Source organism: Labeo rohita, chromosome 2 (assembly GCF_022985175.1).
Source record: "Labeo rohita strain BAU-BD-2019 chromosome 2, IGBB_LRoh.1.0, whole genome shotgun sequence".
Taxonomy (NCBI): Eukaryota; Metazoa; Chordata; class Actinopteri; order Cypriniformes; family Cyprinidae; genus Labeo; species Labeo rohita.
In genome coordinates this window covers 37,800,353-38,033,955 of record NC_066870.1, presented here as the reverse complement: position 1 = coordinate 38,033,955, position 233,603 = coordinate 37,800,353, and the positions used below count along the sequence as shown (strand labels likewise).

Genomic DNA, 233,603 nt, shown 5'->3' with positions numbered 1-233,603 from the left:
TAAAATTATAAAATAAAATGAAAATGTGAAATATCACTGACATCCCGTTTTTAAATAAATAAATAAATAAATATAAACAAAATTAGAAAGTAGAAAACAGCTGAACATTTCAGATATGGGATACTTTTATAGAATATGTGTAAAAATCACCTTTCAAAAAACAAATATAAAAACAAATATATATATATACATATATATATATATATATATAAATAGACTAATGGAATTTTCCATAAACTGTAAGAAACTAGAAAATATGTGTAAAATATAAAGAAAAAAATTAAAATTTCAAATATCACTGATTCCTCTTTCAAAAAAATAAAAATGTATAAATAAATAAATATAAATAAAATATTTAGGTATTTATCAATTTCCTTTGATTAGACCAATTTATATATTTATTATAATTTCTAGTCTTATTTTTAAGCTGATAGAAAAAAAGTTATAATACAATTTAAATAAGCTCTTATTTTGATAATTAAATCATGTAAATCATGTTCGTATCATACAGTAATAAAATTTTTTTTTTTTCAGAAATTGCTAGTGTATCACACAATTAATTCGAAAAAATGGCAAGTTACACTTTAAGCAAACGTGAAATGTTTAACTAGAAAGCCTGAAATAATATTTTCTTTAAAAACCTACTTTTGAAAAAAAAAAAAAAATCCATTTAGAATTCTTGACAAGGGAAATATCTCACTATTTCAGTACATAACCTAAAAGTCATTCTATGTAAGTGCTGAATGCAGAAATGTAAATGTGAGATGCAGAAGAAACACTTTGGATTGATACATTTGGGCCCATTCCTACTCTAACTGCATTTCCAGTGTCTCAGCATCGTTATAATTTCATGACAGGGCTTTTTAACGCAGATACTGCATTTGCTGCAGCTTTTGTGGGTGTGACGTCATCGCAGCGCTTCCCCTTTCATCCAGATGGGGGCATCATGACACTCAAGCATTATTACTATGACATTAGACTGAATATTCTGTCTAATAAATAAATGTCTTTTGTCATTTACATGCATACATAATAGCATGTGATCAAGCAGGTAAACATGATCAAGTGTATGTAGAGACAACAGATCATTTATTCTTGAAATTGTTTTTGCATACATTATGTTTGTGAGGATGATTATAGAACTGAGACAAAGAAAACCTTGCTTTCTACATTTCTAAAAATCATAATAGCTATTTTCTACATACAATGATATATATATATATATATATATATATAAGTTATAATAGTTACAACAATATGTTATATAATTACATTACTTCTATAAAATATATTTTAATAAAAATATAATTATAATACTTTTTAAAAAAAAGTATATCTACATATTATATTTTTATTTATATTTATACTGTTTATTTACAAATCATATGTATACACACTATATAAAAATATAAATATACATATAAATTTATTACAATAAAATATATTATATATTAAACATATTTACAATTTTTTTCATATTTTTATATTATAAAAAAATATGTTTAATATATATTTTATTGTAACAAATTAATATATATATATATATATATATATATACATATATATATAAATTAAAATAATTTACAATATATAAGATATATAAAAAATAAAATACTGAAAGAATATTTTTAGGCCTTTTTTTGTTTTATTCATCATTACTGAACAATTTATATATTTTTTTAAAACTTTAATTTTATAGATATTGCAAGAACAATTTAGTCTGTTTCACTAGTATCACAGTTATAGAAAAAAAATATTGATAATTTAACAGAAAATAATTTAGAATAAAAAAAGCTGTTTTAAAATATTATGTATTTTTAAATTTTATGATATAAAAAATTAAAAAAAATATTGAAAGTAAGAATATTTTAGGCAGTTTTTTCACGAAATGCATTAAACCAGGATATTGACTAATTAATTTCCTTTAGATCAGTGAATAATTTATATATTTTATATATTTTAGAGAACTTTCATTTTATAGATATTGCAAGAACAATTTCTAATCTTTTTCTCTAGTATCGGAGTTAATAGGGTAAAAAAATTGAAAAATTAATAGAAAAATAATTTACAATAACAAATTCAAGTAGTTTTAAAAAATATTGATAATTAAGAACCATTTGCATTTTCACACATGTACACTTGGGACCGGATGTTGTGCGCGTGCGATGACAGGATACTGACAGTGCTCGCGATTTGTTTACTCATTCCGCGGGTGCGCGCCTCAGTTCAAGATGGCTACTGGAGACAATAGCGGTCGGGTTCCGTGTTTAAATTTCTCCGGACCCGGACCTTTGGGTAACAGCCAACCGAGCAACAGTCCTTACGCCTTGGCTGCGAGTCACGGAGGATCCGTTGGAGGCGGCGGGGGCTCTCAGGGGGTAACAAGACGCTCAAATCCTCAACCGGGGCCTGCGGGCTTGGAAAACCCCGGTGTTGCCTTGGGACCTCCGCCGAATCTGATGAACTCTCTCCCGGCTGCTGCGGCGGTGGCGGGGCCGCTGGGCGGGGCGATGGCTCCGGCCGCCTCGAATATGACAGGAAACCCGTCTAACGCCGCGATGACACCGGCGGCCGCCACACACTCGTCTTTGTCCGCCGCCCCGGCCGCAGCAGCCGTGCTCGTGTACCGGGAGCCCGTTTACAACTGGCAAGCGACGAAGAGTACAGTGAAAGAGAGATTTGCCTTCTTGTTCAACAATGAAGTACTGAGTGATGTTCACTTTCTAGTGGGTAAAGGAATGGGAGTCCAGCGGATACCTGCGCACAGGTGATTCACTACACACTGATGACATTATGGCAGTAAATTGTTAAAATGACTCTTCTGTCATCGTTTACTCGATGTCGTCTTAAAACCTGTATGACTTGCTTTATCCGTGGAACGCAACAGGAGATGTTTCGCGGGATGTTCGTGCGCCCGTTTCCGTATAATGGAAGCAGATGGGGACTGGAGCTGTCAAGTTCCAAAATTGACAAAAAGCATCATAACAGTAGTCCGTATACCTCATGCGCTATTTTAACAAGTATTCCGAAGTTATAGATAACTTTCGAGACACAGGAGAGCCAATAACATTCACGTTTTTACGATAAAAACCGACCATTAAAATCTGTATTGTAAAAATTCATTCCTGTGTTTGTATACATATTTATGAATTTATATTTGCAACTTTTTATCTTAGAAATTCTGAGAAAAAGTCATAGTTGAGAGACACGCACTCAGAATTCAGACTTTATTACCTTTTTTTATTTTTCATTTGGCAATTCCTTTTTTTTTTTTTGTCAAAAAAAACAAACATTTTTTTAGTAATTGAGGAAAAAGTAAATTGCAAGATATAATCTCAGAAATAAGTTTTTTTTACATGTATTTTTAGTTTATTTCTGCTCATTTCTGGCCTTTCAAATAAAAATGTAATTGCGACTTTATCTCAAAATTCCAACCTTTTCTTGCGATTTTGAATTAGCATCTTGTAATTTTGCCATGGAATAAAACATTTTTATGACAATTGAGGAAAAAGTTCAGTAATTAGATTTTTTTTTATCGCAATTTTTTTTTCATCTCGCAGTTCAAGTTTTTTTTTTTTTTGCCATGAAAAAAAAAAAATAATAAAAAAGTAATTATGATTTTTTTAAGCATATTTTAAGCCAGTTTCTGGCTTAAAATATAACTGCTACTTTATCTCACAATTTCAAATTCTTCTTGCAATTTTGTTATGGAATAAAACATTTTTTAAAAGGAAATTATGATTTTTTTTTTTTCATAGCACATTTTTTTAGCAACTGAGAAAAAACTTCAGTATTCAGACTTTTTTCTCGCAATTTTTTCTCGGAATAAAACATTTTTCAAAAAAGGTAATTATGATTTTTTTTAATAGCATATTTTTATGACAATTGAGGGAAAAGTTCAGTAATTAGATTTTTTTTTATCACAATTTTTTTTCATCTCGCAATTCAGCTTTTTTTTTTTGCCATGAAATAAAAAAATGTAAAAAAAAAAACAAAAAAAAAAAACAAGTAATTATGATTTTTTTTTAGCATATTTTTTAGTAATTGAAGAAAAAGCTAATTGCAAGATATAAACTGATTTTTTTTTTTTACATTTATTTTTAGTTTATTTCTGCCAATTTCTGGGCTTTAAATAAAAATATGATATTATGCTACTTTATCTCACAAAATATGCTACTTTATCTCACAATTCCAAATTCTTCTTGCAATTTTGCCATGGAATAAAACATTTTTTAAAAGGAAATTATGATTTTTTTCATAGCACATTTTTTTTTAGCAACTGAGAAAAAACTTCAGTATTCAGACTTTTTTCTCACAATTTTTTTCATCTCGCAATTCAGTTTTTTTTTGTTTGTTTGTTTTATTTTGTTTTGTTTTTTTTGTTTTTGCCATGGATTAAGAATTGTTTTTTTTAAAAGGTAATTATAATTTTTTGCATACTTTTTTAGTAATTGAGGAACAAGCAAATTATGAACAGATATAAACTGATTTTTTACATTTATTTATTTTTTTTTTGTTTATTTCTGCCAATTTCTAGGCTTTAAATAAAAATGTAATTGCAACTTTTTATCTCACGATTCCAACTTTTTCTTGCAATTGTGAGTTAACATTTAAAAATTGGAATATTTTGCAATTTCGACTTTTTTTTTTTTCAGAATTGAAAGGGAAAAAAAGATGTATTAACTTTATTCTTAAATAAATATATTCATAATAGGAATCAGTTTTGATTCCCATAAAATGTCCAAAGGCAAAACTGTTACAAGTACTACCATGCTGTAAACATATTTTGGTTTTGGCAGGTATGTGCTTATTTGTCATTAAAATTATATTTTTATTAGAAACATATATTTATAATATTTTAAATGCATTATTTATTCTAACAATAATTATTATGTTAATTATTTGTAATATTAATATTACCATTGCAGGTTTGTTCTGGCCGTAGGCAGTGCAGTATTCGATGCCATGTTTAATGGAGGCATGGCCACCACATCCACAGAGATCGAGCTTCCTGATGTCGAACCTGCTGCCTTCCTCGCATTGCTCAAGTATGAATGTTTTTCTCAATATGCATGTGTATATATGTTCCAGAATGTCTAAATAATGACCTTTTCTCCAGGTTCCTGTATTCTGATGAGGTTCAAATCGGACCTGAGACAGTGATGACAACTCTCTACACCGCTAAGAAATACGCCGTTCCGGCTCTGGAGGCTCATTGTGTGGAGTTTCTGAAGAAGAACCTGCGCGCAGACAACGCGTTCATGCTGCTCACACAGGTAGAGCTCATTCACACTATAATGTTAGCACAGACTCCTGTGGATCTGACAGGCTGATGTGTTTTGTTCGAAGGCGAGACTCTTCGATGAGCCGCAGCTGGCCAGCCTGTGCCTGGAGAACATCGACAAAAACACAGGAGACGCTTTGGCTGCTGAGGGATTCACAGATATTGATCTGGGTACTGTATCACGGAAACACATCCACGGTATAATGCATTACAGGCCTGCTGCTCAAACTCTGACGGCACTGAATCAGAAGGGATAGTTCACCCAAAAATGAGAATTCTGTCAACATTTATGAACACAAAAGAAGACATTTTGAAGAATGTTGGTGACCAAAAAGTTGGCGGTAGCCATTGGCTTATGTAGTACAGAAAAAAATACTGTGGAAGTCAGTGGGTACCAGAAACTATTTGGTTACCAACATTCTTCAGAGTATCTTCTTTTGTGTTCAACAGAACAAAGAAGCTCATAAAAGTTTGGAACAACCTTAAGGTGATTAATGTAACAAATGCATTGCTCATTGTTAGTTAATACATTAGCTAATGAGACCTTAAGTTTTTAGTAGTGTTTTTTTTAATAGTGTTTTTTTAGTTTTTTAGTGTTTAATAACCACTTGAAACATTTGAATTTTTTTTTTTTACTTGAATTTTTTTTGTATTTGAAATTCACAGGGGATAAAAAAGGTATTTATGTATTTATATTTGCAACTTTTTTATCTCAGAAATTTCTTTTTAAATTAATTCTGAGACAAAAAGTCAGTTGCGAGATATGAATTCAGACATTTTTCTCACGATTTATTTTCATCTCAATTTAGGTTTTATTTGCTGTAGAATAAAAAAATTAGCATACTTTTTTTAGTAATTGAGGAAGATATAATCTCAGAATTACGTTTTTTACATGTGTTTTTTGTTTATTTCTGCTCATTTCTGTGCTTTAAAATAAAAAAATTAAATTGCACCTTTTTCCTCACAATTAACTTTTTCTTGCAATTTTTAATTTGCATCATGCAATTTTGCCATGGAATAAAACATTTTTCAAAAAATTTAATTATAATTTTTTAATGATATTTTTTAAGCAATTAAGGAAAAAGTTCAGTATTCAGACTTTTTTCTCACATTTTTGTCATCTTGCAATTCATCTTGTGTTTCTTTGTTTGTCATGAAATAAAAAAATGTCTAGTAATTGAGAAAAAAGTGAATTGCAAGATATAATCTCAGAACTAAGATTTTTTTTACATTTATTTAACATTTATGAACCTTAAAGTTGTTCTAAACCTATATGACTTTTTTCTTTTGTTAAGCACAGAAGAAAATATTTTAAAGAATGTTAGTGACCAAACAGTTGGCGCTGACAAGCCATTGACTTGTGTAGTACAGGAAAAATACTGTGGGAGTCAATGGGTACCAGAAACTATTTGGTCACCAACATTCTTCAGAATGTCTTCTTTTGTGTTCAATAAAACAAAGAAGCTCATAAAAGTTTGGAACAACCTTAGGGTGATTCATTTTCATTTTTTTTTAGGTGAACTATATGTCTTTAGAATATTATATCTCATAAACACGCCAATAATTTAAGTAGTGTTTTATTTTACTTCATCATGATTTGTATTGCTTGTAAGATACAATTTTTTTAACATTAGTTTAACTAACAATGAACAATACTTTGACAGAATTTATTAATCTTAGTTCATTTCCGCATTTACTAATACATCATTAAATCAAAAATTGTATATTATATTATTATTTAATGGACTTGACCTAACATGAACTAACAATGAACAGCTTTGTTTATTTGTTAAATATTGTAACAAATGCATTGCTCATGTTAGTTAATACATTAGCTAATGAGACCTTCATGTAAAGTTTTTACAAGTTTGTTTTTTTTAAAGTTAATGTTTAATAACTACTTGAAACATTTGAAAACCTTTACTTGATCTTAATTGATAAATAAAGTCCAAGTGCCATTGATTTAAAATAATATATACTACAATTCAAAACTTTGTGCAATCTGTACAATTTATTTTTTTTAAAGAGATTAATATTTTTCTTCAGCAAGTACACATTAAATTGATCAAAAAAGACATTTATAATGTTACAAAAGATTTCTATTTTAAATAAATGCTGTGCTTTTGAACTTTCTATTCATCTGCGAATCCTGAGAAATAAAATGTCACAGTTTCCACAAAAATATTGGGCGACACAACTGTTTCCAACATTGATAATTATTAGAAATGTTTGTTGAGCAGCAAATCAGCATATTAGAATGATTTCTGAAGGGTCATGTGACACTGAAGACTGGAGTAATGATGCTGAAAATTTTACTCGATATTTACATAGAAAACAGTTATTTTATATTGTAATAATATTTCACAATTTTACTGTATTTTTGCTCAAATAAATGCAGCTTTGCTGAGCATAAGAGACTGAAAAATATTAAAAAACTAAATCTTACTGACCCCAAAGTTTACAGTTTATGATGTAGTTTTGTTCTCATGCAAACCCTAGTTGGTTCCTCACATCCTCACTGTCATCTGTCTCTCTCTTGCCTCTGTCAGACACGCTGGTTGCGGTGTTGGAGAGAGATACTCTGGGTGTGCGCGAGGTGCATTTGTTCGGAGCGGCGGTTCGTTGGGCAGAAGCTGAAGCTCATCGACAGCAGCTCCAGCCAACACCGGAGAACAAGAGACGAGTGCTGGGAAAAGCCCTCAATCTCATCCGCTTCCCTCTCATGACCATAGAGGAGTTCGCTGCAGGTCTCTATACATGCTGCACTTACGACATTAACCCTGAAAAGCTTATGGCATATGAAGTAAAAGCTAATTTTTAAAATGGGAGCATTTATTGAATCATTAGACAAAATATAATATTGAGACACGAGGCTTTCATGGCATAGATTGAGCGTGAAACAAGTTGAACAGCAAAATTTTTATCATGTTGATACAGTAGCTTTTACAGTAGCTTTACAATCATCTGAGCACACGTGCTGTGTGTTTCACTCAGGTCCTGCTCAGTCGGCCATTCTGACAGACAGAGAGGTGGTGAGTCTGTTCTTGCACTTCACAGTGAATCCTAAACCACGTGTGGAGTTCATCGACCGGCCGCGCTGCTGTCTGCGAGGGAAAGAGTGCAGCATCACACGCTTCGGGCAGGTGGAGAGCCGCTGGGGTTACAGCGGGACCAGCGACCGCATCCGGTAAGAAAGACACCCGTGTGTTTCGTTTACACTTCTATTGCCCATGTGAAGTGAACTAACTGTGTGACTGTCCTCTCTGCAGGTTCTCTGTAAATCGCAGGATATTTATTGTGGGGTTTGGGCTTTATGGATCCATCCACGGACCTACAGACTATCAGGTCAACATACAGGTACGACTGTCCAACACAACATGAACATTTAAGCAATGCAAGTTTATTTTAAGGAACAAACTTGTTGATTCCCTGATATAAGCTTATATACTTACAGTTGAGATCAAAAGTTTACATCCCTCTTTCAGAATCTGCAAAATGTTAATTATTTTATCAAAACAAGAGGGATCGTACAAAATGCATATTGTTGTTTATTTAGTACTGACCTGAAGAAGATATTTCACATAAAAGATGTTTACATATAGTCCACAAGAGAAAATAATAGCTGAATTTGTAAAAAGTTCACATACACTTGATTCTTAATGCTGTGTTGTTACCTGAATGATCCACAGCTGTGTGTTTTTGTTTAGTGAGAGTTGTCCATGAGTCCCTTGTTTGTCCTGAACAGTTAAACTGCTGCTGTTCTTTTTGACTCATATGCAACTATTCCAGAAGGAAAAAATTATGCATTAAGAGCCAGGGGGTGAAAACTTTTGAACAGGAGGAGGATGTGTACATTTTTCTCATTTTGCCTAAAAAGCTTTTTTTTTTTTTATTTAGTACTGCCCTTCATAAGCTACAGAAGATACTTATGTTTCTCCACAAGACAAAATAAGTTAAATTTACCCTGATCTTCAAATTCCAAAAGTTTTCACCCCCCAGCTCTTAATGCATCGTTTTTGCAAATTGGTGTTAAATGCATGTTTTTACTCCATTGCTTCACATATTCTGACTCTGGATCTCTTTCAGATCATTCACACAGACAGTAACACAGTTCTGGGTCAGAACGACACCGGCTTCAGCTGTGACGGATCGGCCAGCACATTCAGAGTCATGTTCAAGGAACCGGTGGAAGTTCTTCCCAACGTCAATTACACAGCCTGTGCTACATTAAAGGTAACGTCATTTAATTGTTAATGTAAAGCTGCTTAAACTACTAGTGACCTTACCCACACCAAGAGGCTTATTCTGTTTAAGTTTTTTTTTATTGATTTTTATTTAAAGTTAAATGAATAACTTAAAAATGTTTTTCCAAAGACTTCTCTTCTGCTCACCAAGGCTGCATTTATTTGATTAAAATTACAGGAAAATGAGTAAAAATGTGAAATGTTATTTCAATTTTAAATTACTGATTTCTATGTGAATATCTGTTAAAATGCAATTTATTCCTGTGATCAAAGCTGAATTTTTAGCATCATTACTCCAGTCTTCAGTGTCACATGATCCTTCAGAAATCATTCTAATATCTAATATACTACTGCATTAAATTTATTGCAAAAAATTACATGCATCAATTTGATTTTACAAACCACATTCCTATAGGTTTTGAAATCTGATTAAAGACCAAATGTTCAGTTTTCATCACTTTACACAGCTGCTCTTTTGCCATTGTGTTGATGCTTAATTCACCACTATAGCGCTTCAGATTTCATCAAAACGAGTCCTAAAGGACAGATTTTATAACATCTCTCTTTCTCTCTGTCCGGTTTCAGGGTCCAGACTCGCACTACGGCACTAAAGGAATGAGAAAAGTCACGCACGAGTCGTCCGGCTCCGGCACCAAAACCTGCTTCACCTTTTGCTACGCCGCGGGAAACAACAACGGCACGTCTGTCGAGGACGGCCAGATCCCAGAGGTCATCTTCTACACGTAGTCACCGCCGGCGCCTCAGGGGTTTCCGTCGGCACATGATATTGCACTTGACCGTAACGCTGTAAAGAATTCAAAGAACTGACGGTAAAGACGGACGCGTGAAGCTCTCGCCGCTGTTACAGGACGAACGGACGACTGTCTTCAGGGGTCTCTGTCAATAATAACCCATAGTAATGATTGCGATTAGACTTTGAGGGCTCATATATTTACACTGACTGTTAACAGCGAGTGAATTACTCACCCACGACTGACTGACATGTAACATGCAAATGTATCTTTATTTTTGTGCATCTGATTTGCATCAGTCGATCCGGGTTGCAATTAAAACTCTTGCCAAACCTGCACCTCACAGTGTTTAAGAGCTTTACATTTAAAGGAACAGTTCATTACAAATCAAGATTTGGAGAAATGCAGCATTCCGTCACTTGCTCACCAATGGATGTGAATGGGTGCTGTCAAAATTTTATCACAGCTTTTGTCTTCTCAAGATGTTAAGTGATGGACTGGAGTCGTGTGAGTTACTTTTGATGGTTTTTATCAGCTGTTTCGACTCTCGTTCTGACGGCACCCATTCACATGCATTGGTGAGCGTCTGATGCAATGACCCATGTCTTCAAATCTGATGAAGAAACATTCATTCTAATCTTTGATGGCCTGAAGAAGCACATTTTTAGCAAACGTTTATTTTTGAGTGAACTGTTCCTTTAATTCTATATAAATAAAGCAAATTTTGATGTGTATGCAACTAATGATTTGCGCATATGCTGCCGTACAAAAGCAAGAAGCAGTAATTACATATTCTGCCAGTGAGTTTAGACTAAAATTGTGATTTAGATTGTTATATATTTAAAAAAAAATGATATGAAATCAAGTAAGTCACATAGTTTTGATGTTGGTGTAGTTACTGCGTTGAGCTTTTGTACAGCCGTGTGATTGTAGACCAGAGGAAGGCGTTCTGGGAACATGGTCTGTTATTTTCTCTTCTGTGCCAAGGTTTCCTTCGATGTTCCTCATACATTGAGCACTTAATTTAACTAGAGGGTGAGAATCATTCAGGAACACAGTATTTATTTACAGGATGAACCTCAGCACTCGTGCATGACTGTTCGGATCAAACACGATCGTGTTTCTGGATTGTAGATGGTCAGTTATGTTGGGTCTTTGTATGACTACTCATGTACAATAAAAGTTGAATCACTCTTTTGACTATTTTTGGGACGTCAGACTGAATTCAGTGCTCACAAACATGATTAGAATGGTGACACTTTACAATAAGGCATTCATATATTAACTAACATGAATGAGCAATGAACATTTTTTACTGTATTTATAATAATCTTACTTTTCTATAGTGCCTTTAAAGCACTTTACATAAAACATCGAAGTACAGCATATAAAAATTATAAAATAGGTGAAATAAAAAAACTTGCTTTCAAAACACTTAAAAATAAAATATGAAAATTTATTAAACATTTATAAAAACGTATTAATCTTTGTTAATGTTAATGAAAATACAGAAATTCATTGTTCATGTTAACTAATGTTAACAAGCACAATGTTTGATTTTAAAACTACATTAGATGTAGAAATTAACATGGATTAACATTAATAAATGTGGAGGTATTGTTCATTCTTATATTTGTGTTAACTAAAGTTGTTAACTAATTAATCTTACTGTAAAGTGTTACCATTGAAATGTTAAATGTTTAAATTATTTTTAAATATTAAAAACTTTTAATTTTATTTTTTTGTTTCTAAAAAATAGTCTAAAAATGTTTTAACAATTTTAGTTAAGTTTTTTAAGTGAAAAATGATATTCAATGAGCAAAAAAAAAAAAAATGTAATGTATAATTTGGATCAATATGCATTGATAATGTAAAAACACACACGTTTTTTGTGAACTAATGTGAACTAACATGAACAATGAATGACTATACTACTTTCATAAACATTACCAAAGATTAATAAATTCATTTTTTTTTTTTTGCAAAATATTGTTTTTGAAGACCAAAATAAATTTGACAATTTTTTGAATTTGCATGATTTTGTCATTGATTTTTTTCTAATAAAAATGAATGAATAATAAATGAATAAATGAATAAAAATAAAAAAAAATAAATGTTATAATATATATTGTATTATATACATATTTTGTTGTATTTGTGAATTTTGTAAAAAAAACACAATTTATGATGATTTATTATGATAAAGTATTTTTCCAAGTATTTCAAGACATTTTTATAAAACTTCTAATTATGGACAGAATTACTGAGCTCAAAAACTACATGAAATATTTAGACTTAAAGTTACACTGCAGGACCATTTAATAGGATAAGGAAAGGGTGAAAAAAAAAAAAATGCACATATTTTATATACATGCACGCATATATTGAAATTAAGTTTGTTTATATGTGCACAGTGTATATTTATTATGTATACAGTAGTCAACATTTGAAGTGGATCAAAAAAGGTTGGCCTAAGACAAGAATGGGTATTGTTTCAGTTTTAGGACAACTTTGAAAAGTTTTGATCCACTTCACACGCTGACTATTGTATATTAATACACACACGCATTTATACATTTAACAAAAATGTGTTATATTTGTATTTTAAATACTTTTATATTACTACATGAATATAAATTTATGCACCTAAACACATTTATACATATGCACGTATATGTATAAAATTAGTATGCATGTGTACACACTCATATATATACACAAATATAGACAACACCGATATTTAAAACTTATTTTGGATGTAAACAATTGTCGTTAAATCATTTGACAGCACTAAAATAAATGTACGTGTCTGTCCATCCGTCCTGGATACATTCAGAATCTGCACTGAGCAGCAATGAAACAGCACACACAAGCACTCGAGCAATTTTCCATTTTTATTTTCTTTATTAGATTTACATAATCCACTTGAATTTCCTGTCTGAATGTAATAAACGTGGTGTTTGTGCCCTGTACAGTCCAGTCCCTCTGCTGAACTCTGAGGGAAGGAAGTGAGTGCAGGAGGGAAGGAATGAGAAACAGGAATGAGTGTAAAGAGTCGAGGTCAGGCTACAGAGGAGAGACGTGTCATTGGGCCATTTATAACTTGTCAAGGAAGTTGTCAAGTGCTGGGATGCCCTCCTTCAGACCCTTGCGTTTACGCGTCTCGGCCACGACCTGGAAGGGTTTGGATGCGCCGTCCTTGGGGTCGCCCTGCAGGATCTGCCAGTGGTCGAACACGCACTGAGGGAAGGCCTGACCGCCGGTGTTGGAGCGCAGGTCAGCTGTGAAACCTAAAGAAAGAGATGAGAGATATTAAGAGATGGAACACAAACATGACTGCATGAACATGGGGGGGGAATTAAAAAGACCCCAAACACTTACTATAAGAGTATACCACTATTAAAATGACACTATGTATTTATTTAAAAAAAAAAAAAAAAAAAATTACCATCACTACTAATAAAATTACTCTACCACTATTAAAATTATACTACTAATATAAAACAAAACTACCAATATTAAAAGGCACTAATATTAACATATACAACATACCAAGAAAATACTACCAAAGTTAAAACATACCAATTTTACTACAAAAGTTACAAATAAAGAAATAAAAAGTTAATGGTACTTCTATTACTACTAATAAAATTATACGACTATAAATACTACATTAATATAAACAAAAACTACCAATATTGAAATTAATATTAGGATATAGCATGCAAAGAAAATTTTACCAAAGTTAAAATGCAGCAATTATTACAAAAACATACTAATTTAAATAAATAAAAACCATTTATTTAGAATAAATAAATTTAAATAAGTTTAATCATTTGTCCCATGAACCACCAGAGAGTAATTTATGCTGACTCAACGAGTCAAGAATCACTCAAATTGATTCATACGATGAACTGATTTGGATCTTTTGACAGATGAACTTAAAAAGAAGTTGCTCACAAATCATTTCTATACTGCTTGCGCCGTACGTTTGTTTTGACACAATAGAAAGACATGTTAGCGCTTTTATCTTTTGTATGTAGTTTCATTCAGTCTTTCAGTCCCGTTTTCTCAGCACTTTCAATTCAGACTGCAAACTCAGCCTGAATCAGTCAGAGTCATTCTCAACTTCAATGTGCAACTACTGGCTGTTTAACCACAAAAGTTGACTCTGGTTTGCTCAGATGAGCCGTATCATCAATTTGATGGCACCACCACAATTGGATGGAAACAAAACTTAAATTAACCTAATTAATGAATTGAATCAGTCGCATTATAACTGACTCATTTACACAACATTTAGACTCATTTTCGGGTTTGTTACTAAAGCAGTTTTGAAATAATGGTTCTGAATAATGCACTATATAAATAAATCTGACTTGAGTTGACAAGAGTCATTAAAGAATAGATTTGTCTTAAGAAAATGGTCTTTCAGAACATAATTTTAAGCTAAAATGAACTTTTAGCACAAAGTGCTGTTGTTTGACTAAGTGTCATTAAGTGTAATGAAAACAGAATCGTTTCTCACCGAAAGACTCGTTGACAGGCAGATAGGCCTTAACGACGAACATTGGCGTTCCCATGACCTGAGACTCCTCAAAGACGTGGCCTCGTTTCCTGTTCAACACACCGTAGATGCCGCCGACCACCTGCTCTGGGCACTGAAAGCGGAAAAGACGCGGATGAGAATCGCTTGAATATAAAAGCTGTTTTTTTTTTTAAACAGTAAAGTTGATGAAGAATGCAATGTCTCACCTGAATCTCCACCAGGTAGACGGGCTCCATGAGTCTGGGCTCGGCTGTGAGCTGACAGGCGTACAGAACCCTGCGGGCTGTGGGAATGATCTGGCCACCACCACGATGGATGGCATCCGTGTGGAGAGTCACGTCGTGGATGTCGAAACGGACGGCGCGCATGTTCTCCTCGCACAACACTCCCTGAACACAGAAACCAAATCATGAGTCCAATTTATTCTCAATCACAAAACCTCAATATTTAAATTCATTAAAAAAAATAAATAAATTGAGAAAAAAAAAAGTTAACAAGTTATGTTATTTTTATACTAAAAGTATAATATTGTATACATGTAGAATACTAATCAGCAAAAAATGTTCATAAAAACAATAAAATGTATTAATACTAAATTGGTTAGCATTTTTTTGTACTGCATTTTATTTTTGAATAAAAAATAAAAGCAAAAACTAAATTATTGATATTATTGTATTTTAATAGAAATGCCCAGTATTAAAATAGTGAAACTTAAAATGCATAATATAAATTAAATAAATATTAGTAAATAAAAGTGTTAAGTATGCATATTGTTTTAAACAAAAAAAAAAAAAAAAAAAAATATATATATATATATATATATATATATATATATATATATATATATATATATATATATATATATATATATATATATATATATATATATATATATATATATATATATATATATATATCAATCAGCAAAAAATTATGCTTAAAAAAAAAAAAAAGTCAAAGTCAAATGTATTGTATTTTTGCATTTTTTAAAAAAAAAAAAAAAAAAAAAAAGTTACTGAATTTGTATTATTGGAGTTATTTTAATATAAATTTTAAGTATTAAAATAGTAAAACTTAAATGCATAATACATTACTAATATTAATAAATAAAACTAATCGTTATTGGTTTGTATTATTGCATTTCATTTTTAGTAAATAAAAAAAAAAAAAAAAAAAAAATCTTTAAATAATTCAAAATGAATGCACAGGTCTAACTGCCCTTCAAAGCAATATCATAGATGTGAACTTGTTGATGTCTGTGGAGGTCTCAGATATCAATGGTAAGGGTTCTCGATCACTTCTTCAGAGTGGTGCATGATTTCTCCTCATCGACCAACCAGGACATCAACAGTGCAGCTAGTTAACCAAACCCGATTTAATCCCGAACATCTCACCTCTTTAGTTGCCCACTGGAATCCAGCCACAACACTGTCCTTGATCTCATTCAGGTACTGCACTCCCTTGGTGACGTCCACCAGAACGTTGGGTCCGGTTCCGTCGGGTCCGAAGCACCAGATCTTACGGGCCTCTGTGACCTCCCACTCGTATTTGTCGGCCAGGTAACGGGCACGGGCCTTGAGCTCCTGACGGGATGACACCTCGCCTTTGTCGATGTCCTCGGCGAGACCGTCGGGGAACGGCCTGGCCTTCATGTACAGACGGTTGTGCTTGTTGGGGGACTTGGACAAACACATCTGGTCTGATTCTGCGCTGACAGTCTCCCTGTAGGACACAACGGGGTCTGATTTCTGTTGGAGAAACAGACACACACGTTACATAATGAAGCATTTAAAAAAAAAAAAAAAAAAAAAAAAAAAAAAAAAAAAAAAAACTTTACATTTTAAAGTATATGCAACTAAGTTTTGGACACCGACATATACATTGCATTTCCAGGAATTAGGAATTTTATTAACAATTTAATAAACAAGGGAACCAAACAACAGTGAAACATTTTATTCCGTCACGATTTAAACCGGTGAACAACTGAATTAAAAAGCAAGGGTGGGAATAAGAGCGATTTAACACGTGCAAACAATCAAAGTGAACAAATAAAAGTGAGTGAACAAATACAAATGAGTGAGGAGCAAATTTAAAAAGAAAACAAAAAAAAAGAAAAAAAAAAGAAAAACAATTAAAACGAATGAGCGAGCAAAAACAAGCAAAATGATTAAAAAAAAAAAAACCTGAAACAAACAAATCAAATGGATCACAATGAGCAAACGAACAAAAAAATGAGCAAGAAACAAGTAAAAACGAGAATAAACTCATGATCAAATGGATCACAGGCAAAAAAAAAAAAAAAAAAAAAAAAAAAAAAAAAAAAGTGAGGAACAAGTTAAAACAAGCAAACAGATAAAAAGGAGCAAAGTAAAAAAAGTGAACATTAAAATGAGCAAGCGAACAAAAACAAGCGAGCAAACAAAAGAGCGAACAAACAAATTAAGCAAGCAAACAAATTAGAACGAGGGGATAAAAATGAGCGAACAAAAAAAATAAAATAAAAAAGGTGAACAAAAAAAAAAAAAAAAAAAAATGAGCTCAAACTAATTAAAATGATCAAGCAAACAAACTGAACCAACAAATGAGATCAAATGGTTCACAAACAAACGGATAAAAATAACAAAAACAAAAATTGATGCAAACAAATTAAAATGAGTGAGTGAATAAGAGAGTGCACAAAACAAGTGGACGAAAATAAGCTCAAACTAAAAATGAGCAAGCAAACGTTTAAAATAAAATGAGCAAACTAACAAATTTAAACGAACAAGCAAACAAAATTAGAACGAGTGGATTAAAAAAATAAATAAATAAAAACAAGCTCAAATTAAAATGAGCAAGTAATCAAAAAAATAAAATAAAATGAACAAACGAGCGATCAAACGGATAACGCGCAAGTGAAACCGATTAAAAACAAACGAGCAAACAAGTGAACATTAAAACGAGCAAGTAAATGGATGAAATTGTTGATGTCTGTGAAGGCCTCAGATGTTTGTGGTAGGGGTTCTCGATCACTACTTCAGAGTGGTGCATGATTTTTCCTCATCGACCAGCCAGGACATCAACAAGATAGCTAGCTAGTTAACCAATCCCGATTTAATAAGAATCAATTGCTAATGATGCACAAACCTTCAGTGGAATGCAGGCATGGTCCTCCTCCAGATCTTTAAGGCAGATTTCCAGGTGAAGTTCTCCAGCGCCGGCGATGATGTGCTCTCCAGACTCCTCGATGATGCACTGCACCATAGGGTCGGACTTGGCCAGACGCTTGAGTCCTTCCACCAGTTTGGGCAGGTCGGCGGGGTTCTTGGCCTCAACGGCCACTCTGACAACAGGGCTGACGCTGAACTTCATCACACGCATGTTGTGGGCCTGCTCGAAGGTTGTGATGGTCCCTGTCTTCACCAAAAACTGGTCCACACCAACCAGACCCACGATGTTACCACATGGCACGTCTTCGATGGGCTCGACGTAACGACCCATCATCAAAATGGTCCTGGAATAAAGCGTTACGAGTTAGAAAAGCAATTTAGAGTTTTGTGACCTGGTTTAAATTGTTATCCATTTGATTTTTGGCTAAATTAAAAACTTTGGTGCATCACTTAGGGCTCTACACTTTAGAAGCAGTCAAAATTTCAGGAGCACCTTCTAAGTAAAATTAGTTTTTACCTTTCTAAGTATAATAATATACCAATCAAATGAAATCAGCTGAAATTAAAAGCTGTAGTGTGCAAACCTCTGAATTGGTTTCAGGTAAAGATCCTCCTTCTTTCCGGGGGTGAAGTTTGGTCCCATGATACGCACTTTCAGCCCAGTGGACACAACACCAGAGAACACACGGCCGAAAGCGTAGAAACGACCCTTATCGGTGGTTGGCACCATTTTTGAGATGTACATCATGAGGGGAGCCTTAGGGTCGCAGTTCTTAATTCCTGTGCATAAGACGAACTAAATCAGACACTTCAAACACAACAAACAGCAAAGTAAAAAGTGCAAAAATGACTGTCGTACCCATAGCAGCTTCATCATCTCCAGGTCCTTCGTAAAGCAGCTCGCAACGGTATTTCTGGGCCGTGACGGGAGAGGGCAGGTGGATGGTGATCATCTGAAGCAGAGCCTCTCCGGCGGGCAGCCAGCGACGCATCACGGCCTTCAGCAGCGGCTTGCCTTCCTTATCCTTGTCTTCGACGTCCAGCTTGATGTCCAGCTTGTCGATCAGCTTGGCGGTTTCCTCCTTCCTGAAGTTCATGATGGCATCGAACACCTGGACATCGACAAAGTGAGATATGAGCACCAATGGAACAAAATGAGATCTGGGTTAGTGTGAGGCGAACAGGTTTGTACCTTGAAGATGGGGTCCAGGATGAGCTGGGCGAAGGTGCGGGGAAGTTTCTTTCCATCAGGGCTGCTGGCAGACTTGCTGAATTTACCGGTGGCTGGGTCAAAATACCTGGAAGAGCGGCAGAGAATGAGCAACATGAAATTCAGCTTACATTATGCACTACCACTTAAATCATAATTGTCAATTGTTCCCTTGAAATCTCGATTATTAATTACAAACATCAATTTACATTTAATGATATTTGAATAGGTTTAGACCATTGTTTGAAAAACTGCATGCCACCTTTTTTATAATATAGTTTCTAGATTAATTGTGCAGCCCTAATTAGAATGATTTCTGAAGGATCATGTGACACCAAAAGAGTAATGATGCTAAAAATTCAGCTTTCGGCCACACAAATAAATTACATTTTAACAAATATTAACATAAAACAGCTATTTAAAATTGTAATAATATTTCAGAATTTTTACTGAATGTTTGGATTAAATCAACACAATCTTGTAAGCGTGAGAGACTTTAAACTTATTTTAGACATTTTTTTTTAATGGTAGTGTACGTGTTTAAGTATTCCAGATGATGTTTAATTAAAACTGCTAAGACGCTACAAAAAAACAGATCTGATTTTATGGTCTAAAAATGTTAGCACAGACATTTTAATCAGCTTGAAACTCACCTGTCACCCCAGAGTTTCTTCATCATGTCTTCCACCTTCTTACAGCGTTCAGCTGGGCTCAGCTGACCTTCACCTTTAGCAGCAAACTTGGCCACGTACATCTCAGCGAACTGCTTCAGAGTGAAGGCCCAGCCGTGAAGACCGGATCCAAAACCCACGGTACCGACCACTGGATCGATCTGAGAAAACACAAAGACATGTTGAGCACAAATAGTTCAGCTGAAGAAAGAGATATCATGAGACTACTTGGATAAGTGAACGGGAGTGTGCTCTCACCATGATGTTGCCCATGGGTCCACCCTCATCCTCGCCGTAGGTGGAGATGATGACGTTGACGTTCTCCACGATGCGCTGGAAGGTTTGGTAGAGCTCCTCAGGGTCAAGCTGCAGCTCCAGCAGGGCCCGGTCCATCTTGTTCATCATCAGCACGGGCTTAATGCGCTCGGCGATGGCCTGTCTCAGCACCGTCTCTGTCTGCACGCACACACCTGAGCAAAAAAAACACAAAATGCAGTTTAAATCATGTTAGGGTTTTTATTGAGATAAATAAGAACTTTCAAAGCTTTGTCTTGCATTGCAGTGCAAATGTCTAGAGATTCTTAAGTCAAGATGCATTTACTTAAAAACAAAACCACATTAATATAAACCTTGTTTTGTGAAAGACTAATTTATAAGAATAGTGCTTAAAATTAAAGTTTACCAGAGACACAGTCCACCACAACCAAAGCTCCATCGGTGACACGCAGAGCAGCCGTGACCTCAGAGGAGAAATCCACGTGGCCGGGAGAGTCGATCAGGTTGATAAGGAAACCGGATCCATCCTTACACTGCTTAATGAAGGCCAGGTCATTATCGGACAGCTCGTAGTACATGGAGATGGCACTGTGAAGGAGGCACAACAGAAGGAAATCAACAACTAACACTTTATAATGGCTTGGCTTTTGTTTTGTTCTAGTAAGCGTGTCACAGATGATTGGTTGTTTGAGACATATGAACTCAGAGTTTGAGTTATGTTAATTAAACTAATCCTCACAGGTTTGTTTTCCTATGGGCATTATATACACAAGAATATACATAGTAAATGATTGCTAAACATTACTTGTTCTTTGAATGGACAAAGTACACTACCTACATATAAAGTTCTAAATGGTATGTCTAAAATGGTATTTCCTTTAATTATAGTAAACATGGAAGTGCAAATTTGCCCTTCTAGGTTTCCCACACGATTTAAATTAGATTAAACCAAGCATTCATATTTTACACAAAATATAGTTGCATTTTTGCATTGTAATATGACAATGCATAGTTGACAACTAACAAAAAGGAATTATGACTCAATGCCATAAAACACTGAAAGATCAGTTAAACAGCCTTTGCCTTCATTCATATCACAAACACTCCCTTCTGAACACCATTTATAGTAAGGCATAAAGTTTTTTTATCTTCTATATGATAGATAATATTGATGATATTACCAGATTTAGTTATTTATGATGACGTTTATGTATATTTAATTGCATTTTTTTGCATGCTTGCAATTTTAATGCTCCTAGACATTTGCTGGCATCTTACGTGGATTTGATGGTGATGCAGCGCTCTTGCTCGTCTTTGCGTGTGTCAGTGAAGCGGGTCTCTCCGGCGCGGGCGGAAGCGATGATTCCAGCCTTGGACACCAGAGAGTCGGTCAGCGTAGATTTTCCGTGGTCCACGTGCGCAATCACGGACATGTTACGGATGTTGGACTTCTTGTCCATGATGGCACGGATCTGGTCGACTGTGAAGTTCACCTGGAGGAGACAAATTTGACATTCATCACATTCATTTAAAAAAAAAAAGCAACACAATAGTTACTTTCCCTGGTAATTAGTTACTTTTATAATGATGTAACTCTGTTACTAACTCAGTTACTATTTGTGAGAAGTAACTAGTAACTATAACTAATTACTTTTCAAAGTAACATTCCCAACACTGCCCACAACAACATTAAAATAGTGTAGATTAGTGTACAATGTTTTGTATTTATTTTATAGTTATATTAAATTAGATTTTTTTTAAAGTAATGCAATAGTTACTTTGCCTGGTAATTAGTTACTTTTATAATGATGTAACTCAGTTACTAACTCAGTTACTATTTGTAAGAAGTAACTAGTAACTATAACTAATTACTTTTTTAAAGGTAGGTGCCCAACACTGGTAATAACTTGGATTAAATAAAGATTTCTAGAAGAGATTATAACAGTCCTTCACATAAGGCAGAGCATCAGCACTTTTATAAATTATTTATGCTTCAGTCTGGCCATACATAAGAGTGAAAATAGTGATATTTAGACATATGTATACATGTCAAGAAGTACAATGTAAATGTAACACGTGCTTATTGAGATTGTATATAACTGGCTGTAATGCGGTAGCGACTTTTTACATTATTCCGCCTCGAAGGCCCGAATAAATGCACCTTCTTAAAAATTAATCGTTTTCACGGCCTACCGGAAGCCATTGCGCAAACAATAGACGGCCATGTGCGTGATGTGGCCACGCTGATAAACCGCACATGCGGGACAGAGAGCGACACGTGACTGCTATGTGCCGGTGCGGCCGGTCCGAACACACCCGACACCTGCCATTAAACCAACCGGCAAAGTGAATAAACCCGCACACAGACAGTCACAAACACACGGAAAACACAACAAATAGTACTGAAATTAAAATAGCAGGATATGGAGTTAGAAAACAGCTAACGGGGAGCTGTATATTAGATTTTCCTTCACCACGCGATTCTTTCCACAATACGTGGCACAGTTAGCTAACATGCTAACAAGGCCCTGTCTGACAAGAGCCGGAAAAACAATCTGAACGACTCAAAATTAGACATTAAGGCTTTGGTTTGAGTTACACTCCCTGAGTATTTAATGAACTACTTATAATCTAGTCAAAAACAACGATAGGCCATGTTTAAAGCGTTTTAAAAACGAGTCATGCCGCAAAACAGCCGCTGCCATTTTGTTTTGTGTGAAAGCGCTAGCCGGCCTTTTCCCGCACGCATTTTGCCGAAAAATCCGTTAAACGCAAAAATACTGTTTCTGAAAATACAATCTGCTTGGTAAACGACTGTATCGAATCAAATCATGCATTTGATACGTACCATTTTGACAGATGGTTCAAGATTCACTCAGCACTGATATTAGAACAGAGCGCGCTGCCTTCCGCTGGTGGGGACAGGCAGGGGAGAAGGACGCGTCACGCCGCAGCGCGGTTTTATATTCAGGCGAGGCTTTCAGCTGAGCGTCATGACGCACAAACGCGACGCTGTTTTTTTTCTTGGGTTGAAAAATACAGCTCCACCTGGCGTCACACATGAGCAAAAGATTCAGTGATAGATGAAATACAGCATTCACCCGTCAAGACTGGAATACGAAGGAAAAATCTACATTTGATAAATAAAGGAATAAATAAATAAATAGTCACATTTATGCACCCATAAGTGTTTAAATAGGATGTTAGCTATAAAACTTCATAAAAAAGTTTGTCAAGACAAACTTTAAGTTGGCTTGAGAAAGCCGGAACAGAAAGTTTTAAAAAGTTTGAAAAGTTTATAAAGTGTAAAAAGTTTAAAAAGTTTTAAGTTTGATGGTTTTCGGTCTCAAATAGTTTGAATTCTAAAGTAGTTTTAAAAGGTTAACGTTTGGATGTTTAAAGGCAATACAGTCTGTCAGAGATAGATAGAATGTTGTTAGCATGTTATTAACATGATTAACATGTGACTAGCATGATGTTATAATGATTAGCAAGGTACTAGCATGTTGTTAGCATGCTTATAGGATTATTAGCAAGTTACTAGCATTTTACTAGCATGTTGCTATCATAATTAGCAAGCTACTACCATGTTGTTAACACGATTAGCAAGTTACTAGCATGTTTCTAGCATGATTAACAAATTGCTAGCATGTTTCTAACAAGATTAGCAAGTTAGTAGCATGTTGCTAGCATGATTAGCAAATTACTAGCATGTTACTAGCATGATTAGCAAGTTACTAGCATGTTGCTAGCATGATTAGCAAGTTACTAGCATGTTACTAGCATGATTAGCAAGTTACTAGCATGTTGTTAGCATGCTTATAGGATTATTAACAAGGTACTAGCATTTTACTAGCATGGTGCTAACATAATTAGCAAGCTACTACCATGTTGTTAGCATGATTAGCAAGTTATTAACATGATTGCTAGCATGTTTCTAGCATGGTTAACAAATTGCTAGCATGTTTCTAACAAGACTAGCAAGTTAGTAGCATGTTGCTAGCATGATTAACATGTTGTTAGCATGTTATTAGTACGATTAGCAAGTTACTAGCATGTTACTAGCATGATTAGCAAGTTACTAGCATGTTGCTAGCATGTTTCTAGCATGACTAGCAAGTTACTAGCATGTTGTTAGCATGATTAGCAAGTTACTAGCATATTTCTAGCATGATTAGCAAGTTGCTAGCATGTTGCTTGCATGATTAGCACGTTACTAGCATGATCCTGGTTGCTAGGCATAGATAGATAGTAATGGTTAGATGATAGATAGAAGAGTTTGAATGAGTTTGAATGGATTAGAAATACAGTACATAGAAGGGAAGTTTGATTGAGTCTCAAAGGATTCTGGGAGTTTTGACAGTTGGAATTTGAATAGTGTTGCTCATTTGAACATTCCGTCAATGTAAGTCTATGGGATTTTTCCCAATTTTAATCGTCATTTTTAGGAAAATCGTAAGTCCAATCAGTTACAAAAGATATAGCAACTAACTTCAGATCAGTCTGAAGATCTGCGCTGAGTTTGGAGTTTGTAGAGTTAAAGCTCTAGGACAAGTTAGTGTCGACAGATTTAGTCTCAGTAGAAAATAGCATATCAGTAAGTTGGCTTTCTCAAGCCAGAAAAGACAAACTTTGAAGATGGCTTGAGAAAGCCAGACCAGAAAGTTTCAAAAATGTTTTACAAGTTTTAGGAAGTTTTAATAGATTTTAACGGTTTTAAAAGTTTGACATTTTCAGTCTAAAATAGATTGAAGTTTAACGTAGTATTGAAGATTAAAGCTTTTTGAAGGCAAAGGCAATACAGTCTGTCAGATAGATAGTTACTAGCATGTTTCTAGCATGATTAGCATGTTACTAGGATGTATCTAGCATGATTGGCCTTTTTGCTATCTTATTATTAGCATGTCTTAACATGATTAGCATGTTGTTAACGTTTCTAACATGATTAACATGTTGCTAGCATGTCTTTAGCATGATTAGCAAGTTACTAGCATGGTGCTAGCATGTTTCTAACATGATTAGCATGTTACTAGGATGTATCTAGCATGATTGGCCTTTTTGCTATCTTATTATTAGCATGTCTTAACATGATTAGCATGTTGTTAACATTTCTAACATGATTAACATGTTGCTAGCATGGTGCTAGCATGTTTCTAACATGATTAACATGTTGCTAGCATGTCTTTAGCATGATTAGCAAGTTACTAGCATGGTGCTAGCATGTTTCTAACATGATTAATAAGTTGCTAGCTACTAACAAGTTACTAACTTGTTATTAGCATGCTTTAACATGATTAACATGGTTATCATGCATGTTGTCAGCATGTTTCCACCATGATTTGCATGTTGTTAACATGTTTCTGGCATTATAAGCATGTTGCTAGCACGTTTCTGGCATGATTCGCATGTTTCTAGCATGTTTCTAGCAGGATTAGCAAGTTATTAGCATGTTTCTAACGTGATTATCATGTTACTAGCATGTTGTTAGCATGTTTCCACCATGATTAGCATGTTAACATGTTTCTAGCATGATTAACATGTTGTTAACATGTTTCTAACATGATTAACATGTTGCTGGCATGTCTTTAGTATGATTAGCAAGTTACTAGCATGTTGCTAGCATTTCTCTAACATGATTAACAAGTTGCTAGAATGTTTCGAGCACATTTTAACATAATTAGCATGTTGTTAACATGTTTCCACAATGATTAGCATGTTGTTAACATGTTTCTAGTATGATAAGCATGTTACTAGAACGTTTCTGGCATGATTAGCATGTTGTTAGCATGTTTCTAGCAGGATTAGCATGTTGCTAGCACGTTTCTGGCATGATTAGCATGTTGTTAGCATGTTTCTAGCAGGATTAGCAAGTTATTAACATGTTTCTAACGTGATTATCATGTCACTAGCATGTTGTTAACATGTTTCCACCATGATTAGCATGTTGTTAACATGTTTCTAGCATGATTAGCATGTTGCTAGCACGTTTCTGGCATGATTAGCATGTTGCTAGCATGTTTCTAGCAGGATAAGCAAGTTATTAGCATGTTTCTAACTTGATTATCATGTCACTAACATGTTGTGAGCATGTTTCCACCATGATTAACATGTTGTTAACATGTTTCTAGCACGATTCTGGCATGATTAGCATGTTGCTAGCATGTTTCTAGTAGGATTAACAAGTTACTAACATGATGCTAGCATAGATAGATCATAGATAGATCCATGCACATATAAATGTTTAAATTGGACATTAGTTATACAATATTTAAGTATCTAATTAAATGGTCACATCCATGATAATAGAATAAATAAATAAACAAACAAATCCATGCACATCAAATGCTTAAACAGAATATTATTTATTAAACTGCAATAAATAAATAAAAACAAATAAACGAAATACGGTATTTCTTTAACATTTTTGTTTATACAATTTTTTGTATGATCTTTGTGTTGCTCTAATTTTCTTAATATCTATTATTTGCATAACAATTACATAATACAATATTATGAAGACTATTTATTTTCAAAAAACCTTTAGAATTAAATTCTAAGGATCAGATGTTATGTAAATTTATTTCGAAATCGGAGAGTGTGCATTAATCAACATTCAGATCAATGTAAATGTACCCAAGGTAGACTGAGGGCGAATTTCAAAATGCAATTTTAATTCGTGGAAATTGCATATATTGTTTTAATAATATGAAAAAAATGTTTTGTCTGTCTGCATCCAATGCGTATATGAAGCGGAACCTATTTCTCTCGCGAATCTCACCCGAGCCGCATTAAAGAAAACGCAACGCAACTCTTTGCCACAATTCACGAAACGTTTGCGTCAGTTTAATTCCGTAGCGTTCAGTCGCTGTTCCATGTTTACGCTTTCAGCGTACTGCCCACTGTTCTCCCGGGAGCTTTTTATCGTAAGGGTCCAGGCTGGGTGTTGGTGAGTTTGAGGATTATTATCAGTTTTGTTTTAAACTGGTTTGTTTTGCTTTGGGTTCGAGTGAATGTTACGCTCAGGTAGTATAAACTACAGCGAGTGACTTACGGTAATAAATAATGTTTTTGTGTTAGTGTATTGTGTCGGTATCATGGTGCAGTCAGTGATGTTGTCAGATGGTAATACCAGGGTACCGTGATATATAGCATGGTATTGAATGAGGACCAAATGTGCTATACTATACAGTGGTATTACCATGTTACACGTCTAAAAACACGGTAATACAGTTGTGCTTTATGTTAGTGTGACCTGCCTTAATTTCATTCTCTAAACTGATTAACAGAAACAGCCCTCATGATCTGCTTCCTTTTGAATGAATTGGTTGTCATGCTATAAAATCCCAACAAAAGCGCTGAAGCTGAAGCTCTGTGATGTTTCTTTTTTTTTTTTTTTTTTTTTTTTTTTTTTTTTTTTTACAGATTTTTTTGCAGTCATGGCCAAACGCAGAATAACACAGGAGACCTTTGATGCAGTGGTCAGAGAAAACATTGAGGAGTTTGATATGGAGGAAAGTGAAGCTTTGAAGGAGGCCATTGAGCAGTTTGAATCTCAAGGTAAAAAAACAAAAAACCCCACTGTTTTACTGGAACTGACATGCTTTGACAACATTTTAATGCAAAATAATTTAGTTTACTTATCTTCTTACTTATTTTGATTATTTCGTGCATCCTGAGTAAATATAGTATGTGGGTCAAGACAGAAAAGGCTTTAAGCATAAAAACAATAAGTAATACTGCTTTAAGTTGTTATTGTTCTTACAAAAAAATTAAAAAGTTTTCTGTTTGATGTAATTGTATTTTTGTTTTTCTTTGTCTGAGCACAAAATAAATATAAATTTTCCCCTTATTTTTAAAATTTGCCACTATCCTAGGTTTTGCCCATTTGTAAGAATTTTTTACTCATTTAAAACACAATAAAATTTAACATGCTCCCTTATTCTATTATATATTTTAATATGTACAAGTCAGAATAAGCATGTTGTTTGAATTTTTACATAAATATTGTGTTACACTGAATGACAATTTAACATTATTTCAACCAAACGTGGACATTTTACTCTCCAAAAACTTATTTTAATCCTTAAAAGTAGACACTTTACTTACATTTAATATGCTTTCTATTTACATAAAATCTTTTTTGTAAATTTCTTTTGATGTGGACATCTTAATGTTTTTGACCCATGTATGTATGTATGTATGTATATAATATAATAATATAATAATAATAATAATACGATTTTTTTATTTTAAGATTTTCTCATTTTTATTTTTATTTTTTTTTTTTTTTTATCAGTTAGATTCAGCCTTAGTGAGCATAAGACACTTCTATTAAAACATTCAAAAATATTTAAAAATAATTAAATATGAATTGTTCTAAACCTTTGAGCAGTAATAAATAAATAGTCACATGCACACGTTCAAATATAAAAAAAATTGTCCTATTTAAGGAACATTGATTGTATAATATTTAGATAAATAACAGAATGAATAAAGTTATGTTAATGCTCATATAAATGTTTAAATAGGACATTAATTTTCTAATAATAATAATACAATTTTTTTATTTTAAGATTTTTGTTTTTTTTTCAATTTTTTATAATATTACTGTTTTTACCATTTTTTTTTATCAATTAGATGCAGCCTTAGTGAGCATTAAACATTAAAAAATATTAATTAAATATGAGTTATTCTAAACTTTTGAGCAGTAAAAAAATATATAAATAAATAGTCATATTCATGCACGTCTGCTTAAATATTATAAAACTAATGTCATATTTAAGTAAGTAAATAAATGAAGTTATATCAATGCTCATATACATGCTTAAATGCGACATTAATTGTATAATATTTAAGTAAATAACAGAAAAAATGAAGAAAGAAAAAAATAATGACATCCATGCACATACATTTTCATATTTTTTAAATAATATAATTTTTTCTTTTACAGTATTACTGTTGTTACTATATTTTTGATCACATAAATGCAGCTTTAAAGACTTATTTTAATAAACCTTCAAACATTTGACCTTTTTGACTGCAGTGCAATATGTTGAACTCAAAAATAAAAAAGTTTAAACATTTACCTGGTTATTTTATAATTATTATTCACTTTAAAAGCAAGCAACAGTTTGATTAATTACCTAGTTTGATTATGTTGAGTTTAGAAATATATATGAAAAACTTTCTATTACATCCTACTTTTAATGAGCTCATATAAAATGTGTTTTGTACACTACACATCAGGACCTTTTAAGTGAGTTACCAAAAGATTAAAGGTCATGTAAAATGGTAATATGTTCAACAAATGGGAACATTTGCATTTATAATAAAAGTACATGTATATGGTGATACGATAATAAAGTGATTTGGTTTTCCTCACAGGTGTGGATCTCAGCAACATTGTTAAAGCAGTGCCCAAAGTTTCTTCTGAGGAAAACACAGAGGATCAAACCCATGAGGTTCTTCAGGTATATCTTCACACAAAATGTTTAGTTGCAGATCTAACCTCACTTCAGTTGCATGCTTATTATTTAACATGTTATTATCTGTGACACATTTCCAGGCTTTAGAGTCTCTCAAATCTGCAGTGGCGTCGTCCGCATCAGTTCTGGATGATCTGAGAGTTTTCACCCAGCAGTGCTCTCTCGGTTTCGCACAGCGATACCTGGCGGCTCAAAAGGATGCGTATCCCACGATCCTCGCCTGTTGCCAGAGGGCCACTGAAGAGAAGGAAGCCCTTTCTGTCGCTCTCGCCGCCTTCTCTGCACTAACAGATGGCCAGCCGGATCTCCTAGACGTGGAAGGTCGAGAGTTTTTGATTGGCGCTTTAACTGCACACCAGACAGATGCCGCTCTCACCTGCCTGTGTATCCGCGTCGTGCGACACTGCTGTCTGAAACACGAGAACAACCGGCAGGATTTGGTGAAGGCAGGCATCCTGCCGTTGCTCACCGCGAGCATCACACGCCACATCGAACATCCCGAGATCGTGAGGGAGGCCTGTGTCGCGCTGAGGGTCATGACCTTTGACGATGACGTGCGTGTGCCCTTTGGACACGCACATGAACACGCTAAGATGATCGTGTTAGAGCAAAACGGACTGAAAGTCATTGTTGAAGCTGCTAAAGGTAAGCTGAGTTTCTATTAGACATGCAACAATTTTAATATAATATATTTATATAAAATATTATAATTTCTGCATATGTTACACAGCCATGCATGTAAAAAAAAAAACCCTGATATTATCTAATATTATTCAAAATTGCTGATTTTTATCTAAGATGAAGCTAAAAAATAAGAAACTAAGATGAGTTAAAAATATCAGTGATAATAAAATATAATTTTTTTTTGCGAAATGCATTTATTTTTTTCAAATTTGTTTGCTTAAATGCACTTATCAAAATAACAAATCCTCAAATATCAAAATATTCAGTTTTGGGCTTTTTTTTTTTTAAATAATAATATTTCATGATAGTACTGTTTTTACTATATTTTGGATCAAATAAATGCAGCCTTGGTCAGCATAAAAAACATTAAATAAATAAATAAATAAAAAAAAACTGTTTTTGTATATCTATATACAAAATATATATACAACTACAAAAATACAACTATATTTAAAGATGATTTAAAATGGTAATATTACATTAAGAATTAATGTAAACATTACAATACATTTTACACTGTTACATTGTTTTGTAGATTTAATAGTATATAGTGATATGATAATAAAGTGATTGGATTTTTTTATTTTTGCATATGCTACACAGGCATGCATTTTGAAAAAAAAACCCATAATATTATCTAATAATATCTAAAATTACCTAAAATGATCTGAGGTCTAATATTATTTAAGATGAAGCTTAAAAAAAAAAGAAACTAAGATGAGTTAAAAATATCAATAAAAACTTCCCACAGTTTTGTCACAAAATAAGAATGAGATTTGTTTGCTTAAATGCATTTACAAAAATAACAAAAAGCCTCAAAATATTAAAAATAATAATATTTCATGATGGTACTGCATTTACTATATTTTGGATTAAATAAATGCAGCATAAAAAAAAAACATTTAAAAAATGTAATTAACATCTTAATTATTTCAAACTGTGACTAGTAAAAATAAACAAACAAATAAATAAATAAATAAATAATAAAGGAGTAAAAAAAACTAGAAAACTTATTAAGTAAACTATAAAAATATTTAAAGATTTTTTAAAATGGTAATATTACATTTAGAATGAATGTAAACATTAGAATATATTTTACACTATTATATTGTTCTGAAGATTTATTTGTATATGGTCATATGATAATAAAGTGAATTGAGATGAGAATATATATATATATATATATATAATTTTTTTTTTTTTTTTTTTTTTCTATTAGTGGCTGTAAATACAAAAATACAACAAAATGCATCATTCTTTGTGAGAAAGTGTGACATGCTCCAGCAAAACAGAAACTATTTTTGGAATCAGCAGCACAAAATTAGTAAAAAATGCATGCATGCTTATAGATATATTATTTTATAAATAAGCAGAGATGTTGATGATGTGTTGTTTTCAGCTCATCCTGCGAACACGTCAGTGCTCAGTGAACTCTGTGCCACTCTGTCCCGTCTGGCTGTGAGAAATGAGTTTTGTCAGGACATCGTAGACCTCGGGGGACTGAAGTTCATGATCACACTCCTGGCTGACGGGCTGGATTGTCAGGTGAGCTGCTGGACCAATGAGAGTTTCAGCATTGTTTCCTATGAGCACAAACAAATGTCTCCTTGTTGTGATTCATCTGTCCTCCAGGAGCTCGTGAAGCAGGTGCTCAGCGCTTTGAAGGCCATTGCAGGAAACGATGATGTCAAAGATGCCACTGTGAATGCTGGAGGGGCGGAGCTTATCGTCATGGCGATGAACCGTCACATGGCCAATGCACAGGTGTGTCCAAAAGTGCAATAGAATGCCAATTATTATCTAATTACTTTCCAAAAGTTGTACATTTAGTAAGTTAAAGTGTATTTTTGAATAATAGATTTTATAATATGTGACCCTGGACCACAAAACCAGTCTTAAGTAGCTTGGGTATATTTGTAGCAATAGCCAAAAATACATTGTTTGGGTCAAAATGATTTTTTTTTATTTTTTTTTTTTTTATTTTATTTATTTTTTTTTTTTTTTTTTTTTTTTAAATAATAAACATTTTTTTATGATTGTATATAAACATTTTAGAATTATATTTTTACATTTAAATACATTAAATTAAATTAATTATCACATTGTCACATGATCCTTTAAAAAACATTCTAATATGCTGATTTGCTGCTCAACAAACATTTCTGATTATTATCAATGTTAAAAACAGTTGTGCTGCACAATATTTTTGTGCAAACTGTGATGCATTTTATTTTGCAGGATTCACAGATTAATAGAAAGTTCAAAAGCAGCATTTATTTAAAACGAAAATCTTTTGTAACATTATAAATGTCTTTACTGACACTTATGAGTGATTGAATGCATCCTTATCCTTAATAAATAAATAAATATATTAATTTATTTAAAAAAAAACTGACCCCAAACCTTTGAACAGTAGAGTATTTTTATACGTAAAATTATGAGAAAACAATGTGGTGCCATATTATGTGCTGTTGTACAGCTAATCTATTTTCTTGACTGTTTATTGTTGAGCATTTAACATAGTTTAGAGAAAAAATGTTATTTACATGAAATAAATGGGCATAATTAATGGTCTAATGATTTTTGTTTCATGTTGCACTGATGAAGTTCCTCTCTATGACTGTGTTTTGTAGTTAATTCAGCTCAAAACCACTCCATCTGGTTTCTCATGGTCTTTGGCTCTTTTTTTTTTCCCCACTGTGGGTTCAGGTGTGTGAGCAGGGATGTGCGGCACTCTGCGTTCTCGCTCTACGCAAACCCAACAACTGCAAAGTCATCATGGAGTGTGGTGGAGCGCTGGCGGCCCTGCAGGCCATGAAGACTCATCCGGCTGAAGTTAATGTGCAGGTAAAACCGCCTGTGTGCTGACTCATGATTTTATCCAAAGTGACTAACATTGCATCATGACAGCTCTAATATTTGAGCCACAGGAACAGGACTTTTTTTCTGACATAGTAACAGAAAAGTAAACGTTTTTACCGTTTCAGTTGCAGAATACTTTATACCTTCTAAAACTCTATAAAGACAACTAATGTTCTCTTTATTATAAGCGTGCACTGCAGTTTTGTCATTGCCGCTTTAAATGTGCAAGCTCTTTAAAGTAGGATGGATTCTGTCAGTGTTTTTATTGTTGGGAAAAAAATTCTGAAAGTGATTCCAGTGATATCGTTCATCTTTGCCGTAAAATTATTTGTTTTTCTTTTATGATAAAAAATTATAAGAATAATGAGTAAAGATCATGTTCCATGAAGAAATTTTTTTATATTTCCTACTGTAAATATAAAAACTTAATTTTTGATTAGTAATATGCATTGCTAAAAACGATTTTCTCAGTATTTTGAAATTTTTTTTTTTTTTGCACCCTCAGATTCGGCCAAATAATGTCCTATCCTAACAAACCATACATCAATGGAAAGCTTATTTATTCATGCTTTATATATGCTTTCAGATAATGCACACATGTCAGTTTAAAAAAATTGAGACTTTGTGGTTTTGCAACAAGTGTAAATTAGTGTAAATAGACTTTAACCATTAATTTGCTTTAGAAAATGTGAAAATCTACTTTTTAAAATGTCTTTTTCATTAAAAAGTACTGTATATAAATATGTTATTTGTTCTTTTAATTTTTATTTGATTTATTTTGCATCTTAGTGAATACTTTGTAGCAAGGTTATTGTAGTTAATTAAATTATAGTTTAAAATTATTTAAAATGACATTTGTTACTTGAAATAAACTTTAAATAATAAGTAAAATTGCTTTTAACAATAATTCACAAAATGTAATAAATAAAGAAATAAATAAATACTTGTTTTATTTCAGCTAATTGGCAGTGCAAGATTTCTAAATTTCATTTAGTTTAACTTTGTGTATTTAAAAAAACCTAAAACTATTAGAATAAATTAAATAAAAAATAGAGATATTTTTAAAAAAATAAATCATAAAAATAACAAAAACACATAAAAATGATAAAATAAAAAATAGTAGAAATTTCTATAGACATTAAAAAAAAATAGTAAAAAAAATGTAAAAAAAAAAAAATAGTAAAAAAAATAAAAAAAAAAAAAAAAATATATATATATATATATATATATATTTATTTAATGGATTTAATTTCACTTTATACATTTTATTGTTGTAACAATAATTATAGTGACTTTTTAGCAGAAAATATTGCTCTGATAACTTTTTTTTAAATACATTTTATAAAAAAATAAAGCTTAAAGTATAGACATTTAAAAAAAAAAAAAAAAAAAAACAAAAACCTATCAAATTAAAATGGAAACAGAACACAGACTCATTGTGATTTGAGTAAAACCTATTTTTGTCTTTAGAGTTGCTGTTTTGATAGTCGTTCTATTTCATTTTATTATATATTATTACATAATTATAATTGTGTTTTTAGCTTGTTCAGAAATACAAGCCCTATTCAAGCGCTATTGTCCTGTTTAATTTTCCCAATACTTGTGTTCTTGCTTTCCAAAAACAAATTCTGCTATACAGAATGTTCTTCGTATGATGTCTTTCCTGTTGTTTCTGGAAGCCAAACCAAGCATCTATTTGTATTGAAATTCCACTAGTGTCTACAGTGTCCTGTTTCCCGCTGTTTCAGAAACAGTCCTGCATGCTGTTGAGGAACATGGTGGCGCGCACACGTGACTTCAGCCAGTCTATCTTGGAAATGGGAGCCGAGGCGCTGATCTCGCAGGCTCTGACGGCTCACAGGGACTGCGGCGACGTGGGTCGAGCCGCTCTCAGAGACCTCGGCTGCCAGGTGGAACTACGCGAACTCTGGACGGGCAAGAAAGGAAGCCTGAGTCACTGATGAACTGTTGCACTCAATTCAATCATATAACAGCATGTCCTAACTGTGGAGCTCATACTAAATGTATGTGATCAAACATCTTCCGGTAGAATCAGTCAGAAGTGCATCTGATGTTCACATGCATAGGATGCATTACAGGTTACAGTGTAGATATGTTGTTTTTGTTAGGTTAAACATTTTATTCCTGCTATTTATAGTTCGTACAAGGTTTTTTACCCACGAATGACCACTGTGCTTGGTCTGGATTCATTGCGAGAATCAAGTGTACTTAATTCAGAAGTGCATTGCTGGATTGTCACACTGTGGCCGCTTTACCCTTAATATGTTTAATATAAAGACCATCATCCTGCTTGATATGTGCATTTACTGCAGTGCGTTTTATGCTTATTTTTCACATTCCAAAATGTTTTGAATTATGCCGAACGCCCTTTCATGTACAAGGTGAGCCAAAGTAAGTCACAAGTATTTCTCAATCGTATGTGTTGCAATATTAGCTGAAGCTCTGATTAAACCTGCTCTGTACTGGAACTGATAGCGTTTGTGATTAAATCAAACAGCTGTAGACTCACATTCACGTGTTTATATTTCTGTACAAAAATGCAGCATGGTGAATTTGCTTTAAATACTGTAGTTATTACACTTATAGTTGCAACTGTAAAATTAGAATAAATTATTATTCCAAATCCAATAGTGTAAAAAAATCTTTTTTTTATTTTATTTTGCTTTTTAGGGAATACTTTATAACAGCATTATTATACTCAAAATATAATTAAATAAAATTTAACAAATAAAATAAAATCTTATTTCAGCTAGATGCTAAAACCATTTCTAATTTTCATTTAGTTTAACCTGATTTACTAAACTGACTAAAACTAAAACTGATATAAAAATTTATATTTAATTTATTTTATTTATTTCATTATATTATACATTTTATTATAGTAACAATAATTATAGTAACATTTTAGCAGAAAATATTATTGCTTTTATTTTAAAGTTTTATAGGCGTTTTTCTAAAAAATAAATACAAATGACAAACTGCTAAGAAAATTACTAAAACATACTGTAAAAACAATATAAAACCTGTTGTACTAAACTGACTAAAACAAAGTGAAATATAAAAAATAGAAATTTATATAGACATATTTGAAAATTAGTAAAAAATATATATATTTAATGGATTTCATTTATTTCATTATTTTATACTTTTTGTAGTAACAATAATTATAGTGACATTTTAACAGAAAATATTGTTGCAGACATTTTTCATATAAATAAATAAAAATGACAAAAACTGCTAACAAAATTAATAACATACTGTAAAAACAATATAAAACCTGTTGTACTAAACTGACTAAAACTAATATTGATAAAAATTATTAATTTTTTTTTTTGTTGATTTAATTTAATTATCATAAATTTTATTGTAGTAATAATTAGTAATATATTTTAGCAAAAAATTTAATGGTACAGTAATGTATTAGACGGTAGTACCACGGTACTGTATGATTAAACTTTAAATTATTATTATTACTTTTTATTATTTTACAGTAGAATATACAAAACTTAAACTTATTATATTGTAAACGTTTTAGTTTAGTTTATTAGTTTTATAATTTATGATGTATTTTCATTTAGTTTAACTTGATGTAATAACTAAAACAAAAAAAAAAGTAGACATTTTTCTAAAAATAAATTAAAATTACTAAAACATACAGTAAAACAGTAAATATAAAAGTAAAAAAATAATAAAAATGATGCAACATTTAGAAATATGACAATGGCATGAAACCTTATGGTCCTAAACGCTTCTGTTGTTTTTGTTGTTGTTTGTTTTTAAATATTGTAAAACAATGATATTTTATGTCCTATGTTTACAGTACCTATACTGTATATCTAAGTTCAGTGTCAAAAGTCTTTTGTTTTGAATAGAAGTTTCTGCAAACGAAAAGTGTTTCAACAGTGTTTTAAATAAAAAATATCATCATTATTATGATCTGAATTACATGACACACCCTTGTTATTACCATCGCATCACGTCCAAAGCCGTAATGCTCGTGTCCACACCATAATACTTTGCACGTGAACATAAAATACACGGCTTTCTCGCTATTTCTGGCTTATTCTGACTAAAACTCCAAACCCCACCCTTTCTACAGTTCACTCCCTTCGCCGCCCCTCGAACGAGCCTATCGACGTCAAGCGCGATCCAGCTCTGGACTGCAACTCCCACAATGCACCGGGACTCGCCCTTCAACGCTCGCGTGCTAGTCTGACAGCCCAGCAGACTCGTGAAATGTGCAAGTAAAGCAGCTCAAAGTCACAGCAGCAGCCGTGAAAGTGAATTAAAATGCGTTTAACCGGCTTTCCTGCAAAACGGACGTCCGCAGCCGCGCGTGGAGTTTGACGCGAGCGGGTTTTCTGCGTTAAATGGTGACTGGCTGTTTATGTGAGTGGATGGTGACTGGAGTTCATCACTTCATCATATGTTTGTTTATGAGGTTAGCGATCGAACAGCGTGGGAATGTGTGAGCAGATCGTCATCAGATTCTGGTAAAGTCGGTGTTTTTCTCGTGATTTCGCTCGGAGAGCCACAACAGGTGCTGTCACACAGTCAGGTAAGCGACAGCTCCATTGAAATGTCATGATAACAGTTGTTTTGCTAACAGGCTAAAGGCTAAAGCACTTTGAGACTGATATTGACAAGTGTGTCAATGAGTTCAGCTCTGGATCCGAGTAAATATTTAATAACGATTTCGTTTGACGTCATTTAGCTAAACAAAACAGTGTAAACAATCATGGTGTGTTTCAGAAAAAAAAAAAAAAAACATTTGTGATATGTTGGTGTTTTATATCTGATAGATTTACATCATCAGTCATAATCCATGAATCTGTTGTTTTTAATAAATAAGATGTGATGTTCTTTTGACAGGTGCTTTTATTTGGTGACACTATAACGATTATGATGTTTTATAAATAAGTGTTTAGGTTGGTGTTGATGCTTGTTTTATTTTTGATATCTTTGCTTGGATAAATACAATGCTGTTTTGATTTTGCAGCAAGGAAAAATAAGTGATGTATAAGATAATGTAAATAGAATACATCAAATATGCATTATATAAAAGTTATATATATATAAACAAGAAAAAGTGGGGTCTTGGGGTCTGGAAAAGTTTAGAGAAAAACTAATAAATAAGAATAAAATTAATATTAAATATATTATTAATTAAAATATATGTATATTGATAATAAAATATGTCTATTGATTATATAAATGTTTTTAATAATATAAATATTAAATAATAACATATAATATTTATAAGAAAGCAGAAAAGGTGAAGTAAAAATAATATTAACTAAGTAGATATTAATAATTTATAAATAAAATGTATTGATGTGATATGTAATGATTAATGAATAATATGTAAATATTATTTATATATATAAATTAATGAATAACAATAGGTTAAAATAATGAAAAAAATATATAAATAAAAAATAGACAAAAATAATGTGTCTACCAGTACAGTACTATATTAAGTTTAAAACAAATAATATAATATATATATATATATATATATATATATATATATAAATTAAAAAAAAAAAAAATGAAACTAAGTAGATATTAATCATTTATAAAAATATGTAGTAATGATATGATATGATTAATTCATAAAAATGTAAAAATCTTTTAAAAAACAGACTGCATCTACAGTACAGTACTATAGTGAGTAAAATAAAAATATAAATAAACTAAGTAATAAAATAAACTAGATAGTAGAAAGTAGAAACTAGAAAGTAGATATTAATAATTTAATATTCTATATGAACATTTTATTTTTAATTAAATGAATGAATAAAAATAGATTAAAATAATAAAAAATATATAATTAAATAATGCATCTACCAGTACAGTACTATATTAAGTCAAAACAAAACAAAACAATAATAATTATGTAATAGAAATGAAATACTGTTTACGTAATGTCTTACACATTTATATATAATTTTGGTCCTTATGCATGGAAATATACAGCTGTCTTTTAAATTTTAGGATTTGCACAAAGATGCTTATATTTGGGGGTTGCATCTAAACGATTAAAAGCTCCTGTTCTCTGTCACATTTATAGTCTGTCTTAGCATGTAAACAGCAGTTTTGTATGCAATTTGTTATGCATGCAGTTCCCCATAAGCTCTTGCTTGTGTTTATACTTTCATCGTTTGTTTGCTGTTGTTATTTTTGTTGCTTGTTTGGTATTTCCTCCTTGCAAATCACAAAAGGCTTTCAGTGGATCTGTCATTGGATCCACAGGGAACATAAAAGACTGAGAAAGAGCGAGGCAGACAGGGCAGGAGGAGTGATTTGGAAATCGTCCCATGCTTCAACCCAATGGGGAACAAATCCTGCTCTCAGTCGCCTTGGTGATTTAATCATGAAAAACACCTTTTCACACTTGAATCCGTTTAAATCCGTGTCATTTTTAACCCTAGGTTATCTTGTTGTAGGTTTCACACTGTTGAAGTACAAAGCTGTAAATGAAACAAAAACTTTCTGTATTTCTAGACTTTGCTACATATGAACATTGTGAAACATTGATTAGAATCAACATTAGTTTCCTGAAGATGAAAATGCCACTTTGGCTAACAGCTTCATGCATTGTGAAATGTTGCTTAACTCTGGGCATAAAAGCTGTTAAAAGCCTAATTGTGAATTGCTAAATGAAGGTTAGCAAGTCATTCTGGTCTCTCAGCACTAAAGACTCAGGATTACCGTCAGCGAATGCGTCACACGCGACATGCCGTGCAGCGTTTTAAGGTTGCGCGTCTGCAGGGGTCTGACAGCTCTGAAGTGTCCGTATGTGCTGAATGTGTGTCAGTGTGAAGGACCTTTCACCCACACTGCCTCTTGTTCCACTTCACCTCCACCGCTGAGAATAGAGCTCAGGTTTGACTGACCTCCTGCTAGTTCAGAGTACTTTGAGAAGCTGAGACTGAGACAGCTCACACGAAAATGAAAATTTTGTTATCATTTTCTCACCTTCATGTTGTTCCAAACCTGTGTGAGGTTTTTCCTCCCGTTGAACACAAATGAAGATGTTGGTAACCAAAGATTTGACCTCTGTAGTTTGAACTGTTACTGAAAATTTTATTTTTGTATTTACCATTTTCAGTTTAATTTTATTTAAAAATATATCTCCATAGTTCTTATTACTTTTATTTCAGTTTTAGTTTTAATTTAGCACAAGTTAAACTAAAACTTTACAACAAGGTCTCATTTGTCAACATTAGTTAATGAATGAACTATTTTGAACTTACAAAAAAATGGTACAATAAGTCAAAAGATTTTTTTACGTTTTTTAAACAAGTCTCTTTTGCTCACCAAGCCTGCATTTATTTGATCCAAAGTATAGCAAGGTTAACCTCTGAAATATTTTTATTATTTAAAATAACTGTTTTCTATTTGAATATATTTTAAAATGTAATTTATTTCTGTGATCAAAGCTGAATTTTCAGCATCATTACTCCAGTCTTCAGTGTCACATGATCCTTCAGAAATCATTCTTATATGCTGATTTGCTGCTCAACAAAAAATGTTATATTATAATTATTGTCAGTAAAACAGTTGAGTACATTTTTTTTCAGGATTCTTTGATGAATAGAAAGCTCTAATTTTCAGCATTTATCTGAAATAAAAGGATTTTGTAACGTTATACACTATAACATTCAAAAGCTTGGAGTCAGTATAATTTTTATTTTTATTTTTTGGAAAGAAATCAATACTTTTATTTTGCAGGGATGCTTTAAATTGATCAAAAGTGATGATAAAGACATTTATAATGTTACAAAAGATTCTATTTCAGATAAATGCTGTTCTTCTGAACTTTTTATTCATCAAATAAACCTGAAAAAAAGCTGTTTTCAACATAATAATAATAAATGTTTTTAAGCAGCAAATCAGAATATTAGAATGATTTCTGAAGGATCATGTGACTGGAGTAATGATGCTAAAAATTCAGCTTTGAAATCACAGGAATAAATTACATTTTAAAATATATTTGAATAAAAAACAGTTGTTTTAAATAGTAAAAATATTTTAAAATTTTACTGGTTTTGGATCAAATAAATGCAGGCTTGGTGAGCAGAACATTAAAAATCTTAAAAAACTTTTGAGTGATATTTTTACAGCATTTATTAACCTTTGTTAATGTTACCTTCATGTTCATCTTAGTTTACAGTGCATTAAACAACGTTAATACAACTTTAACCTTGACCTTAAAAATGTATTAGTAAAGGATGAGATTAAATTCTGTAGAAGTAGTGTTCATTGTTAGTTCATGTTAACTAATATATTTAACGAATGTTAACAAATTAAATCTTATGTAAAGTGTTACCGTAAATATTAATATTTTGAATTTGCTTTTATTTTTATATTTTCGGATTTCATTTAAATTTTAGTTTTAGTACTTTTGTTTTATTTCATTTTATACAGTATTGCAAAGAGAAACCCTTGAGGTCCAGACTGGGTTTTCAGTTTCGCCTGACACCGGCTTATTTTCCCGCAACGCTTTGTTGTCATTGTGAGTGCCCCATTGATTTTTGCTCACTTCTTTAATGACTGTCCTGTTACAGAGTGTCACCGAATCATTAGCGGTTCTAAATCATGTTTGGATTATATTTAGAAAACTAAATAAAGTTGTACGCTATATTGAGCAGTGTTGCTCAGGCCTTGTTCATATCACAGGCCGTCAAGACCTTGAATAATTCAGCATTTGTGCTATTCTTAGAGGTACATCTGTGTGACCCTTTCAGATGTTATTTGATCCGCCCGTGGATTCACAGATCAGCTCCTCTGACCTGCTTTTGCAAGTCAACTGGATTTTATTCGCGGGTGATTTTCATTTCATCACAACTGTTAGATTAATTCCGTATTTGCCATTGATGGTGATGAAAATCCCATGTATATGATTAATATGACAAATAATCATCCAGACAGGGGGAGAAGCCTAGTGAATCTAACAGAAACATTTTACTTAAAAAGCTAGATTTGCTTTTTCGTTGGTAACACTTTACAATACAACTTCATTTGTTAACAGTAGTTACATTAGTTAACATGAACTAACAATGAACAATACTTTTTACATTAGTTACTTATGGCCTTATGATTACCACGGTGATTTCAGCTTGAAGACATTATCAAAAATATATTGCTATTGTTCAGTAGAATTTACATAGCCAACTACTACTACTAAAACTAAACAAATTATTATTATTATTTTTTAGGGTATAATCACACGTTTCTTCCATATTTTAATTTTAATAGGAAATCCCCTTTGTTTGCCAAAAAATAAAGTTTTCTTCTTTTTTAATAATTAAAAGATAAATGAAATTAATGTTTTATATCTTCATTTGATAAACAAAAAAATTTAAATACACAACGCAGAATTTCTGAGGGAAAAAAAAAAACATTTCATAAGGCTATTTTAAGAATAAATGTGAATAAATTAAGTATGCATTTAAAAACTTAGACATGTTAAAATTATCATCAAAAGAATTTGATAATAAAACGTATGATGAGAAAAAATAAAACATTTTATAGGGCCCAAACTTGTCATTTTTGTGAAACTTTTAATAAATAGATGTGAAATTGTATAAGTTTCATGATTTTAATTAATTAGACATGCTTTTTGATTAATACAATTTAATTTAACCATTAAAAAAGAGACGAGAACAGTTAAAATGAGAAAAAAAACAGAATCCAGAAAATTTAAATGGAAAAACAGAATTTGGAAAAAAATAATCATTTATTGGTCTGTAAACTAACATGAATTAATAAATTATATAAAAATATTTTGTTATAGATCACTAAAATTGATACTAATACTAAAACCATTAAAAAGTTAATAAAAATAATAATATAAAATATTGTAAAAATCTTATTTTATTTCAGCTTAATTACTCTTTTTAATTTAGCTTAACTTGATGTACTAAAATAACAAACTAAAACTAAAATAAAATATAAAGTAATATATACCAGTTAAAAAAAACTATAAAACTGATAAACAAAACAAAACTAAAAATTTTAGTCAAATGAAAATGCAAAATACAAAAATGAAAACAAATTTAAAATATTAAATCAAATTTAGCAGTATCTCAGTTATACTAAAATAACAGTGATCGTAAAAAACTGATCGTAAAAATGTATAATATATATATATAATATATAATATATATACACACACACACACACAGACTTTTTTTTTGTTTTTTAAGTTAGAAAAAATTTTTAATTGTTCTTGACACATTTTGTGAGGTCAATCTCTGTGCTAGAAGACGTCTTTACAGATTTAAAAATAACTCTCTGACTAACTCTCTGTTTGGCAGCGTTATATGATATAGTGTTGATTTATAATATTTCTCTCATGTCATTCCAGGTTTGGTTGTGAGCGTGTGCGTGTTTGCGTGCGCGCTGGCGTGTATGAATGGATCAGGTTGGGATGGGGAACGCAGAACGCCAGGGGGCGCTGACAAAGGGCGAAGTGCTGCCTCGCCCTGCCTCCAGCCAATCAGAGGTAAGAATACTCACTTCTGACCCCGCCCACAGCGGAGAACAGCCAATAAGATTGCACTGTTCACACTGTTACTTTTTCAAGAAAATCCTGTCATCATTTACTCATGTCGTTCTAAAGCCGTATGAGTTTATTTATGAGCATAAACATCTTTGTGTTTATCTGGGCATGACTTGAGGGCAAGTGAATAATAACGGAACTGCATTGTTGTTGTGTTTCTGTCTAAATAATTGCACAGTTAACATATCAATGATTGCGTTGTTAAAGAATGCAGATGTAAAAACCGGTTTGGGAGGTTAGGCTGGTCTTCATTCATGCGGCAGGAAGAACAGAGGACTAGTGTTTTGGGAAATCTCACAATGTTTACAGTCTACAGGAAGTCCAGCTACAAATGCATTAGTCATAGATGACATTAAGATGACATGCAGGAAAGCAATCTGAAAGCCGTTCACCATTTTATCAGTGCAAAATGTGAAATGAACCTTGTGACCTTTTTACAGGTTCAGTCATGGGTTTAGGTTTTTACTCAGTGAGCTTGGGATCAAATGTCTACTGGAAGAAAGTTCATTCCCTCATCTGATGGTTTAAACTTTAAATAAACCTAATATTTTCTATAATCAAATCTCTTCATATAATGCAGTAATGCAGTGCCAGTGTGCTTTGATATTTTTATTATTAAATTTTTTTTTATTATTTATTTTTTATTATTTTCATTACTATTATTTTGCATTTTAATTTTAGTTAAAGTTTTGATTGTTTTATTGTTTTTGTCATTTTTATTAGTTTTTTTAATGTCTGAATATATTTTATTATTCGTTTTTATTTTAGTTTTTTTAAATAAAACAAATGCTGTCATATATATATATATAAACATTTTTTCCAGTTAGCATTTATTTTATTTCAAGAAATTAAATTTTTTTTTTTTTTTTACTTATTTTGGTTAACTATAATAATCCTGGCAGCCAGTGTGCATATAACTATACATCACCTATGACATAAATATTTTAATGCAAATTTGTGTCCTTAATATTTGTTTTATGTAGTGATTATTTTATAACAACAATTTGACACTTGAGAGCATTGTAATGTGACTAAATTCACTGTGCATGTTGTGTATATTCGCACTACAACCTCTTGAATCTTACTGCATACTTGATTACTAAGTGTGATGTGTTGAAATAGAATATTGTCATTCTATTTTTAATTTAATCTATGATTTTAAAGCGTGGGAGGTTTTCAAGCTCAAAATAATGTCAGATTCTTATAAATAGAATAAGAGGCAGTTCTATTTCAGTGAGTTATTATAAATATTATCATGGTCATCATTTAGCATTTTGCATGATGTTTTTTGTTTTGTTTTTATTTCCATGTGGGATGCTGACTAGTCCGTTTACAGTAAAACCCATCAGTCATTTTAGTGTTTTATGAGAATTCACATGCTGTTAGTGCCTGTATTAGGTCTGCACAATTATTGAAAAATTGACAAAAACAAAAAACAAAAACTGAAGTCACAATATGCCTTGTGATTAATTAAATCACAAAGGCTGGAATAGTGAAATATTATAATAGTAATATTTCTTATTTTGTTTTTATTTTAAAAATGTTAGATTTTTAATTAGAAATATATTATTGTTACTTATTAATAATAATAATATTAATAATTATTATTATTTATAGTAATAATAATAATAATAATAATAATAATAATTATTATTATTATTATTTAAGACATATTGATGTATAATCACAAAACTTTGGCCAAATTGTGCAACCCTACAAACAAACACAGCAAACCTGAAAAATGATTGTTTAATAATTTTTAGATTTTTATTTAGTTTTTACATTAGTATTTATTTATTTATTTATGTTAAAATCGCAAATAATCACAAATATTTGTTTCCCCTAATTGTGCGGTCTGTAGCTTCTGTCAGGATTATATTAGATGTTGTTTTAAGATCCTTCATGTTTTGATTAACATGGAAAATTCATTTGCAACTGAGCGATTAATGTGGTTTCTTAGTAAGCTAATCAAAACAGAAGACTAGTCAGCAGTTTTCAGTCTTTTGGCATGCTAAGACTTGATGAATTAAACTCAACCCAGTGTTCCTGCTTTACTCGTGTTCGGACAATCGTTCAGGTCACGGGTTGTGTGTGGAAACAGATTAAAAGTGTGAATATAAACCTGTTCTGTTTTATAAAGATTAAAGGGAAGGCCGGAGTCTTTCCTATAAACCTCAGTATGTGCTCATGCCTGGACATGTTACACAGCCTCAATGATTAACACTGGGTGTGTTTGTTATCTATTAGAAGACACAGACTGAGGTATTTACGTATTTATTTTTATGTTGCAATCTTCATGAATCAGAACTAATGTGTGTCTCTGTGTGTCTGTGCAGGGTTTTAAACAGGGTCGCTCAGTCTTGAACTCTCTGCTCTCGGGGGCGTTTGCAGGAGCCGTGGCCAAAACAGCCGTCGCCCCGCTGGACCGAACTAAGATTATCTTTCAAGGCAAGAAGACAAACTCTTATTAACCTTCCTTGAGTGGCTGACTAAACATTTACAGATGCACTAAAGTATGTAAACACTTAGTCCTATAGATGTCTGAATGTCACTGCATTAGCTGTGAATTATCAACGCAAGTGTCATTCTTAGTGTCAAGCGTGAGTCAAGCGTCAAGCGTCTTCTCACCTGTGTGAATAGATTTCATACGTGCACTGAACATCCAGGGCAAACATGTTGCCTTTCAGTGAAAATCACCATTTTGAATCCAAAACAGGTCATTTGGGCCGCAAAATAGGTCATTGTGTTTTGAGCTATATTTTTTTTAGCTCAATGATATAAATAATTTTTAAATAAAAAACATTATTATTTTTATTGTTATGTATTTTATTTTACAGTGCAACAGTATTATAACTATAGTAATATATTTATTTGTAATAAAAACAAGGGTATATTATTACTATAATATTATTTTTCTTTTTTTTATTTAGTTTTTACAAAACTTAATGATATAAAATAACATTCAAATAAAAAAACAATATATTATTATTATTATTATTATTATTATTATTAAACTCTATTTAAAAAAACATATAAGGGCCTATCGTCACACTAAAATTAACTCTAAATCTACATTTTAAAGCTAATATCCTAAACACCAGCAATTTGAGAAAGTGACGCCTTTCGGTGCAACTTTACAAATGATTTGTTTGGTTGTTTTTAAAGTAATAAACCTTGTCGTTGCACAATAAATGTTTCACAGGAATCTCTATTTGTGATTTATTTTTATTTATTACTGAAAATTTGCTGTTATTCTTTATCAGCTGTAATAACTCAAAATATCTTCTCATTTTAGTGTCATCAAATAGATTCTCTGCTAAGGTGAGTATTGCATTTTCATTCTTTGCATGTGGATAAACATACCAACATTTTGCATATTATTTTAAATGTTTTATTTTTCTAGGCAAATAACTTCATTTGACATACTCTATGATGTTTGTGATTTCCAGGAGGCGTACAGGTTAATTTACCGCACGTATCTTAAGGATGGCTTCTTCAGTCTGTGGAGAGGAAACTCGGCCACGATGGTGCGCGTCATTCCGTACGCTGCCATCCAGTTCTGCGCACATGAACAATACAAGGGGATTCTGGGACAATATTATGGCTTCCAGGGCAAGTGAGTGTGATTTTTTTTTCTTTGATTTTTTATTTTTTGTTTTTTTTTTTTTTTTTTTATTCTCCGGTGCTTCATCTCTGCACATTTACATGAATATTTACATTTGTTCATTCAGCCAAAGCAACTATGAAATAAAAAGGCAAATAAGAAATGAAATCACATCTTATGGCTTCAGTAACATGAGAAGAGCCGTGATGCCAAGTTTCAGGATTGTTTAGAAATATGCGAGCAAGTAGAGATGAGGTGCGGCACTGAGAATGAATGTGCTGATGTTTTGCAGAGCTCTGCCGCCTGTGCCGCGCCTGCTGGCAGGATCACTGGCGGGAACCACGGCTGCCATGATCACGTACCCGCTGGACATGGTCCGTGCACGCATGGCCGTCACACCCAAAGAGATGTAAGACCCTTCATCATTTCACCGATCACAACTGGCTGATAGGTTTCCTCGGCTTCATCTGCTGGAATGACATTAGTAATGTCTAACTAAAATAATTTCAGGATTCTAGAACTTTTAAATCTCAATACTTGAAACCAAGTTCAAGTTGCTTTTTTGGCATGACTTTTGCGTTACAGTATTTCAAGAGCATTTTAGAAGTGTAAAATACAGAATATAATTACACCAACAAGGTAATAAAGGAGACAGTAAATGAGAGAAAATAAATAAATACATACAATAAAATAAAAAGTAGATAAAAAAAAGTTTGTCAATACAAACTTTAAGTTGGCTTGAGAAAGCTGGACCAGAAAGTTTGAAAAGTTTAAAAGGTTTAAGAATAGTTTGGATAGTTTTCAGTGTGAAATGGTTTGAGGTTTAAAGTAATTTTAAAATGTTAAAGTTTGAATGCAGTCTGTCAGACAGATAGACAGATAGATAATTAACATGTTAGTATGATTCTTAGCAACATTAACCTTAGCAAGTTACTAGCATGTTGTTAGCACGTTTTTAACATGATTAACAAGTAGTTAGCATATTGCTAGTCTGTTTTAGCATGCTACTAGCATGTTGCTAGCATGATTAGCAGGTTGCTAGTATGTTTTTAGCATGATTAGCAAGTTGCTAGCATGTTTTTAGCATGATTAGCAGGTTGCTAGTATGTTTTTAGCATGATTAGCAAGTTGCTAGCATGTTTTTAGCATGATTAGCAAGTTGTTAGCATGTTTCTAGCATGATTAGCATGTTACTAGCATGTTGCTAACATGATTAGCAAGTTGTTAGCATATTTTAACATAATTGGCCAGTTGTTAGCATGTTGCTAGCATGTTTCTAGCATGATTAGCAAGTTACTACCACACTGCTAGCATAATTCTAGCAAGATTATCATGTTACTAGCATGTTGTTAGCATGTTTCTAGCATGATTAGCAAGTTATTAGCGGGTTGCGAACATGATTGTAGCACGGTTAGCAAATTACTAGCATGTTTGTAGCATAATTAGCATGTTACTAGCATGTTGTTAGCATGATTAGCAAGTTGCTAGCATGTTTTAGCATGATTAGCAGGTTGCTAGCATGTTTCTAGCAAGATTAGCAAGTTGTTGGCATGTTTCTAGCATGATTAGCATGTTGTTAGCATGATTAGCAAGTTATTAGCGGGTTGCTAGCATGATTGTAGCACGATTAGAAAATTACTAGCATGTTTGTAGCATAATTAGTATGTTACTAGCATGTTGTTACTATGATTAGCAAGTTGCTAGCATGTTTTTAGCATGATTAGCAAGTTGCTAGCATGTTTTAGCATAATTAGCAAGTTGTTAGCATGTTGCTAGCATGTTTCTAGCATGATTAGCAAGTTACTAGCACACTACTAGCATAATTCTAGCATGATTAGCATGTTACTAGCACGTTGTTAGCATGTTTCTAGCATGATTAGCATGTTACTAGCACGTTGTTAGCATGTTTCTAGCATGATTAGCATGTTACTAGCACGTTGTTAGCATGTTTCTAGCATGATTAGCAAATTACTAGCATGTTTGTAGCATAATTAGCATGTTACTAGCATGTTGTTAGCATGATTACCAAGTTACTAACATGTTGCTAGCATTATTCTAACATGATTAGCATGTTATTAGCATGTTAGTATGTTTCTAGGATGATTAGCAAGTTATTAGCAGGTTGCTAGCATGATTGTAGCATGATTAGCATATCACTAGCATGTTGTTGGCAAGATTCCAGCATGATTAGCAATTTACTAGCATGTATCTAGCATGATTAGCTAGCTAGACAGCAAGTGATTATTAAAGGAGTGAATTTAATTAAGGAAACATCTTGACGTGTAGTTGTTTTAGTTTTAATGCTTGTTCTGTCATACTCAAGTCATCTTGAGGTGTCTGTGGAAGTTTGCTGAGGTTCCCCTGTTGAGAACAGCTGTGATGTTGTCGTTGTGTGATGTGGTTGTTGGTCAGGTACAGTAACATCCTGCACGTGTTCGTCCGTATCTCTCGTGAGGAGGGGCTGAAGACGCTCTACAGAGGATTCACTCCCACCATCCTGGGGGTCGTGCCGTACGCCGGACTCAGCTTCTTCACCTACGAGACGCTCAAGAAACTCCACGCAGGTAAAGCCAGACTCTGTGCGAATCAAATTTTTCATTTTTTAGTTCATGTTAGGTCCTTTAAATAGCATTAACTGACACAGTTTTTGTTTTTAATAATGGATTAAAAATGTTGAAATTAACATTTAAAGCATTTATTAAAGCATTTATTAATCAACATTTATTAATAAATTATTAGAATCAAAACCTGTATCTGATATTTTTTTAAATAAGGACTTAACGTGAACTTAAAATGATAAATGAATAAAATTAAATAATTAATTTTAGGCTCAGGTCCATTAAATAATATTAACAGAAGCAACTTTTTGATTTTAATAATTTATTATAAATTAAGAAAAATGTTGAAATTGACATTAAGTAAGATTAATAAATGTTTTAAAAGTATTTACCATTTTTAGTTCATTTTAGGTCCATTAAATAATTTACCAGATGCAACTTTTGATTTGAATAATGTTCACAAATTACACCTTGTTTTAAAGTGTTGCCAAAAAAAAAAAAAAAATTATATATATTATTATTATTATTATTATTGTGCATTATCATGCATATTGTCATGTTTTATTACATTTTATATATTTATACAATTTTTTAAATATATTATATAAAATATTAAAATATAATTTTTATATTATATATTTCATATATTTTATATTTAAGTATAATTTTAAAATAATTGTAATTTTATTTAAATATATTATTTTTTATTTGAATTAAACGTTATTGTTGATGTATATATATTTTTTGAATATCTAAATTGTTTTATGTAATTGGCCATTTTTTATTGATTATTATTTCTATAACTATTATTATTATTACTATTATGCATTATCATTATCATGTTTTATTACATTTTATATATTTATATATATTTTTTTAGATATTTTATATATTAAGATATTTTAATATTATTTTTATAATGTGTATTATATTTTATATTTAAATATTATTTTTAAATATTATTTTAATATATATATATATATTTTATTTAAATCAAACGTGGTTATTATTAATGTATATTACATTTTATTTAATTGGCCATTTTTTATTTATATTGTTTCTAAACCGGTTAATTATTAATTATTATTATTATTATTATTATTATTATTATAATGCATTATCATGCATATTGTCATGTTTTATTACATTTTATGTTTATAATTTTTTTCAGATAGTTTATATATAAAAATATTATTTTTATATTATGTGTTATATATTTTTATATTATTTTTAAATATTATATTTAAATATTATTTTAATATATATTTTTTTATTTAAATCGTGGTTATTATTAATGTATATTACATTTTATTATCTAAATTGTTTTATTTAATTGGCCATTTTTCATTTATATTGTTTCTAAACCTGTTAATTATTATTATTATTATTATTATTATTATGCATTATCATGCATATTGTCATGTTTTATTACATTTTATATATTTATAATTTTTTTCAGATAGTTTATATATAAAAATATTATTTTATATATTTTTATATTATTTTTAAATATTATATTTAAATCATATTTTAATATATTAAATATTATTACTTTTTAATTTAAATTAAATTTTATTATTATAGTAATTTTATTTTTTTATTAATAATTTTAATATCTAAATAGTTTTATTTAATTGGCCATTTCATAATGTTATTTTCGTAACTGCCAGTAACTCGTCTGTCCTTTGGTTGTTTCAGAGCACACGGGTCGCTCTCAGCCGTACTCGTACGAGCGTCTGGCGTTCGGCGCGTGCGCTGGTCTGATGGTCAGTCGGCCTCTTACCCGCTGGACGTGGTGCGCAGACGCATGCAGACGGCGGGCGTCACCGGACACACCTACGGCACAATCTCCGGCACCATGCGTGAGATCGTGGCGGAGGAGGGTGTGATCCGCGGCCTCTACAAGGGCCTGAGCATGAACTGGGTCAAAGGGCCCATCGCCGTCGGCATCAGCTTCATGACCTTCGACCTCACGCAGATCCTGCTTCGCAAATTTCAGCAGTTAGGCTACAATGCGCGGTAGCAGACGGCGGCGCCCTCTACAGGAACAGGAAGTTGCAAGAAAAAGGGAACAAATGTTTCTTTTTTTAATCTGAGCAAATGCTGCCAATGAGAAGGATGGGAAATGCCTGGCGTCATGTGACTAGTTTGTTCTTTTTTTTTTTTTAATGCAAAAGCATATGTGCACTGCAAAAATGATTTTTTTACTTGCCATTTTTTTTTTTTCTATTACAAATATCTAAAAAATTTTAAATGAAGATGCATTTACTTGAGAAGCAACATGATTTAAGATATTAAGTCTTGTTTTCTGAAAAATTAATTAAAACAAGAAAATAATATCTGCCAGTCAGCACTAAAAAAAAATAATTTTTATAAAAAAAAACAAAAACAGATTTTTCCTACTCCACTGGCTCAAATTTGTTCTTGTTTTAAGCCTAAAACAGCTAATTTTGCATCATTTTGCTTTTTAAGTAAATGTATGTTGATGAAAGTAGGTTTAGATATTTGCACTGGAAAGCGACAGAAAATACAGGTTAAGAAGCTCATTTTTGCAGTGTGTTTAGTGTGAGTGTGTGTTTGGTACAGAGACACGCTGAATGTACGTCCTTCCGTCTCCTGCCGTCACAGACAGAACGTCCTGTAAGTGCAATACTGCGTAATGCATTTCTGGAAACACTATTTTCCTCAGCGTCCCGATTTAGTCTGTGTTTTCACACACGTCAGGGGCCTTGATGACAATGCACACATGCGTTTTGAGTTTACAGCACAAGTGTGTGTGTGTTTGTGAACAGCAGAGGGCGTTTATCTCAATATCATGTTCATATCAGGGTGAATCTCATGCAAATGGTCAATACATGCAGGTCAAATTTCACTGTAAAATCAAAAGTGAAAAATTTTAATCATGATCGGAAAAAAATTATAATTATACACTACCAGTCAAAAGTTTTTGAACAGTAAGATTTTTAATGTATTTAAAGAAGTCTCTTCTGCTCACTAAGCCTCCATTTATTTAATCCAAAGTACAGCAAAAACAGTAAAATTTTGAAATATTTTTACTATTTAAAATAACTGTTTTCTATTTGAGTATCTATTAAAATCTAATTTATTTCTGTGATCAAAGCTGAATTTTCAGTATCATTACTCCAGTCTTCAGTGTCACATGATCCTTCAGAAATCATTCTAATATGCTGATTTGTTGCTTTTTTTGAAAGAAATGATAGAAATTAATACTTTTAATTTATTTTAAGTTGATCAAAAATGATGATAAAGACATTTATAATGTTACAAAAGATTTCTATTTAAGATAAATGCTGTTCTTCTGAACATTCTGTTCTTTAAAGAAACCTGTAAAAAATCTGCTGAAGTGTTTTCGACATAATAATAACAATAAATGTTTTTTGAGTAGCAAATCAGAATATTAGAATGATTTCTGAAGGATCATGTGACTGAAGTAATGATGGTAAAAAATTCAGTTTTGAAAACAGGAATAAATTAAATTTTAAAATACATTCAAATGGAAAACAGTTATTTTAAATAGTAAAATATTTCAAAATTGTACTGTTGTACTGTGAATCAAATAAATGCAGGCTTGATGAGCAGAAGAGACTTTAAAAAACGTTAAAAATCCTACTGTTCAAAAACTTTTGACAGGTAGTATATTTCTAGAATATTTTCTGTTTTATTTTACATAAAGAGCATGTAGCCTGATTAATGACCATTGTCATTATATATATATATAACTAGAAATTATTATATAAGTAATTATTATTTGAAATTCTTATTTTGAATTCTATTTTCTAATTAAATAATAATAATAATAATAATAATTCTTGTAACAGTTAAACATTACATGGACATTAATTATACATATACATATATGTAGTACACTTTTGCATAATTTTCCCTTAAATGATGTTTTTATGGTTTAATTTTTGCTCAATATAGGAAAAAAAAAAGAATCCTTTTTATCTATTTTGGGCTTTAATATGAGTTGTTTCATTCTGAGATTCACCTTTTTTATCTGTTACCATTAATCCAGGACAGGACAGTGACGTGATCAGTGCGCGAGCCACACGTGAAGCGTGTTTTTCTGTCTGTGACGTGTTTGTGTGTGTGTTTTGCGTGTTGCACTACATGTATGAATCTGCGGCTCCCAAGTGCCTGGAGAGAAACACCAAACATATGAACTGCAACATCATCATTTCAGTCTCATTGTTACTGACTGGTGTAACTAATCAGTGTTCAAATAGTAGTTCAGATATTGAACAAATAACATGTCTATGTTTGGTCTTTATTAATTTGTGTGTTTATTAATTTACTGACATGAGAGATTTTAAAACCCTTCATTACTCACAGTGACAGTATTAAACTGTTCATTACTGAGCTGAACTATTCATACAGTGACTCCATCAAGTGTTCGTTCACTTCAAGTGTGTCTGAATCTGACCTGTTTTATCCTAAACTGAACAAACTGGTTTGTGCATCCTTCTTTACAATAAATGCCATGTATTTTGGTATTTTCTCATCTCATGTAGTGACATTCAGACATTTTGAATGTGTTTTAAGACTTCTTGGGGCTGTTGTATTTACTCATAATCATCATCTCAGTCTTTTCTGAACAAACTAAAATCCCTACTAACCTGACAATCGCACAAAGCACAATGGTTATTATTCAAATGTCTTTTAAAATGGCATTAAATGCATTTTAAATGTTAAACAACATCGCAGAGGCCTAATGAAACACGGAGATTCGTTTGAATCGACTCAAAGATTCGATGTCTCGAGTCACAGATCTGCTTGTTCATTCGTGTCTCAAGTTCACATGAAAGCAGAATTCTTGTGTATTTTGATGTGTCGGAGCAGAATCGCTGATGGGATTCATTGCGGAGTTCATTACAAAGTGATTCGCGTCTTAGTGAATCGTAACGGAATCGAACAAATCTCTCACTGAAATGACTCGTTTGGAAGCATCTGGATTCAAGACTGTTTGTCAGCTGAAAAGATTTGTGCCAAATGAATGTATATTAAACTAATGACATTATAATGAAGCCTTTTCCGTCATTTATTCACACAGATGGCAGAATGAAGCAGCAGATGAAGCTCTTTGTCTTTTGTCTCTGCTGTTTATTGAGACTGATTTAAGAAGAAATTCCTTGCATGAAATCTGGAAATACTATCTAAGGTTTTAAAAAGTCATTTTCTAAAACAAATAGCTGATTAAGAGCAGGAAAAAATGTATAATAGCATCAAATAGTGCAATGCAAAGAGTAACAACAATATCAAATATCAAACTATTGTTTCACACAACAAACTGTGAATGAACTGTATGGAAATCATGTTTATATGAAATGCTTTTTTATAGATATTAATAACATTAATTTTTAGTTTAAAAGACAGAATTTCAAGCCAGCACACAAAGGAGAAGAAAGCATGTGTATTATTGGCTTTTGATTCAAAGCCTGACACAGACTTGTGACAACTTGCCCCAATCTCCTCTATATAACATCATGTACTGCATATACTGAACTTCTCAATTTGTTTTATAACAAAGCACTTTACATAAAGTATTTATACTTTAATAATTATAAAAATATAATATATAATAATTTAAAAAAAATAATTCTAGTATCAAAAGGTAAAAATGAATACAAATAATAACTAAGAATATTATTATTTATTTAAATTAATTTATTATAAATTTAATATTTCAGTTTACTGAGGCTATTTGAAGGTTTAAATACAGTCCATCTTCATTATTATTAATCAGGACTATTTTAAACAATTTGGACATTAGATGTCAATCATAAAACTAATTAACAAATCTGAACACAAAATCATAAACGTATGTATGAATGAGAGATTTAGGAAAACCTACAGCTTTTACAACAGCGTTTATTCTCTTATTTTCCACTAGGTGGCGCTACAGACCATCTGATCCTGAATCATCCGGGTTTTAATTCTAGAAACCCCTGAACTTGACCTATCAACCCCTCTGTCTTAATACAATGCTGTTTTATTTATAGTTTATTTTTTAAATTAATTATAATGTTTAATCTAAATCATTTTAGAAACTTTTCATAATAATAATAATAATAATAAATTTTAACATAGTAAATTAACACTGAACAAATAAAATAATTTAATAATATAAATAATATAAAAATTATTATTATTATTATTATTATTATTAATGCAGTATTTAATAATAATAATAATAATAATAATATAATTTAAAAGTAATATTTTTTTAAAAATAATATAAAATTCTTATTATCATTTCTTTTTTATGTATCACTGACCTAAACTCTCACACAGATGAACAAAAGCACACGCACGCAGGACTGATTCTGCTACTGGTGCTGATGCTGTGGGCGGGGTCACCGGGCGTTGCCATAGGTCCCTGGCTCCGTGCCAATGTATTTGCATGTATTCAAATTGCTCATGAATAATTTACAGCACAGCAGCCTCCACTGCGGACAACTGATGCTGCTGCTTTCATTCGTTCCACATCCGTCACCTGTCCACCCTTTAAAACCACTGCAAAGGCGACTTATGAGCATTACAGAAGACCCCAACCTGCCATTATAATACAATAAATACTTTTTTTTAATACTGTGATCAGGATAGATAATTATTACTGGTATTTATTTCTTTTATTTAACTTGCAATAAAAAAGAAAAACAATAAATGGTAATAAATGTAGAATTTACATATGAAGGACTAGGTGTTTATTGCATGTACTGTATCTGGGCGCACTGTATTTCACAGGAAATGATATAACAGCTGTGCAACCAGCTGACTGGAGGATGTCAGAAAGGGGCGTGTCCACAATGCAAGGTAAATCATCTTTATTTTGTATTTAAAGGGCCAGTGGCTCAGAACGTCCCACAGGAACAGATTGATCACACAAATAATACAAAACACACGCACAAAAACGTTTGGGCAATATTAAAATATGATTGCATATTTTTTCATTTTAATATTAAGGCATATAATCTGTTCTAATATTCAGGTGTATGTTTGATATTTGCGAAAACAACAAAAATATATTTTTTATATATATAAAAAAAGAAGCTATTAAGGAGCATTATGAAATAAAACAAAGTGATTTTTATTACTTTAATTCTGTTACAATTATCTATTTACCAAAGCATGTTTTGAGGATTTTGTTGGTTTTATATTTATTTATTTTGGTGAGATGCGTACAGAAGCCGCAGAGGTCATGCGGTATGATCGGCTTCTTGTTTGGTCGAAGTTGAACTCGACTTCTCAGAATGTTCTTAAAAGATGTTTTCTCGTTTTTTCTTGGTCTGGAGGTAACAAAAGTCATTTTAGTGTCAGACTCTTGTAAAAAAAAGCTTTACGTTAGTAACATTTGCGCTGTTTTCTCGCGGATATTGAATGATTGACAGATGCGGATTTAAAAGTTTGCAGCTGACTAGAGAAATGGTGAGTGACTTCCAGTTTTTTTTTAATGAGAATATTAATTAAACACCTTCAGAAAATCATTTTATGTTTTTATTTTGTTTTTTTAATGATATCTACTTGGGTATTCCAGTTTCCTAGTCGTTTTTTATTATTATTACATGCCACGTGTATGTGTTACAAACTACAAACTACAACAGATATTTTTATTTAAAATCAGTAAGAGTAAAATCCTTATATCAGATATATATTCAATACGAAATAAGTGTCTGGTTAGATTTAACACAAAAAAGAAGCAAAACAAAAATTACCACAGTATATGAATTTTGTTTATTAGACATAAAGGGCAGATAAAATATTGTCCTGTTTAAAAGTGCTTTTTTATTTTATATATAAGCTGGTCAGCTGCTTTCTATCAAGTAATAGTCATTAACATTACTATGTATGATCCTAGACCACAAAACCAGTCATAAGGGTCATTTTATGAAATTAAATAAGCTTTACATTGATGTATGGTTTGTTAGGATAAGACAATATTTTGCTGAGATACAACTGTTTGCAAAATCTGGAATCTGAGGGTGCAAAAAAATCGAAATATTGAGGAAATCACCTTTAAAGTTATCCAAATTAAGTTTTGATATATTTACGGTAGGAAATTTACAAAATATCTTCATGAAACATGATCTTTACTTAATATCCTAATGATTTTTGGTATAAAAGAAGCTTGATAATTTTGACCCATACAATGTATTGTTGGATATTGTTGCAAATATACATGTGGTACAAGGTCACATATGTTTTTGTGTGTCAATATAGTAACAAGGATGCATTAATTTGATCCAAAGTAACACTAAATGCATTTATAATGTTACAAAAGAGTTCTATTTCAAATAAATACTGTTCTTTTGAACTTTCTATTCATCAAAGAATCCTGAAAAATAAAATGCATCACAGTTTCCACTAAAATTTAGAGTTGGATAACTGTTTTTAACACTGATAATGATTAGAAATGTTTCTTGAGTAGCATTTTGATCTGTACAATGTCTTGTTGGCTATTGCTACAAATATACCCATGCTACTTATGACTAGTTTTTTATTACAAACTACAAACTACTACAGCTATTTTTATTCAAAGTCAGTAAGAGTAAAATCAATATATCAGATATATATTCAGTACGAAATAAGCGCCTGGTTGGATTTAACACAAAAAAGAAGCAAAATATTGTACCACAATATATTAATTTTGTTTTCCAGACATAAAGGGCAGGTAAAATATTATCCTGTGTAAAGGTGCTTTTTATTTGTATTTTATAAATAAGTTGGTCAGCTTCTTTCTATCAGTATCTTAACTTTAATCAGCACCCATCACAACATTAATATTACTATATATGATCCTAGACCACAAAACCAGTCATAAAATTGAGAGATATATATATATGCTGAATAAATAAGCTTTTCATTGATGTATGGTTTGTTAGGATAGGACATTATTTGTCTGACATACAACTGTTGGAAAATCTGGAATCTGAGGATGCAAAAAAATCAAAATATAGAGAAAATTACCTTTAAAGTTGTCCAAATTAAGTTCTTAATAATGCATATTAATAATTAAAAATTAAGTTTTGACATATTTACAGTAGGAAATTTACAAAATATTTTCATGGAACATGATCTTCACTTAATTTCCTAAAGATTTTGGCATGAAAGAAAAATCAATAATTTTGACCCATACAATGTATTTTTGGCTATTGCTACAAATAAACCCCAGCAACTTAAGACTGGTTTTAGGGTCACACATTTCAGTGTATATTCATGTCTTGGCTGTTAATGAATGAACAATTAACAAAGGTCTGGGCTCTAAAATGTAAACTCTTTTGGCTGTCAGCCAGGTGTAGAAATGAATTCACCAAACTATCAACTGGTCTTTAGTGTTAATTCATTTTAGGTACATAATTTTTGTCAGAAAAAGTGCTTTACTGTCTGTGCAAGATGAGACATCTATCCAACATTTACATGTGATGAAAGGCCAGATTAAACCCACAGACCAGTTCAGTCCAGTTTAGACCATCACTCTCCAACCTACAGAAACCCATAATGTATTTAAACTCTGACCGTTATTGCATTGTCATTTATTATAAAGCAAGATGCACAAACACACTTTACAGACTAATTCCCAAAACCTTCTTATATAATAGCATAAAATGTAATATCAAATACTCACACCTGACAAAGTCACATATCTCATATAGATGCTTTATTGAAGATCATCACACATTCAGTATCACTCAAGTACACAGTGATGAATTACAGCTTTACTTATATGCAATTGTTCAGTGCAGTATTATTGAATCGGGTGAATTAAGAGATTCTGAGGGTCATTACATTAGTGAATCCAACCTACAGCCCCAAGTGTTATTAAAATATTCATTTACAGATTTTATAATTCATCCAGAGAGCTTGAGGTGTGTGTGAAATAGAGCTGTAATGCGCATATGCTAAAATGCAACGCTAAGCATGTTTAAATAAAATAACAGCATGAGCATTTCTAGATTCACTTAGCTGGTTTAATGTGCTTTTGCAGGTGACGCTACAACAGCAAATCTCCACAGTGTTTTAGTTTTCTACACTGAACGTCAGTAAAAAATGAACACGATCATAAAAATCAAAGGTAGGACCAGTGAGCCACAAAAAAAACATCTTTCTAATGGTGTTTGTTTTTTCGACCTGTCTGCAGGTGAAGTTATAACGCTGAATTCATCCTGCAACTGATTCTGGCTTCCTGTTCAGCAATAAAGGAAGTGGCATCAGTGAATCTTCAGGGCGACAGAGGATCTCATCAGCAGGTCAGATCCATCCCAGTTTGTCTTTCACGACTTCACTGTGGAAAAGAGCATGAAAACAACATCAGTCCACTATTCTGTATGTATAATTGTATTAAGATTAAGATTCAGATTAAATGACAGATAAAAAACATTACATATTATACACTCTTACAAAAAAATACCACAGTATTTTTAAAAAAGCATGAAATATTATTCACACCCTTGCAAAAAATCATGTTATTTATAGGTAAAATATTTTTCATCATCTGATAGCACCACTTAAAAGTTACTACAGTGACTAAATCTCATTGTAAAAAATACAATTTTAGTTGCATAAAGTGGAGAACAAAATGTCGTTGTGTGATTTTCTAGTTCAGCTGTGAAAATAATTTTAAAACCTTACTTAATTTTTGTATGGTTTTATTTTTTAATTGTTGTGGGTTCCATATACTATTATTATAATTAATATTTATGATGTAATTTAATACAATGGATTAAAAATAACACTATGAAAATAGTAAATTGTAACAAATAGCAAACAGATCAAAATATTAGAACAAAATTACGACTTTACACACTTGAAAAACATTACAAAAATAAAACAAAATAAATATGAGATATATAAAATTTTATTTTAAAATATTTTCAATATTTTGTAATAATAATTTCACAAACTGTGAATATACTGTATACAGTTTATGTATGTTTAATGTTTTTTTTTTTGTGCTTTTGCATTTTAGGCTCATTTTGAGTACAAGTTAGGTGCTTTCTGCAAGTGCAATTGTCTAGTTGATTATTATTATTTTGTTTTTCATATCAGGGTGTAATTATACCCCCATGGTATAGATTAGATGTTTGGAAATGGGACATCAAAAACGTGACTTTTCACCTTAAATCAGACGCTCATGAGTAACAGATAAAACAGCAGTTATAGTTTTTATAATATTAACCATGCCCAAACAAAGATTTAATGTCTCATGAAACTCCTTTCACTGTAAAAAGTAAATACAGGTATTTGTTTGCTATTTTGACAATATTAAAAATGTTTTAAATGTTTGGAACAAATAGAGAGAAATTAAATTTTTGGGTGAACTGTTCCTTTAAGGTAATAAGTTGATGTTTGTAGTTTTGATCACGTGATGCTTATGAAAGCGAGACATTCGGAGGGGTGTGTGTCTAGTTTTATTGTCCCGTGGGTCATGTTATTTGGGTCCCAGGAGATTTCTTTGCCCCGGAACCAGAGGTCACGTTAGGAACCCAGACAGAGTGTGTGTGTGTGTGTGTATGTGAATGGCCAGACAGACTGTGCAGTGACCTGAGCCTATAGACAGACACAGACGTCGTTGTCCAGGGTGATAGGAGCTGTGTGTGTGTGTGTGTGTGTGTTTAGACCCAGACATCATTATTTTTGGGAGATCAGGGTCAACAGCTCCACCTCATCTCAACGGAAACACACACAGATCATAAACGGCATCAAACACAGCATATTTAGCATCAATGCATTCAGTACAAGGATTTCTGAACAGCAAAGAATCTTTTTCCAATCAAACTGGCATTTGATGTCATATGCATGTTTCACAGATTTGTCTAGTTGGTTAACTTTAAAAAAGAAGTTCACTTCCAGAACAAAAATGTATAGATAATTTACACACCTCTTTATCATCCAAGATGATGTTTGTCTTTCTTTAGTTGTAAAGAAATTGTTTTTGGATGGAAACATTTCAGGATTTCTCTCCATGTAGTGGACTTATATGATGCCCCTGAGTTTAAATGCAGCTCTAAATGATCCCAGCTGAGGAAGATGGGTCTTATCTAGCGAAACGATTGGTTATTTTCGAAAACAAATTGACGATTTATATACTTTTTAACCTCAAATGCTCATCTTGTCTCATCTCTGCGATGCACATGCGTAGTTCCTGTAATCCGGGTCAGTACAGTTAGGGTATGTCGAAAAACTCCCGTCTCGTTTTCTTCTTTAATGTCAAAATCATCCTACATTGCTGTTTTTACCTTTTATTTTGTAAAGGGCTTTTGATGATCTTTGAATGTTCACTTTGTAAACACTGGGTCGGTACTTCTTCAGCGATGTAGGACAATTTTAAAATTGGGGAAGAAAACGAGATGGGAGTTTTTTGACATACCCTAACTGTATTGACCTTATTGAACCGGAAAAAAACTGTTTTTTCAAGACGAGCGTTTGAGGTTAAAAAAATATAAATTGTAAATTTGTTATGAAAATGTCCGATCATTTTGCTAGATAAGACCTTTCTTCCTCGGCTGGGATCGTTTAGAGCCTTTGAAGCTGCATTTAAACTACATTTTGGAAGTTCAAATTCGCGTGCACTATGTGGAGAAAAATCCTGAAGTGTTTTCCTCAAAAAACAGTTCCTTTACGACTGAAGAAAGAAATAAACGTCTTGGATGACAAGGAGTAAATCTGTAAATTTTTGTTCTGAAAGTGAACTTCTCCTTTAAATCTGTTCTGTGTAGCCTTTAAAGTTGAAAGATGAATATTGTGTTTTTGTAACTATATAGTAACTTATTATTTTTGCCATAGTAACTTACTCCCATGAACCAAATGTAAGTTTTGGTAAATAAACAGTTTGATTACATGACTGCTCACTGACTGACTGATGGAGCAGATGTGTGTTAATGTCTGTAGACAAACTACAGCAGACTAAATATGCAGACTAGTGAGGGGGTGTATGTGTGTGTGTGTTGGGGGTGGACGGGTGTCTCGTTAGCACTTTCAGACTGTCTGGTGTGTGTGTGTGTGTGTGTGTGAGAGAGACTGAGGGGGTTATAAGTGTGTCTGAGAGCAGATCTGTATTAGAAACACTTAAACAGCAATGGCAGGTGCATCTGTGTGTGTGTGTGGATGTTTGTCCAGGACTGACTGTCAAACTGTGTCTGAGATCTCAAATATGAGACAAAACTCATGAGACTTAAGTTCTGTTTGACTGAAGTATCAACTTTGTCTTAGATGTTCCTTTAGAAGAAAAAATAGACAAGTACACTGCAGAAAATGCTTTTCTTACGTTTCCAGTCAAAATATCTAAAAATTCTTGAATTAAGAAGAACTGAAGTAAAAATTGTCTTGTTTTCAGAAAAAAGAAAATTAATAAGTAAGTTTTTGCTTAGAACAAGCTAAATAATCTGCTAATGAGGTAAAGAAAATGCTCCCCAAAAATGTAAAAATTAAAAATCTTATTTCAAGCAGAAAACAAGATTATTTAGCTTACACCATTGGTAGATAATTTAGCTTGTTTCAAGCAAAAACTCACTTAATTTTGTCTTCTTTTACTGAAGGCAATCATCTTATTTCAGTTCTTCTAGATTTAAGAACTTTTTTGATATTTTGGCTGGAAACAAGACAAACAAATCTAGGTAAGAAAAACATTTTTTGCAGTGTAAATCCAATAGAGTTGTGAAATAATGTGTGTAAAAGCTTTTTTTGGCTAATTTCACCACATTTTGAGACATTTGAGATCTAAAACTCAAGAAAAGACATTTGAGGAATTTACTGCATTTACTGTTTTAAGTCATATTTACACTACTATTCAAAAGTTTGTGGTTTGTAAGATTTTTTTAAAAAATGTTTTTGTTAAATAAGTCTCTTCTGCTCATCTAGGCTGCATTTATTTAATCAAAAATACAGTAAAATTGTGAAATATTATTAGAATTTAAAATAGCCGTTTTCTGTGTGAATATATTGTAAAATGTAATTTATTTCTGTAACCAACGCTGTATTTTCAGCATCATTACTGCAGTCTTCAGTGTCACATGATTCTTCAGAAATCATTCTAATATGCTGATTTGCTGCGCAAGAAACATTTATGATTATCAACAATGTTGAAAACAGCTGTGCTGTCCAATATTTTTGTGAAAACTGACACATTATTTTTCAGGATTCACAGGTGGATAGAACATTCGAAAGCATTTATTTAAAATAGAAACCTTTTGTAAGATTATAAATATCTTTACAGCCACTTTTGATCAATTTAATGCGTCCTTGATGAATAAATGTATCCATTTCTTTCAAAAAAGTGTATTCTTCAGTGACACTTCTGATTATTAGCAATGTTGAAAACTGATACATTTTATTTTTCAGGATTCTTTGCTAAACGGAAAATTCAAACGGACAGCATTTATTTGAAATGGAATCTTTTGCAACATTTTAAATCTCTTTGTCACTTTTGTATCCTTTAATGCATCCTTGTTACCGTAGCAACGCATAAACACGTTGTGCATTGTGTACTTGTGTGATTTGTTTTGAGTCTGTCTAAAAAGAGTTAGAGTTTCTACCCAAGTTTACAGTTCCTAACCCTATCTTACGTTCACAACCCGCTGTATGATTCTGTTAAACGTTAACCCTGTGATCTCTGGGCGGTCTGGTTTGTGACGACATTATCACAGGCTCCAACAGAAACTAAAAGAACTCTAGGCCTCTTTTCTTCTTTTTCTTCCCCGTATCTGACTGCCAAAGCCCTGCGCTGCCGACGGAACTTTAACTCCGAGAAAGAGGTGGAGTAACGAGAGAATGACAGATTAAAAAGGAAAACATCTAGTGGGATTTTACATGCGGGACCGTCAGGGGCCCGTTTTCATTCTCCAGCGCCGGGATATTGTGTCTGGCCAACAAAGACGTCGCCCCTCATTAAAAATACATGTCATCGGATCACACCTCCACTGAATCAAGAGATTGTGAGCTGCATTAAGAGGCCGTGACTGCGCGCTGAATGGGAGCCGCGGCGCGACTACGGCAATAGAGCGCAGCCCGACCCGCCCCAGCCTATGGGAACCGCATCCCCGCGGCGAGCCGGGGTCAGAGGTCACCGCCTGTCTGTTAAAGCCCTGAATCCTTTATTCTGCATCCACTGCACAAACCAACTCTCAGCGGAGAAGGAGAGAGACAGAAACTACAGAGAACTCAGCATATTCCTGAATATACAGTTTAAAAGATTACAAATCAACATTTGTTTATCAGGGTCTGAAAAATCTATTAAGACATTTTTAACTAAAATATGAGTCTATAATAACGCTTCCTCCAGTGGAAAAGTCCATCTGTTGTTCTCTGACATCAAAATCCACCCTGTTTTGGCTTGTAAACGGTGCTTGATCTGTGCAGATTTCTCTCCTGATTCAGACCAGGCCACTTTTTTCACTGGAGGAAGCTTTATTATGGATTATGGACTTGTATTTTAGTTAAAAATGTCTTGATGATGGATTTGTTTCAGCTTTTGTCTTCTCAAGATGTTAACTGATGGACATTTTTAATCAAATAAATGCAGGAAAGCACTGAAGACTGGAGTAATGATCCTGAAAATTCAGCTTTGATCACAGAAATAAATTACATTTTAACAGATATTCACATAGACAACAGCTATTTTAAATTATAATACTATTTCACATTTTTTACTGTATTTTTGATTAAATAAATGCAGCACTGGTGAGACTTCTTTCAATAACTTAAAAAAATCATACAACCCCAAACTGGACTGGTATGGATTACTTGTGGAGTTTTTATCAGCTGTTTGGACTCTCATTCTGACGGCACCCATTCACTTGCATTGGTCAGTAAGTGATGCAGTGCGGTTCTGCTCTGACCCCTGGATTTCTGTATTTTTAATCAAATGCAGGAAAGCAGCATATTAAGATGATTTCTGAAGGCTCATGTGACACTGAAGACTGGAGTAATGATGCTGAAAATACAGCTTTGATCACAGACATAAATTACATTTTAACAGATATTCAAATAGACAGCAGCTATTTTAAATTAAAATAATATTTCACATTTTTTACTGTATTTTTGATTAAATAAATGCAGCACTGGTAAGCAGAAGAGACTTGTTTAAAAAAAACATACAACCCCAAACTGGACTGTATGGATTACTTGATTTTATCAGCTGTTTGGACTCTCATTCTGACGCCACCCATTCACACCCATTGGTGAGCAAGTGATGCAATGCTACATTTCTCCAAATCTGATGAAGAAACAAACTTATCTACATCTTCGATAGCCTGAGGATGGGCACATTTTTAGCACATTTTAATTTTTGCCTGAACTGTTCCTTTTAAACACAGCTTCTCAGTGCCGGTCTGTGTGGCTATTTCGGTATCAGACTCTTCAGTGCATGTGTGATTCGGGTCAAACTATTTCTGCTGACCAGTCGGCAGCTCTGGGAGCGTCCGGTTCTGCTCTGACCACCGGAGCCTCCGGAGACGTGCGGAATGAGGCCGAGCGCTGAGCTCGCGGCAGCTGTCTCTCGTCTGCGGCGTTAATAGGAGCGCGCTGTGAACTGCACTACAGTTTTAATAGACCATTTTCAAGTAGCTTTTCATTATCTTTTTTTAAACCATGAAATGAGACCCAGAGGGCAAATACTGATGGTACGGCACACACACATACACACATACACACACACACTCCTAAATCAGTCACTTCCTCTAATGTCGTCGCTTGTACTGTTTCAGTCTGTTAAAAAACACTGAACATATGAAAAACCTTGAATGCAGTGGCTGAATATAGGCTTTTTTGAAAGAAATGGATACATTTATTCATTAAGGATGCAGTGAAGTGATTAAAAGTGTCAGTAAAGACATGAATAAGGTTACAAAATATTTATTTTTCAAATAAATGCTTCTGAACTTTCTATACATTTGTGAAAAATAAAATGTGTGACAGTTTTCACAAAAAATATTGGACAGCACAGCTGTTTTTAACATTGTTGATAATCAGAAATGTTTCTTGAGCAGCAAATCAGCATATTAGAATGATTTCTGAAGGATCATGTGACACTGAAGACTGGAGTAATGATGCTGAAAATTCAGCTTTGATCACAGAAATAAATTAAATTTTAACAGATATTTACACAGAGAACAGCTATTTTAAATTATAGAATATTTCAGATTTTTTACTGTATTTTTAATCAAATAAATGCAGGAAAGCAGCATATTAGAATAATTTCTAAAGGATCATGTGACACTGAAGACTGGAGTAATGATGCTGAAAATTCAGATTTGCACACAGAAATGAATTACATTTTAACAGATATTCACATAGACAACAGCTATTTTAAATGATAATATTATTTCCCATTTTTACTGTGTTTTTTATTAAATAAATGCAGCACTGGTGAGCAGAAGAGACGTCTTTAAAAAAAACTAAAAAACCCTACAACCTCAAACTTCTAAATACAACAGCGTATACTATTAAGTCAGACAGCTGTATTACATTATTACTCAAAATTACATTAAAAATGCAAAATAAACACATTAGAACAGTACTACAGTGTGAATATGTATTGTCATTTACTGCATACTTTACATGCTCTGCTTAAGAAACTGCGGGCAGTATGCAATACATACTGTAAGTATGCAGTACACAAGTATTCATTTTCTAAATGCAAGTATCCTGCATGTCCTCCCACTGCTGAAATCAGGACCCCTGGGTTTGTTCTTATAGCTGTCTGATCCATATGCCTGACGGTAAAAGCAGGTGGCCCAAACACGTTGGTCATCTGCTTCCAAATATAATATAGTGATGAGAAAGCAGAAACTGACCCTCATTCAGGCCAACAGCTCAGCGAAATCTATTTGTATGACTTATTCTGCACACCTTTAAAGTTTAATAAGACTTCATGAGCTAAAATCCAACCACATCAGTTCATGGTTATCATATATTGCCTTATATATTGTTTATCATGAATGTTTATTGGCATTTTACAAGCATGTTAATATCTAAGTCAGATGATAGTCTAAGAAGCATAAATATGCACACAAATATGGAGTAAAACAGTCTATATTTAAATGTTTATTTCTATTGTATAATTTTTAGTATATATATCTATATCTATATATATCTATATCTATCTATCTATATATATATATATATATATATATATATATATAATCATGAAAATGTTTTATGCATAAATATAAACAGTAAATATATATGCATGCATAAGCATACATACTATGTATACATATATTTTTTTAAAATATAAAAAAATTAATATTTGTTATATCATTTATATATATATCGTTTAAAGACGTTAAGATATCCACATCAAAAGAAAAGAAATGTACAAAAGTGATTTTATGTCCATAGAAAGCACATTAAATATAAGTAAAGTGTCAGACAACATGCTTATAAAATAAAATTCAAACAACATGCTTATTCGGTCTTGTACATATCAATGTATATAAAAAAATAAGGGAACATATTAAGTTTTATTGTTTTTTAAATCGAATGTTGAATTTTTGTTGTAAATATACCTGACAAAATAGTTACGCTGAAGGACATGAATGTCTTCTGTAAATTAGGGAAAAATATATGATATTTATTTTTTGCTCAGAAAAACAAAAATGCAATTAAATTAAACAAAAAAAATGTGTAATTTTTTTTAAAAAAACATCAACAATTTAAATCAGTATTACACTTATTGTTTTAAAATGTGTATATATACATTTATTATTACGTTATTATTATTATATATATTATTATTTATTATTACATTTTGTTATTATTATTATTATTTATTATTATTATTATATAACATTTCATATATAATTATTATTTTTCCAAAGATATTAAATAAACTAACTAAATTTAGAATCCACATTTCTGTCTTTGTATGCAACCTAGGGTGGATTTTTGTCCCCCTGTGTTTACCACAATGCATTCTGGGATTCTCCATGCAGGATACATGCATGAAAGTATCTTAGAAAGCAGTGTAATCCTGCTCTCCATCATTCAAAACAGCGTATTTTCTTGCAAATGAGTCCTTAAAAGGCTGCCTACATAGGCAGCTCGCTATGTTTTGGCACGGAGCCCCAGAGAGACAGACAGATGGACGTTATGATGGACAGGAGGGGGAAAGTCGGGCCCTGCGGGCCGTCAGGAGCCCCAGCTGAGGGACATTCTGTTGACACGGCGAAAAGGTTTTAAGCAGCGGGCGGGAGGACGTCTGAGCTGACGGAGAGAAAAGAGGAGGTGAAGTTTGACGAGGAGGAGGAGACGAGCACAAAAGCGGCATTACTGAGTTCAGAGACCATTAAAACCCTCCGTTAAACTACAGCATTTAACATCGTCGTTTTATTGCTGCTGTTGTTTTATCCGAATAGATGCTGTTTGCAAATCGTAACGTTAGATTGCTTTAGTCACGCCAATAAAGCCGAACTGGATAGAATTGAGTTTATAGAGAGAGACGAGCAGAAAGTAATGCTTAAAGAATTAATGACAACATCCAGCGCATTTATAGTTAATGACACGCTCTCGTTTAATTGCACATTCCCTCCGGCTCTCTCTTACACTTTAATGTGTCCTTACATACTTTATCCTGAGAAAAAGATCTTAAGGATCTACTCAGATTTGACAAGATACCAAACGTCTGCTCTCAAAAGCTGCTTCTACATTGATTTTATAGCTGTATACGCTTGCTGTATTGACTCATCTGTGTCTGTTTTTATTTCAGAAGAAACATCGCTGATAAAACAAACTCTCTTCAGCTTTAAATGAGCAACTTTTGAGCAATAAAACTTTACTCAGAAACAACACCATGAAAAAGACCTGCATCTGTGATCAACATTTATTGCTGTGATAATGTTTAAATCTCATTTAGAGAGTTCTTTCACTGAGCTCTGGATGTTTTGAGTGAAACTATCATGTTTGAATGAACTGAAATTAAAAAAAGCTATTAGTATAATTAAAACAGGACAAAATGTCAACTTGATTGAATCACATTTCACTCCTAAAATCAAAAGGAAAAAAAAAATATTTTGCATAAAGACACCAAAGCCTATTTTAGGACCATTAGGACTTTATTTTCATGACAATTAAGCACATGTGCATTACTGTAATGCACCTGGACATTATAATTTTAAGTTATTCTCATTGATTCTCATTAGAAGCACATTACTGTAATACAGTCATTTTTAATCATTTACAGTAATATTTATAGTAAAAATGACTTTTTATTTAAATTAGAATAAAAGCAGTAAAAAACATGATGTAAACCTTGTACAGTTTAAATAATGTAATTATTTTTACAATTATTGATATTAATAACCACAATACTGTACTGTTATTACAGTAGAATAAAATTAGTGTGAAAAATTATGTAAATATTAATGTTAATCAGTCATGTAAATATTGTACCGTTAAAATTTTAACTATATTATTATTATAATTATTATTAATAAAAATAATAATATGATAGTAGAATGAAACTAAGAATAGCATTATGTAAACATTAATATAAATTAAAATGTAAATATTGTACAGGTAAAATAATGTTATTTTTACTATTATTAGTATTTATTTATTTATTTATTTATTTTTTTGCTAAAAAAAAATATGGTATTCTCATTACAAAGAAACTAGTATGAAAAATAATTATTTAAATTAATAATGTAAATATTGTGAAACTAGATTGAAAAATATTATTATTATTAATATGCAAATATGAATGTAAATTATGTAAATATTGTACAGTTAAAATAATGCCATTATTGTTACTATATTATTATTATTAAAAAGAATATGGTAGTCTCATTACAATAGAATGAAACTAGTATGAAAAAAATATTATGTAAACTTTAATGTAAATTTATAATGTAAATATCGTAGAGTTTAAATATTTATCATTATTTTTACTATTATTATTACAGTAGAGTGAAACTAGTTTGAAAAAATATTAATATGAAAATATTAATGTAAATTAATCATGCAAATATTGTACATTTAAAATTGTCATTATTTGTACAACATCATTATTATTATTAATAATTATAAAAAAGAATATGGTAATCTCATTACAGTAGAATGAAACTACTATTATTATTACAGTAGAGTGAAACTAGAATGAAAAATATTATTATTAATATACAAATATGAATGCAAATTAATTATGTAAATATTGTACAGTTTAAACTCTATCATTATTTTTACTATTTATTATTATTATTATTATTAAAAATATGGTAGTCTCATTACAATAGAATGAAACGAGTATGAAAAATATTATTTAAATAATAATCTAAATTAATAATGTAAATATTGTACAGTTTAAATAATATTGTCATTATTTTTTACTATTGTTGTTGCAGTAGAGTGAAACTAATATATATAAATATATTAAAAATATGTATATATTAATGTAAATTAATAATGTAAGTAGTTTAAATATTTGTTTATTTATTCTATTATTATCCATAATCCCATTAGAGTAGAATGAATTAGGTAAACCTTAAAGTATGAAACTATTATGTAAAACTATATTAATATTTTTTATATAATTTTTTCATCCTTAACGAGAATTTGAGAGGAAACTGTGCTTATTTGTCATAAAAACAACATTACGCTACCAAAAAAAACCTTAAAAAAAATAATCATTTTATTTTTGCCAAATTTAATTTATTTGATTTGATTTGATATGACCTGTACCTGTTCAAAACATAATTTCACGAGAAATGACATGAAAGCTCCGAGCGATTAAAGATGCCGGAACGTAACGAGTCTTCCCAGAATTCTCGGAGTGTTACCACGGCAACGCCACACTGATAAACGTCACATGAGTGACGCTTCCTTATAAGAGCGCGTTACTTCAGACACAAAAGAGAGAGAGAGACTCTAAATGAACACCAGACGTGTTTGCACTGTCGTCCAAACCGCACTTCAAACCAGAATCACATAAAGGAAGCTTGAACTTGAGCAAACACACACTCTCGCTGCTTAATAATCAGCCCGTCTCATTTGCACGCGGCCCCAGACGGGCCGAGCCGAGGGCCTTGACCTTGACCTCTAGGGTCCTTCTTCACCTGCTGCGCTGGCATTCAGACGACCGCCGGCCGTACGCTCTCCCCGCGTTCCCACGGTTCCTGACGAGCCCCACAAAGAGCGTTCGGCTTAATATTTACGTTCAGATCCGTCTAGACGCGCATTGTCTGCCGGCGAACGTCCGTCGGAGATTAATAATCACGACATAAGCGAACTCGCTGAACTTCTCCGGCGGATACTGGAGTGTAATGTCGGCAATTAAGCGCGGCGTGAGATCTGAGCCTGAAATAGTTGTTTAATTTCAGGAAGGCTGTGAGGGGATTGTGTGTCCTGCTGCTCAGCTTTAGTCAGGATGAGCTCCGTTCATCTGCATCAGGAGATGCTTATATTACAGTCTGATAGAATTTAGTCAAAAAACCCACTGAATGCACATCAACATTACATTTTCTTTCTTTCTAAGTCATGCATCACTGTTCATTTTACTCTTTGAGCACTGGTGCATTGATTATATGTGCTGTTCAGGTGACGTGCTGTTTCTTTACTAACCGATCAGACTTATGATTTGTGAGTTACGCTAAAATTGATAGCATGAGCTATATGTATATATAATGCCTAACAGATTTATATATAGCAGGTATTCATTAGGGGTGTAAACCAATATGTTTCATGCAATCTGACATCGATTCTTTCATATATCATAAATGCTTGCTGATATTTCAAAATATGACACAACATTATTATGATTTGATTAAATTCAGGGGCCTCAGATATATTGATATTAATAGATCAATATTTTAATGCCTATTTTGCCTATAACTCACAAATGTAACTTAAAATGTAACTTGATATTTTGGTTAAATTATTACAAAAATATAACATAAACATTAAATCAAATAGTTTGAAGATAAGGAATACTGTATGCCAATAAGTACATCCCCAAAAATGTTTAAAAATATAGAAAAATAAATAATGAAAAAATAATATAAATTGATTAAAAAAAATTATATATATAACTTTATATTATTATATATTTAAATATATTAAATATATTTAAAAAACAATATTTATTTATTTATTTAAATATACACTACTGTTCAAAAGTTTGGGTTTTTAATGTTTTAAGAAATCTTAAAAATTTATAAAAACTCAATTCTTTTTTAATGTTATCATGTTTTTGTGTTTTATTGTTAGTTAGCTGTATTTTATTTTGTTTTTACTTATTTTTACTTAATCAAAATAGTCCAACTGCAGTTTGATTGAGATTAATTGGAATTCACATTGAAAAAACATGATTTTTGAAAATTGTTAAAAACTATTTATATAGGATAAGATGTGATGCGTGATGTATTTTATATATAAATTTCTGATATTCATGATTTCTAATACACACTACCGTTTTTTTTTTGTTGTTTTAAGAAGTCTCTTTTCTTCACCAAGGCTGTATTTATTTGACTAAAAATACAGTAAAAACAGTAATTTTGTGAAATATTATTGTAATTTAAAATAGCTGTTTTCTACGTGAATATCTGTTAAAATGTAATTTATTTCTGTGATCAAAGCTGTATTTTCAGCATCATTATTTCAGTGTTCAGTGTCACATGATCTTTCAGAAATCATTCTAATATGCTGATTTGCTGCTCAAAAAAAAAAACAAACAAAAAAAAAAAAACCGTTTTGATTATTATCAGTGCTGAAAATAGTTGTGCTGCCCAATATTTATTTTTGTGGAAAATGTGACACATTTTATTTTTCAGGATTCACAGATGAATAGAACGTAAAAAAAATACTATATAATATAGAAAATAATATATTATAATATTTTATTATAGTTAATATACCTGTATAATATTTAAATTATATAGAAAAATAAAAAATAAAAGTATATATTTATTTATTTATTTAATTTATTTTTACACATTGCATCAACACATCATCAGTCATTTTTAAATGTTTTTTGAATGTTTTTGTAAGATCAAGGCTGCATTTTTTTTTATCAGAAACAAAGTGAAAACTGTAAAATATTATTAGAATTTCTCTAGAATGTTTCTATGCAAATATCTGTTAAAATGTAATTTATTTCTGTGATGCACAGCTGAATTTTCAGCATCATTACTCCAGTCTTCAGTGTCACATGATCCTTCAGAAATCATTCTAATATGCTGATTTACTGCCAAAACAAAAAACATTTATGATTATCGTTAATGTTGAAAACAGCTCTGCTGCCCAATTCAGGATTCACAAATGAATAGAACATTCAAAAGAACAGCAATTATTTAAAATAGAAATATTTTACATGTCTTTACTGTCACTTCTAATCAATTTGCATCCTTGATGAACAAAAACCTTCCCACCTTGAATCCATTATTCAACATCCATAAGTTCAAATTTCTTCTTATTACTCTTATTTCAGACACATTCACATCTCTAACTGTGAGTCAGGGTTGTTAATTCCCGTTCAGCACATAAAGGGTAAAATCAGCATCTCTCATCTGACTTCCTGTTCCTGCTCTCATCTGATTGGCTGTCGTCACGCTCTGCCCTCCCATCGTACGCATGAGAATACAGTGACATCACTACTATTTAGTGTGTTTGTGGATGTGCGTCACCTTCGACAAACGCTTTCCCCGGCCGTTGAAGCGTGATGCGCTGAATTTACGGCGTGTGTTTCGCGTGAGGCGGGGCTTGGCGAGTCGTTTGCATGTCTGACTGTCACTGCATCTGTTCTGATTGAACGGCATATGTGCGGCCAGCGAGGAGTATGCAAATGGACACATGCACCGATCCAGACACTATTCTGTCCTGGCGACCCCCACATTAGCGCACACACACACACGGATGCTTTTAATGGGTCTCATTCAAACCCAGACAGACGCCCTCCTCCCCAAAACACCCCAGACATGAACCCCAAACCCTCATGTTCAAGTGCAAACCCCCCAAATCACACAATCACCGGCAGGATGCACAAGCGCCATTATTGTGCCACACACACATGCATGCACCAATACAAATCATGCATCAACTATTAGTATTGCATATTAATGTTAATGATGTTTAAACCTCTAAAACTGTTTTAAACCTCTAAACACTGTTTTTACTTGGCTACTGCAGCTCATACAGTCGTATTTTAGTAACAGGGACATTGAAGTTTAGTTTTGGTCTTGCTGATGTATAAAGTGGATGTTGCTTTGAGTTTCATCTCTATCCTCAAACCCGCAGGAGGACGTCAAAGTCTGCGTGTTTCCACAAGGGGAACAAAACAGACGGATTCTGTCCTACATCTCTGACAGCTTCGCTTCATCTAAAAATAAACGTGAAGCGGCGGAATTAGAAACTAATTTAAAACTGTCTTAGACCCAGTTCATTTCAAGTCACTGCTCGGATGGCGAGTGCATTTATTTAAATCATTTGAAATGAATGTGAGAGGACACCTACATCGATATCTCTAAAGTTGTTTCTCGTGGACAGAAATGAGATTAGATGGAAAGTGAATGGACACTTTGGCTGAAGCCTCCTGCTTCAGAAGATCTTAAAAATACCTCAAACTGTGCTGCGAAAATATGAAATAAACGGCCTCAATCAAAATAAACTAGGGCTGCATGATTTGGAAAAAATCTAATTGCATTTTTTTTTTTTTTTTTTTTTTTTTTTTTTTTTAAAGCTCCAAGTTTGATGTGCTCGTTTTTAGAACTGCATAATTTGGCAAAAAGTCCTGTGATTATAAATCATTACTATAATAAACATAAACATGTTTAAAAATAAATAAGTAAAAAATAATAAAAAGAAACTGTCTTATTTTTTTTACTATAAAATGAAAAAAAAAAAATATAATATTAATAGTATAGTTAGTAGTTTAATATTATAGATGCATTATTTCTTATTTTAATATTTTTATTTAGTAATAATAGTTAATTTGCAAAAACAAATCATAATTTCAAAAAATTGTTTTTTCATTGTGCATTCCAATTAATCTCAATCAAACTTATTTAGATGAAGTAAAAATAACTAAATATACAGCTAACTAACACAATAAAACAAAATAAAAACTTGATAACATAAACTTGATTTTTTAAAAAAAGGTTTTTACAAATTTACAAAATTTTTATTTTATAGTAGAAAAATAAATTGTTTTAATGAGAATAATATTTATTTTCTGATTATTTATGATAATTTTTTATCATTGGTATAATTATTGTTACTACTACTAAAAAACTAAAAAATATTACTGCAGTATAAAGAAAAATATAACAATAGTAATGATAATAATTATTACTACGGCTACAAAATAAAAATATTGAAAAAATTACTGTTGTAATTTACTGTAAAATAAAAATGTAGTAATTAAGAAAATAAATCTAGTAAGTCTATAAATCTAGTATTAAAAAATATATATAATTTTATTTTACAGTACAGCTGTAAAATTGCTCTTAAATCAGAAACACATATATTTATTTAAAATTAAAAAAAAATATATATTTAGTAAATCGCCATATTTGCCATTTGATACTCATTATTTCTGTTTTATTTTGATTAAGCATGTGTCCCAAATGATCTGAGCTGCTTTTTACATTAATTTCATATCTCTATATTTCTCTCCATGTTAGCTCTGTACTACTATACTGTATGACAACCACTAACCCATTTGGGCCTGTTTTTCTTTATTTAGGAGAAACACCTTTACACCATTTTGTGTCCTAAGCTGTAAAAAGAAACACCTCTGAGTGATAACGTCCTCCTCTAAGTGTTTTTGCTTTTAAATCATCATAACAGCCACCCTAAATGATTTCTAAAGCTCAGTAATATTGGGATTCTGGTCCGTGCACCACGCCGCATTCAACTGCACGCACTCGCAGAGCAAACATACTAATTATGCTCCGTCCGCCTATTAGCTGGTTGTGTTTCGGTCTCTCTCTCTCCCATTGGTCTTTACAGTGAGGGATTTGAATACGAGGGGCCTCCCGTCTCACTTTCCATATGGCGGCGAGAGCGGCACCGTCTCAAGCGCGCTGACAGCTCAAAAATGCCTCTTTGAATGGATTGTTTCTCCCGTCGAGAGATTTGCATGCTCGTTCACGAGCGATTAGCTGCGTTCCCCTCCCCCTCCAGCTAAATCAAGGATATGCAAATGCAATTAGACAGAGTTTGTGAGCAGCTAACGGCCGCACAGATGGCAAACGGAGAAAGGCGCCACCATGTTTTGGAGGGAAACGGCCAGTCGCAGAAGTAGATGCCCTTCAAGTCTCGTTTTTGGAGGGAAACAGACATGTTCTCGTCTTTTTGGAGGGAATCGGCCAATCGGCAGAAGTGGCTGCCCTTCTAGTCATCTTTTTGGAGGGAAACAGCCATTTTGCAATGTTTTTGGAGGGAAACGGCCAGTTGGCAGAAATGGCTGCCATTTTCTCTTCTTTTTGGAGGGAAATATCCTGTTAGCGGAAGTGGCCAGTCAATGTTTAAGTCAGTAATCTGTAGTTCTAAACTTGAAAAAAAAAAAAAGAAATACAGTGAATCTGTGATGCTTTCTGTTTGTTTTAGTGACCCAACATGTCAACCTCTGACTTAACCAATCACATGAGTTTGCAGTTATTTTTGGAGGGAAATGACTGGTCGCAAAAAAAAAAAGGTGGCCACCCTTTTAGTTATCTTTTTTGGAGGGAAACAGTCATTTTGCCATCTTTTTGGAGTAAAACGGCTGGTTGACAGAGATGGCTGCAATTTTCTCTTCTTTTTGGAGGGAAATATCTGCGGAAGTGGTCAATCATTGTTTAAGTCAGTAATTAAGTCAGTAGTTTTTGACTTCTTGAAAAAAATACGTAATATAGTGGATTTTTGATGCTTTCTGTTTGTTTTAACTTATGACTCACATTAGTTTGCCACCAATTTTTGGAGGGAAATGGCCGGTCGCAAAAGCAGCCACCCTTTTAGTTATCTTTTTGGAGGGAAACCGTCATTTTGCCATCTTTTGGAGGGAAACACCCAGTTGGCAAAAATGGCTGCCATTTTCTCTTCTTTTTGGAGGGAAATGTCCTGTTAGCGGAAGTGGCCAGTCAATGTTTAAGTCAGTAATCTGTGGTTCTAAACTTGAAAAAAAAAAAAGAAATACAGTGAATCTGTGATGCTTTCTGTTTGTTTTAGTGACCCAACATGTCAACCTCTGACTTAACCAATCACATGAGTTTGCAGTCATTTTTGGAGGGAAACGACCGGTTGCAAAAAAAAAAAGTGGCCACATCTTTTTTGGAGGGAAATATCCTGTCAGCAGAAGTGGCCAGTCAGTGTTTAAGTCGGTAATCGGTAGTTTTTGTCTTGAAAAAATAAGAAATATAGTGACTTCTGACTTAACCAATCACATGAGTTTGCAGTCATTTTTGGAGGGAAACGACCGGTCGCAAAAAAAAAAGGTGGCCACCCTTTTAGTCATCTTTTTGGAGGGAAACAGCCAGTTGGCGGAAATGGCTGCCATTTTCTCTTCTTTTTGGAAGGAAATATCCTGTCAGCGGAAATGGCCATTCAGTGTTTAAGTCGGTAATCGGTAGTTTTTGTCTTGAAAAAATACGAAATATAGTGAATCTTTGATGCTTTCTGTTTGTTTTAGTGACCCAACATGTCAACCTCTGACTTAACCAATCACATGAGTTTGGTGCCATTTTTTGGAGGGAAACAGCCTGCTGCAAAAGCAGTCACCTTTTTAGATATCTTTTTGGGGGGAAACAGACATTTTCTCGTCTTTTTGGATGGAAATATCCTGTTAGCGGAAGTGGCCAGTCAATGTTTAAGTCAGTAATCTGTGGTTCTAAACTTGAAAAAAAAAATGAAATACAGTGAATCTGTGATGCTTTCTGTTTGTTTTAGTGACCCAACATGTCAACCTCTGACTTAACCAATCACATGAGTTTGCAGTCATTTTTGGAGGGAAACGACCGGTCGCAAAAAAAAAAAAAGGTGGCCACCCTTTTAGTTATCTTTTTGGAGGAAAACAGTCATTTTCTCATCTTTTTGGAGGGAAACCGTCATTTTGCCATCTTTTTGGAGGGAAACGGCCGGTCGTCAGAAGTGGCTGTCATTTCCTCTTCATTTTGGAGGAAAATATCCCATTAGCGGAAGTGGCCAGTCAGTGTTTCAGTCAGTAATCGGTAGTGTTTGACTTTAAAAAATACAAAATATAGTGACTTCTGACTGAACCAATCACGTGAGTTTGCCGCCATTTTTTGGAGGGAAATGGCCGGTCGCGAAAGCAGCTACCAGAGACATTTTCTTTTTTTTTTTTTTAAATAAGCAACCACTGATTGGCTACCCAGAACTGCTTAGCGATCACGCAGAACAGCCCAGCAATCGCTCAGAACACTCTAGCATCCACCTAGCAACTACCCAGAATGGTCTAGCAACGGCTTCACAAGCACCTGCATCATGGCAGTGAATTCTGCAAGCAACATAAAATAGTTTTGAGTTCCAGAGACTGACAGTGTGTTGTATTGAGGTTAATTCATTCCTAATGTGTTAACTGGAGCTGCACAAAGAGCAACTGAAACTCAAGCGTGTAGTAGAACACAGTGCCGGGTCGCTCACCTCCGCTGCGTCTCCTCCTGATCTCCCAGCATGCTTTTTCTTCCTCATATAATTTTCTCTGGCCATTCTGAGCTTTAGAGGTCCGGTGTCCTCAAAGCCCACAGCAGCCCATCATTTCCGTCATTCCCGGCCTCCACATGCTCCTGCTGGAGAGTCACGTTCATCTCTCCATTTCTCTAGATGCTCCTTCAGCGCTCCTCACACTGCCTTCCCTGTGCACAGAGACGAGTGTGAGACGTCAGACTGAAAAATCTCATATGTAGCGTTAAAAAAAAGTGTAGGAAAAGAAGAAGAAGAAGAATGTCGAACACACAACAAAATGACTAAAAATACTAAAAATAAAACACTAAAATAAATATTAAAAAACAAAAAATTACAAAAAATAATTAGTCAAATTAATGAAACTATGTAGATATCTTAAAAAATAATAATGACAAAAACACAATTAAATAACTAAAATTAATCTAAATGTAGACATTTACAAAATAATAAAAATGACAATGAAATTGCTAAAAAACAATCAATGAAATTGTTGGAAATAAATAAATATGAACAATAAAGACATTTAAAAAATGCTAAAAATGAAAACAAGATTACTAAAAAATAATAAATAAAATTAATGAAAAAGACAAAAATGGCAAAATTACAAAATAATTAATTACAACTATATAGACAAAACTAATAAAAATGACAAAATCACACCAAAAATACTAGGAACAGTAAATAAACAATTAATAAAAATGATATAAATCTCTTTTGAAATCTAATAAAAATGACAAAAACACAATTACTAAAATTAATAAATAAAAATTCATGCAAACTATGTCAACATATTTTAAAAACTAAAGAATGACAAAAACACAACAAAATGATTAAAAATAAGCAATAAAAATGTATGAAAGCTATACAGCCATATTTAGAAAAAAAATGACAAAAACAACAAAATTACTAAAACCAATAAAATAATAAAAATGAATGAAAACTATAGGAATTAAAAAATGAATAAAAATGACAAACACAACAAAATGATCACTAAAATAACTATATAGACATATTTAAAAATAAATAAATAAATACATACATGCATTCATAAATGAACAAAAACATAAAAATACATTAATTTTTCAAGTATATTCATGTAAAGCTGCTTTGAAAAATTCTGTGCTGTATGTGCTACCGAAATAAAAGTGAAGAAATATAAAAGTGAGCTTTTTAATGACGTCGTCATTTTACATTTATATTGCATTCAAGGTATATATTTTCATTCTTGCATTCATAAATTGGTGGGTACATGAATTTGTGTAGAAAGACGTTTGTTACGCATCTCTGTATGTGTTTGCTGAATCTCAGACGTGTTTTCTGTGAACTTAAACACACATAGAGTTGAGGAGCGTAAGAGCTTTTTATTTGTTTCCTGCTGGTTGGCACTTATAATTTGTAACCATAGTAACGACCCCCTTCTCCGCCATATTCTCGCCGTGGAGAAGGAAAGAGAGAAGCTGAATGTGATTGGTGTGAATATTTGGGGTGAGTTTGTGCTGATGCTGATCATCTGAATACATCAGATCAGCTGCTTTGATGCAGGTGGCCGGAGAGCAGAATAAAAGCGCTTCGCAGCTCATTTCACTAGTTTATCCGTGTCCATCGATAGAGTCGACATGAAACTGCAGCCGCAAGTGCATTTCACTTCCATATTATCAAGTATTTCTGAGAAAACAATATATTCAGTGAGCACTAGAAACACTGCATGTATTTCTGAAGATGCTTTTTATGACTGACATTCACCCTCCAGAGCATCACATCTGGCTTTTATATAAAATATGGAGCATTAACCGAAATTCATTTATTGGCAGGTTTTAGAGTAACAGTGGCTACGCAAAAATCTGACTATTAATTAACATTATATCCAGCCTTGGTGTCATCAGATGAAAAATAAACCCCATTTCAGGTTTGGAGTAAGCTAATCAATGAAGACAGACTTTTTTTTTTTAACTTTACAACAACATGCATTAATGAATCGTTCACAATTAGACCAGGAATCATATCTGAGATTAAATGCATCTTAACATGTCTTAGAAACAGTTTTAAGGTTAATTAACTAAAACTACAACCATTAAAGAAAAAATAAATCCTTACTTCAAATAATAAAAAAAAAGCATGTTAACGGAAATAAAATAAAATAAAAAAATATAAAAATTAATTTTATGTAAAAAAAAGTTTTATATTTAAAAAATATACATATTTTATTCAGTTTAACTTAATGTACTAAAATAAATAAAAATAAATAAACTAAAACAAATAAGCAAAAAACGAATAACTATAGACATATTTAAAAATAGTAAAAATGACAAACACACAACAAAATTACTAATAAATAATAAATAAAAAATACTTTAAAAAAATACAAAAATATGTAGACATTTAAAATACAAAAACTGATAAAAATGACTATGCAAAGATGGCTCAAACTAATAAATAATAATAAAAAGGCTATATACACAATCTTTAAAAAAATAAAAACTAGTGTGATAAATAAAAACAGGAAATTACTAAATAAATAAATAAATAGTTTATATATATATATATATATATACACACATACAAAATATACACACATACAAAAACAACAATTACTGAAACTAATAAAATAAAAAGTAGACATTTAAAAAATCTACTAAAAATGACGATATGCAAAGATGACTAAAACTAAGTAATAAAATACAAAGCTATATACACACACTTTAAAAAAAATCTAATATAAATGACATATTATATATATATATATATAAGTAATAAAAATGACAAAAACAACAAAATTACTAAAGCTAATAAATAAAACAAACATTTAAAATAAATAAATAAAACAAACATTTTAAACAAACACTAATAAAATGACAATATGCAAAGATAAATAATAATAAAAAATAATAATAAATAATAAAATGATAAAATAAAAAGCTGTATACACACTTTAAAAAATTAAATCTAATATAAAATGACAAAAGTAAAAATAACAAAAACAACAAAATTACTAGAACTAATAAATGAAAAATAGATATAAAAACAAAAACGAATAAAAGTGACTATGCAAAGATGACTAAAACAAAAAAAAATTGTTTTAAAAACTATTAAAAATATATATATATATATATATATATATATATATATATATATATATATATATATACACTTTTAAAAAACTAATAAAAATGCCAAAAATGCAACAACAAAATTACTAACATAATCGATAAAAAAGCTATAAAGGTTAATTTTAAAAATAAAAACTAATAAAAATGAGAAAACTAATTAAGAAATATATATATATATATATATATATATATATATATATATATATATATATATATATATATATATATATATATATAAAATTAGAATATATATATAACATTAAAAATAATAAAAATTTAAAATTAAGTTGAGAAAAGAAAATATAAAAATAAAATCTATTTCAAAATATTAACAAAATCTATAATAGTATATTGCTTAAAAATGCAGAAAGACTTCATTAACAATACAAGTTATGATTCCTTTTACCATTGTAGATTTTTTTATATATGGACATTTGTCCATTTTTTATATGAATGTGTCAAGAAACAGCCAAAATCCCAGCAAGGACAGCATCAATGTCAGCCGGGGGATTTCTCTTCCCTAAACGTCTCTGAAGGCCCCCAGAAAACCAACATTTATTTATACCGAAGCTTTGTTTGTGCAGCAGCGCCGGCTCCATGGGAAATCACCTGCGCCGGGAGTCCTTTAAGAGCCGACCGGCCCTTCGGCGTGAGTTCTCAAAAGCTCCAGTGAAGAGCTGCTCAAAGAGCCGGAGCCCGACTCGGCCCTTCACTACATTAACACCCTACACATCCCCTCACAATACACGCGCCAGCGCCGGCGAGCACTGAACTAATTACAGGGAGAACCCAGTCCCATTTCCATCTGAATCATGGGGAACACAGGAGGAGAGACGCGCTGGTTCCTATTTACTGAAAGGACAGCCTTGTGTCTTTGAGTTTCTCCTACATAAAGAAGGGTAAACAAGGCCCGGGCGAGCTAATTGAGTGGAACGGCATCCCTGCGGATCCTACGGGGGGGAAACCATCAATAGAGCCAGAGAGAGAGACACAGAGGCTTGAGCATCACATCATTGGACTAAAAACGCATAGCCATAGCAAAAATGAATATACTAATATTGTATATTATTGCATAGTTCATGCATTTTATTATCTCTTTTGTTTCTCTTTGTCAGTGAGATGGTTTCTAGTGTTTCTACCGAGGAAAAAAACTCAAAAACTGTCTTAAAGTCTGCAATCAAAAGTCAAATATGACTTAATATGAGCTCAAACATTATTCACTGAATGATCTGAGCTGCTCTGCATTCACTTTAAACATTATAAAACCATTATTTTGTTTCATAAAGTTGCCAAAGCAACATTTATCATTTTCATTTAGTTTAACTTGAAATTACCAAAACAAATAAATAAAAATTTACTTTTTAGACCGATTTAAAAAATAAATGATAATAATAATAATAATAATAATAATAAACCATATAGACACTTAAAAAAAACTAATAAAAATTACTAATGAGAATTAAATGAGAAATGTTGGCAATTATCTGAAATAAAATAATGTTTTATAACATTTAAAATGAATATAGAGCAGTTCAGTTCATGTAATGAGAAATGTTGGAGTTCATAATAAAATCTATTAAAGACTTTTAATTGCAGACTTTGTGAATTTTTAATAGCTCTAAACTCTTAGTGGATGACAACTATTAATTCATTTTTATATGAATTTTAGAAGAAATATCTGAGATAAAGTTGCTACTTCAATAAAACAATTGGGAACCTCAAAGTCTTCAGAGCTATTAAAAAGCAACATCTGAGAATAAATTCTGCTGTCTCTTTTGCTCAATGCTGCTTTTATTTGATCAAAAATACAGTAAAAATGTGAAAAAATATTACAATTTAAAATAATTCTTTTCTACGTGAATATCTGCTAAAATGTAATTTAGCTCTGTGAATAAAACTGAATTTTCAGCATCAATACTTCAATGCTGCTTTTATTTGATTAAAAAAAAGTAACAATGTGAAATATTATTACAATTTAAAATAACTATTTTCCATGCGAATATCTGTTCAAATGTAATTTATTTCTGTGATAAAAGCTGAATTTTCAGCATCATTACTGCAATGCTGCTTGCTTTTATTTGAAAAAAAAAAAAAAAAAAACAGTAAAAATGTGAAATAATATTACAATTTAAAATAACTGTTTTTATGTGAATATCTATTAAAATGTAATTTATTTCTGTGATCAGACCTGAATTTTTAGCATCATTACTATAGTCTTCAGTGTCACATGATGCTTCAGAAATCATTCTAATATGCTGATTTGCTGCTCAACAAACATTTATGATTATTATCAGTGTTGAAAACAGTTGTGCTGCACGATATTTTTTGTGAAATCTGTGATACATTTTATTTTACAGGACTTTTTGATGAACAAAGTTCGCATTTATTTGTAACATTTTTGTAACATTGTAAATGTCTTTACTCTCACTTTTAATCAATTTAACACATCTTTGGTAAATAAAAGTATCAATTACTATATAAAAAAAGACATTTCGAATTTTTCATAATCATATCATAATGTGTTTTTACAGTTCTTAAATGATTAACTTTTAAATGAATTAAAATTGAGTATTTTAAAATTAAATATCCACCCTGGTCATCAACAAATGCTTGTGTCACTTTCGTGTCTCCACAATTTTATGCAAAACTGACGTCACTTTTTAATCAGCGTGATGCTGCTCTTCTCCAGAATTATTCCTGGAGCCAGTAATGATATTCCAAACATTTTCCCACATTCAAAAGTGGGACGAATTCAAATTCAAGGTTCTAAAACGCTCCTCATTCACGCACACACACACACAGCTGGCCCCCTATTATTTGGACATAGATCACAGATCTTATTGAATGTCTCGCAGTGAGACATTCCATCTAAGTTGCTATGTGTTGGTCTAACAGTCTAACAGCCGTCCTGTCTGTCTGCGTCCATCCGTCTGTGTGTCTATAGAGTCTCACTCCTTCTGAGACACAAGGCCAAGTTTAACCGGACAGATGGATGATGGGAAAGAATTAATAAACCTTCGCTGCCTAATGAGCTTTGAAGTAGAACAAAGCATTTTAATGAATATGAGTATGTATGTGTATGAATAAATTCAATTTTAAATAATTTTAATATATTATAATTTATTAAAATATTAATTCAAAAATAAAATTAAAAAGTTAAAAAATGTTTTTTAAATATTAAAATAAATATTGCATATTAATAAAAATTATATATATAATATATATGAATATTATAATGAAAATTAAGTATATTAAATTAATTAAAAATGCATTGTTCTACTTCAGAGTATAATATTATAGGCGTTTATTTCTATTTCTACCTGTTCCGGTTTGGTAGTGTAAACTAGTGTAGGTTGATTCAGTCTTATTACATATTAAATATTTTAATATACTTGAACAGATCCTGTGTTTTAAGCAATAACCCACAGGAGGCCATACATTAGTGATTTTAACACGATTTTACTCCTTATAATCACTGCAGTGCAAATTTTAGTGGCTTATTGCTTTTATAAAATGATAATGTAGCCGTAAATGATAAATAAATGATAATAAAACAACACCAAGTGTATTTTTGGTGATGCAAAACATTTTGCAATGCCAGTAAATATCTCACAGACAAGCCAAATGAAATGCATGAGCCGCAGCTCCGTCTGTCTCTCTCTCTGTCTCGTCAGACAGCTCGTTAATTTGCACAACTTCGATATGTTCTTTTTCTTTCTCTGTACGTATATATTAGCGGTGTGACATGACCCTGGCGGGCCGAGGGGCTGTTTTGTGTCTGGCTGGCCGTGGGAAAAAGAAGCCCACTCTTTTCACAGCTGCACAGCACCAATGGAGGCCCCGGCTCCCCCCGAATCCCAAACCCCCGCCTTCGTCGGCCTTCATAAATACATCTCATTATTCAAGCTCTAGTTTGCATAGAAATGTTAAAGAGGGCTGCTTTCCTGGACACTCCATCCGTAACAAACAACAGCCACCTCAAGCATGCTCGCTTTATTCTGCGTACAAGCAAAACGCTGTTTTCACGTTAGCTGGTTGTGCATTCAGAAAGAGCTGTTTATGAAAGTGCATTTTGATAATTATGAGATTTTGTTGTTGTTTGGCTCTAAAATAACACTGATTTTAGTTTAGCTGGTTGTGCATTTAGAAAGAGTCATTTATGAAAGTGCATTTTAATAATTATGAGTCTTTGTTGTTGTTTGGCTCTAAAATAACACTTTTCTGTTTAGTTGTTGTGCATTTACTTCTTCAAACTCATTCTGAATTTTAATGGTTACTGGACTTTTGTTGTTATTTAACACTAAAATTGCAGCGGTTTATGCATGTGGAAAGAGTCATTTGTGAACATGAATTTGACAAATTCTGGTTGTGCATTTGGAATTATGTAATTGTACATTTATGGGAGCGCATTTTAATGATGATGAGTTTTTGTTGTTATTTAACACCACTGTTTTTAGTTTAGCTGGTTGTGCATTCAAAGAGTTGTTTATGGAAGTGCATTTTAATAATTATGAGTTTTCGTTGTTGTTTGTCTCTCAAATAACACCTGTTTAGTTGTGCATTCTAAAGGAGTTGTTTGAGGAAGTGAATTTTAATCATTATGGACTTTTGTTGTTATTTAACACTAAAATAGCAGAGGTTTATGCATTTGGAATGAGTCATTTGTGAACATGAATTTGGAAAATTATGAGCTTTTTGTGTTTTTTTTTTTTTACACTAAAATAGCACTGTTTTTGGTTTAGTTGGTTGTGCATTTATGGGAGTGCATTTTAATAATGATGAGTTTTGTTGTTATTAGTTATTATTATTAGTTTTGTTGTTTTTAGTTTAGCTGGTTGTGCATTCAGAATGAGTTATTTATGAAAGTGCATTTTAAATAATTATGGATTTTTGTTTGTTAATTAATACTAAAAGAACACTGTTTTTGGTTTAGCTGGTTGTGCATACAGAAAGAGTCGTCTTTGGAAGTGCATTTTAACAATTATAGGTTTTCGTTGTTGTTTAGCTCTAAAATGACACTGTTTTCTGTTTAGTTGTGCATTCAGAAAGAGTTGTTTGAGGAAGTGAATTTGAACAATTATGGACTTTTGTTGTTTTAACACTAAAATAATACTGTTTTTAGGTTAGCAGTTTATGCATTTGGAAAAAGTCATTTATGGACTTGAATTGTAACAAATGAATTTTTGTGTGATGTTTTTTTATACTAAAACAGCACTGTTTTGGTTTAGTTGGTTGTGCATTCAGAAAATGTCATTAGGAAACATTTAAGTGCATTTTAATAATTATGAGTTTTGCTGTTGTTTAGCATTAAAATAACACTTTCTTCAGTTTAGCAGTTTGTGCATTCAAAATGAGATGTTTGAGGAATTTAATAATTAATAATTATGGGTTTTTGTTGTTATTTAACACAAATAAGTGTTTTTACGGTTAGCAGTTTGTGCATTTGGAAAGAGTCATTTGTGGATGTGCATTTTAATCATTTTAAGCATTCGTTGTTGTTCTTTAACACTCAAATAACACTGTTTTTGGTTTAGCTGGTTGTGCATTCAGAAAGTGTCATCTGTGGAAGTAAACTTTAAGAATTAATGACTTTTTAGTTTTTTGTTTTTTTTTAACACTAGAATAACACTTCAGTTTAGCTGTGTGCATTTAGAAAAAATCATTGGTGCTTGTGAATTTTAAGAACTTGGGGTATTTGTTGTTGTTTAGCACGGTTTTTGTGCATCCAGAAAGAGTCATTTGTGGGTGTGAACTTTAATAATAATCGCTTTTGTTGTTTTTTAACACTAAAATAAGCATCACTGCAAAGACATGACAAAAATAGCTCACTCTGGTCAATGACAGAACTGGGCCTCTCAAATCTTCAAACACAACCTCCTGCATGTTTACTGCATAACATTGAGCTTGTCGTTTAAAGCATTACGGTATGCTTAGGTTAGGTTATAATGCAAGAATGCTTAGGTTATAAATGTCAATAATCTATATTTTACTTACTGATGCATGATTAAAATATCTTCACATTTCAGAATCTTTAAGTGTCTTTGTAGTATATATTATGTATTCTCCCTTAATGATGTTTGTTTAGTCTGTTGTGTGGCTCATATACAGTCATTATTTGATAAAGAATGAAGAACAAATATGATAAACTAAACATTTTTGTAAGTAACCTTTACTCTGAGTTTATTCTGCTGTTTTGATGCTTTTCTTTATTTCATCTCAATGATGAAATAAACCATAAATCTGGCAGCATGCATTCATTAATAGCACAAACCTAGTTTCTACTGTCTGCAGATCCAGAGAGATAAAAACCAAACCCGCTATAGATCAACACACACACACACACAATGCATTAACATCCTAATTCTATTTTAGAAATGTACTGTGAATAAAACTAAATCAAATTAGGCAAATTGCACCATAAAATTGTCTTTATGAAACACATATTAAAATATATGATGCTCGTGCAATATTTACAGTAGCCCGTCGCTGTGCTTTGAGCTTTGTGAAACAGATTCAGTAGCAGATTAAACTAAAGATGTTTTACCTGTTTGGACGGAAGCAGAGTTCAACATCGAGGAGACTCTTCTGACACATCCTGAAACGAGATAGAGGAACATTAGAATCATCATATTGTGCATCACTAACAATCAACATTGTGATTTTTCGATGCTTTTTTAAACGTTAAATTAATAATAATTCTTGAATAAAGCTTCCTCTATAAAGAGGAACTGAACCCTTGATGCATATGCATATTAGGCTACTATATTAAAATATGCTTGCAATACATCATGTTTCAACAACAAACAACAATATTAGTACTGTAATGTCTGTCATGCTTCCTAACTGAATTTGTAAGTCATTTCACTGACAGTCTCTTGATATAAAGCTGATTATTGTCACGGAAGAAGAAAAGAAACATGAGGTCTCAAGCATGCTAATTCAAGTGCAATTTGCATTTCACCTCCAAAAATGCCTTACAGTAGCTATAAATCTGCAATGAGCTGTCAAAAACAAACGCCGTAAGCACTGACAGCCTGAGATGAGCTGGATGTATATTTAACATGCATTCATGCGGCTCTGAGCCTTTAGCATGTATTATGCTAAAGCTACACTATGGCGTAAAGAGCGACTGCTAGTCCAGTGTCATCATAATACACAGTACATATGGTACAGTATATGCAGTACCTGCATAGGTTATGTGGTGTATATTATTGTACACTCTCAATTTTGTTCAGATAATGTGCGTATCTGTGTATATTATGGGATGCTCTCTTGGATTTATAAAACACAAGCATTCACAAGAATTAATTTATGTGCTATAGCTAACAAGGAACGTTCTGGCAAAGGTTCTGTCCAATTTATGAACAAACATTCTACCAATAATAGAATAAAATTAATAGAATGTTCATTCTGAGCTCTCTGGTCTTTAATAATGTTCTTAAAACAGCACAAAAACATTAGACTTCATTCATGGAATGTTTTATTTTAGTTTGAATGTTTAAACGTTTTTTTAAATGTAACAACTTGTTTCAGAACATTCAGAGATTATTAGAAAGCAACATAATGTTTGGAAAATCATAAAATGCAATGCAACATTTCCTCAATATTTAAAAAACTGGATGTTTTGAATGTTCATAGATCAATGCATTTTCATAACTTATGGCAAAATGTTCTTAGAACTGTCAGTTTTTGTTAGCTGGGATTCAAGAACAAACAGATCTGTCCATTAGAAAAGACTCTCATTGCCAGTATTTCTACAAAACTGTGTATATGATTCCCAAGTATTCCTTGTCCATGAATGCTATAAAACATTAGACCATCTTACTTTGGAAATTCAAAACATTAACACAAAAACAGTATTCACGGAACGTTTTATTTTAGTTTGAACATTTAAATGTGTTTTAAATGTTTCTTTCAAAACGGAAGCAACAATTCCATGTTTGCCAATCATAAAATGCAACATTCCCTTAACATTTAAAAAACTGACGTTTTGAATTTTAGAGATCACTGCATTTTCATAACTTAATGGAAATGTTAGCAAAACACCAATGTTCAAGAACATTTAATATGTGACCCTGGACCACAAAACCAGTCATTTTTTGATTTCATTTTTTTTTAATTGAGTTTTATACATTATAAAGAAGCTTTCCATTGATGTATGGTTTGTTATGATATAGGACAATATTTGGCAGAGATATTTGATAATCTGAAATCTGATGGTGCAAAAAATAAAATATTGAGAAAATCACCTTTAAAGTTGTTCAAATAAAGTACTTAGCTTTGCATATTACTAATCAAAAATTAAGTTTTGATATATTTACAGTGTGAAGTTTACATAATATCTTCATGGAATGTGATCTTTACTTAATATCCTAATGATTTTTGGCATAAATGAAAAATCCATCATTTTGACCCATACAGTGTATTGTTGGCTATTGCTACAGATGTACTTGTGCTAATGGTTTTGTGGTCCAGGGTCACATATGGATACTAACGAACATTTGAATGATTTTATGGACTCTTAGAAAAACAAAAGATGTCTCTGGAGCAGTACATTTTTCAAAAGGTACACTTTTGTACCTTTTAGGTACTAATATGTGCATTTAAAGTACCAGTATGTGCCCTTTAGGTACAAATAACAGCTTTTCTACATTTGTTTAGTCAGAGTGTGAAAGATATCAGTCTTGCATTTCCATATTATTATTCTGATCCATGCAGAACAAACTGATCTGTCCCATTGCCAGTGTTTGTACAAAAACGTGTATGTCCAAATATTCCTTGTCCATGAATGCTATTAAACATTAGGCCATCTGACTTTGCATTACTTTCAAAACGTTAGCACAAAAACGTGTTCAGAACGTTGGCATAACGTTCTTGCAACATATTTTTGTCAGTAATATGGATAACTGAAGTACACTTTGAATGATATCAGTTAAGCTGGCTCATGCATTTCTGTATTCTGATCCAAAATAAACCGATCTGTGCATTATATCCCAGTATAAACGTGAATATTCATAGAAACGTGGCAGATTCTCAAATCTGACATTGGTCTGTTTTACTTTGGATTACTTTCTGCGTGTTCCGCTATTAACACCGCGTGAAACGAGCCCGAATCGCGCTGCTCTCGTGACGCGGAGCCGCGGACCAACCCACCGGCGCTCCGTTAACCGCGGCGCGACAACAACCGCACAAAAGACCGACACCGAGATTCGCATCAGGCTCGAGCCAGAGCAAAATACAACACACACGGGCAACACCGTCAAAGGCCCTCGGAGGAACAGTCGTGCACCTGAAACAAGCACGCGTGATGAGGAGTGATGCATGCATGCGTGCGTTCTTTGCGTACACACGCTCCCCGAACGCAATATGCGTCATTAGCGGATTCCACACACATTTCTGTTGTAATTCAGTTTTAGGCATGCATTCTGTCCGTGCACTTCCATAAAAGCATCTGTGACGCGCTGGGTCCGCGTTCGAGCCCGGTTTTCTGTCTCTCCGCGTCTCCGGCTCTGCGGTTCATGAAGTCAGTGGGATTAGTTTCTACATTCGGTTCTCTAGCTTTATGATATTTCATAAACTCATACAGCTAGATAACCAAAGAGAAAAACTAGCCCGTGCGTGTTAAAGGGGCCGCGGCGCTCCGGATGGAGTCTGTGTTTGCGGTCACATGTGCCAGCGACAATATTGAGAATGAAGCGCTGATGCACGACTGTTTCACCACGATTCACAACTCAGTTAGGACTCAAGAAACAAACGGTGAGCTTTTAGACATCGGCTTCATTCAATCTCATTTCTATTCATCAACATAAGGCAATTTAATAAAATCTCCTTCTCTCTCTCTCTTTCATTCACACACATACACACACACACAGCAACTCAAATTAACTCAGTAGGTTTGTGTTGTGACCAAAAACAGACCATTTACAAGAACTGATCAACATATTTTCATATTCACTCTAAATACTCTGTTAAAACCTAACATAGTTTGTAAATGCATGCATTTGCACCTGCATGGATGCTTTTAGAGATCAAAATGAGCTATTTAAACTAGACATACCTCACTTTCTGATGCTCAGGTCATTTGTTTCACTCCACATGCTTTTAAAAATCCAAAGTGTATTGTTTAAGGCTTCGGTTGGTGTTTTAATGATGCCAGATAGGCCTGAACATCTGACTAAAAATGAAACACACATGCTTCCATCTTCAGAGCAGCATCTAATGGAGCAGAAGCAACTGACCTCATTACAAATGAAAAGCCCAGCCCACATCCTGTGACTCCGCCTCTTCTTTCTCACAAATCTACATAGGCTATTATTTCATTAAATGGGGACACAACATAGACCTCCATTGTTTTTATATAATGTTCATTATAAATGCTGTAGTCCAATGCTGAAAGAAAAGCTTTGGCATTTTTAGAATAATACACACACACACACACACATACCCACACACACACATACCCAACTGCAGTTTGATTGAGATTAATTGGAATGTACAATAGAAAAAACATGATTGAAAATTGTTAAAAATTGAGTTATTTGTTTTGCAAAGAAACTCTTCATATATATATATATATATATATATATATATATATATATATATATATATATATATATATATATATATATATATATATAATAGAAATTATTTTTAAATTATTTTAAACTATTTTAATGATATATTATAGCATTTTAATATATGCATAATTATATATAAAATTTAATAATGACATACAAACAAACACATGCAACATATAATATAATATATAATAAACTGAATTAAAATATTGTATAACAACATATGCACAATTTAATTGTGAATTTAATGATTGAATCTATGTTTATTTATTGGGAAAAATTATAAATAAAAAATGGATTCAATCTTTATATGTGTGCATTAAAATCACATTATTTTAAACATCCTACTCTACACACCTACTCTTACAGATGCTGTTTTTCTCATTTTACGCTGTTATTCATTTACCGTGTTTCATATTTCCATAGAGGCCCAGAGTCACTCCATGAATAGCATTCGTTACCATGACAATAAAATTACTACAATGAATGTGCTTTTCAAATGACAATGACCGCGAGACTGTGAATTTGCAGCGTGCGCTGAATATAGATATAATTCATCCAGACAAACTCTAAAATAACAGCGGACATCAGCCTCAGAAATAACAGTTGATTTGAATGGATGATGCTGAGTAATCGGATTCATTTCTGATTTTACACACGAGCCTTTGATTCCCTGTATGTCAGAGTCAATTATCGGCATTATTTGGGCCTTCATAATTTGCTAAAGTAGGTTTTATGATCCTGACTTGTGTTTAGAGGCTTTCAAGTACGACAGTCCTCATAATGCGCTAGGCCTATATTTAGGTGAAATGTTTAGACCACGTCATCAAAGATGCACACACACACACACACACACACACACACACACACACACAGGAAACATAATGGAATCGTCCACATGTCTATTGGTTTACATGGTGGAATGTTCCATTCTCTGCATATACAGTGTCATTAACACACACACACACACACCTATACAACAGCTCTAGATCTAAAATTGGTCTGGAATAATAGCGAGTCACCAATTTGCATCATTTATGATTCTACAAAACGGCCTGCCATGCCGTTGTTCATGTTTAAACAATCTGAGCATCAGAACAGAGTCATTTTAATCGATGGAGAGAAAAAAGAAAGTGTTTATGAGGAGTTACTGCGAGCGGATGATTTAACGAGCTCAATAAAACACAAACACACCTCATTTGTCCTTTCATCGCCACATTCTTAGAATTTTACATTTATGGGCTACTTAATTTCTAATTGTTTTAATACATTTGGAAGAGCATCTCTCTACACTTTTCTCTTTCTTATTTATCTATGTCTGTTTAATGTTTTGTCAGAGCGAAATTACAAAAATAACCTGCAGTTTAATATCATAAAAATACACTGACTCCAAATAAACAGACTATAACATTTGGAACTAAATTAAATAAATATCTACACCTCTAATAAGCTGCAAATGTGATTCGTTTTTGCTGCGGTTTGTATAAAAGAAAGAACATTTTAGATTATTTTTCTAAATCTTTCCTCTTTTCCTTTTACATTGTAAAATTCTCTTTTTGTTTCTTTTCTTTTTTTGCCTGATTTCCCGTTTACTTTTCTCTTTTTTGTCTTTTTCTCGTTTTTATTCTTCCCTTTATGCTTTCATTTATCGTCAGAAAAATATTTTGCGTTTAGTTTCGATTTTACAGAATGATTTACGTGTAGATTTAAAGGAACTTTTTTCTTAAAAAAGAAGACTTTTATGATGTTCTAGTGCAGTTTTTAATGCCTTACACAGTTTTATATGTGCAAACCGAAAAGCGTCTTTTAAACGTTCGATCAGGACAGTAAAACACTGTTTAATATTGTTTTTAATAAGTAGCAGGCATCAAACAACTTGTTTCCTTTTAAATATAAGTTATAAAACACCTACTGTCAATAGTGTATGTTCGAATAAATTAATTGTTTCTTGCATTTTAGCTAGAAAAGGTGCTTTTGTATTTACTAGGATAATCTAATATTAATTCAGAAGTGCTAAAGCGAAATATTGTATAAAAGCAATGTGGATCGAACAGAAATTCGTGTTAAAATACAGATGTAAATGCATCTATAGAGCTTCAGTCTGAAAGCACCTGCATTCTCACGAGCTGATGCTACAGGTATTAAAAAAAATATAAAAAATGATCGAAACATACGCTATTACCAAGACACGTGAAGTCATTGTGAGTTTACTGACGAAAAAGAAAAAAAGAGAATTGCACCTCCTAAACGACACGTTTATTAATGTGCGTGTATGTGTGTTTATATTAACCTAAACTTCTTTTGTGTTCATATTTTACATTTTACGAGCATCCTTTTGTGCTAAAGGTGTCTGTGATCTTCTATATTTTCAGCGTGCATTAAATTATCTGCGCCAAACAATACAAATAAAGCTGCTGTGGAACTAAGACGTTCATAAATAAAAATGTTTTGATGCAAAAAATGGCTTCCTCAGAAATAAATAAATTGGCCTGAATAAATAATGCATCATGAGACATCAAAGGCTTTTCTTATGATCCTGATGATCTTGACAGTGAATATATGCAGAGAGAATTGAAGGCCTCATCAGCACCTGTTGATCTAAAACTGCACGAAACACACCAGCAATCACATCAAATAGAGATATACATTTACAAAAAATTGCTTTATAAATGTATAGAAAAAATATATAAAAAAGATTGCATAAATATCTATTTCTATTGAATATATCTGTGGAAAACAAAATACATTTAGTATTAAAAATTAAGTTACGGCAATTAAAAATATGCCAAATCAAAAAACAACAATTGTTTATTGAATATTTTAAAATAAAAATAAATTGTAATTTGTGTAATATATTTTTTTATTTCATAAACAACCTGAAATAAATTATTAAAATAAAATTCGACTAATTAAAAGCACATCTTACTAAATATATCTTTTCTTTTCATCAAGAACCGCAAGAAAACGCGACTGTCATTATTCATCAGTCCATTGTTCCCCACAAATAATCCTCGCCAGAGAACCGTGTGAAAAAAACACCACAAACAAGTGACCGAGAAAAATGAGGCCTGAAGAAAGAAGTCAACATCAAGTTCAACAACGAGCTGTTCCTCATTATCATGACAATATAGTCTGGGAGCAGCGAGGGGCCACAGACACACGAGAGTCTGGCGACATTTTCCCATGAAGAGCCCGAACTCGCATCTGAACACACACAGGAGCATCAGGCCTCAGACACACATTCCTTCTCTACACCGCTCTCCAATGTTAAATTAAACGCGTTATTTGTTGGAATGAGTATATTTATACACAAATTATGAATGTGATATATTGCATGGCACATTTGTTTCAGTGCGATGAGCAGAAAACATTGCAGAATAGCACTTTGTGCTTTCGAAGAAATCATTAATGCAACAACAGAAAACTGAGAATGCAATTGCATATCTTTAGCTAAAATAGTTTACGGAGTTAACTTTAAATGCACAACGAATTGCATTAAAAATCAGAAAGTTCAAAAGTGTTTCAATCTATCCAACACTTGCAAAACGAATAAATGCACGTTCAATTAAACTCTTTAAGCGTCTAACTCTGGTTAAAATCTGTGCTGATTTAATGTGCAATGCAAAGCACTGCGAATGCACATGCAGGCTTGAGGTAAATGCTCACCGTGTCCTCATGTCTTCAGCTCCAAATGAAAGTGAAGGATGAAAGTTAAAGCAGAAGCAGCTCTGAGGCTCTGCAGCATCACATGCACAGCTAAACGCTCCTCCATTGTGGCTCGTTTGCTTTTGTTCCAGCTCTGCGTGCGCAAGCCTCTTTCCTTTCATTCATTTACATCCTTTAGCGTTTTTGTTCGTCAGCAAACAAGCGCCGAGCGGAGAGCCGAAAGAATGATGGACTGAGAGCGAGAGAATGAGATAGAGAACAGAAGGGGAGGGGCTGATACAGAGAGAGAGGGAGAGAGAGAGAGGGAGGCACAAAGCGAGCATCCATTACTAGCGAAAAGGACCATTGCAGCAAACTGTGTGTTGCCAGGGAAAACTGCGCGTTTTATTCATGCAACTCACTAATTTTGATAATTCAGTGAGTTGGTGCATCACATGGTGAAATTGTCTTTACTAGCTTTCAAATGACTTCATGAGCAAAAAAAAAAAGTGCATTCTCTTGCATTTGATCATTATATGCATTAAACCCCGTGCATTGACTGATGCAAAAGCTCAGTCTTAATTGCATGCAAAAATGACACATGGAGTCACACATGCTTCACGTGTGCAACAGGACACACATGTCTGGAGCAGATGCATGACTCGCCATGTTGAATAACCCAACAGCGCAAACGCGAGCTCCGGTTGGTCGGTGTCGGTGTGGCGTGTGCGATTCACGCTGAGCGCGGCGCATTCAAACCGGTGAAGGCGTGAAGAGAGAGTGATTATGCATATCATGGATAAATGACAGAAAATAAGCCTAATTGCAGCAGTTATGCATTATAGGCTGTATAAATTAATTAATCGAAATAAGCATTAAAAATAGCATAAAAGTGGTGTTTGAATAATTCTTTGTATTTTTAAAAGTTTCTTTCCTAAACGATTTGATTGCAATCAATTTATTTGGAATTTTAACTGTGCAAATTACCCGCAATTTTAGATTAGTTTCAGTAATTTGAGAGGAAAGCAACAGAGCCCCGAGTTAAAACTGAATTTAAAAAATTGCATTATATTTAAGTTACATAATTTAACTTCGCTTATACAATAAATATAGTCAAAGCAATGCATTTGCTTTTTTAACAGTTCAGTTAAACTGATGAATCAAATATAGACACACTACATTTGTATCGTATTATATTATATATATAATATTATATTCAACTTGATGATACCATGTTAGCTCACATTGCAACATTATGCGTTATAAAACATCTATAGAAACAATTCACCCATCATAAAACGACAACAGAAACAAACAAGTACATCACGTCGTTCATTGAATTGATATTGTGAATTCAGAATCATTCTTCTTGCAGAAATTCATGAATGGTGACATCAATCATCAGAAATATAATAGCAGTTTTTAACTGTACAATGACACTGATTTCACATTTTTATCGTGCCTGAATCTGGTCTCGTATCAAATCATCATAATGCGACATGAAGTCGTGAAGGCCTCAGAAATTGATCACATTTATTGCACAGAATAAGGTCGTTCTGCAGAGAGAGGAAACGCGATGACGTCATTCTGTCCTGTATCTAATTAACAAACATCAGCGCTCACCTCAGCTTTGTGTTGCGTATTTTTTAATACATCTGTTTATGACATTTTTCGGTTAAAGTAATTGCGTTTAGCATTGTCTGTTAGATTTGTAGGCTATACAACATTTATAGTTAATAAATGAGAGAAAAATGGGAAGCTGCACACATATATAAATATTACAATATCATTATATAGAATTATAGTTATTATTTAAACACTTTTGGGTAAACAAAATCTAAAAATGCTTCATTCTCCTTTAAAATATTTAATCTTCTTTTTTTTTTTGTGAAGAATTAGTGTTAATAATCGAATGTTTTACAAGCTCGTCATTTCATGAAGATATAAATAAAGAAATCTTTTTTATATAAGTCTGTTAATTCTGCAGATTAAAATGTAAAGTCATTAACATTCAAACGTTTTAATTAATTCTGAGCTCTTGATTATGTGAATGATTAGAAATTCTGCTTCAGGAGTTTACAAAACACGAACAGCTAAAATTGCTCATTTACAAAATATACAAAAATTGGAATAAAAACGAAGTTTTCATTTTTACCACCCTTTAAGATATAAAAAAATGTTTATAATTCAACAAACGTTAATTTAGAATTCCGTTCGATTATTATGAATGACATCATAATATAAAGATTCGTCCTGTGAATATTTCAGATTGACAAATCAACAAACAAATACATACAGGATCGAATTAAAAAGGTCGGTCGTCAAGACGAACTCTTTTCCATCATAATTATTTATGAACGTGAATGACCCTTCACCTTCACCCAGAGACCTTCTATAAAGAAATTCAGGAACTACCTGTTCTCTCCTAAACCAAAACACACTCATTTAAAACAAAAAAGAAAAATACTTAGCATGCAAGAAATACAAAATTAGGTGTTGCATCAAGATGTGTGTGTGTGTGTGTGATCACAGAGAAATAATATTCAGACTTACTTTCATGCAATTACTGTGAACCTTCCTAAATGTCATTTTTATAATGTGTGTGTTAAGCTTTTTCTAGTACTGATTACAAATGACTTGAGGTATATGTTAATCTACTGTCTTTATAACATTTTTTTAGGTGAAGCCACAGTGCTGAGTAAATTGCCTTTTCATAGTTTAAATGGAAAACTAAACATGACATCTTTTAGTATTAAATTCATTTTCTAGGATTATTTATATTATATTTGGTATTTATTATATTTATAGGAGAATATAATAATTTTAAAAGACATCTGTGTTTCTCAGGCGGTGTGCCTTTTATTATCAAATTAATATAAACCATTTTTTGTTATTTTTTGTTACTTTTTTATTTTTTTATTTCTGTGTTTTGTATTTCATGGGTATATTAATAATATTCCCAGTAATTCATGACATATACTATGCATTCTATAGACTATTATTTGTTGGTAATTTAAGAAAGAACATCAAAAGTGTTCTTACTTTCATTAGTATTTGGCCGATAAAATATTTTAATGATTTTAATCCAGAAGCATCAGTGATTGTGATATTTATTTGTATTTTAAATAGTTAGTTTCATGCAATAATTTTATTAGCACAAACACAGCACAAACTGTAAAAATAAACATGTCAGTCATCTAAATGTGGATTTTTATTTCTAAAGAACCATGTTTTTTTAACTGCACTAACTTTGTTTACCTCCCACCTTCATGCATTAATCTCACTGAAATATTAGAATGCAAATAACACAACACCTGCAACCTATTTGAGCCATTTCCTAAAATGTTTTAACATGCCGAACGCTAAACAGGCATTTATGCAGGAGCTGCTCACCTGTGCTCACTTCACACCTGTATCTGCACCTGAAAGCTCACGACTAATGAATCAACAAACAGTTCATCTAAATACAGGTATGAAACAAACCCAGCATGCAACTCACACTATTAAATCTAATAGGCTAATATAAGATATTTCACACACTAATGTAAAAATAGTAGCTAATCACAATATCTTGTACCATCGCAGTGCACCTGAATGGAGTTTTACGAAGTGTTTTTATTCTGTTCATGAAGTGTGTGACTGCCACTCCAATATAAAGATTCTCTGTGTTTGCATTCAGACGTCATTTGATGGAAACCGAATTATTTCACCTTTAACTTTTGCTTTCTTGCCTATAGAAACAGTGGGAAAGAATATTATGCATCACAGACTAAACATACTCAGATTTTATTTAAAACAAATCCCCAAAACATCCTGAATGTCATGAGAACATAATGCAGAGTCCATGAAATTCGGTTTGAAAGGAGCAAAATAATCAGCAGAAAAGGCCATTTAAACCTGTTTCTAAGAAACACTGTAAACGTTTTTTTTTTTAAGTTGTAGAAAACCAGTTTCAGTTTTTCTACGACTTACTGCTGTAACTTGTCTTTTCTCTGATTATTCATGAAAAATACTAACAATTTCAAAGTGAAAACTGCTTCAAAATAAATCCCACACCACATTTTTTTCCAATGTCAAGGACTCTAAATATCCCAACAAACACAAACCCCATTAAATACATTTAAACAGCTCACAGTAGCTTGTATTTTCACATAGTGAATGCAAGAGGTGTTTTATGATGTTCTTCACAGCTCATCATCATTTAACGGCTGTGATTGGATGAGAGATGCTGTCACATGATCAAACGCTGAACTCTCATTGCACACAGATGTTTACAGTCACACTGAATTAAACACATTTAGAATTATTTGTCATAAAATGACAAAGACTTCCAAAAAAAAAAAAAAAAAAGTTTAACATGGAAAAGATGCGTGCAGTGTGTAAATGCACTTGTAAAATTATCCAGTTAACTTCTCATGCAGCAATGAGATTAAAAGGAGTCTCTTGCTTCTTAAATGCTTAAAAAGCTTAAAAGTAACCTCACATGCTTCTTAAGAACGGCTCAAAGTGTGCTCAGATTTGCCAACATTTGCAATCAAACGTCAGAGATCTCAAAATGAACACATACATTTTAGGAAGAAATTTAGAAGCAATATCTGAGCCAAAGTTGATAGTTGAATTAAACATAAGTGAAACATACTTTAAATGGTTAAATTCTTCAACTGGGTTATCATAGTTAACCAAAACTAGAGATTAAAACCTTTAAAAATGTTTTTGTTGCTTGAAATAAATGTTTACTAAAATAAAATATTTTAAAAAAACTTAGTTGCCATTTCTCATTTTAATTTATACATTTATTTATATATTTAAAACATGATTTATTTATTTGCTTGATTGACTTTTTTGATAATTTAAAACTTGATGTATTAAAAAAACAAACTAAAACTGAAATAAAATGAGTACAAACTATATAGACATATTTACAAAAACAGCAACAAAATTACAAAAAGAAAACGGAAAAAAATAAAAACTGGCTCAAAATGTAAATAACTATAAACTACGCTGTTAAACAATGCTGTTCTTTACAATCACACAAATCCTTAGTTAAACACCTCAAGGCTTAACTTTTACAGTGCTTCAGATTCATTCTCATTTTTCTCAAACAAACAAAAAAACAAACAAACCAAGACATTCATATCTTTTCCAGCTCTTACTAATAATCCGCACAATAATTTCCCTTAATTTTTGAGAAGAGCATCCTTACTTGTTGTGATTGTCGGAGCGCTTACAGGTCGTGTGTGTCTGGACTGAAGCAGATGTGATTGTCTTGAGTCCTTGAGAACGTCTCGGCGTTTTTCTCACAGCTCTGCTCTTTTAATTGAAGCAGGCGGGGGAATATGTTAATGAGGGCTGACACTCACTTCTGCATGATAATAGCAGGGGCCAAACTCACGTCTGGGATCCCAGACGATTCCGACGGTCAAGTTCAAGCTCAAGTCTGAGGCTTCGCAACCAACTTGTGGCCCGTTTCAATTCAGCGGCACAAAACTACAGCAGGTTCTTCAGCTCCTCTCAATAGAGCAGAGACGGCTTTAGCACACTTTAATGAGTTCACCACAAACATCTGAAAACAAACCATTCAAAGACAAAAATTTGCATGCACAAATGTGCAATTTCAGAGCATGTTTTGATTGAAATACTTTAGATTTTACAAATGCTGAACTGCAATATATAGAACTAGAATTATCATTATGTTTACATGCATTAATCTAAACTTTGCTGCATAGTCCGTCATAAAAAATACACAAAGTATGATGATTTCAGTGTATATGAGAAAATCTTGAAATTCTGCCATTAAATGAACAGCAAAATAAACATTTTACAAATGTAGAAATTGTATTTATGGTATTTATCATTTTACACATTTATGCAGCAATTATAGGGAGTTTTATTTGCTTCATTTTATTTGCTTAAATTATTAAGTATTTTACATGAACTGAAACATTTTTATCAAAATGAAGAAACTTGTCATCAGAGAAAAGGTCCAGCTTTTTCCTCTGCTACAGATCACATTTGTAAATCTCTATATAATACTACATAATATTTCATTAATGTCATTTTTGTCATTTGCAAATGCATGAGCAGACATTTCCCAGACACCCTGTGTGGTGTGTGTGTGTGTGTGTGTGTGAACAGTCTATACAGACAGACTTCAGACATGAACAAAGACTGCAGACACACACACACACGTTTACATTTGCATAGATTTCTATTGTTTTTATATACAGCTAAATATAAATACTGTAATCTAGCCCACACACACACACACAATTACGCAGTTATCAAAATTAGGAAATTGCAAAAACTTTTATTATTTTTACATACAAATAATTATAAATAAAACAGAACACTTTCTGCATTTTTACAATTAAAAAAATATTTACTTTTTTTTTACTATTTCTTTATTTATTAATTTTTTTTTACATATTTAAAAATGTATTTATTTATTTATTTTAGGGCTGTCAAATGATTAATCATGATTAATCACAGTTATTCGCATACAAAATGAGTTTGCCTAATATATGTGTGTGTACTGTAATTATTATGTATATATAAATACACACAAATGAATGTATATATGAAATATTTTTATTAATATATAATAGAAATTATAAAAATTATAATAAATACATATACTTGTAAATATTTCTTAAATATATACACAAATGTGTTTGGATTTATATATACATATAATTACACACAGTACACACACATATATAAGGCAAACTCAAACTTTTATTTTGTATGCGATTAATCGCGATTAATTGTTTGACATCCCTTTTTTTTTTTTTTATTTTATTTTATTTTATTTTAATTTATTTTATTTTATTTTTGCAAAAACACATCTCCAAACTGAGGCTTTGGGAGATTTTGTTAGGTTTAGTTCATTTCTACATACAAATCTGTTACCAGAACACACACACACACACACATACATGTACAGTCATTTTTTTTTATTCCAAAAAGTAGTTTTCCTCCTACATTTTATGGTTAAATGTGACTAAGACATGTTTCCATCTTCCATAACATGAATTTTTATATATTTTATTAAGGCTGTGTGTAAGTTTGTGTGTGTGTGTGTGTTTTTATCTGTTTTTGCAAATAAACTCTTCAGATATACAGTACATTTATCAGTGTTTCTAAAATATGTTTTATGTTCTTTATCTAAAACATAATTTATTTCTTTCCTTTGATTTTGGGATGAGATATGCCATGTTTTGACTGATTTTGTGAGAACAATTCAAATTCATGAAAAGTAATGTTTGGCAAACTTTATATTCTCATATATCATGTTTTTTAATGAAGTTACTCTAATGGAATACATGTTGTATGGATATAAAATATACCAATATTCAGATGTGATGATTCTACTCTATAGGCCCAGACTATCAAACACTAAAAATACTCTCACACACAATCTACAGTGATTTTTCACAGTGAATCCATCAGTTTCTCTCAAAAATGACTCGAAATCATGTCAGTAGACATACAGTGAGAGTCACTGTAAAAAATAATGGCTACATATGTTTTGCCATTACATACAGAAATTAATTTAATTTTAAAACTATACAAGATTCAACTCAATTTTCAGCTCAGCAGCAACTGAACTTAAGTTTTTAAGTTGAAGCAGGTGGAGATATATAGAGAACCACAGTTTGAGATCTTTTACGAAAATCTATGTGAGTGATTCAGCTGAGAATCAGACAAGTTTGCTCTTCATTTTCATGTTTCTTTCCTCTGGGCGTCTTTCTCTCCTTCAGCTCATTCAAATTGCATTTTAAAGCAGAGGTCAAGTTGAAGACACTCACTCTTCAGCTTTCTCATGCATTTAAGAGTCTCGCTGTTGAATAATTGTGGCTCGAGGAAAGATTCTGCTCATTTGCGGCATGAATTGTTATCACTGAACACGTCGTATCGGCGGCTCTTGAGTCGATCTTAATTTTGCACAAATACTTCACGTGTCCGGCATCCTCGCGGCAAGCTGAGAGATCGTTTTCACAGCGTTCCCATAGTTTTCTCACCAAATTAAACATATATTCAGAGCGGGGTCGCGAGGTCACGGAGCCAGACACCATTCGGCGGCGGGACAATGGTGAGGGAAGTTGTGTGAACATGCCAATTACAGCCTGGGGAGACGAGCGCCGGCCGCTCAATATGACCAGAACCGTTTCCCACGATCACAGCAGACGACACACACGGCGCCCATTCACTTCCATTGTTTTAGAGCAGACGAGTCATTCCTGCCAACACACGGACCCCAGTGTACACTCAGAACATGTTTAAGATTTATGTAGTTGAAGTGCATATAAAACATCCATGTGTTTGGATTTCACAGTTTTAACCTAAACAAACTAATACACTTAATGTGATGCATATTGTCAGTCATGCATACATGAATCAGCTCAGATTACTGTAATACTACTAATAAGATGAATGTGTTTATAACCAAGTTTATATATTTTTAATCTGTTTTTTAAAATATATAATTACAGTCCAAGTTGTTTGACGATCTTGAATCTTAACAATTTTATTATTTTAATTTTTATATATTTTACATGAAATATTGCTATGTTCCTCATACTTTTTAAATGTAATTTATTTCACAATGATTAAAAATGAATGAATGAACAGACAGACAGACAGACAGACAGATAGATGGATAGATAGATATATAAATGACTTGCTAAAACAAATACAATTATTTTTTTTAATTAAATTTTGAATTGATTTTGGTATTACTTTACCCGCTTTTTTATTTTCTTTATTTCTCTTTAACTTTATTTATTGATTTTTTCTTTATATATTTTATTTTATATGTATTCATTTGTGTATTATGATTATTATGATGATGATGATGATGATTATTATTATTATTATTATTATTCAGGGTTTATACTGATTCTAAGCAATCTGAATAAATGAATTTATCATAAAGAAAGAAAGAAAGAAAGAAAGAAAGAAAGAGAAAAAAAGAAAGAAAGAAGCAAATAAATAAATAAATAAATAAATAAATGACTTTATAAAACAAATACAATTAGTGTTTAATTAAATTTAGTCCTGAACTGATTTTGGTATTACTTTAAACCCTTTGCTTATTATTTTCTTTATTTCTCTTTAATTGTATTTTTTATTTATTTGATATTTAATTTTATATGTATTTATTTATGTGTATTATTATTATTATTATTATTATTATTATTATTCAGGGTTTATACTGATTCTAAGCAATCTGAATGAATGCATTTATCATAGATAGATAGATAGGAATAAATGACTTGCTAAAACAAATACAATTATTTTTTATTTTATTTTGGTATTACGTTGTTTATTTTCTTTATTTCTCTTTAACTTTACTTTTTTATATTTTATTTTATTTATGCGTATTATTATTATTATTATTATTATTATTATTATTATTATTATTATTTATACAGATTCTAAGCAATCTGAATAAATGCATTTATCGTAAATAAATAAATAAATAAATGATGTTCTAAAACTAATACAATTAATATTTAATTAAATTTAGTCCTGAATTGATTTTGGTATTACTTTTGCCCCTTTGTTTATTATTTTCTTCATTTCTCTTTAATTGTATATTTTATCTATTTAATATTTTATTTTTATGTATTTATTAATGTGTATTATTGTAATTATACTATTTATTATTCAGGGTTTATACTAATTCTAAGCATTTATCATAAATAAATGGTAATTTGTATTACTGCAGTTTCATATGTGTATAAATAACAAATATGAATCACATTAAGTTTGTTAAAACTGTAAATGAATAGAAATTTATATGCAATTTTAATACATACATTATGTATATGAATCCCTGCTGAATCATAACTGATATTTTAAGGCGTTTAACAAGCGAAGTGTGCCGTGACAGTTGAGCCGGTCAGAATGACCCACACCGGTGTAATTAGTGAAATAACGGCAGGACTAGTGACCCAGCAAAAGCTCTTCAGAAGAGAAAATCACACACTAATCACAGGTCAGTTGACCTATTGATCCGAGGGGTCAGAGGTCAAGCCTGTTGATGGACTCATTCCACGAGTGTGAGGATCAGATCCGTCTCTCTCTCACAGTGCATTAAAAATGAATCACTTTCTACAGAATGTCTGAAGCTGTGACTGATTTCTGTCTAGTGAGTTTTACTTTCTTTTGGACTTACAGTAAAGTAAACTTCAACTATAATTTGGGTTATTTGTAGAAAATTATTACAGCTTAAGGGGAAACACTGCAGGCAAAAACGCAGTTTTTTCACGCACCTGTCAAGATTTGGGGCTTTTTGGTTTTTCATAAGCTGTTTTTTAATGGAAAGAAAACACCCAAAAGCTACTGTCAATTACAATCCATATTTTTAAAGAGTTTTTTTCTCCTACACTGAGCCATAAATTTCAACTTCAGTAGCACTTACACACACCAAACTTTACATTTTTATTCCTGTATATATCCTGAAGGTTTTTAGAGAGTGATTTGTTCATGTATAATTTGCTTGATTTTATACAACATTTTATTCCCCCCAAAAACTGTAAAAACATATAGTTTTCTGTCTGTCGGCAAAATGAGCTCTAAAAAACATTAGACTCTAATATGTCAAAAAAAGAAGAGTTTTGAAACTGACTTCATCCAGTGTTTACATTTTTGTACAAGAAATGTATGCAAATTAGCGCATATTTCATTAAATAATGCCTCATTTGCATATTTAAACACTTGCAATACAAAAAATGTTTGCAATTATCAATGTTATCAATCAACTGGGTAAGTAAAGCGATAACTATTAGTTATTTTTTTTTTACCCTATTCACCTGCAGTGTCTCACCTTGGTCAGTAATGTTTTTGAGTCTCTTCTGCTCACCAAAGCTGCATGTATTTGATCAAAAATAGAGTAAAAATTTTAAAATATTATTAGATTTTAAAACACCCATTTTCTATCTGATATATGCTAAAATGTAATTTATTTTTGTGATCAAATCTGAATTTTCAGCATTATTACTACAGTCTCCAGTGTCACATGATCTAGAAATCATTTGAATATGCTGATTTACTACTCAAGAAAAAAAAAACCCAATTGAAAACAGTTGTGCCGCCCTGTATTTTTGTGGAAAATGTGACACGTTTTATATTTCAGGATTCACAGATGAATGGACAGTTCAGAAGAACAGCATTTATTTGAAATAGAAATATTTTATAACATTATAAATGTCCCTGCTGTCACTTTTGAGCAATGTAATGCATCCTTGATGAAGAAAAAATATGAATTTTTTAAAAAACGATTTTACTGACCCTAAACTTGACCTTTAATCTATCCACTTAAATTTGACTGCGTTTGTCAAGACCGCTAGAGAAGCTTTGAACATTTTCTGAATGTGCATCTGTAGGTTTTTTTACCTGATTTATTATCCAGCAGATGAAAATCATCAGATGACTTTAGTAACCATTTCAGAGCTCAGTGACAATCCATTGGGGATGAGAGAGAGAGAGAGAGAGAGAGAGAGAGAGAGACTATAAGTTCATGTGTGACGGCATTAATTACAGGCCTCCATTCAGCCTGACTGAAGTCATGTGTGTTGCCATAGAGACTCACTTGTCTGTGAGTGTGTATGTCTGAATGTATGTGCGTATAAGTGGGCAGATGGGTGTGTGTGTGTGTGTGTGTGTGTGTGTGCGTTCGGGTTAGTCTCGAAGGAGGTGGTCCAGACAGACGGCCCATCCGCCATTCCTTCATTTGGCTGGGAACCGGTTGTGACTGATCAGATAAAGACTTTCTGAAGCAATTATGCAAGTGCTGATGTATGTAAAAACTTGCTCTTGATCTGGAACTGAGATACTTTCTAGTGTCTGTATTTCCACAGATATATATTTCTTTCTTGTTTGCATGTAATCTACGAACATATCAGTTTAAAATGTTTCTCATATGTTGAGTGTCGGACTGAATGAACAGCATGTTCAGATGCAGATGATGATCTGCTGCAGGGTCAAAGGTTCTTACATTGATGCTCTTGCGCCCTCATGTGGCGAGAGAGTGAATTACACTGGAAAGGCTGCATGGCTTTTTATTGAACAATGACTTGTGTAATTGTAGACAGTGGTGGCCAAAATTATTAGCTCAAAAGTTTGGAATCAGTAAGACTTGTAATGTTTTTTAAAGAAGTCTCTCATGCTCATAAAGGCTGAATTTATTTGATAAAAAAAAAAAGTAAAAATAGAAATATTGCTAAATGTTATTACAATGTAAAAAAATGTTTTTTATTTTAATATACTTTAAAATGTAATTTATTCCTGTGTTGCAAAGCTGAATTTTCATCAGCTGTTACTGCAGTCTTAAGTGTCACATGATCCTTCAGAAATTATAATATGCTGATTTATTATTAGAATTATTAATGTTGGAAACAGTTGTGCCGCCAAATATTGTTTTGGAACCTGTGATTCTTTTTTTCCAGGATTCTCTGAATACCAAGTTAAAAAGAACAGCATTTATTCAAAATATAAATATTTTCTAACAATGTAAATCTATGCTATCACTTTTTAATTTAACACATCTTTGGTGAATAAAAGCATTAATTACTTTCAAAAAAAGAAAGAATAAAAATGTATTGACCCCAAACTTTTGAACAGTAGTTTATATTGTTAGAAAACATTTCTATTTTAAATCTTTTTAACCTTTTATTAATCAAAGAATCCTGAAAAAAGTATCACAGGTTCCAAAAAAATATTAAACAGCACAGATAATAAATCAGCATATTAGAATGATTTTTGAAGGATCATGTGACTTTGAAAACTGGAGTAATGATTCTGAAAATTTATAAATAAAATTTTAATGTATAATAATATTGAAAATATTGTTTTACATCATAATAATATTTCAGAATATTATTATTTTTTTCTGTATTTTTGATCGAATGAACACAGCCGTAAGCATCTTTAAAAACATTAAAAATCTTACTGATTCCAAACTTTTGAGCAGCAGTGTATATCTGAATGTATAAGAGATCGGCCTTTCTTAAAAGACTGCATCATTTCATATTGTGACAAATTAATTTTAAAACACAAAATGATGCACTGCAGCACATGGATTGACATGTATATCAAAATACAATTTATAAGGGACAGAACCAATTTAATTTAATCATTTTTAAACATATATAGTAATTATTTTATTGCAAATTCTTATTTTCAATATTTGTTTTACAACTATATTTTTTATTAACATTACTTGCAGTTTTGTCCCTGCCAGTTTATGCTTTATTCGCAATTTTGAAAGCAAGGAACGCTGCCCAGTTACAGCACATAGTCACAATACAAGCATACAAGACACTTTCTTTAATAACTGATGTTATTTTTTTACTGAATATTCTTGGCTTTTGCATCTGGTAGTGTATGGTGTTATAAAATATCACAGAATCACACATATTAAAATGTTGCATTATGGGATTATTCATTTAAAATTCTGTACCTGGATGTCAAGAAACTAGTGTTTATTTTTTGTTTTTAAATGCTTTAAAATTTTACTGAACATTCAATTTATTGTTTTATTTTTTTATTTTTTTAAGTGCTTTATTGGCATGATTTTTTACTTGCAATTTTGCAAAAGCATTATATACAAAACAAGTAATGACAAGAAAATTAACTTTAGAATATAACAATAATAAACTATAAAATAATACTAAGTGTTGCTAAGAAATGAATAAAATATATAGACATTTCTAATAATATTAATATGACAATATTATAATATTAGAAATTAAATAAGTAACACTTTAATTTAATTAAACATTACTTAAAATGTATATATTCACAATTTTTGTTTATTGACATTACTTGCATTTAACTTTTTAAATTTATTTATTAATTTATTTATTGCCATTTTTGTTGTTTATATTTATCTTATGTTAATTTGTAGACAACATTGGTGGCACTTTGAAATATAAAACTATTTAAAAAAATATATATTTATTACTAATTTTATTACCATAACTTGCAGGTTTTTCCTGCAATTCCTAATTGTATTTGCAGTCTTGAAACCAATGAACGGTGACCAATCACAGCATCTAAAATCACACAATTTAAGCATACAAGTCACTACCTTCCCAATATTGGTCAAAAGCATGTTGGATTGATGAGGTGATCCTGTAGATGGCGCTAAAACTCCACTGACGTTGAACTGTTGTAAGTGACTGACTGCATTTCATCAAACCACAACCATAAACATAAATGCATTTACTATAATAATGCCTATTTTAAATTCTTGTTTGCTCTTGCTCTTGTTTTCTGTACTTGACACTGTGCATTGTAAATACAGCTCTTATGATAAAGTGTTTGCACTGTACATTATTTTAAGTCTTTTCAGCTAAACAACCTAAATTAAATGAAATTTGCAAACACTCTGTAGTGATTTATGTGGCGTTCAGAGATGGAAAATTATATACAATATAAAAAACATTCAAATCAGACGTCAATAATTGTCAAAACAATTAAAATATTCAATTAATACAATTATTTTTTGTTTAAAATTGTTCATTTATTTATTTAAAATGATGATTTTTTTTTCTTTTTTTGACAATTTTTGTTATTTATATTTATGTCTTTACATTACTGTGTATCCGACTTATTTTGCAACGCTAAAATAAGCTATTTTCTGTACACGTCCGAGACTTTTGGTTTAGCCACTGTACGTAAACAACTATCTTAAAAGAATAACAAAGTAGCCTACAGTAATTTGTGCTACAAACCAGTTTGTGTATGGTTATGGTAATGCATTAAAACAATAAACAGTCCCACCAGTTTGCAACAAAGCGGCGTAACATACTATTTTTACACACGTAAAATAACTGGAAGCATCGACACCGGAAGTCTCGCACATTCAAGTTGCAACTGGTCGCGCCTGCCTGTAGAAGGCGCTATTGCTCCACTGATGCTGAACTGCAACGACTGAGTGACAGAACAGAAATATTTAAACACGGTTTTACCTGTAGATGTCAGGATTGTGACACACCACCGCATCTAAATCTGCATCTTCCCGCAGTTTAGTTAATGCCGGTGTTTACGGTTTCCAGGTGTGTGCGCTTGAGTTTAATCCAGGATTAAATCTGGTTAATCCTTCAGTGTGTGTCATTTACAGCAGTGTGAGATTGTTTGCAGCAGTAAAGCTCCGGTTATAGTTTTAATGAGCAGTGCCTTTTATATCCGATATGAAACTGTATCCTTATGAATTATGCATGTGTGTAAATTGCAGGTGTCTGTTTATGGAATTAAAGTTTCATGAGTTGTTTTCTCTAAATAGCTATAAGGCTGTTTAGGTGTAACTTTCATAATTATGTCATTATGAGAAACCATTTGTGGACAGAGAATATATCAGCAGTGTTTTTTGCTTCTGCAGTGCTGTTTAATTGAAGTCTGTGACTTCTGAGGTCATATAGAACTGAAAACACCTCATTATCTTTTAAACCATTCCTGCTGCGTGTTTATGTGAGTTTGCAACATAAAAACACCTGAATGTCACTGCATTAGATTGCAGTTGCAATTGCAATATGAATCATAAACAAAGTTTACAAGCAAAACATTGAAATGCTAAAACAGCAGAGGCAGCTGAATGTGTCTGTCTGTCTTTTTCTCCATGTCTTTTTCTGTGTGGTGAATATTTGCAGTGTTTCCTGGGTAATCTTGTAATTTGCAGTTGAATTGTGAACGGTTTGCTCTGAATGAGAGCAAATGTGTGTGAAACAGTCGACTGTTCAAATACACTCGACGGGCTTCGAGTTTGTGTAAACCAAGTCGGAGCGTCTCATTTGACATACATAGAAAAAAAGTTGATTAAAATGGAGTTAAGACTACTTAAGACAATCTGCCAAGAACCAGTAGAAGTGTACATTCAAAGAGAAATACTAATGCAGCATTTAAATGAAAACTAAAAATTAAAATGAGCTGAAAATGTGCTCATCTTAAGGCCATCCAAAATGTAGATGAGTTTGTTTCTTCATCAAATTTCATATAATAATAATTATAATAATAACAACAAATTAATAATAATCATAATTAATAATTAAACAAAGGGATTTTGTTGACAATTATTTAATTATTATTATTTATTGCCATTATTTGAACATATTTTCCAACTATTAATATTTATATTAATTTAAACATTTTTTAAATTTTTTAAACCAAAAATTAAAATTAGCTGAGCACGTGCTCACCCTAAGGCCATCCAAGATGTAGATGAGTTTGTTACTTCATCAAATTTAATATAACAATAATAATAACAAATTAATAATAATAATAATAATAATTCATATTTAAACAAAGGTCATTTGTTGACAATTATTTAATTATTATAATTTATTGCCATTTTTGAACATATTTTGCAACTATTAATCTTTATATTAATTTAAACATTTATTAAATTTAATTTTTGAAACCAAAAATTAATTATAGCTTATTATTATTATTATTATTTTTTTTTTTTAGAATATTTTGTACCCTGGATGTCAAGAAACTCCACCTGGAGTTTTATTTATTTATTTATTTTATTATTTATTTTTTAAATATATATGCTTTTACTAATCACGGTTAAATATTGAATTAAATTTTTAATAATAATAATAATAATAATAATAATAGTAATAATAATAACAACAACAATAATAATAATAATTAGTAATTAAACTAAGGTATTTTGTTGACAGTTATTTATTTATTATTTTACTGCCATTATTTGAACATATTTTGCAACTGTTAATATTCATATTAATTTAAACATTTACTAATACATTTTTGAAACATTACATTGTTAGTTCATTTTAGATCAAGTCCATTAAATAATATTACAACTTTTGATTTTAATAATGTATTAATAAATGATAAAATTAGGTCAGGTTTTACTGTATTGTCCCAGTTAGGGAAACTGGACTCAGAACACAGCATTAAGACGAGACCCTGCAAATTAGGTAAAAAAAAATGTAACTAATAGTTATCACCTTACTTACCCAGTTGATTGATTACATTGATAATTGCAAAAAATGTTTGTATTACAGGTTTTTTTTTTAAATGTTAGGTTAAAATATGCAAATGAGGCATTATTTAATAAAATATGCACTAATTTGCATACATTTATAGTGTAAAAATCTAAATACTGAATGAAGTCCGTTTCAAAATCCTATTTTTTGACATGAGAGTCAAAAGTGAAACGTCTAAATCTCATTTTTGTCACTCCATAATTAAGAAAATACTTAGAACAGACAGAAAACAATATATTTTCACAATTTTGGGAGGATTAAAATGTTGTATATAATCAAGCAAATTATATATATAAACAAATCCCTCTGTAAAAAACATTCAGGATATACAAAGGAATAAAAATGTAAAGTTTGGTGTGTCTAACTGCTACTGAAGTGGAGATTTATGGCTCAGTGTTTAAAAAAAAGTATTGTAATTGAAATCTATTTGACACAAATAAATGAAGTGCTATAAAAGAAACACTTAACAGTGTCTTTTGGATGTTTTCTTTCCACTAGTCTGAAAAAACACTATGAAAAACCTGTCAAACTTGTTCTAGACTAAAACGTGAGTCTGAGCTGTTTCCACTGAAAGAAACTTCCATTGACTGATCTTAAAATATATCAGTGCCTTTGTTTTGTCTCAAGATGCACAACAGTGATGTTTTTTCTAATGCATGTTTATAAAAGTTACTTAAATGTGCTAATTGAACTAAGGCTTAATCCTGGCTTAGTCCAAGCCCTCTCTGTGAAACCAGGCCTACATTTAATGCATTTAACTAATGTTAAACCTTATTGTAAAGTGTTTGCATGAAATGCATTTACTGTCTGCTTCAGATGCGTTTCTGGTCTGCTGGTTTGTGTATATCTGGCCTTCACGTCCCTCGCAGACGTGTGTTTTCTCCTTGTTTGTTTAGTGAGCGCTGAATACGCTCTGATTACTTCCTCCACACCGAGAATCTGCTCTGTAATCTAACACTATTGTTCCGTGACTGTTTGCGCTCATATGAGGAGACGGATCGGAGCGCGAGAGGGCAGATGAATCAAACATTTTTGTTGATATCTGAAAAGGATTGAATATGAATGTTTTTCAAATGCAAATGAGACCTTTATGAGCAAACACAATAGCCCCGCGAAGGATGCGAACGCTCTGTTAAGAGCAAAATAATGACACGTACAGTATGACATTCATGGAGATAAAAACTTAATAGCTGTTTCAGGAGACACAGTGCTCTCGGATGATTCTCCTAACCATTTACAGAGAAACAAAAACACAAATGAGGCACTAAAACAGATATCATTTCTTAAAGAATTGTTTGAGATCTCTGACTTTGAGATCTGAAATGCTTTTTTTTTCTCTTATTTGGGCAAAGACCTTCATTTAAAAATCTAGGAGAAAGAACTGAGATATTTAAAAGATTTTTCTTATGGGAAATGTTTAGAATGGCACGCTTGCTCAGCCGCCAACCCATAAAAACATTGTCAGGTGTGCGTTTTTTCATCCAACGGTGTTTGTTAGCAGCAATATTGTGCTCAGAACAAGTAATCAAACTGCATTTTAATCAGTCTGCAGCTAAAAAACATCATCCTGCTGAATCAAATGCCAAATGTTAATGAGATTTTAATTTGAGTGTCATTTGCAGGGAAACGGCTGGTGGAAATCTAATGGCTTTGAGAAAGGAAGCCAGAGCGGAAACACGGCTGTTTGGAGGGACAAAAGCAGCGAGGTGAACAAAATGCCCATCGTGATCCCAAAAGAAAGCTGCATTTGCTCACAAATTGGCGCTTTGTTATGTATGTTCTCATTTTTATTGACTAGTGGTGTTTATAAAGTTACTTTGTAACTCAAAAATGTTAAATACATTTTTTTTGAAAATTGGATTAATATTAAAATAAAACCAAATAGATGCAAATACTACGCCATCATTTTTTGTTTCTCACCAATTTATGTTTGACTGAATAATATGCATCATATTAAGTTTATTAGTTTGTTTGTTAAACCTGTGTGCTTTAAACAGTTAAACTTAATAAGTTTACATACACTTTGCAGAATCTGCAAAATGTAAATTTTTTACCAAAATAAAAGGGATCATACAAAATGCATGTTATTTTTTATTTAATGCTGACCTGAATAAGATATTTCACATCAAAGATGTTGATATAATAGTTGAATTTATAAAAATGACCCTGTTCAAAAGTTTACATACGCTTGATTTTTAATACTGTTGTTATCTGAATAATCCACAACTGTGTTTTTTTTGATAGTGATAGTCCCTTGTTTGTCCTGAACAGTTAAACTGCTGCTGTCCTTCTGAAAAATCCTTCAGGTCCCACAATTTCTTTGGTTTTCCAGCATTTTTATGTATTTGAACCCTTTCCAGCAATGATTGTATGATTTTGAGATCCAACTTTTCACACTGAGGGACTCATATGCAACTATTACAGAAGGTTCAAACGGTCACTCATGCTCCAGAAGGAAAAACTATGCATTAGTTTTATTTATGGGGGGTGAAAACTTTTGGAATTTGAAGATCAGGGTAAATTTCACTTATTTTGTGTTCTTGGGAACATGCAAGCATCTTCTGTAGCTTCTGAAGGTCAGTACTAAATGAAAAAAAAATATGACATTTAGGCAAAATAAGAAAAATGTACACATCTTCATTCTGTTCAAAAGTTTTCACCCCCCGGCTCTTAATGAATGGATTTTCCTTCTGAAGCATCAGTGAGTGTTTGAACCTTCTGTAATAGTTGCATATGAGTCCCTCAGTAGTTCTCAGTGTGAAAAGATGGATCTCAAAATCATACAGTCATTGTTGGAAAGGGTTCAAATACACAAAAATGCTGAAAAACCAAAGAATTTGTGGGACCTTAAGGATTTTTGTGAAGAACAGCAGACAGTTTAACTGCTCAGGCCAAACAAGGCACTCATGAACAACTATCACTAAACAAAAAAACACAGCTGTGGATCATTCAGGAACAACACAGTATTAAGAATCAAGTGTATGTAAACGCTTGACTTATTTTTTCTTGTGGACTATATGTAAATGCCTTTTATGTTAAATATCTAATTCATGTCAGTACTAAATAAAAAATAACATGCATTTTGTATGATCCCTCTTATTTTGGTAGAATAATTAACATTTTGCTGATTCTGCAAGGTGTATGTAAACTTTTGACTTCAACTGTATATATAGATCTTAAATTTAGCCCTAAATATTTTTTTTTATCAGTGGGAAATCTGCTAGTTAAAGGAATAGTTCACTAAAAAAAAGAACATTTGGTAAAAATGTCCTCACCCTCAAGCCATCCAAGATGTGGATGAGTTTGTTCTTCATCAGATTTGGAGAAATGTGTCATTGCAACACTTGCCCACCAATGGATGTGAATGGGTGCCGTCAGAATGAGTATCCAAACAGCTGATTAAAACATCACAATAATCCACAAGAAACATCTTGAGAAGACAAAAACTGAAACAAATCCATCATTAAGATTAACTTCAAACCATTGCTTCCAGCTAAAATATGAGTCCATAATCCATAGCTGTTTTGGATTGTAAACGGTGCTTGATCTGTGCATATTTCTCTCCTAATTCAGACCAGATCACCGAAAAAATAAAAAGCAATATTATAGATAGATTTTCTCAATTTATTGAAGCTAAAAAACCTTTTTTGTATTATTGTGATGTTTTTAATCAGCTTTTTGGAGTCTCATTCTGACGGCACCCATTCACTGCAGAGGATTCATTGGTGAGCAAGTGATGGAATGCAACATTTTCTTGGTAAATTTTCAGCCGATTCTCTTTTTTGGGTGAGCTACAACTTTAAGCACCCTCCCTAACTAAGAGAAAACCCCTCACATGCTCAATTAGACTCTGAAGTGCTGAGCTGTTTAGTATTCCGGTCATGAACCGTCCTGATGGGGGTCGCTTTCAATTCAAGCTGTGTGTGTGTGATGAAACCTCCCTCACTGGCAGCTGGGCCCCTCGGTCACATGACCTCTCTTCATCTCTCTGGCAATTACCATCATCATCAGCAGCGTAGTTAAATAGAAATCAGCCCTGGGCCGCAGATATCAGGAGAGCGAGTGTGCTCACGCTGAAATAAACCCACATCTGTTCATTTCAAGTCTTATTCAGCTTAAAATCCACAATGCATGCATTTTTTAAAGTACAAGGCAAGAAAGAGTAGCTTGATCTGTGTGTGAATATGCAATGATGTGTGTATGTGCTCAGCTGTACAAAATTGTTCCAAGAAGTGAAGAATTCTGACAAAACCTCCCATTGGGGATGTGCTCAAGGGTAAAAAGGAATCAGAAATGACGTTTTTAAAGAGTTTTTGCTTAGGTTTATGTTAGTTTGTGGTAATGATTATATGTTCTGTTGGTTTTAAATACTTCAAAAGAAGCATATAAATCTATAGCTGTTGACAAGCACCTTAATAAACATAAAAAAAAAAAAATCTGTGGAAGTTTGAGATAAAATTTTAGAAATGTTTTTGTCTCTTTTGCTCACGAAGGCTGCAATTATTTAATTAAAAATACAGTAAAAACAGAAAAATTTTGAAATATTATTACAATTTAAAATAGCTGTTTGTTATATGAATATATTGTAAAATGTAATTTATTCCTGTAATTAAAGCTGAATTTCAGCATCATTACTCCAGTCTTCATTTGCTGTTTAAGAAACATTCAGATTATTATCAATATTAAAAACAGTTGTGCTGCCCAAACTTTTGGTGGAATCCCATGATGTTTTATTTTTATGACTATTTGATGAATTGAAAGTTTAAAAGAACAGCATTTATTTGAAATGGAAATCTTTTGTAACATTATAAATGTCTTTACTGTCACTTTTGATCAATTTAATGGCTCCTTAATGAAAGAAGTATTAAGTTTGTTCTTTAAAGCTCCAATTAAGTATAGTATATATGACAAATAACATCAATGCACAGCAGAAAAGACAAATAACCATTTTATTTTCAAAAACCTGTCACAGAAAATTAAATTTGTTTGTGCAAAATTAAAAATTGACTAGTCTGTGGTCATCTAAACCTGAAAAAATATTCTTAGAACTAGATATGTTGGCTGAAAACCAATTATGAATTAATGTATTATACTGTTTCATCTACACTAACGTTCAAAAACAAGAATATATTTAATGTTTTTAAAGAAGACTCTTCTGCTCATCAAGCCTACAAAAATTCTGAAATAATATTTTAATTTAAAACAGCTGTTTTCTATGTGAATATCTGTTCAAATGTAATTTATTTCTGTGATCAAAGCTGAATTTTCAGCATCATTACTCCAGTCTTCAGCATCACATGATCCTTCAGAAATCATTCTAATATGCTGATTTCCTGCATTTATTTGATTAAAAATGCAGCTAAAATTTGGAAATATTATTACAGTTTAAAATAGCTGTTTTCTATGTGAATATCTGTTAAAATGTAATTTATTTCTGTGGTCTAAGATGAGTTTTTAGTGTCACATGATCCTTCAAAAATCATTCTAATATGCTGATTTGCTGCTCAGGAAACATTATCAATGTTGATAAAAATCTATCAATTAATCAGTGTTTTAAATATAGTATCAGATTAAATCTTATCTTTAGATGAAACATTGTATCAGCTTATTCAAGCAACAAAGATACTTTCAAATTCAAATTTAAAATTTAAACTTTCAAATTGACGTTCACTTAAACATTTAAAATTATGAATCTAATAATTAACATTTTAAGTTAACTACACAGAGTTTATTACAATATTTCATGAAACTTATGTGGTTATGTGGTTAAATTAACTGTTTAACACAAGTTAAAAGCCATTAGTTAAATCTGAACAAGTTGATTTGACAAATGAAAAAGTTGTAATGACAAATCATGAAAATATTTTTTTTTGTCTGACATAAAAACCTTTTGTAACATGATAAATGTCTTTACTGTCACTTTTAATAAATATATTGTTTATATTCACAGTAAACCAGCCAGTCTTTGCTTTTGGACAATTAAACTGTAGATTCTGTGAGGGGAAAGAAATAAAAACATTACATTTAACTGCAATAAAGCAAGTCACAACAGGCTTTTGGCTTGTTTGCAATATCAAATGCCATAAAACATCTCGTTTAGCTCGAGATGTGTGATGATGTTCAGCTGCTCTTATATTTTTTGAAGAGATCTGCATTGGGACTTGACAGGTTCATACCGCCGTAAATGCATTGAGAAAGATATATATATGTGTATTTTCATGCCAGGTTTATTTCCACCAGGCAAGACCTATTCATCACTTCCCTGTAATTTGCCAATGTCAGACAAAAGCCTTTTTCATTCGGTTTATTTCTCCAGCCATGAAAGATTGAGATGCTCTGCTCTTCTCAGGTCCTTCAGGCTCTTCTCAAAGCCCCGTATTCAACAGGTCTTTCACATCTGTCTTTATTTTGCTCTTTAAATCTTCTGCTGTGGCTCTTTTCTTCGGCCGCTTGTTATGTAGCAGTGTCAGCAACGGATTGCAGTTTTTCTTTCCGACCACATGAACGAGAAAGTACAAACCTCGCAGCCGTCCAGACTAGATACATCATACACTATTTTCACTGAAATTAATAAATGTAATTTCCGCAGAGCTATGCTATTTTAGTATTATTTATATACTATTATAGTATTTATTATTACTTTGAATTAGGTTTTATTTTGATGTTTTCAATTTTCATTTTAATTTTAGTTTTAGTAATTTTGTTAAGGGCTTTTATAAGGGCTTTTATTTATTTATTTTATTTTATTTTAGTTAGTTGTTGTTTTTTTAAGTTTTTCATCTAATATATATATATATATAAATTTAATTTTAGTAAAATTAAATTGAATTTAATTTTAAAAAGATGAAAAACTTTATTTTATTTTATTTTATTTCAATGACCAAAAATGATTTTTACAAAATTTGTTGTTTCTCCTAGACGGTATGAGATTAAATAACAAAAACAATTTTCAAAATTGCTAAATAGCTAATAAATAATTACAAGAAAAATAATAACAGTGTTGACTGAACGGCACAATTTGTTTTTTAATTACTTTATGTTCTTTGCTTCACAACTATGATTTTAGTATTATTTATTTGTTTTTAATGTTATAGTATGTATTTTGAATTTGCTTTTTAAATTTTATAGAAATTTTAATTGTATTTTTATTATTTGTTATTCTTATTTATATTTAGCTTTAGATTTGTTTTAGCAGTTAGATTTAATATTATTTTTAGTCATTTTAGTTGCTTAAACTTATTTTTTTAAATCTATTTTTTATGTTTTCAAAGATTAACACCCCTTACACAAACACCACTTTTTCCAACATTAAATAAAATAAAATGTTTTCATCATTATAATATAGCATTATTTACATATGATTAAATTTTCTGTTGATATTTTGAATGTGCTTTTATTGAGATTCATTTTAGTAAATTTAGCTATTTTCATTTTATTTCTTGTAATCTTTTTTTAGTGATTTGATTTGTATTTTATTTTTTATTGTATTGTATAACTTTCAATTTTTTTTGGAACTTTGTTATGGGATTTTGTCCTTTGTTGTTTTATATATTTATTTAGCTTTATATATATCTTTGTTTTATTTTATTTTATTTTATTTTATTTATTTTTATTTAGTTTTAGTCATTTTAGTGCTTTTTTTTTTTTTTTTTTTTTTTTTATTAATTTTGTAGATTTTTTAAAAAAAAAAAAGATATTCAGTGTAGTTGTAACTATACAAATTTTATATAATTTGTTTATTTATCACTTTATAAACTTTATTTATGTATTTTTAGTTTTATTAACTGTTGCATTTTAGATTTAATTATTTATTTTATTTATTTATTTATTTATTTGAAATAAGTTTTTCTTATAAAACATACGCCAATAATTTTATCGACGACTTTGAAAAATATTTTTACAGTGAAGGCTGAACGCCACAGTCTTGGACTGGTGACATTTTTTGCAAAGTGAAAGGATGCAAATTAAAATGCACGCGCACACACACACCTGTCATCTCTTACACACATGCGGTCAGGTTATAGCGTCGGCGCTTCATTTGCACACAGATGCTCCGGCGCGGCGCAGCCGAGGGCCGTTGGCATGGGAACGCTCAGCCTCGGAGAGAATGCTGGGACTGTTTGACAGAACGCCGTCAGACCCGAACGCATAATTACTGCCTTCCCTCTGACGAGCCAATTAGCACAATGAGCTCCAAAGGCCTTTAGACTCGCTCTGTTTGGCCGAAGAAAGAAGCACAGCGTTCTTAAAAATAAAAGAATGGCTTTGACAGCTGGATATCACAGGAACAACTTAGAAAATCAAGGAAACACAGATAAAAAAAATTACATTTTTATCCAGTAGTCATCACTTTACAAACTTTATAGAGCTGATCACAGTTGCGTAATATATAGATTTCATTTTGCTTTGGATTTATTTTCAGTTTTAGTAATTTTAGTAATTCATCTTCTAGTTCTAATTGTCCTTTGAGTTTTTTTTAAAGGTAAACACCACTATTTATTCAATACTTCAAACAGTACTTTAGGCAATTTGTTTATTTATCGCTTTAAGCACTTTGCTTCACAACTGATTTGTACTGTCATTGACTTTTGCATTTCATATTTAATTTGGTTTCTCTCTCTGTAGGTCGTCGGCAGGTGCTTCATCTGCTGTGGGATTCTGGGAGATGCTGGCATTTGGAAAAGTCACCAGAATCCACCTGTTGACCCGAGAGAAGGTGAAGGCGCAGCACGAATGACTCAGATTTCCTCTCGGTGTGATTAGAGCGTTTGGATTAAGCTGATTTCACTCACGGGGAGATTTATAAACAGAGAAGAAACTCTGAGTTTGATCCAGCTGAATGTCAGCACACTGAGCCGATCATCACACGTTTGCTTTAAGACACTTCATAAATGACTATAGATCGACCTTATACCTTATAGAAAACTTTTGCATGTTAAAAAAATTCAACAACAACAAAAAAACATTAATTTTTAAATCGTTTTCCAAAGGTGGCATTGTAAGGTTTTGTAATATTGATCTCACTTCTGTGTGAATATTGTTAGCTTTTTGACAAATTGATTGGTTTGTTCTTCATTTGTGGCTTTGGATAAAAGCATCTGCAAAAAAAAAAAAAAAAAAAAAAAAAAAGCAATAGCCAACAATACATTGTATGGGTCAAAATTAGTGATTTTTCCTTTATGCCAGAAAGTAAAGACTGTAAATATAAATCTTACAAAATACAAAATTTTAAAAATGTACCCTTATGACTGGTTTTGTGGTCCCTATGCATATGATGCATCATTATTGCAAAGAAAAAATGGCTTTGTAATTATTAATCAAAATGAAATAGCTTACCCTTCCTCTGAAATGACTTGGTTGTATTTTATATTTTATATTTTATATTATAGTTTTTAGTTTTTGTTAATATTTTAAATAACGTTTATTTGTATGTTTTTCATTTTATTGTTTTACTAATTTTGTTGTGTTTATAAATTTATATCTTTATTACATTTTAGTTTAATTTGTTTTAGTTTAGTTATTTTGGTTATTTGTCTTAAAGTAAATACAAATGGGAAATGCTATTTAGGTTTCATTTTATGTCAAGTTATAATTTTTTAATGGATTTTTGTAATGAGTTTTATTTTTATATTTAATGTTTTACATTTTAATTTTAGTTAACATTTTAGTGATTTTGTTGTTTTTGTCATTTTAAGTAGTTTTTGTTTCTAAGTAGTTTATAGTTTTTATTGATTTTTATTTCAGTTTTAGTTATTTTAGTACATGAAGTTAAACTAAATAAAAATGAGAAATGTTGCCTTGTCAACTAGCTAAATATTTTTTATATATATATAAATTATATTATTTTATATTATAATATGTTATATTATATTATATTATATTATATATTTTTACCATTTTTCATTTTACCCATGCACTGTTAAAAAAAAGTATTATTTTATTTTATTTTTTATATTTTTGAAGTTTTTTGTCTAATATAACAAGAAAATACCATTTCAGTTTTTGCACTTAAGTTCTACATTTAATTCAGTGTGTTAATTGCCATTTCTTTGTAACTATTTGTAACATTTAGCAATTTCTAAGTGAAAATTGTTTCAAAATAAATCCTATCAATTTTTTTTCCATTGCAGGCTATTATATTACATTAACCAATTGCCAAACAACTAGTTTGCTTTTCACAATCCAGTTAATTCTCACTTTGCATTTTTTTCATCATTGCATATCCTCTTTTACTCTGAACTTCATCACATTAAGCAAGTAAAAGGATTTGATTCATCTCAAAATGGTCAGATTTTCACTGGCAGCAGCTCAATAATGATGCAATCCATGTTTCTATTTGTAATATCAGAGAAAAGATTTCTCAAACCTGTGTTTACTGTATTAAACCAGTCAATCAAATAAACAGGAGAATGTAACTAGCGATCATCTTTATGTGCGACGCTGTATATCTGTTTCCCGCGAGCGCTTCGGGTGCATCTCGTTGCTTTTACTTATCTGGAACTTTGCCGCTGTGCTTAAAGACATTGCTTTTCATTTTATGTGAAGCAGAGGGCTGCAGTGTGTCAGGTTCATTTGTCACGTTTATGAGCGTTTTCTGCTGCGTCTGGAGTGATGGAGAACTCGCCTCAGCATCCAGCAGCAACGTTTACAGGGTGAATGTTAAGAGACTTTAGTGCATTACTTCATCCGCTCCGTCTCAAATGTTTCTTCTGGAACAAAAACAGTCACATCTGAAAACATTTCAGTGATTTCTGAAACTTCAGAGACACTCAAACATTTCACTTTTGAGCTTTACACGCCTACTGGGTGACAATGCACTCATTTGCGTGTTTTTAAATGTATAGGAGAAACATCTGAAGCTAATGCTTAATTGCAAGATAAAAGTGTCCTGAACAGTGCAGGAGCAGTAAAATGTTCCTCCGGCTCTTTCAGACATGCATTGGTCTTATTCTCTTTTGTTTAGAACAGGCAAGATTTTATCCAGACGGGCATGTAAATAAACAGATGCTGAAAGCCCCAGAGAGAGATTAATGGCGTCCATTAACAGATTAATTAATGCATGAGCTGGTGATTAAACAGTGGTCGGCTAAATCACTGCCTTTAACTGAAATAAACACTCATATTTAGAGAGAGACTGTTTCCTCTGGTAGGAAAGAAATGGGGGATCAGGTTTAGCAGCAGAATTGTTCCAAGCCTGAAAATGAAGACAAATTAGTTCTGCATATATATTTTGTGGCAACATTGAACTACTGGAGCTAAACGGGTGTTTATGATCTTTATATCACCGTGCAGCTTTAAAAATGTTTATGTACATGGTTGTTTTAAAAGAATAGAAACATTCAAGATGTAGATGAGTTTGTTTCTTCATCAGATTTGGAGAAATGTGTCATTCCATTACTGTCTCACCAATGGATCCACTGCAGTGAATGGGTGCCGTCAGAATGAGAGTCCAAACAGCTGATTAAAAAACATCACAATAATCCACGTCTTGACAAGTTAACATCTTGAGAAGACTAAAGCTGAAACAAATCCATCAAAACGTTTTAAACTAAAATACCAACTAAAGTCCATGAAATAACACTTCTTCCAGTGAAAAAGTGGTCGGGTCTGAATCAGGAGAGAAATCTGCACAGATCAAACACAGTTTACAAGCCAAAATATCAGCTCTACACAAATATGTGACTGGATTTTGATGTGAGAAACAATAGGAGATGGACTTTTTCACTGTAATAAGCATTATTATGGATTATAGACTCGTCTTTTAGCCAGAAGCAATGGTTTAAAGATAAAGACGTCTTAATGATGGATTTGTTTCTTACAAACAAACTGATTTTGTTTTCTCAAGATGTTAACTGATGGACTGGAGTGGTGTGGATTACTTGTGGATCATTGTGATGTTTTTATTAGCTGTTTGGACTCTTCATTCTGACGGCACCCATTCACATCCATTGGTTTGCAAGTGATGCAATGCTACATTTCTTCAAATCTGATGAAGTAACAAACTTATCTACATCTTGGATGGCCTGAGGGTGAGCACATTTTAGCTGATTTTTAGTAAAAAAATACTTTAATAGTACTGCACTTATTTTGTCCCACAATGCAATGTGCTTTCACCAGTCTGAACGAAATGGCTAAATAACCAGCTAAATAACCATATTTATTTTGGGGATACCCGAATGCCACTTGCATTAAATGGGTCATTCCTGGGATGCATTTTGTGTCCCCAGTAAACATCATGATATTATTGCTTTAAAATTTTCAGCAACATTAATTTTAAAGTTGTCTTTGATATAAATAACACCTTTGTGAAAACACTTAATATAAGTGATTTTTATTTTATTTATTTATTTATTTATTTATTTATTTTAGATTATTTCATGTTGTTTGGTATATCAACAATAGTTTCCTCTAATGTATATATATTTTTCAAGTATTAAAGCATTTAAAAAAATAAAAAATAAAGGTTTTTAGCTTGTCCTTTAAAATATTGTCCACCCTGTTATATTTCGCTACTGGCCCTTTAAATGAAAGATAAGGGGAATGTGAAAAAAAGTCAATAGAAATTCTTATTTGTAAAAGTAGCATCTTAAAAAACATTTGATTCTTTATTTGACAGACCTTCTGTGTTATCACTTTGTGTAATGGCTGATTTTAAGGTCCAAATGTCCACCCTGTTAAGTCAGAAAAGCTAACAGGTTGGAGACATTTAGTAAATGGATCCTTAAATGTATATACCTAAGACTGACCAAAATTATTTTTCACATGTTTTACATCTCCCTATGATACTTACACAAGAATTGGTTTAAAAATAAAATTAATAAAAAAAATGTTTAACAAAGTATTAGGGTGGACATGTTGAAGTTGAATACATCAAATGGAAAGATAAAATAAAAAATAAAAACAGACAATTAACAAATAAGAGGCTCCTCTCTGGCTGCTTTCCTTCCAATTTAATGATGTCAGCCATTTGATATGATGTAATTTCCTTTTTCCAACTTTCATTTACAGGACCAGTAGTCGATTATAACAGGGTGGACAATATTTTGAAGGACAAGCCAGAAACCTGTATTATTTTTCAAAAATGAATTTACTACTTGGAAAATATATGTACATTAGAGAAAACTATTACTGATATACCAAACAACATGAAAAATCTAAATAAATAAATAAATAATTCACTCATAAGTGTTGTATTCATGGGGACATAGAAAAAAATGTGATATTTAGGTGTTTTAAATGCTGTTAAATGTTTAGAATTATTTAAAAAAAAAGATATGCTTAAAGAACAAAATGTGTTATGTCAAAGGCAACTTTAAATTTATGATGTTTAAAATTTTAAGGCAATAATAACATGTTCTTTTCTGGGGACACAAAAGGCACCGACTGTGATTTCTGAAATGTGATTTTTGCAATGTGATTTTTGAAATGTTTAATTGCATACTGCATACTATTTTCCATGCCATTTTTCATCATAAGCAGTTTCTAGTATATACTGCATTGACTTGTATTTCCAAGTGTGTATGTGTGTGTGGATTCCTACCAGGATTAGAGTTTATTGGTTACAGGCCTCGAGTCAGCATTTCTTTCCACTGCAACAGAGACACAGAGACTTTACCGAGTCTCAGATCAACACCGAAGCTACAAATCCTTATTTCTCTTAGTGCAAACAACTTCAATAAGCAATTACTCAGTATTCTCAAACAATGTTAGATGTCTGTTGATACACTTGAGATATATTCTAGTATGCCTAATGATTTCAGTTTCAGTTTTCCTCTAGTTAGGTAAAAGTCCTTACGGATCTGAGGGTTCAGTGAGTTTGTCGTTAATGCCGCTCGGATCATAAGCTCAGCTCACTCTAAATATGGACTCCATTAACCTCATTATGTTTTTCACGGATGATATACTTCTCTTCGTGGCTGTAAGAGTTATTCCTGAATCTAACCAATGTATCTAAATTATACAACGACTTTCAGGGGGTCAAACTGTTAAAAGATAGTTATACTGTAATTTCTGCAGGCCAAATTTGTTGCGAGATTAGTTAAATATGAAAATTAGCCCATGGTTTACTCACCCTCAAGGCATCCTTGGTGTATATGACTTTCTTCTTTCGGTCGAACCCAGTCGGAGCACTTTTTATTATGTATGGATGCACTTTATTGGACTTCTTTTGGACTGTTGAACAGAAACACCTGCCCACTGCCATAATAAAGCTTGGTAGAGCCAGGACAATTTTTAATATAACTCCAGTTGACACTTTGCAAACAGCTTGATTGACTGGCGATCTGACCAATCGTAACGCTTAATCCGCCATTATGTCTGACAAACAACTCAGACAGGAGAGTAGATTAACTTGAAAAATTGTGTGTACTGACGTCTTTCCACGGTTTAAATAAAATATGTTCTGATATCCTGTTATACATGTTTATTTTGTTTATTTCAGTGGGTTCATGATTCAGTTGATCTACTGTGGGAGAACATGATGTGTAGCGTGAGAGCAGCATTCTTTGTCGGACATGGCAACAGTAACTAAGGAGGGCGGGTTTTTGCAAAGAGTCAGTTGGATTCAACCGAAAGAAGAAAGTCATATACACCTAGTCTTTTAAGGTAAGGTTCGCGCAACGCATCTTCTGGCGCATCAGCCAGACAAAACTAGTCCTTTTTTTTTTTTTTAATAAATACTAATATTCGTGACATTCTTGTCATGCAAATATGCTAACTTTGGCTTGCTAAAGGTTGCTTAATAAATGTAATTTAAAGTTGGGTTCAGTTAATACACAGTAAAAAACTGAAGCCGTACAGTTAATTTATTGGATTTTCTATCTGTTGTGCGGGAGTTTCGCGAAAACGTTTCCCGCGCAAATTTCGCGGTTCAAGTCATGCAAATCCGATGCCTTCAACGCGTTTACCAACAGAAAGCTGATTAATTTGTAAGTGAATTCTGTGTGAATTGTGTCATGCAAATATGCAGTAGACTAAGGGAAAAAAATACTTATTTGGTAAATAATGATATGGAGGAGGGATCCTGACAGTAACTGAGCAAACTGTTGCTATGGTTTCCTACTCACCTTAGCAAGCATCTATTTTCGCGCTCTTCAGGTAAAAATAGGCGCGCTGTCTAACGGCCAATCTAATCATTTAACTCTGGCTTGCTAAAGGTTGCTTAATAAATGTGATTTAAAGTTGGGTTCAGTTAATACACCGTAAAAAACTGAAGCCATACAGTTAATTTATTGGATTTTCTATCTGTTGTGCGGGAGTTTCGCGAAAACGTTTCCCGCGCAAATTCCGCGGTTCAAGTCACGCAAATCCGATGCCTTCAACGCGTTTACCAACAGAAAGCTGATTAATTTGTAAGTGAATTCTGTGTGAATTGTGGTTTATACAGCTCTATAATATTGCTAAGGGATTACGGACCTTTCTAGTTGCGAAATTTCGTCAGATTTCGGCCTATTCGGGTGAATTCAGTGATATTTATTTCCGTTTTGACTTAAAACCAGATTAAAAACCTTAGTGCACTGTATAGAGCTATTTGTAGCTATTTTATAATGATTTATAATAAAAATGATTTGTTAATCAAAATGATGTATTGATGTATTCTTCCTAGAGTTCTGTTCAACTGAATGTTGCTCTCTCTCTCTCTCTCTCTCTTTCTCTCTCTCTCTCTCTTTCTTTCTCTTTCAGGTCCGGGAGGGGGTTTTGTGGAGCGCTGTGCTCCTCTTCTTCTTCAGCACCCTTTTGTTTCTGATCTCTCCAGTAGACGGAGGCGCCGCTGCGGAGAGACCGGCGTCAATCTGCGCGTGTCTCTCCTGTGCCCGTTCGTCCGCGGATGTGCCCGGTGCTTGTCATTGCTTTACCTTTGCAAACTGTTCTAGAACCATAACAGCTTCATTTGTGGAGTTCAATTCATTTCATGTGACTGAAGTTCCGGCAGACTCGGTTCGGATCTTTCTTCGCCAGAGGCACCGGAGCATCTGCACTTAGGTTCGGTTCGGCTCAGCCGATCTTCATCCGTTCAGCCGGCGTGGACTCATACTCTCAGCGCTGACAACTTGAACAACTCCAGGTAAAAATGAAACCTTCTCATAACTATTACTTGCGGATTAATGTAGTAGGGGTTTTGGTGGTTGTCTGATTTAGTGGATCTTTCAAATCCGATTTAACCAGATGTCTGTGATCTCATCCAAATCGTAAAGCTGGTTTGGACAGCATGCTGTAATTTCTACTAGCATAACTTGATTGTCTCAATGTGGAAATCTGGTTCTGTTTGAGCATCTGCACATATGTCAAATGGTAGTGCATCGTCTTTGTTGGAGATTTTTTGGAAATACTTCAGAAATCTGAAGAAACAACAAGAAATGTGAGTGATGTCCGGTATATTTACGTTTAACACTTTTTATTCAGCAGGTGATTTTATTCAAGGAGTTTTTATCTAAAGAGCAAGAGTATGCAATGCAGTAAAAGTTATTATAAGAAATGGCAAAATCCACCATTGCAATGCAAGTCGCAAGATTTTTAACAAAGAATCAACAGAATGCACGTAAATGTTACTGGTATAATACGTTTTGCAAGTTGCTTTGGATAAAACATCTGCTAAATGCATAAATGTAATAAAATAGATTAGAACACAAGAGCAGAAGTGAAATGCAGAAAAGAATAGAAAGATAGAACAATACAGTAGAAGTTTTTATAAGAAATCCCACTATTGCATTGCAAGTTACGAGATATGGAACAAAGAATGCTTGTGCATTTTTAGTTAAAATATAGTTTGAGACTTGCTCATTTGAAAGTCTCTTTGGATAAAAGCAATTGTTAAATGCATACGTGCATATGTAAGAAAATAGAAGTTTGAACAGAAGTGCCAAATGGCAAAATCGAGCCATTGCATTGCAAGCTGAAAGATATTGTACAAAGAATGCATGCAAATATGTAAGTAAAAACCACAGCATTAAATACTTAATCTTTTGCACATTGATTTAGATAAAAGCATCTAAGAAATCCCACTATTACCTTGCAAGATATAGAACAAAGAATGCATGTGCATTTTTTTGTTAAAATAGATAGTTTAAGAGACTTGCTCATTTGTAAGTCTCTTTGGATAAAAGCAACTGCTAAATGCATGCATGCATATGTAATAAAATAGAAGTTAGAACTGAAGTGCCAACTGCCAAATAACAAAATCCAACCATTGCATTGTAAGTGGAAAGATATTGCACAAAGAACACATGCAAATATGTAAGTACAAATCACAGCATTAAATACTTTGTCGTTTGAAGATTGATTTGTATAAAAGCATCTATTAAATGCATAAATGTAAAATATGTATTAGTACTCAAGCTAGAGCAGAAGTGAAATGCAGAAAATAATTGACGGATAGAACAGTGCAGTAAAAGAAATGCCAAAATCCTACTATTGCATTGCAAGTCACAAGATACTGAACAAAGAAAATCATTGCAAAAGATAATGAAGATGTAATGAAGAATGCATGTAAACACTGAAGTTAAAATGACAGCATAAGACACTTCTTCTTTTGGAAGTCGCCTTGGATAAAACCTGTTTATGTTAGAAAAACAGTACACAAACTAGAGCAAAACTGAAATTTAGAAAAGAAAAAGAAATGACAAAATCAAGATATTAAACAAAGAATGCATGCAAATGTTTAATTAAGTTACAATCATAAGCAGTGATACACCTTAAAAATACTACTTAAAAGCATGCTTTGTGTTGTAATATCCAAATGAACCTGTTTAATTAAAGATTTTAAGAGTCAAATCAGTTAGAAATAGTTCCTGCTCCGATCAGCTGATTGCTGAAACGGCTTGTACAGATGAACGGGGTGCTGTAAATATCAGTTTACGAACTCTCTCGCTGCTCCTTTGTAGCAGAAGAGAGATATCAGTGTCGGTGAGCATTAGTAAGTGTGTTCGACAGGCAGCTGCGGTTCTCGGCGAGAGGTGTAGGCTAAGATCTCGTTCCCTGTGGCAGCCGCGCTGAAGTTGTCGGAGATCAAAAAGTCCTCGGCAGCTGCGGGCATTTATTATTTATCCTGGCACCTCTTCACAACACCGCCGACCGTGCAGAGGCTATTCAGACCCATACGACACACTGACCGGACGGTGCTGTGACATCATAATCACGGGCCACTGAGACAGCTGCCAGGATTCTCCATCAGCATTCCCTGTGGGATTGTCTGCAGTTCGTGATTTTTGGGTTTAATCACAGGCCTAAATGGATGTGTGGGTTTAAAAGGCCACAATGAGAGGTTAGGGTGAAAATAAGAGGATTAATGGTGTTGGATTTATTGGAGTCTGATAATGAGATGGTGTTTTAGGGGTGAAGGGAATGAAGGGTGAATGGGTCAGAGAAATCAGGGCTCAAGGTCAGGTGTTATGTATAGTTCACAAATCCGATCAATATGGCCAGGCTTTGTGTTTCAGCGACTGATCGAGTACTGATGCAGTACGAACCCCTCTTTTTTTTCTAACACATATTCGGATTCTAATTCAAGCAGTTTCATTGGCATGATAAAAGTAGTATAAATATTAGGCCTATACAGATTAAAAATGTCTCAAATTAAAGTAATAACAAAGACAATGGTTTTTGTCGCTCTTCTCCTGCAGCTGTCTGTCTCTTTGTCCTCTTAAAGAGTCAGACTATTCAAAAAGCAGCTCAATGCAATATCAGAGGCTCTTATTCAGTGGTATGAGTACTTTATGACACTAAGTGCTCTCTCTCACACACACAGAGCCTATGTAAGCATTGAAAACTATCATTGAGAGTCTATATTGTCTTTATAGTTTGTATCAATATTGGTCACAGTTCATGTTTCACCCCAAATTAATTTATTTTGCATCAAGATACAACTGCGATTTTGAGATAACAGAATTATTTTCATGACAATGACATGACAATTAAACACCCTGCGATTCTCATTTCTGAAATGCAATGCAATGCAATGCAAAAAAAAAGTCACATAGTATTTGGTGGAATGCATTTACAGTATATTTATATTAATTTAAAAATCAATAAAATGACAAAGATAAATGATAAAAATTTTTATGGATATAAATAATGTATTGTAATTAGTTTTGTGTAGTTTTCTTTACTGGTTACATTAATATAAATTATAATTTTTAGTTATTTATTTTTTATTTATTATATATAATATGTAATATATATATGTAATATGTATAATATATAATATATATATGTATACTACATTATTTTGTGTTTAAATATTAAAATCTTTAAATCTGAAATATAGTAGCTTAATGGCATAAATTGATTTTTTTATTTATTTACATTTTTAATTATATTTATATATAATATTAGCTTAATGGCATAAATCAAAATAGGTGTTATTTTCTTTTTGTAAAATATATTTTTACATTTTGGGTATGGATCTTTACAACTTTGCATGGATGCATCGCCTCGATTTAAACTGTTCTCATTAGCTGATATTTTGGAAACTGAAAATGTTTATTTTTTCCAATTTAAAGATAACAGATTTTCAAAAGTAGCCCTATTTTATTTCACATAAAATATCTGATTTTACCTAAAGTGTAAAATATTCAGAGCTTTGTTGTGAATTGTTCATTGTTTTGTATCGGTGCATTCATGAGCACAGTGTCCTCACAAGCCTCTTTCTTTTAGTTTGTATGTGACGCTGTCTGTTTGCTCAGTGCTTAGTCTGTATTTGCCATTAAGTCCTTCATCTCCATGGATCGGTAGCTCATGAAGTGATCTAGACGTGATGTTTCTTTAACAAACTCGATGCTGTTCTGGGTTTGAACACTCGGCTGTATTGATTGGTTTATACTGCTGACCATCTGCATATTGGAGTTTCTGCAGCGGAGTGTATATGAGGTTCAACTAAGCAAAACCAAACCACACATGCACCTCTGCAACTAAACACCTGTTTCTTATTAATGGTGTTCAAGTCAAGCATTACTATTGCTTTGATTTGACCAAACACTATGTATTGAACTCGGCTGGTGAGTTTTACTTGTGCAAATGGCACATTTATTTTAGAAAAAAGTAGAAATCACAGAAACAAATACTTGTAACCTTGTGTGCAAACACACAAGCATCTCAAGAACACAGGACACGCTTCTTCAGTCTCATGCAGAATTAATTGTGTCTGGTTGCGTGTAAGTTCACAGAAGGGTCTCTGGCAGCCCGCCAGACATGCGTTATCAGAAACATGCCATCTTTTACTTTTATCTGTTGTTATTTTTTTATGCATACACTCCTGGGGATAATTAAACCAAAAATTAAAACTGTCATCATTTACTCACCCTCATGTGCTCTAAACCCATTTGAGCTTCTTTTCTTTTGCAGAATGCAAAAGATTCTTAAAAGAGTGTTCATGCTGCTTTTTCCATGCAATGAAATTGCATTGTGATTGGATTCAACCTAATCTTAATGAGCCATATAAATATATGCAACCTAAAAAATAAGATTTTCAGTGAATAGGCTTACATTTCTGTTGCAAGGCTTCTAAGGACTTGATATTTAATGCACAAGTCTTGAGGATACTTTTATTAGCTTCAAGACTTTTTTGTTCATTCTTTTGATGGAAAAGTGCAGCTTTGAGTGTGCAACATGAGTGTGAGTAAATGATTACTTGGATTTTATTTTTGCATTAACTGATTCTTAAAAATGTTTTCAGGCTGTGAAACTCCTTTTGGAAGCATTATTTTTAAGAAGATATGGCAGGTTGTATGGATAGTGAAATCAGCCCCATACAGTCTGTCAGTGTAGAGGATCGCTGAGCACACATGCAGAATCTCTGATAATGTTTGTCAAAGTTCATGCTGGTTTAATTAAGTTGAACATCAGTTCATTAATACCTGCTGAATCACCGCTGGGCTGATGAACACAGTTACTACAAAAACATTATAATAGCAACACTGTGGCAATCACTGACACACAACTATTCACAACACCCTAACAACTGCATAGCAGCAACACCCTGTCAGTCACCCACAATGCCTTAGCAACGGCATAGCAACAACCTATTGATCAACCAAGTACCTAGTAATACAATGATAACTACACACAATACCCTAGAAACTGCATAGCAGTGCTCTGGCAACCACCCACAATGCCCTAGCAACACCTTAGCATCTGCTCATTAACAACCTGGCAACTACATACCAATGGCCTGGTAACCACCCAAAATGCCTTAGCAAGTGCATAGCAACGCCCTGGCAAAAATCCATATCGACACATCAATTGTGTAGTAATGCCCTGGCAACTACCAAAAATGCCTTAGCAACTGCATAGCAACTCTTTGGCAACTGCATAGCAACACCCTGCCAACCAACCACCAATATCAACCTAACAATTGCAGAGTAACATCCTGGCAACCACTAAAATGCCTTAGCAACTACATATCAACTCTTTGGCAACAGCATAGCAACACCCTGGCAAGGAACCACCAATATCAACCTAGCAATTGCATAGTAACATCCTGGCAACCATCAAAAATGCCTTAGCAACTGTGTATCAACTCTTTGGCAACTGCATAGCAGCACCCTGGCAACCACCCACAATTCCTTAGCAACTTCATATCAACTCTTTGCCAACTGCATAGCAACACCCTGGCAACCAAACACCAATATCGATCTAGCAACTGCATAGCAATGCCCTGGCAACCACCTACAATGATTTAGAAACTGCATAGCAACTCTTTGGCAATTGCATAGCGACACCCTGGCAACCAACCACCAATATCAACCTAGCAACTGCAAAGCAACACCCTGTCAACCAACCACCAATATCAACCTAGCCACTGCATAGCAACACCCTGGTAACCACCCACAATTCCTTAGAAACTTTATATCAACTCTTTGCCAACTGCATAGCAACACCCTGGCAACCAAACACCAATATCGATCTAGCAACTGCATAGCAACATCCTGGCAGCCAACCACCAATATCGATCTAGTAACTGCATAGCAACACCCTGGCAACCACCCACAATTCCTTAGCAACTGCATAGTAACTCTTTGGCAACTGCATAGCAACACACTGGCACCACCCACAATCCTTAAGAAACTGCATAGCAACTTTTTGGCAATTGCATAGTGACACCCTGGCAACCAACCACCAATATCAACCTAAAAATTGCATAGTAACATCCTGGCAACCACCAAAAATGCCTTAGCAACTTCATATCAACTCTTTGCCAACAGCATAGCAACACCCTGGCAACCAAACACCAATATCAACTTAGCAACTGCATAGTAACGTCCTGGTAACCACCAAAAATGCAACTTTGGCAACTACATAGCAACACCCTGGCAACCAACAACCCATGTCGACCCAGCAGCTGCATAGCAACTCCCTGGCAACCACTCACAATTCCTTAGGAACTGCTTAGCAACTTTTTGGCAATTGCATAGCAGCACCCTGGCAACCATTTACCAATATCGACCCAGCAACTGCATAGCAACACCTTGGCTACCACCAGGGCAACACCCTAGCAACTGCATAACTGAAAAAACATTTGAGAAGTTCATGTAAATGTGCCACAGCCTTAGAGGAAACGTTTATTGCAGTACTATTACTATTATTTAGACTGATTCTGACCAGTGCAGTTTTCATTTATAAAATGGGTTTGTCTCAGATTTTTGTCCAGAAACGATGAGCAGAAAACAAATGAGGCAATGGTTGTCATGCAGCGTTTGATGGCAAAATTTGGTCAGAGTTTGAGCCAGTGGTGTAAAGCTCTAAAGGAGGCATATTTGAGGAAAACGGCTCCATTGGCCTCCCTTTAATCTCATTACCGTCTAGGAGAAACTGCTCAGATTGTACAGAGATCTCATTTGTGATTTTGCTTTCTTATATGGGATTGTGGGTAATTGATGTTGCCCTGCTGGAGGGCGTCAAGTTCAATAGAACACATGAAGGTTTGCGTTTAAGATCAGACTGACCCAGTGTGTGTGTCTGTGTGTGTGTGTGAGGAACATACAGTAAATGAGGTTTGGGAATAGAAGTCTTCCCTAGGAACATTAGTCTTTTTCTTTAGTTGAACACCTTTATTTTCAATGCACTGCTTACGGTGCATATAAGCATTACTGTGGGAATAAGCCTGTGAGTTTTGATCTAGATGTATGATGTACTGAGATAATTGGAAATTCAGCGTCTTTTTATGAGCAGCAAAACCATACCATGTTTATGGTGTTACATGTGTTTGGTATGTTTGTTATAAGTATGCATGCAGTAGAAGAGCTAGAAAAAACTCCCACCAGAAATAAAAGACATAAAGTCATTATGGTTTCTCAAAAAAAAAAAAAAAAATCTTATGTGTTGATTTTTTTAAAAACATCGAACTGCCCTGGGGCTACAGATGAAAATTACCCACACTGCTTGTATTTAGCACATTTCATGTTGATTTTATTATTATTAATGTGTGTAGTCTCTGATTAAATAAATAAGTAATTCACAGTGCACTTAAAACTAGTTTTACACCAGCTATTTCACACTTGTAGTTTTGAAATAACCTTATTTAAATAGTTGCATAAATTTTCATATTCTATTTTAGTGTCAGTGTTCGAATCCTCCTTTTGCTTCTTATATCTTTTTAATGCCAGTAAATAATTTTTATTGACAGTTATTCTTTAAGAATAACTATAAAAATCAAATAATCAATAATCAAAATAATACTAAAAATATTTAATATTATTAAAAAGACATTTTTAATTACACTTGCAATTGTTTTTCCTATTAAATCCTATATTTTATTTCAATTAACAACATATAAGTGTGTTTCAGCACTGGACAGCTCCTGATTCACTCACTGCTGTCTCATTACCAAATCCCACTCCAGATACTATTTACACTGAAAGAATGTGTGATTAATGACTGTTCCCGGGGTTTCTGTAATGCCTTTGTCTTGCTAATGTATTTACATGAATAACATACAGTATATTTACATGCCAGATCTTCATTGCTATTATTTCTTCTGAGCAGAGATTGATGTTTAGCGGTGTTTGCCAAGTCAAGCATCACTACTGCTATTGTTCAAACACTGTGTTCAGAATTTTGCATGAGTGAAACTTGATATTTATGTAATCTAATGTGCTTGATTTAGTCATATTGTTAAATCAATTTGTCATTTTAAGTACATATTTTTTGACTCGAACAGTTTATGCATATTGTGGCTTCAGAATGACTTCTTTTTCATATCATCTTTAGAAAATATTAATAAAAATATAAATGTAGAATGGTGTAAAGAAATTAATTTCTGCAAAACTCGAGCTCTCGGTCAGGGAAAAGCATTGCACTGTAACAAAGCTGTCACAATAGCAGTTTAGTGTCCTTGGAGGTCTTTTACTTGCATTGTTAATGACTATCACTAATGTAAATCCCATTTCACAGGAAAAGAAACCTGCTATTATTCTCCTCCATCTCTCTCTTTAATTGTACGTCTTCTGTCTCTCCGTCAGTCTGCAGGAGGTCTTTCCCAGCCCCCCTCGGCCGTTCTCCATAGACGTGTTATGGGCAGTTAAAGAGAGAGAGAGAGAGAGGAATAGTCAAACAAAGGAAGGCTCTCAGTTTCTTTGTGTTTATTGTCCGTTCTCCTTGTGTGACACACAGATGGACGCTGAGAGGAAGCGCCTTCAGGCATGTTTGGCTTGATAGAACGTGACAGAGTTTGTTTTCACCACAGTGACATGTTTCTCTTTTGCAATTACAGTGCAAATGTGATCATTAACTTAAAAAGAAGTCCTTTGGAAATCATGCTGTAGAAAATGTTTTGTCAGGAAACATGTAAATTCACTGGTTCTATTCCAATGTGCTGATTAGTTTGCATGAGTGATAGGGGTTAGATCAAATAGAAAAACACCTGTACAGTGTATAAATTGCCGTTCTTGCTTTGCAACTTCAGCATATAGTTTTTTGTGCCAGTTATTCTTTATTTATTAACATTTAAAAGAAATTCAAATTTTAGTCAAACTAAAAAATAATAGTTTTTTAAAAATATTAATATTAAATAATCATTTAAAAATATTTTTAATTAATAACCTTACAGTTGTTTTCCCTATAAAACCTATAACATTTTGTACTTTAAAAAAAAATGCATCATATTTAATGCCTGTTATTCTTTATTTAAAATGAACAATTATAACTAATTCAAATAACTTATTCAAATTTTGTACTTTTATTAAAATGTGTATAATTTTTAGCATAAGATTAAAAAAAATTGGTAATTAATAACCTTAGTTGTTTTCACTATAAAACCATATTTTGTACATTTATTTAAATGCATATAATTTTTTGTGCTAGTTATTCATTATTTAAAATTAACAGTTAAAATAAATTAAAATAATTTATAATAGTCAAACTAAAAGTAACAATAACTTATTTTAAATAATATTATTTATTAATAATTTTTATTATTTTTAAATAATTTTGTAATTTTTATATAATTAATATTCTTAGTTGTTTCCCCTACAAAACCTTATTTAGCACATTTTTTAATGGATATTTTTAATGCCAGTTACTCTTTATTTAAAACGAACAATTAAATTTATTCAAATAATTGATAATAGTCAAATCAAAAATAATATTCACTTATTTTTAATAATAATATTTAATAATAATTTGAAATATATTTGTAATTAATAACCTTACAGTTTTTTCCTATAAAACCCTATTGTACAATTATTTAAAATGCATATAATTTTAGTGCCAGTTATTCTTTATCTAAAATTAACCTTTAAAAGAAATTCAATATAATTTATAATGGTCAAACAAAAAATAATAGTACCTTATTTTTAATAATAATATTTAATAATTATTATTTAAATATTTATAATTAATAACTGTAGTTATTTTCCCTATAAAACCCTACGTTGTACAATTTATTTAAAATATATATATATAGTATCTTTCCCAGCCTTTATGGTATGGAATTAATGTGTTTGTTTTTCTGCAGACCTTAAAAATCTGCAACAGAAAGGTGTTAAATGCAGAGTCTCACCACCACTGAGTGTGAACCGATATCCATATGCAAAAGACAATGAAGCGTTTTTTTCCCCTCCACGGTTAGTTTAAGTCTCCCGGTATTCCCGGAGTAACCACGGCAACCAGACAGCTGGTTAACACTCGCGTCGCCAGCCGGGTGACAGTCAGAAGCTCGGCACCTGAGACCGCCGGCTATGTGAAGCTCAGCAGGCTCATATACATTCAAACACAGCTACGTTTGTTAGTTATGGGTGTGGATAATGATAATTAGCACATCAGCAGTCTGTCTTACTCTCAGTCCCTCTCTGGATGACAAGCCTCTGGCTGGATGCGTCATTATTTCATGTCTCTCCTCCTTTAGAGATGATTCTTGTCTTTTTTGTGCTCGGTTGTGCTAAAGTACTACAGTAATTGGCCATGAAGCGCTTACGGCCACTGGCGAGACTTTGATCTGTTTGTTTTTCTGTAAAGACGCCTGACGCAGTTTTCGGTGTTGAGTTGAGAGAAAAACTGTGCTTAATCGATCTGCATTTCATGTTAGGCTGTATTTATGTAAGCATACAAAACATGCATGTGTCCCATGCAAAAAAAGCGTGGTGTTGCTTTCGTATGCATGTGTAGGGGGTTTAATTTTGTCTGCTGTTGTTGTTTTACTAATTGCATTAATATTTTGTTGTGTCTTGTCATTTATTGTAGTAAGCACGGTGCTTTGTGCACGAAAAACAAGCAAAACAATTGAAAACAAAATTAACATTTTAAAAAATTCAAATAATCAATAAAATGGTCAAATACAAATATTTTATAAAAATATTTTAAATATTTTTTTTGTGGGTTTTTTTTTCAGGTTACACTGTAAAATGTCTTGTTTAATGACTCACATTGTAAAAAATAAATAAATTATATATGATGCTATTTTAGACCTCAGCGGGTATCGTGTGATATTCCTTGAATTCTGAGCAGTTTATTATAATGCGGCAGATTTTCTCCATGTGTAGAGGATTGTATCAGACGGCTGGGGATGTTTAATATACTCTGAGTAGCGTTTGATTTACAGCATGAGGAGCGCGGCTCTTGTTTATCTGCTCTCAGAGAGATTTATGCCGCTGTATGCTGGAGTCTCTTCATCCAAATCTGAGGAATCAGTGCAGTCCTTCATCATCACCTTCACACCTCAACACGACTGCTGTGTGTTTTACATGCGTCAGGGGTTAAAGGTCACATGATGGTTGATAAATGAGAGGATGAGGCAGGATTGAATTGACTGCTGTGTATTGACTTATTTACAGTAACTGTATCTGTTTAGAGAGCAGTGTTATTTTAGTATTATTAAGTTGGATTGAGAAAGCCAACTTACTGAAATGCCATTTAAACTTAATATTATTCTTTTTCTGAGACTAAAATTATCAACTGTAACTCCTCCTAGAGCTTCCATAGACTTACACTGACGGAACGTTCAAATGAGCCAAGACTATTTAAACTGCAACTGTCAAAACTCCCAGAATCCATCTATGCCTAGCAACTTGCTAATCATGTTATAAACATGCTAGCAGCATGCTAATCATGCTAGAAACAAACTAGCAACATGCTAGCATCTTGCTAATCATGCTAAAAACAAGCTAGCAGCATGCTAATCATGCTAGAAACAGACTAGCAACATGTTAGCATCTTACTAATCATGCTAAAAACAAGCTAGCAACATGTTAACATACTAACATCTTGTTAACCATGCTGGAAACAGACTAGCAACATGCTAGTAACTTGCTAATCATGTTGAAACATGCTAGCAACATGCTAATCATGCTGGAAACAGACTAGCAACATGCTAGTAACTTGCTAATCATGCTAAAAACAAGCTAGCAGCATGCTAATCATGCTAGAAACAGACTAGCAACATGTTAGCATCTTGCTAATCATGGTAAAAACAAGCTAGCAACATGTTAACATGCTAACATCTTGCTAATCATGCTGGAAACGGACTAGCAACATGCTAGTAACTTGGTAATCATGTTATAAACATGCTAGCAGCATGCTAATCATGCTAGAAACAAACTAGCAACATGTTAGCATCTTACTAATCATGCTAAAAACAAGCTAGCAACATGTTAACATGCTAACATCTTGTTAACCATGCTGGAAACAGACTAGCAACATGCTAGTAACTTGCTAATCATGTTAAAACATGCTAACAACATGCTAATCATGCTGGAAACAGACTAGCAACATGCTAGTAACTTGCTAATCATGCTAAAAACAAGCTAGCAGCATGCTAATCATGCTAGAAACAGACTAGCAACATGTTAGCATCTTGCTAATCATGCTAAAACAAGCTAGCAACATGTTAACATGCTAACATCTTGCTAATCATGCTGGAAACGGACTAGCAACATGTTAGTAACTTGCTAATCATGTTATAAACATGCTAGCAGCATGCTAATCATGCTAGAAACAAACTAGCAACATGTTAGCATCTTACTAATCATGCTAAAAACAAGCTAGCAACATGTTAACATACTAACATCTTGTTAACCATGCTGGAAACAGACTAGCAACATGCTAGTAACTTGCTAATCATGTTGAAACATGCTAGCAACATGCTAATCATGCTGGAAACAGACTAGCAACATGCTAGTAACTTGCTAATCATGCTAAAAACAAGCTAGCAGCATGCTAATCATGCTAGAAACAGACTAGCAACATGTTAGCATCTTGCTAATCATGGTAAAAACAAGCTAGCAACATGTTAACATGCTAACATCTTGCTAATCATGCTGGAAACGGACTAGCAACATGCTAGTAACTTGGTAATCATGTTATAAACATGCTAGCAGCATGCTAATCATGCTAGAAACAAACTAGCAACATGTTAGCATCTTACTAATCATGCTAAAAACAAGCTAGCAACATGTTAACATGCTAACATCTTGTTAACCATGCTGGAAACAGACTAGCAACATGCTAGTAACTTGCTAATCATGTTAAAACATGCTAACAACATGCTAATCATGCTGGAAACAGACTAGCAACATGCTAGTAACTTGCTAATCATGCTAAAAACAAGCTAGCAGCATGCTAATCATGCTAGAAACAGACTAGCAACATGTTAGCATCTTGCTAATCATGCTAAAACAAGCTAGCAACATGTTAACATGCTAACATCTTGCTAATCATGCTGGAAACGGACTAGCAACATGTTAGTAACTTGCTAATCATGTTATAAACATGCTAGCAGCATGCTAATCATGCTAGAAACAAACTAGCAACATGTTAGCATCTTACTAATCATGCTAAAAACAAGCTAGCAACATGTTAACATACTAACATCTTGTTAACCATGCTGGAAACAGACTAGCAACATGCTAGTAACTTGCTAATCATGTTGAAACATGCTAGCAACATGCTAATCATGCTGGAAACAGACTAGCAACATGCTAGTAACTTGCTAATCATGCTAAAAACAAGCTAGCAGCATGCTAATCATGCTAGAAACAGATTAGCAACATGCTGGCATCTTGCTAATCATGCTAAAAACAAGCTAGCAACATGTTAACATGCTAACATCTTGTTAACCATGCTGGAAACAGACTAGCAACATGCTAGTAACTTGCTAATCATGTTAAAACATGCTAACAACATGCTAATCATGCTGGAAACGGACTAGCAACATGCTAGTAACTTGCTAATCATGTTGAAACATGGCAGCAGCATGCTAATCATGCTGGAAACAGACTAGCAACATGCTAGTAACTTGCTAATCATGTTATAAACATGCTAGCAGCATGCTAATCATGCTGGAAACAGACTAGCAACATGCTAGTAACTTGCTAATCATGTTATAAACATGCTAGCAGCATGCTAATCATGCTGGAAACAAACTAGCAACATGTTAGCAACTTGCTAATCATGTTATAAACAAGCTAGCAACATGTTAACATGCTAACATCTTGTTAATCATGCTGGAAACAGACTAGCAACATGCTAGTAACTTGCTAATCATGTTAGAAACATGCTAGTAACTTGATAATCATGCTAGAAACATGCTAGCGACTTGTTAATCATGCTAGAAACATGCTAGCAACATGCTAGTAACTTGTTAACTAATCTAACAGATTAGCCTTCAAAACATTTAAGCTTTAAGCTTTAAAAGTACTTTAAACTTGTCTGTTTCAGACTGAAAACCGTCAAACTTTTAAAACTTCTAAAATGTTTTTAAGACTTTAAAACTTTTAAATCTTTTTAAAACTTTCTGGTCAGGCTTTCTTAAGCCAACTTAAAGTTTGTCTTGACGAACTTAATATACTATTATAGTTAGGGCTGGGCGATATGGCAAAAAAATTTAAATCTTGATTGATTGATTCACAATTTATTATTATAATTTTTATTTTATTTATTTATTTTTTTTAACGATTTTTTCACTAGTCAACTTGACAATGTAACCACAACATGATTCAAGTATCTTTGTTAACCCTCTAGTTAAAGGTAAATGTAAACAAATCATGTTTGAACTACAAATACATCTTGTACAAACTTGTCTTATACATATTATATGTTCAGAAATAATACAAGGAAAATGCTTTAAAAAATGTCAATGTCAAGGTAATTCAAATTCAAAATGACTGAAGGTATAACACCAGCAGACTATTATTAACTGTAAGTGTTCTGTAAAAACAATGAACAGCAAGCAGCTTTCAGCCTGTCACCATGACGCAAACATGAAATATCAGACATACAGTAATAGTTCTTCACAGGTTTTTTTATTCGATTGCGCTGTTTTTCTTGTTTTTTAAAAAAAAATCTAATATATATATATATATATATATATAGATACTGTAATGTTTTATTTCAGATTTGTTTAAATCAATAAAATATTTCCTATAAGTTTTAATTAACAAATGTTTTTATTTTAGAAACATCAAGTTTTTCATTTGATATTTGTGTTTTTGTTAAAACTGTGTTAAAATTAAATATAAGTGTCTACTTTTAAGGTTTCAAATAAGTTTTTGGAGAAAAAAAGTCAAAATCTGGTTGAAATAATGTTACGTTGTCATTCAGTGTAACACAATATTTATGTAAAAATTCAAACATGCTTATTCTGACTTGTACATATTAAAATATATAAAAGAATAAGGGATCATATTAAATTTTATTGTGTTTTAAATGAGTAAAAAAATCTTACTGACAAATCGAAAAAAAATAAAATTAAAAAAAATAAATTAAAAACTAATTAGTATGTGGGGTGGAAAGTAATTTGTCTTTTAATATGTCATAATTTGATTTTTGTTGTAAATATGCCTGAAAGATTGTTACACTGAATGACATTTTAGTGTGTGTCTTCTGTAAATTAGAGAAAAATGTATGATATTTATTTTTTGCTCAGGAAAAACAAAAACAAAAATGCAATTAAATTAAACAGAAAACTTTTTTAATTTTTTTGGAACAACAACAATGTAAAGCAGTATTACAATTATTGTTTTCATGCTTAAACCCTTTTTCGACTTTGACCCATATGTTACTTTTTCACGTTTTAATGATACATGTTTTATGTCTGATTTATTTAAATGAACATATATTTTACTTTTTTTTTTTAGTTAACATTAACACTGAATTAAAAAAATAATAATTCATAGTACTTTATTGGTCTAAAAATCTCTATAATTTTGCATCAATACATAAAAATAGTATAAAATTGAAGTAGTATATTCTTTGAAATGTATTTACTTGCTGTTTCACAACAAAAGATGTGAAATCGGTGAGCAGTGATTGGTTTGACCTTTGACCTGTGTGTGTGTGTTACTTCTCTTAATAAATGGAGACTCAGATATCAAAATATCATTCATGTAAGTGTCTTCTCAGATGTTTTTTCCTAAAATAACAACAGTAGTTGTCATCCAGTAAGAGTTTAGAGCATTAAAACAAATGTGGAGCAGCTCAGATCATTGCATGAGAAATTTTTTGAGTTCACGTTAAGATCTCTGACTCAGGAGAGAATGTTTCTGCTTGCTCTCCATTAGATCTCATTGCTGTCTAGAGCTGATATTACAAAGACGTGCGGTTTGTCTTTGCTGTGGGTGGTTTTGACTCCCACAGACTTTTCCTGCATGTAAATGTCAGCGCTGCTCCAGAACCGGATTAGATTTAAACCGGTTTGAATAGGAGAGACGCTTCATTCTGGTGTGTGTGGGCATGTGAGATGAGCAGCGCTGCAAGACTGTCTGTCTGAGTCTCTCCGTCTGTCTGTCTGAGTGAGACAGAGCTGTAAATAGAGGCAGTGCGTTTGTGTACATGTGTCTGAAGATCTGTTTTTTGTATTTTATCATGGGATTGGTTGTAGCATATCTTTTCTTAAAACCAAAACTCATTGCAAATCTGGAGTTTGTTTATCATTTCTGATCTGTTTTCCATAATGGCAGCACATATGAATGATGTCATACACCCACATCTCCATGAAATCCATCTCGCAGCGTTTCCAAGTGTTAGTGAGGCTTCATGTGTGTTTTATGCCTTGCAAATGAAAACATTACATTATATACATATATTTTGGTATAGGATTTACTTTGGAACTATTTTTAAGTAGTATTATTTATAAACTATTAAATTATGTATTAATATTTTGAATTATTAAACTATTTTTGTTTTCCTTTTAGTAATTTAATAGTAGTTTAAAATAATTTTCTTATATTCCTTTTATTTATGTCTTTCATTCCTTTTCTTTCTTTCTTTCTTTCTTTCTTTCTTTCTTTCTTTCTTTCTTTCTTTCTTTTTCCCCCATTCCTTTATTTAACTTTAGATGTATTTTCAATTTTAGTACTTTAGCTTAAAATAACAGTATTTTATTTGCAAAAAAAAAACAAACAAAAAACAAGTTTTTTAAGTTTACATTCTTCCATGTATTTTATTTTATTTTATTTTATTTTATTTTGCTGGCAAATTTCGCTAATAATTACAAAAAGGGCAAGTAACAAACTGAAACTGATGGTGTTTAATAAAAAATTAAAGTAAAAATATTGAAATGGTATTTGCTTGTAAAACATACTCCAATAATGTTTGTTTTATTGCAAATACATGTATTTTTATTTTTTTTAATGCTTAAATTATGCTATCACTCAAGAATTTGGAATAGTTATGATTTTTGGATTTTAGGTGCGATTAATTGTTGCGATTAACATTATGCTATTGTAATTTTTATATTTGGTTTTCATTTTAGTTTCAGTGTAATGTCTATTCATTTTTTGTGTTTTTCATTTTTATTAAAATTTTAATTATTTTTATTTTGTTTCTGTTCAACTTTATTTTAGTTTTAGTAATTTTAGTACTTTAGTAAATTATTTATTAATATTTTGAATTAATAAAATATTTTCATTTTAGTTTTAGTAATTTAATAGTAGGTTAAAATACCTTTTTGATAGTATGTTTTTTTTTTCCAGTTTTGTAGTTTATTTAGCTTTAGATTTATTTTCAGTTTTGTATTTCAACTTAAAATGACAGTATTTTATTTTCCAAAAAAAAAACTTTTAGAATTTTAAAGTTTTTTTTTTTTTAAAGTTTACATTTTTCCATCTATATTATTTTATTTTATTTTATTTTATTATTATTTTTTAATTTACTTAAGAAACTAATACTAAATACTAAATACATTGTAGTTAACTAATACTAACACCATAAAAACATGTTTGTTGCTTCAAATAAAATAATAGTATTTTCTTATATATTTATTGTATATGCTTAAATTATGCTATCACTTAAAAATTTGGAATAAGATTTTTTTTAATGCTTTATAAAGTCTCTTCTGCTCACCAGGGCTGCATTTATTTGATTAAAATACAGTAAAATTGTGAAATATTATTACAATTCAAAATAACTAATTTCTATGTGAATATATGTTAAAATGTAATTTATTCCTGTGATCAAAGCTGAATTTTCAGCATCATTACTCCAGTCTTCAGTGTCACATGATCCTTCAGAAATCATTCTAATATGCTGATTTGCTCCTCAAAAAACATTGCTCCTTATTATCAATGTTGAAAACAATTGTGCTGCCTGATACATTTTGTTTTTCAAGATTCACAGATGAATAGAAAGTTCAAAAGAACAGCATTTATTTTAAATAGAAATCTTTTGTAACATTATAAATGTCTTTACTGTCACTTTTGATCTGTTTAATGCATCCTTGCTGAATAAAAGTATTAATTTCTTTCAAAACAATCACTGACCCCGAACTTTTGAATGGTAGTTTAAAAAAAAAACATTCTTCATAATATTTAATATGTGGCCTGTGATGTTGGCCTAACAAATTCAGTTTCCCTCAATAGAGTTTGATGGCATTTGTACTGTTGAGCTCTGGAGTCTCCTGAGGTGTGTTGTGTTCGAGGCTGTTTGTTGTTTTAATGTCTCGTCCCTCTTTGAGTCTGAAGAGGCATTGGAGTGGAGCGAAATGCTCATTAATGCTCATTATCTCTCATTATCATCTCTCAGATGTGCTGATGAGCTGCACGAGTCCATTAGATTTACACAAAAAGGCAGAAAACCGAACTCTTTGGTCCGTCGGCGGATCAGTGCTCATCACGACCGCTCACAGTGAGACTTCAGAGAGACTAAAACACCCTAGTGAGCCGCCTTATACTGCATACTGTCTGTAGAGGAGCGGAACCTCATGGAACTGCATAGGCAACACACATATAGCCTTAGTATGTTGCTATGCTGAGGATGCAATAATGAAAATCAAAAGGAATGAAAAATACAGTGCTTAGCAACATGCAATATTTGTGTTTATGGTGTATTTATATGCATATTTGCATCTATCACTTAGCAACAAGTGGTGATGAGTCATCTAATATGCTTAAGAATACACTGCAAGCACAAATATTGGGTAAAATAATGCACTTTTGATTGAAGCTGTTTTATTATTATTTATGTACTATTATTGTGATTTTTATATTTTGTTTTCATCTTAGTCTCAGTTTAATGTTTTTTTTTTTTTTTTTTGTCATTTTTATTAGAATTTTTATTATTTTAAATTTTGTTTCTAATCAACTTTATTTTAGTTTTAGTCATTTTAGTATTATTTATTTACTATTAAATAATTTGATAATATTTAAATTATTGACATATTTTCATTTTCCTTTTAGTTTTAGTAATTTAATAGTAAATTTAGTAATTTAATAGTTTAAAATAATTTTGTTATTTTTTTTTGTCTTTTATTCATTTTTTTTAGTCTATGTAGCTTTTAATTTATTTTCAGTTTTAGTACTTTAACTTAAAATGACAGTAGTTTAATTTTCAGTATTTTGTTTGCCATTAAAAAAACCCTTATTTTTATGTTTTTTAAGTTTACAATTTTTCTAATTATTTTGTTTTATTTTAAAATTAATATTTAGAATTATTGAAATATTTTCATTTTCCTTTTAGTTTTAGTAATTTAATAGTAGTTTTAAATGATTTTGTTATAGGATTTTCTCTTTTATTGATTTAAGTCTATTTAGCTTTAAATTTATTTTCAGTTTTAGTACTTCAACTAAAAATTACAGTATTTTAATTTTAGTATTTTATTTGCCATAAAAAACATTTCTAATTTTTGCTTCAGTTTTTTAAGTTTACATTTTTCCATCTAATTATTTTATTTTACTTTAAAATTAATATTTAGAATTATTGAAATATTTTCATTTTCCTTTTAGTTTTAGTAATTTAATAGTATTTTAAAATAATTTTGTTATATGATTTTCTCTTTTATTCATTTTTTTAGTCTATTTAGCTTTAAATTTAGTACTTCAGCTTAAAATAACAGTATTTTAATTTAGCATTTGTAAGTTTTTAAAGTTTACATTTTTCCATCCAATTATTTTATTTTATTTCGAAATTAATATTTTGAATTTTATTCAAAATTTAAGTATTTTCATTTCCATTTTAGTTTTAGTAATTTAATAGTAGTTTTAAATAATTTTGTTATAGGATTGTTATAGGAGTTTTTGTTTAAGTTTACATTTTTCTAATTATTTTATTTTATTTCATTTTATTTTAAATTATTTTGTTTTAATCAGGGTTATTATGGATAACTTATACTAAAACCATGAAGGTGTTTTTGTTACTTCAAGTAATAAAATAAAATAAATAATAAATAATAAAAAATCTAATTAAATAAAGACTTAAACATAAATTCATTTGTGTTTATTTAAAATTTCTCCTTGTCAATTAGTCAGAGTATTAAAATAACTCAAACTAAAACTGAAATAAAAATTATATACACATTTTTTATAAAACAAATGCAGGAAAATTACTAAAACTTTGACTGAAATTAAAAAGAAATTGTAAAGTATAAAATTAAACTATAGTGTCTCAACGATAATAAAAAACACTGGATTTTAATTTACATTTACAAAACTGTTTTGAACTATTTTTATTGATACTTTTCAGTATTAAAAAAAATGCAAGAAGGGTCTTTGTGATGAATCAACAAACAGGTAGAAAGTAAATAAATAAATCCAATGGATACATAATTGAAAATCATCTAATTAAATGCATTTTTACAGCCAATAGTTTCAGTAAAAATGTTTTAGAGTTTACAGAGCCATATCATTTGGTTTGAAGTTTAGATTTCAGCCCACAGGCTGCTTTCTCTTCATGACTTTCTGTGTTTTAAACCTGCTGATTTCCCAGAAGCTCGAGTCCTCACATCTACTCATTCCCTCAGACAAACCGGCACTGAGCACAGACTCACACAAACCAATCAAACACCGACAGCATGAAGCGGCAGCGAGACACAGAATGAGCCGTCCACCGGCCGCCAATTACTGCGACCGCAGCGTCCGGCCGAATGCTGACAGCATCGGTGTCGCCCGTGTCTCGCTTTGATGAAGTCACACAGGGAGCGAGCCGCCGGCGCTGCGTTTGAGCGCTGCGTGTTTGGCCTGGAAAACACAGACGCTGATTTAATCAGAAAATGCCAAGTGGAATTAAGAACCGCGGAATCCGTCACAGACGTCAGACATGCAAAGCGCCTTTAGGCTTTATATTGGCTTGACAATGAGAGTCTGATGAGAGTTGAACTAGTCTGAGCTGGTGGATTGTGGTCAAGCTGCCTTGATTCGTGACGGCCTAGAGAAACTCTCAGTCGTGTCCGACCTCAAACTAAATCAATGCCTTCAGCTTTGACCACTGTGGAGAGAGTTAAAGGAGAAGTCCACTTCCAGAACAACAATTTATAAATAATTTACTCACCCCCTTTGTCATCCAAGATGTTCTAGTCTTTCTGTCTTCAGTCGTAAAGAAATTCTGGTTTTTGAAGAAAAACATTTCAGGATTTTTCTTCATATAATGGACGTCATTGGTGCCCTGATTTTGAACTTCCAAAATGTAGTTTAAAGGCAGCTTCAAAGGCTCTAAATGATCCCAGCCGAGGAAGAAGGGACTTATCTAGTGAAACATTCGATCATTTTCTTCGAAAAATAAAAATGCGTATACTATTTAGGCACAAAGGCTTGTGTAGCACAGGCTCTGAGATGCGCGTTCACAACACTGCGTACTATTGAATCACGTCGAAAGGTCACGAGGATCGTAAGCGGAACTACAGACCCAGTGTTTACAAAGCAAACGTACAAAGACTAAGAAAGTGCAAGTAAGTCAAACAGTGTTTACAAAAAAAAAATTACAACGATGTCGGACGATTCTGAAGTTGTAGGAGAAAATAAGATTGAATTTTTCACCATACTCAGTACACAGACGATGAACTTAGACGTGATTCGTAGTAGTGATGGGAAGTTCGGATCATTTTACTGACTCAGACCTGAGTCTCGTTCAGCAAAATGAACGAATCTTTATTCGAGTCATTTCGTTCATTTTAGCAAAATATAATTAAAATGTTACGTGTTACTTCTCTAACACAGCTGCTGCTTACACAAACGTTGATCACACTACAAACAAGACAAAATTAATTCATTGTTTACCTGGGTCTTTAGTCTATGATTAGCTCAGCTCACCTCTTATCTGACAAGTTTTCGGGTTTGAGTCGTTCGTTCATCACGTGACAGCCCCATAAGATGAACGAACGACTTGAAAAACCTGAAGACTCAAAACAGGTGAACTAATTCCAGTACAGAACCTAATAGGATGTTGCGCATGTGCGACTGAACGAATCACTCCCCGAGACGACTCGTTCTTCCCGAGTCACATTAAAGATTCGTTCAAAATGAAAGAATCATTCAAGAACACGCATCCCAGAGCCTGTGCTACAACAGCTTTTGTGCTTAAAAAGTATACAAATTTTTATTTTAAAAAAATGACAGATGATTTCGCCAGATAAGACCCTTCTTCCTCAGCTGGGATCATTTAGAGCCTTTGAAGCTGCATTTAAACTGCATTTTGGAAGTTCAAAATCAGGGCACCAATGAAGTCCATTATATGAAGAAAAATCCTGAAATGTTTTCCTCAAAAACCAGAATTTCTTTACGACTGAAGACAGAAAGACATGAACAAGGGGGTGAGTAAATTTTTGTAAATTGTTGTTCTGGAAGTGGACTTCTCCTTCAAGAATCATTTCTTCTTCTGTGCAACTTTGTGCGTTAATAAAGTCATGCATCTTTAAGACACTTTTCTGATTTGGTTTGCATAACTCTTGAAGTTTGGTAGGCTTTGTAGTTTAAGATCTACTTTTCAGAATTTTACTTTTCAAAAATTAAGATTTTTAATGTGGTTAAAAAAATAAGATTGTAAATGTTTTTGAAAAAAGTCTCTTATTGCTCATCAAGCCTGCATTCATTTGATTAAAAATACAGGAAAAACTGTAAAATTGTGAAAAAATATTTCAATTTAAATGTTTGTTTTCTAAGTGAATATCTGTTCAAATGTAATTTATTTCTGTGATCTAAGCTGAATTTTCAGCATCATTACTCCGGTCTTAAGTGTCACATGATTCTTCAGAAATCATTCTAATATGCTGATTTGCTCTCTCTCTCTCTCTCTCTCTCTCTCTCTCTATATATATATGTGTGTATGTATATATTTGATTATTATCAATGTTGCAAACAGTTGTGCTGCTTCATATTTTGTGGAAACCATCATACATTTTATTTTTTAATGAAACATAAATGAATGAATAAATAAATAAATAAATAAAAATCTAAATAAAAATAAATAAATAAAAGCCACCTTTTGAACGTTAGATAGTTTTATTAGCTGTATTTAGTGTTAATGTGTGACTTCAGTTTTGAAGATGTCACCTAATTATTTAATATAAATATTAAATACTATATTAAATGATTGCTTTGAAACATTTTAAGATTCCCATTTTCTCCTTTTTTTAATGAAATTCTAATATTTTTATATAGTTTTGAATAAAAGAAACATTTTTGGAATAAGTTTTAAAAGAAACTACTTGCTATTTCTTTGTAATTATTTGAATTTTTCTACAAGTTTTAATTTTTTTTTAAATGTTTCTTTTTTTAAAATGCATTGTATATTTGTTTATTTAGTTAAGTTTTTCTGTGCATGACCTTCATATCACTTTCCACAACCTTTAAAATCATGAAGGCAGAATATAAATGTTAAAAGTAAAAGCTAGTCATGTTTATTATTGTTATATTGTTTTTCTCCATTGTGCTATTCTGACTATATATATATATATATATATATTTAAAATGTCACATTATATTGATTTCATTCACTCTGATTCATTTTAAAACTATCTTCCCCTTCTTCTGCTTAAGATGCAGATGAAAAACAAAACAAAAAACCTCATTGTGTTTGAACTCGCATAAAGTGACTCAACTGACATTTCAGACAAATACCAGCAAAATCTCAGCCTGTCTGACATATAACTTGTTTTGCAAGCTGTCAATCAGTCATCTTTATCATTTTCTTTATGTTTTACTGCTTTACTGTTGTGCATTCCTAGCTTTCATATTGAATCCTTCTCTTAAAATCTCAGTGGAAATATAAAAAGAAATAAACAAGTCACTAGTTGTCATCCAATAAGGGTTTAGAGCTATAAAACGAATGCTGAGAGCAGCTCAGATCATGTGATAAGAAATATTTGAGTTCATATTGAGACTGTTTACATCTTCCGCCAAATCCTCCCACAGTGCACTGCAGTGTGCATCTGATCAGATATCATTCTTGTTGTTTTCTCTAAACCCAATCTGCCTGTCACACACACACACACTAGTGCTGGAGAGGCTGTTAACTAAAGTAACAGCGCTACTAGCATTTGTCAGTGTGACAGTAGATTATCTGTGAAAAATGCAGCTTCTCCAGTAACAAGCTGCTTTACTGAAGTGGCTGTGTAGCTTTTGCTGTTTATGTCACGTTGTGTTGCACAGACTGAGCTGATCGGTAATCAAACACAATCTAATTCAATATCAGTTATTTTAGTAAAGTCACTTATTCTGATGAATCATGTCAAGTAATCAGTATAAATGATTCATTTGAGCCATTGTTTATTTCCTCATGCTTCATTTTGTTGTGAAATAGTAGTTTTTGTTTTGTTTTGTTTTTAAGAAAAGAGAATATATGTTTATATATTTAATTATATATTTTATTTTATATTTATGCACTATTGTTCAAAAGTTTGGGGTCAGTAAGAGATTTTTTTTAATGTTTTAGTAGTCTCTTCTCCTCATATTTATTTGATCAAAAATACAGTAAATTTGTGAAATATTATTACAATTTAACGTAACTGTTTTGTATGTAAATATATATTCAAATGAAATTTATTCCAGTGATCAAATCTTAATTTTGTAGCATCATTACTTCAGTCTCAGTGTCACATGATCCTTCAGAAATCATTCTAATATCCTGATTTCCTGCATTTATTTAATTAAAAATACAGTAAAAATGTGAAATATTATTATAGTTTAAAACAACTGCTTTTTATGTGAATATCTGTTAAACTGTGTTTGATTGCTGTGATCAAAGCTGAATTTTCAGCATCAAGATTTTTAAAAAATGTTTTAGAAGTCTCTTCGGTTCACCAAGGCTGCATTTATTTGATCAAAAATACAGTAAAATTGTGAAATATTATTACAATTTAAAATCACTGTTTTCTCTGTGAATATATTGTAAAATATAATTTATTCCTGTGATCAAAGCTGAATTTTCAGCATCATTACTCCAGTCTTCAGTGTCACATGATCCTTCATAAATCATTCATATATGCTGATTTTCTGCATTTATTTGATTAAAAATACAGTAAAAATGTGAAATATTATTATAGTTTAAAACAACTATTTTCTATGTGAATATCTGTTCAACTGTAATTTATTCCTGTGATCAAAGCTGAATTTTCAGCATCATTACTCCAGTCGTGTCACATGATCCAACAAAAATCATTCTAATAACCTGACTTGCTGCTCAAGAAACATTTCTGATTATTTTCAATGTTGAAAACAATTGTGCTGCCCAATATTGTGCCCAATAATGTGGAAGCTGTGATAGATTTTATTTTTCAGGATTCTTCGATAAACAGAAAGTTCAAAAGATTAGCATTTATTTAAAATAGAAATGTTTTTGTAACATTCTAAATGTCTGTACTGTCACTTTTTGTTAGTTTATTGCATTTTATTTTATTGTCTTTCCTATTTAATTAGTTGTATTTATGTAAATCTACTACTATGTTGTTTTGTGCCAGATTTGGGTTTTATTTAGGCAAGAACTTTATTTTAGGCAAGCCCATTTTTTAGGCAAGCCCATTTAGTCCAGAAATCCAGTCATTAGTTCATCCTCGCTGTATAAGCCTTGTTGTTTCCAGGCGGGCTGATAAGAAAAGCCATGTGCTTGTTGTTTTAGTGTGCAGTAGGCTACGAGATGGCTTTGATGCGTCCCATAAACACACAGTCCTGCTCTGTGTTTGCTTATCATAAATGCTGCAGTTCCAGTAGCGTAGTTTGATAAAGTCCCGCTCTTGAATCAGCCTCAGCTGTGTCTCTAGTTGCCGCTCTAAATAGCACAGCTAACCGACGCGAGTTAAATCACCTCTGACAAAAACTCTGCTGAATCTTTCAGGAATTGAAATGCTAAACGCCTGGAGCATCAGCGAGTTTGCGTTTACAGTAGGGAGAATAGCTGCTCGCTCGCTCAGAAACCCATCTGACATTTCAATGCTGGAGCCGAGCTGGTGCACGACCTTCCCATGCCTGTAAATAAGTCTGCCATCCCTTTTATTTCCGTCTTTCTCTCTCTCTCTGGCCGTCTCTGGTGCTGTTTGGCTCTTAAATGCTGCCGTTTCTCCTCCTCTCTCCATGTTTCCCTGTGGAGGTGCTGTTGGCAGAGCGTTTGTGAGCTGTAAGCCGAGTGTTGGGATGCTGGTGCCAGTCGAGAGAGATCAGGGAGCGAGTCCTCGCCGCATGCATAATGGATAGAGGGCATGAAATCACTTCACACGTCCTGCTGACTGACACCAGATTCACACCCTCTTGATCTCTCAGCCTCCCATGAACCTGCTGAGGCCTCCTTATACTCATGCTCATTACAGCTTCATGAAGTTAAACGAGCCAGACAGCTCTTCTTAGCTAAATCATTGTTTAGGTGTTCTTGGTGGTCGCTAGAGTGTTGTTAAACGAGTACTGGGGGTACTAGGTGGTCATTAGGGTGTTACTAGGTGGTTATGGTGTTCTGGATGGTTGCTGGGGTGTTGCTAAGCAATTACTAGAGCATTCGGGGAGTTATTAAGGTGTTGGTATGTTCTTGTTAAGGGGTTCTAGGTGGTCTCTAGGGTGTTGATTAACAGTTACTGGGATACTAGGTGGTCGTTAGGGTGTTGCTAGGTGGCTATGGTGTTCTGGGTGCTCACTAGCGTGTCGCTAAGCAATTTCTAGGAAATTCTGGGAGTTATTAAGGTGTTGGTATGTTCTTGTTAAGGGATTCTAGATGGTCTCTAGGGTGTTGATTAGCAGTTACTGGGATAGTAGGCAGTCATAAGGGTGTTGCTAGGTGGTTATGGTGTTGGGTGGTTGTTAGGGTGTTGCTAAGCAATTACTAGGGCGTTCTGGGAGTTACTAAAATGTAGCTAGGTTGTTGTTAGAGGGTTCTAGGTGGTCTGTATGGTGTTGATTAGCAATTACTGGGGTACTAGATGATCACTAGGGTGTTGTTAGGTGGTTATGGTGTTCTGGGTGGTTGTTAGGGTGTTGTTAAGCGGTTACTAGGAGATTCTAGGGGTTACCAGGGTATTGCTAGGTGGTTATGGTGTTACTAAATGGGTTTTAGGGGATTCTGGGGGTTACTAGGGTATTGCTATGTGGTTATGGCATTCTTGGTGGCCGGTAGGGGGTTGCTAAGCAGTTACTAGGGCAATCTTATTGTTGTTGCTAGGTTGTTCTAGGTGGTCTCTAGAGTGCTGATTAGCAGTTACTGGGGTACTCGGTGGTCACTAGGGTGTTGCTATGTGGTTATGGTGTTTTGGGTGGTCGTTGGGGTGTTGCTAAGCAATTTCCAAGGTATTGCTAGATGGTCTGGCGTTCTGGGTGGTTGCAAGGGTGTTGCTAAGCAGTTACTAGAAGATCGTGGCGGTTACTAGGGTATTGCTATGTGGTTGTTCTGGGTGATCGTTAGGGTGTTGCTAAGCAGTTACTGTGGTACTAGGTGGTCACTAGAGTGTTGCTAGGTGGATATGGTGTTTTGGGTGGTCAGTAGGGTGTTGCTAAGCAGTTACTAGGGTATTGTTATGTGGTTTTGGTGTTTTGGGTGGTTGTTAAGGTGTTGGTAAGCAGTAACAGAGGTGTTCTAATCTGTTGATTAGCAATTACTACGGTGTCCTGGGTGATCGCTAGGGTGTTGCTAAGTTACTAGGGGGTTCTGGATTTTTACCAGGACATTGCCAGGTGGTTGTTGGGGGTTCTGAGTAGTTTCTAACGCATTCCTGAGTGGTTACTAGGACTTACTAGGTGGTTGTAAGGGTGGTTTTTGGGTGTTGTTGAACGGTTACCGGAGGGGGGGGGTGGTATTAGGTGGTCGCTAGCGTGTTGCAAAGGGTTTTCTGAGTGGTTACTAGGGTATTGCTAGGCAGTTATGGTATTGTGGGTGGTCGCTAGGGCATTGCTAGTTGGTTGCTCGGGTATTGTTAAACTAATAGGTTCTGGGTAGTTGCTGGGTGGTAACTAGGGGGTTTTGGGTGGTCACTAGGGTGTTGCTAAGTTACTATGGGGTTCTGGGTGGTCACTAGGCCTTTACCAGGTGGTTGTTAGGGGGTTCTGGGTTGTCGTCAGGGTGTTGATTAGCGCTTACTAGGGGGTTCTCGGTGGTTACATCGCTGGTTTCTAGGGTGTTGCTAAACGGTTACTGGGGTGTTCTGGTTCATTAGGGCATTGCTGGGTGGTTGGTAAGGTGTTAAAGTTGGTTGGTAGGAGGATGATAGGAACATGTGTTTTAGGTGGTAATTTGAGTGGTCATTAGGGTGTTTCTAGGTTGTTGCTAAGTGATTGCTACAGTGTTGATACCAGGCTGTAGCAGGTTTGTGCTGCTGTGTGGGCAAGTGTTAATGCGTGTTTCATTACACTTAAAAGAATGGAATACAGAGAGCAGTTTTCCAGAAGCCAGACATTTCCTGTTTGAGCAGGATTAGAGACGGCGTGAAGGATACTGAAAGACAGACCACCCACAGAGAGAGACGTACAGCGAGGGGAAGTTCAGTAAAACAAAGGGAGGGGGCTGATTGCTATTCTGAGTGTTGTTGTTGGTGTGTCTGACGGGTGGCTAGTGCTGGATTACAAAAAACCTTCCTTACCAGCGTCCCGCCACTGCATTAATATTCATATTCTCCTTCATCTCCTTTATAAGGACACACAGTCTGCCTAATAAACCTCTGCCATTTTCCATCTGCATGCTGTTTTTTTTGTGTGTGTACTTTTTTTTTTTAGTATTAGTGCACTTGAATTTATTATGCATGTGCGTGCAGAAAAGGTCAGGGTGTGTCGGCACATTTAAAAAAAAATTTTCCAACTCTGTTTTAGCATTTTCATTTTCTGGATTCCCTGTTTGTTTCTCCCTATTTTAATTTTTAGGCTCTGTTTTTAATGCTTAAATTCAGTTTAATTAATCTAATCAAAAAGCATGTGTAATCAATTGAAATCATGAAACTGATACAATGTAACAGCAATTTTTTACAAGTTTAACAAAAATTACATTTTTAGGGCTCTAAGAAATGCATTTTATTATTTTTTTCTCAAACTGTTTAATTTTTACCAAAAACTGTGTTTTGCATTTTAGTTTTTCTGGATTTCTTTTTAATGGCTTATTTAAATGCTATCAGCCAATAGCATGTCTCTTTTATTTAATTATTAAAAAATGGGAGTACATCCCAATACTGCACTGACTCAAAAGTGTTAAGTACATACTTAATATAGCTATTTGAATTGAGACACAGCCAGTATTGTTTTAACTATGCATCTCATTGTTTTCTCCTTTGTGTTTTCTGTGCTCTCTACACAGGATGTTGTGTGTCGGCGCTGCTGGGCTGCAGGTTTTTGCGGTTCTGCTCGTTTTTTCAGCACAATGTGGTGAGTTCTGGTTCACTCATTCTCTCTTAACAACATTTAAACCAAAACAGGACCTCATGCATACGGGGCCGCTCACTCAGGTCAAGTTCTTGCATTCAATAACAGCTGGAAAGAGCAACATGACATAGTGCTTTAAAAACACCTCTTATCTCAGCATATTGTGAAGCTGAAGGCTACCATATCAGTGGTTTTCAACCTTTTTGACTCAAAGGCCCACTGTTGTTGTGATTTTGCTGGTACTTCTGCTGTAATTATGACAGACCCATTGTTGAGAATGTCTAGACGTTCGGTTGCAGTCAATGAAAACTGTTTACATTTTAGTCACATCTAAGTCCTGTTTAGTCGCGCTGCATGATAATGATCAAGCTCAAAATTAAAGTCACAATTATCAGTCATTTCAGAACTTTCATGTTAGCACAAATCAACAGAATGTCAACTCAGATGCCTTGTTTATTTGATCTCATCTAGTTTTCAGTATTATATTTTTCTTTTCCTTTTTTAAATGATAAATTAACACCCTAGTTAAACAAGAAGATTTTTTCAAAAGCTAGAACAGGTAAAGTTCTTCAAATTAATCCTTAATTTTTATAATATGAATTATGTTCATTTTCATGTCTATGTATATTAAAAAAGGAATTGTAATTTGAAAAAATGTATATTAATAAATACAAATAATATTTATAAATTAATGTGTATATAATAATAATAATATGTATAGAAAAATTATATTTTATATAATTTTATATAATATAATATATATATATATATACACACACTGCTTGTTGATATAGTCACAGTTATTTTTATATTACGTAGTTTATATTTTTGTTATGGAAAAAAAGTCATCAACAAACATTTTTAATTATTATTGTTAATTAACTATTGTGACTTGAAATAAAATAAATGTTAACTAAAATAAAATTAAATAAAAGCTTAAAATTTTTCAATTTGTCTTTAATTTTTTTTTCCAAAACATAATTTTTAATTTAGTGTATGTTGAAGTACTACGATAATTACAATTAAAAGTGAAATATAAAAAAAACGAATATATTAAACAGTCATATTAAAAAAAAATCCAAAAATGATTAAACTAAAGTGAAAAATATTTACAAAATTTAAAATATTAATAAAACACTAGAATACTTTAAATGATACTTAAATAATGGTAAATTGTATAGATACAATGACAATTCTGATTAATTTAGATTTAGATTCTCTAATGCTATTATAGTATTTTACACAAATTAAAAAAAAAGTGTTACAAATATCCATGCATCCATTGAATATACAAAAATGCTTGTCATCTTTATTAGTCTTTGTGTTTAATATTTCTGTTTAGCTTATATTTGTTTCAGTTTTAGTTTTAGAAAGTTCTGGCACTGGATAGTCTTAAGAAAGAAGTTAGGAAATTTCTCAGGATTTATTAATTGAGCAAAAATTCTTTAGTGTGATTCTTGGATGATTTTGCTGGTAAAGTCATTAAAAAACAACGTTTTTTCAAAGTTATGCAATTATACATTTTTTAAAGTAAAATTTACAGCAAGGTTTTGCATGAGTTGTTGATGAAATTTGAATTTTTGAATTTTGATGTTTCTACTCAAAACATCATACTTTTGCTTAAATGAATGGTCAAGCAGGAGAGATGTGCATGTTGTTCATGTATGCATCTCACTGGTGTTACTGTTCCACGTGTCAGAAGCAGCAGCGTGTCGACCCGTCTGATGTGCCGTGTAACCGCAGGCTCGCTGTAGATGCTGATTCTCTGGCAGGTTCTTTGTGCTGGTGCTGAATATCTCAGTCAGGCCTGACCGCACGTAACCCGTCCGTCACCTCTGAGAATCCCTCCTACCGCTTAAACACACCAGTTTGTGTGTGAGCGACCGCAGAATGCTTTATAGACCAAATGTTTTCACTGGCAGCTTCAGTCAGCGGCTCTTTCATTAGGCTCTTTAGCGATGGGTGGCCGCTTTGAAGGATGATGGGAAATCACTCCCTCTTGCCAGGACGATTTATGCCCCCTGTACACTCAGACCTGCCCTCTTTAGAACGGATTTCGAGATATACGACAGCCGCAAAGCTGCTGTTCACTAAGAGACTACTGGTTTTATGTAAAATATGGTAACTTAAAGCAATAAACCTGTGACTGACTGACTTCTGTGGAAGAAAAAGATATTTTGAGGAAAAAACAGCCCCGTTGACTTTCCTTGAATGAAGAAAAAACACTTTTATAAAATCTTAGTAACACCTAAGGTCAGATTAGTTAGTATTTGTTAATGCATCGCACTATTTCATTAGAGATAGTACAAACACATGCAGAATTATTGCTGAAATTTAATTTATATTTATGTTACATAATATTTACAAAATTTGAAATGATTAAAAAATTAATGTTTTTTTTTTACTTTATAAAAAAATTAATTTGTAAAATAAGCCATCCAGTTATAAATTCTTGTCATTTTTATATTTATAATTTATACTATACTTATTTATATTTATATTTTTAATTTTAATTTAAGTCTTATAGAATTCTAAGATGTTTGTAGGAATATTATTTAGTACATTTCTTGAAAAAAATGTTCCTATTAGTTCCTATTATTTTTTTTATTTTTTTCTTATTTTTATTTCTTCTTATTATTTTTTATTTTTAACTTACTATTATTTTTCATTTTTATTACTATTATTATTTTCTAAAGAACGTTTAACTTTGATCTAATTTGCAGATTTTGCTGATCAACAAAGTTATGTAATACTAAAATTTAAAGCAAGGTTTTGTATGAGTTACTGAATTTTGAATTCAGCAAAAAGAACCCCATAAATTCATTAAACATCTTGCTTCTAGATGTAAGACTAATAGAAGGTTATTCTAACATTCTAAGATTACAGAAATTCAAATTCATTTTAAGTTTTGTCTTAAAGGAGAAGTCCACCTCCAGAACAACAATTTACAAATAATGTATTCACCCCCTTGTCATCCAAGATGTTCATGTCTTTCTGTTTTCAGTCGTAAAGAAATTCTGGTTTTTGAAGAAAAACATTTCAGGATTTTTCTCCATATAATGGACTTCATTGGTGCCCTGATATTGAACTTCTAAAATGTAGTTTAAATGCAGCTTCAAAGGCTCTAAACGATCCCAGCCGAGGAAGAAGGGTCTTATCTAGTGCAATGATCTGCCATTTTTTTAGAAAAATAAAAATTTGTATACTTTTTAAGCACAAAACCTCACGTAGCACAGGCTCTGGGATGCGTGTTCTTGAACGATTCTTTCATTTTGAACGAATCTTTAATGTGACTCGGGAAGAACGAGTCGTCTCAGGGAGTGATTCGTTCAGTCGCGCATGCGCAACATCCTATTAGGTTCTGTACAGGAATTAGTTCACCTGTTTCAAGTGGTTCGTTCATCTTATGGGGCTGTCACGTGATGAACGAACGACTCAAACCCAAAAACTTGTCAGATAAGAGGTAAGGTGAGCTAATCATAGACTAAAGACCCAGGTAAACAATGAATGAATCTTTTCTGTTTCTTATAGCATTATAGTTTTGTCTTGTTTGTAGTGTGATCAACGTTTGTGTAAGCAGTAGATGTGTTAGGGAAGTAACACGTAACATTTTAATTATATTTTGCTAAAATGAACCAAATGACTCGGATAAAAGAGATTTGTTCATTTTGCTGAACGAGACTCAAAGGTCCGAGTCGGTAAAATGATCCAAACTTCCCATCACTACTACGAATCACGTCTAAGTTCATCATCTGTGTAGAGTATGGCGAAAAACTCCATCTCATTTTCTCCTACAACTTCAGAATCGTCCATCGTTGTCGTAGCTTTTTATATGTAAACAGCGTTTTGACTTACTTGCACTTTCTTAGTGCGCGTTCGCTTTGTAAACACTGGGTCTGTGGTTCCGCGTGACCTTTCGACGTGATTCAATAGTATGTAGCGTCATTACCGAGTATCCCAGAGCCTGTGCTACACCAGCTTTGTGCTTAAAAAGTATAAAAAATTTATTTTCCAAAAACAATGACCGATCGTTTCGCTAGATAAGACCCTTCTTCCTCGGCTGGGATCGTTTAGAGCCTTTGAAGCTGCATTTAAACTGCATTTTGGAAGTTCAAAATCGGGGCACCAATGAAGTCCATCATATGGAGAAAAATCCTGAAATGTTTTCCTCAAAAACCAGAATTTCTTTATGACTGAAGACAGAAAGACATGAACATCTTGGATGACAAGGCGGTGAATAAATTATTTGTGAATTGTTGTTCTGGAAGTGGAAAAAAATCTTAAAACAGATAAGAACATTCTTAAACGTTTGGGGAAAACAAAATATTTATAGCATTTACAGTTAAGGAATTGTATTTAATAACTTGATAGTGACCTCAGATCTTCCTGTATGACATTATAGATTGCTGTTTTTATATCAAAATAATTTTGTTAATCGCTGCTTTTTACTTTTGTATTGTTATTCTGTTTTTATGAGCCGTGTCTAGAGAGTAGAATATCAGAGAGATTTGGAGTTCGGCCCTGGAAAGCGCCCACAGCTCTCAGCATCACAGCACAGACAGACGGCACTCATATTCTCCTCAGAAAATGGACAAATCTAGTTTCCAAGTAGCCGAGACTGTTGAAGAACAGAGGATTGATTATACACACACACACACACACACACATGCACACACTGTGGCGTACCCGCATCAGTCTGATTGGAAAAGAAATTCAGATTGCCATGAAAGTGTGTATGAGAAATGAAAGAGTACAGGGGGAAATTAATTCTTTCCTTCCTTTGCAATGAAGTGCTACTTCTGTGCACAAAAACACTGTTTTTTACCATTGTTTTTCCTTACACACACACACACTAGCTCTAATCCTGCCTCGCTGTCTGCTCCCTACATAGGCAGATTACTTGTAAGAAAGCATCCTGACAGTAAAGGAAAATAAGTGAGTGATTTGGAAGCAGCTCTGGCTGCCACACAAATAGTGCTCCTTAAAGAACAAGTAAATATCGGGTAAAATTGTCTAGTGTTTTTTACATCAGCATTTCTTGATTCATCCTGCATCATTTGCATTCAGGACAGTGTTATTTTAGTATTATTTATATACAGTTACAGTATTTATACATATTTTGAAATACCTTTTATTTTTTCAGTTATTTAAATTTAAGCTTTAGAAATTTAATGTGATTTTATCCTTTTTTATAATTTTTTAAATAAAATATTTAGCTTTAATTTAGGTTTATTTCCAGTTTAGTTTTATTAATTTTAGTACTTCAACTTAAACTTAACATATTATTTTATTTAGTTGCCAAGCCAACATTTTTTTTGTCTTTTTTATGTGCTATTTTTTTTTTTTTATGAAAATATACCTTTTATTTTTTCAGTTATTTAAATGTAAGTTTTAGAAATTGTATGTGCTTTTATTATTTTTAAAATAAAATATTTAGCTTTAATGTATGTTTATTTCTACTTTAGTTTTAGTATTTTTAGTACTTGAACTTAAACTTAAAATTTAATTTAGCTGCCAAGGCAACATGTCTTGTCTTTTTATGTGCTTTGTCCTTTTTATTTTTTATAAAAATATTTTATTTATTTTAGTATTATTTATGTACAGTTTTTATTTTTAATTGATATTTATTTCCATTTTAGGTTTATTAATTTTTGTTACAACAATACAGTTGTAGTATTTATAAATATTTTGAAATACCTTTTTATTTTAGTTAAGTTGTAGGAATTGTATGTGTTTTTATCCTTTTTATTAGTTTAAAAAAATATATATTTAGCTTTAATTTATATTTATTTCCATTTTAGTTTTATTCATTTTAGTATTTTAACTTAAACCTAAAATTGTATTTTATTTATTTGCCATGGAAACATTTTTTTTGTCTTTTTATGTGCTTTTGTCCTTTTGAAAATGAAGTCTAGTATTATTTATATACAGTAATAGTATTTATGAATATTTTGAAATATCTTTTTTTAGTTATTTAAATTTAATTTGAGTGTTAAGAATATTATGTGCTTTTATTATTTTTTTATTAGTTTTTTTTTTAATTAAAAAAATATTCAATTTTCCAAAACTCCATTTTAGTTTAAGTAATTGTAGTACTTCAACTTTTTTGCCAAGGCAACATTTTTGTCATTTTTTTATATGCTTTTGTATTTTTTTAATTAAAATGTTTTTATTTAACTTGACTTTACACTGATTTCAGTTTTAGTCATTTTAGTAACATAAACTGTTATTTTATTTTCAGTTTACAGCCAAGGCAGTATTTCTAAGTTTTAGTCAATTTATATGCTTTTGTCATTAGTTTTATATATACAAAAAATATTTTTATTTAGCTTTCATTTACTTCAACTTTAGTAGCTTCAAATTATTTTATTTTATTTAATTGCCAAGGCTTCTAAGTTTTAGTAATTTTGTTATGTGTTTTTGTCCTTTTTAGTTTTTTTATTATATAAAAAATAGCTTTTATTTAGATTTATTTCAGTTTTTGTTTCAGTAATTTTTGTACGTCAATGTAAGCAACATTTCTAAGTTTTAGTCAGTTTGTGTTTTATGAACATATTTTTATTTAGCTTTAATTTATATTCATTTCAGTTTTAGTTTTAGTAATTTTAGTCTTTTTATTTTATTTAGTTACCAAAAATTAGATTTTTTTTCCATGTAATATTTGTTTTATTTCAATTAATGCAAATTATGCAGTTTTTATTTTACTTTTAGTTAACAGTAGCAAGACCGATTCTGGCATTTCTGCCATAACATGCTGTTTTGGCCCTAACGAGGCGTCTTACTAGGCGACATGCCGCTGCTGGCTGTCTTTTGGATCAGCGTTGGTCCTGTGACTCTTTAAACTGCTGTCTCTATGGGCAGCTCCCGAGCTTTCAGCAGATCAGCAGTGCTTTGTGTTGTTGGAGCTGAATGTTTGGACGGCTGGCGACTGGAATCAGATTTAGCGTATCGAGCCGAGCAGCAAACCCCCGTCCTCCCGTCGCTCCTGGTTACTGAGCAGCGGTTGCCATGGTTATGATGGTGCGGCTGAGAGGTGTAAACTACTGCAGGTGCTGCTGCTGCTGTGTTTATGTGTGTGTGTGAAGCTGGAAAGGTTATTCACTTAATACATTCATCTGTAACCCCCCTCTGGGAGTCTATTGGGAATGTGTGTGTGTGTGTGTGTGAGAGAGAGAGAGAGAGAGAGTATTACCCACTGTGTCCGATGGCATCTTATTTATGAAAGCCACTGGTGGGATTGATTTTGTGACATGTGTAAATGTGCTATTCTAATGTTTGCTATATGGTAACAACATGAACAGTTATATTTAATCCTAAAATTAAGATTAAAATTAAAATTAACGCTAAAATTTAAATATATATATTTATTATATTAATATATATATTTAGCTTTTTATTTTTCTACTTTAACTTAGTTAAATGTTGCCATAGCAACTAAATAAATCAATTAAGTCATTTTTATGTTTTTTATTTATTTTTTGATTAAAAAGTTTTTATTTTGCTTGACTTTATACTGATTTCAATCATTTTAGTACTTAAACATAACCTTATTTTATTTTCAGTTAGTTGCCAAGGCAATATTCTAAGTTTTAGTCAATTTATATGCTTTTGTCATTAGTTTTATATATAAAAAATATTTTTATTTAGCTTTCATTTACTTTTACTTTTCATTTACTACTCTAAGTTTTATTAATTTTATGTGTTTTTGTCCTTTTTAGTAGTTTTTTTTTCTACATATATATATAAAAAATAGCTTTTATTTATATTTATTTCAATTTTTGTACTTCAATGTAATTTTTTTTATTAAGTTGCCAAAGCAACATTTCTAAGTTTTAGTCATTTTCACGAGTTTTCGTCCTTTTGTCCTATTTAGTTTTCATTGAAAGCCACCAAATTAAGGGTAAAATTTAAATTAGTATTAAAAATTAAAATAAATGCATAAATAAATGCATTAAAATAAATAAAATATATGCAATATATTTTCATTTTTATTTGGATGCAATTATTATAAAATGATTATAATAAATTATAATGAGTTATTAAACAATTAAAATAAAATGTAAATAATATTTTTATCATTTTTTTTACTAATGCATTCAAGTAAATATAGTTTTTTACACAAATACAGTATTTAGAATCAACATGCAGGAAATTGGCTTCATTTTCTTTATGCAAAATATGATTTCTTTTAATTTAGTGGTAAGTTTGCGTTTTGGTGAAATTCGGCCTTACATGTTTGAGTTACATCTCATTAGGAAGGAAAATGACTTGGTTTTTGTGCAAAGACAAGCCCGTGGGGGGTGAATGGAGACTATCTAAATGCAGATTTGAGCTTTCAACACTTATATCATTATTCAGATGCTGGGATATACACTCATCCCCAAATCCATATGGAATGAAGGAGCTGCAATTGATTTTCTATGCATTTCCCGTTACAGATAGTTCAGGTGGCAGCGGAGAGCGTGGATTTGGGAGATTAGATTGCCTGTTCATCTTCCCTTTTACTTAAAGTAATATTCCAGGTTATATATATTTGCATATCTGTGGACGGCATCTGTGTGCGAAAGCCATGGGAAATGTGTTTACAGTAACACACTTCCAACGCAAGCCTAGCAGGCAGTTCATCGCAAATAAATCTTTAAGATTCACAACTATCGCAGTGTTTTGATAGCATAACCACAACTGAGAGACTGCTGTGATCAAATCTGTCAGATTCTAAAAAATAAGTCACTGAAGCTGCATTTATTTAATTAAAAATACAATAAAATCAGTAATATTATGAAATATTATTACAATTTCAAATAGCTGTTTTCCATGTGAATATATTGTAAAATGTAATTTATTTCTGTGATCAAAGCTGTATTTTCAGCATCATTACTCTAGTCTTTAGTGTCACATGATCCTTCAGAAATCATTTTAGTTTGCTACTCAACAAACATTTCTGGTTATTATCAGTGCTGAAAACAGTTGCTGCATAATATTTTTGTCGAAAACCGTCAAACATTTTATTTTTCAGGATTTACAGATGAATAGAAAGTTCAAAAGAACAGCATTTATTTGAAATATAAATCTTTTGTAACACTATAAATCAGTTCACTCAGATGAATGATAACGTTGCCGTCTTTAACTTTGTTGTTTTGCAGTTTTGTCTTTATCTGCTTCTTCCATATGCTCTTTTTATATTGACTATCACTCAAGAAGACTAAAACAAGAAGTATACTTTCTCAAATATTTATTATAATATATACTGATATATTATATGTTATGAGATTGAATGCTTTCAAATGATTTCCTATTGAACTGTCACCAACAGAACTGCAGTGCTCAATCTATTTCAATATAGTGAATTAAGCTACAAACTAATAAATCAATTAAAACCATTGCGTCACAAAATGATTCAGTGTTCCGAAGCGCTCCAATTGAATCGCGTATCATTTGATTTAGGGACCTCGGAGCGGGTTCGCAAATCATTTGATTCAGATCAGAACTTCAGGGGATTGCGAATCATTTGGTTTAGATCGAAACTGCGGAGTGCGGGTCGCGAATCGTTTAAATCGGAACTTCGGAGCAAGGATTGCGAATCATTTGATTTAGATCCAAACTTCGAAGCACGATCGCGAATCATTTGATTATGATCCGAGCTTTGGATCGACAATCACAAAACATTTGAATCAGGACTTTGGAGCACGAATCGCGAATCTTTTGAATCGAGATTTCAGAACATTTGATTACGATCCGAACTTCGGAGCGCAATTCGCGAATCATTTAAACCGGTACTTCGGTTTGGGGATCGCGAATCATTTGAATCGAGACTTCAGAGCACGGATCGCGAATCATTTGATTAAGCTTTGGATCGAGAATCACGAAACATTTGAATCGAGACTTTGGAGCGCGAATCGCAAATCTTTTAAATAAACACTTCAGAACTTGGATCGCGAGTTATTTGACCACGATCCGAACTTCGGAGCGCGATTCGCGAATCATTTAAATCGGGACTTTGGAGCGCGACTCTTTTGAATTGAGACTTCAGAACTTGGATCGCGAGTCATTTGATTACGATCCGAACTTCGGAGCACGATTCACGAATCATTTAAATCAGGACTTCGGAGCGAGGATCGCAAATCATTTGGATCGAAACTTCAGAGCACGGATCGCGAATCATTTAATTAAGATCCAAGCTTTGGGTCGAGAATCGCGCAACATTTGAATCGGGACATTTGAATTTTCATAAGGGATGTGTTGCCAGGTTAACACAAAAAAGTAATAAATTTACACCTTAAGAGGACAAATAGAGATGAAGTTTTGACTGCTTTAGGATGAACAAAGCTTTGGATAGGGTCCATGTATTTGTCTAGATCAACTTTAAATAACGAAAAAAAAGGTTTAGAGCCAGGTTTTTGTTTACGTATGTGAAATTTAGCTAGCAAGAAACAAATTAAGTTGTATTTTCCTATATTCTCTTTTGAGTAGTCAAACAATACAAAGAAAACATCTTTAAAATAGAAAGGAAAGTCAGTTACAAAATGAGATTGGATAAATATAAAAAAAAGAATAGTAATAAAATAAATAAATAAAAAAAATCAGACCAAATTATCTCAATGTGGGTACAAAACAAGTGAATGAATCTTCCTCAGAAGAGACAAAAACTCAACAACTCACTTCAGTGTCTGACAATATTATAATTATGTCCATGTTTGATCTCTTCATATTTATGGAAAGATGATTATGATTTTCAAGGGACATGTTTAACATCTTTCCTGTGACTACTACACTGTCCCTAGCAATAATTCTGATCAAACAATTAAAAGTCTGTTATGTCCACCAATGCCAAAATCAAACCTACACCCTTGTTACGTCTTTACTGTCACTTTTGATCAATTTAATGCATACAGGCTCAATAAAAATATTAATTCCTTACTGATGCCATGATAGTGTACATTTTTAACTTGTAGTTCTACTTTGCATCTTTAACCAAAATACAAGCTTCACATTTTAAATCATCTTTAAAATCAAATCACTGTATTACTGTAAACAGTTTCAGTGTTTTTACATGCTGGGGAGTGAAAGAGGTTGAAATAATTGTCTGTGACTGAAAACATGCCAACTGCTGTCTGTACTTGAGTTATAAATAACCTGGAGTGTAACACAAAAAGTGTTGTTTTTCCATGAATTGACTGAATGATGGTGTTGCATGTTCAGATTTACAGTGGATCTGTCTCTTCTCTTGGGTTTAGATTTTGGAGTTTTGCAGGACTTTTACATTTTGCATTAAAGGAGAAGTCCACTTCCAGAACAACAATTCACAAATAATTTACTCACACCGTTGTCATCCAAGATGTTCATGTCTTTCTCTCTTCAGCTGTAAAGAATTTATGGTTTTTGAGGAAAGCATTTCAGCATTTTTCTCCATATAATGGACTTCACTGGTGCCCCGATTTTGAACTTCCAAAATGTAGTTTAAATGCAGCTTCAAAGGCTCTAAATGATCCCAGCCGAGGAAGAAGGGTCTTATCTAGCGAAACGATCGCTCATTTTTTTCAGAAAATAAAAATGTGTATACTTTTTAAGCACAAAGCTGGTGTAGCACAGGTTCTGTCATGCGCGTTCACGACGCTACGTACTATTGAATCATGTCGAAAGGTCATGCAGAACTACAGACCCAGTGTTTACAAAGTGAATGTGCAAAGACTGAGAAAGTGCAAGTAAGTCAAACACTGTTTACACACAAAAAGGTACAATGTGTCAGACGATTCTGAAGTTGTAGGAGAATCATTTAAATCAGGACTTCGGATCGAGGATCGCAAAACATTTGAATCGGGAGCTTGGAGCGCGAATCGTGAATCTTTTTAATCTAGACTTCAGAGCACGGATCGCAAGTCATTTTGAGTCATGCGCGTTCACGACGCTACGTACTATTGAATCATGTCGAAAGGTTGCGCAGAACCGCAGACCCAGTGTTTACAAAGTGAATGTGCAAAGACTGAGAAAGTGCAAGTAAGTCAAACACTGTTTACAAACAAAAAGGTACAATGTGTCAGACGATTCTGAAGTTGTAGGAGAAAATAAGATGTACCTTTTTAAGCCGGAGTACACAGATGATGAACTTAGACGTGATTCATAGTAGTGATGGGAAGTTCGGATCATTTTACCGACTCAGACCTTTGAGTCTCGTTCAGCAAAATGAACAAATCCTTTTTTGAGTCATTTTGTTAATTTGAGCAAAATCAGCATCATGTGACAGCCCCATAAGATGAACGAATGACTCGAAAAAACCTGAAGACTCGAAACAGGTGAACTAATTCCAGTTCAGAACCTAATAGGATGTTGCGCGATAAATGAATCACTCCCCGAGACGACTCGTTCTTCCTGAGTCACATTAAAGATTCATTCATTATGAACGAATCGTTCAAGAACGACCCGTGGATGAGCATCCGAGAGCCTGTGATAAGCAAGCTTTTGCGCTTTTTTATTTTTTGAAAAAAATGAGCGATTGTTTCGCTAGATAAGTCCCTTCTTCCTCAGCTGGGATCATTTAGAGCCTTTGAAGCTGCATTTAAACTACATTTTGGAAGTTCAAAATCGGGCACCACATCAGTCCATTATATGAAGAAAAATCCTGAAATGTTTTCCTCAAAAACCATAATTCTTTACGACTGAAGACAGAAAGACATGAACATCTTGGATGACAAGGGGGTGAGTAAATTATTTGTGGATTGTTGTTCTGGAAGTGGACTTCTCCTTTAATGCATTTAGCTTACAGCAAAAAAAGCCTGTTTGTACTGTATTTACAGTGCATCAGTGTTTATTCTGATTCATCTGCTGGGATGAAATGAGAGTGAAGCTTCTGACAGATACTTGAAACCCTTCAGAACACACATCAGACTGAGATCCAGTTCATAAGAGCGTCTCAAAATGATGGAGTTCAACTGCTTTCAAAAACTCACCCATTGTTAGAAGCGCAAACTCACTTGAGTGTCAATTTGGGAGTCGAAGCTTCACAGATCATCTTTCTGTTATTCCTCTCACATCTCTGAAGTGTTTGGAGAGTTTCAGCTGATTTAATGAACTGCGCTGAGATCCAGAGCAGACTCTCAGGCTGGAGAACAAATATTATTTATGTGTTTTCTGTGTTTGAGGACATTACAAAGGCCTTTGCTGTAATAATCTGTCGGGTTTTATGAGGAACAGTGAACTGGGCTTTTCCTTTGTTTGGATCACATCTGAAAAAATCGGAATTTCTCTTGATGTGAAATAAAAATTGGCCCTTTTTGTTTCCTTAAATCACACTCTTGTTCTGATTGTGAATGATTCATCAGTGCTCTGAAACTACTTTTCTTTTCAGCCGGTGTCATCTGGACTAAAAAGGTTCTTGGTTAATGTTAACAAGGATAGTCAAATCAGGGTTATCATTATTAACTAATACTAAAATAAAAAAAAAATCTTTACTTGAAATAAAAGAAATGTTAAGAGTATTTTTCATATTTTATTAGAATTATATTTATTTGTATTTTATATTATTCCTATTTTTATTTTAGTTTTGATCATTTTAGAAATGACAATTTTTTTATTTTTATTTAGTTTAACTTAAAGTACTAAAGTAACTAAAATGCTAAAATAAAACAATATTTATATATTTATATTATAATTATATTTATTTGTATTTTATATTTATATTGTATTTAGTAAGATATGACAAAATTTCTTGTTCGTTTAGTTTAACTTGAAGTACTAAAGTAAGTAAAATAATTAATAAAAATAAAAAATGTAATTATATGAAATTAAATAAATATGAATTGAAATAAAATAAACTTTTCATATTTATTTATATTTATTTTAGTTGTAATTTTTATTAAGAACTCATTTAGTAAAATAACTAAAATTAATAATCAACTCTAAAACCACACAAAGTATTTTCATTACTTGAATTAAAACAAACTTTAGCTGAAATAAAATAAAAAAAGTACTTTAAACTTGTTTCATTTAATTTCCCATTTGCTAATTTAGTAAAATAACTCAAATGAATAACCTAATTAATAAACTGTAAACCACAAAAAATATTTTCATTACTTGAAATAAACTAAATGTTAACTTAAAATAAAAAGTACTTCAGACTTATTTTAATTTCCCATTTACTCATTTAGTAAAATAACTCAAATTAATAATTGATAAACTCTAAAACCACAAAAAGTATTTTCAATACTTGAATTAAAATAAACGTTATCTGAAATAAATTTGTAAAAACTTTATATTTATTTTAGTTTTAGTAATTTTGATACTTCAAAATACTTGTTTTATTTGATTTCCCATTTGCTCATTTAGTAAAATAACTCAAATGAATAATTAATAAACTCTGAAGAAACACAAAAAGTAGTTTCATTACTTGAAATAATATAAAAGTTAACTAAAATAAAATAAAAAACTTTGTTCATATTTATTGAAGTTTTAGTTATTTTAGTACTTCAGACTTATTTTATTTTTAATTTTCAAATTTTTCATTTAGTAAAATAAATAAAAAGAATAATTAATAAACTCTAAATCCATAAAAAGCATTTTCATTACTTGAAATAAACATTAACTAAATATAAAAAACTTTAAATTTAAATTTTAAATTTACATTTATTTTAAACTTATTTTTATTTCTCTTTTGCTCATTTTGTAAAATAATTAAACAAATAATTAATAAACATAATATAGACATATAGTATTTAAATAATGAATACTGCTGAACTAGTTTTTGTTCATATTTTAAATCAGATTTTTAACATATTTTTTGATACTGAAACAGGTAATTATTGACTCTAACGTTTCTCTCTGTTCTGTCAGGTGTGAGTCGAGCTGAGACTCCGGTGACGGTCCGGAGAGTGACCCATCCTCCCCTGCGGCGTCCGTTAGCCGACTCTGCCCTCATCCCGTGTGTGTTCACCCTGCCGGCCACCCTCGTCCCGGGACACGGCCCGTACATCCACTGGACCCGCAGCTCCGGAGCACAGGAGAGGACGGTGCTGACGGCGCGGGACGGGGTGGTCAGGGTGCACCAGGCGTACGCGGGTCGGGTCAGTCTGCCTGGATACTCCACCAACCCGCTCAACGCATCACTGGCGCTTTCCCAGCTCCGCTCCAATGATTCCGGGACGTTCCGATGCCACGTCGCCCTGGGAGAAAATTATGAGCAGGATACAGTCAACCTGGAGGTCACAGGTGAGATCCAAACGGGCTGGAAATCATCCGCTAATGAACCGGAGTGATTTAATATTCAATTATTGTACTTTTCCTGGACTGTTTCATACATATTTTATAGCATTAACACACATCTCTGGATAAATGGTGGTTCTTGAAACAGTGTTAAATAAAACTATTATAAATAGTTCTCAGTAATTGAAATGATGTTAAAATTAAAATGAAATATAAAGATTAGGTTAGCAAAGGCTAGCAAATTAGAAATGAACTGAAATAATAGAACTGATATTAAAGATAAATTCTGTATACAAATACATTTAAAATCTTAAAAAACTAATAAAAACAAAAGTGCATAACAAAATAACTACAATATAAATGAAAATATAAAAATAAAAGCTAATTCAAAATATTAATAAATACTAGTATATACATAATACAGAAATAACACTGCTTTTAAAATTGTAAATGAGCTGGAAATTAAGAAATTGAATTACTAATTATTTATAAGCATAAATATAAATATATGTATATGTAATATATATTGTAAATATATAAAAATATAAATATTAATAAATATAATTTAACATAAAGACGTGGTTACTTAATAAATATTTTATAGCATTACACAGATGTTTGTTAGGGCTAATTGAAATAAAGCTGAAATAAACTGAAATATAAATAAATATAAAATATCAATTTTAGATGAAAAGCTTAAACTTTCAGTCAGATATTTCTGTAAAAATTAGAAATGAACTGAAATAAGTTTAAGTACTAAAATTAATAACACTGAAATTAAAAAAATGAAATTGAATCCAAACATTAAATATTTCTAATCAATAACTAAAAATAAACAACTAATAAAAATGTTTAAAGGACATTAAAATCACTAAAACTTTAACTAAAATAAAATTGAAAACTGAAAATATAAACAAATGTAAGTTCAAAATATGAATAAATATTGAATATTGAATATAATTCAGTAAATATTGAATTCATAATTCTTTATGAATAAAACCAAAATCTGTACTTTGTCAAAATTATATTTTTTATAGCATTATATTTTATAGCATTTCACAAATTTAGTTGAATACACGCATTGTTAATTGAAATAAACTAAAATATTAATGTTAGATGAAAAATGTAAAACTTGAAAAAATACAAAATGTTGCACACTAAAATAACTTTGAAATGCTAAAATTGCTAAAAAAAAAACAACTGAAATATAAATAAATCGAAATACAAATATAAAAAAAATGAAATACACATAACAAAAGCACACAAAAAAAATGCTGTCAACTAAAATAAGTTTGAATACTAAAATGACTAAAAATACAACTGAAATATAAATTAAATCTAAATACGAATATTAAAAAAAAACTTAAAAGTTGAAAATATAAAAACAAAAGCTGATTTATTATATTAATAAATAATATAATAATATATAAATAATACTAAAATAACACTGCCTTGATTTGTGAACAAGTATTTATAATTAAATTCAATTATATTTTCATATAATATATTATTATTATTATTATTATTATTATTATTATTAGCACTAATGTATAATTTTGGTGATTTTTTTAAAAAATATATTTTTACAATAATAGTATAATATTTTATTTATTTAGCACATTTAAAATATAGATTTTTTTATTTATTTCACACAGTGGACATTGTTTTAAATCAGCTTTGGAGAAAATGACTGCAGTAATAATGTCTTAAGTTCTGTACGGTCCTCATTTAGCAGTTCAATTAAAAGAAAATTACAGCTTAATATATTTGTCTGTAAACCCCCAGCGAGCGAGCTGAAATCATTATGAAAGTCATTTTGCACGGCTAAAGTGTATCGTGAGCACATGCGAACCCAGAGCGGCACTTTTCAAATAAACATTGAGGCTCGTTAAGAGTCCAGGAGTCTGCTGTGAATTAATTACCTTCTCATTACATCCATTCAGACTGTCAATATCATATTCATTGCAGCTTTTTCCCTCGTTTCCCGTCTAACTTTAGCTTGGCTTTATTTTCATTTTCGTCTGAGGCTCTCATTAACTGCTTAATTGGCCGTAACTCTTTAATTAGAGCGGTGAGATTGATTACCTGCGAATGAGAGCTGGTGTGAATTCTGAGGAAAACAGGTGACGCCTAATGAGGGAAATTGCACTAAACTGCAGATAAATCAACTCAAGCGTTCTACATAATGTATGTGCTGTAAAAGACTATTAATATTCAGTAATATTATTGATTTAATGTCCTGACACTATCAGATGAGAACTAAATATGAGCTGAATTGAGCTGATAGTGACAGATGATAATATCTGATAATGACACTAACTTCACACTGTTATTGAACTGAATTGAATCAACACTGAGCTCAATAATCACACTGATGTCTTCAGCAGAGCTGCTTTATAGCTGAAGTTAATTGAATATTCAATTATTGTACTTTTCTTTAACTTTTTCATTCATATTTTATAATATTACACACATTTCAGGATAAGTTATGGTCCTTGAAAGAGTGTTGTTACTGTTAACCAAAACTGTTTGTTAACAGAACAAAGCTTAAAATAAAATAAAAATTACATATTAAATAAAAAAAAATAAGTCAGGAATTAAGGAAAATAGAAAACAACTGAAATAAGTTTAAGATGAAGTACTTAAATTAAGAAATCATAAATTAAAATAAATAAAATCTATATAGAGATTTTAAAAATCTTTAAAAAAACATTTAAACAATTTTCTTTTTACAAACTGAGGTACAAATGAGTCAAACTTGATTGTAACCTAGAAAACTATTTTAATAAGTAATATTTAAAGTAATCATTAAAATATTTGTATTATATTTTATTATTAAATATGTTATTATTATAATAATAATAAATTACAATATGTTAATGTTATTTAGATATTTTATTATTAGATACTATTTTATTGTTATTATTATAGTTGTTGTTGCAAATGAAAATAATAAACAACATTTAAAATAATAAATAAAATATTAATAATCATCATAATAATACTAATACTTTCAATTAATGTTATATAATAATATTATTAATATTTTGTAAATACTTTTAAGGGCATATTTGTCAAACTAATGGACAAATCAAACTGTATTGTAACCCATAACACAATTTTAATGAGTTGTAATTAAAATGATAATTTTAAAATATCTTAAGTATCTTAAATATTAATAATAATTTATATGTTGTTGTTAATATTAATAATAATAATAATAATAATAATACTTTAAAATAACAATTTAATAATACATTTAAATAATACTTTTATTGGGTAATATTATTATATTATATATTATATTGTTTAATTTTAATATTATTAATTTTAATATTATAGTATTTTATTATTTATTTATTTATTTATTTGTTTGTTTGTTTTTGTGACAACAGATTTTATGACTAAAACTGTTCAGATTACATCTTAAAGAGAAAAAAAGTATAAGATAATAATTTAAAAAATAATAATAAATAAATAAATAAATAAATAATGACAATAATAATAATAATATTGACCAATTCTTATCCCCAGTGCTTGTCTGTGACTGTCCTCAGAAACTGCTCTCAAGCTGTTTTCTCTTGTGTTTTCAGGTGTGGTGTTTCACTACCGTTCTCCTGCGGACCGGTATTCGCTGTCATTTGCGGAGGCCGTTCGCGCGTGTGAGGAGAATTCGGCCGAGGTCGCGACCCCTGAGCAGCTGTGGGCGGCGTTTCACTCCAGCATGAACAGCTGTGCGGCCGGATGGCTCAAAGACCAGAGCGTCAGGTCAGTCACATTTCAGCCGCTGCCACAGTCATTTGTGTCATAAGCATTTGGAAATGATTTATATACAGTATATTATATATATTATTTAGTGTATTATTAAATATACTAATATAAAATACATAATTATGTACATAGATTAAAAAAAACATTGATTTTTCTGTAAATAAATAATAATAATACAACTTACTGTTTTCTTATTTAAACTACTTTAAGCTACAACCACCAAACTCAGCCCAGACCAGACTGGTCCAATTGCTGTATATTTTCTAACTGATCCGGCTTACATTTAAACCAGACTATTAAAACCACCAAAAATCCCATAGACTTTCATTGTGGGGGTGAGAACTTTTGTAGAATGAGTCGTATGGTGTGTTTAAACTGTTTATTTGCTGTTTATAACTCCCTACTGAAAAAAATGCAAAACCAGCCTAAGCTGATTGACTGCTTTGACTGGTCTCCCAGGCTGGTTTTACTGGTTTTGGCCAATTTTAGCTGTCAGGCTGGTCTTAGCTGGGAGACCTGTCAAAAGACAAAACCAAGCTTAAACCAGCTAAGACTAGACAACCAGCCTAGGCTGGTTTTAGCTGTTTTTTAGCTGAATCAACTGGTTTTTAGCTGGTTTGAACATGCTAATCATGCTAGCAACTTGCTAATCATACTAGAAACACGTTAATAACATGCTAATCATACTAGAAACAGGCTAGCAACATGCTAGTAACTTCCAAATCATGCTAGCAAAATGGTAGTAACACGCTAATCATGCTATAATCATGCTAGTAACATGCTAGTCATACTAGAATCATGTTAGTAGCATGCTAATCATGCTAGGATCATGCTAGTAACTTGCTAATCACGCTAGTCACATGTTAAACATGCTAGAAAAATGCTAGCAACATGTTAGTAAATTGTTAATTATGTTAGCAACATGGTAATAACATGCTAATCATACTAGAAACAGGCTAGCAACATGTTAGTAACTAGCTAATCATACTAGCAACATGCTAGTAACTTCCTAATCATGTTAGCAACATGGTTGTAACACACTAGTCATGCTACAATCATGCTAGTAACTTGCTAATCATTTTGGAATTATGCTAGTAACATGTTAATCATATTAGAATCAGGCTAGCAATATGCTAGTAACTTCCAAATCATGCTATCAAAATGGTAGTAACATGTTAGTCATGCTAGAATTATGCTAGTAACATGCTAAGCACGCTAGAAACATGCTAGCAACATGTTAGTAACATGTTAAACATACTAGAAAAATGCTAGCAACATGCTAGTAACTTGCTAATCATGAAAATAACATGCTAGTAACACCCTAGCATCCACCCTGAGTACCTAGCAACCACATAACAACACCCTATCTGTTTTTCTAATAGACTGTATTGCCTTCAAACCATTCAGACTTTAATTTCTTTCAAACTATTTTAAACTGAAAACGATTTCAAACTGAAAACCATCAAACATTTAAAACTTTTTAAAACTTTCTGGCTAGGCTTTTTCAAGCCAACTTAAAGTTTGTCTACAAACTTTAGTATCTGGTTATTTTATTGTTTTATATATTATGTATTACTAATAATAATTTAAAATAAAAATAAGAATAATTGTACAATTATTTTATTATTGAATATCATATATTAATATTATTTTTAAAAATATTTCAAACATTTTTACACACCTGAAACATATTTTGTGAAGTTTCTTCAGAAGGTTTGTTTCAGCATTTGGACAGCGACATTTGTGAACTTTCGTAATCACAGCATACAGCATCTGTCAGTGCTGATGAAGGATACTGTGGGCAAATATTACATTCCAGCTGTGAGCAGACAGACGCCCTTCACCTTGAGCTATTATAAGGATGCTGTTATAATATTGCAGTGAAATTATTTATCAGTGTTTCCATGACAGCACAGCTTTATTTACATACGGATATGTGGATTCAGCCAGTTCCCACAGTGCAGACGTTTCATCCGATTTTAAACCCATCTCCTCCCCGCAGGTATCCCGTACAGAGACCGGAGCTCGGTTGCTATGGACACGCAGAGTTTTCTCAGGGGGTGAGGAATTATGGGAAACGGGATCCTTCGGAATTGTTTGACGTTTACTGTTTCGCCAGTGACATGCAAGGTGAGATTCCAGAAAACATGATTACAGTGGGAAAAAAAATGGGATCAATAAAAATGTGTTTCAAACTATTATATTAATAATAGAGCTAATATACTGCTTGGATGCGGTTTAAAACACTAAATAATTTAATTTAACTTTTTTAATTTAATTTTTAATTTAATTTATTATATATTATTTTGTATGTATTATATAATATTAAAACATAGTGTGTAATAAAACATTAAATAAGAAATAATTAAAATAAAAACAATTAAAATAGAAATAATTGTATTTTTTATTAGATTTTTTGATCTAATAGTATTATTATTATTATTATTATTATTACTATTATTCATTTATTCCAGGGTTACAGCTGATTTTTCTCTAAATGAATAAATGAATAATAATAATAATAATAATAATTATTATTATTATTATTATTATTATTATTATTATTATTATGGCTGCTTTCAGGGTTACAGCTGATTTTTCTATAAATGTTACTATTATTATTAATAATATTTGTTATGTTAATTGCATATTATGTTATATATTCAATATTTATTATTTACTAAGTAACTACATAACTAGGAAATATATGAAAATAATTTAATGTATAATATTCATACATAATATACATTTAAGTTAGTAAAATAATAACAAAAATTATTGTATTTTTTATTTAATTATATATTTACAGAAAAGTCAATAGTAACTCTGAAAGCAATTATTAGCCATGAAAATATTTCATATTAAATTATGCATTTTGTATAATATTTTGTGGATTTTCTTTATTTCCCAACGTTACCTAAATGTCTATATATATTTTTACTTTTTATAAACTATTACAGTAACACTACAGAAATGTATGTGGTGCTGTTAGTGACAACGTATGAATAATTCATAACTGATTTATAAAAGGTGCATTTTTAATCATTTACAAAAATCATCATGCTGTAATTCATGGATAAATAATGATAGGATCCTTTCACATATAATGGAAATAAATGTAATGGGTTTTTGATGATGCCGTTTGATGCATGATGCTGTTTTGTAACATTTATTATAAACATATTTACGTTTAGTGTCGTGCCATTAATTCATCTGAACGCACAAGCCATCTGTCCAGCTGAAGTGCAGTTGCACCTGTTCTCGTCCTGTGGTTGTGCAGGTGAAGTGTTTCCCGCCGCCGTTCCTGACAGACTGACTCATCCGGAGGCCTCGGCTCACTGCGCGTCTCTGGGCGGCCGGCTGGCGACCGTCGGTCAGCTCTATCTGGCCTGGAGGTCTGGGCTGGACCACTGCGAGCCGGCCTGGCTGTCTGATGGCAGCGTGAGGTTTTCCATCAGCTCGCTGCGGTCCGACTGTCCCGCTGGAGAACCAGGCGTCCGAACCGTTTCTCCCACAGAACTGAGCAACGGAACGGCACGGTTCGATGCTTTCTGCTATCGAGGTATGCATTGACTCGTTATGCAGCCGTGCATTACAGAAGCAATTATTATTGATTATTTTTTTAATCTAGCACATGCTAAAGGGGTTTAATCGATTAATAAAGGGATGCTGTGAACCATAAGAATCCATAATTCTTTGCAACAAAGATTAAATATTAAGTCAGAAGCTCTTGTTTTTTGGAAAAGTGACAATGTTCTATCATACTGTACATATTGTAACATTTTCTTTTTTCTCAGAAAGTCCACTTATAATATTAGTCATGGTTTTCATCTGTAAAAAATAGTCAAAATTTAGTTTTTCAGGTCCATTTTTCATCCTCTCTTAAAAATTAAATGGTCTGTTTTGGGTGCTGTACCTTTAAGAGTTCAGTATTTACTGCAAATCACTTTGCAAAACATTATTTTGATTTGTTTTTACATTTTCAGATTTTAAAATGTCATTATAGTGATGTAAAGACTATTAAGAAAATCTATTAAGTATACTAAACAAATAAATAAATAAATAAATAATGTAACATATAATAAATAAAATAAAATAATAAATAAATAATGTATAATTTAAATAAAATATAATAATATTAATTAATTAATTTTTATTTATTTATTTATTTACTTATTTACTTACAGACAAATCTGTAGTAACCCAAAAAGAAAGTCTGATGTCTCTAATTTTTCGTAAATTATTTTTTATTAATATATTTAATACATTTTTTTTATTATGTATGTAGTATTATTATTTAAATTAATAAAAAATTTTCAGGTCCATTTTTCACACTCACTTTAAAAATAATTAAATAATGAAATATTTATTTTAAATTGTTTAGTTATAATATCATTTACTGTAAATGACCTTCCAAAACATTATTTTGATTTATATTTAAATCTTCAGATTGTAATATGTCACTATAGTGATGTTATAATTTTTAGTGTAATGCCTTAATAAATTATATTAATAATAATAATAATAATAAATTATTATTATTATATACATTAATATTATTAAATGCATTAATATTATGTATTAAATACTTATTTGCTATGTAAATAAATATACTAAATAATAATATATTAAGTATACTAAATAAATAAATACATAATATACCATATACATAAAATAAAATAATATTTATTTATTTGCTTACTTTATTTATTTATTTGTTTACTTATTTTTTTTTATATATATATGTTTAGTATTATTATTTCAATTAAGTTATTTTTCCAGCTCCATTTTCACGCTTACTTTTAAAATAATTAATGAAATATTTATTTACAATTATTTTACTAAATAAGTATATTAAAACTTTTCTGTTAAATATACTTTGTACTAAATAATATATAACATTATAGCTGTCATTATATTGTATATAAAACTTATATACCTCTGACACATATACAATCATTCAAAAGTTTAATATCATTAAGTTTTTTTCCTTTTTTTGTAAGAAATATAATGTATTTATTTAGCAAGGAGGCTTTAAATTGATCAAAAGTGACAGTAAATGCACTAAATAAATATTATTTGAGATACTGAGCATACTAAACAATATCTATAGTATACTGCATACTATTTTTTTTAGCTACTTCAGTGTTGCATTTTTAATTTGGCTAGTGCCATTCAGCCATCATGGTTTAAGTAACGATAGTTTGCATTTATAATGCAATGTCTAATGTCTAAAAGGCCATTTTGCATACAAAGCAAATGATGGTCAAGATGATGTTAAAAAATTTAAAACTTGTCAGACTGCAAATGGAAAATGTATAAATGTAGTCGGATATTCCATGCATTATGAAAATGTGCATACTTTTCACAGTATGAAATAGTAGCTGGTTTGTCATTCTGAACATCTAGATTTATTCATCTGACAGCAGTAATCCAAAGTGATTTACAGCACATTCAAGGTTTACTTTATATCAGCATGCATGTCTCCGCTAATCGAACCTGTGACCTTGACATTTCTTGCACGTTGAGTAATGTGTTTGGAGAGACGATCTGAAGTAATTGAATTGAATGCGTCAACAGAAAAGAAAACGCAGAAGGCTCTCACGGGCATCGTGAAGTCTTTACTGAGACCGTGGAGGTACATGACCGGAGACGACAGTTCAGAGGAGAGAACAGAAGACACGTATTCCTCCAGGAGCGGTACGATTCATTTCACACTTGACATTTCAGCGTTAACCACTGGAAAATTTGGGTGTTCATTTGTGTTTTGCTCATGACGTTCAATCACTGGCACTGATGCTGAGAAGAATTCAGCATTCTTTGCAACAAAGATTAAATACTAAATCCATCTGAATGCTTTATTTTTTTCTGGAAGTGCACTTAGACAAGGTTTTTACATTAAAAAATAAATTTTCACCATCATTTTCACCCTGAGTTAGAAATTAAACACTTAATACGGCCTGTTTATTTCACCTGTTTTCTTTCTTACTAACATTAAATACTAATCCATCAGAACTTTTTTATCAGTAAATGGACAAATTTTACATATTTTATTATTTATTTTTTTTGCATTAAAAATAGTTATATTTAAGAAAAAAGGTTTTCAGGATTATTTTTTACTTTCTCTTCAAAATTACACAGGCTGTGTAAGAGTTAAATGAAGAAATGCTGTAGAGTTAAATATGTTTCTAAATATGTTTAGGCGTTTACTAAATAAGTACATATAATAAAATATTCTATTAAATATACTATGTATTAAATGAATAATTAACTTAATATATAATTAAAACAACAACAATTATTTCAAGTTGGTTGCATGTTTCTAGCATGATTAGCAAGTAGCTAGCATATTTCTAGCATAATAAGCAAGTTGTTAGCATGTTTCTAGCGTGATTAACAAGTAGCTAACATGTTTCTAGCATAATTAGCAAAAATTTGCTAACATGTTTCTAACTGATTAGCAAGTTGTTAACATGTTTCTAGCATGATTAGTAAGTTGCTAGCATTGTTTCTAACATAATAAGCAAGTTGGTAGCATGTTTCTAGCATGATTAGCAAGTAGCTAACATGATTATTCATTTGCTAGCATTGTTTCTAACATAATTAGCAAGTTGCTAGCATGTTTCTAACATAATAAGCAACTTGGTAGCATGTTTCTAGCATAATTAGCAAGTTTCTAGCATGTTTCTAACGTGATTAGCAAGTAGCTAACATGTTTCTAGCATAATTAGCAAAAAGTTGTTAGCATGTTTCTAGTGTGATTAGCAAGTAGCTAACATGTTTCTAGCATAATTAGCAAAAAGTTGCTAGCATGTTTCTAACCTGATTACCAAGTTGCTAACATGTTTCTAGCATGATTAGCAAGTTGCTAAAATGTTTCTAGCATGATTAGCAAGTTGCTAGCATGTTTCTAACATAATAAGCAAGTTGGTAGCATGTTGCTAGCATGTTTCTTGCGTGATTAACAAGTTGCTATCATATTTATAACCTGATTAGCAAGTTGTTGTCATGTTTCTAGCATGATTAGCAAGTTGTTAACATTTTTTTCTAGCATTATCAGTAAGTTGCTAGCATGTTTCTAGCATGATTAGCAAGTAGCTAGCATGCTTCTGCATGATTAGCAAGTTGCTAGCATATTTCTAGCATAATAAACAAGTTGTTAGCATGTTTCTAACGTGATTAGCAAGTAGCTCATATGTTTCTAGCATGATTAGCAAGTTGCTAGCATGTTTCTAACATAATTATCAAGTAGCTAACATGTTTCTAGCATGATTAGCAAAAATTTGCTAACATGTTTCTAACATAATTAGCAAGTTGTTAGCATGTTTCTAGCATGATTAACAAGTAGCTAAAATGTTTCTAGCATGATTAGCAAGTTGCTAGCATGTTTCTAGCATAATAAGCAAGTTGGTAGCATGTTGCTATCATGTTTCTTGCATGATTAACAAGTTGCTAGCATGTTTCTAACATAATTAGCAAGTAGCTAACATGTTTCTAGCATGATTAACAAGTTGCTAGCATGTTTCTAACAAAATTTTTAAAATAGCTAACATGTTTCTAGCATGATTAGCAAAAATTTGCTAACATGTTTCTAACATAATTAGCAAGTTGTTAGCATGTTTCTAGCATGATTAACAAGTAGCTAAAATGTTTCTAGCATGATTAGCAAGTTGCTAGCATGTTTCTAGCATAATAAGCAAGTTGGTAGCATGTTGCTAGCATGTTTCTAACATAATTAGCAAGTTGCTAGCATGTTTCTAGCATGATTAGCAAGTTGCTAAAATGTTTCTAGCATGATTAGCAAGTTGCTAGCATGTTTCTAGCATAATAAGCAAGTTGGTAGCATGTTGCTAGCATGTTTCTAACATAATTAGCAAGTTGCTAGCATGTTTCTAGCATGATAAGCAAGTTGCTAAAATGTTTCTAGCATGATTAGCAAGTTGCTAGCATGTTTCTAGCATAATAAGCAAGTTGGTAGCATGTTGCTAGCATGATTAGCAAGTTGCTAGCATGTTTCTAACATAATTAGCAAGTAGCTAACATGTTTCTAGCATAATTAGCAAAAATTGGCTAGCATGTTTCTAACCTGATTAGCAAGTTGTTGTCATGTTTCTAGCATGATTAGCAAGTCACTATTTCCTCCAGTTTTAATAGTCATATTTAGGAAAACCGTAAGTCCGATCAGTTAGGAAAGATGCAGCACAGTCAGTCAGATCAGTCTGAAGATCTTGGAGTTTGTAGAGTTAAAGCTGATTTAGTCTCAGAAGAAGAAGAAGAAGAATAAGTTTAAATAGCATTTCAGTAAGGAGGCTTTCTCAAGCCAACTTAATATTTACATTTTTTACTGTATTTTTGATTAAATAAATGTAGCCTTGGTGAGCAGAAGAGACTCTTTCAAAACATAAACAAATCTAAATCTTTTAAACGGTGGTGTATGTTGTTAAATGAGTTATTTATCATATTCACAGTGCAGCCAGTGAATAAGCAAGTTGAATTATAGTTGAAGTCCTGTTTAACTTGGAAATGTGTCATATTTTGAAAGTAAAACGTGTTGATGTTAAATGAGCTCCTATCTGACTGTATTCCAGACGCACAGACCGCCAGCCAGCCGGACTCGCCTGACCTTCAGCCCGCTAACTGGACCGGACAGGTGGATTTGGACAAAGAGCCGCTCATGGCCGCCGAACCCGCCGAGCTGTCGGCCGAGTATCTGACGGTCCGTCTGCGCGCCGGAGACACGTCTCTGGACTGGAGCGGCCAGCTGGACTCGTTCCCAGACAGCCGACAGGTGCTTCCTGATCTGAGGTCGGATCTGAGTCCCGGCGGTTCGGCCCGAGAGGAAGAGGATGAGGACGAAGGTCTGTCCGGGCAGTCCGTGAGTCCTGCGGCTCCTTCAGACGCTCCTCAAGAAAAGGCCGAGAGTTCACTCACCAACATCGTCAGCTCGTTATGGAAACCCTGGAGCTACCTGACAGGAAGTGAAGCGGAGGAGACGACCAAGAGCGCGGCTGCGACGGAGACGCCCGTGACGGACGTCAGGACCACTGCAACTCCCGGATCAGGTATGAGCAATAATTCTAGTAAGAAAGAAATGGATGCAACACAGCAAAAATGACTGATTAAGAGAATATTTTCAGAAAAGGAAGATGCATTTTAATTATGTCGGGCGATAAATCACCAGTGTCATTACTGTTAATTAAAAAAAAACAAAAAAAAAAAAAACAAGAAAAAACAAATGTTAACTGAAATAAACATTAACTGACATAAAATACCAAAAATTATACAAACTATACAAAAAACTATATAGACATATTTAAAAAAAACTAATAACAATTATAAACACACAATAAAATGATTAAAACTTTCAAATTAAAGTGAAAAGAGAAAATATGAAAATAAAATATATTTTAAAATATTAACAAAAAACGCTAGAAAAGAAGATTACTTTTTAATTACTGTTTTTATTATTTTTGCGTACTAAATTTAATCATTAAAACAGAATCTAGAAAATTGTAAATAAATAAATAAAATTGGGGCGGACAATAATTGAATAATTTAAATTTAAATTAATTTAAACATACTTTTTGGTTGCTAAAATTTATTTTTAACCATTAAAACAGAATCCATAAAACATATAAAATAATAATAATAATAATAATTAAAAAAAAAATTTGGGGGAAATTATTTCACAGGGCCCTAAAAAAATTAATTTGTTAACTTTTTTTAATAAATTGTTGTTAAATTGTATGTTTCTTTAGTTTTTATTAATTAATTTATTATTTTTATTATTTTTGCATACTAAATTTAACCATTAAAACAGAATCTAGAAAATCAGAATCTAGAGAAAAAAATATATATATATATGTATGTATGTGTATATATATATATCCATATATCCTAGGGCCCTGAAAATGTTACATTTCATATGTTATATTCTATTAATTTAAACATACTTTTTAACCATTTAAACAGAATCCAGCAAACATGTAAAAAAAATAAATAAATAAAAATTAAAAAAATATATTTGTAAAAAAAATTGTATATTTGTTTCCTTTTTTTTTGTTTAATTGTATGTTTCTTTATTTTTTATTAATTATACATGGTTTTTAATTGCTATTTTTATTACTTTTTGTTTACTAAATTTAACCATTAAAACAAAATCTACAAAACTGTAATAATAATAATAATAATAATAATACATTTGGGGGGGACTAATTTTGACAAAAAAAGGATTTAATTGTGCCTTAAATTGAATTTAATTATAGTTAAGAACATTAAGTGAAAACAACTTCAGTCTGTATTATTTTACTATTATTTATATGCTATTAAAGCGTTTATTAAAATTTTGAATTATAAATTAGCTTTAAAAAAATTGAAATGTAACATGAGTAGCTAACTAAAATAAAATACGTTTAAGTTACTAAAACTTAAAATCACTAAAACTAAAATAATTTTTTTTTTTTTTTTCAAAAAACATTTCATTTTTATATTGTCACTTTTCAGTTTATTTTTGTTTTGTGTATTTGTCATTTTTATTAATTTTTGTGTTTCTATTTAGTTACATTTTTGCTACAGATTTAATAAATTGTTTGTAAATTAGTTTCATAATTGCACTTATTTAGCCATGCATTTTGTGAAAGCATGAGCCCTGCTAGTGTCAAGTGTGATTTAGTTGCTCGTCATCACTGAGAGATGATCCGCCAGCGTTGCTGAGAGTTAGTCGGATAAATCAAGCTCAAACCCAGCGGGAAGAAGTCGTGAGATTGAGAGGAGGGAGTTGAGTTCATTGATGTTGTCCTGTCAGATTCACTTCAACCACAACCTGAAACTGTTTTCTTACAGCAAACTCTGTATTTGTCGAGGAGGGCAGAGCGTTAAAGTTTAAGGATTGAGTTAGCGTCCTCTCTGCCCTCCTGTCTTCATTAATACAGATACCTTGTCTGGCCCAAACTGAACCCGGCCGCATTAATGTTTAACGCTAAATGGAAACTTAGGCCTGTCGCCTACATTATTAAAGTCCATTTTCCGTGAAGGCAGAATTTCGGCTCTGCCCCAGTGGAAGTTTCATAATTGAGGGCTGAAAGATTGAGACAGGAAGCCAGAAACTGGAAAAGTGTAACCTTCTGCACACTTGCTGTGCTGTATGCTCCAGTGCTTTGTGTGGTTTCTTCTGCTGATATACAAGACATAACAAAACCAACAATGCATGTGCACTTTTTTATTATTATGACTCATTTGTGAGGGTTTATTTCTGTGAGGATGTTGCCTTGGGCCGTATACAAGTACGCAAATGCAGCCGCCGGCGTTTGGCCTGCGGCCGTACTAGCAATCGGTTGTTCGCTTGTAGCGATGCAAGATTTTGTGCGTCGTTACATTGCAAAATGTGTTGGCATACAGTTCATAACTGCGTAACTGTGTTTTTATCTCACAATTCAAACTATTTTTTCATGAATCTGAGATTATATCTCACAATCTGGACTTTTTTCCTTGTAATTTTAAGGAGGATAATCAGCATTGCAAATTTATGTCGGATTTGCAAAATGTTAATCTTCAAACAATTCCGTTTGTTTCCACTACAGAAAAAAGTAGGGTTGTGCAATGATCAATTGTGATTCAAAGTGTTTTTTTACATAAAATATATGTGTAGATGGTGTATATTTATTATGTGTATATAAATACACACACATACAGTATATATATTTTGAAAATATTTACATGCATTAACATTTTTTATATATAATTAATATTTTATATAAATATATTTAATATATAAACAACATATTTTTCTTAAATATATTTATATATACATGTATTTATATATACATAGTAAGTATACACAGTACACACACAATTTAATTTTTAAAATATATATATTTTTTAATTTTATATAATAGTAATAATAATGATGATGATGATGATGATGATGTTTTATTTACATAGCACTTTTTAAAAACCCAAGGATGCTTTTCATAAAGTTGATATTTTTTTCTTAATAACTTTTTTCTTTGAAATAGAAAAAAACATTCTGAGATATAAACTGAGAATTGTGAAATGTGAACTTAGAATTACTCAAAATTCTAGAATTGAAGTCACATTTTTTTTTTTTTTTTAATCTCACAAATTAAGAAAAAAAAAAATATATATATATATATATATAATTTTGCATTATAAATTTGCTTTAAATAACTAAAACTTGTTTTATTTTAGTCAGTTGCCAATCAACATTCATTTAATTTTCAAATTAATTTAGAAAAATTAAGTTTTAAGTTCATTTAAGTTACTAAAACTTAAAATTACTAAAATCAGCACTGAAATAAAATTGAAGAATAGTTTTTATATTTATATATGCAAATTTCTTTTTATTTTTCAATCATTTCAATCATTGACAGTTTTATTCATTTTTATATATTCAGTTTTATTGTAGTGTTTATTGTAGTAAATGTTAGTAATTTCAGCTTATTTTATTTTAGTTCTATTTATTAAATTCTATTTACATTTTTTTAATCCAATATTTATATTTCATTTGATTTTAGATATGTTTCAACTGAAGTAAATTAATTAAAATAATTGCAAAAATGTATTCTAACTTTAAATTTTAGTTCCAGTCATTCTGTATGCTTTTGCCATTTTATAAAGTTTTTTTTTTTTATTATTTTTATTTAGCTTTTATTTATTTTTAGCAACATATTTTATTTCAAATTTATTTTTATTTCAAATTTTTGTAAAAAAAATTTTTTTATCTAATACAGGTTTTTTTTTAATTATTATTTTAGCTTTATTTTAATTAATAATTTTAGTTTGAGGAATTATCCATGAACAGATGGAGTTACATGCTGACGTTTGGTTCAGATCACTGTAATCTCAAAAATGAGCAATAGTAATGATATTAGTAAATCTTGACCACTAGACAAAAGGCAAACAGCCTGAAGTCTTAGACAAGTAAATGAGAAGTGGAGTCAAGTGAATCTGTAATGAGAGTCTGGCAGACGGTTCGTCGCTCTCTAGAGACAAAAACAGATCGGAGGAATGAATCCGAAAAGAGCAACATCTAAATGCACACAAACACGACTGCAGATCGAATAAAGCCCTGCAGACAGATTAATAATCATCACTCTCATTTGGAAACGAGTCTTTAACTAATCATTCTCATTACCCAAAGCATGTTTTAGTCTCTACCTTGTTAGTGCTGCTTATTTGATCGAGGCAAACAGATGAAAAAAGGTTGTGGTGGTAATGAAGATGACTAAAATGACTAAAATTGTAATAAGAATATAGAGTCAAACAGAAATGAAATTTAAAAAAATATATAAAAAAATATTGAAAGCATATAACAAAAAGTCTAAACTGAAATAAAATGTTAATTGATGTTAATAAATAATGTAACAGAATAGCCTGTGAGTAATACTAAAAATTAATTTAGAATTTTAGTGTTATTTTTTAGTTGGCCTTTTATTTTATTTTATTTCTAAGCTATACTATTATAGTATTTATTAATATTCTGAATTAAATTTTTATTTTATTTAATTTTAAGTCTTAGACGTTTTGCTATGTGATCTTTGTGATATTTAAAAATATTTCTAAGAATATAAAAATATTTCTATTTCACTCCATATTTTTACATTTTAGATTTAGCCATTTTTGTACTTCAGCTTAAACTTATTTTATTTTAGTTAGTTGCCAAGCATTTGTATTTATATTTTCTTTTATTTTAGCTTTATTTCAGTTAATGAAAACTGTTTTTAATAGCTTTACTTTTAATTAACAACACTGAAACACAAAAAATTCTTGATGTCTGATAGTTTTATTTTAGTATTATTTGTAGGTTAAACTATTTGTTAATTAATTTATTAATTATTTTATAAATAATTTCATTAGTATTTATTTGAATTAGCTTTTCAGTCGTTTTGTTATGTGCTTTTGTCATTTTTTTAAAAATATTTTTTTATAATTTTTCATGTTCTGTTTTTTATTTATTTATTTATTTTTTAGTCATTTTTGTACTTCAACTTGTTTTATTTCATTTAGTTGCCAAGACATCATTTCTAATTTTCGTAGAAGTATTTAAGTTTGTTTTCATGTAATATCTTATTTTAATATTATTTATAAGCTATAATATTATAGTATTTATTAATATTTTGAATTAGCTTTTTTTTGTATTTTCAGTTTAGTCGTTTTTATGATCTGGTCTTTATATATTTGCTATTTATTTATTTATTTATTTATTTATTTCAATCTTAGTTTTACTTTTAGTCATTTTTTATTTAACTTTTATTTTTAGTCATTTTTGTACTTCAACTTGTTTTATTTAGTTCCACAGACATCATTTCTAATTTTATAGAAGTTTTTAAGTTTGCCTTTCGTCTAATATCTTATTTTAGTATTATTTATAGGCTATAATATTATAGTGTTTATTAATATTTCTTGTGCTTTTGAATTTTTTTTTTTTTTTTTTTTTTTATGTTCTGCTTTTTATTTATGTGCTTTTTATTTATTTAAATTTTAGTTTGTCATTTTTGAACTTCAACATGTTTTATTTCATTTAGATGCCAAGACATAATTTCTAATTTTTGTAGAAGTTTTGAAGTTTGTTTTTCATTTAATATTTTATTTTAGTATTATTTATAGTCTATAATATTGTGGTATTTATTCATATTTTGAATTGGCTTATTTTAATTTTATTTTAAATCTTAGTCATTTTGTTTTGTGCTTTCATCATTTTTATTTATGTATGTATTTTTTTTTTTATATTTGTATTGAACTTTATTTTTTCTTTACAGTAACGGCACTGGTTGTGTTTGTGTCTGTAGGGTTGACGTCATGGTGGAGTCACTCTTGGCTGTCTAGTCCTTCGACCATCACAAACGACAAATTAATCACCTCCTTTCCGGCCACGAGTCCAGTCGTACCCACGACGGTCCCACCAAACACCGCTAGAGACGAAGCGGACAACAACCAGACCAGTCGATCTACACAGGACGGTCCGGCGACGGCGGCCGATTGGATCGTGGTGACCGAAACACCCGAACAGAAAACTGAAACCCTTGAGCCCAAAGTCTCCATCTCGACCGAGAACTACTCCGGAGAGAGTCGAGTGCCGGAGACGGAGGGCAGCTCGTGGGGCGACACGTACCCGTCGTCCCAAGCGCCGCTGACGGTGATGACGACGAGCACCGATTCCTTCTCCACCGCCCCACACGGACACGAGGCTCGCGGAGAAATCCAGTACAGACGCAGAAACAAACCCAAGAGACTCAACCAGAGCACCACGGAGATGACAACGAGCGTCGCCCTGAGCACCACGACTCCCTTCATCCTGACGTCCAACGCTGAAGACACTGGGACGACCCTCTTGATGTCTACAGACGAGTCTCACACGTCAAATTTCGTCACGACGGTTTCCAGCACCGTAGAGCAGGATCTGAGCAGCACCGAGACTGTCAAGAAGAACAGCTCCACTGGAGAAGAAGAAGGTACGATTTACTGCTTTAAAGTACAACTAATCTAATTCAGCGTCTTCAGTACTAATAAACAATATCTCACTGTTTCATCTGAGGAAAAATTACACTGAAACACAAAGATCAAACCAAAATAAAAGTTTGGTTTAACTTGAAGAAATTATGACAGAAATATATTACTATTCTATACTAAAATGTACTTCTCAAAGTAGTAATTATAATAACAGTAATAATATTTTTAAAGAATACAGCCAATTTATACAGTTCTGTTGTGCAGCGCCTTAATTGACATAAAATAAAAAATAGCAAAAGTTTTTTTTTTAATTTTGATTACTTTTTAAAAGATTGATTAAATTGTTTGTTTTATTAATATAAATAAAGTTATATTAATTAATTTCATTAGAAACCTTTTTTTTTTGATACATTTGTTTTAAATCATAAAACACAGAATGTAAAATGTGAAAAAAATAAAAAAATAAATAAAAGTTTTTTTTTTAAATCATTATATTTTCATTTGATTACATTTTAAATGATTAAATAAATTGTTATATTAATTTTATTAATATAAAAAACTTTTAGTAATTAATTTCATTAGACACAGTTTTTGATAAATTTGTTTTAGATCATAAAACACAGAATCCAGAAAAATTTTGATTGCATTTTAAAAGATTGATTAAATTGTTAGTTTTGTTAATATTAAAAAGTTGTGTTAATTAATTTATTAGGCACAATTTTTGATACATTTATTTTAAAATCATAAAACACCGAATCCAGAAAAATAAAATAAAAAAGTGAAAAATAAAAAAATAGAAATGGCAGAGTTTTGTTTTAAATTGTTATATTTTTATTCGATTACATTTTAAAAGATTGATTAAATGTTTTATGAATTTTAATAATATAAAAAAAAGTTTTAGTAATTAATTTCATTAGTCACAATTAATTAATTTGTATTAAATCATAAAACACAGAATCCAGAAAAATAAAAATTTTAAAAATAAAAAAATAAATAAAGTTACAAAGTTTTGTTGTAAATTAATTGGTATATTTTTATTACATTTTAAAAGATTGATTAAATTGCTTTATTAATTGTATTAATATAAAAATGTTTTATTAATGTTTTTCATTAGACACGGTATTAATATTTGTATCAAATCATAAAACAGAATGAAAAGAAGAAAAACGCAATTAATCTTCATTTGATTAAAAATGAATTAAATTATTTAATTTTATTAATATAAAATGTTTTATTAATTATTTTCATTATATATAACTTTGATCAATTAAATAATAATTTAAATAAATAATTTTAAAAATCCAGAAAAAGAGAAATACTCTTAATGTGCTTCTACAGTACATTATGAATGAGATTTTAACTGATCAAATTCAGAATATAGACTTTACTGATGATGCATATTATATAAAGGAAAGCAAATGAACCCGGAATATGAATGCAGTTCTCTAAATTGCACATTAAGTACTTTATTTATAATGGTTTATAACTTTGCATTTATATTCTGTTCATCTGCTGGCCTGTGCATAATATATTTTATTATTAAAATATTCCGTATACTGAATTTGCTTCTCCAGTGTCTCTGTTTTTATACATTAAGCCACATTAAGTGTTTTCATTAAACACTGCCATTAGAAAAATCCATGTAATCGCCTAAATTGCATCTAGTGTTAATGAAAACTCTCAAACACACAAACTTTATTCGTATAGTCTTTATATTTAATGGAGAAAACATCACAGAATCACCTAAGTGTAAAATTAACAATTTAACAACATGTCTAAACCAATGCTTGCAGTTTGCAAAATTACTGTTTGATTTCATGAACAGAACAAACAAAACTGAATTAACTAGCCACTCCGGATATACCCATTATCTAAATTGCATGTGTCATAACAACACCTTTTTAGTATAATTAAAAGAATTTTCTGAAAATAAGGTTTGTACGTGTCTGACAGTTCAGTACATTTTAAAGCTAAAGGACAGAATGTCAGGCTTCTCAGCGCAGTAATTTGATTGGCTGTTTGAGCTGTCAATCATTTATCTGACACGAGGACAACTGAATATGGAGCTGCTAAAATATCTTAAAATCTGATGTGAATGTTGTCAAACATTGTTTAATGTTTCAGAACCTTCAGATAGTGTTAAAACAGTGCTGAACAGCCGAGCAGAGCAAATACAGAATGCAAGTTTAAATGTAAACAACATGCAGCGGCTTTGCTGATTGGCTGTTGGATATAGAAGGCGGAGCTTAGAGTTACCATATTTGGCGTTCCAGTTTCTCCCATTTATTGCAATTAGTGCTGGTTTTATGCAGTCTTTTGGTAAAAAAGATATTTGTAATCATCTGTGAATCAGGTGGGAGGACGTCCAGGTGCAGAAAAAGACTCTTGTTGGGTTTAATTATGTGACAAGTGTGTGCTTTGGGTGGAGAGCTCACGCAAATGAATATTCATGTTGGGTGCGTGAATATTAACGAGAGTCTCTCAGAGATTGGCTTATTATGATAGTGAGAGCTGTTAAAGTGAAGAGGCTTATGGCCGGTTAGGGATATTTGAATGTCAGAATGGATGTTGATGAGCCAAAAAAATAGATTTCACAGCAGTTCTGCTGGCTGTCTGGCGTAGCAACCAAACTATGATAATTAGTGAGGACATCGGAGATAATTATTACTTTTCACTGATTCGTGGCCTGATGTGTCTTCTCTCGTATTTCTGCAGGGGCAGAATCATTTAAAAAGTGCAGGAACACAATATAAAACTTATTAGCCTTGCTCATGAATATTAATGAGATTATTGTGGACTGCAGGCCAATGATGGGCTTTTGGTCTCCGGTCATTCTCTCTGCTTTCACTCGAGGGTTGAAGGATATCTTGATTCTATCTGGCTTTTCCACCTCAGTCAGACAGCGAGGCGGATCAGTAGTTTGGACCAGAGCCGTCACGTCCATGAGGATTGATTGAGCTGCTGTTATAAGCGGTGGGACCGACACAAACTGATGTCTCTCGCGTCTCCCGTCTGTCGTCCTGAAGAAGGCTGGATTTGACCTTCAGTGTTACAGTAGCTGTCAATCACAGGAGGCCTGAGAGCTGTACTGATTGACACAAGTGATGTGGAGGAAAAACATTCACGTCTACATGCACACACACACAATTTTATTATTATATATAATATTATTTATTATATGTATTATTATTATTATTATCATTTTTGTAATATATATACAATAATATTTTTTTAACCCAGCAATTAATATTATTATTAAACCTAACATAGAATTATATTTATATCAATAATAATAATAATAATTATTATTATTATTATTATTTATATAAATATAATTCTTATTTATATGACAATATATTCAATACAAATATTACTAAAATATATTATATTACTAAATATAAACATTAAACTAAATTTAAAAACATTTAGTATTTAAAGAAATAATTAAATACTAATAATATCATTTTTAATCATTTATATAATCATTTATATTAATAATTTATTTTTTATTTAAAATAAAACATTCAAAATAGAAATATTTAAATTAAAAATGTTTTAAATGTACAATATATAAATATAAAAAATATACTAATTAGTATACAAAATATTCAATACTAATAAATATGCAGACTACTACAATAAATATACAAACTAAATATTGAAGTACTAAATAAACTAATACTAAAACGGAAATAAAATTTTGATGTGAAAAATATCCAAAAACACCCACAAAATTATTAAGTTATTACTAAAATGTTTAAATACAATTAAAAGATATTATGTAAATATATTATGTATATTAAAAAAAAGCTAATAATTAAATAAAAAAATAACATAATATACACTAGCAGTCAAAAGTTTTTGAACAATTTTTTAAAGAAGTCTCTTAGAAATATTTTTACTATTTAAAATAACTTCTTTCTATTTTAATACATTTTTAAATGTCATTTATTCCTGTGATTTCAAAGCTGAATTTTTAGCACCATTACTCCAGTCACATGATCCCTCAGAAATCATTCTAATATTTTGATTCGCTGCTCAAAAAACATTTATTATTATTATTATGTTGAAAACAGCTGTTTCTTTGTTGAATAGAAAGTTCATAAGAACAGCACTTATCTGAAATAGAAATCTTTTGTATCATTATAAATGTCAATTTAAAGCATCCTTGCTAAATAAAAGTATTAATTTCTATAATTTCTTTTCCCCCCCAAAAAATTATACTGACTCCAAGCTTTTAAATGGTATTGTCTATAATGTTACAAAAGCTTTCATTTTAAATAAAATGTACTCAGCTGTTTTAAATATTGATTATAATAATAAATGTTTCTTGAGCAGCAAATCAACATATTACAATGATTTCTAAAGAATCATGTGACATAAGACTGCAGTAATGATGCTGAAAATTCAGATTTGATCACAAGAATAAATTACATTTTAACAGACATTCACATAGAAAACAGCTGTTTTTAACTATAATAATATTTAGAATTTTTTACTGTATTTTTAATCAAATAAATGCAGAAAACAGCATATTAGAATGATTCCTGAAGAATCATGTGACACAGAAGACTGGAGTAATGATGCTGAAAATTCAGCTTTGATCATGGAAATAAATTACATTTTAAAATATATTCAAATAGAAAACAGTTATTTTAAATAATACAAATATTTCACAATTTTTCTGTTTTTGCGGTATGCTGGATCAAATAAATGCAGGCTTGCTGAGTAGAAGAGACTTAAAAATTAAAAAAATTAAAAATCTTACCGTTCTCACTTTTGACTGATATATTTTAAAAGTTGACAAAATGACACCCGCAAAATAAATATAAACATTGTAATATACATGTATAAATATTGTATTTGCTGAAGTGTGATATTTTAATCTAAATAACAGGGTTTTTATATTCATTTTAAGCGGCGTGTTCATAATATGTTTGAAGTGTTCTAAAGGAATATTACGGGTGTCCGCCGCTGCTGTTGTGATTTCAGCACACGGTGTGATAATTTGATGATGTGTAAGTAAATTTGCAGCTGTGTAAACACTGAATTAAATCAGTCTGCCTGATGGGTAATTGTTTACCATAATGCTGACATGATTATCACACTCTATTTTCTCTCTCGACGTGAAATGTTTGCATGTCGCTCTTTTCAAAATCACCTCTCACATTTGCAGTTGCCCTCTCAACCTCACTAAGCAATTATATAGTGTCACATATAGTTCTCTGTGTATATCCCATCATGCCCCGCTGGTGTGACCTCAAGGATGTGGCTCGTTTGCATGTGTGGTGAAAACACCCAATGAAGCAATTAGGGCTGAAACGACGGTTTTCTGCTGTAATGAAGTGAAACAGGCCTGGATGAGGGGGCGTGGCCTGCGGAGTGAGAGGATGATTGGCGGGCCGCTCTCAGCACGGTTACCATGACAACAGAGCCGGAGTGCATCCAGGAGAAAAGTATTTATAAAGCCCATCAATGTAAGAGACCGAGAGGAAAAGACAGACTAACAGAGAGAAAAGAAATAGAATTATACTGATAGTCCTGCTCTGAACTCACACGACTGGTTGGGTGTTTTGTTAATTCATGCAGAATTTCACATTCAGTGATGTAAATAACAGTAACAGTGAACCGATCCTGGACTGTGACCTTTGTAAAGTGTATTTTTGTAATATTTGGGACTGGTTACTTTCAGTATTCATACAGAAAGACTCCCAGCAAAAATCATTGAATATATACATATATATATATATATATATATATATATATATATATATATATATATATATATTCAATGATTTTATATATATTTAGTATATATATATATATATATATTATATATATATATATATATATATATATATATATATATATATATATATATAATATTTATTTTAATATATTTAGTTTGTCAAGGCAATATGTCAAATTTTTCTTTAGTTAATAATGACAAAAATACCCACAGTAAATTATTACTAAAAATGTAACTAAAATAAAAGTACATTTTTATTAAATTAATGAAAATGACAGAAACACTTGCAAAATTATTACCTAATTTAATTTAATTTAATTTAATTTAATTTAATTTAATTTAATTTAATTAAAAGGAAAACTAAAATAAAGGTGAAACTGAAATATTGCTGGTCTAAACGATATGTTTAGATCAGTTTTATTTTGAAAGATCAAGACAATTACCTTATGAGTATAAATATTGTATTTGTTAAAGTGCAATATTTTATATAGCATAAAAAGAAAAAATGAATGTTTTAATTTTCTGATTAGTACAGAAATATAATGTAAATAAAATGAATACAAATATATTTATATGTGCATTTTAAAATGAACCAAAAATTAAAAAATGAAATATATATAATAATATATTAAATATATATAATAAAATATAAAAACATCACATAACATCATATAATAATATTAATAATAAAATGTTATTATTAGATATTATAGATTTTTTTATAGATGTTATAGATTATTTTATTATAGATTTTTTTTATTTAATTAATTAATTTATTTATTTTTAAACCTGCGAATTAATATTATTATTAAACATAATCAAGTTGTTTTTGTATTAAATATATTGTAATATAAATAAGAATTATATTTTATTAATAATAATAATTATTATTATTATTTTTATTATTATTATCAGCATCATAACTAAATACAGATATTAAAATTGTGTAACATTTAGTATTTAAATAAATAATTTAATACTAATAATATAGTTTTTTATGAAATAAAACAAAAATGTAAAGTTAATAAAACATTAAAAATAGTAGCTAAAAATGTTTTACATTTTAAAATAATTAATATTAAATATAAAAATAAACGTATTTCTCATATTCCTTTAGTTAGTCTATATATGCAATATAAGATGTTAATTTTGTGCAGAAAAAAATGAATGTTTTACTTTTTTAATTAGTAAAGAAATATCAACATAATATGTCAACAATCAATAAAAAAAAAAATATATATATATATATATATGCATTTTAAATTAACCAAGTATTTTAAAATTAAATATATTAAATATATATAATATATATTTATTAATCATTTTAACTAATCACAAAAGAAAAAGGGGAGTGTTAAGTCCTGTTTCTTGTGTGATTTACTAAATCTATTCAAAAAACAAAAAAGGTGTTTTGATGAATTCCATATAATGCAGGTGATTGGTCTTCACATGATGTCAGTCTCCAAAAATGACATAAAGCACCACATAAATGTAATATAAACAGTCCAAATGCTAAATTTCAGTCCATATGATTAGGAGCAAACTAAAATTTAATATTATTTATAAAAAAACTGTGCATTTTATGATAAAAAGCAGCTTAGACGTTCTACTATAAACATCTCCTTTTGTTTTGCATGGATGAAATAAGGTTTGGGGCACCATCAGAGTGAGTAAAGGATGACAGAATGTGTAGATGAACTGTGTCTTTAAGCATATAACACCTATATGACCTTGTTTCTGTGAACTGACTCTCACACACAGGGATTTTTCTGCCTGCTGCGTCTTCGATTCTCTTTCTCTGTCTGTATATAAATATATATGAATATATGGTGAGGTGAGATTGTCACAGCGCAGATCAGCGGTGAAACTCATTCAGCGCTCTATTAGAATGAGCCCTTCTCTGAAACTCATCGCTGGAAACCCATTACAAGCCTCAATGATCACACACACACGCACACGGCTGAGGTGTGTGTGTGAGAAAGAGGGGCGTAATGAAGAGAGACTCGAGAGAAAGCAGGACTGAATGATAGTGTTGTGTTCAGACTGAATGTCATCAGAACGTCTGCTTCACTTTGCAGTTCATTCTGCCCAAGATCCGCCCACTTAAACTGACTGACATGGAAACTGGCCAATCACAGCTCACCTTTTATGTGGCATTTAGGGGTGAATCTAAAAACCATAATGATAGATGCATCTGAAATAAAGTAAAACCTTCCGCAATTCTTGGAAAATGCAAACAGACTTACATATCTTTAAATGATTATTACTGATTGTTTCACTCGCATAGTTTTATTGTAATAAGATGAGCTTTATCATTCCACTGACTGGATGTATTTGGGTTAGAAACTGGACAAATCTCCAGCATTAATGCAGTGCGTTTTGCACCAGGTAAACATATAAATCTCATTCCTGTCAATAAAATGCCAGTGCTTTAAAAGAAAAGAACTTCCAGAACAAAAATGGAGAGATAATGTACTCACACCGCTGTCATCCAAGATGTTCATGTCTTTCTGTCTTCAGTCGTAAAGAAATTATGGTTTTTAAGGAAAACATTTCAGGATTTTTCTCCATATAATGGACTTCATTGGTGCCCCGATTTTGAACTTCCAAAATGTAGTTTAAATGCAGCTTCAAAGGCTCTAAACGATCCCAGCCGAGGAAGAAGGGTCTTATCTAGCGAAACAATCGCTCATTTTTTTCAAAAAATAAAAATGTGTATACTTTAAGCATCCACGCCACTACGAATTAGTGATGGGTCGTTCTTGAACGATTCTTTCATTTTGAACGAATCTTTAATGTGACTCGGGAAGAACGAGTCGTCTCGGGGAGTGATTCGTTCAGTTTTGCATGCGCAACATCCTATTAGGTTCTGTGCTGGAATTAGTTCACCTGTTTCGAGTCTTTGGGTTTTTCGAGTAGTTCGTTCATCTTATGGGTCTGTCACGTGATGAACGAACGACTCGAACCCGAAAACTTGTCAGATAAGAGGTGAGCTGAGCTAATCATAGACTAAAGACCCAGGTAAACAATGAATGAATCTTTTCTGTTTCTTATAGCATTATAGTTTTGTCTTGTTTGTAGTGTGATCAACGTTTGTGTAAGCAGTAGATGTGTTAGGGAAGTAACACGTAACATTTGAATTATATTTTGCTAAAATGAACGAAATGACTCGAAAAAGGATTCGTTCATTTTGCTGAACGAGACTCAAAGGTCAGAGTCGGTAAAATGATCCGAACTTCCCATCACTACTACGAATCACGTCTAAGTTCATCATCTGTGTAGAGTATGGTAAAAAACTCCATCTTATTTTCTCCTACAACTTCAGAATTGTCCGACATCGTTGTACCTTTTTGTTTGTAAACAGTGTTTGACTTACTTGCACTTTCTTAGTCTTTGTGCGTTCGCTTTGTAAACACTGGGTCTGTAGTTCTGCCTACGTTTCACGTGACCTTTTGACCTGATTCAATAGTACGTAGCGTCGTGAACGCGCATCCCAGAGCCTGTGCTACATGAGCTTTTGTGCTTAAAAAGTACACAATTTTTTATTTTCTGAATGAAATGAGCGATCGTTTCGCTAGATAAGACCCTTCTTCCGTGGCTGGGATCGTTTAGAGCCTTTGAAGCTCCATTTAAACTGCATTTTGGAAGGTAAAACAGTGATATAGGATGATTTTGAAGTTGAGGGAGAACATGAGATGGGAGTTTTTCCACATACACTAACTGTCATGAACCGGAACGAAATAGTCCAGGCAGAGTAAGACAAGACAAGTGTTTGACATTAAAACGTATATAAATTGTATTATTTTTATTAAAATAACCGATCATTTCGCTAGATAAGACCCTTCTTCCTCGGATGGGATCATTTACAACTGCATTTAAACTGCATTTTAGAAGTTGAAAATCGGGGCACCAATGAAGTCCATTATATGGAGAAAAATCCTGAAATGTTTTCCTCAAAAACCAGAATTCCTCCACGACTGAAGAAAGAAAGACATGGGCATCCTGGATGACAAGAGGGTGAGTAAATTATTTGTCCATTTTTGTTCTGGAAGTGGACTTCTCCTTTAACATAAGACTGATGGTGTTTGGAAAACCGGATTAATTTACCAGGTTTTTACCCCTGAACCTCGCCGACATGTGTCTAAACTCTCATTAGGGCGTCCGGGACTCGCCGCGGCCAACTTTCGGCGGGTCACACGTGTCACAGATGTCTGCGAGTGTGTGCCAGCTTTATAATCACAGACAGATTGTGATGGATCACCTCCAGAGCGTCACTGACACCAGTGTTTTCTGTTTTGCAGTGGACGACAGATGCAGCTGTCTGCACGGAGGGACGTGTCTTCCTCACGGAGAGGGTTTCCGCTGCTTCTGTCCGCAGGGTTACACAGGAGAGAGCTGCGAGATCGGTAAGCAAATGCAGTGCGGCCAAAAATTTAACGTTTGTTTCTTCATCAGATTGGGAGAAATGTAGCATTGCATCACTTGCTCACCAATGGATGTAAATGGGTGCCGTCAGAATGAGAGCCCAAACAGCTGATAAAAACATCACAGTAATCCACAAGTAATCCACACCACTCCAGTCTATCAGTTCACATCTTGAGAAGACAAAAGATGTGTGTTTAAGCAAAGTCCATCATTAATAGTCCATAATCTGTAATAACGCTTCCTTCAGTGAAAAAGTCCATCTCCTGTTGTCTCTCACGTCAAAACATATTTATTTAAAGCTGTTTTGTCTTGTAAACAGTCCTTGATCTGTGCAGATTTCTCTCCTGATTCAGACCAGACCACTTTTTCACTGGAGGAAGCGTTATTATGGATTATGGACTTTGTTTCGGCTTTTGTCTTCTCAAGATGATGGACTAGTGGATTACTTGTGGTTTATTGTGATGTTTTGTCAAGGCTTGAAAAAAAAAAAAATTACTTGGTTCACTCCAAGTAGAATTGATATTGTAACATTTCTGTAGCTGCGTTCCTCTGTATTATTATCATTCAGAAACTGGTTTAAGTAGAAAAATACAGGTTAATAACATTATTATTTTTTTTTATTCTTTGATAATAATAATAATGATAAAGTTCAGTGTTTTCTTTACTCAAAAAAGAAAAATGAACATGGATTATTGTGATGTTTTTATCAGGGCGAAACCGATTTGAGAAGAAAAAACACTGGTTAATAACGTTATTTATTTATTTTTTTAATTCTAATATAAATAATATATAATAATAATAATATTAACAAAGTTCAGCATTTTCTTTACTAAAAAAGAAAATGAAACGTGGATTATTGTGATGTTTTACCAGGGCTTGAAAATGACAAAAAATTGGTTCACTCTGAGCACAATCGATATTATAACATTTATGTTCCTGCGTTCCTCTGTATTATTATCATTCCGAAACCGGTTTAAGTAGAAAAAATACCGGTTAATCAATTTATTTATTTATTTATTTATTTTTTTTCTTTTCTTTGCTAATAATAATGAACATAATAATAATAGAGTTCAGTATTTTCTTTACTCAAAAAGAAAAATAAACATGGATTATTGTGATGTTTTTATCAGGACGATAAACCAATTTTGAACCAATTTGAGTAGAAAAAATACTGGTTAATAACATTATTTATTTATTTTTTAAATTCTAATATAAAACATATATAATAATAATTAAAATAATAATAATAATGAAGTTCAGCATTTTCTTTACTCAAAAAGATAAAGAAAAAACAGTCACAGCCAATACAGCATCCTCTTTTTAGATTTTGGCCAAATGTAGGCTACTAAACAACAACAAAAAAATCTTAATGCTTTAAAGACATTAAAGTATTTTTTAAAAGATATTTAAAAATGTTTGCTGCATTGTTTAAAAAAATGCTACTTGTGTAAAATTGCATTTTGAGAGAAAAAAAAAAAGTCACGTAGGCTCACGTCGCATTTTATTTTTACATTGGGAAATAATGTAGGCTAAAATGCCGGAGAAGCAGAATGTTTACAGACATTATAAACACAGTTATTCGTTTCCTTCGCTCCACAATAAATTCTCTATGCTATGTGTTTAGGCTATAAAAACGTCAATCCCAAAACAAATGAATGTAAGGTGATGCCTACCTCTCTCATTCAACACGAATGAGCCAAGCCCTGGTTTGTATCAGCTGTTTGGACTCTCATTCTGACGGCACCCATTCACTGCAGAGAATCCATTGGTGAGCAAGTAAAGCAATGCTACATTTCTACAAATCTGATGAAGAAACAAACTCATCTACAGTTTGGATGGCCTGAAGGTGAGCACGTTTTCAGCTAATTTTCATTTTTAGGTGAACTGTTCCTTTTAAATCCCTTGACAAAAATGTGTTTTTGTAGACACTAGCACAAGTGGATGTGTAATTGTTTTTTACTCATGATAGTTTGTAGCAGGGTCAAAGTGTCAGTGGGGAATTTATGAACCATCTGTGCTGTGTGTTTCGTCTTGTACAGTTTGTCCATTTGCCCTTTACTTTATGTAAAGAAGCGTAAACGGAGAAAAAACGTTCTTAAGAAGTGTTTCTGTCAAGGTTTTAAGATAGCAAAACCTGCGGTTCGTCTTAACATCCCAAAATACAACAAAACAAGCATGAGTGCACAAGGATCGCACGTTTCCTAGGAAAACTTTAAAACTGTAATTTATTTCTTAGAACTGAAATTGCTATTTGTCCTTCAGTCCTTACTAATAATCTGAAAACATTTTGAAATGACATAAACCGAAATGTGCAGGAATCCTAAGTGTGGGTGCATAAATGATGGAGATTCAGATTTTAAAATCACATTTACTATACTGAAATCTGCTTTTATAACTAAAAGATTTTTATTTATTTATTCTCAGATGTTTAGGAGACATAAAAATAGACAAATCATTGTCCAGTACAGTGTAGTACATTTTACTATTGTTTAACATTATAGTATGTATTAACGGTTTCATTTTTTTTTTTAGCTTTTGTTTTTATTTTAATTCAATTTTCATTGCAATTTTGTTTAAATTTGAATAATTAAAGTTCTTTTTATTTTCATTAGTTTTTTTTATGTTTCTATTTAGCTCTATTTTTACTCAAGTTTTTTATTTTGTTTATTTGCCAAGGCAAACTTTTCTACTTTTGATTTTTAATCTTTCAAGTTTAAGTTTTTCATCTGTTATTAATATTCTTATTTCTTATTATTAAATATTAAATAAGTCATATTTTTTTTTAACTTTTGTTTTTATTTTTATTCAGTTTTCATTGCAATTTAGTTTAAATTTGAATAATTTTATGTTCTTTTTTATTTTTGTTAGTATTTTTTATGTTTCTGTGTAGCTTTATTTTTAGATTTTTTTTTTTTTTGTCATTTTTGTACTTTTTGAACATATTTCGTTTATTTGCAAAGGCAAATAAACTTTTCTGCTTTTGATTTTTAATCTTTCAAGTTTAAGTTTTTCATCTATTATTTATATTCTTATTATTTAAAGTCTCAAAAATTCTTTATTTTTGTAGCTTTTTATTTTTATTCAGTTTTCATTGCAATTTTGTTTACATTATAGTCGTTTTATGTTCTTTTGTTCTTTTCATTAGTTTGGCTTTTTTATGCTTCTGTTTAGCTTTAGTTTTATTAAAAAAAAATTTTGTTGTTATTTTTGTATATATATATTTTGTTTATTTGCCAAGGCAACATTTCTACTTTTGATTTTTAGTCTTTCAAGTGTAAGTTTTTCATCTATTATTTATATTCTTATATTTTTATTATTCAGAGTCTTAAATTATATTATTTTTTCATCTTTTGTTTTTATTTTTATTCAGTTTTCATTGCAATTTTGTGTAAATTTGAGTAATTTTGTTATGCTGTTCTGTTTCATTAGTTTTGTTTTTTATTTCTGTTTAACTTTATTTTTATTTTTTTTATTTTTTTCATTTGTGTACTACAAGTTTTTCATCTATTAATTAAATTTTTATTTCAGCTTTATTTAAATGACTGAAAACTGTTTTAATAGTTTTAGTTGACAAAAGAGAATAAATGAATGTGGATCTCAACATTGTTGAGATGTCTTCTGAAACTCCTGAGATTACTGGGCTCTTTTTCTACCTGAGAAGCTATAAACTTGATGTTGTTTCTCTCAAAAAAAAAAAAAGCATTTTCTCCGGCTAAAGCCTCCGTCTTTAACAAATCCATTTATTGAAAAGGATTTTGGCCCAGCTGCCACATAGGCAGAGGTCAATACTGAGGTCAGAGGTCAAGCAGTCCATCATGTTAGACAAAAGGGTGGGCGTTTGGGGGTCAAAGGTCAGGAGAAGGCTGACAGGTTTATATTGACCTCTTCACATTTTCTGCAGTGTGTTCTGAGACAGTAACGACAACGAGATGACGGTCAATGCTGATTCACTTTGTGCTTTTATTATGATTAAATGACACATCTAATTGCCTTAGATTAGCATGTTGGGTTGGTAACAAACGTTTCTAGTAGATATATATTGGTATAATAGTTCATCCAAACCTTTGTGATTTTCTTTCTTCTGTGAAACACAAAAGGAGATGACTGTCTCAGTCTGCATTCACTCCCATTGTGTGGAAATGATGCCTCCTTTGTGTTCAAAAGAAGAAAGAAAGGCGTAGAGCGAGTAAACGATGAGAGTGTTTGGTTGGTTTGTGAGTTTTCGTCTCTCTGAGGACGTATATACTGTATGTTTGCAATAGGATTTGTTTTCATGACTGAGATGTGAGCAGCGTATGTTAAACAGAGCAGTGATAGAGAAACTCTTCAGAGGCTGGAGTTCATGTAGATACGCAGCACTTTCAGAGCGACTCGCCGTGAAACCGTCTGCATAATGTATGAGCCGTTCAAATATTCATGAAGAGCAGAAGTACCTTGCGAGTCTTTAAGAAACAGGATATGACCTCAGTGGGCGCTTTTCCTTTCTGCTGATGAATATCAACGTGACTGATTGTGGAAATCAAGTGTGTGAAATGGTGAACTGCTGATCACTTATTTAATGTGATATTTAGAGGTGAATCATTTCAAACATTTATTTTATTATATAAAATGTTACATAAAACTTTTCTTTAGATTAAACAATTTTCATTTTTGTGCTTTGCTCAAGGTATTCAGTACTAATTTTATTTATTTTACTTTTTTTATTTAATTTTTTTCATAAATATTAATCTGTAGTGAAAAGAATTTTCCTTTTTATATTAAATATGAATTAATTACAAATTTATGAATCCTTGTTATAATAAACTAAACTTAACATTGTGCTTTATTCATTATTATTTATTTATTATTAGATTTAGTTTTAGTTATTTTGTTGTGGTTTTGACATTTTTATTAATATTCTTTATTAATAGATAAGTCTTTATATTATTTATTTATTTATTTATTTATTTATTTCACTTATTGTTAAATATGTGTGTATTATTTAATAAAAATAATATTCATGAATATTCATTTTTAAATTAATTATTAATTAGTCATTTCTTAATATGCATATAATTTTGTTGTATTGAACAGAATTCTTTTCAACAGCTTTATTGTCATGATCGGGGCTGTGGGTCTTCCCTCAGCCTCTCGAGGTCGCTGTTCCCCTTGCACTGCACTCCCCTGATTGTTCACGTCTGTCTTGTCATTTGCACTGATTACGCTCACAGCTGTTCACACTCTGGACTATTGTATAAGAACTCTCACTTCTCACTCCCGTTGAGGTCTGCATTGTCTTTTGTCCTCGTGTGTGTTCGGTTCGGTTTTGATTTTTGATCCTTGTTTCCAGTTTGTGTTGTGCCGTGTTGGCCTTCTGGTTTACGTTCTTTTGTGTTTTGTTTCATTAAAATATTTCCTTTCCTGCATTTTGGACCCGGACCTCTTTTCTTAGTACATCCAACGTGACAGAATGCAGACCTCCAAGATGGGTCCAGCGGGGAGGATTTTTTTCGGGGAGGCGAAGCTTCCCCCGTTTGGCGACGGCGGACGCGCGTTTGGGGGCGGCGACCACCCGCTCTTTTCCCGACACGGCGGGAATGTCCTTTGAGGCGGCGTCGGCCGCCCGTTTCGAGCTCATCTACGCTTGTCTGGCCTTTTCTTAGTACATCCAACGTGACATTTATTTATTATTATGATGATTATTACAATGGTTTTTTTTACTGTAGTTAGATTTTTAATTTTTTTATTTTTGTGATTATTTATTAATTCGTTTTTTCGCATAGATTTAGTTATTGTTATTCTATTTGTATTTTGTTAAATAAAAAATAATATTCGTGAATATTCATTTTTATATTATATTTTATATTAAATTGGTACTTTTTTAATATGTGTATAATTCTGTTGTATTAAACAATTCATTTAAACAGCTTTCTTTATTATTATTATTATTATTATTATTATTATTATTATTATTAATATTATACAATTAAACAGTTAATATATATTATTAGTATAGTTTAGTCTATATTAAATTCCGTTTTGTGTAAATAAGTGTTTCAACAATCATTGTCTTTGATATTTTTATAACCTTTTCCATCTACATTTTATGTTTTCTCTTACTGTAGTTAGATTTTTCTTTTTGTAATTTTGTGATTTTTATTTATTAATTCATTTATTTCACATATATTTAGTTAATGTTTTGTTTTATGTGTATTATTTAATTAAAAATATTTATGAATATTAATTTTTATGTTAATGATTAATTAATTATAATTATAATTATGTTGTATTAAACATAATTCATTTAAACTGTTTTATTTATTTTATTTTATTAATATTATACAATTAAACAATTTTGTACAGTAGTTGGATTTTATTTTTGTTTTTTTCTCTTTGTAATTTTGTGTGTGTGTGTTTGTTTGTTTGTTTGTTTTTTTGTTCTTTTTTTGACAATTCAGTTTTGCCTTAGTGGCTTATTAGATTCTCATATGATAGTAAAAACCACTTAAAATTTTTGTATTACATAAAAAATATACTGCAATACAGTGGACTTTTTGATTTAATATAAATAAATATATTAGTGAAATATGTAAATCAATACATTTATTTTTTAAAAATCTAAGACAGTACAACAGATACTCCCCTAAACATAAATACTTTATAACTAAAAATATAGATATATATGTATGATTCATTTTACACTTTAGTAGTAATGAGAATTTGTGGAGTGATCCGTAATTGCCATTAAAATAATGTCTATAATTACTAAAAAAAGCATGATTGGAAAATCCACTAAATATTAAAGTGTCTTTGTGCTGCTGTCTGTCATCATTTACGTAAGTATAATGGTGTATTATTAACTTTAATTTACTTTTATGCTGAAATATGACCCAGATGTGATCTCGAGAGGCTCGTTCAGCTTTTCATCAGGCTTCATTTTCTTCCAGTCACATTTAAAGCCCCATGAAATGATGCGATGAAAACAACGATCAAATCCGTGACGCATTAAGTTTCTTAAAAGAGCCTGAGCTCCGAATACAGCCTTCCCGTGATCCTCCGCTCATCTGATATCCACTTAAAGCCTAAAAACGTCAAAAAGTCTATGAGTAGCAGTTTGGGACTTTGTGACTGACGCGCTACACAAACTTTTAAGACTTTCCGCTTCATCTTTTCAAGCTCCTCTGATGACAACTTTTTTGCAAGGCTGACAAACGCCGAGCCTCAGAAGTGTTTGCTATATTGGGAAACGTCTGCATTAATGTCCTATAAACAGTCTCCAGATCTGCTGGTGAGTAATCCTGTACGGCCGTGAGCCGCTGAAGCTGTAAAGCGCTTACACAGGCCTGTGACAGACGCTAAATGACTCTTCAGCACTTCGCATTCCCTCTGCTGGAATCCACACGTCTCTGCCGCTCTACATCACTGTCGACTCACGCTAACCTCCCGTTTCAGGGAGTGAGATATTACCGCTCGATGATCTATGGTCCTACACCATCTGGGAGTTTTGAAAGGGATGGTTCACCCAAAAATGATTAATTTACTCACCCTAAATAAAAATTTTTGTCTGAACTGTTCTTTTAAGTCTTTACGAGCCAATCATGAATTGATCTGCGCTGCTCGAGTTGGACCGTGAGCTCCGGATGAGACTCAGGAGAGACTCTGTGAGTGCGTCCGACAGCTGCAGACGTCAGCGTCGGGTCTCGGAGGGGATGGCGGTTGAGTTAGATCTTCATTCGCTCGCGTCTCTGACCCGCAGATGGATGCTCTGTGTCTTTCTTCATCAGGAAGCATCATATGATGCCTGTGGGTGTTTGTGTGGGCTCTCATTTAGAGCTGAGAGCTGTTCGGTCCCAGAATGATCCGTTTCTCCTGGCTTTAATGAAATCTGACAGTACGGCTTGCTTTTCTAAATATTTTGGCACCCTGTTCACACACCCTGACGGTTTATTACTCTGAATGACTACTTACTGTGGTTGAGGAGGTTTACAGAACACCTGTGAACCATAAAGTAAGGTTTCGAATGAAACATTATACTAATAAAGATTTTTTGAAGGAAATGAATCATTTTGTTCCTCAAACATGCATTAAGTTGATCAAAAGTGGCAGTAAATACGTTGTTACAATGTTGCAGAAAGTAAATACATTGTTACAATGTTACAAAAGATTTATGTTCCAAATAAATGCTGTTCTTTTGAACTTTCTGTTCATCAAAGAATCCTGATAAAATAAAATGTATCACCGTTTCCACAAAAATATTGGGCCGCACAACTGTTTTCAACATTGATAATAACAGAAATGCTTGTTAAGCTGCAAACAAAACCAGTCTTATGTTGCACAGGTTTATTTGTAGCAATAGCCAAAAATACATTGTATGGGTCAAATGTATCGATTTTTTCTTTTATGCCGAAAATTATCAGGATATTAAGTTCCATGTTCCATGTAGATATTTTGTAAATTTCCTACCGTAAATGTATCAAAATGTAATTTTTGATTAGTAATATGCATTGCTAAGAACTTCATTTGGACAACTTTAAAGGTGATTTTCTCAATATTTAGATTTTTTTTGCACCATCAGATTACAGATTTTCAAATAGTTTTATCTCAGCCAAATATTGTCCTATCCTAACAAACACATCAACGGAAAGCTTATTTATTCAGCTTTCAGGTGATGCATAAACCTCAGTTTCTAAAAATGTACACTTATGACTGGTTTTGTGGTCCAAGGTCACATATTAAAATGATTTCTGAAGGATCAAGTGATACTGAAGACTGAAGTAATGATGCTGAAATTTCAGCTTTGATCACAGAAATAAATTACATTTTAACAGATATTCACATGGAAAACTGTTGTTTTAAATTCTAATAATATTTCACTATTTTTATGTATTTTTGATCAGATAAATGCAGCCCTGGTGAGCAGCAGAAACTTTTTTCAGTAACTGTAATTGAACCCAAACATTTGAATGGTAATGCTTTAAAACATGTATATAAAGTAAATATGTATATAAAGATAGCAGATTAATAATTCAATGTCATATTTATTATACTTATGTAAATTATGACACACAGCAGAGCAGTTTAATATTTAATGTTTTATACTTTAATTAATACATTTCCTCTTTTTTTTACTGTTTTTCTTTTGACTATCTGATTATTATATTTTATTTTGTTCTAACTTTAGTTCAGTTACCAAAAAGTTTTATTTATTTATTTATTTATTTTTATAGATTTAGATTTTTATTATTTATTTATTTATTTTATTATTATTTTACATTAACAAAAAAAAAGGACCACAAAACCAGTTTTAGGTAGCACGGGTATATTTGCAGCAATAGCAATCAATACATTATTTGGGTCAAAATCATCTTTTTTTATGCCAAAAATCATTAGGATATTAAGAAAATATTTTGTAAATGTCCTACCATGAATATATTAAAACTTAATGTTTAATTAGTAGTATGCATTGCTAACAACTTCATTTGAACAACTTTAGAGGCGATTTTCTCAATATTAACATTTTTTTGCACCCTCAGATTCCAGATTTTCAAGTAGTTGTATCTTGGCCAAATACTCTCCTGTCCTAAAAACCATACATCAGTGGAAAGCTTATTTATTCAGCTTTGGTTTTGTGGTCCAGGGTCACATATTAATATACAAAAGTTTGCTGAAGTCATTGTTTCTACAAAGCAAAAGACCCAAGTAATCTTAAAGTGTGTAATTTATTTCTACTAGGGAACTTTGGGAGAAACATCTGAGATCCAGTTAATATTTAAACAGAAGAGCTGAGAAGTAGTTTTGTTGTGGGACACAGAGAGACTCCTGACTGATTGTTTCTCACTCCGTGATGATTGCTGTTGTTTCAGATGTTGATGACTGTCAGTCGAACCCCTGTGAGAACGGCGGCACCTGTATCGATAAAGAGGACTCATTTGTGTGTCTCTGCTTGCCAAGCTACAGCGGAGACCGTTGTGAGAGAGGTGAGACGCCCGAGACAACACACACACACACACACACACAACCCAAACATGAGCTGGGAAAACATGTGCAAACATCCCTCTATCTGATCCTCTCCTGCAACCCGACTCATATTCCACTCAAATTGAAGCGAGCTTTAAAATTTTAAGCCGTTCCCTGCTGGGAAATCCAACCTAAACCAGCCTAAAGGTGCTGGATGTGATGTTTGTGGAATAGCACACATTGAATATCTGTAGTATTAGTGAAATGAGTGGCTCTGTGACGGTGCTAAAGAGAAAAGGGGAGTGATTTAGACCTTTTAGCCAATCATAAACGCTCTCTGCCTGTCAATCATTGTGATGGCTTTGGCGGTCTTCTCCTTTAAGATGAAGGTTATCTGTGTTGTAATGCTTAACCAAGCTGGTTTCTAGTGATCAGGCTGATTTTAAAAGAGTTTTAGACACTTTTTAACTGGTCGATATGGGAGAATTCAGAATTAGATAAGTAAATTCTGTTTATATGCCAAAGTTTATTTCATTTGCTAATATTACCTGCTTTACTGTGCATTATTTTGCTTTGTTTGACTTACTTTTGCACCATTTCTAATTCTATGCAGATATGCATATATGATAAATACAAGTGCATGAAGCTGATAAATAATGCGTACAATGAAGTATATAAAACACCAGTGAAATTAAGAGAATTGAAGCTGTTTGATCTGATCCAAGTCTCTAAACGCCATAGACATCACTACCTCTTTTTCTTTATTTCATGACGAAATTAATATATTGCATATGCAAGATGCAAATTTATCAAATTAATATACTGCATGTACAGTATGCACTATCTTGCATATGCATATTCACATTGTGCAAAAATAAATCAAATTCTTGCATATATTGCACATGCAAACAATTTTGCATTGTGCAAAAATCAGTCAAATTAATAAATTGCATATGCAGTATGTAATAATGTCTTGCATATGCATATTTATATTGTGCAAAATAGTCAAATTAATAAATTGCATATGCATATTTGCATTTAATTGCATATTCATATTTGTATTGTGCAAAAATCAGTCAAATGAATATTGCATATGTAATCATATCATGCAAATATTGAATATTCACAATGTTCAAAAATCTTTAAAATTAATATTATATTGCATGTGCAGAATGCAGTAATATCTTGCATATATTGCATTGTGCAAAATAATCAGTGAAATTAATACACTGATTATGCTGTATGCAGTAATATCAGGCTTATATTGTGTATGCATATTTGCATTGTGCAAAAATTAAATTAATGTATTGCATATGCAATATACAATTTCTGGCATATATTGCATGTGCATATTTGCATTGTGCAAAATAGTCAAATTAATATATTGCATTGTGCAAAAATCTGTCAAAATAATAAATTACATATGCAATAATATACTGCATATGCATATTTGCATATAACTGCATATTTGTGTTGTGCAAAAATCTGTCAAATTAATATTGCATATGCAATATCTTGCAAATATTGAATATTAATAATATTTCAACTTAATATTATATTGCGCATGCAATAATATCTTGCACATATTGCATGTGCGTATTTGCGTTGTGCAAAATAGTTAAATTAGTATATTTTTCATTGTTCAAAAATCAGATTGATATTGCATATGCAATAATATCTTGCAAATTCACAATGTTAAAAAAAAATCTTTCAAATTAATGTTATATTGCATGTGCAGTATGCAGTAATATCTTGCATATGTTGCCTATGCATATTTGCATTGTGCAAAGTAATCAATGAATCAGTTAATAAATTGCTTATGCCGTATGCAGTAATGTATTGCATATATTGTGTATAGATATTTGCATTGTGCAAAAATCAAATTAAGGTATTGCTAATGCGATATGCAATTTCTGGCATATACTGCATGTGCATATTTGCATTGTGCAAATTAATTAAAAAATTTATATATTTTGCATTGTGCAAAAATCTGTTAAAATAGTAAATTGCATATGCAAAAATATCTCATATTCCCAATGTTTCAAATTAAGGTTATATTGCATATGCATATTTGCATTGTGCACAAATCTGTCAAATAAGTAAAATAAGAATGCGAATGTAGTCCGCTAGTAATATTAATGAAGAAAACAAACGTTGGCGAGTCCAGTGAGTTCTGCCAGGTCTTTTCATTCCCCTCATTAGTGTTTTACATTGTTTGTCAGCGTCTCAGAGGTGTGGTGTCCGTGTTTCATTATGTTGACCGCTCTCTCTCTCTCTCTCTCTCTCTTCGTAACACATTGTGGCATTCATCTCAGTGGTTTTGCAGACTCATGAGCATCCGCTCGCTCTCTCTCCTCTGCGTCCCATGGCGACAGCGACTCTAACGATGATGCATTACTGCTAATAATGCAGTTGGCTGATGGCACAGAACTGCGCTACACACGAGTGTGATGTCACAGCGCTGTATCAGACGCTTTATTGCTTGTGTATTTGGAAGATGCTTCATCATAGTTACGACGCTGTAGAGATTCAGATGAGGCCGTGCGTCTGTAGCTGATGGACATTCATTTCACAGTCCATTGGATGTTTGTGTATAATCTGAGATGTTTGCAACAGAGCGCAACTGTGATTTTTCAGAGCATCGCTTTTCCCTTTTACTTTATGATTAAATTACTATGTGCAATATGCAAGTTTGTCGAATATGCATGTGCATATTCACATTGTGCAAAAATTAGTAAAAAGTAATATAATGCAAATGGAGTCAGCATTATGTACAACTTTGAAAAATTGGTTTCATGTCTCTTGTATCATTTACACTCATATCAGTGTTTCATGTCTGTTTATATTTTTATTTATTTCAAGTATCCATTTAATAAGCAGGATAATGTTCAGTCAGCTGGTCATTATCACAAAATAAAAGCCTTCAGGATGATACGAGACCCTTCTGCGTCACACGAGGCTTTATTTTGCAGTAATGACAGGCTGATTGTACATTATCCCTCATTCATTATCCACACGTATTCGACCTTGGCGTTCAGTGTTTCTTCCACCCCTCCACTGATAGAGACTTAATTACATCTGTGTGCTGCTTTAATAGCAGGTCTCTGGTGGCCTTCGTTCAGATTTAACCACAGAAGACACACTGGAGGTACACTGAGTTTTCAGGGTTTTTTTTTAATGTTTTGATGAAGGTTAATCTGATGGAGCCGCAGAATCGTGAGCACAGAGGTGGATTATGGGAATGAATGATAATAAACACCAATGAACTGAGCTGATTCATGCATATGAAAATATTTCTGATGCTTGTGTAGAAAAATTCTGCCTGCGATACTGTGTATTGATATATTTATATAATATTATAGCTTTTATTAATATTTTGCATTAGTTTTCTAGAAACTAATTTTTTGTGTATTTTTATCTGTTTTTAATGTTGCTTTAATGTCTATATTGTTTTTATTAATATTTATTTCAATTGTAGTTGTTTTAATGGAAGTGCTTTTCCACCACAGAATATATATATTAAAAAAAGCAATTGTGACTTTATAATTTCACAATTAAAAACTTATTTTCAGAATTGCAAGAATTTTTTTCTCAAAATTCCATGTTTACATGTTACAATTCTGCCTTTTTAAATCTGAATTCTGAGTTTATCTCTTTATAATTTTTTTTTTTTTTTGCATTTTAGCATTTTGAGAAATAAATTTGGAATTGCAAAAAAAGGAGTTTAATTTTTGAGATAAGAAGTTGCAGTTATTTTTTTTATTTATTTTTTACCCCAGTGGCCTAAACAAGCTTCCATATGTTTTAGTCCCTGAAATTAAACTAAATTAATTTAATGAGAAATGTTGAATTTGGCAGTATAAAAAAAGGCTTTTATATTTTATTTCAGTTAATATTTATTTTATTTCAAGTAACACTTTTTTTTACATTTGCATTTTAGTTTTAATTAACTCTAATAACCCTGTGGGTGATGTCTTTTTATTGTCTCCAGACACGGAGGGCTGTGAACACGGCTGGAAGAAGTTTCACGGTCACTGCTACCGTCTGTTTCCACGCAGACACACTTGGGAGGACGCAGAGAAGGATTGCAGGGAACACAGCAGTCACCTGACCAGCATCACTTCCTCCATGGAGCAGGACTTCCTTAATGGTTCGTCACAAGCTGCAGAGCTTAGTAAAAAAATAAATAAATAAATAAATAAATAAATGTGTGTGTGTGTGTATATATATATATATATATATATAATAAAATAATATTTTTTAATTTTTTAATAATTAATAAATATTAATAAATAAATAAAAACTACTAAAAATAATACATTTATATATATAAAATTAAAATAGATCATTTAAAAATAATCTAAATAAAATGCATGCTTAAAAAAGAAGCAATAGTTTGTTTACCTGCTCTGTTGACCTTTACCCAGCATCAGAGAACTAACTATTTTAGCTATTTTCACTGGATGCATTATAGATTTACATGGGAATCTGTTGTTTTTCATCATGTTTGTGTTCTCCATCATCAGGTCTGGGTCATGAGAACGTTTGGATCGGTTTGAATGATCGTACAGTGGAAGAGGATTTCCAGTGGACTGATGGGATGGATGTTGTGAGTCATTTTTAAAATATGAATTAGTGCCAAATAAACATCATTGAAACCTTGACCTGTAGACCGTGAAGAAATCGAACTCAAACCACAATGTTTTACTCACTGACTTGATTACATGGTCTGCAATAATCTGACAGTTCTAATTCAGATTTCCATGCACAAATGACCTTGTTTGTAATCATTTTACATTGACTGTTTCTCTCACAGGTGTACGAGAACTGGCGTGAGAATCAGCCGGATAATTTCTTCGCGGGCGGAGAGGATTGTGTGGTGATGATCACCAGAGAGGACGGCAAATGGAACGACGTGCCCTGCAACTACAATCTACCCTACGTTTGCAAGAAAGGAACTGGTGAGACACTGTTTAACTCTGGTTTAAAAGAAATTAATACTTTTATTCATCAAGGATGCATTAAATTGATCAAAAGTGACAGTAAAGGCATTTATAATGTTACAAAAGATTTCTATTTCAAATAAACGCTGTTCTTTTGATCTTTCTATTTATCTGTAAGTCCTAATAAATGAAGTGCATGAGGGTTTCCACAAAAATATTGTGCAGAACAACTGTTTTCAGCATTGATAATAATCAGAAATGTGTCTTGGGCAGCAAATCAGCATATTAGAATGATTTCTGAAGGATCATGTGACATTAAAGACTGGAGTCATGAGGCTGAAAATTCATATTTGATCACAAAAATAAATTACATTTTAGCAGATATTCACGTAGAAAACAGTTATTTGGATTTGTAATAACATTTCACAATTTTACTGATTTTTCTGTATTTTTAATCAAATAAATGCAGCCTTGGTGAGCAGAAGAGACTTCTTTCAAAATCCCTTATCTTTAAAGTGCACTCATTTATGGCAATAAATGTTGCGTGTGCTGAGCATGGGCTCAAAAGTTTGGGATCAGTACGATTTTTAATGGTTTTAAAGACGTTTCTTATGATGATCAAGGCTGCATTTATTTGATCAAAAATACAGAAAAATGGTAATATAGTGAAATAATATTTCAATTTAAAACAACTGTTTTCTATGTGAATACATTTTAAAATGTAATTTATTCCTAGGATTCAAAGCTGAATGTTCAGCATCATTACTGTAGTCTTCAGTGTCACATGATCCTTCAGAAATCATTCTAATATGCTGATTTATAATCAATGTTGAAAACAGTTGTGCTGCTTAATATTTTGTTGGAACCAGTCTTAAGTTGCTGGGGTATATTTGTAGCAATTGCCAAAAATACATTGTATGAGTCAATTTTATTAATTTTTATTTTATGCCAAAAATCATTAGGAAGTTAAGTAAAGATCATGTTCCATGAGAATATTTTGTAAATTTTCTACTGTAAATATATCAAAACTTAATTTTTAATTAGTAATACGCATTATTAAGAACTTCATTTGGACAACTTCAAACGTGATTTTCTCAATATTTATATTTTTTGGCACCTTCAGATTCCAGATTTTCAAATAGTTGCATCTCGGCCAAATATTGTCCTATCCTAACAAACCATACATCAATGGAAAGATTATTTATTCAGCCAATGGGGTTCAAAATCTTGTTTTTCCCTTTAAATGAAGTAGTTTTCTGAGCCCATTTGCAGATGTATTTATAGTTCTTGTTTTAATTACAAACCCACTTCATTTTGATCAGTTTCGCCCTAAACAAGAGCTCTTATCCTATCACATTTTGCTTGTCCTGTAAATGTATTGTGATTTACAATTGAATACGTCACTTTTGTGTGTTTCCTTTTATTCCTTACATTTTTTTACTTGGTCTTAAAGGGGTCATCGGATGCTCAGTTCACTTTTTCATGTTGTTTGAACATTAATGTGTGTTTGCAGTGTATGTACAAATCTACCCTATAATGATAAAAATCCATGCAGCGGTTTTTAATTAATCTGTAAAAATAATATCCCCTTTTTCAAATCGAGCCGTTCTCAGATGCCTGTCGACAGAGGCCGCTTCCACGATAGTTGATTGACATGAGCGTTTTACCTCAGATCAGCTGTAACAGTCCGACCTCTTTTGTTTCGATGCCGGAGCAGGGATGTAAGTTAGACAAGAATATCTCCGATTGAGCGATTGAGGTGTTGTGTTGCTGGATGTAATAATGAACATAGTGGTCATTATTTACTCCCGACATCTGAGTCGCTGAAGATGCAGTGGATTATGTTTGTTTGTGAAGGGAATGCACCTCCCGATCTACATAAATGTGTCTATGTTTGTGCAAATCATTCGTGATCCAATTTCACTTACAGCAGAAGTGAGTATCAGGGTTTTTTTTATGAATCTTTGCGATCGCCTTTCCTAATAATGTGCTAGTTAGCAAGTTTAGCGGCTAAACGCAGCTATATGCGGCTAAAGTAAAGAGGCTCGTCACTCCACAGAGAGAAGAGAGGGGCGGGGCGAGCAGAGCTCATTTGCATTTAAAGGAACAATCCCTCAGAATGAGATGATTTTTGCAGAGCTGATTTTGACAAGGTAAAAAGGGTGTTGATTTACACGACCATTGAGAATTTTTAACCAAAGCATATTATAGACTTTTCATTAAGACCCTAAAGAATCATATCCACTTGTGGAAAATGGTCATCCGATGACCCCATCAAAGTCCTACATTTGTATAAACCCTGTGCATATGAGGTTGAATTGGCAACCAATGATGTTCTCTGGCTATTTAAATGCATTGTCCAACACTCACGTCACTGACACACACCTCAGATCTGAGCATGTTTTCCACTTTAAGTGGTTATTGATCATCCTGTGTGTGTGAGAGCTGCACCTAATAAACTGCACGAACATCTCAATGTCACATTGACTGTCATCTTCTGTATCAGTTTCGCTCTCGACAGTAACAGATTAAATGATGTGTCCATTGATTCTCACTCAGAGTCTCAAACTCAGACCCAAAGTGTGAAGTCAGTGTGTCTGAAGGCGAAACTCTGGCGTTCAGCACCTCAGTCTTGCTCTGTGTGGCATCTCAATGGACTCTGAATGAGAGACGTTGAGGCTCTAAACTCCGTCTTTCAGTCCTCCACACAACGAGGTCTCAGTTTTTAGGGTGCGAGTATTCACACCCCATTGAGACGGGCTCAGATTGGGGATTTAAGCTCTGGGCTCTGCACTACAATTCCCACGATGCCGTCCTTTGTGGCACATCCAGGATCTCTCGCGGTTTCCTGTGGCAGCGACGCCAAACGACAGATTTACGGCCGATGGCTTCCTGCCTATGGAAATCAGACTCATTGTCTGGAGACGGAGCGTTTGTGCCTGGATTTCAGGATTTTATTTAAATTGAAAAGGTTTACATTAAAAAAAAATTGAATTTGCCCTCCTGCAACCTCATGAATTCAGATTAGTGCTAAAAAAAAAAATAAAGCTTTAGTAGTGATTAGTGTGTTTTGACCCTTATTCAATTTCCAAACCTCTTGAAACATGGGTTAAGCTATTTCTATTTTTTATGATTTTTATTTCTCATTGAGGTTCATGAATGTGCATGCAAAAGTTTGGATCCATTTGGAAAAGCTGTATACATTTTGGTTGCTTTGATTTTCGTTACATGGTTTCAGTGCATTTTTCCAAAAATCAACACTTTGAAGAACAGCAAAGAGTAGCTTGTCAAAGACTAAAATATGAAATGCATGAGAACTGTGGATGTTAGTTTTTTTGACCCGTTTGTTTTAATTACACTCTTAACTGCTGTTTTTATTTGCATGATAGACAGCAATTTGGACAAACTCCCAGCAAACTCCCATTTCTGGTTTCAGTCTCTATGACATTGTGCTTAATGTTTTGCAAAGTGCCAATATTTATCAGTAAACCTAAAGCACATTATTTTAACCTTGCAACTTTATATAATATACAATATAAATCAAATTATATTAATAAATAAATTTAAAAATAAATATTGAATTTATATTTAAAAAAAATATTTTAAATTATTTTCGTAAAATTTTTTTTATATATATTTAAATATAAACTGAATTATAATTATTAATTTATATTTAAATATACACAGTTATATTTATTAATTAATATTTTTAAATTAAATTGTATTAATTTTTCTTTAAAATTCTTTAGTGCTGTCAACTTGATTAATCGCATCCAAAATAAGAGTTTGTGCATAAATAACACACGTGCGTGTGCTGTATGTATATATAATATGTATATATTTAAGAAATAAATGTCAAACATATCTATATTGATATATAATATAAATCATAAATATGAATACATATATAAATGTTTATTAAATATATACATGTACGTTTGTGTATTTATACATGCATATAAATATACGCACGCATATTAACTTTTATTTTGGATCTGATTAATTGCGATTAATCAATTTGACAGCACTAAAATGTTTATATCAATAAGCAGAATTAACCAAAATTGCTGTTTCACTTAATAAAATGTGACGCTGTATGGGGGCATGCAAATTTGCTGATATTATGATGATTTTTTTTTTTTTTAATTATGAAAAAATATTATTATTATTATTATTTTAAGTTGTACATTTTTTGCATGTTAAGGATCAGTTCAGTATGATCAGTGATATGTCTGTGTGTCTGCAGTGATGTGTGGCACTCCACCGGCGGTAGATAACGCCTATCTAGTGGGCCGCAGACGGTCACACTACGACATCCACGCTGTGGTTCGGTACCAGTGCGCCGACGGCTTCTTTCAGAGACACATACCGACTGTCCGCTGCCGACCCAACGGGACCTGGGAAAGACCCAAGATCATCTGCAATAAATGTGAGTCTCAAAACACTTACTATATAGTTTTTGATGAGTGTGAGCTTTAAAAATACTAAGGTAGCACCTGCTGTATTATCATATCATCGAAAAAATGTAAATCGCTCTATACAGACTACGTATTAAAAGATGTATATAATACAACCTACTTTTCTGTGTACATACAACATATATAATATGTGACCCTGGACCATAAAACCAGTCATAAGGGTCAGTTTTTTGAAAATGAGATTTACACAGCATCACATCAAGCGGAATAAATAAGCTTCCCATCAACGTATAGTTTGTTAAGGCAATATTTGGCCGAAATACAACATATTTAAATATCTGGAATCTGAGGGTGCCAAAAAATCAAAATATTGAGAAAATTACCTTTAAAGTTGTCCAAATGAAGTTCTTAGCAATGCATATTACTAATCAAAATTTAAGTTTTGATATATTTATTAAATATCTTCATGGAACATGATCTTTACTTAATATCCTAATGATTTTTGGCATAAAAGAAAAATTGATCATTTTGACCCATACAATGTATTTTGGGCTATTGCTACAAATATACCCGTGCTACTTAAGACTAGTTTTGTTTAATACATTTATTATGTATTTTTTCTTTTGTCACAAAATGTGACTATATATAGCCCAACTTTTTGTTTTGTTTTTTCGTCAGTATTTTTGTCTTGTTTACTAGTACAAATATTTAAACATAAATCATAAATCAAGACACATTTATTCAGGAAGCAAAAGTACTTAAGCTATTGAGTCTTGTTCTCTGAAAAATGTATCAAAATGAAGTATGTTTATGCTTAAATCAAAACAAAAATATCTGCCAGTGTGGTCAGAAAAATAAACTTTATTCAAAAAGAAAATTATTATTTTTCTGACCTCATCGGCTGATATTTTTTTTTATTTTTTGGAAGACAAGACTTCATATCTTAAGTAATTTTGCTTTTCAAATAACTGCATCTTAATTTAAGAATAACAAAAACACTGAGAAAATCTTTTATTTATTTTTTTATTTATTTTTTTGCATTGTGAAACTACAATACAACTTAATTTTAACTTGAATTACTTAAATACAATTAAAATTTTAAACAATTACTAGAAAATAATATGCTAAGAAAGTAATTTAGCAGTGTAGATACAGTATACTTGCACTATATATACAATATGTCAAATTTTAATAGTTTGATTGCTTGTATTGTTGCAAAATGTAAATTATATTATTGCCCAGATCAAATCTGCTAAAATATATTAAGATGTTAAGATATTTCTTCTTTGAAACAATGTGCATTGTGGAATGCAATATTTTGCATCTAATGAAATGACATTTTAACATGTTTTCTATGATAATATTATGGCATTTTAGTTAGTTGGTACTTGCATCTAACTTAGACAGTGGAACATGATGCTTGCAACACCAAGGTTCGATTCCCAGTGACTGCATCAACCAATCTAATGTAAACCTTCAGTGCAACGGATAAAAGCGTCTGCCAAATGTTAAATGTATATGCAAATCAGATGTAGTCACGTGACCATTTCGTTTCCCTCCAGCACGGCGATCTCACCGTTACCGTCGGCAACACCACAGATCTCGGCGCGAGCATCGACGACACCGGAGACACGGATCTGGGCACAGGGGGCGGGATTAAGCCACGGGGGCGGAGTTCAAAGCAGGGGTTGTGACCTCTGACCCTGTGACCTCTGTTCCTGAGTTTTCACGTTAGAGGAAACGCAACAGATGGAAAGGACAGAAATAATCGTTCTTTTTTACTGCTGTTATTTAGGTTTCATTAACCCTCCGTTCACATCTTCATTAGATTCATTGGTTAATTCACACAGACGAGCGGCGACGTGTCAGTCTGCAGCGATACGGGCGACACAAACGCTCCTCATCTTTATAGGATAGTTGTATTAATTTGTTCACGCAGCAGGTGAAGGTTCTGGTAGCTCATGCTCATATTTGTTAAGCTTTAGATATTTTTGGATGTAATGCTTTAATGAAATACTGAATGTCCAAACTGCCCCAAATGATTCATATTCGTAAAATGAGACGCTCTTCAGGCCTTTAAATGGCACAATAATTCCTACATTGCACATCTTGAGACTTTGACTTCATTTGCTGATCATTTGGTTTATACTGAAACACTTGTGAAATGTGAATCCTCCTCATAAATTGTTCATAAATGAGTGAATATCATAAAGAAAAGCATCGTCCAGCTCATGTTTCACAACAAAATTAAAAGAAAAACTTAAGTAATTATATTTTGCATAAAGGAAATGAAACCTATTTTTAAATCCATTTCCCTTAAATTAAACATCCAAACATTAATAACATCCTGTTCTCATCACTGTGATAAAGGGTTAAATCATCCTGCCTAAAAAAAAATTTTTAATTAAATTGCTCAATTTAACATAAATAATTATAAATATAATTGCTTAATATGATACTTTAAAATTGACTTTACAATTATTATTATTAATATTATTATTATTATTATTATATTATAATTGTCATAAAAATAATGTCAAAAAATTCTTTATACCAGTGTTTTATTAATATTTTCAATCAGTTTATATATTTGCAGATATTAGTATATATATATATATATATATATATATATGTATGTATGTATATTAGTGCAATATATATAAGCACACAAACGTACATTTATATATTTAAGAAAACTTTACATATATTTATATATTCATATTTATATATGATTTATATTATATATAAGTATAAATATATATTACATTTTTTCTTATTTATAAATGCATATAAATATACACAGTACACGGACATGTTATGTAAACCCAAACTTTTCTTTGGATGATAAATATATATATATATATATATATATAGTTTCTTTCTTTTTTTTTCTATGTTGTTTTAGCGCACCAAGTTAAGCTAAATTAAAATGACAAATGTTGCTTTGGCAACTAGCTGAAAATAAAAATTTGCTCTTTAATTTTATTTCACTTCACATTTATTTCAAGCGATGAAAATGTTTTTAATTTTACTAAGTTTTAGTTCACCTATAATATGTCTGCCTTCTGCAAAATGTAATTTCTTCTTTCTTTTGGATGTGGGGTGAAATATGAGCAAAACTGAACTGAAAGTGAGTTTGTGATTAAATCATTTGATTTATGAAGCATCTGGAAGAGAAATGATCATCATGTGTTGATCTGAGCATCAAACTATCATCTCTGCATTCAGATTCCAAATGAATCATTTGTGTTTACTTGAATCTGAATCAGAATGATTTGACTCTTTGAACAGAAACAAACACGCTGAGTCCTCAAGAGGGCGATAGAGTTTCCTTCAGATCTCAGTATTATTAAACCTGATGGATCAGTGTTCAGCTCACTTCACATAAACAGGCCAACAGTTTCACTTTCTCTGAAAGATCGATACTTCGACCTGAAAGAGAAAACGAAGCCTAGAAGAAAGTTTATGCATGAACAAACTTTATTAATTGCATTCTGACACATTTTCAGATGTGTGAGTGTTCACATCATCAGGTACGTTTGAGGCCGCAGGGTCTTGTATCTTTTCCAGATGCTCTGAGTATGAGAGTTTATTGTCACCTGCTGAAGCGTGCGTGAGTGTGACACGTTGTAGGAGTTTCCGACGGATTCATTTCACACGCCTGTTGCTTGGTAACATGTCGACATGTGTCTCGTGTCCTTCCTGTATGTGTGTATGCAGGAGAATGCAAGTTTGTGTGTGTGTTATTTGAGATAACTGCATGCGTTTCTGTGTGTATGTTTTTGTTTGTGCAGTTTTAAGTGTTTTTTACACAACAGATGAAACTCATTAATTAATTCACACCCAAACACAGAAAAAAATGTTTCATACTCAGTATTTTTGTCTTGGTTTCCAGTATCTAAACATTCCTAAATAAAGATGCATTTACTTAAGAAGCAAAAAATAATTAACAAAAATTAAGTGTTTGTTTAAAACAAGAAATATCTGCCATTGGGGTCAGAAAAATAAACTTAAGTTTAATTTTTCTTCTCCAATTAGCAGATATTTTTCTTGTTTGAAGCATAAACTCACTTAATTTTAATAAAGTATAATAAGTCTTGTTTTCTGAGAAATTCAAATAATTTTTCATCTCAAGTAAATTTCCTCTCAAATAAAAAAAAACAGCATTAAATTTATTCACTGATAGAGGATTAAAAACTAAATCTATCCTATCCAAAAATAAAAATAAAAAAATCAGTTGAAATGCATAAATTCAACGCAAATTAAATTCAGGACAACAAATATACTTTAAAATAAACTTATTTTCTCTTTGAATTGTATTAATAAATTATAATTAATTTTTATTTATTATATTACATTTTTATAATAACTTTCTTACCATACTGAAATTTTTTTTTTACTTGTTTTAAGCATAAATTCACTTAATTTTAATAATATTTACTTAATAATTTTATTTCATATTTTAAGTAATTTTGCTGAAGTAATTGAGTCTTGATTTATGAAAAATGTTTAGATGTTTGTATTAGAAAACAAGATAAAAATACTGAGTAAGAACGTCATTTTTTCCAATTCAGGATCTGTTCCTAAACCTAGTGATTTTCCTAACTAGACAACTTAAAGATGCAACTTCCTTAAGGTTTTCTAATATCACTTTGATAAAGAAATCGATTTGGGAATGCATTGCATCAAGCTCAGTTAAATCTAATGCGGCATGTGGGATCAAGTTAAAAATACATTTCATTTATTAGTGCAAAAATTGATTTTTATGAATGCATTATTTTATTCATTATATGTGCATGTCGAGTCATTTGTTGTTGTTAAAATAGGTTTTTAACATTAAATTCTTGAAATCAAATGACGATCGACACACAAATGTGCTTCCGAATCTCTCACTCGTGAGGTTCAGTCTCAGTTAGGATGCTGCCTATGTAGGGAGCACTAGGTTTTGGAGTAGATGTGGATCGTATCTGTTTTCTTTTCCTCTCAGTATGATCTGTGTGTTTATTTATAACATGTATTCTTTAGTGAACACGATGACGAATAATCCATAACAGCTCACTCTTTTGTTTGCTCTGAGCTTATAGATCTACTTTCTTCTGTAAATAAATAGTCTTCACTCATTGATTCCTTCTAACGATCATTGTTTATTTGCATTCAATGACAACATTGACGAGTGTCCTTTTTTATTCTAGTATCTGATCACATTTAATCACCCTATCAGTATTGTTTTTGTACAATAACTAGCAGAAGTGATATAGAGATGTGTGTTTCACACACTAACATGAGCGAATGTTTGGATCTCTTTATTAAGTCCTTATTAAAACGGCCGTTCGATGAGAGAATCGCTTTCTGAGATCAAACGTTGATGTTTTTATGGCTTCACTTCTCGTTTGTTGATGTGTTTTTGTTCTTTATTAAACTTGAAACAAACCTACAATAAAACTGATTGGATCAAAACTGCTGTCATCTCAGATGTTTTTTTTTTTGAATGTCCTGCTTCCTGGTGCATTTCTGTTTTCATTTTATGAGTAAAACTTCAGAATGAAATTGTACAGATCCATTTAATGGAGTGTTTCCATTATGCATTTTAGGTGCATCAATTCTAAATATGCTAATGTTATGATATATTTTGTGATTGTGAAGTATGCATAACTTTATTGATGTAGTCTGAAAGGCCGGAGTCGGTGCATGACCGCAGTTTTTTATACATGGTTAATTTTGGTATTCTGTGCTGTTTTCATCCCCTTGTCATTCAAGATGTTCATGTCTTTCTGTCTTCAGTCGTAAAGAAATTATGTTTTTTGAGGAAAACATTTCAGGATTTTTCTCCATATAATGGACTTCATTGGTGCCCCGATTTTGAACTTCCAAAATGTAGTTTAAATGCAGCTTCAAAGGCTCTAAATGATCCCAGCCGAGGAAGAAGGGTCTTATCTAGCGAAACGATTACTCATTTTTTTAAAAAATAAAAATTTGTATACTTTAAGCACAAAAGCTCGTGTAGCACAGGCTCTGGGATGCGCATCCACGATGCTATGAGTTAGCAATGGGTCGTTCTTGAATGATTCGTTCATTTTGAACAAATCTTTAATGTGACTCAGAAAGAACGAGTCGTCTCGGGGAGTGATTCATTCAGTCGCACACGCGCAACATCCTATTAGGTTCTGTACTGGAATTAGTTCACCTGTTTCGAGTGGTTCGTTCATCTTATGGGTCTGTCACGTGATAAACAAACGACGCAAACCCGAAAACTTGTCAGATGTGAGGTGAGGTGAGCTAATCATAGACTAAAGACCCAGGTAAACAATGAATGAATCTTTTCTGTTTCTTATAGCATTATAGTTTTGTCTTGTTTGTAGTGTGATCAACGTTTGTGTAAGCAGTAGATGTGTTAGGGAAGTAACACGTAACATTTTAATTATATTTTGCTAAAATGAACGAAATGACTCGAAAAAAAGATTTATTCATTTTGCTGAACGAGACTCAAAGGTCTGAGTCGGTAAAATGATCCGAACTTCCCATCACTACTATGAATCACGTCTAAGTTCATGGTCTGTGTACTCCGGCTAAAAAAGGTAGAGTACGGTGAAAAACTCCATCTTATTTTCTCATACAACTTCAGAATCGTCTGACATTGTTGTACCTTTTTGTTTGTAAACAGCGTTTGACTTACTTGCACTTTCTTAGTCTTTGGGCGTTCGCTTTGTAAACACTGGGTCTGTAGTTCTGCCTACGTTCCGCGTGACCTTTCGACGTGATTCAGTAGTACGTAACATCTTGGACGTGCATCCCAGAGTCTGTGCTACACCAGCTTTTGTGCTTAAAAAGTATACAAACTTTTATTTTCTGAAAAAATGACCAATAGTTTTGCTAGGTAAGACCCTTCTTTCTCAGCTGGGATTGTTTAGAGCCTTTAAAGCTGCATTTAAACTACATTTTGGAAGTTCAAATCAGGGCACCAATGAAGTCCATTATATGGAGAAAAATCCCAAAATGTTTTCCTCAAAAACCAGAATTTCTTCACGACTGAAGACAGAAAGACATGAACATCTTGGATGACAAGGGGGTGAGTAAATTATTTGTGAATTGTTGTTCTGGAAGTGGACTTCTCCTTTAAGACTACACTGTAAAAAAAACAAAAAAAAAAATGATGTTGAATCAACTCAAATATCTAAGTTGTCACTTAGTACAACTTAGCATTTCAAGTTGAATAAACTTTTTTTGAGTTGACTGAACTTAACATTTTAAGGTAACCGGGTAACAAATTATTTTAAGTTGACTCAACAAATAGTTTTTTACAATGTAGTCCCTTTGGAAGGACGCTCACTTATATTTGTTATGCCATTTTAGACATCAGCAGTCACACAAACACACATTCATCTGCTGATTTAGGCAAGAAAAATATGTTTTGCATGCATACTTTAAAGGAATAGTTTACCTAAAAATGAAAATTGGCTGAAAATGTCCTCAATCTCAGACTAAGATGCAGATGAGTTTGTTTCTTCATCAGGTTTGGAGAAATGTAGCATTGCATCACTTGCTCACCAATGGATGTGAATGGGTGCTGTCAGAATGAGAGTCCAAACAGCTGATAAAAACATCACAAGTAATCCACACCACTCCAGTCTATCAGTTAACATCTTGAGAAGACAAAGACTGCGTTTTTGTAAGAAACAAAGTGTATCTCTGTTATGAAAAAGAAGAAATTCCTCATAAAGCCCTGTTTGATTTGCTAAATAATGGTAAATTGTGATTTTGAAGCATTGCATTTTCTGTCCTCGAGGTAATCTGTATCTGAATTAACATCTTCTTTCACAGAGGTGTAAATGGTGAACTTACTCGGTTGATTTGAGCCCTTTATGTGTTTTCAAAGACCGATAACGATCAGCCATTAACAGCAGATTCAGCTTTAAACTAATGAGCATCAATAGCTGTCAGCCAATCTGTTAGTAGCTTGCGTTGCCGCGGTTACCGCCCACATCAAAGCATTCCGTTTTGCAAACGCAATAGTTAAAAATGCTCTTTGTAATCCCCGAAAAACTAGCCGGCATCATTCAGCTTTTGAAATCCTAATGAGGTGATCTGAGAGACATGTGTTTGAGATGCGTTCAAACGCTCCCAGTGTGAATCAACACCCTCAAAACAGCGTTAAAGACTCTTTTGAGTTGATTCAGAATTCATTTAGAGTTTATTAACGTGAGGAACAACTGCCAAAACATCTCGAATCAACTTACTTGAGGTATTATCCACCTTATTTTTGCAGTAAGAGCGTATATTTAAAAAAATATATATATATATTTGCACATTTGTACATTTTATAGGTCTGGCTTCCGTTAGCTGTACAAAACAGCTAGTTTTGCGGCTTGATATTGCAAATTGGTGTGTTTTACCATATTATTTTAATGTGTTATCTTAATGGTTTGTGGTACAGACAGTTATGGTTTGCTGCATGTTGTTATTTTTTTTTTATTAAGTATTGCTCATAGGCTGACTTTTGCGTTTAAGAATTAAGAATTAATAAAATATAATTTTCTGACAATAAACGTTCAGAATTTAATCCATTGAATGAATCCATTTAATACATTGTTAACAGAACTTTGTAGTTTGTGTGATGTTTTTCAAATGTTACAATTTGTTTCGGAATGTTGATAGAACATTCAAAACTAACATTTCCTTAATGTTTCAAAATGACACAATGTTCCATTAATGTAATGTTTTAACTGGACGTTAACTGAACAATAAACATTCAGAATTTATATTCACTCAGAAATTGCTTATATAATCACAAAGAAATGGCTAAAGATAATAAAATTAAACATCTGCGTAATGTGATTTTTGATGTTGATAACAAAGAATGGAATATATTTTCTTTCCCTTTGTTTTTTTTTTGTTTGTTTTGTTTTGTTTTTTTAATTAATATGGCACTAAAATCCTATTCAAGTCTATGTTATTAACAAGTTATGTCAAGAGTAATCTAAAAGTAATCAAAAAGTAGTCAGACTACATCACTTCATATGTGTAATCCAGATTGTGTTACTAACTACAATTTTCATTGAATAATTTGTAGTCAGTACAATTTTTTAGCGTACAATTTCAGCATTATTAATAAGTGTTGTTCCAGAATGTCCATTCAAAGTTTAAGACTTTAAAAATGTTCTAAAAAAATTAGGGGGGGGGTGGGCATTATTTATATACTGTAGCATTTTTCTTAAATATTTTATGAAATGTTATTTAATATTATGTAATATTAAAATTCTGTAGTGTTTTATAAATCTTATTTAATATTTATTCATTTTATAACATATTATTATTAATATTATTTTATAAATATTATTTAATATTAGTATTATTACTGTGTAAAATATTTCATATCTGTATGTTGTTTTTAAATATTATATTTAATATTATATTTAAAAATGTATATGCTTATTATGTATAAATATAATTATTTAATATTAGTATGAATTATTATTGTTTAAAATATTTACTTTTGTTTTTTATTACTTTTAAAAATACTTAACATTTAATATTAGAATTATTTACTGTTGTGTGAAATATTTAATCTTATTATAATTTATTATTTTCTAAATAATCTTTATAAAATGTATTTAAATGATACTATTTATTAGTCTTACGTGGTTCAGAGAACATTCAAAAGTAACATTCTCATAATGTTTTCAAAATTATAAAATGGAATGTTGGCCTAATGTTGTTGCTAATGTTCACAAAAGTGTAAACCTTTTTTTTTAAATCATTTTTAAACATTTAAAAAAAAAAAAAAAACTTTAAAAAAACCTTGTTAAACATTTAAAAACTGGACGTTTTGAACATTCAGAGAACATTCAGAAATAGCATTTTTCATAACCTAATGAGAATGTGCAAAACATTAGCAGGGAATCATTTTTTAGAATTGCAACTGGAATGAATCAAATCGTTGTTAGAGCAAATATTTTAAATAATGCAGCATGACATCATGATTTTTAATGTTGAAAGCATTTAATTTAATTATATTCTTATCGTCAGGAACATTGCAGATAAAGTGTTACAACTGATGTAATCGGGTCAATCAACACGCTGACAGGCTTCACTCGTCTGTGTGAAAGATCAGTGGGCCAGCAACACTGCAATCATTCTGATGATGTCATCAGCTACAGAGCAAAGGTCAGAGATTTGATCGGACGAGGAAGAAATGTGATTTCCTCACATCTAGATATCTTTAGATGAATCGTTTGTCTAGTTTCACTGTGTTGCAATGCTATAAATATCGCTCCCTGCTGAACCCGTGCCCCGGCGTCCCCTTTGGAGCCCAACGCGAAGAATAATAAACAGCGAATTTCACAAGAGATATGAGGGTTCAT

At 31.8% G+C, this 233,603-nt stretch overlaps 6 protein-coding genes and 2 long non-coding RNA genes across 13 annotated transcripts in view; 5 read left to right on the top strand and 3 right to left on the bottom strand.

Moving 5' to 3' along the window:
- The first annotated feature begins 2,190 nt into the window (after window positions 1-2,190).
- LOC127182535 (BTB/POZ domain-containing protein 2) lies at window positions 2,191-11,485 on the top strand. The gene is made up of 9 exons (XM_051137859.1): window positions 2,191-2,767; window positions 4,929-5,048; window positions 5,120-5,276; window positions 5,350-5,455; window positions 7,834-8,031; window positions 8,279-8,471; window positions 8,554-8,641; window positions 9,371-9,517; window positions 10,114-11,485. Exons 1-9 carry the CDS (start codon window positions 2,232-2,234, stop codon window positions 10,273-10,275), a joined length of 1,707 nt encoding a protein of 568 aa, XP_050993816.1. The 5' UTR covers window positions 2,191-2,231; the 3' UTR covers window positions 10,276-11,485.
- A 1,671-nt stretch (window positions 11,486-13,156) lies between these two features.
- eef2b (eukaryotic translation elongation factor 2b) lies at window positions 13,157-23,124 on the bottom strand. Its single transcript, XM_051129719.1, has 13 exons — window positions 22,984-23,124; window positions 21,414-21,628; window positions 20,542-20,723; window positions 20,118-20,329; window positions 19,842-20,020; window positions 19,171-19,276; window positions 18,838-19,090; window positions 18,563-18,758; window positions 17,956-18,322; window positions 16,224-16,577; window positions 15,036-15,218; window positions 14,809-14,941; window positions 13,157-13,570 (listed from the first exon to the last, which is right to left on the bottom strand). Exons 1-13 carry the CDS (start codon window positions 22,984-22,986, stop codon window positions 13,377-13,379), a joined length of 2,577 nt encoding a protein of 858 aa, XP_050985676.1. The 5' UTR covers window positions 22,987-23,124; the 3' UTR covers window positions 13,157-13,376.
- Window positions 23,125-26,959: 3,835 nt separating this feature from the next.
- armc6 (armadillo repeat containing 6) lies at window positions 26,960-35,937 on the top strand. 3 transcript variants are annotated; one of them, XM_051097127.1, is made up of 8 exons: window positions 26,960-27,081; window positions 27,558-27,692; window positions 29,520-29,605; window positions 29,701-30,265; window positions 31,704-31,849; window positions 31,937-32,068; window positions 33,014-33,151; window positions 34,915-35,936. In XM_051097127.1, exons 2-8 carry the CDS (start codon window positions 27,572-27,574, stop codon window positions 35,125-35,127), a joined length of 1,401 nt encoding a protein of 466 aa, XP_050953084.1. In that variant the 5' UTR covers window positions 26,960-27,081; window positions 27,558-27,571; the 3' UTR covers window positions 35,128-35,936. The 3 variants fall into 3 exon arrangements, with proteins under 3 accessions (XP_050953084.1, XP_050953074.1, XP_050953094.1); XM_051097117.1 differs by having other exon boundaries at window positions 27,067-27,158; window positions 34,915-35,937; XM_051097137.1 differs by having other exon boundaries at window positions 27,072-27,187; window positions 34,915-35,937.
- Window positions 35,938-37,340: 1,403 nt separating this feature from the next.
- slc25a42 (solute carrier family 25 member 42) lies at window positions 37,341-54,963 on the top strand. The gene is given in 9 exon segments (XM_051134637.1): window positions 37,341-37,745; window positions 43,563-43,700; window positions 46,094-46,205; window positions 47,053-47,078; window positions 47,207-47,373; window positions 47,654-47,770; window positions 49,774-49,925; window positions 51,618-51,680; window positions 51,683-54,963. Coding segments are annotated over 8 exon segments (987 nt in total). The 5' UTR covers window positions 37,341-37,745; window positions 43,563-43,610; the 3' UTR covers window positions 51,943-54,963.
- Window positions 54,964-57,152: 2,189 nt separating this feature from the next.
- On the top strand, window positions 57,153-115,691 carry LOC127153897 (uncharacterized). Its single transcript, XR_007825363.1, has 4 exons — window positions 57,153-57,235; window positions 57,332-57,368; window positions 60,079-60,187; window positions 115,520-115,691. It is a non-coding gene; the product is annotated as an uncharacterized LOC127153897 (long non-coding RNA).
- Window positions 59,567-102,155, bottom strand: LOC127153885 (uncharacterized). Of its 4 annotated transcripts, none has more exons than XR_007825362.1 (4): window positions 102,080-102,155; window positions 89,199-89,249; window positions 79,506-79,717; window positions 59,567-60,222 (listed from the first exon to the last, which is right to left on the bottom strand). It is a non-coding gene; the product is annotated as an uncharacterized LOC127153885 (long non-coding RNA). The 4 variants fall into 4 exon arrangements; XR_007825360.1 differs by lacking the exon at window positions 102,080-102,155 and adding an exon at window positions 92,712-92,874; XR_007825361.1 differs by lacking the exon at window positions 102,080-102,155 and adding an exon at window positions 91,944-92,177.
- A 13,949-nt stretch (window positions 115,692-129,640) lies between the features above and the next one.
- ncana (neurocan a) lies at window positions 129,641-228,379 on the top strand. Its single transcript, XM_051138557.1, has 16 exons — window positions 129,641-129,960; window positions 159,279-159,346; window positions 174,167-174,541; window positions 178,129-178,303; window positions 180,309-180,436; window positions 181,587-181,868; window positions 183,887-184,006; window positions 186,895-187,368; window positions 193,114-193,776; window positions 203,825-203,929; window positions 213,791-213,904; window positions 217,876-218,034; window positions 218,411-218,493; window positions 218,701-218,845; window positions 223,074-223,256; window positions 224,808-228,379. The coding sequence occupies exons 2-16, from the start codon at window positions 159,280-159,282 to the stop codon at window positions 224,903-224,905; spliced, it is 3,171 nt and encodes a 1,056-aa protein (XP_050994514.1). The 5' UTR covers window positions 129,641-129,960; window position 159,279; the 3' UTR covers window positions 224,906-228,379.
- A 4,743-nt stretch (window positions 228,380-233,122) lies between these two features.
- Window positions 233,123-233,603, bottom strand: part of tm6sf2a (transmembrane 6 superfamily member 2a) — a 10,653-nt gene continuing 10,172 nt past the window's right edge. Inside the window, exon 10 of the mRNA XM_051096829.1 lies at window positions 233,123-233,603. This exon is cut by the window's right edge and continues 1,424 nt beyond it. The gene's annotated coding sequence lies outside the window, so the exon portion shown is untranslated.

Coding starts and splice junctions, on each gene's coding strand:
- LOC127182535 (XM_051137859.1), top strand. CDS start 2,232: ATGGCTACTGGAGACAATAGCGGTCGGGTTCCGTGTTTAAATTTCTCC. Junction 5,049..5,119: donor GCCTTCCTCGCATTGCTCAA/GTATGAATGTTT, acceptor CCTTTTCTCCAG/GTTCCTGTATTCTGATGAGG. Junction 9,518..10,113: donor CAGCCTGTGCTACATTAAAG/GTAACGTCATTT, acceptor GTCCGGTTTCAG/GGTCCAGACTCGCACTACGG.
- ncana (XM_051138557.1), top strand. CDS start 159,280: ATGTTGTGTGTCGGCGCTGCTGGGCTGCAGGTTTTTGCGGTTCTGCTC. Junction 174,542..178,128: donor AGTCAACCTGGAGGTCACAG/GTGAGATCCAAA, acceptor TTGTGTTTTCAG/GTGTGGTGTTTCACTACCGT. Junction 184,007..186,894: donor CACGTATTCCTCCAGGAGCG/GTACGATTCATT, acceptor ACTGTATTCCAG/ACGCACAGACCGCCAGCCAG.
- armc6 (XM_051097117.1), top strand. Junction 30,266..31,703: donor CATTGTTGAAGCTGCTAAAG/GTAAGCTGAGTT, acceptor TGTTGTTTTCAG/CTCATCCTGCGAACACGTCA. Junction 31,850..31,936: donor CTGACGGGCTGGATTGTCAG/GTGAGCTGCTGG, acceptor TCTGTCCTCCAG/GAGCTCGTGAAGCAGGTGCT.
- eef2b (XM_051129719.1), bottom strand. Junction 20,330..20,541: donor TGTGGTGGACTGTGTCTCTG/GTAAACTTTAAT, acceptor TTTTTTGCTCAG/GTGTGTGCGTGCAGACAGAG. Junction 18,759..18,837: donor AGATGATGAAGCTGCTATGG/GTACGACAGTCA, acceptor TCTTATGCACAG/GAATTAAGAACTGCGACCCT.